Below are 274,287 nucleotides of genomic sequence, written 5' to 3'. Positions count from 1 at the left end.
GATGATTAAACTTCACTTTTCTGGTAGCTGTTCAAACAGCTTTCCATGTCAAATTTGCTGTCATTCAGTTCTGTATGGTACAGTCTGACAAAAATGTATAGTGGCCAGACACTGAAAACAGAATTTATTTCCAGTCAAAGGTCCTCTTGCAATTACGTTAGGGAGGTCCCCCTAGATTTGACGCCAAATCCACATTACCATTAAATGGTGGTTTTATTGCAATTATATGTACATGCATTACATTTTTTTTGTGCTGTGCTGTGCTGTGCTTATGACCTGTACTTCAACTATGTTTGGAACCCAATATGCCAACCATATACAGTCAAACACCCTTTGTCTGGTTATATACACTGCTCAAAAAAATAAAGGGAACACTAAAATAACACATCCTAGATCTGAATTAATTAAATATTCTTATTAAATACTTTTTTCTTTACATAGTTGAATGTGCTGACAACAAAATCACACAAAAATGATCAATGGAAATCAAATTTATCAACCCATGGAAGTCTGGATTTGGAGTCACACTCAAAATTAAAGTGGAAAACCACACTACAGGCTGATCCAACTTTGATATAATGTCCTTAAAACAAGTCAAAATGAGGCTCAGTAGTGTGTGTGGCCTCCACGTGCCTGTATGACCTCCCTACAACGCCTGGAAAATATGAACACAACATGCAACAATTTTAAAAGGAAATCAGTCAATTGAAATGCAATAGTTGCAAATCTATGGATTTCACATGACTTGGTCACAAATACCATTAAAAAAAGGTAGGGAGTGTCGTGTCTTTGGCATCATTAAACTGATTAATCATGTAACTGTAATTGACTAGGAAGTCGGGGCACCAAGGAAAATATTCAGATTAAAGATATAATTTTTCTAATATAACTTTTCAGATATTTTCATATCTGATCAATAGTCTGATTAATGAATTCTTTCCCTCATGTTAGTCTCATTCCAAACGTCGTAAACGTAACCAACGTAAATTGTTGGTTATCTGCACGAACCCAGTCTTCATTCACTATGAGTCATCCATACATCAATTGTCTTATATCATTTATTTACTAAGTAATTCACAGAAATGCATAAACAAACAGTAGATAGTTACAGTCGTATGAAAAAGTTTGGGCACCCCTGACAATTTATAAACAGCAATTTCATTTTGATCTATCAAATAACTGATAGACACTAATATTTCAGTAGTGAAATGAGGTTTATTGTATTAACAGAAAATGTGCAATATGCATCAAAACGAAATTAGACAGGTGCATAAATTTGGGCACCCCAATAGAAAAATCACATCAATATTTGGTAGAGCCTCCTTTTGCCAAAATAACAGCCTCTGGACGCTTCCCATAGCCTCTAATGAGTGTCTGGATTCTGGATGAAGGTATTTTGGACCATTCCTCCTTACAAAACATCTCCAGTCCAGTAAGGTTTGATGGTTGCCGAGCATGGACAGCCCGCTTCAAATCATCCCACAGATTCTCAATGATATTCAGGTCTGGGGACTGGGATGGCCATTCCAGAACATTGTACTTGATCCTCTGCATAAATGCCCGGATAGATTTTGAGCAGTGTTTTGGGTCGTTGTCTTGTTGAAATATCCAGCCCCGGTGGATAGAGGAATCCATGTGACCCTCAACTTGAACAAGATTCCCAGTACTGGCACTGGCCACACAGCCCCACAGCATGATGGAACCTCCACCAAATTTTACTGTGGGTACCAAGTGTTTTTCTTGGAACACTGTGTTCTTCTGCCGCCATACATAACATCCCTTGTTATGACCAAATAACTCAATCTTTGTTTCATCAGTCCACAGCACCTTATTCCAAAATGAAGCTGGCTTGTCGAAATGTGTGTTTGCATACCTCAAGCGACTCTGTGGCGTGTGTGTAGAAAAGGCTTGTTCCGCATCACTCTTCCAAACAGCTTCTCCTTGTGCAAAGTGCGCTGAATTGTTGAACGATGCACAGTGACACCATCTGCAGCAAGATGATGTTTTAGGTCTTTGGAGGTGGTCTGTGGGCTGTTTTTGACCGTTCTCACCATCCTTCGCCTTTGCCTCTCCAATATTTTACTTGGTCTGCCACTTCTGGCCTTAACAAGAACTGTGCCCGTAGTCTTCCATTTCCTCACTATGTTCCTCACAGTGGACACTGACAGCTTAAATCTCTGCGATAGCTTTTTGTAGCCTTCCTCTAAACCATAAGGTTGAACAATCTTTGTTTTCAGGTCATTTGAGAGTTGTTTTGAGGCCCCCATGTTGCCACTCTTCAGAGAAGAGTCAAAGAGAACAACAACTTGCAATTGGCCACCTTAAATATCTTTTCTCATGATTGGATGCACTTGTCTATGAAGTTCAAGGCTTAATGAGCTCACCAAACCAATTGTGTGTTCCAATTAATCAGTGCTAAGTAGTTACAGGTATTCAAATCAACAGAATGACAAGGGTGCCCACATTTTTGCATAGCTTATTTTTCACATCTGATTTAATTTCACACAACTTAATATTGCTACACTAAAAATCTTTGTCTGGACAATACCCCAGTACTCAGCTTTTATTAGAAAATGAATGGCATGCCACTGTGATCATTTTCTGTGACGACAGAGTAAATTATTATGCAGCCTCAGAGGGGTGCCCAAACTTTTTCATACGACTGTACAAGGAAATTATAACGGAGTTTCCCTAGTAGGATAAACCGGTATCGCGGCTTGGTGTACAAAAGGGAAGTGGGGGTCGACTGAGATAAGACAACACACAGTTGATAAGTATAACAATTGAAATGCTAATCCTTCGCACATGAACGCTCACTCTTTCGCGAATAATTGCAATCAATATATATATACGCTCAGTGTGTCGTCGGGATCCCTGTTGAAAAGTTTGTTTCTGATGGAGAGTCTGTCTGTCCGCTCTCTCTGTCGTGGTTAGAATGGGTACTTCAGAGTGACATTCATTCATGTCGTTATAGAATAGCGGTTTCGGCGGTTGTCGGTCTTCGCGTTCAATGATACCGAATTCCTAGCTGCAGACTAGTAATTAATATCAAAGACTTGTTCTTATTCTGTCGGTATCGATAGTCTAAGAGTTTAACCACGTGGGATGGTTAAAAGATTCAGCAATCGTCTCAAACCTTGGCCCTCTCATTATCGAGGTAAACTGGTCTGCAACCTTTGTCCTCTCGTAATTGAGAGAAACATGGTCTGTTGAGAAATTCTCAAGGTGGGGGTTTTATTCGGAAGAGCAGAAAAAGGCTGTGTTCATGGGGGTGTGCCAGTGACTTAAGTGAAACTTTACACAGAAAGGTCGCAGCAGCCTGAGTGTAGGAGACAGAGAGAGGGGGATGAGCTTGCTCTACCCAAAGAGGGCAACGTCATGACAGGAGTATCAGTATCTGTGTGACCACACATCTCCTTCGCATAGAGTTGATCAGGCTGTTGCTTGTAAGCATGTGGAATGATGTCCCACGCCTCTTCAATGGCTTTGTGAAGTTACTGGATATTGTCGGGAACTGGTACACGCTGTCGTACACGTCAATCCAGAGCACCCCAAAACATGTTCAATGGGTGACATGTCTGAGTATGCAGGTCATTTCAGCTTCCAGGAATTGTGTACAGATCCTTGCGACATGGCTCTGCGTTATCATGCTGAAACGTGAGGTGATGGTGGAGGATGAATGGCACGACAGTGGACCTCAGGATCTTGTCACGGTATCTTTGTGCATTCAAATTTCCATCAATAAAATGCAATTGTTTTCTCTGTTCGTAGCTTATGCCTGCCTATTACATAACCCCACCGCCACGTTGACATGAGCAAACTGCTAGCCTAGACAATGCCCTACACGCTGACTGCCATCTGCCCGGTACATTTGAAGCCAGGATTCATCCATGAAGAGTATACTTCTCCAGCATGCGGCCATCGAAGCTGAGCATTGGCCCACAAGTCGGTTACGACGCCAAACCGCAGTCATGCCAAGAACCTGGTGAGGACGAGCACGCAAATGAGCTTCCCTGAGACAGTTTCTGCAGAAATTCTGACAGTTTGTGCAGTACCATGGTAGACCCTCATACTTCAAGGATAAAAACCATGGTACATTTCCATGGTATAAGTGAAAGTACCATAGTAGTACCATGATATAAATGAAAGAACCGAAGGGTATTATAAGAAACTGTTTATTTGTTAATCATTATTTATTTCAAATAATCCCTTTAACAGTTACTTTAGTTAAGAACTTGGATATGGTAACACATTCAAGCAAAATTTTGTATAAAATTAAGCTCTATATGCTTTATTCCATGTGAAGCTGTATAGTGGATATGTGACTACTTTTTGAAACTGGATATGTTGATCTAGTGCAGGACTCTCGACCAAGCTACCCGCCTGTAGGTTTTCCCCAGTTGTAAATAACTGATTGAGCTTATCAACTAGCTAATTAGAATCAGGTGCACTAGATTAGGGTTGGAGTGAAAACCTACAGGACTGTAGCTCTCCAGGAACAGGGTTGGAGAGCCTTGATCTAGTGGATATTTTGTATGTTGTAAAATGATACACTTGCAAGTGTTGCAGAAAAAGAGGAAACTCAGAACTCAGCTGTGGAGTCATTACTGATTGTGATGTAATTATTAAAATATCTTGGTCTTGACTGTCTTTTTACCTACTAAGATTCCTCTTGAAAAACCCAGTGCAGTCAAAAACGTGATTTTCCTGTGTTATATCTCCACACTGACGTTGGAATAATACAGTGAAATTGCAAATATGATAATGCCCTTTTAGTGTAAGAGCTGTTTGAAAAGACCGCCTAAAATTGCAACCTGTTTTGGTGAGATGGAGTTTTGGTCTGCCCGGTGACGTCACCAGGTGGTTAAATTAGTTAATAGACCAACAAGAAAGAGAGTTCTAAACATTTACTTTTCAGTTGCCCTCTCCACACTCCCAGACGGTCCTAGCAAAATTATTGCTTGATTATTGCTCTTTGCTAAGATGTTTCTTTACCATTTTAATTGAAAACAATCACAGTAAGGTACTTAAATTGTTACCCCAAAATTATTTGATAGAGATAAAAACAGCTGCATTGGACCTTTAATGAAAAGCACAATATAAATAAAATGAGCATTGACTAACACATGCAGTGCTTCCCTAATGTCTCCATTAGGTAAGGTGTTGATCATGAGTTTGATTCTCTTCGCCACACAGGAACTGTGGCGGGAGATGGCGAGCTTAATTTACCATTCTGTATTTTATTTGACGTTGTGTAAATATTAATTACAAATATATATATATATATATATATAGAAAGGCACATTGTCAAAATACAATTTGGCATGCATTAAAAATGGAGTAAACATTCAAAAGACTTGACCCATCTTGCCTGTCTACTAACTAAACAGGTCTCCGTCACAGTATGAGCACCCAGCATCTCAGTCCTTTCCTAAATCAAAGAGACCATTACTACTACATCACTGGAAGAGGAGAGGGCGCCTGTACATAAATATACACATAAATATACATTCAAAAAAAAATTAACATGCACATACAGTTTGGTCCAACTTTAACAGTAGTCAGCTCAAGTACAGTATTGACCCAGACTCGTCCTGAGAGAGACAAGCCAATCACTTCACCTTACCCCAAACATGCCAAACAAGCCGTAAATGGGGGGGGGGGGGGTTGGCACATTTTTGTGGAATATGCATGTCAAAACCTAATAACAACCTTCTCCGCCTCTCCTCAGAACTGAAGCACCTTCCGTTTGCATCGCTCCCCCAGTCCTGTTTAGGTGTCTAGTGGTGTGTACTCTGAAGTAAGATCATGACGTTATCGTAAGCGCTCACTTTGCATGGTTATTAAAATCTTAAAAACACATGTATCCTTAAACATGGTAATTCAGAAGCAAAGCACAAAATATTTAGGTCAAAAAAAAAAAAAAATGTTTAAAGAATTTGAACAGGAACACCGTACAGTACCCTGTGAATCCATAGGAGGTGCAGTTCAGCTTGTTATACAGTAGATCTAGTAATGAGTGAAGCCAAACCAAAGGCGAATAATAACCCTGCAAAAACTATTCTTTCCAGTTATAAATCCAAAAATGTCATTGAACAAATGCATCGTTGGTCTTCTATCAGAGCAGAACACAGTCTTTCTTGATGCTGGGTTTTGTTCCCGGTATGTGCCTTGTGAGTTGGGCAAGAGACAGGAACTTTGAACACTTTTCTCCATCTAGAGGTTTGGGAGATGAGGATCATTTGGAAAGTTTGCTGATGACACGGATGAGAGCGGCATTCTCATCCTTTAGCCTCTGGTTGTCTGCTCGGAGATCCACCAGCACCTGGAAATACACGATAACCAGGGAGGACAGACGACATCAGGGACAAATAGATGGTTTGTTTTTATCATCGTGATCAGTTGATGGAAATCTATTGGTTATTGTATGTTACAGATAATGCAATGTAGAACAGTACAGAATAAAACCATATTCTCAGAACACAGTTTTTTTTTTTACATAGTGTTTGGGGTAGATTGTCATTAATGTTTGTGTAATTTGGAGTTGGTTTGAGTACTTTTGTGGTTAATGTTTTCAGTAGTTTAGTTTTATTTTTTTTTTTTTTGGGGGGGGGGGGGGGGTCAGTATGTTGGGTTGTTTGAGGTTGTTTTGGGTAGTCAGTAGGATCCCAAAGCACATAATCAATGCTAACAATTATGCAGGTTAATTCAAGTCTAAACAGACAAGTTGAATAGGCTAGCCCCGGTGACTGAACAATTCCCTTATACCTTCAGCTCATCCTCCAGTTCCACTGCTTTTCTCTGGAGTGCTCTCTTCTCCTGCGAGTAAAACAGACTGATTTTTTAACTCACTCCCACATAGGTATGCAGCCTTTACAGCTAATGACATTAGGTTATATTCCATTTGACCTCAATTGATCCAATAAATTAATAATGTCCTGAATTGGGAAGCTAACAGTGAAATGGACCCTAAAACATGAACACGGGCAGTTTAAGAGGGGACTCACAAATCGCTCCAGTTCCAGCAGGGCCGGCCTCTCGGTGTTGCTCTCTTGACTCTGCAATGGAGACACGGACACAGTTACAACAGGGCCAGTCATTGACATGCACAGCTAAACACAGAAGCCGAGCAAGATAAATTCCAACACATTCTGTGTGCTATCTGGAATCCATCTTTTTGTTCCTAACAATACTGTGTACTGTCTCTTACACAACGTAACTTCTCTCCACATCGTCAGAGGCGGACACAGAACACCGTCAGGTCCCGCCACATGACCAGCGACAGCACTTCTAGGATCTGCCTCCCTGACAGACTGACGGTGTCCCAATACTCTTTGTCTCCCTCCTTTCCACTGCTATGTGGATCTAATATATTGAAATGGAATACCTGGTAATCATATCCAGACTTATCTGTAGTTCCCTATCTGTAGTTATGAGCGAGAGAAGATAAGGAAAATAGTCATGGCACATGGCTTTTCTATACGCCATGGATCTTGAACAATGGTCATCAAAATCCAGACCGGATCATATCCTCACCTGTCGGAGTCTCTCCAGCTCCACTTTGCTCTGGCTGAGCAGCAGTGCCGTCTCCTGCAGCTTGTCTCTGAGCAGGCTGTTCTCCTGCAGCACCGACATGTACAGCTAGGGGGCGACACACATACAGGGATTCAGGTCATAGCCTCTGCAGTTCTAAATACATTCCGTTTAAGCGGTTTAAACTCCTATTTCCCAGCTAGTCAGCTGCATCCATTCATTCCCAAACAGAGCATGTTATTCTCTCACTTATTAAAACCTTAGCTTCCATCTTTCAAGTGCCTGAAGAATGTGTGTATTTAAAAATCACTGGGAGTTGTCAACAATACCATTTTGTACTCTGGTGAAGAATCTCCCAACTGAGGCTCACTGCAAAGATAGACATAGAGTACATGATTTATGCAATACAAAAGAGGTTTAGTAATTCAGTATACTGTAGTATAGAAATTAAAAAACAGTTACCTGGGTGAACTATGACGATGGTTTTCATCCTGTTGGGTTTCATCCATTGCATCCAAATGTTCATTCTTGTAAGAAAAATAGATACAGTGTATAATGAACATTGTAACAAAGACCACGTTGACAATAGCACGTTTGACATTGACAACTAAGATTTGACCAGGCATTGTAATACAAGACCACTTTTGTGACAAACCATCAGATTCCAACATTTTGGGGGGGGAGGGGGAGTCCTATATTTCAGGTCTACACTATAAAGCAGTCAAAATACAGAAATGTAGCAATTACACAACTGAAAAAGGGGGGGGGGGGGTATGGAGTTCCTGTTCTGAGTACAAGGTTACAACATACTGTTGCATTTCCTCTTTGTCTTTGTAGGACATAACATTTACGTTGTACTTGTGGCATGTTGGAAATGGACAAGAAAGAGTGATATTGGTTGATAGTCAAATTAAAGTTCAATCAGTTTATACAAAGAGGAAATGGTCAAACGATTAGAACAAAGACATCAATAGCTCTAGCACGAATACTATGAATATGTATGAAGGGGTTCCTCTGCTTACCCCTAGTTGAACCACCCCGGTGGAGCGTCTCTCTCTCCTTCCCTTCCGCCGGTCCCTCACTCCTAACCGCGTCTCTCCCTCGGACCCGACCTCCTTCACTGGGTCGGTGTCTACAATACAATTGGAACAGAATGACATTGATAGATCAAAAGGCATTCAACAGCATGGCTCTAAACTAACTTTTTCCACCGGTGGCACAATTCTTCCTGTTGACGGCACCAGCACATGATATGGTGTAAAATTCAACAACAAAAAAACACACAAAAAAATGTGTGCCAATGTGACTGCCAAGTCAAACGAGTTTTGGTTGCAATTTTGATCCCTTAACAGACACTAAGGCTAGAGGATGCATTTGATATTGCCAACTTGATGTTTTCCTGACACTAAACTTTTCAAACTAGGATTCATAATCCTGTCTTCCTGAATGGCCTTACTATTATTACATGAAAACAGCACATTTTCACCCACCACAGTCCCACTCACCTCTCTCAGCAGGTGTTATGGTGACTATAGGGCTGACATGCAGGATGTACCCACCACAGTCCCACTCACCTCTCTCAGCAGGTGTTATGGTGACTATAGGGCTGACATGCAGGATGTACCCACCACAGTCCCACTCACCTCTCTCAGCAGGTGTTATGGTGACTATAGGGCTGACATGCAGGATGTACCCACCACAGTCCCACTCACCTCTCTCAGCAGGTGTTATGGTGACTATAGGGCTGACATGCAGGATGTACCCACCACAGTCCCACTCACCTCTCTCAGCAGGTGTTATGGTGACTATAGGGCTGACATGCAGGATGTACCCACCACAGTCCCACTCACCTCTCTCAGCAGGTGTTATGGTGACTATAGGGCTGACATGCAGGATGTACCCACCACAGTCCCACTCACCTCTCTCAGCAGGTGTTATGGTGACTATAGGGCTGACATGCAGGATGTACCCACCACAGTCCCACTCACCTCTCTCAGCAGGTGTTATGGTGACTATAGGGCTGACATGCAGGATGTACCCACCACAGTCCCACTCACCTCTCTCAGCAGGTGTTATGGTGACTATAGGGCTGACATGCAGGATGTACCCACCACAGTCCCACTCACCTCTCTCAGCAGGTGTTATGGTGACTATAGGGCTGACATGCAGGATGTACCCACCACAGTCCCACTCACCTCTCTCAGCAGGTGTTATGGTGACTATAGGGCTGACATGCAGGATGTACCCACCACAGTCCCACTCACCTCTCTCAGCAGGTGTTATGGTGACTATAGGGCTGACATGCAGGATGTACCCACCACAGTCCCACTCACCTCTCTCAGCAGGTGTTATGGTGACTATAGGGCTGACATGCAGGATGTACCCACCACAGTCCCACTCACCTCTCTCAGCAGGTGTTATGGTGACTATAGGGCTGACATGCAGGATGTACCCACCACAGTCCCACTCACCTCTCTCAGCAGGTGTTATGGTGACTATAGGGCTGACATGCAGGATGTACCCACCACAGTCCCACTCACCTCTCTCAGCAGGTGTTATGGTGACTATAGGGCTGACATGCAGGATGTACCCACCACAGTCCCACTCACCTCTCTCAGCAGGTGTTATGGTGACTATAGGGCTGACATGCAGGATGTACCCACCACAGTCCCACTCACCTCTCTCAGCAGGTGTTATGGTGACTATAGGGCTGACATGCAGGATGTACCCACCACAGTCCCACTCACCTCTCTCAGCAGGTGTTATGGTGACTATAGGGCTGACATGCAGGATGTACCCACCACAGTCCCACTCACCTCTCTCAGCAGGTGTTATGGTGACTATAGGGCTGACATGCAGGATGTACCCACCACAGTCCCACTCACCTCTCTCAGCAGGTGTTATGGTGACTATAGGGCTGACATGCAGGATGTACCCACCACAGTCCCACTCACCTCTCTCAGCAGGTGTTATGGTGACTATAGGGCTGACATGCAGGATGTACCCACCACAGTCCCACTCACCTCTCTCAGCAGGTGTTATGGTGACTATAGGGCTGACATGCAGGATGTACCCACCACAGTCCCACTCACCTCTCTCAGCAGGTGTTATGGTGACTATAGGGCTGACATGCAGGATGTACCCACCACAGTCCCACTCACCTCTCTCAGCAGGTGTTATGGTGACTATAGGGCTGACATGCAGGATGTACCCACCACAGTCCCACTCACCTCTCTCAGCAGGTGTTATGGTGACTATAGGGCTGACATGCAGGATGTACCCACCACAGTCCCACTCACCTCTCTCAGCAGGTGTTATGGTGACTATAGGGCTGACATGCAGGATGTACCCACCACAGTCCCACTCACCTCTCTCAGCAGGTGTTATGGTGACTATAGGGCTGACATGCAGGATGTACCCACCACAGTCCCACTCACCTCTCTCAGCAGGTGTTATGGTGACTATAGGGCTGACATGCAGGATGTACCCACCACAGTCCCACTCACCTCTCTCAGCAGGTGTTATGGTGACTATAGGGCTGACATGCAGGATGTACCCACCACAGTCCCACTCACCTCTCTCAGCAGGTGTTATGGTGACTATAGGGCTGACATGCAGGATGTACCCACCACAGTCCCACTCACCTCTCTCAGCAGGTGTTATGGTGACTATAGGGCTGACATGCAGGATGTACCCACCACAGTCCCACTCACCTCTCTCAGCAGGTGTTATGGTGACTATAGGGCTGACATGCAGGATGTTGCTTGGTGGTGGATCAGCCGGTTTGGCTACGCTCTTCTCTGCCTCCTTCAAGTCAGTGAGCGTCACACCCTGTCACAGGAAACAAGCAAAAGTCATGTTTATTATTTATGGTCAGTTAAGGTGACAAGATCCATTTTAAATCCTCTGTAAGAGCCGTAAAGAGATGGTTTATTGTGACCAGTACCTGTGTGGAGCGGCGAGACTGGCGCATGAGGCGTGATCGTGCTTTCCTCTGAGACTCAGACTCCTCGTCTCTTACAGGGGCCTGGAACCTGAGGGGCAAACATCCACACAGCTCCATTAGATCCCTTAGATTCACAATGCTTCAAAAGAACACATCCATTCAGCTCTATTAGAACTCTTAGATTCAGAGCCATAACCAGGGTTGGGGGTTTTAGTGAGGTTTTTTCTCTCGCATTTATATACAATTAAATAAACTTTAAAATGCTATTTCGACCCCAGCCATTATCACCTTGGCTGCTCTAGGTTCATTCACCTCAGTCAATCTACAAACACAAAACCTATTAGCTATACACAATTGTAATGTTATACCCCTGAAAGGGGAAATTATCAGAAATGATCCACACTAACGAGTAGCATCAGAAAATGTTCAGTCAGTTGTAATGATGAATTGCATAAGATAATCAACTCTATACATAGATATCAATTTTCTCAAATGATGTTGTGTTCACATTTATTCCAAGGCATTATTAATCAAGCTCCGCACAAACAGACATAAATGGAGCACACAGATGATCGTTTTATCATATTCACATGAATTATTAGCATATTAACTTACGATTCTGTATTAACATCAGTGATGTAGTGGTAAAAAAGGTGGCTAATGGGTAAACTATACCCATGCTCCAACACATCCACACAGCTCCACTAGAAGATGTATATTCAGAATGCTCCAACACATCCACACAGCTCCACTAGAAGATGTATATTCAGAATGCTCCAACACATCCACACAGCTCCACTAGAAGATGTATATTCAGAATGCTCCAACACATCCACACAGCTCCAGTGGGCGATCAAGACTAACAAGAGAGTTGGGTCAGTAACCGAAATGTCGCTGGTTTGATGAACAGATCCACACAGCTCCATTAGAACCCTTAAATTCAGAATGCTCCAACACACCCACACAGCTCCAGTAGAAGATGTATATTCAGAAAGCTCCAACACACCCACACAGCTCCACTAGAAGATGTATATTCAGAATGCTCTAACACACCCACACAGCTCCACTAGCAGATGTATATTCAGAATGCTCTAACACACCCACACAGCTCCACTAGAAGATGTATATTCAGAATGCTCCAACACATCCACACAGCTCCACTAGAAGATGTATATTCAGAATGCTCCAACACATCCACACAGCTCCACTAGAAGATGTATATTCAGAATGCTCCAACACATCCACACAGCTCCACTAGAAGATGTATATTCAGAATGCTCCAACACATCCACACAGCTCCACTAGAAGATGTATATTCAGAATGCTCCAACACATCCACACAGCTCCACTAGAAGATGTATATTCAGAATGCTCCAACACATCCACACAGCTCCAGTGGGCGATCAAGACTAACAAGAGAGTTGGGTCAGTAACCGAAATGTTGCTGGTTTGATGAACAGATCCACACAGCTCCATTAGAACCCTTAAATTCAGAATGCTCCAACACATCCACACAGCTCCATAGAAGATGTATATTCAGAATGGTCCAACACATCCACACAGCTCCACTAGAAGATGTATATTCAGAATGCTCCAACACACCCACACAGCTCCACTAGCAGATGTATATTCAGAATGCTCTAACACACCCACACAGCTCCACTAGAAGATGTATATTCAGAATGCTCCAACACATCCACACAGCTCCATTAGAAGATGTATATTCAGAATGCTCCAACACATCTACACAGCTCCACTAGAAGATGTATATTCAGAATGCTCCAACACATCCACACAGCTCCACTAGAAGATGTATATTCAGAATGCTCCAACACATCCACACAGCTCCACTAGAAGATGTATATTCAGAATGCTCCAACACATCCACACAGCTCCAGTGGGCGATCAAGACTAACAAGAGAGTTGGGTCAGTAACTGAAATGTCGCTGGTTTGATGAACAGATCCACACAGCTCCATTAGAACCCTTAAATTCAGAATGCTCCAACACACCCACACAGCTCCACTAGAAGATGTATATTCAGAATGCTCTAACACACCCACACAGCTCCACTAGAAGATGTATGTTCAGAATGGTCCAACACATCCACACAGCTCCACTAGAAGATGTATATTCAGAATGCTCCAACACAGCTCCACTAGAAGATGTATATTCAGAATGCTCCAACACATCCACACAGCTCCATTAGAAGATGTATATTCAGAATGCTCCAACACATCTACACAGCTCCACTAGAAGATGTATATTCAGAATGCTCCAACACATCCACACAGCTCCACTAGAAGATGTATATTCAGAATGCTCCAACACATCCACACAGCTCCACTAGAAGATGTATATTCAGAATGCTCCAACACATCCACACAGCTCCACTAGAAGATGTATATTCAGAATGCTCCAACACATCCACACAGCTCCACTAGAAGATGTATATTCAGAATGCTCCAACACATCCACACAGCTCCACTAGAAGATGTATATTCAGAATGCTCCAACACATCCACACAGCTCCACTAGAAGATGTATATTCAGAATGCTCCAACACATCCACACAGCTCCAGTAGAAGATGTATATTCAGAATGCTCCAACACAAACCACACAGCTCCACTAGAAGATGTATATTCAGAATGCTCTAACACACCCACACAGCTCCACTAGAAGATGTATGTTCAGAATGGTCCAACACATCCACACAGCTCCACTAGAAGATGTATATTCAGAATGCTCCAACACATCCACACAGCTCCAGTGGGCGATCAAGACTAACAAGAGAGTTGGGTCAGTAACCGAAATGTCGCTGGTTTGATGAACAGATCCACACAGCTCCATTAGAACCCTTAAATTCAGAATGCTCCAACACACCCACACAGCTCCAGTAGAAGATGTATATTCAGAATGCTCCAACACACCCACACAGCTCCACTAGAAGATGTATATTCAGAATGCTCTAACACACCCACACAGCTCCACTAGAAGATGTATATTCAGAATGGTCCAACACATCCACACAGCTCCACTAGAAGATGTATATTCAGAATGCTCCAACACACCCACACAGCTCCACTAGAAGATGTATATTCAGAATGCTCTAACACACCCACACAGCTCCACTAGAAGATGTATATTCAGAATGGTCCAACACATCCACACAGCTCCACTAGAAGATGTATATTCAGAATGGTCCAACACATCCACACAGCTCCACTAGAAGATGTATATTCAGAATGCTCCAACACATCCACACAGCTCCACTAGAAGATGTATATTCAGAATGCTCCAACACATCTACACAGCTCCACTAGAAGATGTATATTCAGAATGCTCCAACACATCCACACAGCTCCACTAGAAGATGTATATTCAGAATGCTCCAACACATCCACACAGCTCCACTAGAAGATGTATATTCAGAATGCTCCAACACATCCACACAGCTCCACTAGAAGATGTATATTCAGAATGCTCCAACACATCCACACAGCTCCATTAGAAGATGTATATTCAGAATGCTCCAACACATCTACACAGCTCCACTAGAAGATGTATATTCAGAATGCTCCAACACATCCACACAGCTCCACTAGAAGATGTATATTCAGAATGCTCCAACACATCCACACAGCTCCACTAGAAGATGTATATTCAGAATGCTCCAACACATCCACACAGCTCCAGTGGGCGATCAAGACTAACAAGAGAGTTGGGTCAGTAACCGAAATGTCGCTGGTTTGATGAACAGATCCACACAGCTCCATTAGAACCCTTAAATTCAGAATGCTCCAACACATCCACACAGCTCCAGTAGAAAATGTATATTCAGAATGCTCCAACACACCCACACAGCTCCAGTAGAAGATGTATATTCAGAATGCTCCAACACACCCACACAGCTCCACTAGAAGATGTATATTCAGAATGCTCTAACACACCCACACAGCTCCACTAGAAGATGTATGTTCAGAATGGTCCAACACATCCACACAGCTCCACTAGAAGATGTATATTCAGAATGCTCCAACACATCCACACAGCTCCACTAGAAGATGTATATTCAGAATGCTCCAACACATCCACACAGCTCCACTAGAAGATGTATATTCAGAATGCTCCAACACATCCACACAGCTCCACTAGAAGATGTATATTCAGAATGCTCCAACACATCCACACAGCTCCACTAGAAGATGTATATTCAGAATGCTCCAACACATCCACACAGCTCCAGTGGGCGATCAAGACTAACAAGAGAGTTGGGTCAGTAACCGAAATGTCGCTGGTTTGATGAACAGATCCACACAGCTCCATTAGAACCCTTAAATTCAGAATGCTCCAACACATCCACACAGCTCCAGTAGAAAATGTATATTCAGAATGCTCCAACACACCCACACAGCTCCAGTAGAAGATGTATATTCAGAATGCTCCAACACACCCACACAGCTCCACTAGAAGATGTATATTCAGAATGCTCTAACACACCCACACAGCTCCACTAGAAGATGTATGTTCAGAATGGTCCAACACATCCACACAGCTCCACTAGAAGATGTATATTCAGAATGCTCCAACACAGCTCCACTAGAAGATGTATATTCAGAATGCTCCAACACATCCACACAGCTCCATTAGAAGATGTATATTCAGAATGCTCCAACACATCTACACAGCTCCACTAGAAGATGTATATTCAGAATGCTCCAACACATCCACACAGCTCCACTAGAAGATGTATATTCAGAATGCTCCAACACATCCACACAGCTCCACTAGAAGATGTATATTCAGAATGCTCCAACACATCCACACAGCTCCACTAGAAGATGTATATTCAGAATGCTCCAACACATCCACACAGCTCCACTAGAAGATGTATATTCAGAATGCTCCAACACATCCACACAGCTCCAGTTATCAAGACTAACAAGAGAGTTGGGTCAGTAACCGAAATGTCGCTGGTTTGATGAACAGATCCACACAGCTCCATTAGAACCCTTAAATTCAGAATGCTCCAACACACACCCACACAGCTCCAGTAGAAGATGTATATTCAGAATGCTCCAACACACCCACACAGCTCCACTAGAAGATGTATATTCAGAATGCTCTAACACACCCACACAGCTCCACTAGAAGATGTATATTCAGAATGGTCCAACACATCCACACAGCTCCACTAGAAGATGTATATTCAGAATGCTCCAACACATCCACACAGCTCCACTAGAAGATGTATATTCAGAATGCTCCAACACACCCACACAGCTCCACTAGAAGATGTATATTCAGAATGCTCTAACACATCCACACAGCTCCACTAGAAGATGTATATTCAGAATGGTCCAACACATCCACACAGCTCCACTAGAAGATGTATATTCAGAATGCTCCAACACATCCACACAGCTCCACTAGAAGATGTATATTCAGAATGCTCCAACACATCCACACAGCTCCACTAGAAGATGTATATTCAGAATGCTCCAACACATCTACACAGCTCCACTAGAAGATGTATATTCAGAATGCTCCAACACATCCACACAGCTCCACTAGAAGATGTATATTCAGAATGCTCCAACACATCCACACAGCTCCACTAGAAGATGTATATTCAGAATGCTCCAACACATCCACACAGCTCCAGTGGGCGATCAAGACTAACAAGAGAGTTGGGTCAGTAACCGAAATGTCGCTGGTTTGATGAACAGATCCACACAGCTCCATTAGAACCCTTAAATTCAGAATGCTCCAACACATCCACACAGCTCCAGTAGAAAATGTATATTCAGAATGCTCCAACACACCCACACAGCTCCAGTAGAAGATGTATATTCAGAATGCTCCAACACACCCACACAGCTCCACTAGAAGATGTATATTCAGAATGCTCCAACACATCCACACAGCTCCACTAGAAGATGTATATTCAGAATGCTCCAACACATCCACACAGCTCCATTAGAAGATGTATATTCAGAATGCTCCAACACATCTACACAGCTCCACTAGAAGATGTATATTCAGAATGCTCCAACACATCCACACAGCTCCACTAGAAGATGTATATTCAGAATGCTCCAACACATCCACACAGCTCCACTAGAAGATGTATATTCAGAATGCTCCAACACATCCACACAGCTCCACTAGAAGATGTATATTCAGAATGCTCCAACACATCCACACAGCTCCACTAGAAGATGTATATTCAGAATGCTCCAACACACCCACACAGCTCCACTAGAAGATGTATATTCAGAATGCTCCAACACATCCACACAGCTCCACTAGAAGATGTATATTCAGAATGCTCCAACACATCCACACAGCTCCACTAGAAGATGTATATTCAGAATGCTCCAACACATCCACACAGCTCCACTAGAAGATGTATATTCAGAATGCTCCAACACATCCACACAGCTCCAGTGGGCGATCAAGACTAACAAGAGAGTTGGGTCAGTAACCGAAATGTTGCTGGTTTGATGAACAGATCCACACAGCTCCATTAGAACCCTTAAATTCAGAATGCTCCAACACATCCACACAGCTCCATAGAAGATGTATATTCAGAATGCTCCAACACATCCACACAGCTCCACTAGAAGATGTATATTCAGAATGCTCCAACACATCCACACAGCTCCACTAGAAGATGTATATTCAGAATGCTCCAACACATCCACACAGCTCTAGTGGGCGATCAAGACTAACAAGAGAGTTGGGTCAGTAACCGAAATGTCGCTGGTTTGATGAACAGATCCACACAGCTCCATTAGAACCCTTAAATTCAGAATGCTCCAACACACCCACACAGCTCCAGTAGAAGATGTATATTCAGAATGCTCCAACACACCCACACAGCTCCACTAGAAGATGTATATTCAGAATGCTCTAACACACCCACACAGCTCCACTAGAAGATGTATATTCAGAATGGTCCAACACATCCACACAGCTCCACTAGAAGATGTATATTCAGAATGCTCCAACACATCCACACAGCTCCACTAGAAGATGTATATTCAGAATGCTCCAACACACCCACACAGCTCCACTAGAAGATGTATATTCAGAATGCTCTAACACACCCACACAGCTCCACTAGAAGATGTATATTCAGAATGGTCCAACACATCCACACAGCTCCACTAGAAGATGTATATTCAGAATGCTCCAACACATCCACACAGCTCCACTAGAAGATGTATATTCAGAATGCTCCAACACATCCACACAGCTCCACTAGAAGATGTATATTCAGAATGCTCCAACACATCTACACAGCTCCACTAGAAGATGTATATTCAGAATGCTCCAACACATCCACACAGCTCCACTAGAAGATGTATATTCAGAATGCTCCAACACATCCACACAGCTCCACTAGAAGATGTATATTCAGAATGCTCCAACACATCCACACAGCTCCAGTGGGCGATCAAGACTAACAAGAGAGTTGGGTCAGTAACCGAAATGTCGCTGGTTTGATGAACAGATCCACACAGCTCCATTAGAACCCTTAAATTCAGAATGCTCCAACACATCCACACAGCTCCAGTAGAAAATGTATATTCAGAATGCTCCAACACACCCACACAGCTCCAGTAGAAGATGTATATTCAGAATGCTCCAACACACCCACACAGCTCCACTAGAAGATGTATATTCAGAATGCTCCAACACATCCACACAGCTCCACTAGAAGATGTATATTCAGAATGCTCCAACACATCCACACAGCTCCATTAGAAGATGTATATTCAGAATGCTCCAACACATCTACACAGCTCCACTAGAAGATGTATATTCAGAATGCTCCAACACATCCACACAGCTCCACTAGAAGATGTATATTCAGAATGCTCCAACACATCCACACAGCTCCACTAGAAGATGTATATTCAGAATGCTCCAACACATCCACACAGCTCCACTAGAAGATGTATATTCAGAATGCTCCAACACACCCACACAGCTCCACTAGAAGATGTATATTCAGAATGCTCCAACACATCCACACAGCTCCACTAGAAGATGTATATTCAGAATGCTCCAACACATCCACACAGCTCCACTAGAAGATGTATATTCAGAATGCTCCAACACATCCACACAGCTCCACTAGAAGATGTATATTCAGAATGCTCCAACACATCCACACAGCTCCACTAGAAGATGTATATTCAGAATGCTCCAACACATCCACACAGCTCCACTAGAAGATGTATATTCAGAATGCTCCAACACATCCACACAGCTCCAGTGGGCGATCAAGACTAACAAGAGAGTTGGGTCAGTAACCGAAATGTTGCTGGTTTGATGAACAGATCCACACAGCTCCATTAGAACCCTTAAATTCAGAATGCTCCAACACATCCACACAGCTCCATAGAAGATGTATATTCAGAATGCTCCAACACATCCACACAGCTCCACTAGAAGATGTATATTCAGAATGCTCCAACACATCCACACAGCTCCACTAGAAGATGTATATTCAGAATGCTCCAACACATCCACACAGCTCCACTAGAAGATGTATATTCAGAATGCTCCAACACATCCACACAGCTCCACTAGAAGATGTATATTCAGAATGCTCCAACACACCCACACAGCTCCACTAGAAGATGTATATTCAGAATGCTCCAACACACCCACACAGCTCCACTAGAAGATGTATATTCAGAATGCTCCAACACATCCACACAGCTCCACTAGAAGATGTATATTCAGAATGCTCCAACACATCCACACAGCTCCACTAGAAGATGTATATTCAGAATGCTCCAACACATCCACACAGCTCCAGTGGGCGATCAAGACTAACAAGAGAGTTGGGTCAGTAACCGAAATGTTGCTGGTTTGATGAACAGATCCACACAGCTCCATTAGAACCCTTAAATTCAGAATGCTCCAACACATCCACACAGCTCCATTAGAAGATGTATATTCAGAATGCTCCAACACATCTACACAGCTCCACTAGAAGATGTATATTCAGAATGCTCCAACACATCCACACAGCTCCACTAGAAGATGTATATTCAGAATGCTCCAACACATCCACACAGCTCCACTAGAAGATGTATATTCAGAATGCTCCAACACATCCACACAGCTCCACTAGAAGATGATATTCAGAATGCTCCAACACACCCACACAGCTCCACTAGAAGATGTATATTCAGAATGCTCCAACACACCCACACAGCTCCACTAGAAGATGTATATTCAGAATGCTCCAACACATCCACACAGCTCCACTAGAAGATGTATATTCAGAATGCTCCAACACATCCACACAGCTCCACTAGAAGATGTATATTCAGAATGCTCCAACACATCCACACAGCTCCACTAGAAGATGTATATTCAGAATGCTCCAACACATCCACACAGCTCCACTAGAAGATGTATATTCAGAATGCTCCAACACATCCACACAGCTCCACTAGAAGATGTATATTCAGAATGCTCCAACACATCCACACAGCTCCAGTGGGCGATCAAGACTAACAAGAGAGTTGGGTCAGTAACCGAAATGTTGCTGGTTTGATGAACAGATCCACACAGCTCCATTAGAACCCTTAAATTCAGAATGCTCCAACACATCCACACAGCTCCATAGAAGATGTATATTCAGAATGCTCCAACACATCCACACAGCTCCACTAGAAGATGTATATTCAGAATGCTCCAACACATCCACACAGCTCCACTAGAAGATGTATATTCAGAATGCTCCAACACATCCACACAGCTCCACTAGAAGATGTATATTCAGAATGCTCCAACACATCCACACAGCTCCACTAGAAGATGTATATTCAGAATGCTCCAACACACCCACACAGCTCCACTAGAAGATGTATATTCAGAATGCTCCAACACACCCACACAGCTCCACTAGAAGATGTATATTCAGAATGCTCCAACACATCCACACAGCTCCACTAGAAGATGTATATTCAGAATGCTCCAACACATCCACACATCCACACAGCTCCACTAGAAGATGTATATTCAGAATGCTCCAACACATCCACACAGCTCCAGTGGGCGATCAAGACTAACAAGAGAGTTGGGTCAGTAACCGAAATGTTGCTGGTTTGATGAACAGATCCACACAGCTCCATTAGAACCCTTAAATTCAGAATGCTCCAACACATCCACACAGCTCCATTAGAAGATGTATATTCAGAATGCTCCAACACATCTACACAGCTCCACTAGAAGATGTATATTCAGAATGCTCCAACACATCCACACAGCTCCACTAGAAGATGTATATTCAGAATGCTCCAACACATCCACACAGCTCCACTAGAAGATGTATATTCAGAATGCTCCAACACATCCACACAGCTCCACTAGAAGATGTATATTCAGAATGCTCCAACACACCCACACAGCTCCACTAGAAGATGTATATTCAGAATGCTCCAACACATCCACACAGCTCCACTAGAAGATGTATATTCAGAATGCTCCAACACACCCACACAGCTCCACTAGAAGATGTATATTCAGAATGCTCCAACACATCCACACAGCTCCACTAGAAGATGTATATTCAGAATGCTCCAACACATCCACACAGCTCCACTAGAAGATGTATATTCAGAATGCTCCAACACATCCACACAGCTCCACTAGAAGATGTATATTCAGAATGCTCCAACACATCCACACAGCTCCAGTGGGCGATCAAGACTAACAAGAGAGTTGGGTCAGTAACCGAAATGTTGCTGGTTTGATGAACAGATCCACACAGCTCCATTAGAACCCTTAAATTCAGAATGCTCCAACACATCCACACAGCTCCATAGAAGATGTATATTCAGAATGCTCCAACACATCCACACAGCTCCACTAGAAGATGTATATTCAGAATGCTCCAACACATCCACACAGCTCCACTAGAAGATGTATATTCAGAATGCTCCAACACATCCACACAGCTCCACTAGAAGATGTATATTCAGAATGCTCCAACACATCCACACAGCTCCACTAGAAGATGTATATTCAGAATGCTCCAACACACCCACACAGCTCCACTAGAAGATGTATATTCAGAATGCTCCAACACACCCACACAGCTCCACTAGAAGATGTATATTCAGAATGCTCCAACACATCCACACAGCTCCACTAGAAGATGTATATTCAGAATGCTCCAACACATCCACACAGCTCCACTAGAAGATGTATATTCAGAATGCTCCAACACATCCACACAGCTCCAGTGGGCGATCAAGACTAACAAGAGAGTTGGGTCAGTAACCGAAATGTTGCTGGTTTGATGAACAGATCCACACAGCTCCATTAGAACCCTTAAATTCAGAATGCTCCAACACATCCACACAGCTCCATAGAAGATGTATATTCAGAATGCTCCAACACATCCACACAGCTCCAGTAGAAAATGTATATTCAGAATGCTCCAACACACCCACACAGCTCCAGTAGAAGATGTATATTCAGAATGCTCCAACACACCCACACAGCTCCACTAGAAGATGTATATTCAGAATGCTCCATAAGAACACCTCCATAAAAGCACATCCCCTTAATTTACAGCAGAAGACACAGACTCCACTACTAAAACACATTGATAGTACTTGAACAACTGCCTGTGTGTTGAGTGTTGAGATTCATTAGCTCTCATCATCACTTCCTTCTTATGTGCCACACCCTGCCTCCTGTTACACCAACTATTCACATATCTTTCCGGTAGTTGTGCCAGGCCACTAAGCTTTAATGTGTGTTTACTGTGTGTCATGTGGCTCTTACTTCCGTCTGTCTGGGTTGGTGTTGTTGGGACTATCAGCCAGGGGGTCTTTCCTCTGGGGGGTGGGCTGGACCCGGGCTGTACGACTGGCTCTGTCCTGGTCCCGCTCCTCCACATCCTTCTCCTCTGGAGTCTGCTGAACCACGGGCAAGACAGGACCACGTTGATACAGAGAAATAATGACATTCCTCTTGACAGTAATCGAGTCACTGTTGCTGATTCACATTTTTCTGTGTGTAAAGCACGACAGGCCCAGGTAGACTACACAACATCTACAGTACAGCTTAAGATGCATTGAGACATGTCTTACCTTTTCAGCGGGGCTGACGGTGGAGGTGGCACTCTCTGTGTCTGGACTGGTTAGAGTGGAGCCTTCTAAGAAAGTCAGACAGGAGGTGTACTCTGGTCAGTGGGTAATCATGAATGGGTATTCAAAATGTCTGTGTGTGTGTGAGAGAGAGAGATCAGCCATATTTTATACCAGGGCTGCTCTCTTTCTCCTCGCTGAGCTCCAGGCCTTCAGACCTCCTCTCTTTAGACTGGTCCTGCACGTTCATCTTCTCCCTACTGCTCATCCTGCACACGGAGGTCCTGAAACACACGGTGATGATTACTATCAGCATTTCACAGAAATAGGCTGCATTCATATTCTTTACCCTTCTGCCAAAGTGTGCTCTCGTTCACTCCCCTCCGTGCATTGAAAAGCTTTGGATTGGTGCATACATGGGAGGAGATAATGATCGGAATGTAGCCATGAAATTCATTGCAGGAACACATCCAGTTCTGACACTGTCCAACACAATCTCCCTGCTATTATTTAGGCTGCCCTGGGGCGGCAGGGTAGCCTAGTGGTTAAAGCACTGGACTAGTAACCGGAAGGTTGCAAGTTCAAATCCCCAAGCTGACAAGGTACAAATCTGTCATTCTGCCCCTGAACAGGCAGTTAACCCACTGTTCATAGGCCATCATTGAAAATAAGAATTTGTTCTTAACTGACTTGCCTAGTTAAAAAGGTTAAAAAAACAAGGAAGACGGCTTTTCATAGTCAGCCATCTTTGTACAATAACAGTCAAGTGAAGAACTATCCAATTGTATCTCATCTACATTTCTAAGGAAGACAAAACCATCTTTCTGCATGAGGCCAAGCCCACCACATTTACTCCAACTCCAACCTAACCTATCAGATGCAGTAATAATAAGGCATATACTGACCTCCGTCGTTTGTTATCAGATGCAGTAATAATAAGGCATATACTGACCTCCGTCGTTTGTTATCAGATGCAGTAATAATAAGGCATATACTGACCTCCGTCGTTTGTTATCAGATGCAGTAATAATAAGGCATATACTGACCTCCGTCGTTTGTTATCAGCTTTCGCAGCAGTAGAGCCTGCAGGGTTCTGTCTGTCCATTATGGACTGCTCATTACGCCACTGTGAAGGGACACTCGGTCATCAGTGACAAAAATATGACCACTGTCGTTAGATAACGCACATAATAATAATAATATTGCAAGGCAAATATAGTAGCAAGAGTCATGACAGTATCACTCATCAGTAAGAGAAACATAGGAAGACTGCCTTTTGCAGAAAAGCATCACTCATCAGTAAGAGAAACATAGGAAGACTGCCTTTTGCAGAACAGCATCACTCATCAGTAAGAGAAACATAGGAAGACTGCCTTTTGCAGAACAGCATCACTCATCAGTAAGAGAAACATAGGAAGACTGCCTTTTGCAGAACAGCATCACTCATCAGTAAGAGAAACATAGGAAGACTGCCTTTTGCAGAACAGCATCACTCATCAGTAAGAGAAACATAGGAAGACTGCCTTTTGCAGAACAGCATCACTCATCAGTAAGAGAAACATAGGAAGACTGCCTTTTGCAGAACAGCCTAATATTACATGGCAAATATGGCAACAAGTCAAATTACACTATTCTGAAAAGATGTGAAATCTACAATTAATATTTCTCAAATCAGGCAGTTTTGTATTGGCCATCTAGATAAATATTTTGCACACATGAACAGTGACAAAAAAGGGAAGTCTCACGTTGGCTTGTTTCTGTGACAGCTCCTCCAGCAGTGACACAACACTCTCATCAGCGACATCAAACGGAGTCTGACCCTGCAGGGTTGACGTTACAAAAATGAAAATAGAGCATATCACACTTCCTAACACATGGCGAAGCTATATTATCCAAGCATTTCAGAAAGTAGTAACAAATACTACAGAGACGGGCTCACTGTAATTAGCTATAGCTCCTCCCACCAGCCTCCACTGGTATACATGTGTATGGCTCTAGTCGGTCTCACCCCATTGCTGCAGGCCTCCATGTCGCAGAGCTGTTCAGCCAGTATCCTGCAGGCATCTCCCTGCCCCCAGTGTGACGCTGCGTGGAGAGGCGTCCAGCCATCACAGTCCATCTCTGACACGTCCAGACCACACTGGCATAGCAGTCTGAACCACAACAACACAGAGTGGCTTAGCACAGAGAGCAAAGCAGAAAGCCTATGCAATTGAGTTAATTCATTTTGTCTCTTCGTTTTTTTAACAATGCCCTCTTTTTCCATAAACTCAAGAGTTATTGAGCTTGTCAGAGTGGCTGTGAGGGAGACTGAGGGAGACACAAGAAAAATAGGGGTTTTGAGAGAATTGGGACACGGTCATGGACACTCACTTGATGGCTTCCAGGTAGCCCTTGGCTGCAGCCACATGCAGGGGAGTGGCCCCAGTTTTGGGATTCCGTAGTTCTGAGGGAAGCCCCTCTGTCAGCCAGGCTCTGGCATCTTTCATGATCTGCTCCTCCTCCACCCGCTTAGCTGCCTCTACGTCCACACCTGAGACGGGAATGAAATGTATAATCAACAACTGAACAAGAATGTTGAAAAAGTGGTAGTCGTGAAGCTTTTTCCTCTCTCAACTCCATTGAAAAAAGGGGGAGCCTTATTCTTGTTTAGCTCGATATAAAACGTGACAGCATCACAAGCCAAACATTGGCTAAGAGTGTGCCCTGGCTTCGCTTCCTTCTCTGTACCTAAGCAAGTCTTTATAAATCAGACACCACAACACTCATCACCCTGAATCTCTCCTTTGTTTCCTCCCTGTGTTGGTAGTACAGTACTCACCTTGTCTCACCGTGTATTGCTGCAGGAGCGACTCAGTGGCCTCGTCTTCAGCTATATCTAGGGGGACGTCGCCATCGCAGTTCACAGCAGTGAGAGACGCACCCTGCTGCAAAAGGAAACTGAGATATAGAAAGAGAGTTTGAAAAGATCCACAAGAGAGAAACAGGCCACATAACCAAGAGTAAACAAAATGCAGTTGGCCAGCATTACAGGCCCTGCTGTACCAGACAACAATACAGCATTGTTGAATGGAGAAACATTGGCACAGGGAGGCTAAGGCTACCAAATCGGGTTAACTCAATTGCAACGAATGCCCAACATTATAACAGAGGAATGTAGAAAGCTTTCATATGTAGCCCCTATTCTATTGCCTGATGTTGAAGTGATATACTATACTGTACATACTCAGTAATCTCCAGGTTCCCACAGGTGGCTGCCACATGCAGCGGAGTCCAGCCCTCACTGTCCACCTGGTTTATGTTGGCACCCTGAGCCAGGAGAAAGACCATCACCTCCATGCTCCCATCTATACAAGCCTACAGTGAATGAGGAGAGAGGATGATGATATTCATAGCTCCAGTATGACTATAGGTTGTAGAGTCAATACACAGACACTAGATTCTACTCATTTACCACAAGTCCTTACCTGGTGAAGAGCTGTGATTCCGTCAGCATTGGCACAATTCACAACCTCTCCCTGATAGTCTCCATTTTTGCCTTCAGTCTCTCTTGCATCTTTCAGCATCTCCTGGGCCTCATCGGTGTCACCACTGGCACAAGCTGCCAGGAACTCTGCAGCAGTATCAAACCGCACTCGCCTCCTACAGTCGAGGTCATCATTTAGTGACAATACTCAGGATATTAAAAAGTTAATATTTTACCAGCACTCCAGCAGCTACTCAAACCTCATTATTTGCATACATTAAAGGCAGATCATATTCCCCTCCTCCAAACAGTCCATGTTAAAGCCAGAGGTTGTCAACAACAGTGGCGGTCTGTAGATAACTAGATATGTAGTTAGCTAACTTAACTATGTTGCTGGCTGACTAGTTAACTGCCTGCTAGCTTTCCAAAATGACTAGCCAGTCAATGTAGGTGTGTTAGCTACATAGTATCCCGTCGAATACTGTAGAGAACTGTTCTAAATCTACTAGTAGACAAGCACACACGAATGTGCCATTGTTGTGATTACAGGCATAGCTAGTTAGCGAGATAAACATTCAAGTATCAGTAAAGCTAGCTAGCAAGTGCCTAGCCCACGCACAGCATTCCTGAATAGCATCCGGTATAGTACTAGCTAGCTAGCGAGAACCTAGCTAGCTGGCTATGTAGTAATGCATCAATCTGACAATACAGTACCTTCGTTTGAGTAGAATACTATGGGCTTCCCCGGTGGTCGATCCGCTTCCCTCCACATCCTGAGAATGGTCCTTTGAAACGGCGTTGTTCACGGCCTCCGAGCCGCCTACATCCTCGACATCGCCCCGCCACCTTCGCCTGGGCACAGCCGGTTCTCTTTCGGTGCTTGAACCGGACCAGCGCTTCAATTGTTCCTTCCGTTTATCCTTTGCTGTGTCCCCCATTATTATCCGACAAGGACTTTATTCAATAAAATATATATTCGATAGAAAAGACACACCCTCCATGTGTATAGTTTCACTTCCTTATTCAAAACACTGGGTGTGAAGCCAAAGATGGTGCATAAATGAAGATGTCCCACTCAGGCCGTTAACCATTGAAAAAATGTGTCACAGTTCCGGTCTGCTTAAGGAGTGGCTCTCCCGTAGATGGGTTAGCTGGCAACAAAAACGATGCGCACGCTTCAATGGAGGCAGAAGTCTGTGTGTTGTTGTGATTCTGGATGGCCAGATAGCAACAATGACAAGAAGCTGCCATGTTGGGGCATCGTAGGTGTCTCATTTCAGCTAGTTTAATCTGGTTATTGATACCATATATTGTGTTGGGGTGTTTAGACTGATGCAATGTCTATGCTAATGTGACAAAAATTGACTAGCTAATTAACGAACAATGTAACTATGTATTTGAGAGACAAGTGTATTTATGTTTTCAATAAACATTGGAGACAAAATATAGTTTACATGTTGTCCACAATCAAAGCCAACCCTGTCTGTTTTGCCCAATAGTCAGCCACAGTGGGCGGGTCCTAACACCTATAAAACCTAGCGGTAAAACATGGAAATAATTCCATACATTTTTCACGTTGTGAATTAAGTGTGTGTTTGGTGTAGGCTTACCTTGCTGTGACAGTTTTGACAACCGTTTAATTCTCTCTCAGACAAGGTGAGTTTTATCAATATATTTGCCTCAATTTACTCTCACATTCGAAACGCTAATTACCAACATAGACGACCTCAGCAAGCGCAATCAGAGACATGTATCCAATCCAAGATGATTCCATGTGCAGTATTTAAATTAATTTAATAAAGTGTAGACATTCTTCTGTCCCCTTTCTGTCTTAGTTAACCACTGACTACACTTTAGCTAGCTAGTTAGCAAAGCAGTAGATTAGAACATGTTTGTATTAATTTGCCTAGATAATTGTTCAGCTAGCAGAGCAGTAGATCATACAATCATTTTGTTTTACTTAGCCTAGATAATTGTCTGTACAGTATGTCGACTGTGGTGTCTATTTCAGACGTTTATGGCTTTTTTAAAGGATAAGCATAAGAGCATTAAAAATTGAGAAGACCACTATAAGCCTGGTCATGTGGAGAAGTACAGCCAGAGTGACTGGCAATTTACCGGTTTGTTCAGGGCCATGAGGGATAAAGTTTATCCTGTGTCAGTGAGTTAAAAAGTACCATGTTTTATACTGCTGTCAACATTCTCCAGGGAAGAGCTACGTTATCAATTACACAGTGCATTCGGAAAGTATTCAGACCTTGACTTTTTCCACATTATGTAACATTACAACCTTATTCTAAAATGAATTGAATCCATGTTTTTCCTCATCAATCTACACACTACCCCATAATGACAGTGAAAACAGGTTTAGACATCTTGGCACATTTATAAAACAGAAACCTTATTTACATAAGTATTCAGACCCTTTGCTAAGAGACTAGAAATGTATCTCCGGTGCATCCTGTTCCATTGATCATCTTTGACATGTTTCTTCAACTTGATTGGAGTCCACCTGTGGTAAAGTCAATTGATTGGACATGATTTGGAAAGGTACACGCCTGTCTATAAGGTCCCACAGTTGCCAGTGCATGTCCTAGAGCTGGCCGCCCCGGCCAAGCTGAGCAATCGGGGGAGGAGGGCCTTGGTCAAAGAGGTGAGCAAGAACCCAATGGTCACTCTTGACAGCGCTCCAGAGTTCCTCTGTGGTGATAGGAGAACCTTCCAGAAGGACAACCATCTCTGCAACACTCCACCAATCAGGCCTTTATGGTAGTGGCCAGACGGAAGTCACTCCTCAGTAAAAGGCACATGACAGCCCGCTTGGAATTTGCCAAAAGGTGCCTAAAGACTGATCACAAGAAACAAGATTCTCTAGTAGGATGAAACCAAGATTGGACTCTTTAGCCTGAATGCCAAGTGTCACGTCTGAAGGAAACCTGGCAGCATCCCTAGGGTGAAGCATGGTGGTGGCAGGATCATGCTGTGGGGATGGTTTTCAGCGGCAGGTACTGGGAGACTCGTCAGGATCGAGGGACAGATGAACAGAGCAGAGTATAGAGATTCTTGATGAAAACCTGCTCCAAAGTGCTCAGGTTCACCTTCCAACAAAACAACGACCCAGCCAAGACGGCGCAGGAGTTGCTTCGGGACAAGTCTCTGAATGTCCTTGAGTGGCCTGGCCAGAGCCTGGCCTTGAAACCTATCAAACAGCTCTGGAGAGACCTGAAAAAAGCTGTGCAGCGACGCTCCCCATCCAACCTGACAGAGCTTGAGAGGATCTGCAGAGAAGAATGGGAGAAACTCTCAAAATACAGGTGTGCCAAGATTGTAGCATCAAACTCAAGAACACTTGAGACTGTAATCGCTGCCAAAGGTGCTTCAACGTATTAAGTAAAGGGTCTGAATGTGATAGTTTTTCTTTTAATGTACATTTGCAGAAAATTTGTTTTTGCTTTGTCATTATGAGGTATAGCTTGATGAGAGGAAGAAACAATTTAATCAATTTTATAATAAGGCTATAACGTAACAAAATGTGGGGGGAAATCACGGGCTCTGAATAAGTTCTGAATGCACTGTATCACTCATCAGATTACCCCGGATGAAAGACTTAGATGAGTGAGTGATTACTCTGTCCTAGAATGTTGTCATGAGACTGAATCTAAAAATCTATTGACATCCAGAATTGAATTGTTTCGACATCCAGTGTAGTGTGTTGTAGTATCATAACCAATCTTGAAAGGCTTTATTTATTCGGAGTGGTACATGCATTCAGTCTTGACTTATAGGATCCTTCCCACTATTTGATTAGTGTGTCAAGTGTTATCAATTAAATGTTTAATGAAAAACTGCACTCATGTGAAAATGGCAGTTAAATATTCTACAGCTGTAATGTCATAAAATCAAATCAAACTTTACTCATGAAAATCCACAATGGATAAAATGAATGGTGAAAAAACAGTTGGAACCATTTCCCTGTGTGACCACTAGGTTTTATGGGTATTATGACAACTCCACTGTGCCCCACAGTGGATGTGTCATTATACCCATAAAACCATTGGATTTTAGAAACTCTTCAAAAAAAGGTCTGTTTCGTGTAGACTTAGACTGGCATGAGGTTTTAAACAGTTCAAATCTCTCTTGGACAATGTGACTTGTCAAAAATGAAATGCTAATCTGTAATCATACAGAACTACAAATGTCTGTCAAGCTTCACATCTCACCAGGGCCATGATGATATGGAAGAGACTGCAGAATTGAGGCAAAGTTAAGAATCTCTGGACTAACTGCTAAATTTAGTAAATCATAAATTGGTTCAAGTTGTTTAAATGGACAATTCTGTGAACTGTCTTGGACAAGTTTTTAATTAAAAATGCCTGTTATCTAGCTAGGTAGCTCATGGTTGGTCAGTTAGCAACATTAGACTGCTATTCGCGATCTAGCCAGGCTATTTGCCTAGCCATTTAAATGCATGAGAAATTCATAAACAAGTTTCTTTGGCTTTTATAAACCAACAGTCTAGCATGGTAGCTAACTTGGAAGCTATGGCTAGGTATTTTTGAAAATCAAAAACTATTTTATTTGTCACATACACGTGTTTAGCAGATGTTAATGCGAGTGTAGCAATGCTTGTGCTTCTAGTTCCGACAGTGCAGTAATATCTAACAATTCCCCAACAACTACCTACTACACACAAATCTACAGGGGAGAATATGTATATGGATGAGTGATGGCCAAGTGGCATAGGCAAGGTGCAATAGATAGTATAAAATATAGTATATACATGTGATGAGTAATGTAAGATATGTAAACATTATTACAATTGCATTATTTAGAGTGGATTGCATGAAGTGACTAGTGATCCATTTATTAAAGGGGCTAGTGATTGGGTCTCAATGTAGGCAGCGGCCTCTGAGTTAGTGATTGCTGTTTAGCAGTCTGATGGCCTTGAGATAGACGCTGTTCTTCAGTCTCTCGGTCCCAGCTTTGATGCACCTGTACTGACCTTGCCTTCTGGATGGTAGCGGTGTGAACAGGCAGTGGCTCGGGTGGTTGATGTCCTTAATTATTTTTTTGGCCTTCCTGTGACATCGGGTACTGTAGGTGTCATGGAATAGTTTGCCTCCGGTGATGCGTTGTGCAAACTGCACCACCCTCTGAAGAACCTTGCGGTTGAGAGTGGTGCAGTTGGCGTACAAGGCTGTGATGCAGCCTGACAGAATGCTCTCAATTGTGCATCTGTAAATGTTTGTCAGGATTTTGGGTGACAAGCCTCATTTCTTCAGCCTCCTGAGGTTGAAGAGGCACTGTTGCGCCTTCACCACACTGTCTGTGTGGGTGGACCATTTCAGTTTGTTTGTGTACGCCGAGGAACTTAAAACGTTCCATCTTCTCCACTGCTGTCCCTTTGATGTGGATAGGGGTCTGTTTCCTGAAGTCCACGATCATCTCCTTTGTTTTGTTGACGTTGTGTGAGGTTGTTTTCCTGACACCACACACCGAGTGCCCTCACCTCCTCCCTGTAGGCTGTCTCGTTGTTGGTAATCAAGCCCACTACTGTTATTGTCTGCAAACTTGATAGTTGAGTTGGGGGTGTGAATGGCCACAGTCGTGGGTGAACAGGGAGTACAGGAGGGGGCTGAGCACCTACCCATGTGGGGCCCCAGTGTTGAGGGTCAGCGAAGTGGAGGTGTTGTTTCCTACCTTCACCACCTGGGGGTGGCCTGTCAAAGTCCAGGACCCAATTGCGCAAGGCGGGGTTGAGATCCAGGGCCTCCAGCTTGATGATGAGCTTGGAGGGTACTATGGTGTTGAAAGCTGAGCTGTAGTCAATGAACAGCATTCTTACATAGGTATTCCTTTTGTCCAGATGGGATAGGGCAGTGTGCAGGCAATTGCGTCGTCTGTGAACCTGTTGGGATGGTATGCAAACTGAAGTGGGTCTAGGGTGGCCGGTAAGGTGGAGGTGATATGATCCTTGACTCGTAATGTTTGTGTCTGTGGGTGAGGGGTGGGTAGCCTACTTCAAGGACTACTTGACTTGTAGCTAACCTAGCTAGCTGAATTATTTTAGTCTGGCTTTGAAGTTTCAGAGATGGACTGATTCATCCTCTCGAGTCAAGTGTGTTTACTGCGGGAAAACAGTGTTTGCTGTTACCCTCTGGACTGCAGATCATTCGTATGGGCAATGTTATGTAAACTTATGACTGAATGGTGTAAAAATGATTGCAACCATTTCTGTGTTTTGACCGCTAGGTTTTATGGGTATTATGACTCATACTATTGTAGCCCAATGCATTATAGTGTGTTCAAGACAACTGGGAACTCTGAAAAATACAAGATGAAATCATGACGTCAGTGATCTTCAGGTCAAAGTCCAAGCTCTAGAAAGATGCGAGAGATATTGAGTTGGAATTCAGAGTTGGATTTCTGTTTAAAATGATTTTTCCCAGTCGGAGCTAGATTATTTTTTCTCAACTTCCCAGCTGTCTTGAACACACTGAAGTTGTAAGTCTGAGATCCCAGTTGTTATGGGTATTGTATGGAACTGAGAGTCATGATCAAGGGCTGATGCTATGTATTGGCCAATGAGAGGCTTTGAAAGCACCGGTCAGCAATAATGGCACTCCTCAGAAGAAGCAGTTTTGAATTAAATGGTTCAAGGACAGAATTACATTTATGTAGCTCAGATAATATAATTGAAAAGTGCATTACGGTGTCTGTAATAGAATAAACGTGGCAAAACAAATGTAGGCATTAATGAATTTCTATTGGTTCCCAAATATTTTTTACAATGGTGGGGGAGTGCCAAGATGGTCTGGTCTGCTCAGCTAGTTAATTGACTATACAGCATATGAAACAGGAAAAAAAAATGGAGCGAGTGAGATGTTTTGCTTGCTCTTCCATCTCTAGTGAACCTACGGGATGTTTGAAAGCATCCCGTCTGCGCAGTGCTGCACAAGAGTTGTCTGACATCATCATAAACTCTGTTTATTGTGCAGTGTTATAAGTTGTAGGTTTAAGGCAGCCCTGCATCCCTTTCACTTCTTGTCAGAACGGCATATTGCACTGCACTCAGGTGAATATGTCCGAAACCAAACCACCACTTTGCATTTAGAAAAGTGACATCTGCTGTGCTTTAGAATAACTTATAGTTCCAGAAGTAAGTTTGCAACTTTTTAAGGCTTTGGGACCAATAAGTTGGACTCTGACATGTCAATTTAATTTCAATGAAGATCTTTGTCTGAATGAAAAGTATTCCAACAGAATTTTATATATATATATACATCAGTAAATTAACATTACTTTTTGTATTCTTTTTGTTTGACTTTGACATCCCAAACTTAATGTCAGAACTGTTGTGTTGCACAGATTGTCTGGTTAAAAACAAACAAACAAGAAGAATAATAATAGTTATTTCAAAGCTGTAACTCAATGTGACTGATTTTCACATTCTTCGCTTAGCTTGTAAACATTACATCATGAGCAAAGGAGCAAATTCCACTTTTCTGGTGTTGTCGGCTTTGAATGTCAAAAACAATCGATGAATCAAATCAATAAAGAAAAGAGGAACATTGTTACTTTTGTGGTGAGTAAACATTCCTCTGTAGCCCATTGTGTATCCATATTAATAATTTTAGTGTTTAAGTACACAAATTGTAGACATTAATATAACATTTGTTGCGGTAGGTCCTGAGATGCGTAAGAACTTGCACATAAGGGGGTATTTTGGATCAGAGCTAAATGTGATTGGAGATACAATAACTCAAAGGTTTGCGAACCACTGTTATACACAACCATTGCTGTGGCCCAAATGGTATTACAATGGATAATCGCTGCAGACAAAATGACTTTTTACTGTACAATACTTTTTATCAAAATCATTTTTGCAAGTCTCTAATATAGTCTTCAGTTGATAAAGCACATCATAGCTGCTATTTGAGGATGCAAACAGGCCTTTGATGCAACAGGTGCAATAGGATGCAAACAGCTGTGGTTCAGAACAACCTAGCCCTTGATCATGGATTTAAGATCCAAGATGCTTGGTCTGAACCTTAACATACATTGCTTTTGGTACTGTTTGAAAGACCTTGTCTTTCATATCAGTGATTTAACCATATATATGTATATGTGTGTGTGTGTGTGTGTGTGTGTGTGTGTGTATATGTGTGTATATATATATGTGTGTGTGTATGTATGTATATATATATATATATGTGTGTGTGTGTGTGTGTGTATGTGTGTGTGTGGTTAACCGCCCCTAATCACTGTCAAACATTCCCTAAAACACTTTTCTAATCGACCTGGCCCGGGTATCCTGGAAGGATATTGACAACATCGCTTCAGTAGAGGATTCCTGGTTGTTCTTTTAAAAGTGCTTTCCTCACCATCGTAAATATGCATGCTAAGAACAGATATAGCCCTTGGTTTACTCCAGAATTGACTGCCCTTGACCAGCACAAAAACAGCCTGTGGCGAACTGCGTTAGCATTGAATAGCCCTTGCGATATGCAACTTTTCAGGGAAGTCAGGAACCAATATACACAGTGCACTAATTCCGAAAAGTTTTGTCACACCATAAAGTCCATGGAGAATAAGACACCTCCTCCCAGCTGCCCACTGCACTGAGGCAAGGAAATACTGTCACCTGCGATAATCGAATTTCATTAAGCATTTTTCTACGGTTGGCCATGCTTTCCACCTGGCTACCCCTACCATGGCCAACAGCTCCCGCAGCAACTTGCCCAAGCCCCCCCCCCCGCTTCTCCTTCACCCAAATCCAGATAGCTGATGTTCTGAAAGAGCTGCAAAATCTGGAACCCTAAAAATCAGCTGGGCTAGACAATCTGTACTCTTTCTAAATTTATCAGCTGAAATTGTTGCAACCCGTATTACTAGCCTGTTCAACTCTTTCATATTGTCTGAGATCCCTAAAGATTGGAAAACTGCTGCGTTCATCCCCCTCTTCAAAGGGGGAGACACTCTATACCCAAACTGTTAAACCTATATCCATCCTGTCCTGCCTTTCTAAAGTCTTCGAAAGCCAAGTTAACAAACAGATCACCGACCATTTCCAATCCGACCGGACCTCTGGCAGTCTCTATGGGTTGCCACAGGGTTTAATTCTCGGGCCGCCTCTTGCTGCTGGTGATTCTCTGATCCACCTCTATGCAGACGACACCATTCTGTATACCATTCTTCCAAACTCGCGTAAAGCATCTCCAATCTAGAATCGGCTTCCTATTTCGCAACAAAGCCTTCACTTCTGCTGCCGAACATACCCTCGTAAAAATGCTCTTGTTGGCTCCAGCAGGTATATTTACTGGTCACCCTCAAAGTCAATTCCTCCTTTGGCCGCCTTTCCTTCCAGTTCTCTGCTGCTAATGACTGGAATAAATTGCAATAATCACTGAAGCTGGAGTCTTGTATCTCACCCTCACTAACTTTAAGCATCAGCTGTCAGAGCAGCTTACCGATCAGTGTACCTGTACACAGCCCATTACCTCATCCCCAAATTATTTTTTTGCTCTTTTGCACCCCAGTATCTCTACTTGCACATCTACACTCCAGTGTTAATGCTAAATTGTAATTATTTTGCCACTATTGGCCTATTTATTGCCTTACCTCCCAAACCTTACTACATAGATTTTTATATTGTGTTATTGACTGTATGTTTGTTTATCCCATTTGTAACTGTTTTTGTTGCACTGCTTTGCTTTATCTTGGCCAGGTCACAGTTGAAATATATGCCTACTTGTCTTTGAAAATGAATTATATTATGCTATACATTATTGCTGCCCTTCATGGACAGTTTTGAAAAAGTCATACAAATAAGCATTTGATATTAAATGCTCCATGAAGCCAATATGATTTGAGATTTTAGTATTGTGCTAGGCAGAGATGACAAGGGGACTCAACTCCTAAATGGATCATATTTTGTATATATAGTCAGACGATGGCAAGGATCTTCAACTAGTAGACATAAACAACCTGAATATTGATATTCAGTAGATTTTTTTTTTTGGGGGGGGGGAGATTGGGTGATTTGGAGAAACGATTATTATAATATTTTCAAACAACTAGCACTTGGGAAACATAGATCAGGGGTGGCCAACCCTTCTGGAGAGCAAGCAGGATTTTCTTCCAGACCTATTTTAAAGAACAAGTTCACCTAAATTACAAAATACAAAATGTTTGTATCCCTACCTTGAAAGCATTCTATGGACAATGAGACTGCAATCTATGATTTGGTTAACCACTGCCATCAACCATTAATATTACAATTTCCTGTGCAGAGCCTTTGGTGCACTGTTTCTAGCATTTGCCTGTCTCCCGATCTCATTTAATTACTGTCTGAATAGTGTCAAACAACCCCAAAAATATGTACCATTTTTTTGTTATTAGTAGTGTTTACATTTCATCTCCCCAAAAATCTCAAAGTAACAGTCATTGAATTCTGAGTGTTAATTTTCATTTAATGTTCAAAGCATTCTGAATACACTTGACCTGTTAAAGAAATCCCTGGTCATAGGCCTAAACCATGTCAAAATATGTAAAATTGCAGAGATTAGTTTTAAAACAGTACCATTTTCTTGGGGGAGGACCCAAGAAAATGGGGTTGTGGCAATGAAATTCAAATGGCAAATCTCACTCCAAACTTTGTTCAAATGTTGGCAGCCCTGTAGTGAGTAGGATTATGGGTTTTCGCGTGCAAAAGTGATTGCTTTTGATAAACGCTTTATGTGCCTTTTATGGAAAAGAGATGTGTATTTCTGAACGATAGACCATGCTGCCTTGTTGACAACATGACCAGAACAGCGCAAATTATGGTTCGATTTGAGAAGAGCGCTCCTCCCTCACCACTTTTGCCCGTTCACCACGCAGGCCATAGACTGGTGCACCTCGCTTCAGCTTCCTTAATGGAACACTGCCATTGCCAAGAGTCCTCTGTAAACCACACCCCAGTGGGCAGAGCTAGGCATGTTGATTGTGCACTGGGACACATTTTATTACTGAGATAGGCCTGTTATTTTGCGATAGATCTGCCTGCGGTGGTTCTGTTTAGTTAATCTAATATTTCAGAACATATGTATTGCAGTTAATTTTGCCTGATTTAAGTAAAATACATTTTGAGTAGCAAACGGAAACAAGTCCCAAACACTTCTCAATAGAAAATATTCTGCCTGAGGGGGGCGCTGTTTAACAATTCTTTGGATTATCTCATGACCACCAGTGCTCGGAATAAATTGTTTATGAAAATTGAAATTCACATTATTGTAATTGACCCTTGTTATAGACGACACACTGTCCTTTTTCACAACAAAAAATAGCCATTGTGATTTCATTGTGTTTTGTACAGTCCTGATTTTGGACATTTTGTTCTCTGTTGGAGAGCAAGTAAAATAAAGACTATGTAAACTGAAATTGTGAACTGGAAGTGTGACTAAAGGTTGATCTCTTGATATCAGAGATGTGCCTTAAGGCGTCCACATGCTTCCCAGCGAAACAGTTCGGACGAGTTTGTGCGTATATTATGATGGCATTTTGTGATGTTTGTTTTGTGTGCCCGAACAGCTGAAAAAACCCTTACCGACGTCTACGCCCCTTTATCGGTGATAGGTCAACAATAAGGATTATTCAAAGTCTTTGTCATTCAACAAGAGACATCTAGTTTTCATGCATTTATTAATTGAGAAATACTGCACCAAGCATATTAGTTACATGTACAATTGTGACATTTTTGACTGAATCTATGACCGATTGAGTTATTTTAGATTAATTCTGAGGAAGTGTATACTGGCTACGGCATCTCAAAATGGACAAACAGTACTCTTGCAGGTTTTTTTTTCTTGTTTTTCAAGCTTTTAAGGGAGTATGCAAGAACACTCGTTCTGTTCAGCTAGGAGCAAGTCGAGCAGAAGCATGCTGACGCCTTTACCCAGTCTGTTGGGGGGGGGGCTATGGGAACGACTATGGGAACGACGTAGAGTGCATACCTGTTCATACTGGTCCACCCATGACAATCAGATCCACAACGCTGCAAGTGGGCCACACGAGACTGAACAGATGCTAGACCGTGGAATCACAGTTGACTTAAAAGGCTAATTGATCATTAGAAAACCCTTTTGCAATTATGTTTGCACAGCTGAAAACTGTTCTGATTTAAAGAAGCAATAAAACTGTCCTTTAGACTAGTTGAGTATCTGGAGCATCAGCATTTGTGAGTTCGATTACAACCTCAATGGCCAGAAACAAATAACTTTCCTCTGAAACTCATCAGTCTATTCTTGTTCTGAGAAATGGAGGCTATTCCATGCGAGAAGTTGTCAAGAAACTGAAGATCTCGTACAACGAAAACAAGGACATTTCTAAGAGGCTACAACTTTTGAACGGTAGTGTATATAAAATCCGTCCTATGCTAGTTTTAAGTTAACCTTAATAGTTTATGGGCAATATGCTTTAAAACTGCACATGCTAAAAGAAAGTATAATTGTATTAATGAATGCTACTTGATCATCTATTTTATTTATTTCCTCCTTACTGATGAGGTGTATTTTATATACGCTATAATCTTGTGTCTATTTTGTTTTAGTGTATTTCCAAGAGCACCACAGTGGTTGCATTGTTGAAAATTGTCAATCAACAAAAAAATCAATGCCAATAAGAATGTAATTTACAGTCAGTCGTTTTATGCACATCATTGGATATCAGTACTTCATAGTTTGTGTTGATTTTTGACCCCTCCGCCCCCACTAGGCACCTCCGCCCCCACTAGGCACCACCCTTTCCCTGTTCGAAGGATAACTTCATGTGATACAGATATACAACTAAATTGACACACTCATTTGACAAGGAGACAAGACACTGAACACATGAATATTGACAAACAAATAGACAGCAGATGTACTTTTTTGAGGAGAATTAGCTACACAAAAATAAATCCAAGGACTAATGGGAAGAGTGAATGTTGTGGGGTAATATATATACACTGTGTACAAAACATTAGGGACACATTCCAAATATTTTAGTCATCCCCCCCTCCCCCTTTTGCCCTCAAAACACAGAATATTAAATAGGCCAACGAATGACAGATGAGTGAGAAAATAAATAGATACTCAACATATTTGCATATCAAATCTAGATTGTATAACCATATATCCTACTGTACAGTATTTACAAAACCCCTTCGAGTGTACCAATGCCATATTTAGGCTACAGTGGCCTAGTTCACGCTGAGGTGATACAACGGATCTTTACACAACTATTGCCAATATGTTTGCGTGCAGACAAACCCATTGAAAGGATCCTTAAATTGTATCACAGCTGTTGTGTGAGATGCATTGTACAACAGGAGTGTGAACTAGGCCAATGTTTTGATGACCAAGCCACCCAACAGATGGGTAGCTAATGAAGATTTTAAAAGGCTGTCTTCATTTAAAGGCGGTCTTCCTCATCTTTTCTTTCTCTCCAGATGCAGAAGCTGGGATTTCTTGAGGTGATCTGTAAAGACACCCAGATGAGTGTTTGCACCATATGTTTGCGCAAATATTTTAAAAAGTTAGTGATTGTCCCCAAAGCTGTTAGTGCAAGTTCTACAAATGTACAGACACGTGACGTACAGTATAAACCCCTTTAGCTCTGACCATCTTGACATAGGAGGATCAGTGACATTCTTCTCGATCTTAGTTGTCAATGGTTTAAACGGTAGTTTAGCATGTTTTCCCTTTTTCACAAAGGGCTTTTCCATTACTGACACACAAAGAGAGTGAATTCATGATATTGATAAGATAAATTGTACGTTGTCATACCCATTCCATTTCCTCATTGTGCTCCTCTTCCTGGCAGCAGGTCACTCCCACTTCTTGATCAGCCTGTTTAGACAGACAAGACAACTGCTCGTCATATAGTTTCCATGACGACACCCTTTGGTGCGCGTGTGTGTGGCATGTGTACACCCAGTGAAGAATAATCAAACCACGTACCCAGTCCATCTTCTCATCTCCAGACATGTTCAGATGGTGGAAGTTTTTGATGAGATCTGTAAAATCCTGGAAGACGAGAAAATATCCAAAATCGGAAAATCTTCGCTGCTTCACTTGAATGTGGTATTACTTTTAATATGACAGATTTATCTGGTCCAACATGGCCTACTCAAAGGCAAAGAATATTACTGTTCATTTTGAACTAGTGTTGAGTGTAGTTCTTGTTGGCTTTAAACTGTAAATGTTCAGATGGAGAAAGCATGCTGATGTGGACAGAGCCACGGTGAAACGATGTGTATGACATATTACTGTATATAACTTACTCCATCCACATTGTCCTTTGCTGCAGGGGAAAAACCATCTGTCGCTTCATAATTCTGGGGAAATTATTCATAATAGTTTGTAATTGACGTTCACCCTCATGTTTCCATACATAACTTATATAAAGGAAACATTTGATGTCTTATCAATTAAGTTAAATTGTAGAATGTTACTTGATTTTACAAACACAAGGTAGTAGCCTAATTTATGAATAGATATACAATTTCTTGCAATAAGTGCACAAAACGTATGTGTAATTTATAGGAGAAGACGGAAGAGAAGAGAAAGCTGACTGTATCTGACATGGACCGCGTCACTGGCCCACGATTAGCGTTGACTGTCATTGACCATGGGCCGCGTCACTGACCCACGGATTAGATCGATGGCATCACCCATCAGTATTGGTTTGTATGTTATAAGGCAACATACAGCCTGTTCGCTCCCTTTCGGCCGGAGGTGAGTGAGAGACACTCAAAAAGAAGAGGAGAAGAGTCATATAAACATTAGTGTAACTCAATACATCATCAACTATATAGTTTTCACTTGAAGAGTTTTTTTTTTTTTTTTACATTAGTTTAAGTAAAATCAGAAAATCGAAATAACTCCCTGAAAATTCATGAATATTGAATTGATCTTTCTCCAACGGTGAACTACCATAGTGATTTAGCTGCAAATGGTGTTATTTTCTTCAAGGTGTTGTAGGAGCTTCTTGATGTTGTCCGCTGAACCTGCAATGTAGAGAGAGTGCCATTGTCATCGCAACCTAATGTATTATTTTGTTTTTTTCTCCCCCTTTTTTTCAAACAACTCAAAGGTGCAGACATTAAAGTAACTGTCCAGTGAAAATCTCACTTTTAAAAGTTAATATTCTGTTAAATTATACCCAAATAATGTTGTTGACTCATCCTATACTCTTATTTGTGGCCAAAGCATAAATTGGAGAGAGAAAAAAAAGCGCTTTAAAATTCCACCTCAAACTTGCATCTCAAACAGACGTTGCAAAAAGAATTACTTTCATCATAGAGGATGATGTCATCCTCCTGAGGAGAATGAGCTGACCAATCAGTGGTCTACTGCTTTTCAATGTAGTTTTTTTTTTTAATTGGAAGGAAGAATGTTTCACTCATAGTAATTAATATAGGTCATGTTTCATAGAAACCTGGATTTGAACGGTCATGGCTGCGGTGCCACTCCCTTTCTGTTTTCTAGCACCTGGGGGGAGGAGAGTGCCTTGCTCTTCCCTTTCTGGTTACACAGTAATGTTGTCTGTCAGTTGTCTAACCAAATACATATTTTGTTTGTGTATATCCTCCTCTCTAGCACCACTCTGTAGAGCATATAACATTTTACATGTCAAATGTTAGTCATTTACAGACTCTCTTATCCAGACACTCTTTGATATAAACTATTTTATTGAGCCATATCCATTTAATTGTCTAGAATCCATAAGCAATGTAAGCAACATGACTTTACAGATCACATTTGTATAATTTGACATAATGCAAGAAACAAGCTAAGCCAGTAAAAAATGTTACTTACCAGTGACAATAAGGAGATCGCCTGCTCAAACTTGTAGTGCACGGGTATTTATGCTCCAGCCAGCACAGACTGTACATAAACCAGCCACGTCATATGAGGAAAATACTGCCTACTTACAAGAATTGAAAGTGAAACTTAATTTCCATTGTTATGTACAAATAATCATATTAAATGCAGACACTCCTCTCTTCGACGGGGACGAGAAGACAAAGCTTCCAAAGCCGTGTTTTTCCGCAATTGCATTTTGAAATGTTATAGAATGAGAACACATTTTTCTAGCGCTTGGGGAGAGGAGAGTGCCTTGCTCTTAAAATGATAAACTTGGATTCGCTAACAACACCATGCCATTGAAACACAGGAGTGACGGTTTCTGATAATGGAATGGGCCTCTGTATGCCTATGTAGATATTCCATTAAAAAGTGACCCGTTTCCAGCTACAATAGTCATTTACAGATTTAACAACGTCGACACTGTATTTCTGATCAATTTGATGTTATTTTAATGGACAAAAAAATAGCTTTTCTTTCAAAAACAAGGACATTTCTAAGTGACCCCAAACTGTTGAATGGTAGTGTAGTTTGGTACACCATTCAGGTCCTCTGCACAAGTGTTAAGGAAATAACTTTTTTTGGGGGGGGCAAAAATGGCTCTGGTGTGATGAGTCTCCAATGAAATTAAGATAACCATACAGGTAACTGGGGCAAGGTCATGTATAATTTTAAAAAACATAAACAGTTTGATCTACACCTCCCGGAATTCAACTGGAAGCCCGTTCAGTTCCCTGAAATTATTAGGACCAATGTTCATCCTAGGGCTGAGTTTAAGTATAATTAATCGGCAGGTTTGGGTAGGTTACTTTCTAAATGTAATCAGTTACAGATACTAATTACCTGTCCTAAATTGTAATCAGCAACGTAAATTTTGGTTTACCCAAACTCAGTAACGTAATCTCATTACTTTCCCCTTAAGAGCCATTAGAATAATACAAAAATGGACACTACCGGTCAAAAGTTTTAGAACACCTACTCATTCAAGGGTTTTTCATTATGTCTTACTATTTTCTACATTGTAGAATAATAGGGAAGACATCAAAACTATGAAATAACATATATGGAATCATTTAGTAACCAAAAAAGTGTTAAAGTATCAAAATTCATAAATACTACAAGTATCTATTTTATTGACACTTTGTGTTGAACACAGTGTACATGTGTGTCCAGAGTCTCTCACTCACTGCCTCATCACCTGGGTGCTAACACATCTTCAGCTACCACCACCTAAGGAATTACAGTCCCCTTGGTTAACCCCAACAAAGACTAAATACTAGGCCTACATGGCAACAAACACTTCCAATTGTTACATGACTGAATCTGTAGAATATAAAGATCCACTGGGCTGAATTGTCATTCAATTATTAGCAATTTATTATAAACATTGACCCATCACACAAGCGCACAAAGGTACACACACCAACAGAATAAAGGATGTTTATTCCGCTATTGCAACATATGGAAAAATATAACCATTCAAATTCATGAAACAGATTTCTAGATGGTCTAATGCAGCTTTAGTTCTTGGGTTATGATGGGCAAGGTGTAAATGATTCTGCATTGCTTTTCCATGGACTTGACCTCAACCCTACACGTCCATATGTCGGCCAGGGTGCCCTCAGCCGTTGTCCTGGGAGATACAGAGAAATAGAGGGTTTAGTGAGCGCATCCCTAAGATCTTACTTATTAGGTCATAGATAAAATTGACTGCATTGCACTTGACTTATATATATATATTAGCATAACTACACAGAACCACCGCAGACCCATTGTAAAATTAGATTCTATCTCCGTATAATATCCCCTTACTACAATGTGTCCAAGTGCACAAACAACATGCCTAGTTCCGCCCACTAGGGTGTGGCTTACAGAGCGCTCTTTGCAATCTGCACTCGTTACTTGTACTCCAGTTATATTACCATACCCGCAGGAGCAGACTGGGATCAGAAATCGTCATTGGCCCCCTTGGTCACCACACCAGCGTTCTTTGTTTGTGGTGAATCTTAACCTGAAGACTGACACTGTTACAAAGCAAGAGGTTGAAAAAGCACATTGAGAGCAGGGATTCATTCATACCAGAACTCAGGACATTTTGTAGGGTACAATTTAAACTACAAACTTAACTATCAGTGGATAGCCAGATTTAAAGCACTGGAACTAACCCCTTTCTCCATTCTTAACAGAACAACTTTCCGGCATCACGTTTTACCTCCCCTCTCAAGATGACGACTTCTCAGTATGACCTGTCAAACACGCTCCCTCCCCACACACTGACCCGGCTGGCACGGGAGTGGCTGGCAGAGGACACACCAAACTTTGACCCTGCAGGGCTGTGTGTGGGGTCACATGAGGTCGAGGCCAGGTTGTTGTGTAAAACGCCGTGCAGCATGCTGGCAGGCAGGCCTTTCTTCACTGCTGTCTTCACTGAGCTCAGCTGCACTGTGGAATGGGCGCACAAAGAGGGAGCACAGCTCGGTAAGAGACCAACTATGAACCTGGTCAAAAGCATGCTGTGGAGGTTTAAGAGAATACAGATGCCTCACAAATGTGATGACAATACACCAACTCTGATCACACTGCCAAATTCATTTGGAGAAGGTATTGTGGAAACGAGCTTCGAGTTTGGCATTGACAAAATTCCATTGGAATAGATTCCAACTGATGACCATCTAACCATTTTAGATACAGATCACTGTGTTTTTTAGGTAAACTCTTCTTTGACCTCACCTCCACCAGGTCCAAATGAGGTGACCCAGACTGCTGTGGTCAGAGGCCCAGCAAGGTGTATCCTCCTCGGGGAGAGACCGGCCCTCAACTGCCTGGCCCGGGCCTCGGGGATAGCCACCCGCTGCTCCCAGCTTCAGAGCATCGCCAGGGAGGCAGGCTGGCATGGCCATGTGGCTGGCACGCGTAAAACCACCCCTGGGTTCCGGCTGGTGGAGAAGTATGCCATGCTGGTGGGCGGCGTGTCCATACACAGACAGGACCTGAGTGGGATGGTGATGCTGAAAGACAATCATATATGGGCATCAGGGAGTATCACACAGGTAGGCAAGGGTGGATGTCTCAAACTGTACATTTGACATCAACCTATACTATGTTGTGGTTGTCGATTCCTCTGAAATGCATGAAAATCAGAGTGCAAGAATACATGGAATATGAAAGACATACAAGATGTACCATTAGATCTGTCCTTTTTCTAATATGAGAGCTGAAGTTTTCCCTCTGTGCATTTTGAATATAAATTAATGTTGCTTTCTGATAGAGAACTGATTTTATGTGATTTCTACCTGTGGGTTTCCAGGCGGTGAGGAACGCCCGCTCGGTGTGTGGCTTCAGCAGTAAGATTGAGGTGGAGTGCGGCAGCCAGGAGGAGGGCAGTGAGGCGGCCACGGCAGGCGCCGACATCGTCATGCTGGACAACTTTAAGCCACAGGTGAGACTGATGGACTTCCCAAAGGCATCAGGGAAGTAATGTAGAAGAGGTAGAGATGTACTGGAGGGCTTGTGATAAAGCAGAAGACATAATTCCGTTGGACATTCATGTACATTGGACTATCAATGTAATATTCTTCTTCCTCCAGTGCTGTGCATTTCGTTCAATCTCTTTTCTTCACGGTCTCTTCCCGCACTCGTTTCTTCCGGCCTCGATTCCACCTCTGTCCCTTCCTCTCTCAGGAACTCCATGCGGCAGCCAAGCTTCTGAAGGAGGAGTTCCCTTCTTTGCTAATCGAGGCCAGTGGAGGGGTGACCCCAGACTCCCTGCCCCAGTATCTCTCCCCCCATGTGGACATCATCTCTCTGGGCTGCATCACCCAGGGCTGCCCAGTGGTAGACTTCTCCCTCAAGGTTCAAAAGCCTGTTCCCTTTCCAATTATTTTCCAATCAAAGTAACTGTGGCAATTCAGGATTTTTGTTAATAAAGTGAAAATAAAAAGCAATGGTCAATTTCCTCACTTTTCATCCAGGAGATGATCAAGAGAAAAAAAAATCCATTATGACATTCAGAGGTGACTGTATGTCTATGCTGCGTACAACTAATTTAGACATCATTATTAAAACTGTGAAGACCGTTCCCTCAGTTTCTTTTGTCCCATAGTGATCATCTATTATATGGGATATTCTTTCAAATCCTTAATCTTTGTGATCCACCAGGAGAAAAGATGACAAATTAGTAACTAAGTCACTATACTATTAAAGCTTCATATGGATTGAAACACACTGCACTTCCATCAAAGTCCATCACCTGTTAAATGAATAAATCAGATATCAGTATTCAAAACACTGAAGTTAAACATGCATAAAATCACCATCTTTGAGTAGACATTATTTAGGCCTAATAATATCATGCCCAAACCGCGTCCTCAAATTGATTTTGTCCCCCCACACCAAACGCAATCATGACATGCAGGTTGAAGTATAAAAACAAACTCTGAACAAATTATTTTAATTTGGCGACAGGTCAAAAAGCATTAAACATTTATGGCAATTTAGGTAGATAGCTTTCTGTTGCTAGCTAATTTGTCCTGGGTTGTTATTTTACCTGAAATGCACAAGGTCCTCTAATCCGACAATTAACCCACAGATAAAACGGTCAACCGACTCATTTCTAGTCATCTCTCCTCCTTCCAGGCTTCTTTTTCTTTGGACTTTATATGGCAATTGGCATTTAACTTTCATAAGGTGTATTACCACAGCTGACTGACCAACTGACCTCAGGTCATCTTTCAATCACCCACGTGGGTATAACCAATGAGGTGGCACGTGGATTTCTGCTTCTATAAACCAATGAGGAGATGGGAGAGGTAGGACTTGCACCGTGTTCAGCGTCACTAATAGAACGGATTTCTATTTTAGCGTTTGGCAACGCAGACGCTCGTTGGCGCAATGATTGAGTAACATGCATGTAAATTTATTTTGCAACGCGGGGTGGTCAGCATGTAACTGTAAAACCAAGTTTCAGTTAACGTGTACCATTTCCCTGATATGACGTGGGTAGCTAGGGCATAAAAGACGAGGGTTTCAGGTAATCAGTTCCATTTAGGAAGAGATTATCTGGCATTTATAACCAGAGCTCTTTCAAGGCTAGTTGGTAAATTAGATTTTGTTAGCTATTTGTTGCTTTTTCTCACATTTGTAATTATTAAAGTAACAAACTATGAAGTAACCATACATCTTGGCATATAGAACTGTACATTTATGTGTAGTTCATGAGGGCAAGAGAATCTGTAGATTTTAAACATTGCTTCAATCTGCTTTTGACTTTAGAAACTCAAAGTTGATTTTGGCTCCATAAATGTCGAACGTGGTTTGTATTTATCTATGGTGAGGTGCTAAATAGGTTGATACATTTTGCAAACGGGAAGATATTTTGGGCTCAGTCTACCTAAAGGTGGTGCTTTTCTGGTTCCTTACCACCAGGAGTGGCATGACATGCAGGACCATAAAGGAGAGCTGCATTTATTCCTTAAACTGATAGAAGAAAAGTCAAAGTAGATTATTTTTCTCCTCTATTGCAGCCAGCTTCATTACAGAAACATCAAGAAGCTCCAATTGACTAGACCTAGATGAAAGCGTGCTATGGTAATCTGAGACGGCTATCAGATGTAAAATGAACGGTTCAAAACGTAAATACAGGAAGTGTTCTGTGAATAATACTCAAGGCACTATTCAATCTGTATCGCTGAAGTGTTACAAATAGAGTAATTTCCTATTGTGATGACATCTGCAGCATTTACCATAAATGCAGTCTACGCCAACACAGGAACAATGCTTTTAAATTTGATGTAACACTGAATTTACGCGATAGGGATTGAAATGACACTATCGGCTGAAATGCCACATACCACTGGCTCGAGTGCCACTGTCATAAGTCATCTTCTGTCAAGTACACTTTCATTAATTTTCACGCAAAGAAGATGGTGCATTTGTCAGACAGTCATAATCAGTCATTTAATGTTAATGACAGGATAACTTCATGCTTTAAAACATTTGGGCTCAAAAGTCTACAACCAATTAATTTGAGAAACCATGTCCCCAGGATTATGAAAAGAGACAACACTTTCCCAGGGACAATGGAGAAGAGGAACAGGGTAAATTAGGCTAGGTCATGATACACCTCATCACCGTATCAACTGACCCTAGCCTATTCAACAACTATGGCCTATATTAAAATCACCCAGACTAGTCATTCAAAATAGCATGGTCCCTAGTTGTTACCCTAGCATTCAATACAACATGAAAGAGACAGTACAGACATATTTGTAAATCAGCTAGTATAAAGGCTGGTCTTGGCCATCTTTTTCATGCATGACGTTATCGATCTCATCGCAAAATTCCAACATCTACACCTGTGGTGAGGGAGAGGAGATGGACTAGGTATGGGCAGTCACCAGAAGTGTGTATACACACACAGGGTGGAATGGACAGGACATGAAACTGCTTTTTCTGTTAAAACAGATTGATCAACAACTTCCTGCTGCCAGGAAGAGGAACACAATGAGGAAATGGACTGGGTATGATGACACATTTGTCTGCATTTCCAATCCCCAATATATACTGAACACAAATATATAAACGCAACAATTTCAAAGATTTTAATGACTTAAAGTTAATGGAAGGAAATCTGTAACTTGAAATGCATTCATTAGGCCATAATCTATGGATTTCACGACTGGGCAGGGGCGCAGCCATATTTTTGTTCAGTATATATTTTTTGTAAATATATACAGCACCAGTCAAACGTTTGGAAACACCTACTCATTCCAGGGTTTTTCTTTATTTTTACTATGTTCTACATTGTAGAATAATATTGAAGATATCAAAACTATGAAATAACACATGGAATCATGTAGTAACCAAAAAAGTGTTAAACCAAAATATATTTTATATTTGAGATTCTTCAAAGTAGCCAACCTTTGCCTTGATGACAGCTTTGCACACTGTTGGCATTCACTAAACCAGCTTCATGAAGAATGCTTTTCCAACAGTCTTGAATGAGTTCCCACATATGCTGAGCAATTGACGGCTGCTTTTCGTTCACTCTGCGGTCCAACTCATCCCAAACCATCTCAATTGGGTTGAGGTTGGGTGATTGTGGAGGCCAGGTCATCTGATGCAGCACTCCATCACTCTCCTTCTTCAAATAGTCCTTACACAGCCTGGAGGTGTGTTTTGGGTCATTGTCCTGTTGAAAAACAAATGATAGTCCCACTAAGCGCAAACCAGATGTGATGGTGTATTGCTGCAGAATGCTGTGGTAGCCATGTTGGTTAAGTGTACTTTGAATTCTAAATAAATCACTGACAGTGTCACCAGCAAAGCATCCCCACCTCCTCCTCCATGATTCACGGAGGGAACCACACATGAGGAGATCATCCATTCACCTACTCTGTGTCTCACAAAGACGCGGCAGTTGGAACCAAAAATCTCAATTTTGGACTCATCATAACAAAGGACAGATTTTCACCAGTCTAATGTCCGTAGCTCGTGTTTCCTGGCCCAAGCAAGTCTCTTCTTCTTATTGGTGTCGTTTTAGTAGTGGCTTCTTTGCAGCAATTCGACCACGAAGGCCTGATTCACGCAGTCTACTCTGAACAGTTGATGTTGAGATGTGTCTGTTACTTGAACTCTGTGAGGTGCAGTTAATTGCCGATTTCTGAGGCTGGGCTTATGAACTTATCCTGAGATTGCAGAGGTAACTCTGGGTCTTCCTTTCCTGTGGCGGTTCTCAAGGCAAAGGGTGGCTACTTTGTAAAATATATTTGGATTTGTTTAACATTCCATGTGTGTTATTTCATAGTTTTGATGTCTTCACTATTATTCACAATGTAAAAAATTAAGAAAAATCCTGGAATGAGTAGGTGTGTCAAATTTTGACTGGTACTACAGTTGAAGTCGGAGGTTTACATACACTTAGGTTGGAATCATTAACTCGTTTTTGCACGGTAAAGAACACCATCCCAACCGTGAAGCACGGGGGTGGCAGCATCATGTTGTGGGGGTGCTTTGCTGCAGGAGGGACAGGTGCACTTCACAAAATATATGGCATCATGAGAAGGAAAATTATGTGGATATATTGAAGCAAAATCTCAAGACATCAGTCAGGAAGTTAAAGCTTGGTCACAAATGGGTCTTCCAAATAAACAATGACCCCAATCATACTTCCAAAGTTGTGGCAAAATGGCTTAAGAACAACAAAGTCAAGGTATTGGAGTGGCCATCACGAAGCCCTGACCTCAATCCTATAGGAAATTTGTTGGCAGAATTGAAAAAGCACGTGCGAGCAAGAAGGCCTGCACACCAGACTCAGTTACACCAGCTCTGTCTGGAGGAATGGGACAACTTATTGTGGGAAGCTTGTGGAAGGCTACCAGAAATGTTTGACCCAAGTTAAAGAATTCAATGCTACCAAAAACTAATTGAGTGTATGTAAACTTATGACCCATTGGCAATGTGATGAAAGACATAAAAGCTGAAATAAATCATTGTCTCTACTATTATTCTGCCATTTCACATTCTTAAAATAAAGTGGGGATCCTAACTGATCTAAGACAGGGCATTTTTTACTAGGATTACATGTCAGAAATTGTGAAAAACTGAGTTGAAATATATTTTACCAAGGTGTATGTAAACGAACGACTTCAACTGTATATATCTTAATAAAGAAATGTTTTCCTTCATTATTTGCCCTTATCTGTACCACCCCTTCCCTAATTGGAGTAAACTAATGGACAACAATACTTAGGCGTCTGCTTCCAGCTTATACATACTATACTAAACAAAGATATAAACGCAACATGCAACAATTTGTAAGATTTTACTGAGTTACAGTTCATATAAGAAAATCTGTCAATTGACATAAATTCATTAGGCCCTAATGTATGGATTTCACATGACCGAGAATACAGATATGCATCTGTTGGTCACAGATACTTTAAAAAAAAGATAGGTCCGTGGATCAGAAAACCAGTCAGTATCTGGTGTAATCACCATTTGCCACATGTAGCGCAACACTTTTCCGTTTCATAGAATTGATCAGGCTGTTGCTTGTGGAATGTTGTTCCACACCTCTTCAATGGCTGTGCGAAGTTGCTGGATATTGGCGGGAACTGGAACACGCGGTCGTACACATCAATCCAGAGCTTTCCAAACATGTTCAATGGGTGACATGTCTGGTGAGTGTGCAGCTTAGAGGAATTGTGTACAGATCCTTGTGACATGGGGTCATACATTATCATGCTGAAACATGAGGTGATGGCGGCGAATAAATGGCACAACAATAGGCTTCAGGATCTCGTCACAGTATCTCTGTGCATTCAAATTCCTGTCAATTAAATACAATTATCTTATGCCTGCCCATACCATAACCAAACTGCCACCATGTGGCACTCTGTTCACAACATTGACGACAGTAAACCACTCGCCCACATGACGCCATACACGTGGTCTGCGCTTGTGAGGCCGGTTAGAAGTACTGCCAAATTCTCTAAAACAACAGAGGTGGCTTATGGTAGAGAGATGAACATTGAATTATCTAGAAACCACTTTGTTGGACATCCCTTCAGGTCAGCATGTCAATTGTACACTCCCTCAACTTGAGACATCTGTGGCATTGTGTTGTGTGACAAAACTCTGCATTTTAGAGTGGCTTTTTATTGTCCCCAGCACAAGATGCACCTATGTAATGATCATGCTGTTGAGACAGCTTCTTGTTATGCCACACCTGTCAGGTGGATGGATTATCTTGGCAAAGGGGAAATGCTCACAAACAGGGAGGAAACACATTTGTGCGCAAAATGTGAGTAAAATAAGCTTTTTGTGCGTACTGAAAATATCTGGGATATTTTATTTCAGCCCATTAAACACAGGACTAACACTTTACATGCTGTGTTTATATTTCTGTTTAGTGTATACACATTTTATTGACACAGTATATTTTACATGACATATTTTACTTTTTATTTTGTTTTTAGTCCCACCCTTCAGCTACACTCAATCCCTCCCATCTATCTCTGAAGTCTTATCTACATTTGATATCTAATTGTCATATATTTTTCAACTTAGCTGTGAAGTTTCACAATGTTTCTGAACCTTTCTATTCTCATAGTTTCAGCAGATTGTTAAAAAAATATATTTTTTGCTAAGAGTATTATTGTATTATTTATCGATTGACTATGACTTTTCAAATCACCCAGCAGTCATTATTGCAGAGTTAGCTCCAGATAAATGTTGCAATTCTTCAGCCATTCCTGAACCTGTGACCAAAATCAAGCTACACATGGACAGTACCAAAACAAGTGATCTAATGATTCTGTCTCTTCGCAGCAAAATCTGCAGAGCTGGGATGGTTGAATCCTCCATATATCGAACATTGTATTGGTTGCAAGAATTTTGCAAGAAAGAGTTTTGAATCTGACGTTGTTTTGTGTATCAGTTCATAAACAATGTGCCATGGAATCGGTACATCGATAGTTTTGTTCCAATTATTTTCTTGGGTGTGACAACTCCACCAGTCCTATTTATGATATTTTACAAGGTTATGCCGTTTTCTTATTTTTTTTAATCATTTTGTTTTCTTAAACCATTAGTATATTTGAAATAACCATAATGTTGCAATATTTGTTGTATTTTCTGGTAGATTAAACTGAAATTGCAACCAGCTTTCTGTGGTTTGTTTTAAAAATAATAATAGCAACCATTTTATTGGTAAACTACACAGCAATGTAAAGCTGTATTTCTTAGCGATCCAATACGTAATATGGTGCATTTATCATAATTTTGTTGTGATCCAGAGTGGTTAGAAAAATTATCTAGATCCTCTGAGGCCATGTAGCGATCCAAATTGTGAACTTAAAAGAAAACATGAAGGTTCAGCATATAATGACACCTTTGATTTTAAACCCTGGATTTCTAGCCCATTGATATTATTGTTACATCTGATTTTAATAGCTAACATTTAGATCTCCTTAATAAATAGATATGGCGATAGTGGAAACCTTGTTTTACTCCTCTTGACAGTTGAATACTTTCTTAGAAGTAGCCATTATTTACTATTTTACACCTGGGTTTACTATACATAACTGTAACCCATTGTATAAGAGATTCTCCTAAATTAAATAGTCCAGGCATTTATATATAAATTCCAGTAGTACTTTATTAAAGGCCTTTTCAAAGTCTGAAATGAATACCAGGCCTGGTTTCCCAGATATTTCATAGTGTTCTAGTGTTTCCAGTGCTTGTCTTTTATTATCTCCAATGGGCTAACATGTTGCAGAAAATAGTCAATTTGCGTGTCTTCACAGATCTCATCAAGCAATCCAAACTTTTGTGTCTGGAGAGAAAGAGAAGATGTTGAGGCCTAAAAGATGTCAACTGGATGGATGGTCATCAAAACATCTTAGCATTAAGGCCAGGAAATTGGTGCACAACGCAGCTGCATTTTACACCTCCACCCAGTACAGCCAGAAGAGGACTGGCCACCCCTCGGAGCCTGGTTCCCCTCTAGGTTTCTTCCTAGGTCCCTGCCTTCTAGGGAATTTTTCCTAGCCATTGTACGTGCTTGTGCATTGCTTGCTCTTTGGGGTTTTAGGCTGGGTATCTGTAAAGTACTTTGTGACAACTCCTAATGTAAAAAGGGCTTTATAAAATGTATTTGATGGATGCACACTGACTTCAAGTCAGGTGTCGATAGTGTATAGTATGATTCTTCCAAGGTCTTTGGCGGTCACATTGAAATGTAGAAATATGTTGTTTTGTATTTTATTTTTCCACTCATCTATGGTTTATTGGCCAAGAGCACAAGTGAACACTGGAGGAGCTGGTGCTTTGTTGAAAATGTTGTCTTGTTGCCCATTTGAGCCACCTTTACTGCACTCATTTCTTATGGTGGGAGGGGTGTCATTCGTGGCTGTTTATTGCCGCCGGCGATGAAGATTGGTAGAGAGGGGGAGCAAGGGAATGAGATTAGATAGGGAGTACTAGCCCTCTCCCTAATTTATGTTTGAAGCTCATCTGGAAAATCTGCCAAGTACTCTGTTACTTGATTTCTAATCAAAAGGTGAACTCTGCATTCATTTAAAAGATTGTATAATAAAGTTTTTTTTTTGTTCATACCATGGTTGTGTCTTGACCACTGACGGACCATAGCGATTCATTTAAAGGTGGTGGCAGCTTGCACACTACTTTACTCAGTCCAGTATTTTGGCCCCACGATCTTGGTTTTGGTTTATTACGGTAGCCTTGGCTCTATCAGTGGACTGGTTAGTTTTCACTTTGTAACCTGAGAAGAAACAAATAACCATTGAAATAAGTCCTCCCCAGGGTATAGTTTAAGAGAGAACTGTTTTGAGCTAGCTGAAACATGCATTCAAGTGAAACTTTACATAAAGGTGTACAGGGGTGGATTGCCATCTGGCAATCCTGTCAGACGCCAGATGGGCTGGACCATTTTTTTTAGTTAGGTGGGCTAGCCAAAATTGACACACTCAAAAATATACATTTTTTAAATAAAAAATGTAAAAAGTGACATGGCAATTATAATATATACTTAGTGTACAAAACATTAGGAACACCTGCTCTTTCCATGACATAGACTGACCAGGTGAAAGCTAAGATCCCTTATTGATGTCACTTGTTAAATCCACTTTAATCAGTGTAGATGAAGGGGAGGAGACATCTTAAAGAAGGATTTTTAAGTCTTGAGACAAATGAGACATGGATTGTGTATGAACGGGGTATGGTAGTAAGTGCAAGGTGCCTCGGTTTGAGTGTGTCAAGAACTGCAATGCTGCTGCATTTTTCAGGCTCAACAGTTTCTCGTGTGTATTAAGAGTGGTCCCCCAACCAAATGACATCTAGCTAACTTGACACAGCCGTGGGAAGCATTGGCGTCAACATGGGCCAGCATCCCTGTGGAACGCTTTCAACACCTTGTAGAGTCCATGCCCGAAGAATTGAGGCTGTTTTGTGGGCAAAATGGAGTGCAACAACCTATTGTGTTGTTTGCTCTATAACCTGTTAGTTCAAATGCCTTGCCACCGTGACATATAGGCCTAAGGCTGAGCCCGAGACAATAAGAAGACAGTGGCAGAATAAATTCAACCACGCCTTTGTTTCGTCAAGAAATAGGAGAGCAACATCTGTCCGGTGAAGTCCACAAAGCATTTTGCATGTAACAGTTACATGACCTTCAGCATGGTCAAGCAAGTTAATGTTTCTCCCATTTTCAGACTACTAAACAACCATTGATTTAGAACCTTGGAGAGTTACTACAAGTCACAAAGAAAACTGGAGCTGCCGCCACTATTCCACAACCATTTCAACATCATCAAATCACTTATGCTTAGCTTAATACAGTGACAACTAAAATATACCAAACGTATGTGGTTGTCCATGGTACTGGTGTGTGTAGGGCAATCTTCTGTATACCACCCCTACCTTGTCACAACACAACTAATTGTCTCAAATGCATAAAGAAGGAAAGAAATTCCACAAATTAACAGGCACACCTGTTAATTGAAATACCTTCCAGGTGACTACCTTGTGAAGCTGGTTGAGAGAATGCCAAGAGTGTGCAAAGCTGTCATCAAGGCAAAGGATGGCAACTTTTTTTGCTTACTACATGATTCCATATGTGTTATTTCATAGTGTTGATGTCTTAACTATTATTCTACAATGTAGAAAATAGTAAAAATAAAGAAAAACCCTGGAGTGACTTGGTAATCACGAGTGCACACCACTGAAAATGCATTACCCTCACGATTGCTGTAATGAAAGAGACTGCCCTGCGTTGTGCCTGTTTCTCTGAGGTCTGCTGATGGAGCAAGGCACTCTCCTCTCCCCAAGCGCTAGAAAAATGTGTTCTCATTCTATAACATTTCAAAATGCAATTGCGGAAAAACACGGCTTTGGAAGCTTTGTCTTCTCGTCCCCGTCGAAGAGAGGAGTGTCTGCATTTAATATGATTATTTGTACATAACAATGGAAATTAAGTTTCACTTTCAATTCTTGTAAGTAGGCAGTATTTTCCTCATATGACGTGGCTGGTTTATGTACAGTCTGTGCTGGCTGGAGCATAAATACCCGTGCACTACAAGTTTGAGCAGGCGATCTCCTTATTGTCACTGGTAAGTAACATTTTTTACTGGCTTAGCTTGTTTCTTGCATTATGTCAAATTATACAAATGTGATCTGTAAAGTCATGTTGCTTACATTGCTTATGGATTCTAGACAATTAAATGGATATGGCTCAATAAAATAGTTTATATCAAAGAGTGTCTGGATAAGAGAGTCTGTAAATGACTAACATTTGACATGTAAAATGTTATATGCTCTACAGAGTGGTGCTAGAGAGGAGGATATACACAAACAAAATATGTATTTGGTTAGACAACTGACAGACAACATTACTGTGTAACCAGAAAGGGAAGAGCAAGGCACTCTCCTCCCCCCAGGTGCTAGAAAACAGAAAGGGAGTGGCACCGCAGCCATGACCGTTCAAATCCAGGCTTCTATGAAACATGACCTATATTAATTACTATGAGTGAAACATTCTTCCTTCCAATTAAAAAAAAAAATACATTGAAAAGCAGTAGACCACTGATTGGCCAGCTCATTCTCCTCAGGAGGATGACATCATCCTCTATGATGAAAGCAATTATTTTTGCAACGTCTGTTTGAGATGCAAGTTTGAGGTGGAATTTTAAAGCGCTTTTTTTTCTCTCTCCAATTTATGCTTTGGCCACAAATAAGAGTATAGGATGAGTCAACAACATTATTTGGGTATAATTTAACAGAATATTAACTTTTAAAAGTGAGATTTTCACTGGACAGTTACTTTAATGTCTGCACCTTTGAGTTGTTTGAAAAAAAGGGGGAGAAAAAAACAAAATAATACATTAGGTTTCGATGACAATGGCACTCTCTCTACATTGCAGGTTCAGCGGACAACATCAAGAAGCTCCTACAACACCTTGAAGAAAATAACACCATTTGCAGCTAAATCACTATGGTAGTTCACCGTTGGAGAAAGATCAATTCAATATTCTTGAATTTTCAGGGAGTTATTTCGATTTTCTGATTTTACTTAAACTAATGTAAAAAAAAAAACAACTCTTCAAGTGAAAACTATATAGTTGATGATGTATTGAGTTACTACACTAATGTTTATATGACTCTTCTCCTCTTCTTTTTGAGTGTCTCTCACTCACCTCCGGCCGAAAGGGAGCGAACAGGCTGTATGTTGCCTTATAACATACAAACCAATACTGATGGGTGATGCCATCGATCTAATCCGTGGGTCAGTGACGCGGCCCATGGTCAATGACAGTCAACGCTAATCGTGGGCCAGTGACGCGGTCCATGTCAGATACAGTCAGCTTTCTCTTCTCTTCCGTCTTCTCCTATAAATTACACATACGTTTTGTGCACTTATTGCAAGAAATTGTATATCTATTCATAAATTAGGCTACTACCTTGTGTTTGTAAAATCAAGTAACATTCTACAATTTAATTGATAAGACATCAAATGTTTCCTTTATATAAGTTATGTATGGAAACATGAGGGCGAACGTCAATTACAAACTATTATGAATAATTTCCCCAGAATTATGAAGCGACAGATGGTTTTTCCCCTGCAGCAAAGGACAATGTGGATGGAGTAAGTTATATACAGTAATATGTCATACACATCGTTTCACCGTGGCTCTGTCCACATCAGCATGCTTTCTCCATCTGAACATTTACAGTTTAAAGCCAACAAGAACTACACTCAACACTAGTTCAAAATGAACAGTAATATTCTTTGCCTTTGAGTAGGCCATGTTGGACCAGATAAATCTGTCATATTAAAAGTAATACCACATTCAAGTGAAGCAGCGAAGATTTTCCGATTTTGGATATTTTCTCGTCTTCCAGGATTTTACAGATCTCATCAAAAACTTCCACCATCTGAACATGTCTGGAGATGAGAAGATGGACTGGGTACGTGGTTTGATTATTCTTCACTGGGTGTACACATGCCACACACACGCGCACCAAAGGGTGTCGTCATGGAACCTATATGGCGAGCCGTTGTCTTGTCTGTCTAAACAGGCTGATCAGGAAGTGGGAGTGACCTGCTGCCAGGAAGAGGAACACAATGAGGAAATGGAATGGGTATGACAACGTACAATTTATCTTATCAATATCATGAATTCACTCTCTTTGTGTGTCAGTAATGGAAAAGCCCTTTGTGAAAAAGGGAAAACATGCTAAACTACCGTTTAAACCATTGACAACTAAGATCGAGAAGAATGTCACTGATCCTCCTATGTCAAGATGGTCAGAGCTAAAGGGGTTTATACTGTACGTCACGTGTCTGTACATTTGTAGAACTTGCACTAACAGCTTTGGGGACAATCACTCACTTCTTAAAATATTTGCACAAACATATGGTGCAAACACTCATCTGGGTGTCTTTACAGATCACCTCAAGAAATCCCAGCTTCTGCATCTGGAGAGAAAGAAAAGATGAGGAAGACCGCCTTTAAATGAAGACAGCCTTTTAAAATCTTCATTAGCTACCCATCTGTTGGGAGGCTTGGTCATCAAAACATTGGCCTAGTTCACACTCCTGTTGTACAACGCATCTCACACATCAGCATTTCACACTCAAAGGGGTTTTGTAAATACTGTACAGTAGGATATATGGTTATACAATCTAGATTGATATGTAAATATGTTGAGTATCTATTTATTTTCTCACTCATCTGTCATTCGTTGGCCTATTTAATATTCTGTGTTCTGAGGGCAAAAAGGGGAGGGGGGAGATGACTGAAATATTTGGAATGTGTCCCTAATGTTTTGTACACAGTGTATATATATTACCCCACAACATTCACTCTTCCCATTAGTCCTTGGATTTATTTTTGTGTAGCTAATTCTCCTCAAAAAAGTACATCTGCTGTCTATTTGTTTGTCAATATTCATGTGTTCAGTGTCTTGTCTCCTTGTCAAATGAGTGTGTCAATTTAGTTGTATATCTGTATCACATGAAGTTATCCTTCGAACAGGGAAAGGGTGGTGTCTAGTGGGGGCGGAGGTGCCTAGTGGGGGCGGAGGTGCCTAGTGGGGGCGGAGGTGTCAAATAAATCAAAAAACTATGAAGTACTGATATTCAATGATGTGCATAAAACGACGTACTGTAAATTACATTCTTATTGGCATTGATTTTTTGTTGATTTTATTTGACAATTTTCAACAATGTAACCATTGTGGTGCTCTTGGAAATACACTAAAACAAAATAGACACAAGATTATAGCGTATATAAAATACACCTCATCAGTAAGGAGGAAATAAACAAAATAGATGATCAAGTAGCATTCATTAATACAATTATACTTTCTTTTAGCATGTGCAGTTTTAAAGCATATTGCCCATAAACTATTAAGGTTAACTTAAAACTAGCATAGGACGGATTTTATATACACTACCGTTCAAAAGTTGGAGCCTCTTAGAAATGTCCTTGTTTTCGTTGTACGGGATCTTCAGTTTCTTGGCAACTTCTCGCATGGAATAGCCTCCATTTCTCAGAACAAGAATAGACTGACGAGTTTCAGTTTGTTCCTGGCCATTTTGAGGTTGTAATCGAACTCACAAATGCTGATGCTCCAGATACTCAACTAGTCTAAAGAAGGACAGTTTTAATGCTTCTTTAATTAGCACAACAGTTTTCAGTTGTACGAACATAATTTCAAAAGGGTTTTCTAATGATCAATTAGCCTTTTAAAATGATAAACTTGGATTCGCTAACAACACCATGCCATTGAAACACAGGAGTGACAGTTTCTGATAATGGAATGGGCCTCTGTACGCCTATGTAGATATTCCATAACAAAATGACCCGTTTCCAGCTACAATAGTCATTTACAGATTTAACAACGTCGACACTGTATTTCTGATCAATTTGATGTTATTTTAATGGACAAAAAAATAGCTTTTCTTTCAAAAACAAGGACATTTCTAAGTGACCCCAAACTGTTGAATGGTAGTGTAATTTGGTACACCATTCAGTTCCTCTGCACAAGTGTTAAGGAAATAACTTGGGGGGGGGGGGGTCAAAAATGGCTCTGGTGTGAAGACAGAGTCTCCAATGAAATTAAGATAACCATACAGGTAACTGGGGCAAGGTCATGTATAATTTTAAAAAACATAAACAGTTTGATCTACACCTCCCGGAATTCAACTGGAAGCCCGTTCAGTTCCCTGAAATTATTAGGACCAATGTTCATCCTAGGGCTGAGTTTAAGTATAATTAATCTGCAGGTTTGGGTAGGTTACTTTCTAAATGTAATCAGTTACAGATACTAATTACCTGTCCTAAATTGTAATCAGCAACGTAAATTTTGGTTTACCCAAACTCAGTAACGTAATCTCATTACTTTCCCCTTAAGAGCCATTAGAATAATACAAAAATGGACACTACCGGTCAAAAGTTTTAGAACACCTACTCATTCAAGGGTTTTTCATTATGTCTTACTATTTTCTACATTGTAGAATAATAGGGAAGACATCAAAACAATGAAATAACATATATGGAATCATGTAGTAACCAAAAAAGTGTTAAACAAATCAAAATGTATTTTATATTTGCAATTCTTCATATAGCCACCCTTTGCCTTGATGACAGCTTTTCACATTCTTGGCATTCTCTCAACCAGATTCACCTGGAATGCTTTTCCAACACTCTTGAACTATTTCCCACATATGCTGAGAACTTGTTGGCTGATTTTCCTTCATTCTGCAGTCCGACTCATCCCAAACCATCTCAATTTGGTTGAGGTCGGGGGATTGTGGAGGACAGGTCATCTGATGCAGCACTCCATCACTCTCCTTCTTGGTCAAATAACCTTTACACAGCCTGGAGGTGTGTTTTGGGTCATTGCCAAATCAAACTGTATTTGTCACATTCACACGCAGATTGGTTGAGCTAATTTGTTCATGTAGGTAGGGGTGAAGCGACTATGCATTGACAAACAGCAAGTATCAGCAGTGTACAAACCAATGGGTGGAGGGGGGGGTCAATGTAAATAGTCCAGGGGCCATTTGATTAATTGTTCAGCAGTCTTATGGCTTGGGGGTAGTTGTTAAGGAGCATTTTGGTCCTAGACTTGGCCCTCCGGTACCGCTTGCCATGAGGTAGCAGAGAAAACAGTCTATGACTTGGGCGACAGGAGTCTCTGATAATATGATGGTCTTTCCTCTGACACCGCCTATTATATAGGTTCTGGATGGCAGGAAGCTTGGCCCCAGTGATGGACTGGGCTGTTCGCACTACCCTCTGTAGTGCCTTACGGTCAGATGCCGAGCAGTTGCCATACCAGCTGGTGATGCAACCGGTCAGGATGCTCTCGATGGTGCAGCTGTATAACTTTTTGGGATTTGGAGACCCATGCCAAATCTTTTCAGTCTCCTGACGGGGAAAATGTTTTGTTGTGCCATCTTCACAACTGTCTTGGTGTGTTTGGACCATGATAGTTCGTTGGTGATGTGGACACCAAGGAACTTGAAACTCTCAACCCATTCCACTACAGCATCGTCGATATTAATGGGAGCCTGTTTGGCCCACCTTTTCCTGTTGTCCACAATCAGCTCCTTCGTCTTGCTCACATTGAGGGAGAGGTTGTTGTCCTGGCACCACACTGCCAGTTTTCTGATCTCCTCCCTATAGACTGTCTCATTGTTGTCGTTGATCAGGCCTACCACTTAATGATGGTGTTGGAGTTGTGTTTGGCCATGCAGTCATGGGTGAACACGGAGTACAGGAGGGGATGGAGTACACACCCCTGAGGGGCCCCCGTGTTGAGGATCAGCGTGGCAGATGTGTTGTTTCCTACCTTTACCACCTGGGGGCGGCCCGTCAGGTCGCCACTGTCACACATAGCTATTTGAGATAGCGCATTGATGTGAATCACACTAATGCTATGTAGATATCAATAATAAGTGATATCCGTGTCGCCCGTAGGCTACATCATTGCTGTCGTCCTTACTTCCAAGCGTTTATTCAAGTTGGATCATCTTTGGATGCTGACATCGGTCACACCATTGGAAAACATAGCTTGGAAGGTAGCCTACAAAAGCCTATAAGCCCATTTATGCTTGATCTGAAAATGTGGTCTTACACGGAACCCAAACCGGCTGCGCGTGCGCCATCGTGCATACATTTATTTTGTCCCCAACACCAAACGCGATCACGACATGCAGGTTAAAATATCAAAACAAACTCTGAACAAATTACGTTTATTTGTGGACAGGTCGAAAAGCATTAAACATGTATGGCAATTTAGTTAGCTAGCTGTTGCTACCTAATTTATCCTGGGACATAAACATTGACTTGTTATTTTACCTGAAATGCACAAAGTCCTCTACTCTGACAATTAATCCACACATAAAACGGCCAACCAAATTGTTCCAAGTCATCTCTCCTCCTTCTTGGCTCAATCATCTTTGAACTTATATGGTGATTGGCATCTACACTTTCATAGTATTACCACGATAATCGGCAAAACATTTCATCTTTCAATCACCCATGTGGGTATAACCAATGAGGAGATGGCACGTGGGTACCTGCTTCTATATGGCATGTGAGTACCTGCCTGTTTGCCACAGTGTCTCCTGACCCCTCCTGTCTCAGCCTCCAGTATTTATGCTGCATGTGTCGGGGGGCTAGGGTCAGTCTGTTATCCGGTGTCCTGTGTACATTTAAGTATGCTCTCTTTAATTCTCTCTTTCTCTCTTTCTTTCTCTCTCTCAGAGGACCTGAGCCCTAGGACCATACCTCAGGACTACCTGGCATGATGACTCCTTGCTGTCCCCAGTCCACCTGGCCATGCTGCTGCTCCAGTATCAACTGTTCTGCCTGCAGCTATGGAACCCTGACGTGTTCACCGGACGTACTACCTGTCCCAGACCTGCTGTTTTCAACTCTCTAGAGACAGCAAGAGCGGTAGAGATACTCTTAATGATCGGCTATGAAAAGCCAACTGACATTTACTCCTGAGGTGCTGGCTTGTTGCACCCTCAACAACTACTGTGATTATTATTATTGTTTGACCATGCTGGTCATTTATGAACATTTGAACATCTTGGCCATGTTCTGTTATAATCTCCACCCGGCACAGCCAGAAGAGGACTGGCCACCCCTCATAGCCTGGTTCCTCTCGAGGTTTCTTCCTAGGTTTTGGCCTTTCTAGGGAGTTTTTCCTCGCCACCGTGCATCTACACCTGCATTTATTTTAGCTCTTGGCAATGCAGACGCTCGTTGGTACGTGCGAGCAGTGTGGGTGGAATAATTGAATAACATAGAGTTCTAAATATATTTAGCAATGCTTGCGCATGCAACGCGAGCGGTGTGGTCAGCCTATTAGGCTCTGTATGGAGGGTGTAACCCAATTGCGGAGCCTACTGAAGCATGTATAAACACAAACTCACTTCCTTGACAACTTCCTTCTGCTCAGCTATGCAAAGTGCAAGAAGCATGAATGCCTTGACTTCTGCTGAGGCTATGTCACAGTAAATGCTGTACGGTCACTGCAGATTTCGGATTGACCATCAAAGGCATTTGGTGTGTCATCATAGTGGTCTCTGTCTTGCAGAGGTGGGACCAAGTCACTATTATTTGAGCCACAAGCAAGTCTCAAGTCATAAGGTCCGAGTCTCAAGTCGAGCCCAAGTAGTACTAGAAGGGGTCAAAGTCTCAAGTCAAGTAGTCTAAAAAAAATCTATACATGCAATGACTTGTTCAACTAAAAATCTTTGTCTATTTATTGAGCATAGGCTACCAGACAGCCTATGGCTCTGAGACAGTTCCTCAGCTCATTGGTGCTCCAGTCCAGCTCATCTTTGCTCACCTGCACAACAAACAAAAAAACAGTTATGCATGTCAAACACGAGACCTAACGCAGTGAAAAGTCCCCTGTACATTACCGATAGAGTACAGTTACAGATAACAGTAAGAATACACAAGGGCATGAAATCAGCAGAAGGAAAGGCAGGTTGACTTGCTCAGAGTGTAGATTTATTTACTGGTCTTGGTGATCCAATGACGAAAGCAAAATATCATTAAGCAATAAGGCCCGAGGGAGTGTGGTATATGGCCAATATACCACGGCCACGGGCTGTTCTTATGCACGACGCAACACGGAGTGCCTGGACACAGCCCTTAGCTGTGGTTTATTGGCCATATATCACAACCATCCGAGGTTAATATTGTTGATCATTACATTTTTGGAGCTGAATATTATATTATTTATTATGTCAATTCTCTCCCTACAATTTGATGTTTGCACCGCACCCAATTCTATAGTTGTACAGAAAATCAACAATGTGTTCGCTAACTCACCTGACCTGTGTTGATTCACAGTTTGCTGGTCCAATCAGAGGGCCGAGTGTGCGTTTCACAAGCCAATCTGTTGCACTTTTTATTGCAAGGGCGATGTTGCAGCTACTGTCTCTGTCCGCGTGTGGAGTAATCCACGGACTCTGTGCCACAAAATAAGTGACAAAACATGGCCAGATCATTTTAAAGTCATCAGTCTTAAATCAAAGTCAAGTCCTGGCTCTTGAGGCTTCAAGTCAAGTCTCAAGTTATTACATTTTTTAAATTTAACTAGGCCAAAAGCCTAAGTCGGTTAAGAACAATTCTTATTTACAATGATGGCCTAACCATAACAACGTTGGGCCAATTGTGCGGCGCCCAATGGGACTCCCAATCACGGCCGGTTGAGATGCAGTGCCTTAGACTGCTGCGCCACTCGGGAGCCCAAATCGGGAGCCTGAATCTATCAAGTCAAGTATCAAGTCATCAAATTTGTGACGAGTCAGACTCGAGTCCAAGTCAAGTACCTGGTGTCTACAGCTTCTGCTGACTTGTGGTCAGACTTTAGGCAGAACAAACTTAAACTTGTGCCTTTTTCAATGATGATTTGAATGTCATTAAGAAAGCAGAAAGGTGTCAAATATAATTTGTTTTCGCAAACATCATTTCTGAATTTAAAAGTAATCCTAGAAGTAATCATCTAGTTTTTCAAAAGCATCTCTAATCTGATTTCAATATTTTAGCTGGTAACATAACAGATTACAGTTCATTTTTGAATAATCCGTTTCGTATAACAGATTAAAATGATTATGTAACATTGAAGCAAGGAGAATCCGTTACTCCCCAACTCTCCTCATTAGTTTGTTTTTGGGACTTTTTTAATTTGTCCTTCAGATCTGTTGTTATGCCACTGAACCATGAGATACAATAATAGTCAGTGTGTGGTGGTAGTAGTTCTATAGGAAGAGAGAGACTGTAGATTCCTCTTACAGGAACTTTATTATAAGATTTGCAAATAATTTATCAATCAACCATTACCAGGAATGTTTCAGAGTTGAATGCTTAACAAACATAGTCGGGTCTCTGCTTTTATAGGAAAAAAATACAACCCCTTTCTGTATACGTGGCAGTCAGCAGATAGTGTGTAAAAGGCAATTAGTTGTCTGTGCAGTTTAAGAAAGCATGAGGTTGACAGCCCGAGGGCTCAACCGTCTAACTGCATTCACAACAGCAAACACTATAATGTACTATTTTCTGCAAATGTACATACATGTGACCTCTTGTAAGAGCATCCAAACGGCTCTTAGCTGTAAGCTCAGTCTTATGACTAAGTCACAGAAAGACAAGTTTGTATCCGTTTAGAAAAAACACTAGCATATAACATGAGACCGTTATTTTGGCCGTAAAAAAAACGGGATAGCATGACTAATTATGTCATTTTCCACATCAAGTGGCACTGGATCAGAAATGTTGTCAGGGTCCTCATAGTCTCTGTATCCAGGAACTTGGTGACTCTTGCCAGGAACTTTGTCCTGTAGTGAACCTTCAGAACAATGACCTTCAGAACCATGATTTCACCTGTCATGTGTTGGTCCAGATTACATCCCAAGTATGTAATGCAGCATCTCCTTCACCGCTAGACCATTACACTTGACCGAGAAGTTGGAAGTTTCTAACTTTGTGTTTGGAACCAAACAGGATACATTCTGTCTTGCCTAAAAGCAGAGGTAGTTTGTTGTCGGATAACCACTTACTTACTTTAGTCAGTTCACTGCTTAGTCTTTTCAATGGTCTCCTTATTCTTATGTGAAACCAGTCATCTGCATTCTGGAACAGAGGACATGAACAGGCAGAATCCATGTAATTTATGTAGAGCAAAAAAAGCGAAGGTAGTACAGAAGTACTCCACTTGCCAGAATTCTGGTGGATCCTAGTGGATCCCGTTACAAAAAGAAGAATCTCGCCCAGTCATAACACGTGATATGCAGTATAGCATAAAAGCACCACAGGGAACAAAACACAATTTTAAGCAAAACAAAAACACAAAAAGCATAAAAATAAAGTGGAAAGTGTCGCGACTTCTGCCGAATTCGGTCCCTCTCCTTGTTCGGGCGGCGTTCGGCGGTCGACGTCACCGGCCTTCTAGCCAACGCCGATCCACTTTCCATTTTCCATTTGTTTTGTCCTTGTCTTACACACCTGACTTCATTCCCCCAATTACTTTTTCATTATTTGACCCTCTGTTCCCCCATGTTTGTTTGTGAGTGATTGTTTGTTTGTATGTAATACGGTCCGTTATTGTGGGCTAGATTATTGTGTTGTATTATTGATTCTTATCTGCTGTCCTGCGCCTGACTCCTCTACACCAACTACTACCGAAGGTTTATCCGGGGCTTTGGTTAGGAAGCGGCTCCCATTACCTCACTGCTGAAGGGGTGCGACTGCAGTGGTCGGCTGGGGCGGACAGGGCTTTTGGTCACCTGAGGGCTCTGTTTACCTCGGCTCCCGTGCTGGCACATCCGGATCCCTCTTTGGCATTCATAGTAAAAGTGGACGCATCCGAGGCTGGGATAGGAGCCGTGCTCTCTCAGTGCTCGGGTATGCCACCGAAGCTCCGCCCCTGTGCCTTCTTTTCGAAGAAGCTCAGCCCCGTGGAGCAAAATTATGATGTGGGGGAGCGGGAGCTGTTGGCTGTCATCAATGCTCTGAAGGCGTAGAGACATTGCCTTGAGGGGGCGAGACACCCTTTTCTCATCTGGACTGACCACCGCAATCTGGAGTACATCTGGGCGGCGAGGAGACTGAACCCTCGCCAGGCAGGGTGGGTATTACGTACAGGGCCCAATCCTCTCCAGTGTCCAACTGGGCGTCTGTACGTTCCGTCTGCTGTCTGTGACCGTTTGATCTATTGGGCCCACACGTCACCCTCCTCTGGTCATCCTGGCATCGGTCGGATGGTGCTCTGTCTTAGTGGGAAGTACTGGTGGCGCTCCCAGGCACCTGCCCAAAGGGAAGTTACAACCCCTACCCGTTCCACAACGGCCATGGTCGCACCTGTCGGTTGACTTCCTGACGTATCTTCCTCCCTCTCAGGAGGGAGGAAGATCCTGGTCGTTGTGAATCAGTTTTCTAAGTCCTGCCGTCTCCTCCCTTTGCCCGGTCTCCCTATGGCTCTACAGACTGCGGAGGCCCTGTTCATCACATCTTCCAGCACTACGGGGTGCCTGAGGACATAGTCTCTGATTGGAGTCCCCAGTTCACGTCCAGGGTCTGGAGGGCATTCATGGAACGTCTGGGGGTCTCGGTCAGCCTCACCTCAGGTTTTCACAGGTGGAGAGAGGTGGAGAGAGTAAACCAGGATGTGGGTAGGTTTCTGCGGTCATATTGCCAGGACCGGCCGGGGGAGTGGGCGGCGTTCATCCCCTGGGCAGAGATGGCCCAAAATTCACTCCGCCACTCCTCCACTAATCCCTCCCCCTTCCAGTGTGTATTGGGGTATCAGCCGGTTCTGGCACCTTGGCATCAGAGCCAGATCGAGGCTCCTGCGGTGGACAAATGGTTTAAGTGCTCGGAGGAGACCTGGCACGCCGCTCATGTGCACTTGCAACGGTCCGCGAGGTGGCAGAAGGCGAGCACTGCAGTGAGGCCCCTGTGTTCGCACCGGGGGACAGGGTCTGGCTCTCGACCCGAAACCTGCCTCTCTACCTGCCCTGCCGGAAGCTGGGCCCGCGGTTTGTGGGGCCATTCAAAGTCCTGGGGAGACTGAACAAGGTATGCTATAGGTTACAGCTTCCCCCAGATTACTGTATTAATCCCTCGTTCCATGTGTCTCTCCTCAGGCCGGTGATGGCACGACATCCGCCGAAGTCGGTCCCTCTCCTTATTCGTTCGGCGGTAGACATCACCGGCCTTCTAGCCGTCGCCGATCCACTTTTCATTGTCCATTTGTTTTGTCCTTGTCTTACACACCTGGTTTCATTCCCCCAATTACTTGTTCATTATTTAACCCTCTGTTCCTCCATGTTTGTTTGTGAGTGATTGTATGTGATACGGTCCGTTATTGTGGCCTAGATTATTGCGTTGTATTATTGATTGTTTGAGTAAATTACGTTTATAACTCATATCTGCTGTCTTGCACCCGACTCCTCTACACCAGCTACACACAGGCGTATAACAGAAAGAGAGGATTAAAGTTGCCACTAGTATCAATTCAACTGGAAGAGAAAGTTATGCAATGTTGGGTAGCATGGTGGTTTCATTCGGTGGCCACATCAACATTGATTAAATATTGTCAACATGCTTCTTAACCTATAAGAGAAAACATATTGGGATAAGGATACCAAAGAACTAGGAATAGAATAGACTGACAGGTGTCTGGATCACACAGAAAATGCACAAGTTCCATAAATAGAATAGCACTTCTTATTTTTCTTGTTTCTGTCACGACTCCTACCGAAGGGTGGTGCTCGGCGCTCGTAGTCACCGGCCTACGAGCTGCCACTGATCCCTTTTTCCCCCTTTTCTGTTTATTGGTTTCACCTGTGTTTGGTTTAGGCTGATTGGCCGGGCTTTATTTACCAGCAGGCCCGCCTGCTGTGCGGGATTGTTTGGTGTACACGTCTGTGTAACACGGTTATCCCATTTTTTGGGGTTTTGCTGGACTGTTTAAGTCCCCCATGTTTGGGGTATTTGTTTTGGTGTGCGCCCTGTGTTTCGTGGGGTTGGCGTATGTTCACCGTTTTTGGGCAGTAAAAAGTTTAGCACTACCCTGAACTCTGCTTCCTGCGCCTGATTTCTCACCCACTACACCCCGGACGTTACAGTTTCTAACCAGATCAGTAGAGATGTTAATAATACTTAAGAGTCTAAGCCGAATAACAAATTCATGAATGGCAATTAAAACAGTAAAAAAAAATGAAGGTTTTAAAATGTCTGTCCTATATCTAGGAGATACTGTATGAGAAAGCTCTAGTTGGTGTTTTTTTTTTTTTTTTATACATATTGAACCTCTTTTTTTGGATATGCACTAAACTACCTCCATACTTCTATTCATCTTTTAAACGGGTACTGGTTACCTTTAGATGAGTCTGACACTTGTGGGGGTCAGAGTAAAACCGAGAACACCATCTTTCCATAAAGTGGTCATACAAGCCAAACCGTATGAATGCTAGTTGTTTTTGTGACAAGACCAATTTTCAGGATGTTTCATGGTCTTACAAAAGCCGTTGTAGCTCGGCCACCTTCCACCACAGATGCAGAAGGCCGCCATAAGCAATTGCGGTGGATCTATACACAGCCCATGCAAAAAAAAAGATCTCTAGCTTAAACTGACTGATTTTAATGGAGATTTTTGTATTATGTTACGTAGATTGACTCTTCGGAGTGTCAATAGACTCGAGGGTTTTAAGCCAGGATCTAGGCAGATCTGCAATTAATAATTTGCAGAAATTAGACTTTTCGTTTAATACATATGATTTTATATCGCTTTTCTAAAACCCAAAGACGCTACAATAAGCAACTATAAGGAAAACCAACACAAAAAAAAGCAACAAGTTACCTGGAATAGGGTGGAAGAAAGACAACTTCTAGATGGTGTGTAGATAGTTCAAAATGGAGGTGAAATGTTGCAATCCCCAGAGGACATCCTCTGAACTCTACACACTACAATAAGTCATGCACTGACAGTCCAAACACTCTTTGGTCTTGGCCATGGTGGAGAGTTTGGAATGTGATTGATTGCTTCTGTGGACAGGTGTCTTTTATACAGGTAACAAACTGAGATTAGGAGCACTCCCTTTAAGAGTGTGCTCCTAATCTCAGCTCATTACCTGTATAAAAGACACCTGGGAGCCAGAAATCTTTCTGATTGAGAGGGGGTCAAATACATATTTCCCTCATTAAAATGCAAATCAATGTATAACTTTGACATGCGTTTTCTGGATTTTTTTGTCGTCATTCTGTCTCTCACTGTTCAAATAAACCTACCATTAAAATTATAGACAAACGTACAAAATCAGCAGGGGATCAAACACTTTCTCTCACTGTAGGGGGTTCCCAACACTAATGTAAGATTTCTTGTATCATATTTCTTATATTTAACCTTATTTTGACAGGGAGTCATATTGTGACCAATGTCTCTTTTGCAAATGAGCCCTGTGGTTACAAAGATACACACATCAAATATACGATGACATGCAAAACAGCACAAACAGCAAACATGAGGGAGTTGAAACATTTCACACTGTAAGTGCAAGTGTCAAACTGACGTCACTGCCAAGACGAAGAGCACTGTGGTTTAGAACAATTACCAACACCCTTCCTCTGACAGACTTTTAGAAACTAACTATTGTATTAGAGCAAATGTACATGTGGCAATTGGGACAAAATTGGATTCAAATTATTGTGACATTGAAGCAAGGAGAATCTCAATCAAACTGGTATCCAAGAGTGTCTGAGGTTTGACAAAGTAACCTTTCTGCTTCTGTTACTAGGCCCATGTGATTTCAAACACAATCAATAAAAATCAAACTAGAATCACATGTGAAATAAAATTAAACTCAACTGAATTGCCAAATAAGCTTTCTCGTGAGTTGTTGCCTCTGTAGTATGTACTCGATACCAGTTTCCTTGACAGGGTTCTCACATTTTGATACTTAAAAGTTATTCTCACTGGGGAAGTATAAAAGGGGACAGGGCAGAGTACCAATACCAACCATCCAAAATAGCAACAAAAAAAAAAGTACATCCACTTTCTCACCTAAACTATAGTGATCCACCGCAGCTCCTTTTGGAGGGTGGAGACGCCTTTTATAAGAAGAGGCATGCATGAAACAAAGTGCAGGAAGACAAGTAAGTCTCATTTGCAAAGGTTGAGTGTTGCAATATTTTCCTCACTGCATGCTAGTGAACAAAGTGAAGGAGAAGATGCCCAGGCAGGGACCCCTCTCCCTGCTCACCTGGATGGGAGCCATGGGTAAGCACTGACTAACAGGATTTCACTCAGCTTAATATTATCATCAGCTCAACTAGTAAAAACAAGTCAATTACTTACAATACTACACGTTTTAAATTGTAGTTTAGTTTCTCTTCCTGACTAAAGCTTAGTCTTACCATGAACTGTTCACAACATTGTAATCAATAGACACACTTGAAGTATTGTAGAGGATGATATGTTTTCAAAGTGGATGCTTAACATGCACAAGGATCATTTAAGTAAAAGAAAAGTGCCTAATGTTGCCATTTCCATCGGCTAATGGGGATCCCAAGCAAATCTACATCTAATGCTCTAAATGTTATTTACTTGTTAGATGCTCCATTGTCATTATTTTGGGGCTTTTTAGAACAGATCTAGTCATACAGTATCTGTATTTGTGGTTTCACGTCAATATAACGGTAACAGACATTTTTCAATTTGAGGCAGTAGTTGGTTGGAACTGTAGGTCACTTAAACCTAAATACAACTTTGTCGATTCATGGTTGAGACAGTCAATGATAAGTATGAACTATTGGCCATTTATCACACATTTCTCATGGTGAATGTTACGAATCGGGGGGGGGGGGGAAATGGTAATGAGACCCGTAACATAACTCATGCAAATTATAATTGTGACAAAGTAAAAGTGAGAATGAAATAACCAGGACAACTGAAATCTACCGTCAACCTTAAGGTTTATTTGAAAACACACGGTAATGGGGGGAGCAGGAAAAGGGGCTGAGCTGGACCCAAGGAAAGAAACAATAAGTATTAAAAAAAAAACCAAGCTAGACTAGCCTACTTTAACAACAGCTAACTAACCAAAAATACAGTGGGTGGTCCGCCCAGTTCAAACTAGTGTATTTAACAAAGTTTACCCATGGGTAGTGTATGCCCATGGGCGACTTGTCTTGGTTTCCCCTTTTCCCACCAGCAAGCAAACACCATAACCAAAACAATACTCACAGTTGCGGACAAAGTGCTATGGAGGTGCTCAAACAAAAGAGAGGTTAATACACAACAAGCGAGTGAAACACAGAGACCTACGAGCATGGCATTTACAGAGAGATTGAGCTCTAGAGCAAACAACTGACAGGGTTTTTAAACCAAGGGAAAGGAACTGTGATAGGGTAGGAAAACAGGAGGAGGTGTGTCTTCTGATTGATGATTGATTGGTGACTGATTGGGGAGTGATGATTTTCACCTGTGAGGGGAGAAGGAGAGAAAACCCACACAGGATACACACACAGGATACTGGTATCCGTAACAGTGAAAAAGTCAAAGAAGTTATTTACAAACATTCACTTTTGATGGCAGTTCTGGCTGAACAACAGTAGCCTATAGCACACCTATGTTCAGTCAAGAATGTTGAAATTAGGATTCCTCAAAATACGTTTGTGCACCTTCTCAGCCATGTGCACATATTACAGACTGAACCTTGTTTACACCAACGCCTGCGCCAGACTATGATCAGCTGGGGGCACTGTTTTTGACGCTATATTTCTAGTTAGCATATATATAATATATGCAACAAATCTTCCACCAAAATGGTTCTGTGGCAATGCACCACATAACCAATAAGCAAAGCATTAACAATGAAGGTTTCAACACACACTGGACCGGAGCCATTTATTTGGGCTGGACTAAACAATGACGGGGCCCAGGGCAAGAACATCTTTAACCAACTGTTAGCCTAAATGTAATTCAGAACACAGCGGAGCCACATGTAGTGGTATGTTGTAACGATTGGGAGAAGCCCAGGTAAAATGGAGACACGTTAATGCTCACCTTTGTCATCCAGACTATGTGCCAGCCCAGCGATTAGCTGTTTTGTGCGTCTGCACGGTGGGAGCGACAACATCAGGACCATGGCCAGAGGCCAAGCGCTTGGCCAAATTGATAACTACAGTCTTGTCACACTGCGCAACAACAGAAATGTATGAATTTACGTTAGGAAAAGTTCTGAATGGACATAGAGAGAATAAGCAAACTCACAAACCTACCCGTCAAAAGGACCCAGAATTTAAAGCCACCAGCACATTTCAAACACACAAGCAAATCACACTTCTCCTTTCCTAACAACGTTGGCTAATAAAAACCTAGGCCTTAGATAATGCTAAAACAATGTAGCCTACCAAATTAATTGACAAGGAAAGTTTGAAGGGGGAGAGAGACAGCTATGTGATAGTAGACCTTTATTGTGAAGGCGTATATGATATTTAAATCTGTCTCTGGTCGATATTCTAAGACCCGGTCTTGCATAGCACAGGTCAGGGGGTATGACAGCATAGGCCTGCGAATGATTGATTAATATATGAATTACCCGAATTTGTAACACATCTCTGTCTTTACTGTTCCCATCTTTCACAATTCACACTTCTCCGCTGGCATCAGCTCCACTGGCCTCTCTCTCTTCCCCTCTCCTCTGTCTATTGATAATAGCTCTTGTATGAGTTGCCTAGCTCAATGCAAGTCCCAGGAATAGCAATATAGTTATAGTGGTCACTTATTTTTGAGCAATTTTTTGAGCTAATATGGAGAAGCAACTTGCTCTTGCTTCATGAGGATAAAATAAGCTACAGGGTTGGCAATGAACTGGCGGGAAGTTTGACTGGCTAGAGCATGTAGCTCTGGTGCAGTAATATTTATATCAATAAATAACTGTATCCAAATCTGTGTCCAAATCTTGCCCACATAGCGCCAGCACTGGTTTTCACTGACCACAATCTAAAATATGAAATATGAAATAATGCCAATTTCCCGTGTTGTAGGGAAGAATCTACGATTTGTGTGAAATGCTGTTTTAAATGATGTATTTTATTGTACATCGTGGATTAGGCCTACTAAACAGTTAATATTTACAAATATCATTTTTATGCATCTAACCCAAATAGTTGTGTCTGTCATCCAATTGTACCCTTCTTTCTTTCCTTTTGCCAGCTGTCTCTTCAATGGCTTTCAACATTGATGAAGCAAACCCCAAAATCTACAAGGGGGAGGAAAGGGATTTCTTTGGTTACAAAGTCCTGCAATTCATATCTGGCAAAGACAAAGGGCAAGTGTTATTGTTATCATCATAGTGAAAAATGCTAAGTATTATGGTACAAACTTCATCTGCAAAACAGTATCACACACCTGAGGAAACAAACATGACCAGAAAATGCACCTATGTCTGAAAACATGCACTATATACAGTTGAAGTAAGAAGTTTACATACACCTTAGCCAAATACATTTAAACTCAGTTTTTCACAATTCCTGACATTTAATCCTAGTAAAACGTCCCTGTCTTAGGTCAGTTAGGATCACCTCTTTATTTTAAGAATGTGAAATGTCAGATTAATAGCAGAGAGAATGATTTATTTCAGCTTTTATTTCTTTCATCACATTCCCAATGGGTCAGAAATTTACATACACTCAATGAGTATTTGGTAGCATTGCCTTTAAATTGTTTAAACTTGGGTCAAATTGTTCGGGTAACCTTCCACAAGCTTCCCACAATAAGTTAGGTGAATTGTGGCCCATTCCTCCTGACAGAGCTGGTGTAATGGAGTCAGGTTTGTCGGTCTCCTTGCTGGCACACGCTTTTTCAGTTCTGCCCACATATTTTCGATATGATTGAGGTCAGGGCTTTGTGATGGCCACTCCAATACCTTGACTTTGTTGTCCTTAAGCCATTTTGGCACAACTTTTGGAAGTATGCTTGGGGTCATTGTTCATTTGGAAAAAACATTTGCGACCAAGCTTGAACTTCCTGACTGATGTCTTGAGATGTTGCTTCAATATATCCACATAATTTTCCTTCTCATGATACCATCTATTTTGTGAGTTTTAATGACTCCAACCTAAGTGTATGTAAACTTCAGACTTCAACTGTATATCCAAAGCAATGTATTTAGAAATATAAATGTCTCTGTAAGCTCCAAAAGTTTTGGGACAGTCACACATTTTTTGTTGTTTTAGCTCTGTCATTATACAATGACTATGGGGTTAGTTTGAGGGTATCTTCATCCATGTCTGGGGAAGCATTTAGAAACTACAGCACTTTTTGTACATAGTCCCGCCTTTTTAGGGGACCAAAAATGTTGGGACAAATTCACTTATTCAATGCATTTGCAATGCATTTTTACACATTTTGCTACGTTACAGCTTAATTCTAAAATGGATTTAAAAAAATACTCTTCATCAATCTGCACACAATACCCCATAATGACAAAGACAAACAGGTTTTTAGACATTTTTGCACATTTATTAAAAATAAAAAACAGGAATACCTTATTTACGTAAGTATTCAGACCCTTTACTATGACACTCAAAATTTAGCTCAGGTGCATCGTGTTTCCATTGATCATCCTTCAGATGTTTCGAGAACTTGATTGGAGTCCCCCTGTGGTAAATTCAATCGATTGGACATGATATGGAAAGGCACACACCTGTCTATATAAGGTACTACAGTTGACAGTGCATTTCAGAGCAAAAACCAAGCCATGAGGTTGAAGGAATTGTCCGTATAGCTCTGAGACAGGATTGTGTCGAAGCACAGATCTGGGAAAGGTTACCAAAAAATTATGCAGCATTAAAGGTCCCCAAGAACACAGTGGCCTTCATCATTCTTAAATGGAAGAAGTTTGGAACCACCAATACTCTTCCTAGACCTGGCTGCCAGGCCAAACTGACCAATTGGGGGAGAAGGGCCTTGGTCAGGTAGGTGACCAAGAACCCAATGGTCACTCTGACAGAGCTTTAGAGTTTCATCTCTGCAGCACTCCACCAATCAGGCATTTATATTAGAGTGGCTAGACTGAAGCCACTCCTCAGGAATAGGCACATGACAGCACATGGAGTTTGCCAAAAGGCAGCTAAAGACTCTCAAGACCATGAGAAACAAGATTCTCTGGTCTGATGAAACCAAGATTGAACTCTTTGGTCTGAATGCCAAGCGTCACGTCTGGAGGAATTCTGGCACCATCCCTACGGCAAAGCTTGGTGGCAGCAGCAGCATCATGCAATGGGGATGTTTTTCAGCTGCAGGGACCGAGAGACTCAGATTCGAGGGGAAGATGAACGGAGAAAAGTACAGAGAGATCCTTGAAGAAAACCTGCTCTAGAGTGCTTAGGACCTCAGACTGTGGTGAAGGTTCACCATCCAACAGGACAACAACCCTAAGAACACAGCCAAGACAACACAGGAGTAGCTTTGGGACAAGTCTCTGAATGTCCTTGAGTGGCGCAGCCAGAGCCCGGACATGAATTTGATCTAATATCTCTGGAAAGACCTGAAAATAGCTATGCAGCGACACTCCCCAACCCATCTCCCCCAATTGGCTCTTCAGAGAAGAATGGGAAAAACTTGAATATGGGTGTGCCAAGCTTGCAGCATCATACCCAAGAAGACTCAAGGCTGTAATTGCTGCCAAAGGTGCTTCAACACAGTAATGAGTAAAGGGTCTGAATACATATGTAAAATGTGATCTTTACATTTTATAATTTTAATAAATTTGCAAACTTTTCTAAAAACCTGTTTTTGCATTGCCATTATGGGAATTGTGAGTAGATTGATGAGGGGAAAAATTGATTTCATCCATTTTAGAATAAGGCTTTAAAAATATATGTATTTAACTAGGCAAGTCAGTTAAGAACAAATTCTTATTTACAATGACGGCCTACACCAGCCAAACCTGGACGACACTCTGCCAATTGTGCGCCGCCCTATGGAACTCCCAATCATGGCCGGTTGTGATACCCTGGCTCAAATCCAGACTGTATCTGTAGTGACGCCTCTAGCACTGAGATGCAGTGGCCTAGACTGCTGCGCCACTCGGGAGCTGTAACGTAACAAAATGTGGAAAAAGTCAAGGGGTCTGAATACTTTCCGAATTTTTAGGGGTTATGATATTTATGCCTCTGTAACTTTCTCACTCATTATTATTCAAGATTCATTGAGGATTATCCGTAATCATGGTAGCATCCACATGAATGTGGAAGTGTTTAGAAACATATTCTATTCTTATTGAGTTTCTTAAATGATGTGAGCTGCATCCAATGCCCACGACTAAAGTGCATCAGTGAATTAGTTAGGCATACGTTGATGGAATGGAAATTCTGACTTGTGTTTCATCATATCACACCTCTGACAACATCCTGCTTTCCTCCTTCAACATGCAGCTGCTACTCTGACCTTAGTAACCAAAAGAAAGCAGATATACAAAAGTCATTTACCACATTGTCAGAAACGTTATGCAACCATTCTTGATCTAAAGTTTGTCATATATACAAGAAGTGGATACAGTCTCATCTAAAATCGACCAAACTAACCTTTCACCCACAGGGTAATGGTCAGTGCTCCATATCAGAAGAACGGATCTGGTGGAATCTGTAGATGTGCTCAAGACAGACCAGACTGTACAGACTGTTACACTCCTCAAGGTAGAGATGGAAGTTGATGATACACTATACTGTACTTACTGGACTGCGATTTAGAAAGGTGGTTACCTTAACAAAATGAATAATTATACAAATTATTAGAACATGTAACACCTACCACGGTAACCATGGCTAATCGATATTTGTCAGAGTATTAAAATATTGCTGAAATGTCAACAAGATCTTGAAAATGAGAAACACTAGTTGATTCTAAAAGTCTGCCTTTTGCCTTCCAACAGAAACTGACACAATCAAGTACATTGGACTGTCTATGGCTGGACAATCTACTTCTCCTCCAACATTCACTGTAAGATAACCACCAAACAGTTGTTTTGATCATGTTCTTGTTTTCAAATACTCCATGTGAGTGTACTGTATATATGTAATATATACTGTATGTTTAGCAGCATTTACATAGGCAGTCTATTTCTGAATTTTTCTTCACTTATTGGTCTGTTGACCAATCAGATCAGCTCCACCAATTAATGTAAAAAAAACATATCAGAATTGGGTTGCCTGTATAAACCTGAATGACTTGCTTCACTTAAGTCATAAAACAATACCTCAGCTATCTAAAAACGATCATGGCAAATTCCTGTAACTGTCTTTGGAGACATCTGAGGTCCACCAGACAACCCATTATTTTATCACATTTACAATGATTTATTCTCCTCATTCAGGCCTGCAGCCCTGGTCTGGCACACGAGTGTGATGGGAACTCTTATCTGAACAGTATCTGTTATCAGTTCAACAGCCAGCTCCAGATCACCTCGAACTTCACACCTGCTTTCCAAGGTATAACGGCCAAACTTGAAGACAATTGTTGATAATAATAACATAACCCAAGGGTTTTAGGTATACATTGACTGTTTATTCATGTCATGCTAAATTACATTAGGATTAGGTCACAAAATATGGATTGTGAATGATAAGATTTGGATTCCTGAATATGGAAAGAATGTTGTGAGTGTTATCCATCATATACATTTATGTAATTCACTTTCTCTTACAGAATGTACTAAGAAAATAGTGGACCTCGTTTTCCTCTTTGACGGATCAGGAAGCATGACAAAGGATGAATTTGATAAGAACAAAGTTTTCATAAACAATATCATGACAACCCTAAAAAACTCCTCAATCAGGGTAAACTTCCCTTTAAATGTAATAACTTGAATCATGCTTGTGAGGTTGCTGAACATACATCTGTTTATCTACACTCTTAGAAGAAGCTTTTGGGTTGCCACACCGGCAGAACCTTTCCAGTTCAAACAGGTTCCTTGAGGAACCCCTTCTGAAAAGGGTCTTGGCGGAACCCTTGTGTAAAGGTCAAACCGGAACCTTTTTGTGATGGGAGGAGTTACATTTTGAACCTTTTAATAATGTATTGTAGTGGTGGTAGCCTATCAGATTGGAGGCATGGCTTATTAGATGTGTGACTTTCAGACTTTTTGACCACCCGTCAGCGTAAATGTCTTTCCTGTTCATCATGTTAAGTTTCACAATGCAAACCTAAATTCTTGAATAATTATACATATTATATATTTGAATATAATGTAAATAATATTATCTATTCTGTTTACATATAGTAATGAAGTGGCAACTATTCCCACTTTGGAAGAGCATAGGCTTTTGAGGAACAGTAAGCCTCATTGATGCTACAAAAATATTTGGGTTTCACCATCACAAGTGATGATAATACAGCAGAACAGATAAACAGGAGTGAAATTTACTCTAATAATGGGTGGCCTAAAAAATATATACATTATCTTAAAGCCACACCCATACTAAGCCACACCTCCACTCCAGGGTTCCTCCACGAACCCGATGCTACATTGAACCATTAAAGGTTCCTCCAAGAACCCCTTAACTAACCAAAGGTGTAAATATGAACCATTTACTAGCAATGGTTCCTTGTAGAACCTCAGGGGTTCCTTGAGGATCTTCAGGGTTCCTCGAGTCACCACTAATTCTAAGAGTGTATGTGCAATACCCATGAATGTCGCTGCTTGGAAAGTATGGAATGAAATCAGTATGAGTCAACCTTTCCTCTTTTTTTAAACAACAGTTTGCCGCGGTTCAGTTCTCATCAATAGCCAGGACAGTTTTCAACTTCAATGACTACCAAGAGGGGAGAGCCTTGACTAATCTTTGGAAAGAAAAGCACATGGCTAATCTAACCAACACACATCAGGCGATAGACTTTCTTTTGTAGGTCACAGTTGATCATTATTAATCAGTTTTACTTGATGAACGGGGATTGTGGTGTAAGAAAGATAGCTTGATCTGTTGTTTGTATCCATCTAATTCAGGAAAAACATTTTTGAAAACCAAGCCGCCGGCGCCACCGCAGATGCAACTAAAGTACTGGTCATAATAACAGATGGAGATCCCAGTGATACTGATAAAAGGTTTAACTCTATCAACAGAAGTCATGACAAAAACATCATCCGTTTCGTTATTGGGGTAAGTCCTTAAAAGGGGAGAGTCTGTATCCCCCCAACACAACACCACACAATTGTATGACTAAATTAATTTGAAACTGGTTTCATTCCCATAACTACAGCTGGTTGATCACTAGCCTATACATTTTGACAAGGAGGCATGCTCTCCTCCTAGTTGAAACGACCAAAGGCCAATATATTTGCATCTCTGTGAACTTCAAGTGAAATGGTTTGAAAACGTACCTCAATCCAGGGATGGAAGATGTCGCTGTAGTGCTACAGTACTTATCCCACAACAATCTACGGTGAATGAAGAAGATTGAAATACAGCAAGTTTTTTATTAAACTGCCTCGTTCATCTTCATGCTAGTTAGCTAATGCTAAAGCAGCAGTGTTTTTATCTGATCAATTTACCGTCAATTCTCGATTTACCTTCCATCCCTAGATTGAGGTACATTTTCAAATAATTTCACTTAAAGTTCAGAGGTGCAAATACAGTGGGGAAAAAGTATTTAGTCAGCCACCAATTGTGCAAGTTCTCCCACTTAAAAAGACGAGAGAGGCCTGTAATTTTCATCATAGGTACACTTTACATATGACAGACAAAATGAGAAAATAAATCCCAGAAAATCACATTGAAGGATTTTTAATACATTTATTTGCAAATTATGGTGGAAAATAAGTATTTGGTCAATAACAAAAGTTTATCTCAATACCTTGTTATATACCCTTTGTTGGCAATGACAGAGGGTCAAACGTTTTCTGTAAGTCTTCACAAGGTTTTCACACACTCTTGCTGGTATTTTGGCCCATTCCTCCATGCAGATCTCCTCTAGAGCAGTGATGTTTAGGGGCTGTTGCTGGGCAACACAGACTTTCAACTCCCTCCAAAGATTTTCTATGGGGTTGAGATCTGGAGACTGGTTAGGCCACTCCAGGACCTTGAAATGCTTCTTACGAAGCCACTCCTTCGTTGCCCGGGCGGTGTGTTTGGGATCATTGTCATGCTGAAAGACCCAGCCACGTTTCATCTTCAATGCCCTTGCTGATGGAAGGAGGTTTTCACTCAAAATCTCACGGTACATGGCCCCATTCATTCTTTCCTTTATAAGGATTAGTCGTCCTGGTCCCTTTGCAGAAAAACAGCCCCAAAGCATGATGTTTCCACCCCCATGCTTCACAGTAGGTATGGTGTTCTTTGGATGCAACTCAGCATTCTTTGTGCTCCAAACAGTTGAGTTGAGTTTTTACCAAAAAGTTCTATTTTGGTTTCATCTGACCATATGACATTCTCCCAATGTTCTTCTGGATCATCCAAATGCTCTCTAGCAAACTTCAGACGGGCCTGGACATGTACTGGCTTAAGCAGTGTCCACGTCTGGCACTGCAGGATTTGAGTCCCTGGCGGCGTAGTGTGTTACTGATGGTAGGCTTTGCTACTTTGGTCCCAGCTCTCTGCAGGTCATTCACTAGGTCCCCCGTGTGGTTCTTGGATTTTTGCTTACCGTTCTTGTGATAATTTTGACCCCACAGGGTGAGATCTTGTGTGGAGCCCCAGATAGAGGGGCTCTTGTTTCTGGTGTTCTTTGACAGCTCTTTGGTCTTGGCCATAGTGGAGTTTGGAGTGTGACTGTTTGAGGTTGTGGACAGGTGTCTTTTATACTGATAACAAGTTCAAATAGGTGCCATTAATACAGGTAATGAGTGGAGGACAGAGGAGCCTCTTAAAGAAGAAGTTACAGGTCTGTGAGAGCCAGATATCTTGCTTGTTTGTAGGTGACCAAATACTTATTTTCCACCATAATTTGCAAATAAATTCATTAAAAATCCTACAATGTGAGTTTCTGGATTTTTTCCCCTCATTTTGTCTGTCATAGTTGAAGTGTACCTATGGTGAAAATTACAGGCCTCTCATCTTTTTTAAGTGGGAGAACTTGCACAATTGGTGGCTGACTAAATACTTTTTTGCCCCACTGTATATTGGCATATGGTCGTTTCGACTAGTTGATCACCAGTGTATACCAGTGTTAGAGCTTTTAATGTACGATTTCAATGTATGCTGCTTACATTCATGTGTTTCCCCAATTAATACACAAGCTGGGGAGTTTTTTAAAGCTGCAATGCATGTGCCTCTTTGGGCAACCCAATCAATTTCACATAGAAATGTGTGTTATAGATCTGTCATTCTCATTGAAAGCAAGTCTAAGAAGCGGTAGATCTGGTTGATCTGTTCTATGTGCGCTATTTTTATGCTTTCCGTTTTTATGTTTCGATTTAGTGTATTTGACTTTCAGTTTTGTAAACCAGCTTCAAACAGCTGAAAGTACAATATATTTGGTAGTTGAAAATATATTTCACAAAGGTTTGGATGGTACAATGATTCTCTACACTTCCGCGTTTTGTCACAAACTGAAATTAAGTGAACTATTAGAAATGGCAGAGCAATTTCTGCTTAGTGCATATTTCACCTGTTAGAATCCTTTAACTTTGTGCTACATGCCACAGGGTCAACACACAACAAAGGCCATACTCTTGATCTCCTGCTGTCCTATGGTCTGAATATTGATAACTTGGAAACTATTGATGTGTGTCTCTGACCATCTCAGTATTGGTTTTAAAATGCTTTCTCCCCCATCTAAAAATGTGTCTGTTCCCACTCACATCAATATCTCTACAACTGCTAGTAAATTTACCAATGCTTTTTTTTAAACCAATGCTAATGATCCTGTTGTGTGACATCACACTGATGATTTGCTGACCAGGTTCAATTACATACGGTATGTCAGGCTACGTTAGACTCAGTGACACCAGTTAAAAGCAAGGATAAACTGTCTGCCAGAGTCTCACCTTGGTTGGATGACCACACTCGTTACCCTTAAAAAGTTGTTTTAAATAAATGCTGAACGTAAAAGGAAAGCCTGCTAACGTCAAGTATTTTATGAGATAATGAAGGATCTGATGAGAAATTACAATGTTGTGGTTAAAGATGCAAGAGCAAACTACTTATCTACCCTGATTTAGCAGACAAGAAATGTTTATGTCCCTTGCCATTATTTTATATTATATGATTTTATGGAAAGTAGAATATTATTCAATTTAGCAAATTAAATAGAAAGGATATTTTTCCGATTCCAGAGTGAGAGTGCACATATGAAGTGGCTATATCGAGCTTAAAAGTGATCATTTGAAACATGTCCTATAAACTAGCTGTATAGTTATTTGGTAACTTTAGTTGTCAATGATACAAACCTTGGAATGCCTTAGAAATCAAAAGATATATGGGCTACATGATGTGACTATAGGCTATTGATGATTCGAGAAAGTCAAACTTTCGCTCTGTTCCTTGTCTCAGGCTGCACACACTGTTCTCTCATCAAATTATCATATTTTCGCTCCATCAATTACAGATTTTATTTACTAATATATCAAATTAGTTTTGATTTAGAATGGCCCAGGAACAAGGGCAAGACAAAAAATATGCACTCGAATCATCCCAATGCACTCGAATAGTGAATGGAGGCAACTTTGCGGCTGGTACATTTTTCACTGGCATTGGTCAGGCTACTTCTGCTATTTCACTGCGCGACAGGTGATATTCCTCCCAAACTCTGTATGCTCTTTAACCCTGTTCCTGCAGCTACCCAGTACTTAATTTGGGAAATCAAGTGAAATCTGTTCGGGAACATCGATAGTATGTTTTCACAACAAAACATATTTCATTAAACTGTTGATGCCCCTCTCTGCACACACTGTGAGCTATTCTGTAGCTAAAGGTGATGTGTCTGCCTGTTAATTTTGAAAATATAAAAAATTCCCTATTACTAGGCTATTCAAAATCAAATAATAATTCACTATAATTGTAGGCTAGCTCAGATGTATATTATAGACCAATTATGTACCAAGATACCTTAAATCAGTATTAAGAAAAATAAAAAAATGTGCCGTGTGTAATATGCAGTAGGCACAGTCATTATTATTATTACATTTCTTTTTTTCTGGGGGGGGGGGTGTATGCATAAGCTCTAGTGTTTTGAATTAATCATCACCTTATAAAGCGCTGTCCATTTCGTTGTGTTAGACTTGGAAACAACATCCACAACAACTATGTTTTCCACTCACTTTCAACCTGTTGTTGAACTTCTTTCTTCAAATTGATCAATCACAATGAGGTGAGTTTTAAAACAACATACTGTTTTGATGATAAGTGTTCATTAGCGGGTTGGGTACTACGAACTCAAGTCCAGAGTGCATAAGAGATTACTGTGACTCACAGTTATGTAGAGTTTTTCAGTGAACATGGGTGGTTCAGTATAATCCAACACCTATTCACTATGGTGTCCCTCAGGGATCAACTCTAGGCCCCATTTTTCACCCCTTGTACATGCTTCCCCTTGGTGACATCATCCGCAATCCTAACATTCAGTTTCACTGCTATGCAGATGACATGCAGCTTTGTTTACCAATCAGACCCAGTGACCAACCTAGTGTAGCTACCATTCACAAGTGTCTTGTTGACATCAAATGCTTGACAATCTATCCGGCTCAACAATAAGAAATCTGAGGTTATTTTATTTGGCCCCCACCTGACCTCGAGCTGCATGTGAGGGTTGTCCAGACCCGCCTTTACGATATCATCTAAGAAATACATTGCCTTCCGTAATTATTGGGATAGTGAAGCATTTTTTAAATTTTAGCTCTATCCTCCAAAAGTTTGGATTTGTAATGAAACATTTACTATGAGGTTAAAGTATAGATTATCAACTTTAATTTGAGGGTTTTTGTGTAAATGGTTGTGTCATTTAGAAATGACAACACTTTCTATACATACTGTAGTTCCCATATTTCAGGGAAACAAAAGTATTGGGATTGGATTGACAGGTGTTTCTGGTTTGTCACGTGTGTTCCGTGACATCATTTGTGCAGGCACAAGAGAGCTGTCATTGTCTAGTCTTGAGTCTAGGCTTTGCGTTTGCCTTTGGTGGAAGGAGAACTAAGGATTCCATCTTTAAGGCTTGGTTAAGCCCCATTGCATTTCTTAGATATTTTATCTCCCTATGAGCCAGGATGCAGCTTGAGATCCTCTGACAGGGCTCTGTTGGCCATTCCAAGGTCCAGGTTGAATTTGTATTTTTATTCTCCTTAATCCTGTTAATTACTTTTTTTTGAATGATGTGAAGCACTTTGTTACTTGTATTAAAAAGCGCTATACAAATACAGCTGTTATTATTATTATTATTATTATTAGTAGTAGTAGTAGTTTCAAGGGTCCAGTCCAACTTCCCAGTTACGATGTGAATGTTTAAATATGATGCATATTGAAAAGGAAATTAGTCTTCACTATAATTCCTGTCCTCAAGTGATATATTTCTTGGCAGGTCAAGAATGTCGATTTGACGAAACTAAAGTCACTAGCATCAGAGCCAAAAGAGAACAACACTTTCCTCATCCAGGATTACAACGGACTAAAAGGAATCCTAGGCAACTTACAAAAAAAGATCTTCAACATTGAAGGTACAACTACAGATTCAGTTGAAATCCCTTAGTACTGACTTATTTTACAGCAACGTGGGGCGGCAGGGTAGCCTAGTGGTTAGAGCGTTGGACTAGTAACCGGAAGGTTGCAAGTTCAAATCCCCAAGCTGACCCAACTTTACAGGTCTGGACCAAGGTAACATAAAAAGTAGCTGTCAATGGAGATTTGCTATTTGTGAAAAATAAATATATATTAAAAAAACTCAAGTGGAAATACTAGTCACCTCCTGATGGTATTTATTTCTGGTTATAACACCTTACTCAATACATTTCACATTAGCAGTATTAATGTATACTATATTCTAGGTTCCAAGACTGCTCTGGCTGGAAACTTGAAGAAAGAGATGTCTCAGAGTGGGTTCAGTGCTGTCTACGTTAATAGGGTGAGATACACGATAGTATGTCCAATATGTTTTATCATCTTAAATGTTAATTTGTACTATGTATAAATTGTTTTAAATGTTTACGACAATGCTTCTACGTTTTACTACAAATCCTTGTAAATGCTTAAATACTCATTTATAAATGTAATGACCACCATTGCAACTAGTTTGAAGACACAATATATAGTTAATGAATGCTTATTAAAAAAATGTCATACAATATGACCCAATGTTTTATTTCCTCTACAGGACACCTTGGTTCTGGGCTCAGTGGGATCAAACAACTGGCGTGGATCTCTCTTTGAGACTGAGGGTCTGAGATCCGAGGAAAGGGAAATTCAGGACCCCACATTGGACAAAGACTCCTATATGGGTAATGGAACATTAAACTCAAAAAAAATATATTGCTCAAAAGTGAGTTTGAACAAACAACTTTTTTCAAGGCTCCATTAGTTCAGATGTTTCAGAGAAGGGAGTGTAGTTACAATGTACCTACAGTTCTTTATTGTTCTTATAGGATACTCTGTAGCTGTTGGGAAGAAGAACCAGAACTTTCTATATTTTACCGGAGCACCAAGATCTGAACACATGGGACTGATCCTACTTTTCAACAAGGTTAACAACAACTGGACTGTGGCACAAAGATTGTCTGGAGAACAGGTTGGTAAACATGAGCTATTTCTGTAAGCAATGTGGTATATCAATCGAGTTCTACAAGAAAGGTTGAATCGCTACTCCCATAGTAAAGAGGAACACAGTCACTTTTTATGTTTACTTATGAGTTCCATTCAACACCAGAGTGCTTCTTAAAACATTTCAAAACTATTTTTGTATGAATGTAAGTTTGGATTTTCTCAGATGGGCTCCTACTTCGGGGCAGAGCTGTGTTCTGTGGACATAGACTCAGACGGCAACACAGACTTCCTCCTGGTGGGTGCACCAATGTTTCACCAACCACCGAGAGAGGGCAGGATCTACGTCTACACACTAACAGATAAGGTGGGCTGAACTGTGAATCTCTGAACAACAGATTCAAATGCTGCAATTTGTGGTTGAATATGTCCATCAGGGACAAAGTGATCTGGAAGCCGATATTGATTAATTTGGACATAAATATCCATCCTCTTCAATAACACTGCACAAAAAGACAATGTAATATGGATTTATCTTCATGTGATCTCTCCTTTATTAGCTGGAACTGAGGATGGAGATGAATGTTTCAGTGATGGCTCAGGGTAGATTCGGCTCCTCCATCTCCTCTCTCACAGACCTGAATGGAGATGGGCTGAAGGATGTAGCTGTGGGCGCTCCACTTGAGGACGATCACAGGGGGGCCGTGTACATCTACCTGGGTGAAAAGCTAAAGGGGATCCGCCCTGAATTCAGCCAGGTGAGACAGACGAAGATGGAAATCGTTCAAAAAGTGTATTCATGATCAAAGAAAACAGACATCCCTCCTGGGATATCAATATCAAGAACTTTTCATGAAATGTTTGTCTTCTTACTGCAGCGCATCTCAGCTGCGATGATGAGATCTAAGCTCCAGTTCTTTGGCCAGACGATTGATGGGAAGATGGACCTGGGTGAGGATGGACTGACTGACATCGTAGTAGGAACGCGTGGCGCAGTTGTCGTCTTGAGGTACGAGTCCAAAAAAAGGATAAGAAAATACATCTGTTTTAAAACGGACAGTAAAAATATCCCACTAGTGTGGGATCTGCACTGAATGGGGGCTGAACGCAATGAGGTGTGGCCGGTGCTAAACCAACATCGTACAATGTAGGCTAACATCCCAATCTTTACCCTCAATCGCTAACAGGTCCCGACCGGTCCTCAGCATCTCTGCTCATCTCCACTTCCATCCCTCGGAGATCAGCACTGATAACTTTGACTGTCTGGCAAAAGAGACCATTTCCGCTGTGGTGACTCTGACAGCCTGCTTTAACATGGCAGAGGCAACAAAGAGTAAAGCTGGTAAGAACTCTAAGAACTTTTGGAACACTGATGGCTTTGTGCTTTCCAACATAAATTGAGTGATCTGAGACTACATACACTACATGACCAAAAGTATGTGGACACCTGCTCATCGAACATCTCCTTCCAAAATCATGGGCATTAATATGAAGTTGGTCCTCCATTTGCTGCTATAGCCTCCAGTCTTCTGCGAAGGCTTTCCACTAGATATTGGAACATTGCTGTGGGGACTTGCTTCCATTCAGCCACGAGCATTGGTGAGGATGGGCATTGATGGGCGATTAGACCTGGCTTGCAGTCGGCATTCTAATTCATCCCAAAGGTGTTCAATGGTGTTGAGGTCAGGGTTCTGTGCCTGCCAGTCAAGTTCTTCCACACCGATGTCAACAAACCATTTCTGTATGGACCTCACTTTGTGCACAGGGGCATTGTCATGCTGAAACAGGAAAGGGCCTTCCCCAAACTGTTGCCGAAACATTGGAAGCACAGATTTGTCTAGAATGTAATTGCATGCTGTAGTGTTAAGATTTTCTGGCACTGGAACTAAGGGGCCTAGCCTGAACCATGAAAAACAGCCCTAAACCATTGTTCCTCCTACACCAAACTTTACAGTTGGCCCTATGCATTCAGGCCGGTAGCATTCTCCTGGCATCCTGGCAAGCTTTACACCACTCCAGCCGATGCTTGGCATTGCGCTTGGTGATCTTAGGCTTGTGTCTGGAAACCCATTTTATGAAGCTTCCAACGAACAGTTCTTGTGCTGACGTTGCTTCAAGAGGCAGTTTGGAACTCTGCAGTGAGTGTTGCAACAGAGGACAGACAAGTTTTATGCACTTCAGCACTCAGCGATGCCATTCTGTGAGTTTGTGTGGCCTACCACTTCGTGGCTGAGCTGTTGTTGCTCCTAGACGTTTCCACTTCACAATAACAGCACTTAAAGTTGACCGGTGCAGCTCTAACAGGGCAGAAATTTGATGACTTGTTGGAAGGTGGTATGTTGAAAGTCACAGCTCTTCAGTCTCATCTTCTACTTACAATGTTTGTTTATGGAGATTGCATGGCTGTGTGCTCGATTTTATACAGCTGTCAGCAATGGGTGTGGCTGAAATAGCTGAATCCACTACTTTGAAGGGGTGTCAACATACTTTGTATATATAGTGTAATTGTGGCCTTGGTGGTCTAGGTCAGAGCCTCGTTGCATAGCTAAATCACTCTATACAATAGGTGGGTCTCTTTCCAGTCTGAAGACCGGTGGAGGCTGCTGACGGGAGGACGGCTCATAATAATGGCAGGAACGGAGCATACAGAACGGCATCAAACACATAGAAACCATGTTCCGCTCCAGCCATTACCACAAGCACATCCTCCCCAATTAAGGTGCCAAAGGTTGTTCCTTGGTGAGGATCTGGGACTTGAGAGTTAAGGTCTTGACTCCATCTCTGCTTTCTACTTCAATGCTGTCCCCTCAGCAGGCAACCATGAGGTTCTGAACTTCTCTCCCTGATAAGGAGGCCATTTAAGATTTATTGTGTACTTTTCCAGGGGCGCTGAGTGCAGGGATGAACATCTCCTACTCGCTGGATGTGGATCCAGTGAGACAGAGGAGCCGAGCCTTTTACAATGACACGAACAAAGGGGCCAGAAGTCTTCTCTCTACTGTGGAGTTGAGAAAGGAGCGGACCTGCTTCAACCACTCAGTCTACATGACAGTAGGATCAATGAGAAACTGTAGCTATGCAACAATACAACAACCATAATGTCTCTCGTAAGGAGGGGATTTAATGAGTAACATTAACTTGTTAGGTTGTGGAATTGTTATTGAATTGTTATTGTCTTATTCAGTGATGAGGAGTGAGGGTTTTTCAAGACTATGGATAGGGAAATGAATGCCACATTTTCTTTTCTTCCAGCAATGCGTAATTGACACATTATCGCCCATAATCATCCAACTGAATTTTTCTCAATCTCAAAGCCAACAAGAGGGTTGTACTGCCATTCTGAATACTGACAGTCCTACAAAGGCTGTGGTTGAGGTACGAGGATACGTTCTGGGTCTGACTAAAACCTGTTCACTTACAATGATCAACAGTACTAGAATTGACTGTGGACTGAGTATTGTAATTTAGCCAAAGACCTGTGAAAACAGGTCATCTAAACACATTGTCTTGAATTCATCATAGGTGCCCTTTGAAAAGAACTGTAAAGAAAATGAAACCTGTTTGGCAGAGCTTGAGGTGGACTTCAACTTCATGTAAGTGTCTGATAAACAGAGGCCATATAAAGTAACTTGTTTGTAACTATAATGATTGCTGACTGCTCATCAAAAAAAGCATGTTTTCTGACTGTACGGTCTTGTCTCTCTTATCAGCACATCAACTTTATTAGTGGTGGACCAGAGTTACTTTAATGTGACTATAAGACTGTCCAATCACGGGAATGACTCCTATAACACCAGTCTAACCCTCCTCTACCCTCCTGGCCTCTCATTCTCCACGATGCATCTTCTGAAGGTAATACCGACACCCCTCCATCTATTATGTAATTCATTCTGATGTTTTCTTCTTGCTCTCGTCTAAACCTGGAGACCCAAAACATGTTCAGCCAATCAAGGGTTAGATGATTAGTTTAATCAGGGGTGTTCCTCCTGGGCTGGAACAAAAGCTTTCCTTGCTCATCTTGTGGGTCTGCAGAACCAGGATAGAAGAACGTTGATTCAAATATCAGTTTGCCGCCAAACATTTAAATGTCCCCTACATGTGCTAATTATTCATAACATTTTGCAACATATTAAGTGTTGAATGTATTAATTCCTTAAGCTGTTAACAAGCTTTGTTTGTTTATTTTACACCATGTCAGTGACTCAGATGTACAAACTGGAATTATTTACACACTTGAAATGGTGTCTGTATTCCATAGTCCACAAGGAGAACGGTGTTCAGCTGTGTTGGTCTGGAAGATGAAATGGACAGAACTACATGCAGTGTCAGCCTCCCTGTCTACCGTAGTAAAACTACAGTGAGTGATTACTTAGATATACCAGTAAATAATGCTCAAATAATGCTCAACTGTGAATACACTGGTAAAGCTTTAAAAATGTTGCCCTTAGATGATCAAATCAGTAACTCAATCTCATTAAAACAGCTTTGATCATTGAGTGATATATGCCTTGTGAGTAAAAAAATAAATGTGTGGAATAAGTCAAGACGTTTGAACACTTTCTGAAGGCATGTTTCCACTTCCACAGTTTTTATGATCTCATTTCAAATCGTCTTTATTCTTTCTTCTCAACGATGCCATCTTCCTTTTTTTCAGGCTGTGTTCACCAGTAAATTCCATATTTTGAATACATACAACTGGAACGACACAATGGAGATGACCGTCATTGGCCTGAGGTAGAAATCTGCTTCCAGTGTGAACATGTTAGAGCAGTAGCTCGACGAGAGATTAGAATCAGTCCAGGAAACGCCCTTCATTTCCCCATGTTGTCGAAGTATTGAACATGCATTGCTTAAAACTAAGATCTAGTTTAATACAACCGCAATACCTTCTACTCAATTAGCTGAAGGACTTCATAGCATTCCATTAATGTACACAAAAAAATGCATTTACCTTTGCTTTGTTTACAGCGACAATGGAAACTCAACCAATAGTTCCCTAACCCGGACCATCCCTGTTCAATTTGCAGTTGACCTGGTAGCAAAAGCGTAAGTCTTTACAAGCCTATACTTGACATTTTGTTTTGAGAATGACTCCATCAAGTTAATTGAATAAAATCCAGGTGACTTGTGTATCTTTTTGTTGTTGTTGAAGCCTTCCCCAAGACTCCACCACTTACATGAACTTTACTCTGGAGGACACATCACCCAAAAGACTGGTGAATGTATATGAGGTAAACAATCAGCTGCTATTGCTGTGACTGATCTTGAAATTGTGATTCACTCTATGTGAGGGACATTTTTTCTGATGCTTTACACTCCAAAAACAAAACATACTTTTACTGTTACTCAAGCCGTTTAAATGCATTCAATAATCCGATTAGTGTGAATACTCTGATTAATATAATAGTTTGATTAAAACGTTTAAATGCAAAAATAACAATTTCCCTTACAATCCATTTGACATGGACAGCTGAATATCAGGCTACCTGATGGGACTTCTGTCACAAATACGTTCTATCCCAGTGATCATATCATGTTTGGGAAGCCCACAGCTTTTTCAAGCAGAAATTTGCTTCCTGCAACACCAACTCAAAAAAGTTCTAGGACACTGTAAAGTCCATGAGAATAAGAACACCTCCTCCCAGCTGCCCACTGCATTGAAGATAGGAAACACTGTCACCGCTGATAAATCCACTATAATTGAGAATTTCAATAAGCATTTTTCTACGGCTGGCCATGCTTTCCACCTGGCTAGAACTACCCCGGTCAACAGCACTGCACCCCCCACAGCAACTCGCCCAAGCCGTCCCCATTTCTTCTTCTCCCACATCCAGTCAGCTGATGTTCTGAAAGAGCTGCAAAATCTGGACCCCTACAAATCAGCCGGGCTAGACAATCTGGACCCTTTCTTTCTAAAATGATCTGTCGTCTGAGATTCCCAAAGATTGGAAAGCCGCTGCGGTCATCCCCCTCTTCAAAGGGGGGGACACTCTTGACCCAAACTGCTACAGACCTATATCTATCCTACCCTGCCTTTCTAAGGTCTTTGAAAGCCAAGTCAACAAACAGATTACCGGCCATTTTGAATCTCACCATACCCTCTCTGCTATGCAATCTGGTTTCAGAGCTGGTCATGGGTGCACCTCAGCCACGCTCAAGGTCCTAAACGATATCTTAACCGCCATCGATAAGAAACATCACTGTGCAGCCATATTCATTGATCTGGCCAAGGCTTTCGACTCTGTCAATCACCACATCCTCATCGGCAGACTCGACAGCCTTGGTTTCTCAAATGATTGCCTCGCCTGGTTCTCCCTCCAGGCAAGCTTCAATGCCATACAACTCTCCTTCTGTGGCCTCCAATTGCTCTTAAATACAAGTAAAACTAAATGCATGCTCTTCAACCGATTGCTGCCTGCACCTGCCCGCCTGTCCAACATCACTACTCTGGACTGCTCTGACTTAAAATACGTGGACAACTACAAATACCTAGGTGTCTGGTTAGACGGTAAACTCTCCTTCCAGACCCACATCAAACATCTCCAATCCAAAGTTAAATCTAGAATTGGCTTCCTATTTCGCAAACAAAGCATCCTTCACTCATGCTGCCAAACATACCCTTGTAAAACTGACCATCCTACCAATCCTCGACTTTGGCGATGTCATTTACAAAATAGCCTCCAATACCCTACTCAACAAATTGGATGCATTCTATCACAGTGTCATCCGTTTTGTCACCAAAGCCCCATATACTACCCACCATTGCGACCTGTACGCTCTTGTTGGCTGGCCCTCGCTTCATACTCGTCGCCAAACCCACTGGCTCCATGTCATCTACAAGACCCTGCTAGGTAAAGTCCCCCCTTATCTCAGCTCGCTGGTCACCATAGCATCACCCACCGGTAGCACGCGCTCCAGCAGGTATATCTCTCTGGTCACCCCCAAAACCAATTCTTTCTTTGGCCGCCTCTCCTTCCAGTTCTCTGCTGCCAATGACCAGAACAAACTACAAAAAACTCTGAAACTGGAAACACTTATCTCCCTCACTAGCTTTAAGCACCAGCAGTCAGAGCAGCTCACAGATTACTGCACCTGTACATAGCCCACCTATAATTTAGCCCAAACAACTATCTCTTTCCCTACTGTATTTACTTTATTTTATTTATTTATTTTGCTCCTTTGCACCCCATTATTTGTATTTCTACTTTGCACATTATTCCACTGCAAATCTACCATTCCAGTGTTTTACTTGCTATATTGTATTTACTTTGCCACCATGGCCTTTTTTGCCTTTACCTCCCTTATCTCACCTCATTTGCTCACATCGTATATAGACTTGCTTCTACTGTATTATTGACTGTATGTTTGTTTTACTCCATGTGTAACTCTGTGTCGTTGTATGTGTCAAACTGCTTTGCTTTATCTTGGCCAGGTCGCAATTGTAAATGAGAACTTGTTCTCAACTTTCCTACCTGGTTAAATAAAGGTGAAATAAAATAAAAAATAAAAATATTTGATTCTGCGTATGCAAAATATGAGAGACACCTTCCTCAATTCGTTATGGCATGGACTCTACAAGGTGTCGAAAGCATTCCACAGGGAGACTCTAATGCTTCCCACAGTTGTGTCAAGTTAGATGGATGTCCTTTGGGTGGTGGACCATTTTTGATAGACACAGAAACCTGTAGTGTGTGAAAAACCCAGCAGTCTTGCCGTTCTTGACACAAACCGGTGCACGTGACATCTACTACCATACCCCATTCAAAGGCACTTTAATCTTTTGTCTTGCCCATTCACTCTCTGAATGGCACACACACAATCCATATCTCAATTGTCTCAAGGTTTAAAAATCCTTTACCTGTTCTCCTCCCGTTCATCTACACTGATTGAAGTGGACTTAACAAGTGACATCAATAAGGGATCATAGATTTCACCTGGATTCACCTGGTCAGTCTATATCATGGAAAGAACAGGTGTCCTTAATGTTTTGTACACTCAGAGTATAAAGTTTGTATGCACATTTTTTTGTTGCTCATGACCTTGCTCATGCTTAATTTGCTCATGACCTTACGCCTAGTAAGATCATCAGAGAAAGGTGTTCACATGACTAATGCTAAACTGAGTATTGCCATTATTGGTTTAATATTGAATTATTAGTGTGCATATAAACATGTTCTCTGTCCAATGGAGGATGGTGGCACCTTAATTGGGGAGGACGGGCTTGTGGCTATGGCTGAAGCGGAATCAGTGGAATGGTATCAAATATGTCAAACACATGGTTTCCATGTTTTCGATGCCATTCCATTTGCTCCGTTCCAGACGATATTATGAGCCATCCACTCAGTCGCCTCCACTGTCTCTGTTGCCCGAGGCTTGCTCTTTTGGGGGCTTAGGTATATGTTTTGTTACATGTTCTGTGACAAATGCCTTTGTATAAAATCTCAATATAAATGATATTGTTAGGTTGGTTGATTGAATGTGTCACTGTTTACAGGTGCAGAACTTGGGATTTAAGTCTGTACCCATCACAGTCACCTTCACTTTCCCAACTAAGCTTGAGCACAGATTTGAAATGAAGGACTACCAAATATCTGTCTTACAGGTAAAACTGTTCACATTTCCTACGAAAATGCTGACGTTTCACTGCCACAATTTCTTTCAATAGGAAACAACCTAATACAAGTTTCCTTTCTTTTCTTTGAAGAACCACACTCAATGTGGAAAGGTTATCAATTCAACAACAGAGGTGAGTATTCAAATATGGCACTCACTCTTGACATTGTTGGTAACCGATCCAATCAGGTTACAACTCAGTATAGTAAATCATGCTACTGAAACACACATTTTGCTTCTGACTGTGTTTACAGTACTGCTTTCCAGAAATATACTGCAAGTCCATCGAGTGTGAAAGTTTCCTTTTGGAGAAGTTTTTGACAGTTACATTTGTGCTGTCTGGAAATGTTTCCTTCAAGGACCTCGATCAACATGCAAAGGTATTGTATACAGCCAACTTTAACAAATAATGGTAAAGAGTAACAACATGCTAATAATTAATAAGACTTTGAGACAGCAAACATCCCACTTTAAATCTTTGTCATATTTATTATTCTTTAGCACGCTACACCATTTAAGCTTGAAACACCATTCAAACTTTTAAAGGTGCAGAGTGGTAAGGACCAGTGTGCTTGCATACAACCTATTGATATATATTATACTTTTTAAACTATTGAGCTTTTTGTCCTCCATCCACTTCCATGGGATTTCTTCAACAGTCTAAAGGTTCCATTGTTACAGACTCCCATGAATTCCGGCGCCGACAGAGATGGCCGCCTCGCTTCGCGTTCCTAGGAAACTATGCAGTTTTCTGTTTTTTTTTTACGTGTTATTTCTTACATTAATACCCCAGGTCATCTTAGGTTTCATTACATACAGTCGAGAAGAACTACTGAATATAAGATCAGCGTCCACTCACCATCAGTACGACCAATAATATGACTTTCGCGAAGCGGATCCTGTGTTCTGCCTTTCAACCAGGACAACGGAATGGATCCCAGCCGGCGACCCAAAAAAACGACTTCGTAAAAGAGGGAAACGAGGCGGTCTTCTGGTCAGACTACGTAGACGGGCACATCGTGCCCCACTTCCTAGCATTCTTCTCGCCAATGTCCAGTCTCTTGACAACAAGGTTGATGAAATCCGAGCAAGGGTAGCATTCCAGGGGGACATCAGAGACTGTAACGTTCTTTGCTTCACGGAAACATGGCTCACTGGAGAGACGCTTTCGGTGGCGGTGCAGCCAGCGGGTTTCTCCACGCATCGCGCCGACAGAAACAAACACCTTTCTGGTAAGAAGAGGGGCGGGGGCGTATGCCTTATGGCTAACGAGACGTGGTGTGATCACAGAAACATACAGGAACTCAAATCCTTCTGTTCACCTGATTTAGAATTCCTCACAATCAAATGCAGACCATTATCTACCAAGAGAATTCTCTTCGATTATAATCACAGCCGTATATATTCCCCCCCAAGCAGACACATCGATGGCTCTGAACAAACTTTATTTGACTCTTTGCAAACTGGAATCCATACATCCTGAGGCTGCATTCATTGTAGCTGGGGATTTTAACAAGGCTAATCTGAAAACAAGACTCCCTAAAATGTATCAGCATATTGATTGCGCCACCAGGGCTGGCAAAACCTTGGATCACTGTTATTCTAACTTCCGCGACGCATATAAGGCCCCGCCCCGCCCCCCTTTCGGAAAAGCTGACCGAAAGCTGACCGAAAGCTGACTCCATTTTGCTGATCCCTGCCTACAGACAGAAACTGAAACAAGAAGCTCCCACGCTGAGGTCTGTCCAACGCTGGTCCGACCAAGCTGATTCCACACTCCAAGACTGCTTCCATCACGTGGACTGGGACATGTTTCGTATTGTGTCAGGCAACAACATTGACGAATACGCTGATTCGGTGTGCGAGTTCATTAGAACATGCGTTGAAGATGTCGTTCCCATAGCAATGATTAAAACATTCCCTAACCAGAAACCATGGATTGATGGCAGCATTCGCGTGAAACTGAAAGCGCGAACCACTGCTTTTAATCAGGGCAAGGTGACTGGTAATATGACCGAATACAAACAGTGCAGCTATTCCCTCCGTAAGGCTATCAAACAAGCTAAGCATCAGTATAGAGACAAAGTAGAATCTCAATTCAACGGCTCAGACACAAGAGGTATGTGGCAGGGTCTACAGTCAATCACGGACTATAAGAAGAAATCCAGCTCAGTCACGGACCAGGATGTCTTGCTCCCAGGCAGACTAAATAACTTTTTTGCCCGCTTTGAGGACAATACAGTGCCACTGACACGGCCTGCAACGGAAACATGCGGTCTCTCCTTCACTGCAGCCGAGGTGAGTAAAACATTTAAACGTGTTAACCCTCGCAAGGCTGCAGGCCCAGATGGCATCCCCAGCCGCGCCCTCAGACCATGCGCAGACCAGCTGGCTGGTGTGTTTACGGACATATTCAATCAATCCCTATACCAGTCTGCTGTTCCCACATGCTTCAAGAGGGCCACCATTGTTCCTGTTCCCAAGAAAGCTAAGGTAACTGAGCTAAACGACTACCGCCCCGTAGCACTCACTTCCGTCATCATGAAGTGCTTTGAGAGACTAGTCAAGGACCATATCACCTCCACCCTACCTGACACCCTAGACCCACTCCAATTTGCTTACCGCCCAAATAGGTCCACAGACGACGCAATCTCAACCACACTGCACACTGCCCTAACCCATCTGGACAAGAGGAATACCTATGTGAGAATGCTGTTCATCGACTACAGCTTGGCATTTAACACCATAGTACCCTCCAAGCTCGTCATCAAGCTCGTGACCCTGGGTCTCGACCCCGCCCTGTGCAACTGGGTACTGGACTTCCTGACGGGCCGCCCCCAGGTGGTGAGGGTAGGCAACAACATCTCCACCCCGATGATCCTCAACACTGGGGCCCCACAAGGGTGCGTTCTGAGCCCTCTCCTGTACTCCCTGTTCACCCACGACTGCACGGCAACACACGCCTCCAACTCAATCATCAAGTTTGCGGACGACACAACAGTGGTAGGCTTGATTACCAACAACGACGAGACGGCCTACAGGGAGGAGGTGAGGGACAATAACCTCACACTCAACGTCAACAAAACTAAGGAGATGATTGTGGACTTCAGGAAACAGCAGAGGGAACACCCCCCTATCCACATCGATGGAACAGTAGTGGAGAGGGTAGTAAGTTTTAAGTTCCTCAGCATACACATCAGAGACAAACTGAATTGGTCCACTCACACAAACAGCATCGTGAAGAAGGCGCAGCAGCGCCTCTTCAACCTCAGGAGGCTGAAGAAATTTGGCTTGTCACCATAAGCACTCACAAACTTCTATAGATGCACAATCGAGAGCATCCTGGCGGGCTGTATCACCGCCTGGTACGGCAACTGCTCCGCCCACAACCGTAAGGCTCTCCAGAGGGTAGTGAGGTCTGCACAACGTATCACCGGGGGCAAACTACCTGCCCTCCAGGACACCTACACCACCCGATGTTACAGGAAGGCCATAAAGATCATCAAGGACAACACCCACCCAAGCCACTGCCTGTTCACCCCGCTATCATCCAGAAGGCGAGGTCAGTACAGGTGCATCAAAGCTGGGACCGAGAGACTGAAAAACAGCTTCTATCTCAAGGCCATCAGACTGTTAAACAGCAACCACTAACATTGAGTGGCTGCTGCCAACACACTGACTCAACTCCAGCCACTTCAATAATGGGAATTGATGGGAAAGGATGTAAAATATATCACTAGCTACTTTAAACAATGCTACCTAATATAATGTTTCCATACCCTACATTATCCATCTCATATGTATACGTATATACTGTACTCTATCATCTACTGCATCCTTATGTAATACATGTATCACTAGCCACTTTAACTATGCCACTTTGTTTACATACTCATCTCATATGTATACACTGTACTCGATACGATCTACTGTATCTTGCCTATGCTGCTCTGCACCATCACTCATTCATATCTTTATGTACATATTCTTTATCCCCTTACACTTTGTATAAGAAATTAGTTTTGGAATTGTTAGTTAGATTACTTGTTGGTTATTACTGCATTGTCGGAACTGGAAGCACAAGTATTTCGCTACACTCGCATTAACATCTGCTAACCATGTGTATGTGACAAATAAAATTTGATTTTTGATTTGAGATTTTATTACACAAATCGAGAGATACAGATATCTTAATAACTGCATCAACTTCATTCGTTAAGTTAACTTCCCACTGTTGACTACGCCATGCAAGAGACTTGGCAAGTAGCCTAGTAGTTGTTGAACTTTTGAAGGCTTTTCAGTGGTCTTCAATGCGCAAAATCATACTGCAACGCAAAAACATCATAAAAGGCATCTGATTTTATGATATAAACTTGAAGCCCCTGCAAAAGACCAGGAACACGAACACGGACGTATGACATAGGAACGCGTCACTTTCCTGGCTTATTAACTGACAAATCAGCTACTTCCCAACAACTTAGACAAACACTTAGAGGGTGTGGCATCTTGGTCGACTTCTCTGCTTTTCAAATCCAAAATCAGAACAGAAATATCTTCTACCTATCAAATGATGCAGCTTTGTTAGTTACTGCATTGACTGCACAAACTTTTACAAACAACTGACATTTTGACCATTTTCCGAGCATTTTATACCACAACTTATACATTATTACATATGGGTCTACTACTTCTCTGCTACTTAAATCTGAAATCACACAGCTGTTCTAATAACCACTACTTTTAGTTTGAACTTTGACACATCTGCCGTTTTCACCACTTTCCCAACTAGTTAGACGAAGCTCGAAGTTTTTGTCTAACTTCTCTGCTATTTAAATCTGAAATCAGAACACTTCTTCTACTACCACAAAATGCTTTTAAAGAATTGAAGCAAGGCACACCATTTTATTTAATGTAGTTTGACTAACAATATCTCACTCTACAGAGCTTGTCATTGTCAAAGAAATTCACTGGGGACAGAGAAACAGTCAACTTCATCAGTTTAGTCAAACTCAGCTATGACAAAAAACGATATGCCCAGACAGCGAGTGACCCAGGGGTATGTTTCCTGTAAAAATATACAAATATTTCTTGAGCAAAGATTGACAAAAGCATCAATTTTGTATATATTTCTTTGCTCATTAGGACAACTCTACAAGCTTCCACCAAACACAGGTAATTCCGTTTGTGGAATTAAACTGATTTACTGTATAAGAATTGTTTTTAAAATGCTTGTTCCATCGTCACTCATGATCTCAAAATGTATTCCTCCAGATTGATGTCCAGGCTGAGATCATCATTCATCCACAAAGAGAGCTGATACTAGGGACAGGAGTTGGAGTAGGACACTTTCTCCTGATCGTCATCACAATGGCCATGTATATGGTGAGTATCAATGATGCGACGAAACCTTTGCTTCTGCATTGTAAAGGACCAACACTTTGATTCATATTCTTCACATTGTTTTTCCTTTCTACTCAGCTGGGATGTTTCAAGAGAAAACGGCTTGTTGATAATGCACAGGAAGATGAGAATGAAGGGGAACAGAGGGAGCAAGATGACGCTGTTCAGCCTATAACAGAGAAAAAGCTAGAGCCTGAGAGTGAGCCTGAGAGTGGAGCAGTGGAGGCAAATTCTCTCCTTGACGACAGTCAAACAGAAAACAATGGCTTCCCCACTTCAAATTGATCAGATATACAGTGTAGACATTATTAATGTTGTAAATTACTATTGTAGCTGGAAACAACAGATTGTTTATGGAATATCTACATAGGCGTACAGAGGCCCATTATCAGCAACCGTCAGTCCTGTGTTCCAATGGCACGTTTGTGTTAGCTAATCCAAGTTTATAATTTTAAAGGGCTAATTGATCATTAGAAAACCACTTTGCAATTATGTTAGAACAGCTGAAAACTGTTCTGCTAATTAAAGAAGCATTAAAACTGTCCTTCTTTAGAGTAGTTAAGTATCTGGAGCATCAGCATTTGTGAGTTCGATTACAAGCTCAAAATGGCCAGAAACAAATAACTTTCTTCTGAAACTCGTCAGTCTATTCTTGTTCTGAGAAATTAAGGTTATTCCATGTGAGAAATTACCAAGAAACTGAAGATCTCGTACAGCGCTGTGTAGTACTCCCTTCACAGAACAGCGCAAACTGTCTCTAACCAGAATATTAAGAGGAGTGGGAGGCCCCAGTGCACAACTGAGCAAGAGGACAAGTACATTAGAGTGTCTAGTTTGAGAAACAGATGTCCTCAACTGGCAGCTTCATTAAATAGTACCCGCAAAACACCAGTCTCAACGTCAACAGTGAAGAGGCGAGTCCGGGATGCTGGCCTTCAAAAACAAGGACATTTCTAAGTGACCCCAAACTTTGAACGGTAGTGTAGATGTTTCATGGACATTGATGTTTGATAAAACGTGACCAAAGTGATTCAGTATTATACATATTATATACTTTTTCAATGTTTATGTCAAGGTAAAAAATAATTTATCTTTGTATTATTGCTGTAATGTCATTATTTAAAGCGCTATGTTCTTACTAGAGAAATGTACATTGGCAAAGAGCTTTATTGTTTCATGCGTTTCACATTATTCTGTAAGATGTAGACTATATTTACAAAAGTATATGCACACCCCTTCAAATGAGTGGATTCAGCTATTTCAGTCACACCCGGTGCTGACAGGTGTATAAAATCAAACCCACCACCATGCAATCTCCATAGACAAACATTGGCAGTAGAATGGCATAACCGGAGAGCTCAGTAATGCATACCCATAACATGATGCAGCCACCACCATTTCTTGAAAATATTACGAGTGGTAGTCAGTGATGTGTTGTGTTGGATTTTTTGCAGTATTACTTATCTGCATTATATTTCAAACAGGATGCATGTTTTAAATTGTTTTTTTTTCTGAACAAGCTTCCTTCTTTTCACTCTGTCATTTAGGTTAGTATTGTGGAGTAACTAAAATATTGTTGATCCATCCTCAATTCCCTCATATCACAACCATTAATAATTAAACTGTAACTGTTTCAAATCACCATTGCCCTCATGATGAAATCCCTGAGCAGTTTCCTTCCTCTACGGCAACTGAGTTAGGAAGGACACATGTGTCTTTGTAGTGACTGGGTGTATTGATACACCATCCAAAGCCTAATTAAAAACTTCACCATGCTCAAAGGGAAATTCAGCGTCAGCTTTTATCATTTTTCACATGTACCAATCGGTGCCCTTCATTGTGAGTCATTGAAAAATCTCCCTGGTCTTTGTGGTTGAACACAGAATGAGTCCATACAACTTATTATGAGATTTGTTAAGCACATTTTTACTCCATAAATCATTTAGGCTTGCCAAAACAAAGGGGTTGAATACTTATTGACTAAAGATGTACATTTTCTACAAACATCCACTGACATTATGGGTGGTGTGTGTAGATCAGTGACACAAAATCTCAATTTAATCCATTTTAAAGTCAGGTTGTAACACGTGGAAACAGTAAAGGGGTGTGAATACTTTCTGAAGGCAAGAAAACCTCTACATTCAGGTGTACATTTGACTTGTTTTATTTCAACTTTAAGTGGGTAGGGTATACAGGGGAAGTACTGTATAGTCAAGATCTAGTGTATTTGTGAATTGCACACCAATGTACTTTTGAGTCACTGTAAATACCTATTTGAGAAAAATTCATGATCATATGATAAAATCAATTAACATGCAAAAGAAACAAAAACTATGAACTAACGTTTAATACTAATCACAGCCAAATCCTGAAACGGCTCAGCATAATATACCTTACTATAAGGAGGGAGAACAAAAACATGCTATTGTTTTGTATATAATTTTACACATGGGAACAAGAACCAGTTGAGTGTAATAACATTCCATTGTTCACTCATCGAATAACAGGAAATGTAGTCAGCAAAAGTGGAGGTAGAGAAAAAAGGTTTGAGAAAAAAAGTTGTTACTAGTTTACTGGCTAAGTGTTCTAGTATGTTACTTTCTGCTTTAATCAAATTAAATTAACATTAAAATGAACATGATTAGTGTTGATTAATTATGTCAAAAAACATTTCAAAATTGTTGTGAGTTGTACGCCTCATCAAACGTAAAATCCCCAAACAATGCACACCGAGACAGACGGGGCTGACTATTCATCAGTAACCTTAGCTGTTGCTAAGTAAAGATAACAATATGACTAACACTGTTTTTCAAATGGGCTTAAGGGTTTTGTGGTTTCCATGTAGCTAGATAACAGCCACAATGTTAAAATGGGCTATCATAAAAATTAATTAATGCACACATTTGGTTTTTGGTCTAAATTTAAAAATAGGCATGATTTGGCTGTGTTAAATAGTGAAAACTAGGTTGTGTGTGTGTGCGCAATGGTTTCCTTCAGCATTTTACGCAACTGTACAAGGAATTGCTGTTCTGATAAGTGATGATTATCACGGTTCCAGAAACACTAGAGCGAAAGCATTCATAGTAAGGCTTAAGTGTTTGTGTAATTCTTTAGGTATGTAGTCCTTTCAAGGTTTTATTTGTCACGTAAGTTTCAACTTTAGCTTCTCATTTGTCCAGGTGGGGTCATTCGTACCATCGCTTGGATTGGTAGGTTGTGAAGGCCGGGGATACCGACCTGGAACGGACTCCAATAGACTCTGGCCTGCCACCCATCTGCCACAAACAGCAATTTCAATGGACCTCTTGTGCCAGTTTGCAGCCCTGCAGCTGGGGTGCGGGGTTTCTTTGAGGGGGACTACGGGGTTTCTTTGAGGGGGACTACCTTGGCTTTCCATAAATCCAATGCATGCTGGAAGGTAGTTATTGTAATTTAAATTGGAAAACCACTACCCTGTAGTAAACCACTACCCTGTAGTATTTTATGAACGGCTTGATACGGTTTTATGAGCGGCTTGATGAGGTTTTATGAACGGCTTGATACGGTTTTATGAACGGCTTGACACGGTTTTATGAACGGCTTGATACGGTTTTATGAGCGGCTTGATACGGTTTTATGAACGGCTTGATACGGTTTTATGAACGGCTTGACACGGTTTTATGAACGGCTTGATACGGTTTTATGAATGGCTTGATACGGTTTTATGAACGGCTTGATACGGTTTTATGAACGGCTTGATGCGGTTTTATGAACGGCTTGATGCGGTTTTATGAACGGCTTGATACGGTTTTATGAACGGCTTGATGCGGTTTTATGAACGGCAAGATACGGTTTTATGAACGGCTTGAAACGGATTGCTCCATAACTGCTTTGTAATCATAGGTAGTATTTTACACAAAAATGCACAAAATTAACTGCTCCTATACTAAATTATTTGGACATTTAGAAAAACAGTCCCCATCTGATGGTAAACACCACATTTGCAGTGCCAGACGTTCATGCCTAAGCCCATGATGCTAACTGTCAGGTAATGAATACATTTTTTTCTTTATAATTTATTCTGTTAAAAAACTCTTCTTTGTAGTTGCAGATAGTGGCCCTAATAGTATTAAGAAACTGTTTTTTTTGTCCTAGTCCCTTAAGTAATCATCACCACCCATTGTAATGCTCATTATGGTTTCTGATTGTACTTTACATTTCAGGTCACTGATGGTACCAGGTATGTGACTGGTTGTGGGCTTGCTGACGGAGAACAGATGGAGAGGTTGTGGTCCTACCTTAGAACATTTGTGAAGATCACAAAAGAGATGACACCGTCTCATCGTGTTGACACCCTCACCGATGCCCTCCTGTACTACACTGCCAGGGTCAGGGAGAAGCAAGGTATAATGTATAACTGGAAATCAGTTAAGTATTGAGACGACCCATTGTTCAGGATTGTGTTGTAATCATTTTGCAACAACAACAAAAAAACACTGATGTATTTTGAACAATCGATGAAATGTCTATTCATCTTCATATATGTTATAGTACCAGCAATACAACTCCGTCGGCAGAAGGTCCTGAAGGAGGAAACCGAGGCAAAGGAGGATGGTGCTGCGAAACAGCATTCCAGGTTAGATTGAATGTGTTTTGCTCATAATTTTTGTGAATATGCAATGATCCTTTTCTGCTAATTCAATCAGATGAATTGGAAGCAGGGCTTCAGTAGCTGGAGACAAGGCTTTCTTCTACAGAGCTCCTCTTTATGGAATGGTTTGCCGAAGTGAGAGAATCAGACTCAGCCTCAACCTTCAAGACTTTTCTCTTCTGTCAGTCCTATGATTGAGTGTAGTCTGGCCCATGGGTGGGAAGGTGAACAGAAACATGAAAGCCATCTGACCCTAGAGTCTTGAAATGTTTGCACCCTCTAATGCCATTAACGTCTTTACCTGACCCTGCTGGTCATCTATGAACGTTTGAAAGTGTTTTTGTGTGCTCTATCTTGTTCTTAGCATGCTTATTTAAGATGGTGAGGAAAGCACTTTTAAAGAACAACCAGGCATCCTTTACTGAAGGGATTGGGTCAATATCCTTCCAGGATACCCGGGCCAGGTGAAAGGCCTGCTCACTGAAGTGTTTCAGGGAGCGTTTGACAGTGATGAGTGCAGGTCGCTTGACCGCTGACCCATTACGGATGCAGGCAATGAGGCAGTGATTGCTGAGATATTGGTTGAAAACAGCAGAGGTGTATTTAGAGGGAAGTTGGTTAGGATAATATCTATGAGGGTGCCCGTGTTTACAGCTTTGGGGTGGTAGCTGGTAGGTTCATTGATAATTTGTGTGAGAGCTTAGACTGTAGGATGGCTGGGGTGTTAAGCATGTTCCAGTTTAGGTCACCTAGCAGCACAAGCTCTGAAGATAGATGGGGGGCAATCAGTTCACATATGGTGTCCAGAGCACAGCTGGGGGCAGAGGGTGGTCTATAGCAGGTGGCAACGGTGAGAGACTTGTTTTTAAAGAGTTGGATTTTTAAAAGTAGAAGTTCAAATTGTTTGGGTACAGACCTGGATAGTAGGACAGATCTCTGCAGGCTATCTCTGCAGTAGATTGCAACACCGCCCCCTGTGGCAGTTCTATCTTGTCTGAAAATGTTGTAGTTAGGGATGGAGATTTCAGAGTTTTTGGTGGTCTTCCTAAGCCAGGATTCCGACATGGCTAGGACATCCGGGTTGGCAGAGTGTGCTAAAGCAGTGAATAAAACAAGCTTAGGGAGGAGGCTTCTAATGTTAACATGCATGAAACCAAGGCTATTACGTTTACAGAAGTCATCAAAAGAGAACGCCTGGGGAATAGGAGTGGAGCTAGGCACTGCAGGGCCTGTATTCACCTCTACATCACCAGAGGAACAGAGGAGGAGTAGGATAAGGGTACGGCTAAAAGCTATGAGAATTGGTCGTCTAGGACGTCCGGAAGCTTGGATAGATGTTTAACATATCAGCTAACCACATCTTATGATATAGGAATGTAATGCCCGATAGTCGATGACGTGGCACAACCATTGGTTGATGCAATGCAACGTCTTCAACGTAATCAGGCAGGAACATCACCAGTTTGTGGTTAGGTGATATGTTCAACACTAGCCTCGCGTGGCCATCCAACCAAATCTTGTCTTGGCAGTCTGAAGAAATCCAGTATAGGATTCAGACAGGCTGGAAACAGGAATCTCACAGCCACACTCACTTGGACCACGGAAGCCGAAGCTGCGTTCATAGCACTGAAACAAACCCTTGCCCAAGCAGAGGCTCTGTCCCTACCTGATTATACCATCCCATTCAGGTTGGCTATGTTCATTCCATCCTTTATCAGAAACAAAAGGGGGAGAGAAGAGTGTTACATTACTACAGTGCACAACTGGACAACATTGAATGTAGCCAAACTGATTGTGCAAGACACATTGCTGCGCTGTCCAAAGCAATAGGGAAAACAGCTCATATTGTTATGAGACATCCTCTGGAAATTAACACAGACCATGGAGCAACAGCCTTCATCGGCTCAAAACTGTTCACCCTCTCCAGCAAAAGAAAATCAAACATCACAAAAATGATCACAGCAAAGCACATTACCTATGTTACAGGAACAACCCACATGACAGACAGGATGGGAAACGGGGAACCACACATCTGTGAAGACAGAGCAGCAAAACAAGTAAAGGTTAGAATGGACCTGGACAACACACCACTGGATGGTGCAGCGGAGACTCTATTTACAGATGGATGTTGCTATGGATCAAAGGATCCAGGAGAAGGGAACATAGCATCCTATGCAGTGGTGAAGCAAGGAGGAGGAACAGGAACACGCGAGGTGGTAGAAGCAAAGAGATTGGACCCATCTGAGGCCTCAGCCCAGCTGGCTGAACTCAGAGCACTAAGAAGAGCTCTGGAACTGAGCAAAGGGAAAAGAGTGAACATCTACACAGACTCTGCATATGTACATGGGATCTCACATATAGATGGCCCACAGTGGATGAGGCGGAGCTTTCTGACCAGCTCAAATGAGCCCATTAAACACAAGCAAGAAGTACAACGATTGATTGAAGCAATACACCTACCATCCGGTGTGGCCATTATCAAATGCAGAGGACACAGCAGGGAAAACACCAGAGTAAGGGAAGGGAATGATATGGCAGACCAAGCAGCTAAAGAAGCAGGAGGATATACTGCACAGCAGATGGTGCAAAGAACAGGAGAAATACAGGAAGAACGAACAACGGATACAGTTAGGCAACTACAAGAAGCAGCGGACGTGTATGAACAGACTGTTTGGAATAGGCGTGGAGCCAGAAGAGATCACCAAGGCATCTGGAGGGCACACACTGGAAAGACGGTAGCACCCACAAAGCTACTTAGGTCAATGATACGAGAAGAACATAACAAAGCGCATGGGGGTTGGAAGAGCATAGCCAAAGCTCTGGAAATATTGTGGTGGCACCCGCATATGCAGGACATGACAAGGAAGTTTCAGACAGCTGTGAGATCTGCCAAGGCTACAATAACAGAATCTCATTGGGAGCGGTAATAGGAAACTTTCCTGTACCTGATGCACCATTCCAGGGTGTGTGCATTGACTTCACTGACATGGGACAAGACAATCTGGTGGAAGGGAAAAGATACCTGTTGGTAAAGGTGGATAGGTTCACCAGGTGGGTGGAAGCTTTCCCCACAGCAAGGGAGGATGCACAGGCTGTTATCAAATGGCTAAGAAGGGACCTTATCCCAAGGTTCGGAGTTCCTCAAATGATCAGGTCTGACAATGGTTCCCACTTCAACAATAAACACCTGAAAGAGGTGGAGCAGGCATTAGGGATTACCCATAAATTTGGGTCAGTATATCACCCTCCATCCCAGGGCCTTGTGGAGAGGGCCAATCAGTCTCTGAAACGAAAGATGGCTCAGATAATGGCGGGGGACCAAGCTAAAATGGATAGATGCGTTACCCCTAGCTTTAATGTCAATGAGAAAATCCCCAGGGTCAGATACTCATCTTACTCCGCATGAATTGATGACAGGGAGGAGAATGCCAGGTCCACCCGCTGATAACATGAGTTTGCCTGGGTTAGACATTGCTAAAGTCAGATACACAGACTACATGCAGGCGCTAATCTCTCTTGTCGAAAGACTGTCCAAACAGGTGGTGGTGGTCCGTACTCCTGCTGTTGAGACCACAGACAAGAACAGAGATATCCTGGTTGGTGACTGGGTGAGAGTGAAGGTGCACTCCAGGAAGTGGACACAACCTAGGTGGAAGGGACCATTCGAAGTTAAAGAGGTATCAAGCCACTCTTTGAGGGTAAGAACGATCCATAGAGACGTCTGGTACCACCGGACTCACTGTAGTAAAGACCAGACACCAAGCAGGTCACTAGATCAAGTAGGGGAGGCTCTTGCTGAGTTACAATCATAAAATATGGAATGGTACAACCTTCTGTTGGTGACCACACTGGTAGGACTAGTAGCCCATACTACAGGAAGCATAGATATCACTCTAGAGGAAGGAGAGTCTCAGGTGCTCACTATAGCACCTTGTAAGATTTGGTCATGGAGAAATGGGGCTAGAAGGATAGGGGATATCTGTTCCCCTCTTACCTCAGGTGGCTGTAATGTACCGGGTGCCTACGTAAGCCAACGACCAACTTATCTGTGTAATGGGAAATGGTGTCCCTATTGGGACTTCATGATTACTAATGTGGGAAAGTTCTGGGAATGGAGAAGAGGTTACCCATATAGTATTGGGGATCTCTCTAAGGTAGAGAGATTCTCATTGATTTGGAGTTCCCCTGGAAGGGACATTTGTAAAGGTGATGAAATCCTACTAACCATCAAAACCATTAAGCTCTCTGATGCAGGTACGTAACCCTTGGACAGGAAATGGCTGGGGACGACATGATGGGCCTGTTTTCTATTAAGGTGCTGCCAAAACCACAGAGGTCCCAGAAGAACCAGAGCCAGACACACTCCTCTTCCACCCCTGGACCGAACCTGCCACCTACCACCACTGTGTTAAATCCCATTCAGGTAATTAATGTTAGAGACTATTCAGCTATTGATCAATTAGGCACTGAGACTGGTTTTGATGGTAGTGACAATTTGTGGCTGTCCTAAATGAGGTATACAGCTAAAACCCTGAGGAGAAAGGACTGCATTATTTGTAGTCATGCTAGACCTGTTCTGGCTACGCACCCATTTGCTATAGGAGAAGGAGAGGGGTGGTTGTGTATTCTGAGAGGTTTTTACCAGGTTCAGCCCAACTCAACTCTCTGTTCCTCTTTGAGCCTTGTGTTTCCTACTGTACCTCCTCATCGGGCCCCTTGGGGTGTTAAGGCATATGGGGGCAATTGCATCATACAGTTGCATCATGGTTACAGGTAATGGCATTGATTATGGGAGATTGCCTGAAGCTGATTGCAGTACATTTACATTTACATTTAAGTCATTTAGCAGACGCTCTTATCCAGAGCGACTTACAAATTATAGCCTTATTCTAAAAGGGATAATATAGTTTTTTTTACTCAATCAACACAATAGCCCATAATGAGAGTGAACAGGTTTAGATTATTACTAAATGTTTTAAACAGAAATCACATTTACATTAGTATTCAGACCCTTTACTCAGTACTTTGAAGCACATTTGGCTACGTTTACAGCCGAGTCCTCTTGGGTATGATGCTAAAAGCTTGGCACATCTGTATTTGGGGAGTTTCTTCCATTCTTGTCTGCAGATCTTCTCAAGCTCTGTCAGGTTGGATGGGGAGAGCCGCTGCACAGCCACTCCCAGGTCCCCCCAGAGATGTTCGATCCGGCCCAAGCACCAGCTCTGGCTGGGCCACTCAAGGACACTTCTGGAGCAAGTTCTCATCAAGGATCTATGTACTTTCCTCGATTCTGACAAGTCTCCCAGTATCTGCCACTGAAAAACAATCCCGCAGCATGCTGCCGCCATCATGCTCCACCGCAGGGATGATGCCAGACCCCCCCCAGACGTGACGCCCGGCACCCAGGACAAAAAGCTCAATCCCGGTTTCATCAGACCAGAGGACGTTTCTCATGGTCTGACTGTCTTTAGATACCCTTTGGCAAACTCCAAGTGGGCTGTCATGTGGCTTTTACCATTAATGCCACTTGGCCAGTTACACGCCTAAACCAAACTAGTGGTCTGGCTGATGTGTGGTGGATCTGTGGACCCAAAAGAGTGCTGAGACCCATTCTTAGAGGAGACTGGCAAGGTACGTGTGCTCTGACCAGTTTGATAATTCCACTGACCATTGTTGATGTTACTGCTGAGCAGCTGTTGGGTTCTGTATCCAGGGGACCTGAAAACATTCCATCCCATGGGAGACATAGACGTAGTGCTCCATGGACAGAGGATGTAGTTGACATACACACTAACCTGGTGGGAGTGCCAGTGGGGGTTCCTCATGAGTTTCAGGCCTTGGGTAGGAATGATGGACTCTGGCACTTACTACCTATTATAGGTCCAGCCATAGTGGATCAACAGCGTTTTGTGAATTACTCCTGTGATGCACTCACTGGTCTGTCTGAACAGCTTGAGGCCACATCCAGGGTTGCCAGACAGAATAGACTTGCTTTGGATATGCTTCTTGCCAGTCAGGGGGGCGTCTGCAAGATGTTCGGTGAGCAATGTTGCACGTATATTCCTAATAACACCAGTCCAGATGGTAGTATATCTAAGGCCCTTAGTGGGCTTGATGCACTATCTGCTGAGATGAGGACCATGGCGGGGGTGGAGGAGTCTGGACTGTTCTCTTGGTTGGGAGCCTGGTTTGGTAAGTACACTGGTATGGTGGTTACTAGATTTCTGACCCTAATTCTTGTATTTTTGTTATTGATGTGTTGTGCTGCTTGCATCATACCGTGTTTTAAGAAGTCTGTTACAGATGTGGTGAAGGCTTCAGGCATGATGCCTTTGCTTGATGCTCCAGTTGGAGATGCTGATACTGAAGCATGCTTTCAGGGGAGGATGAGACTGACTGAGGATGACCCATGGTATGCTGTGGGTGAGGTAGTAGAATACATTTTACACCACCACAGTTCCTTGTTATACATTTTTAATGATAGGTTTTCTTTCCAGTATGTTTGTTCTCCCTGTTGTGAAGGTTTCGAGTCCCTGGGTGACATGGTGCCCACCTGGTACAGGATAGGAGTAGCTGAGAGGACCAGATGGTTTATAATAATGCTTTGCTCTGCTTTACTCTGTTTTCCATGGCCAAAGTTTTATCCTACATCTTACATGTCAATAAACAATAAAGTATTATCCTGTTTTTGTCAACAGGGGGAGACATAAGCATATATCACTTGATTTTTATTTTTTCTTGGTTGATTTTTCTTTTCAGTTTTTCTGTAAAAAAAATAAATAAAATAAAAATAATAACGTTTTATTAATAATAAACGTTTTGTTATTTTCATAAAATGCTATTAACACATTACTATGTTGGGACCGCTGAAATAAGGGTAATGAGTGACACCCTGGCGGGTGTCAACAGGGGGATTGTTGGATCCTGTATTTTACATTATAGCCATTACCATATATATGATTGAATATTATCTGCTGTTGGCTTGTGTGGATGTATGTATGTGTTATGCAACATAGCTGACTTGAAACATTGTTAAAAGTATCAGGGCCATGGGACTTTCTCATGATGAAAAAATACAGAGAAGCATGAAGACAGGAACTGTTCAAATTAGTTGGGAGGGGGGCACATTCAGAGCGCGGTGTTGCGAGAACAAGCGGTCTTTTGTTAGATAACAGGAGCCAGGTGCGAGATAACGGTATGGAGCATGAGAACCTGGATGTTCTTCACAAGCAAGTTACATCTATCAACAGAAGCGCCAAGAGACGGGGACCCGCCTGAGCGCCTGCAATAGGCTGAGCAAGTTTAAACCACGCCCAGCCTTTACTGTGATGGGCCAACATACGGGTTGGAACTGTCTATCACAGTATAAAGAATACAGTTTTACATACGTCTTGTCAGTTCTCTGTTCTGCCCTGCGTGGTATTACAGTGACCACGTATATACGAAAGTTGCATTTGCCATTTATTACTTAGCTAATAAAAAATACATAGTATAAAATCGGTGACTCATTGTTATATTTATCCTGATACCAGATTTGAATTTACGATTTGAAATTACGCGCTCAGAGTAAAACAAATGGGGGCAAGAAAAGCTCATTGTTTCGCTCTCAAGAAAAGGGCGCTGATGAAAGGAGTGATAACTGGGGTAACGTAAACTCGCCCCATTCCATACAAATGTGCGCAACTGCCACATTCAAACGAGGCGACAAAAAAAACAAATGGGACTGTAGCGACTGTGTTGACTTCAAAAGCAGGGGTGTGAACTAGGTTTCTATTCAAGCGTTGATCGACATGGCAATGGCTCTATAGTATTGGGGAAAAGTTGAAAAAACAGACCCTCCATTACATCGTGACGTGTCATGTCGTAACGTACAGCACTCATAAAGCAACTATTTATGTCTTACAATCTCTCTCCACCAGGTGTAGCACTTCTCTCATCCTTTAAAATCAAGAAATGGACAGTGATGCGGGTAAGGGGTGGATACCTAGTAATTTTTTGCGTCAGTTTTTGCGACGGTTTGTTTTGTTTGATCGTAGCTAGCTAGCTACATAGCCGTCTTTGTATCTAAGACAATTGTGTAGCCTAGAGCGATTTTCTAGGTTAGCTGGCCAGCTATTGTCGTTCTTTTAACGTAGCTAGCCAGCTAGCCCCCGAATAGCAGCACTGTAGTAACTATTACAGTACAACGGTTTGTTTTGTTTGATCGTAGCTAGCTAGCTACATAGCCGTCTTTGTATCTAAGACAATTGTGTAGCCTAGACCGATTTTCTAGGTTAGCTAGCCAGCTATTGTCGTTCTTTTAAGGTAACGTAACGCAATCAACCTGCTAGCTAGCCAGCTAGCCCCGAATAGCAGCACTGTAGAAACTATTACACTCGACGGAACGACTTGATTAGTGTAGTGTCAACATCGCAGCCACTACCAGCTAGCCTACTCCAGCAGTACTGTATCATTTCAATCATTTTAGTCAATAAGATTCTTGCTACGTAAGCTTAACTTTCTGAACATTCGAGACGTGTAGTCCACTTGTCATTCCAATCTCCTTTGCATTAGCGTAGCCTCTTCTGTACCCTGTCAACTATGTGTCTATCTATCCCTGTTCTCTCCTCTCTGCACAGACCATACAAACGCTCCACACCGCGTGGCCGCGGCCACCTAATCTGGTGGTCCCAGCGCGCACGACCCACGTGGAGTTCCTGGTCTCCGGTAGCCTCTGGAACTGCCGATCTGCGGCCAACAAGGCAGAGTTCATCTCAGCCTATGCCTCCCTCCAGTCCCTCGACTTCCTGGCACTGACGGAAACATGGATCACCACAGATAACACTGCTACTCCTACTGCTCTCTCTTCGTCCGCCCACGTGTTCTCGCACACCCCGAGAGCTTCTGGTCAGCGGGGTGGTGGCACCGGGATCCTCATCTCTCCCAAGTGGTCATTCTCTCTCTCTCCCCTTACCCATCTATCTATCGCCTCCTTTGAATTCCATGCTGTCACAGTTACCAGCCCTTTCAAGCTTAACATCCTTATCATGTATCGCCCTCCAGGTTCCCTCGGAGAGTTCATCAATGAGCTTGATGCCTTGATAAGCTCCTTTCCTGAGGACGGCTCACCTCTCACAGTCCTGGGCGACTTTAACCTCCCCACGTCTACCTTTGACTCATTCCTCTCTGCCTCCTTCTTTCCACTCCTCTCCTCTTTTGACCTCACCCTCTCACCTTCCCCCTACTCACAAGGCAGGCAATACGCTCGACCTCATCTTTACTAGATGCTGTTCTTCCACTAACCTCATTGCAACTCCCCTCCAAGTCTCCGACCACTACCTTGTATCCTTTTCCCTCTCGCTCTCATCCAACACTTCCCACACTGCCCCTACTCGGATGGTATCGCGCCGTCCCAACCTTCGCTCTCTCTCCCCCGCTACTCTCTCCTCCTCCATCCTATCATCTCTTCCCTCTGCTCATACCTTCTCCAACCTTTCTCCTGATTCTGCCTCCTCAACCCTCCTCTCTTCCCTTTCTGCATCCTTTGACTCTCTATGTCCCCTATCCTCCAGGCCGGCTCGGTCCTCCCCTCCCGCTCCGTGGCTCGATGACTCATTGCGAGCTCACAGAACAGAGCTCCGGGCAGCCGAGCGGAAATGGAGGAAAACTCGCCTCCCTGCGGACCTGGCATCCTTTCACTCCCTCCTCTCTACATTTTCCTCCTCTGTCTCTGCTGCTAAAGCCACTTTCTACCACTCTAAATTCCAAGCATCTGCCTCTAACCCTAGGAAGCTCTTTGCCACCTTCTCCTCCCTCCTGAATCCTCCTCCCCCTCCCCCCTCCTCCCTCTCTGCAGATGACTTCGTCAACCATTTTGAAAAGAAGGTCGACGACATCCGATCCTCGTTTGCTAAGTCAAACGACACCGCTGGTTCTGCTCACACTGCCCTACCCTGTGCTCTGACCTCTTTCTCCCCTCTCTCTCCAGATGAAATCTCGCTTCTTGTGACGGCCGGCCGCCCAACAACCTGCCCGCTTGACCCTATCCCCTCCTCTCTTCTCCAGACCATTTCCGGGGACCTTCTCCCTTACCTCACCTCGCTCATCAACTCATCCCTGACCGCTGGCTACGTCCCTTCCGTCTTCAAGAGAGCGAGAGTTGCACCCCTTCTGAAAAAACCTACACTCGATCCCTCCGATGTCAACAACTACAGACCAGTATCCCTTCTTTCTTTTCTCTCCAAAACTCTTGAACGTGCCGTCCTTGGCCAGCTCTCCCGCTATCTCTCTCAGAATTACCTTCTTGATCCAAATCAGTCAGGTTTCAAGACTAGTCATTCAACTGAGACTGCTCTTCTCTGTATCACGGAGGCGCTCCGCACTGCTAAAGCTAACTCTCTCTCCTCTGCTCTCATCCTTCTAGACCTATCGGCTGCCTTCGATACTGTGAACCATCAGATCCTCCTCTCCACCCTCTCCGAGTTGGGCATCTCCGGCGCGGCCCACGCTTGGATTGCGTCCTACCTGACAGGTCGCTCCTACCAGGTGGCGTGGCGAGAATCTGTCTCCTCGCCACGCGCTCTCACCACTGGTGTCCCCCAGGGCTCTGTTCTAGGCCCTCTCCTATTCTCGCTATACACCAAGTCACTTGGCTCTGTCATAACCTCACATTGTCTCTCCTATCATTGCTATGCAGACGACACACAATTAATCTTCTCCTTTCCCCTTCTGATGACCAGGTGGTGAATCGCATCTCTGCATGTCTGGCAGACATATCAGTGTGGATGACGGATCACCACCTCAAGCTGAACCTCGGCAAGACGGAGCTGCTCTTCCTCCCGGGGAAGGACTGCCCGTTCCATGATCTCGCCATCACGGTTGACAACTCCATTGTGTCCTCCTCCCAGAGCGCTAAGAACCTTGGCGTGATCCTGGACAACACCCTGTCGTTCTCAACCAACATCATGGCGGTGGCCCGTTCCTGTAGGTTCATGCTCTACAACATCCGCAGAGTACGACCCTGCCTCACACAGGAAGCGGCGCAGGTCCTAATCCAGGCACTTGTCATCTCCCGTCTGGATTACTGCAACTCGCTGTTGGCTGGGCTCCCTGCCTGTGCCATTAAACCCCTACAACTCATCCAGAACGCCGCAGCCCGTCTGGTGTTCAACCTTCCCAAGTTCTCTCACGTCACCCCGCTCCTCCGCTCTCTCCACTGGCTTCCAGTTGAAGCTCGCATCCGCTACAAGACCATGGTGCTTGCCTACGGAGCTGTGAGGGGAACGGCACCGCAGTACCTCCAGGCTCTGATCAGGCCCTACACCCAAGCAAGGGCACTGCGTTCATCCACCTCTGGCCTGCTCGCCTCCCTACCATTGAGGAAGTACAGTTCCCGCTCAGCCCAGTCAAAACTGTTCGCTGCTCTGGCCCCCAATGGTGGAACAAACTCCCTCACGACGCCAGGACAGCGGAGTCAATCACCACCTTCCGGAGACACCTGAAACCCCACCTCTTCAAGGAATACCTAGGATAGGATAAGTAATCCTTCTCACCACCCCCCCTTAATGATTTAGATGCACTATTGTAAAGTGGCTGTTCCACTGGATGTCAGAAGGTGAATTCACCAATTTGTAAGTCGCTCTGGATAAGAGCGTCTGCTAAATGACTTAAATGTAAATGTAAATGTAATCATTGCATGCAATCATCATTCTCAAAGCCGCTGTTTACTTCTAACAATTCCCAACAACTACCTAATACACACAAATCTAAAGGGTGAATGAGTATATGTACATATAAATATATGGATGAGCGATGGCCGAGTGGCATAGGCAAGGTGCAGTAGATGGTATAAAATACATTATATATATATATGTGATATGAGTAATGTAAGATATGTAAACATTATTAAAGTGCCGTTATTTAAAGTGCCATTGTTTAAAATGATTAGTGATCCACTTTTGACAATACATGCACTTAATTACAGTACTTATATTTATTGTAAACCTGAAAATAGCCCCAGTCCCTTTTAATATCTGTGCAACGGCACACATTTCAGCAAATAAACACCTGTTTTGGGTCTAAATGAATTGTTTCTGTTGTTACCATGGACACAGCTCTGATTTCCCCACGGCCATGTGCATTAAAACATTTGTTTTTATTCTGTCATTGTAGCTAACCCTGGCAACAACACCAAAAAGAAAACAACACATCAAGAAGTGCAAAATCGAGGATGTCTGATCGGCAGCCTAGTCTGTGCAAGTCCGATCTGTGATGGATTTGTTATTATAAATGTACACTACCGTTCAAAAGTTGGGGTCACTTAGAAATGCATTGTCTTTGAAAGAAACACATTTTTATCCATTAAAATAACATAAAATTGATCAGAAATACAGTGTAGACATTGTTAATATTGTAAATGACCATTGTAGCTAGAAATGGCTGATTTAATGTTATAGCTACATAGGCCCATTATCAGCAACCGTCACTCCTGTGTTCTAATGGCATGATGTGTTAGCTAATCCAAGTTTATTTTAAAATGCTAATTGATCATTAGAAAACCCTTTTGCAAGGATGTTAGCACAGCTGAAAACTGTTGTCCTGATTAAAGAAGTAATAAAACTGGCCTTCTTCAGACTAGTTGAGTATCTGGAGCATCAGCATTTGTGGGTTTGATTACAGGCTCAAAATGTTCAGAAACAAAGAACTTCCTTTTGAAACTCGTCAGTCTATTCTTGTTCTGAGAATTGAAGTCTATTCCACGTGAGAAATTGCCAAGAAACTGAAGATCTCGTACAACACTGTGTACTACTCCCTTCATTGTATGTAAATCTCCACAGATGGGTTGATATGCTGTTTATTTGTTTGTAAATATTTGTGTGTCCTCAGCATCTTGTCTCATTGTCAAACTAGTGTCTGTCAATGCAGTTGTATTTCTGTATCACATTAAGTTGGAGTGGATGTGGCGCAGCAACAAAAAGTTCTCCTTCAAATAGGGGAAAGAGTGGGGGTGGAGGGGTGAAATAAATCAACACAAACAATGAAGTACTGATATTCATTGATTTGCACAAAATGACGCTCATTGTAAATTCAATTCTTATTGGCATTGAAAATGTTTTCCTTTACGCTAATAAGCTAGCTTAAAGTTGCACAGATAATTAGCCTTTAACCCAACAGGCCACAGGAAAGACAGGATAAAAATCAACCAATCAAAACAATATTCCAAGCTGGTTCAGAGACTATAATGTCTTTTGTACTGTTATTATGATGAAACTTGCCACAAATAGCAACGGGTAAAGAGAAAGTTTCGAGTAAAGTTCAGTGATCAAATGTTGGGTAGAATGGTGGTTTCATTCGGTGGCCAGATCACCTTGATCAAATTCTATGGTCTACAGGCTGCTTTGCCTATAAGAGATTCCTGTTTTTGATATCAATTATGAAACCAAAAGACTAGAAATGACAGGAAATATACTTAAGTGTCTGGATCCCATAAAGAATACAGAAGTAACAGATACAGAGTGGCACTACTTAGTTCTGTTATTTATAACCAGATCAGTAGAAATGTAGGGCGAAATGAAATGAAATGAAACTACAGTTCTGCAATTGCAGAAATGAGGCTTTTAGTTTAATACATATGATTTTATAGCACTTTTCTAAAAACCCAAAGATGTTAAAATAAGCAACTATGAGGAAAACCAACACAAAAATGGCAACAAATTACCTGGGCTAGGGTCGAAGAGGAGGCAGGACGAAAGAGATGACACAAACAAAACTTCTAGATGGTGTGTAGACACAAACAGAAGGGGAATGTTGCAATCCCCAGACGTCATCCTCAATTTTTCACTATGCAACACACTGTAATAAGCTGTGCACTGACAGATCAAACACACAACGGGTTTATCAACACACTGCAATAAGCTGTGCACTGACAGATCAAACACACAACGGGTTCATCAACACACTGCAATAAGCTGTGCACTGATAGATCAAACACACAACGGGTTTATCAACACACTGCAATAAGCTGTGCACTGACAGATCAAACACACGACGGGTTTATCAACACACTGCAATAAGCTGTGCACTGACAGATCAAACACACAACGGGTTCATCAACACACTGCAATAAGCTGTGCACTGATAGATCAAACACACAACGGGTTTATCAACAGACTGCAATAAGCTGTGCACTGACAGATCAAACACACAACGGGTTTATCAACAGACTGCAATAAACTGTGCACTGACAGATCAAACACACAACGGGTTTATCAACACACTGCAATAAGCTGTGCACTGACAGATCAAACACACAACGGGTTTATCAACACAAACACGCAATAAGCTGTGCACTGACAGATCAAACACACAACGGGTTTATCAACACACTGCAATAAGCTGTGCACTGACAGATCAAACACACAACGGGTTTATCAACAGACTGCAATAAGCTGTGCACTGACAGATCAAACACACAACGGGTTTATCAACACTGCAATAAGCTGTGCACTGACAGATCAAACACACAACGGGTTTATCAACACACTGCAATAAGCTGTGCACTGACAGATCAAACACACAACGGGTTTATCAACACACTGCAATAAGCTGTGCACTGACAGATCAAACACACAACGGGTTTATCAACACACTGCAATAAGCTGTGCACTGACAGATCAAACACACAACGGGTTTAGCAACAGACTGCAATAAGCTGTGCACTGACAGATCAAACACACAACGGGTTTATCAACAGACTGCAATAAGCTGTGCACTGACAGATCAAACACACAACGGGTTTATAAACACACTGCAATAAGCTGTGCACTGACAGATCAAACACACAACGGGTTTTAAACACACTGCAATAAGCTGTGCACTGACAGATCAAACACACAACGGGTTTATCAACACACTGCAATAAGCTGTGCAAACAGATCAAACACACTGCACGGGTTTATCAAACACACTGCAATAAGCTGTGCACTGACAGATCAAACACACAACGGGTTTATCAACACACTGCAATAAGCTGTGCACTGACAGATCAAACACACAACGGGTTTATCAACACACTGCAATAAACTGTGCACTGACAGATCAAACACACAACGGGTTTATCAACACACTGCAATAAGCTGTGCACTGACAGATCAAACACACAACGGGTTTATCAACAGACTGCAATAAGCTGTGCACTGACAGATCAAACACACAACGGGTTTATCAACACACTGCAATAAGCTGTGCACTGACAGATCAAACACACAACGGGTTTATCAACACACTGCAATAAGCTGTGCACTGACAGATCAAACACACAACGGGTTTAGCAACAGACTGCAATAAGCTGTGCACTGACAGATCAAACACACAACGGGTTTATCAACAGACTGCAATAAGCTGTGCACTGACAGATCAAACACACAACGGGTTTATCAACACACTGCAATAAGCTGTGCACTGACAGATCAAACACACAACGGGTTTATCAACACACTGCAATAAGCTGTGCACTGACAGATCAAACACACAACGGGTTTATCAACACACTGCAATAAGCTGTGCACTGACAGATCAAACACACAACGGGTTTATCAACAGACTGCAATAAGCTGTGCACTGACAGATCAAACACACCACGGGTTTATCAACACACTGCAATAAGCTGTGCACTGACAGATCAAACACACAACGGGTTTATCAGCACACTGCAATAAACTGTGCACTGACAGATCAAACACACAACGGGTTTATCAACACACTGCAATAAGCTGTGCACTGACAGATCAAACACAATGGGTTTATCAACACACTGCAATAAGCTGTGCACTGACAGATCAAACACACAACGGGGTTATCAACACACTGCAATAAGCTGTGCACTGACAGATCAAACACACAACGGGTTTATCAACACACTGCAATAAGCTGTGCACTGACAGATCAAACACACAACGGGTTTATCAACACACTGCAATAAACTGTGCACTGACAGATCAAACACACAACGGGTTTATCAACACACTGCAATAAGCTGTGCACTGACAGATCAAACACACAACGGGTTTATCAACAGACTGCAATAAGCTGTGCACTGACAGATCAAACACACAACGGGTTTATCAACAGACTGCAATAAGCTGTGCACTGACAGATCAAACACACAATGGGTTTATCAACACACTGCAATAAACTGTGCACTGACAGATCAAACACACAACGGGTTTATCAACACACTGCAATAAGCTGTGCACTGACAGATCAAACACACAACGGGTTTATCAACACACTGCAATAAGCTGTGCACTGACAGATCAAACACACAACGGGTTTATCAACACACTGCAATAAGCTGTGCACTGACAGATCAAACACACAACGGGTTTATCAACACACTGCAATAAGCTGTGCACTGACAGATCAAACACACAACGGGTTTATCAACACACTGCAATAAGCTGTGCACTGACATATCAAACACACAACGGGTTTATCAACACACTGCAATAAGCTGTGCACTGACAGATCAAACACAACGGGTTTATCAACACACTGCAATAAGCTGTGCACTGACAGATCAAACACACAACGGGTTTATCAACACACTGCAATAAACTGTGCACTGACAGATCAAACACACAACGGGTTTATCAACACACTGCAATAAGCTGTGCACTGACAGATCAAACACACAACGGGTTTATCAACACACTGCAATAAACTGTGCACTGACAGATCAAACACACAACGGGTTTATCAACACACTGCAATAAGCTGTGCACTGACAGATCAAACACACAACGGGTTTATCAACACACTGCAATAAGCTGTGCACTGACAGATCAAACACAACGGGTTTATCAACACACTGCAATAAGCTGTGCACTGACAGATCAAACAAACAACGGGGTTATCAACACACTGCAATAAGCTGTGCACTGACAGATCAAACACACAACGGGTTTATCAACACACTGCAATAAGCTGTGCACTGACAGATCAAACACACAACGGGTTTATCAACACACTGCAATAAGCTGTGCACTGACAGATCAAACACACAACGGGTTTATCAACACACTGCAATAAACTGTGCACTGACAGATCAAACACACAACGGGTTTATCAACACACTGCAATAAGCTGTGCACTGACAGATCAAACACACAACGGGTTTATCAACACACTGCAATAAGCTGTGCACTGACAGATCAAACACAACGGGTTTATCAACACACTGCAATAAGCTGTGCACTGACAGATCAAACACACAACGGGGTTATCAACACACTGCAATAAGCTGTGCACTGACAGATCAAACACACAACGGGTTTATCAACACACTGCAATAAGCTGTGCACTGACAGATCAAACACACAACGGGGTAATCAACACACTGCAATAAGCTGTGCACTGACAGATCAAACACACAACGGGTTTATCAATACACTGCAATAAGCTGTGCACTGACAGATCAAACACACAACGGGTTTATCAACACACTGCAATAAGCTGTGCACTGACAGATCAAACACACAACGGGTTTATCAACACTTATGTAAGATTTCTTGTATTATTCCTTGTATTATTCCTTGTATTTTATATTTAACCTTAATGAGGCCTGTAATTACAAAGACAGACACATCATATACAAATTACAAAATGCAAAACTGCACAAACAGCAAACATGAAGGTATTGAAACGCAGCAACAGTTCACACAGTACAGTATCAAACGGATGTCTCTAAATAGCCAAAGAGCATTGTGGTTAAAAAGGTACCTAAACTCATCTTCTCACAGGCTATTTGTGTGCTGAGCTATCATGCTCTACTTAACTGATTAGAGCAACATGAGGGTATGGAAACGCAGCAACAGTTCACACTGTACGTGTCAGTGTCAAACGAATGTTACTACGTAGCCAAAGAGCATTGTGGTTAAAAAGGTACCTAAACCCATCTTCTCACAGGCTTTTTGTGTGCTGAGCTATCATGCTCTACTTAACTTATTAGAGCAAATGTCAATGTGGCAATTAGGACAAAATTTGATATATTTATATGTGAAATAAATAAATAAATATAAAATTAAACTCAACTGAATAGCCAAATAAGGGTCACCCTGACGAAGGCTGCTGTAGCCGCAATGCCTCACGTGTTTTTAAAAATTCTTGCCATGCATAAGCCACAAGGCTTTAAACATTTTCACCTACAATTCACATACAGTGTAATGTCAAAGTGGAAGGGAAATTTGAACATTTGTAAAACATGAATGAAAAATGTAAACACTAATATATTGTGGCAAAGAAGGGGGTCGAGTACCGGAGGACAGTACTGGATCTAGCCCATGGGCACATTCTGGGTGGACACCTTGGTATCGATAAAACCCGAGACCGGATTGTAAGGAGGTTTTACTGGCCAGGAATTCAAGCTGAAGTGGCTCGGCATTGTGGAGAGTACCCGGAGTGCCAGTTAACAGCTCCTCGACCAGCGGTTAGAAGCCCGTTAGTGCCACTCCCCATAATCAAAATGCCATTTAAGAGGATAGCGATGGATTTAGTGGGCCCACTACCCAAATCTGCCAGAGGGCACCAATACATTCTGGTCATTCTAGATTATGCCACTCGCTACCCAGAAGCCATTCCCCTTCGGACAATGGCTTCCAAGAATATCGCAAAGGAATTAGTGCTCTTGTTCACCAGGGTAGGGGTTCCAAAGGAGATCCTTACCGACCAGGGGACCCCCTTTATGTCCCGACTTATGGCGGACCTTTGTAAACTGTGGCAGGTGAAACAGTTGAGGACATCGGTTTACCATCCTCAGACGGACGGGCTGGTCGAGAGATTCAACCGGACCCTGATGTCAATGCTCAGGAAGGTAATCGATAAGGATGGGAAGAACTGGGATTGCATGTTGCCGTATCTGATGTTTGCCATTAGAGAGGTTCTTCAAGCCTCGCTGGGGTTTTCTCCCTTTGAGCTGGTATATGGGAGGCATCCCCGGGGAATATTAGACATCGCCCGGGAAACCTGGGAGCACCAATCCACCCCGTATACTAGTGTCATAGAGCACGTCACGGCAATGCAAGACAGGATAGCCACAGTCATGCCCATCGTCAGAGAGCACATGAGACAAGCACAGGAGCACCAGCGGCACACTTATAACCGGCAGGCTACCCTGAGGGAATTTCAACCGGGAGATAAGGTGTTAGTGCTGATCCCCACGGTAGAGTGTAAACTACTGGCCACATGGAAAGGACCATATGAAGTACTGGAGAGAATAGGAGAAGTCAATTATCGGATCCGACAGCCAGGTTGACGGCTCCAGGAACAGATTTATCACATAAACCTGTTAAAAGCATGGAGAGAGAGAAACACTAATGGTCACATACCCCACACACACTCAGGAGACAGCCAAAGTAAATATTTCACCCACTCTGTCCCCAGCACAAGTACAGGAAGTAAAGACCCTGATCCAGAAAAACAGAGATGTGTTTTCAGAGGTACCTGGCCGAACTGAGGTTACGGCTCATGATATCGTTTCCCTACCAGGGAGAAAAGTGAGTATGAGAGCAGAGGCGGAGAAAATGTTGACAGCTGGAGTTGAGTTTATTTTATTTTTATTTTTACAGGGACAGTGCACATTAATCAACGTTTCAGTAAAAGTGCCGGTTTTAGCCAGCCGGCTAATTTTCAACCGCAGTCCCTGGGCAGGTTATTAAAAACAATTACAATATAGACAATAGCAACATAGAACAAGCAAGACATAGCAACATAGGACAAGCAAGACGTAGCATACAGACAGAGCAACATAGAGCAAAAAGCAGCAAGACAAAATTCATAAAAGCAACAAAGTGTTTCCACACCTCACAAGCTACAGACAACAGACAACATGGTGATTGAAGAGTCACATAGTGAGTGGTCTAGCCCAATTGTGATGGTCTCCAAACCCGATGGGTCTTTACGGTTTTGTAACGACTTTCGGAAGGTAAATGAAATCTCCAAGTTTGATGCCTACCCCATGCCCCGAGTAGATGAACTACTGGAGAAAATTGGTAATGCTCGGTACATTACGACTCTTGATCTGACAAAAGGGTACTGGCAAATTCCTCTGACCCCCAGGGCCAAAGAAAAGACAGCCTTTGCAACACTTGACGGTTTGTTTCAATACACCGTCATGCCATTCGGCTTACACGGGGCTCCAGCCACCTTTCAACGGCTCATGGACAAAGTTCTAAAACAGCACAAAGCATACGCCGCAGCTTATTTAGATGACGTGGGAATCTACAGCCCAGATTGGGAATCCCACTTACCCCGGGTACAGGCAATGTTAGACGCCCTTAGAAAGGCAGGGCTCACGGCAAACCCTGCCAAGTGTTATGTGGGGTTAGAGGAAACAGAGTATCTGGGATACACTGTGGGAAGAGGGTTAATCAAACCCCAACATAAGAAGGTGAAGGCAATTAGAGAATGGCCGAAACCAGTAAATAAGAAGCAGGTTCGAGCTTTCCTAGGGCTGACCGGTTACTACCGGAAGTTCATCCCAAGTTATGCCACAGTGGCCGCCCCACTTACCGACATGACTAGAGCCAGAGGGCCAAACATGGTCAAATGGGATGAAAGGGCCACCAAAGCATTTAGGGCATTACAGGAGGCTCTCTGCTGTAATCCAGTGCTGGTGGTACCAGACTTTGAGAGAGAGTTTATGGTTCAGACGGATGCCTCAGAGGTCGGCTTGGGAGCAGTGCTATCCCAAGAGGTAGAAGGGGTGGAACACCCCATCCTGTTTTTAAGCAGGAAGCTGGAACCACGGGAAACCAACTACTCAGTCGTTGAGAAAGAGGCGCTGGCAGTAAAGTGGGCTCTAGAAAGCCTGAAATACTACCTGCTGGGGCGCCACTTCACCCTCATCAGTGACCATGCCCCACTCACCTGGATGCATAGGGCTAAAGAGAAGAACGCTCGGGTGATGCGGTGGTTTTTGAGTCTCCAACCGTTTCACTTTGACTTGAAACAGAGCAGGGAAGGAAATGGGAAACGTGGATGGGATATCCCGCATGCACGCATATTTTGCTGCGGTAGCCCGACCTAGGGGGTCGGGTCTAGGGGGAGAGATGTGTGGCAAAGAAGGGGGTCGAGTGATAAATGGCAGATATGTGAGAGCAGAACTAATAAACGGGCTCTGCCCGATCACTAAAATGGCCACCCCTGTCAAAACTACAGATCACAAAATGTCCGACCACCAAAACTTCAAGTCCTAGAAGCAAGGGGAACCCTCAGAAGGTGGAGCCAACCCACAGATAAAGGGTCAAGAAAAACCAGGAAGAGAAGAAGAGAGTGCTGGAAAGATCTGTGAACAATAGAGAAAGAGACCATAGAGATTGGCTGGATTTACCGTATATGAGCTGGACTGTTTTGGACTTACCTGTTGGCGTTTGGACCTGGACCTAATCGAGAACCCGATTCGTGTACCGAACCCTGCTATCCTTGACCTCGCCTACGGCCTAAGTGGACCAGGACGGAGAAACAAACACACAGGTACTGTCCTGTTCGAAATAACTCTCATTCTTGGGTGATTTGGTGACAGCTTACCACTTAGTTTGTGACAAACGCTCCTAACCTTGAAGAGGTTTGCCACAATATCTTGATTAGAAAAGTATTCAACCCTGAGTCAATACACCTTTGGTAGTGATTACAACTGTGAGTCTTTCTGGGTATGTTTCTAAAGAGCTTTCCACACCTGGATTGTGCAAAATGTTCCCATTATTCTTTTGTAAATTCTTCAAGCTCTGTCAAATTGGTTGTCTACCAACGACCAACAAACATTTTCGGATCTTTTAAGTTAAAACATTAACCCAGCCACTCAGGAACATTCACTGTCTTCTTGGTAAGCAACTCCAGTGTAGATGTGGCCTTGTGTTTTAGGTTATTGTCCTGCTGAAAGGTGAATCCGTCTCCCAGTGTCTGATGAAAAGCAGACTGAACCAGGTTTTCATCTAGGAGTTTGCCCGTACTTGCTCCAATTTGTACATTTCTTTTATACTGAAAAATTCCCCAGACCTTAATGATTACAAACATTCCCATAGCATGATGCAGCCACCACTATGCTTGAAAATATGGAGAGTGGTTGTATTAGATGTTGTATTAGATTTGCCCCAAATATAGCACTTTGTATTCAGGACAAAAAGTTAATTGATTTGCCACATCTTTTCAGGTATTACTTTAGTGCCGTGTTGCAAACAGGATGCATGTTTTGGAATCACAGCCATTAAACTCTGTAACTGTTTTAAAGTTGTGCTGAAATCCCTGAGCAGTTTCTTTCTTCTCCGGCAACTGAGTTAGGAATGACGCTTGTATCGTTTTTCATTTTTCATTTTTAATACATTTTCTCATTAACTTTATATGTTCGAATTCATAATCAAATATGCTTCCCAAAAATAACATGGTCGCTGTGGAAGAACATTTATTTTGATTGGCAATATTCTGCATTTATCAGAGTGCCATCAGCTAGCCTGATTTCCGATGCGTCCATTTTAAAATGATTATTAGGAAATTCTTATTCTTGCAAAGCATGTAAATGTTTTTATCAAACTATTATTTTAATCTGAATATCCACAATAATCTGATTATTGTGTACATGTAACCATACTCATTATGGGGTATTGTTGGCCAGTGAAAAAAACAAACTCTATTTAATACATTTTAAATACAGGCTGTTCAATAAAATGTGAAAAAAGTCCAGGGGGTTAATACTTTCTGAAGACAATGTACATCCACCATCATCCTCTGCTCATTCATCACTCCAGTGTTAATCTGCTAAATAGTAATTATTCGCTCCTATGGACCGATTTATTGCCGACCTCCTCATGCCTTTTGCACACACTGTATATAGACTTTCTTTTCTCTACTGTGTCATTGCCTTGTTTATTGTGTTATTGGCTTGTTTATTGTTTACTCCATGTGTAACTCTGTGTTGTTGTCTGTCACACTGCTTTGCTTTATCTTGGCCAGGTCGCAGTTGCACATGAGAACTTGTTCTCAACTAGCCTACCTGGTTAAATAAAGGTGAAATAAAAAAATCTAATCCCCATTCTCACCCAAATGATAGTGAACTACTGCAGATACTTTTGGGGGTGGAGACACCTCTTATAAGAAGAGGCACACAGGAAACAAAGTACAGGAAGACAAGTAAGTTTCATTTGCAAAGGTTGAGTGTTGCAATATTTTCCTCACTGCGTGCTAGTGAACAAAGTGAAGGAGAAGATGTCCAGGCAGGGACCCCTCTCCTTGCTCACCTGGATGGGAGCCATGGGTAAGCACTGACTAACAGGATTTCACTCAGCTTAATATTATCATCAGCTCAACTAGTAAAAACAAGTCAATTACTTTCATTACTATATATTTTAAATTACAGTAAAAAAAATGTGATCTTTTCCTCGGTGTGAAATTTGTTGAACCTTTCACACCATTGTAATCAATAAGTATAGTTGAAGTGGTGGAGGATATGTTTTCAAGATGGATACTTAACTTGCACAGGGATAATTTATGTGAAAGGAAGGTGCCTAATGTAGTCATTTGCATGGGCTAATGGGGCTCTCAATAAAATCTAATGCTCTAAATTTAATTCACAGAACTAGTCATATCTTTATTTGTGATTTTACGTCAATAACGATAACCCACTTCCACCAAAAAGCTTTTTTTTTGGTTTCGAGGCAATAGTTGGTTAGTACAATAGTTGGTTGGAACAATAGTTGGTTGGAACCACTTCATTTTTTAAACCGAGATAACACTTTATAATGCATTCATGTTTTTGAGACAGTCAATGATAAGCATTTACTATTGGCCATTTATCACACATTTTTCATGGTGAAAAAGTCATAAAGAAGTTACTTACAATGTTACAGCTACATTCACTTTTGATGGCAGTTCTGGCTGAACAACAGTAGCCTATAGCACACCTATGTTCAGTCAAGAATGTTGAAATTAGGATTCCTCAAAATACGTTTGTGCACCTTCTCAGCCATGTGCACATATTACAGACTGAACCTTGTTTACACCAACGCCTGCGCCAGACTATGATCAGCTGCGGGTCATTTTTTTCTTCAAAGGAGGGCACTCTTCGATGCTATATTTCTAGTTAGGATATATATAATATATGCAACAAATCGTCCACCAACATGGCTCTGTGGCAATGTACCACATAACCAATAAGCAAAGCATTAACAATGAAGGTTCCAACACACACTGGACCAGAGCCATTTATTTGGGCTGGACTAAACAATGATGGGGCCCAGGGCAAGAATGTGTTTAACTAACCGTTGGCCTAAATGTAATTCAAAACACATCGGCGCCACCGATATTGTATATTGTAACGATTTGGGAGAAGCCCAGGTAAAATGGAGACACGTTAATGCTCACCTGTGTCATCCAGATGATGTGCCAGCCCAGCGATTAGCTGTTTTGTGCGTCTCCGTGGTGGGAGTGACAATATCAGTCCCATGGCCAGAGGCCAAGCGCTCGGCCAAGTTGATAACACGACAGTCTTATCACAATGCACAACAACAGAAATGCATGAATTTACTTTAGGAAAAGTTCTGAATGGACATAGAGAGAATAAGCAAACTCACAAACATACCCGTCAAAAGAACCCAGCATTTAATGCCACCAGTGCAAATCACACTTCTCCTTTCCTAAACATGTTGGCTAATAAAAACCTAGGCCTTGGATAACCGCTGTCAACACCAACAAGCTGCTTTTTACTTTCAGTCTGTGGCGAAGTGCACACATCGTGTGGCCCAAACACCACAAAGCCAAACTGAGGTAAGGAAGAATTCAAAAGCGGTGGCTTGCGACATTTGTGATTTGCTTGTTCACATAAAGTGTGGAGATATCCAACCCTTGTCATATGATTAAACTGTAAACTCTCAAAATAACACTTAGCTTGTTTCCAATCTACTATGCTTAATGAGCACAGACAAAGCAACTGAGCTGGACAACCTTCCTGCAAGATTCATAAAGCATAGTGCTTGTGTCACTGCTAAAATGATAACGCATATTGTAAACCTTTCTATTAGTAGTGGTACGTTTTCCAATGATCTCGAAACAGCCCGGGTGGTTCCGCTCCACAAGAAGAGCAGTAAAACAAATGTAGGAAACTACAGGCCTGTGTCGATCCTCAGCACGTTATCCAGAGATTCGTTTTTAATCAACTTTAGGAATACCTTCTCGATCACAAACGTCTTTATGAACTCCAATCTGGCTTTAGAACAGCTCATTCCACTGATACTTGTCTTATCCACCTTTTTGGCCACATCAAGCAGGAAAGTGAGAAGGCAGAAATCTTTTGACACTGTGGACCATGATATTCTGATGAAACTGAAATTTATGGGTCTAAATGATGTAGCAGTGAATTCATTTAGGTCTTATCTGACCAGCATAACACAAATATGTAATGTTGGTGATGTTCTGTCAGAGGCCAAAGAAATATCCTGTACCGCAGAGATCAATTTTAGGGCCTCTATTATTTCTTACATACGTTAGTGATATGCCAGATACTGTAAAGTGGAAACTCATTCTTTTACACTGATGAATCAGACATACTGGAATCAGGGAAGGATACAGTTTACATAGAGGAGACCCTGAGTAAGGAATTGCATTTTTTTAGATTGGTTGACTGACAACAAATTGTCGCTACGTTTGGGAAAAACTTTATCGATTTTGTTTGGAACAAAACTTAGATAGCTTAGGGTTGACAAGATGAAGGTCAACTGTGCAGACAAGAAGATTGCATCTAAAACTAGATCAATCCTTTTCTGGAGACCTGATTTCTGCAAAAATATTTATAAAATGGTGAACAAATTTACATTTTTATATCGTAACACCAGATATTTTAGGATCAAAGTTAAGAAGCTGCTTGTCCCAACCTTGATTCAGTGTCATTTTGATTTTGCCTGCTCTGCTTGGTATAGTGGGCTATCAATAAAAACAAAAAAGAGAACATTATTTTGCATGACCTGCAGGTATATGCTGAATGTCCACCCTAGGATCCACATTGGGGTACAGGAGTTCCGGGAAGTGGGCTTGTTGCCTTTGGAGTCCAGATTGGACCAATTTAAACTTAATCATATGTTTATCTTAAATGATTGCACCAGGTTATATGAAAAAAACACATTGATATGGTCTTTAACAGCACAGTTACAATACCAGAGCTAGTGTTATGTCTTGTAAAATCCCAAGAGTAAACAGTACTGCGAGGAACACATTTTTATATACAGACATTTGTCTATGGAATAGCCTCCCCTTGGAGATCAAGCAAAAAAAAGTAGAAATAGCTTTTAAAAGCAGGAAAAGGTTTTCATTTGGACAAGGTTGTCTAAGTAAGAGAAACCCCTCCACTGCCCCTTGTGCCCCCTACTGCTGGTCAGATGTATTTATTTGAATGATAGTTATGATGTGCAATGCATAGATTGTTTTAATGTAGAAATGAATATGGTATGATTCTTAAGGCTAAGGAAAACTGCTGTGAATAATGACCGATTTTTAGGATGTCAATATAAATTAATGTATATATTGTTGTTTGTAATTTTATCTGGCCTTTTATTCATTATATGTGTTATTGCTTTTACCATTGAGGATCACTTTGGAAACAAGCATTTTAATACTTTCAAGTGATATCCTCTGGGTTCACATTGTACATTTTGTTGTACATGTCTGTTACTTAAAATGAATGTAATATGTGATAGTAGGCCTATATTATGAAGGCCTATATGATATCAAAATCTGTCTCTAATAGATATTATGTTATGTACTTGAGTGAAGACCCAAAAGCGGTTTTAACAGAAAACAGAGTTCTTTAATGAAAAACAGGAATGGCATAAATCCTCTTCCAACGTAGTCAATGGAACAAAAGAACATAGTATAATGCAGGATGCACCTGCCAGGCAGACTCCGACAGGATAGGACAAGGTGGAAGCAAACGGGACGACAGCTTGCTTCTGGCATCAAAAACACAAACAAGAATCAGACACTGAAAGTAGCAGGAACAGAGAGAGAAATAGAGACCTAATCAGAGGGGGAAGAGAGAACAGGTGGGAAGGAGAGAATGAGCTAGTTAGGGGAGATGTAGAACAGCTGAGGAATGAGAGACAGAGAAGGTAACCTAAAAAGACCAGCAGAGAGAGACAGAGTGAAGAGAAAGGACAGGAACAGACATAACAAGACATGACATATTATTTGCCTCTGTCTTGCACAGGTCAGGTCAGGTGGTATGGCAGCATAGGCCTACGAATTATAGATTTGTATATTAATTACCCTAATTTCTCGTTTACACATCTCTCGATCTTCACTGTTCCTGTCCTGCACAATTCACGCATCTCCACTGGCATCAGCTCCACTGGGCTCTCTCTATTCCTAATAGTTCTTAGATGAGTTGCCAAGCTCAATGCGAGTCCCAGTAATAGCATTAAAGTTTGTTCACTTATTTTGAGCAATTAAAAAAAAAATCATGATAAATTGATAGTCTATATTTCTGCACTGATACACTGCGAACTTAGGTTACAGGACAGACAGTGATAATTAAGTAGTTCACCCAACTCCTGCTGTTGATACTGGTGTGGATTGTGTATAAATATATATTCAATTGTTGATAGACTTATTTTCACTGAGCATTATCTAACATATTACATGGTAAATTATGCCAATTTCCCATGTTGTATGGAAGATCTGATATCTAAGATGACAGGCCGGATGGAAACAAGATAAGGTGGGATCTTTTTCGACTCAGTAAAATTAATCATGAGAGAAATATTGACATAATAATCATATCGAGTCATGCAACAACATGCTGTGTTGTCCTCCCACTAGGACTCACCGGGAAAGCATGCATTTTATTAGTCTACTGAAGAAATAAATTACGATGAACTTCACAGGATGGTGAAAGTGCAAGATGATGAGCTTGGTGATCATTTCCAATAAATATCGAGGGTTTTATTCTGGTGACATGCTCATTTAAAAAAAAAAATCACGCATATACTTTTATCCTCAACAAGTCGATTTGATCTCTGGTGTGAAAGAGTGCATATTGTTTTTATGGAGGTTTTAGAATATTCGCATGAAAATCTGTCGCCAATTGGATGGACACCTAGCTAATCATCTGATTGTGCTTCTCTACCCTTCTTTGCCAGTTGTCTCTTCAATGGCTTTCAACATTGATGAAGCAAACCCAAAAATCTACAAGGGGGAGGAAAAGGATTTCTTTGGATACAAAGTCCTGCAATTCATATCTGGCAAGGAGAAAGGGCAAGTGTTACTGTTATCATAGTAGTGAGAAATGCAATGCATTATGTTACAAACTTAATCTGCGAAACAGTATTACACACCCGAGGAAACAAAAATAACCAGAAAAATGCACCTATGTCTGCAATCATGCACTATATACAGTACCAATCACAAATTTGGACACATCTTCTCATTCAAGGGGTTTTCTTTATTTGTTCAACTATTTTCTACATTGTAGAATAATAGTGATGACATTAAAACTATGAAATAACACATATAAAAGTATGTAGTAACCAAAAAAGTATTAAACATATCTTAGATTTTAGATTCTTCAAAGTAGCCACCCTTTGCCTTGATGACAGCTCTGCACACTCTTGGCATTCTCAACCAGCTTCATGGGGAATGCTTTTCCATCAGTCTTAAAGGAGTTCCCACACATGCTGAGCACTTGTTGGCTGTTTTTCCTTCACTCTGCGGTCCAACTCATCCCAAGCCATCTCAATTGGGTTGAGATTGGGTGATTGTGGAGGCCAGGTCATCTGATGCAGCACTCCATCACTCTCCTTCTTGGTCAAATAGCCCTTACACAGCCTGGAGGTGTGTTTTGGGTCATTATCCTGTTGGAAAACAAATGATAGTCCCACTAAGCCCAAATCAGATGGAATGGCGTATCACTGCAGAATGCTGTGGTAGCCATGCTGGTTAAGTGTGCCTTGAATTCTAAATACATCACAAACGGTGTCACCAGCAAAGCACCCCCACACCATCACACCTCCTCCTCCATGCTTCCAGTGGGAACCACACATGCAGAGATCATCCCTTCACCTACTCATCCCTTCACAAAGACACGGTGGTTGGAACTAAACATCTCAAATTTGGACTAATCAGACCAAAGGACGGATTTCCACCTTGAACTCAGTGAAACATTTATTTGGTCTGCAATCTGAGGTGCAGTTAACTCTAATGAACTTATCCTCTGCAGCTTATCCTCTAATGAACTTATCCTCTCCTTTCCTGTGGCGGTTCTCATGAGAGCCAGTTTCATCATAGCGCTTGATGGGTTTTGCGACTGCACTTGAAGAAACTTTCAACATTCTTGTTGAGAGAATACCAAGAGTGTTCAAAGCTGTCATTAAGACAAAGCCGTCATTAAGACAAAGCTGTCATTAAGACATCAGGTAAAAACAAGAAGAAGTAGCTCCAGTGGGCACATGCTCACCAACACTGGACAACTGAGGAGTGGAAAAACATTGCCTGGTCTGATGAATCACGGATCTTGTTGCTTCATCCTGATGGTAGAATCAGGATTTGGCGGAAGCAGCATAAGTCCATGGATCCATCCTGCCTGGTATCAACGGTAAAGGCTGGTGGAGGTGGTGTACTGGTGTGGGGGAATGGTTTCCTGGCACACGTCAGGTCCCATGGTACCAATTGAGTAACAAACGTTTCCGACACCTTGTAGAATCCATGACTCGAAGAATTCAGGCTGTTCTAGAGGTAAAGGGTGTACATAATAAACTGAATGTGTATATATAAGTAGTGACACAGGCTCATCTAAATCAACCAAACTATACTGTTATTTCTCACCCACAGGGTAATGGTCAGTGCTCCATATCAGAAGAACGGATCTGGTGGAATCTGTAGATGTGCTCAAGACAGACCAGACTGTACAGACTGTTACACTCCTCAAGGTAGAGATGGAAGTTGATGATACACTATACTGTACTTACTGGACTGCGATTTAGAAAGGTGGTTAGCTTAACAAAATGAATAATTATACAAATTATTAGAACATGTAACACCTACCACGGTAACAATGGCTAATCGATATTTGTCAGAGTATTAAAATATTGCTGAAATGTCAACAAGATCTTGAGAATGAGAAACACTAGTTGATTCTGCAAGTCTGCCATTTGCCTTCCAACAGAAACTGACACAATCAAGTACATTGGACTGTCTATGGCTGGACAATCTACTTCTCCTCCAACATTCACTGTAAGATAACCACCATGTTCTTGTTTTCAAATACTCAATGTGAGTGTGTGTAATATATGTGTTTGGCTGTGTTGACATTGGCAGCCCAATTATGATCTTGATTTCACTAATTGTTATTTTGAACAATCAGATCAGCTCTGAAAAATATCTGTGATTGGACAGAATACCAATTAGTGTGAAAAATATCAGAATTGGGTTGCCTGTATAAACCTGAATGACTTGCTTCACTTGAGTCATAAAACAATACCTCAGCTATCTAAAAACGATCATGGCAAATTCCTGTAACTGTCTTTGGTGACATCTGAGGTCCACCAGACAACCCATTATTTTATCACATTTACAATGATTTATTCTCCTCATTCAGGCCTGCAGCCCTGGTCTGGCACACGAGTGTGATGGGAACTCTTATCTGAACAGTATCTGTTATCAGTTCAACAGCCAGCTCCAGATCACCTCGAACTTCACACCTGCCTTCCAAGGTATAACGGCAAAACTTGAAGACAATTGTTGATAATAATAACATAACCCAAGGGTTTTAGGTATACATTGACTGTTTATTCATGTCATGCTAAATTACATTAGGATTAGGTCACAAAATATTAATTGTGAATGATAAGATTTGGATTCCTGAATATGGAAAGAATGTTGTGAGTGTTATCCATCATATACATTTATGTAATTCACTTTCTCTTACAGAATGTACTAAGAAAATAGTGGACCTCGTTTTCCTCTTTGACGGATCAGGAAGCATGACAAAGGATGAATTTGATAAGAACAAAGGTTTCATAAACAATATCATGACAAGCCTAAAAAACTCCTCAATCAGGGTAAACTTCCCTTTAAATGTAATAACTTGAATCATGCTTGTGAGGTTGCTGAACATACATCTGTTTATCTACACTCTTAGAAGTAAAGGTGCCTAGAAGAAGCTTTTGGGTTGCCACACCGGCAGAACCTTTCCAGTTCAAACAGGTTCCTTGAAGAACGCATCTGAAAAGGGTCTTCGAGGAGCCCCTGTGTAAAGTTTCAAACCGGAACCTTTTTGTGATGGGAGGAGTTACATTTTGAACCTTTCTAATAATATATTGTAGAGGTGGCTGCCTATCAGATTGTAGGAGTGGCTTATTGGAGGTGTCGCTTTCGGATGCTTATTTTTGTCCACCCGTTAGCGTAAATGTTTGTACACTGCAAAAAAATTAACTTTAATATTTATACATATTTATTCTAATATAATATTAAGAATATTTACATTTATGTTAACATATAGTATAGTAACGTGGCAACTATTCTAACCTTGGGAGTGGCATAGGCTCTTGAGGATCTCATATGCCTCTATTGATGAAGGTACAAAACTGTCGGTCTTAAACCTTAACATGGGATTACAATACAACAGATCAGATGAATAGGAATGACATTTACTCTTAACGGGTGACCCCAAAAATATATATGTTAAAGCCACACGACTACTAAGCCGCACCTCCACTCCAGGGTTCCTCCAGGAGCCCAATGCTACATTGAACCATTAACCGTTCCTCCAAGAATCCCTCAACTAACTGAAGGTACATATATGAACAATTGACTAGCAATGGTTCCTTGTAGAACCTCAGGGGTTCCTTGAGGATCTTCAGGGTTCCTCGAGTCACCACTAATTCTAAGAGTGTATGTGCAATACCCATGAATGTCGCTGCTTGGAAAGTATGGAATGAAATCAGTATTAGTCATCTTTTCCTATTTTTTTTAAACCACAGTTTGCCGCGGTTCAGTTCTCATCAATAGCCAGGACAGTTTTCAACTTCAATGACTACAAAGAGGGGAGAGCCTTGACTAATCTTTGGAAAGAAAAGCACATGGCTAATCTAACCAACACACATCAGGCGATAGACTTTCTTTTGTAGGTCACAGTTGATCATTATTAATCAGTTTTACTTGATGAACGGGGATTGTGGTGTAAGAAAGATAGCTTGATCTGTTGTTTGTATCCATCTAATTCAGGAAAAACATTTTTGAAAACCAAGCCGCCGGGGCCACCGCAGATGCAACTAAAGTACTGGTCATAATAACAGATGGAGATCCCAGTGATACTGATAAAAGGTATAACTCTATCAAAAGAAGTGATGACAAAAACATCATCCGTTTCGTTATTGGGGTAAGTCCTTAAAAGGGGAGAGTCTGTATCCTCCCAACACAACACCACACAATTGTATGACTAAATTAATTTGAATCTGGTTTCATTCCCATAACTACAGCTGGTTGATCATGAGCCAATACATTTTGACGAGGAGGCATGCTCTCCTCCTAGTTGAAACGACCGAAAGCCAATATATTTGCATCTCTGTGAACTTCAAGTGAAATGGTTTGAAAACGTACCTCAATCCAGGGATGGAAGATGTCGCTGTAGTGCTACAGTACTTATCCCACAACAATCTACGGTGAATGAAGAAGATTGAAATACAGCAAGTGTTTTTATTAAACTGCCTCGTTCATCTTCATGCTAGTTAGCTAATGCTAAAGCAGCAGTGTTTTTATCTGATCAATTTACCGTCAATTCTCGATTTACCTTCCATCCCTAGATTGAGGTACATTTTCAAATAATTTCACTTAAAGTTCAGAGGTGCAAATACAGTGGGGAAAAAAAGTATTTAGTCAGCCACCAATTGTGCAAGTTCTCCCACTTAAAAAGACGAGAGAGGCCTGTAATTTTCATCGTAGGTACACTTTACATATGACAGACAAAATGAGAAAAAAAATCCCAGAAAATCACATTGTAGGATTTTTAATACATTTATTTGCAAATTATGGTGGAAAATAAGTATTTGGTCAATAACAAAAGTTTATCTCAATACCTTGTTATATACCCTTTGTTGGCAATGACAGAGGTCAAACGTTTTCTGTAAGTCTTCACAAGGTTTTCACACACTCTTGCTGGTATTTTGGCCCATTCCTCCATGCAGATCTCCTCTAGAGCAGTGATGTTTAGGGGCTGTTGCTGGGCAACACAGACTTTCAACTCCCTCCAAAGATTTTCTATGGGGTTGAGATCTGGAGACTGGTTAGGTCACTCCAGGACCTTGAAATGCTTCTTACGAAGCCACTCCTTCGTTGCCCAGGCGGTGTGTTTGGGATCATTGTCATGCTGAAAGACCCAGCCACGTTTCATCTTCAATGCCCTTGCTGATGGAAGGAGGTTTTCACTCAAAATCTCACGATACATGGCCCCATTCATTCTTTCCTTTATAAGGATTAGTCGTCCTGGTCCCTTTGCAGAAAAACAGCCCCAAAGCATGATGTTTCCACCCCCATGCTTCACAGTAGGTATGGTGTTCTTTGGATGCAACTCAGCATTCTTTGTGCTCCAAACAGTTGAGTTGAGTTTTTACCAAAAAGTTATATTTTGGTTTCATCTGACCATATGACATTCTCCCAATGTTCTTCTGGATCATCCAAATGCTCTCTAGCAAACTTCAGACGGGCCTGGACATGTACTGGCTTAAGCAGTGTCCACGTCTGGCACTGCAGGATTTGAGTCCCTGGCGGCGTAGTGTGTTACTGATGGTAGGCTTTGTTACTTTGGTCCCAGCTCTCTGCAGGTCATTCACTAGGTCCCCCCGTGTGGTTCTTGGATTTTTGCTTACCGTTCTTGTGATAATTTTGACCCCACAGGGTGAGATCTTGTGTGGAGCCCCAGATAGAGGGGCTCTTGTTTCTGGTGTTCTTTGACAGCTCTTTGGTCTTGGCCATAGTGGAGTTTGGAGTGTGACTGTTTGAGGTTGTGGACAGGTGTCTTTTATACTGATAACAAGTTCAAATAGGTGCCATTAATACAGGTAATGAGTGGAGGACAGAGGAGCCTCTTAAAGAAGAAGTTACAGGTCTGTGAGAGCCAGATATCTTGCTTGTTTGTAGGTGACCAAATACTTATTTTCCACCATAATTTGCAAATAAATTCATTAAAAATCCTACAATGTGAGTTTCTGGATTTTTTTCCCTCATTTTGTCTGTCATAGTTGAAGTGTACCTATGGTGAAAATTACAGGCCTCATCTTTTTTAAGTGGGAGAACTTGCACAATTGGTGGCTGACTAAATACTTTTTTGCCCCACTGTATATTGGCATATGGTCGTTTCGACTAGTTGATCACCAGTGTATACCAGTGTTAGAGCTTTTAATGTATGATTTCAATGTATGCTGCTTACATTCATGTGTTTCCCCAATTAATACACAAGCTGGGGAGTTTTTTAAAGCTGCAATGCATGTGCCTCTTTGGGCAACCCAATCAATTTCACATAGAAATGTGTGTTATAGATCTGTCATTCTCATTGAAAGCAAGTCTAAGAAGCGGTAGATCTGGTTGATCTGTTCTATGTGCGCTATTTTTATGCTTTCCGTTTTTATGTTTCGATTTAGTGTATTTGACTTTCAGTTTTGTAAACCAGCTTCAAACAGCTGAAAGTACAATATATTTGGTAGTTGAAAATATATTTCACAAAGGTTTGGATGGTACAATGATTCTCTACACTTCCGCGTTTTGTCACAAACTGAAATTAAGTGAACTATTAGAAATGGCAGAGCAATTTCTGCATAGTGCAAATTTCACCTGTTAGAATCCTTTAACTTTGTGCTACATGCCACAGGGTCAACACACAACAAAGGCCATACTCTTGATCTCCTGCTGTCCTATGGTCTGAATATTGATAACTTGGAAACTATTGATGTGTGTCTCTGACCATCTCAGTATTGGTTTTAAAATGCTTTCTTCCCCATCTAAAAATGTGTCTGTTCCCACTCACATCAATATCTCTACAACTGCTAGTAAATTTACCAATGCTTTTTTTTAAACCAATGCTAATGATCCTGTTGTGTGACATCACACTGATGATTTGCTGACCAGGTTCAATTACATACGGTATGTCAGGCTACGTTAGACTCAGTGACACCAGTTAAAACCAAGGATAAACTGTCTGCCAGAGTCTCACCTTGGTTGGATGACCACACTCGTTACCCTTAAAAAGTTGTTTTAAATAAATTCTGAACGTAAAAGGAAAGCCTGCTAACGTCAAGTATTCTATGAGATAATGAAGGATCTGATGAGAAATTACAATGTTGTGGTTAAAGATGCAAGAGCAAACTACTTATCTACCCTGATTTAGCAGACAAGAAATGTTTATGTCCCTTGCCATTATTTTATATTATATGATTTTATGGAAAGTAGAATATTATTCAATTTAGCAAATTAAATAGAAAGGATATTTTTCCGATTCCAGAGTGAGAGTGCACATATGAAGTGGCTATATCGAGCTTAAAAGTGATCATTTGAAACATGTCCTATAAACTAGCTGTATAGTTATTTGGTAACTTTAGTTGTCAATGATACAAACCTTGGAATGCCTTAGAAATCAAAAGATATATGGGCTACATGATGTGACTATAGGCTATTGATGATTCGAGAAAGTCAAACTTTCGCTCTGTTCCTTGTCTCAGGCTGCACACACTGTTCTCTCATCAAATTATCATATTTTCGCTCCATCAATTACAGATTTTATTTACTAATATATCAAATTAGTTTTGATTTAGAATGGCCCAGGAACAAGGGCAAGACAAAAAATATGCACTCGAATCATCCCAATGCACTCGAATAGTGAATGAAGGCAACTTTGCGGCTGGTACATTTTTCACTGGCATTGGTCAGGCTACTTCTGCTATTTCACTGCGCGACAGGTGATATTCCTCCCAAACTCTGTATGCTCTTTAACCCTGTTCCTGCAGCTACCCAGTACTTAATTTGGGAAATCAAGTGAAATCTGTTCGGGAACATCGATAGTATGTTTTCACAACAAAACATATTTCATTAAACTGTTGATGCCCCTCTCTGCACACACTGTGAGCTATTCTGTAGCTAAAGGTGATGTGTCTGCCTGTTAATTTTGAAAATATACAAAATTCCCTATTACTAGGCTATTCAAAATCAAATAATAATTCACTATAATTGTAGGCTAGCTCAGATGTATATTATAGACCAATTATGTACCAAGATACCTTAAATCAGTATTAAGAAAAATAAAAAAATGTGCCGTGTGTAATATGCAGTAGGCACAGTCATTATTATTATTACATTTCTTTTTTTTGGGGGGGGGGTGTATGCATAAGCTCTAGTGTTTTGAATTAATCATCACCTTATAAAGCGCTGTCCATTTCGTTGTGTTAGACTTGGAAACAACATCCACAACAACTATGTTTTCCACTCACTTTCAACCTGTTGTTGAACTTCTTTCTTCAAATTGATCAATCACAATGAGGTGAGTTTTAAAACAACATACTGTTTTGATGATAAGTGTTCATTAGCGAGTTGGGTACTACGAACTCATGTCCAGAGTGCATAAGAGATTACTGTGACTCACAGTTATGTAGAGTTTTTCAGTGAACATGGGTGGTTCAGTATCATCCAACACCTATTCACTATGGTGTCCCTCAGGGATCAACTCTAGGCCCCATTTTTCACCCCTTGTACATGCTTCCCCTTGGTGACATCATCCGCAATCCTAACATTCAGTTTCACTGCTATGCAGATGACACGCATCTTTGTTTACCAATCAGACCCAGTGACCAACCTAGTGTAGCTACCATTCACAAGTGTCTTGTTGACATCAAATGCTTGACAATCTATCCGGCTCAACAATAAGAAATCTGAGGTTATTTTATTTGGCCCCCACCTGACCTCGAGCTGCATGTGAAGGTTGTCCAGACCCGCCTTTACGATATCATCTAAGAAATACATTGCCTTCCGTAATTATTGGGATAGTGAAGCATTTTTTAAATTTTAGCTCTATACTCCAAAAGTTTGGATTTGTAATGAAACATTTACTATGAGGTTAAAGTATAGATTATCAACTTTAATTTGAGGGTTTTTGTGTAAATGGTTGTGTCATTTAGAAATGACAACACTTTCTATACATACTGTAGTTCCCATATTTCAGGGAAACAAAAGTATTGGGATTGGATTGACAGGTGTTTCTGGTTCGTCACGTGTGTTCCGTGACATCATTTGTGCAGGCACAAGAGAGCTGTCATTGTCTAGTCTTGAGTCTAGGCTTTGCGTTTGCCTTTGGTGGAAGGAGAACTAAGGATTCCATCTTTAAGGCTTGGTTAAGCCCCATTGCATTTCTTAGATATTTTATCTCCCTATGAGCCAGGATGCAGCTTGAGATCCTCTGACAGGGCTCTGTTGGCCATTCCAAGGTCCAGGTTGAATTTGTATTTTTATTCTCCTTCCTCCCGTTAATTACTTTTTGAATGATGTGAAGCACTTTGTTACTTGTATTAAAAAGCGCTATACAAATACAGCTGTTATTATTATTATTATTATTATTATTATTAGTAGTAGTAGTAGTTTCAAGGGTCCAGTCCAACTTCCCAGTTACGATGTGAATGTTTAAATATGATGCATATTGAAAAGGAAATTAGTCTTCACTATAATTCCTGTCCTCAAGTGATATATTTCTTGGCAGGTCAAGAATGTCGATTTGACGAAACTAAAGTTACTAGCATCAGAGCCAAAAGAGAACAACACTTTCCTCATCCAGGATTACAACGGACTAAAAGGAATCCTAGGCAACTTACAAAAAAAGATCTTCAACATTGAAGGTACAACTACAGATTCAGTTGAAATCCCTTAGTACTGACTTATTTTACAGCAAAGTGGGGCAGCAGGGTAGCCTAGTGGTTAGAGCGTTGGACTAGTAACCGGAAGGTTGCAAGTTCAAATCCCCAAGCTGACCCAACTTTACAGGTCTGGACCAAGGTAACATAAAAAGTAGCTGTCAATGGAGATTTGTAAAAAAAAATATATAAAAAAAAACTCAAGTGGAAATACTAGTCACCTCCTGATGGTATTTATTTCTGGTTATAACACCTTACTCAATACATTTCACATTAGCAGTATTAATGTATACTATATTCTAGGTTCCAAGACTGCTCTGGCTGGAAACTTGACGAAAGAGATGTCTCAGAGTGGGTTCAGTGCTGTCTACGTTAATAGGGTGAGATACACGATAGTATGTTTTATCATCTTATTTTTTTAAATAAATGTACTGACCACCATTGCAACTAATGCTTAATGAAAAATATTACCCACTGTTTTATTTCCTCTACAGGACACCTTGGTTCTGGGCTCAGTGGGATCAAACAACTGGCGTGGATCCCTCTTTGAGACTGGGGGTCAGAGATCAGAGGAAAGGGAAATTCAGGACCCCACATTGGACAAAGACTCCTATATGGGTAATGGAACATTAACTTAGGGCTAGGTGTCCCGCTAGCCAGACAACTTCTGGTGAAACTGGAGGGCACGCAATTCAAATAAATAATCATAAAAAATTATAGATATTAAACATTTAGGTACATACAAGTGTCGTATATCGGTTGAAAGCTTAAATTAGTGTTAATCTAACTGCACTGTCCGAATTTACAGTAGCCATGACAGCGAAAGCATGCCATGCGATTGTTTGAGGACGGTGCCTCACATCAAAATATATTTCCACCGGCACAGGTTTCATAAATTCACAAATACCGATTTTAAATATTCACTTACTTTTTGAAAAACTTCCTCAGATTTGTCATCCAAAGGGTCCCAGATATGTAGTGTCGTTTTATTAGATAAAATTCTTCTTTACATCCCAAGAAGTCAGTTTAGTTGTCGCCATCGATTTGAGTAATCTACTCGGTCCACATGCAGAGAAAGGAATCTGGAAATCTACCCCCAAATAAGATTCTATTTACTCCTCAGATACCCTAAAATGTAATCAAACTATAATATTTCTTACGTAAAGAAGTATATTCAATAGGAAACTTTTTTAGCAGGTGCGTTCTGTCTTCATCGAGCGCATACACAAATTTCCGAGACTGTCCCTGTACTAAAACTGATATTTCTTATTCATTTTGGAAGTTACAAGCCTAAAACCTTGAACTGCTGGCACCCTGTGGAAGCCATAGGAATTGCATCCTGGGAGCTAGAATTGAGTATGCCCGTATACCTTCTATTGTAAGAGCATGGGCTCTCAAAAATAAAAGTATTCTGGTTGGTTTTTCTTTGGATTTTCTCCTACCATATCTATTGTGTTATTCTCCTACATTATGTTAACATTTCTACAAACTTCAAAGTGTTTTCTTTCCAATGGTACCAATTATATGCATATCCTGGCTTTAGGCCTTGAGCAACAGGCAGTTTACTTTGGGCACGTCATTCAGGCGGAAATTGAGAAAAAGGGCCAGGCCCAAATAAGTTTTAAGCTAAAGAAAATATATTGCTCAAAAGGGAATTTGAACAGCAGCACCATCGAGAGCATCCTGACTGGTTGCATCACTGCCTGGTATGGCAACTGCTCGGCCTCCGACCGCAAGGCAGTACAGAGGGTAGTGTGAACGGCCCAGTACGTCACTGGGGCCAAGCTTCCTGCCATCCAGGACCATCCATGAACATATTACCTCAACTAACTGGTTCCCCCACACATTGACTGACTGTACCGGTACCCCCCTGTATATAGTCTCGCTATTGTTATTTTATTGCTGCTCTTTAATTACTTGTTACTTTTATTACTTATTCTTATCCACATTTTTTAAAACTGCATTGTTGGTTAGGGGCTCGTAAGCAAGCATTTCACTGTTGTATTCGGTGCATGTGACTAATACGATTTGATTTGAACAAACACTATTTTCAAGGCTCCATTAGTTCAGATGTTTCAGAGAAGGGAGTGCAGTTACAATGTACCTACAGTTCTTTATTGTTCTTATAGGATACTCTGTAGCTGTTGGGAAGAAGAACGAGAACCTTATATATTTTACCGGAGCACCAAGATCTGAACACATGGGACGGATCCTACTTTTCAACAAGGTTAACAACAACTGGACTGTGGCACAAAGATTGTATGGAGAACAGGTTGGTAAACATTAGCTATTTCTGTAAGCAGTGTTGTATATCAATCGAGTTCTACAAGAAAGCATGAAACCAGCTTTTGTGGTTACTTCAACGGTTGATTCACTCCTCCGATAGTATAGAGGAACACATGATATCACTTTTTATGTTTACTAATGAGTTCCATTCAAAAACCAGAAGACTTCTTAAAACATTTCAAAACCATTTTTGTATGAATGTAAGTTTGGATTTTCTCAGATTGGCTCCTACTTCGGGGCAGAGCTGTGTTCTGTGGACATAGACTCAGACGACAACACAGACTTCCTCCTGGTGGGTGCACCAATGTTTCACCAACCACCGAGAGAGGGCAGGATCTACGTCTACACACTGACTGATAAGGTGGGCTGAACTGTGAACCTCTGAACAACAGATTCAAATGCTGCAATTTGTGGTTGAATATGTCCATCAGGGACAAAGTGATCTGGAAGCCAAAATTGATTCATTTGGACATAAATATCCATCCTCTTCAATAACACTGCACAAAAAGACAATGTAATATGGATTTATCTTCATGTGATCTCTCCTTTATTAGCTGGAACTGAGGATGGAGATGAATGTTTCAGTGATGGCTCAGGGTAGATTCGGCTCCTCCATCTCCTCTCTCACAGACCTGAATGGAGATGGGCTGAAGGATGTAGCTGTGGGTGCTCCACTTGAGGACAATCACAGGGGGGCCGTGTACATCTACCTGGGTGAAAAGCTAAAGGGGATCCGCCCTGAATTCAGCCAGGTGAGACAGACGAAGATGGAAATCGTTCAAAAAGGCTCTTCATGATCAAAGAAAACAGACATCCCTCCTGGGATATCAATATCAAGAACTTTTCATGAAATGTTTGTCTTCTTACTGCAGCGCATCTCAGCTGCGATGATGAGATCTAAGCTCCAGTTCTTTGGCCAGACGATTGATGGGAAGATGGACCTGGGTGAGGATGGACTGACTGACATCGTAGTAGGAACGCGTGGCGCAGTTGTCGTCTTGAGGTAGGAGTCCAAAAAAAGGATAAGAAAATACATCTGTTTTAAAACGGACAGTAAAAATATCCCACTAGTGTGGGATCTGCACTGAATGGGGGCTGAACGCAATGAGGTGTGGCCGGTGCTAAACCAACATCGTACAATGTAGGCTAACATCCCAATCTTTACCCTCAATCGCTGACAGGTCCCGACCGGTCCTCAGCATCTCTGCTCATCTCCACTTCCATCCCTCGGAGATCAGCACTGATAACTTTGACTGTCTGGCAAAAGAGACCATTTCCGCTGTGGTGACTCTGACAGCCTGCTTTAACATGGCAGAGGCAACAAAGAGTAAATCTGGTAAGAACTCTAAGAACTTTTGGAACACTGATGGCTTTGTGCTTTCCAACATAAATTGAGTGATCTGAGACTACATACACTACATGACCAAAAGTATGTGGACACCTGCTCATCGAACATCTCCTTCCAAAATCATGGGCATTAATATGAAGTTGGTCCTCCATTTGCTGCTATAGCCTCCAGTCTTCTGCGAAGGCTTTCCACTAGATATTGGAACATTGCTGTAGGGACTTGCTTCCATTCAGCCACGAGCATTGGTGAGGATGGGCATTGATGGGCGATTAGACCTGGCTTGCAGTCGGCATTCTAATTCATCCCAAAGGTGTTCAATGGTGTTGAGGTCAGGGTTCTGTGCCTGCCAGTCAAGTTCTTCCACACCGATGTCAACAAACCATTTCTGTATGGACCTCACTTTGTGCACAGGGGCATTGTCATGCTGAAACAGGAAAGGGCCTTCCCCAAACTGTTGCCGAAACATTGGAAGCACAGATTTGTCTAGAATGTAATTGCATGCTGTAGTGTTAAGATTTTCTGGCACTGGAACTAAGGGGCCTAGCCTGAACCATGAAAAACAGCCCTAAACCATTGTTCCTCCTACACCAAACTTTACAGTTGTCCCTATGCATTCAGGCCGGTAGCATTCTCCTGGCATCCTGGCAAGCTTTACACCACTCCAGCCGATGCTTGGCATTGCGCTTGGTGATCTTAGGCTTGTGTCTGGAAACCCATTTTATGAAGCTTCCAACGAACAGTTCTTGTGCTGACGTTGCTTCAAGAGGCAGTTTGGAACTCTGCAGTGAGTGTTGCAACAGAGGACAGACAAGTTTTATGCACTTCAGCACTCAGCGATGCCATTCTGTGAGTTTGTGTGGCCTACCACTTCGTGGCTGAGCTGTTGTTGCTCCTAGACGTTTCCACTTCACAATAACAGCACTTAAAGTTGACCGGTGCAGCTCTAACAGGGCAGAAATTTGATGACTTGTTGGAAGGTGGTATGTTGAAAGTCACAGCTCTTCAGTCTCATCTTCTACTTACAATGTTTGTTTATGGAGATTGCATGGCTGTGTGCTCGATTTTATACAGCTGTCAGCAATGGGTGTGGCTGAAATAGCTGAATCCACTACTTTGAAGGGGTGTCAACATACTTTGTATATATAGTGTAATTGTGGCCTTGGTGGTCTAGGTCAGAGCCTCGTTGCATAGCTAAATCACTCTATACAATAGGTGGGTCTCTTTCCAGTCTGAAGACCGGTGGAGGCTGCTGACGGGAGGACGGCTCATAATAATGGCAGGAACGGAGCATACAGAACGGCATCAAACACATAGAAACCATGTTCCGCTCCAGCCATTACCACAAGCACATCCTCCCCAATTAAGGTGCCAAGGTTGTTCCTTGGTGAGGATCTGGGACTTGAGAGTTAAGGTCTTGACTCCATCTCTGCTTTCTACTTCAATGCTGTCCCCTCAGCAGGCAACCATGAGGTTCTGAACTTCTCTCCCTGATAAGGAGGCCATTTAAGATTTATTGTGTACTTTTCCAGGGGCGCTGAGTGCAGGGATGAACATCTCCTACTCGCTGGATGTGGATCCAGTGAGACAGAGGAGCCGAGCCTTTTACAATGACACGAACAAAGGGGCCAGAAGTCTTCTCTCTACTGTGGAGTTGAGAAAGGAGCGGACCTGCTTCAACCACTCAGTCTACATGACAGTAGGATCAATGAGAAACTGTAGCTATGCAACAATACAACAACCATAATGTCTCTCGTAAGGAGGGATTTAATGAGTAACATTAACTTGTTAGGTTGTGGAATTGTTATTGAATTGTTATTGTCTTATTCAGTGATGAGGAGTGAGGGTTTTTCAAGACTATGGATAGGGAAATGAATGCCACATTTTCTTTTCTTCCAGCAATGCGTAATTGACACATTATCACCCATAATCATCCAACTGAATTTTTCTCAATCTCAAAGCCAACAAGAGGGTTGTACTGCCATTCTGAATACTGACAGTCCTACAAAGGCTGTGGTTGAGGTACGAGGATACGTTATGGGTCTGACTAAAATCTGTTCACTTACAATGATCAACAGTACTAGCATTGACTGTGGACTGAGTATTGTAATTTAGCCAAAGACCTGTGAAAACAGGTCATCTAAACACATTGTCTTGAATTCATCATAGGTGCCCTTTGAAAAGAACTGCAAAGAAAATGAAACATGTTTGGCAGAGCTTGAGGTGGACTTCAACTTCATGTAAGTATCTGATAAACAGAGGCCATATAAAGTAACTTGTTTGTAACTATGATGATTGCTGACTGCTCATCAAAAAAAGCATGTTTTCTGACTGTACGGTCTTGTCTCTCTTATCAGCACATCAACTTTATTAGTGGTGGACCAGAGTTACTTTAATGTGACTATAAGACTGTCCAATCACGGGGATGACTCCTATAACACCAGTCTAACCCTCCTCTACCCTCCTGGCCTCTCATTCTCCACGATGCATCTTCTGAAGGTAATACCGACACCCCTCCATCTATTGTGTAATTCATTCTGATGTTTTCTTCTTGCTCTCATCTAAACCTGGAGACCCAAAACATGTTCAGCCAATCAAGGGTTAGATGATTAGTTTAATCAGGGGTGTTCCTCCTGGGCTGGAACAAAAGCTTACCTTGCTCATCTTGTGGGTCTGCAGAACCAGGATAGAAGAACGTTGATTCAAACATCAGTTTGCCGCAAAACATTTAAATGTTCCCTACATGTGCTAATTATTTATAAAATATTAAAAGGTGCACTATGCAGAAATTACTCCACCCTTTCCTGGTTACTAAAATTGTAATAGTTAGCTTAACTTTGTGACAAAACAAGCAAGTTTAGTGTAGAGAATCATTGTACCATCTACACAGCTGTGAAATATATTTTCCAAAACAATATTTTATTTTCAGCAGTTTGAAGCTGGTGTACAAAACCGAAAGTAAGACGCAAAAACAAAGCGTAACTGGAAGCATTTTTAGGTTCCTTACAGAGTAAAATGTAATATGAACGACTAGAAAAACCATAAACCAAGTTCATTCACCCACAAATCAGCCGGGTTAGACAATCTGGACCCTTTCTGTCTAAAATTATCTGCCGAAATGGTTGCCACCCCTATTACTAGCCTGTTCAACCTCTCTTTTGTGTCGTCTGAGATTCCCAAAGATTGGAAAGCAGCTGCGGTCATCCCCCTCTTCAAAGTGGGGGCCACTCTTGACCCAAACTGCTACAAACCTATATCTTTCCTACCCTGCCTTTCTAAGGTCTTTGAAAGCCAAGTCAACAAACAGATTACCGACCATTTTGAATCTCACCATACCCTCTCTGCTATGCAATCTGGTTCCAGAGCTGGTCATGGGTGCACCTCAGCCACGCTCAAGGTCCTAAACAATATCTTAACCGCCATCGATAAGAAACATTACTGTACAGCCGTATTCATTGATCTGGCCAAGGCTTTCGACTCTGTCAATCACCACATCCTCATCGGCAGACTCGACAGCCTTGGTTTCTCAAATGATTGCCTCGCCTGGTTCATCAACTACCTCTCTGATGGAGTTCAGTGTGTCAAATCGGAGGGTCTGCTGTCCGGACCTCTGGCAGTCTCTATGGGGGTGCCACAGGGTTCAAATCTTGGCCCGACTCTCTTCTCTGTATACATCAATGATGTCGCTCTTGCTGCTGGTGAGTCTCTGATCCACCTCTACGCAGACGACACCATTCTGTATACTTCTGGCCCTTCTTTGGACACTGTGTTATCAACCCTCCAGGCAAGCTTCAATGCCATACAACTCTCAGTTCCGTGGCTTCCAATTGCTCTTAAATACAAGCAAAACGAAATGCATGCTCTTCAACCGATCGCTGCCTGCACCTGCCCGCCTGTCCAACATCACTACTCTGGACGGCTCTGACTTAGAATACGTGGACAACTACAAATACCTAGGTGTCTGGTTAGACTGTAAACTCTCCTTCCAGACCCACATCAAACATCTCCAATCCAAAGTTAAATCTAGAACTGGCTTCCTATTTTGCAACAAAGCATCCTTCACTCATGCTCATGACCATCCTACCAATCCTCGACTTCGGCGATGTCATTTACAAAATAGCCTCCAATATCCTACTCAACAAATTGGATGCAGTCTATCACAGTGCAATCCGTTTTGTCACCAAAGCCCCATATACTACCAATCACTGCGACCTGTACGCTCTCGTTGGCTGGCCCTCGCTTCATACCCACTGTTCCTAGGCCGTCATTTGAAAATAAGAATTTGTTCTTAACTGACATGCCTAGTTAAATAAAGGTAAATAAATAAATAAAATATTTTTTTAGACCCACTGGCTCCAGGTTATCTACAAGACCCTGCTAGGTAAAGTCCCCCCTTATCTCCGGTCGCTGGTCACCATAGCATCACCCACCTGTAGCATGTGCTCCAGCAGGTATATCTCTCTGGTCACCCCCAAAACCAATTCTTTCTTTGGCCGCCTCTCCTTTCAGTTCTCTGCTGCCAATGACTGGAACGAACTACAAAAATCTCTGAAACTGGAAACACTTATCTCCCTCACTAGCTTTAAGCACCAACTGTCAGAGCAGCTCACAGATTACTGCACATAGCCCACCTATAATTTAGCCCAAACAACTACCTCTTTCCCTACTGTATTTATTTATTTTGCTCCTTTGCACCCCATTAATTTTATTTCTACTTTGCACATTCGTCCACTGCAAATCTACCATTCCAGTGTTTTACTTGCTATATTGTATTTACTTCGCCACCATGGCCTTTTTTTGCCTTTACCTCCCTTATCTCACCTCATTTGCTCACATCGTATATAGACTTGTTTCTACTGTATTATTGACTGTATGTTTGTTTTACTCCATGTGTAACTCTGTGTCGTTGTATGTGTCGAACTGCTTTGCTTTATCTTGGCCAGGTTGCAATTGTAAATGAGAACTTGTTCTCAACTTGCCTACCTGGTTAAATAAAGGTGAAATAAAATATAAAAATGAATAAACCCACTGGGTCATACAGCTGCAAAGACAAGGTATGATTACACAATCATATATATTTATAACCTCCTACTAGCCAGGGTCAATCATTTTACATCTCTGTTGCTAGGCAGGAATTGGTTCCTCTCACTGGTGTAGTCATGGCCCTTCCTGATGCTCAAACCTTCGTGGGCATGGACGTGTTTGTGTGTGCGATAGGACTGAAGTAGGAGGGTCGCTGTGGTCGGCCCCTTTGGCTCCCCTCCCAGAGGTTTCTTCTCACTTCATCTGTTGACTTGACCTCGAGCCAAATTCATCAGTCTTCCTTAGTTCTGCAGCTGGCCTGCCTTATCAGGAACTGAAGCTAGACTGTTGCCTTTGCTTCTCTCTGTAGGAACATTGATATTCAATAATATCATTGAACAAAATATTAAATTTATGCACTCCCCCTTGTCTCACTCAGTAACTTTCCATACACCAAATTCCTGTAGAGTGTATGGAGAGTAATCAATATGTTCTCGTATGGTAAAATGAAAAAGTATATTTGAAGCTTGAATCCAACAGAAATAGCAGACATAGAACAGATCTACCCATTCTCAGACTTGCTTTCAATGAGAATGACAGATCTATAACACCATTTGTATGTGAATTTGGTCGGGTCGCCCAAAAACGTACATGTAGCGGTTTATGCGTAGTGCATCTTTAAGTGTTGAATTGATTAGTTCCGTAAATTGGTTTATTTTTAACATGCATACTTGCTTATTTTAGACTGTCAGTGACTCTGAATTATTTACACACCTGACATATTGTCTGTATTCCATAGTCTACAAGGAGAACGGTGTTCAGCTGTGGTGGTCTGGAAGGTGAAATGTACAGAACTACATGCAGTGTCAGCATACCTGTCTACCGTAGTAAAACTACCGTGAGTGATTACTTAGATATACCAGTAAATACTGCTCAACTGTGAATACACTGGTAAAGCTTTAAAATGTTCTTAAATGATAAAGACTCCGAGCTAAAAGCAGTAACTCAATGTCTTATTGAGTGATACAGTGCCTTCAGAAAGTATTCAGACCCCTTGACGCTTTGCACATTGTTGTTGTTACAGCCTGAATTTAAAATAGATTAAATTGAGTTTTTTTGTTTATCACTGACCGACACACAATACCCCATAATGTCAGTGGAATTATGTTTGACATTTTTACTAATTAATTTAAAAAAAATGAAAAGCTGAAATGTCTTGACTCAGTTGAACCCCTTTGTTACGACAAGCTTAAATAAGTTCAGAAATAAAAATGGGCTTAATAAATCACACATTGCATGGGCTCACTGTGTGCAATGATGAGTAGAGATTAGAGCATTACTTTATTCACCTCATTTTTGGAAATTGTTTTATCCCAGCATGCATCAATGACTTAAAGTGACAGGACACGCAACAATGACCAACATGATAAAAAAACAACATACCGACATAAAAAGGCACATGCACCATACTATCCCTAAAATAATAATCTGATTCAAGTGCTGTTTTTTTATCCTACTTTGGGAGAGAGAAAAAAACTGGCGACAACATTTTCCAATAGGAAAACAAGACCTCATAACCGTTAATCAATTAGTCATTAAAAAGCCTCAGTTGTATCCCTGTGAAGACCATTGCTTCCTCTCATGACACTGTTTACTATAGCAGAGTCAGAGAATTTCTGTAAGTGGTTCAGTTCATTGTGTGAGAAGTCATTTGTGTAAAGGGTAAACACAAAAGGTGACAGGACAGCACTGGAGAAGTCAAAGAATATTGTTCTCGCTACACAGCCAGGCTTCTCCAGGTGCTCATATACTCTAGTGGAGACATAGCAGGACAAGCCACTGGTCTTAACTCTTTCAGTGCAGTCCCTCATAATTGTTTTGAGATGGGCTCTATGCAGGATGTTTTCCATTTTAGTAGGAATATCTGAGCGTGTTAGGGACAGGTTGAAAATATGCTGCAGTATGAAAGCCAGTTGATTAGCACACACCTGGAGTACTCTGGCTTTAACCCCATCAGGCCTTGCTGATTTACTGGGATTGATCCTCTTCAGCTGCCTCACCACCTGTTTCTTTGAGATGCTCATGGGCTCAGTGCTTCCCAGATCAGAGTCCAGCACCTCCCCTATCTGCTGTTGCTCCGCTGATAAATCATACTTATCGAATCTGGTAAAAAAAAAAAAAATTTAAAACTCTGTCCCTTACCTCATCACTCTGTAGTTACTGTTACCTGTTTTATTCCTACCATACCAGATATCCTTCATGTTATTTGCTTGCGTTCTAATGTCAGTATGTATTCATGTTTTGCCTTGCACAATATTGTCAGTAGAGAAGATAACATAGTCAGTTATGCATTCAAGAGCCCATTAAGATCCTCCTCCCAGTCATCTATAAATGGATTCTAATCTGTACCTTCAAAGCAGCTCTGTAGCGCCTCTCCAGTTTCAGGTGTCCATTCGTGAATCACCGCCTGAGTGACGCGTTACCTCTGGACCAGTGGGCGGTACTTTGGTAGCAGCTGGACGAGGTCGTTGTCAGATTGTCCAGTGGAGGCAGAGCAGTCTAGCAGTAGGCATCTTTCACATTGGTGTAGAGAATTTCAATGGTCTTGTCCAGATGAGTTGGAACTTTAACATACTGTTTGAAGGTAGAAAGTGTTGCAAACAGTGGTTGAAATCTCCAGAGATAACAACCGAGTCAGGTGATCGATTGAGTAGGTAATGTGGTGACTTTGTGGATAGTTTTTGTGGTCAGTTAAAAATTTGCAGATGGCGGGTTGTATACAATCACGCTAGGGAACGCTCTTGGTAAATAGTAGGATCAGCAGCCCACTGCTAATGTCTCCACATGAGGGAAACAGACCCTCTTCACTGCGACATGGTTAGTGTGACACCATTGATTATTTACAGACAGACGCCTCCGCCCTACTTGACCCCGAAAGTACAGAGCTCTTGTCAGCTCTGATTATTGTGAAACCACCTCTACATGGGAATCAGGTATGACCTCCATTAGCAAAGTTTCTGTAAACCATACCAGACTTGTTTGCCAATGTAATCTCACATATGACGTCGTTGCTGATAGTTCCTCCGTCTTGATTACAAGCAGAGCGGACGTTTCCCATGATAATGGATGGGAGATAGAGATTATTTCCTCTTGTTTTGTAGTCATACACCTCCCCTTATTCCCCTTTTCCTTGGTTTCATCTCAGTGGGCATCGAGATCATACTGGCTGTACGTTATCAAGGTCTCTGCACTACCAGAGTGTTTGGTGCACTCCACAGTATCTAAACTCAGAACAGCGATTACTCACCACAAACTGGAAGAACCTTTTTCCTTTAAAGAGTCCGACGTGAAGGATATATTGCTTTCCCGGGAACAGGCCCAAATCCCTGTCATTTGCGTGAAGAAGAGACCGAGAAAAAGCATAGTAGTGACTGCATCATGTTATGGGTTTATTTGTAATCGTTAAGAACTGTGGAGTTTTTCAGGATAAAAAAATAAAATGTAGCTAAGTACAGGAAAAGTCCTAGAGGAAAACATGGTTCAGTCTGTTTTCCTCCAGACACAGAGATGAATTCACCTGTCAGCAGGACAATAACCTAAAACACAAGGCCAAATCTACACTGGAGTTGCTTACCAAGAAGACAGTGAATATTCCTGAGTGAGTTACCGTTTTGATTTAAATCTACGTGAAAATCTATAGCAAGACCTGAAAGTGGTTTTCTACTAATGATCAACAATAAATTTGACAGAGCTTGAAGAATTATTTTAATAAATGGGAAAATGTTGCACAATCCAGGTGTGGAAAGCTCTTTGAGACTTACCCAGAAAGACTCACGGAAGTAGTCACTGCTAAAGGTGCTTTTACAAACTATTGACTCAGGGGTGTGAATATATTTACATTTACATTTAAGTCATTTAGCAGACGCTCTTATCCAGAGCGACTTACAAATTGGTGAATTCACCTTCTGACATCCAGTGGAACAGCCACTTTACAATAGTGCATCTAAATCATTAAGGGGGGGGGAGAAGGATTACTTATCTTATCCTAGGTATTCCTTGAAGAGGTGGGGTTTCAGGTGTCTCCGGAAGGTGGTGATTGACTCCGCTGTCCTGGCGTCGTGAGGGAGTTTGTTCCACCATTGGGGGGCCAGAGCAGCGAACAGTTTTGACTGGGCTGAGCGGGAACTGTACTTCCTCAATGGTAGGGAGGCGAGCAGGCCAGAGGTGGATGAACGCAGTGCCCTTGCTTGGGTGTAGGGCCTGATCAGAGCCTGGAGGTACTGCGGTGCCGTTCCCCTCACAGCTCCGTAGGCAAGCACCATGGTCTTGTAGCGGATGCGAGCTTCAACTGGAAGCCAGTGGAGAGAGCGGAGGAGCGGGGTGACGTGAGAGAACTTGGGAAGGTTGAACACCAGACGGGCTGCGGCGTTCTGGATGAGTTGTAGGGGTTTAATGGCACAGGCAGGGAGCCCAGCCAACAGCGAGTTGCAGTAATCCAGACGGGAGATGACAAGTGCCTGGATTAGGACCTGCGCCGCTTCCTGTGTGAGGCAGGGTCGTACTCTGCGGATGTTGTAGAGCATGAACCTACAGGAACGGGCCACCGCCATGATGTTGGTTGAGAACGACAGGGTGTTGTCCAGGATCACGCCAAGGTTCTTAGCGCTCTGGGAGGACGACACAACGGAGTTGTCAACCGTGATGGCGAGGTCATGGAACGGGCAGTCCTTCCCCGGGAGGAAGAGCAGCTCCGTCTTGCCGAGGTTCAGCTTGAGGTGGTGATCCGTCATCCACACTGATATGTCTGCCAGACATGCAGAGATGCGATTCGCCACCTGGTCATCAGAAGGGGGAAAGGAGAAGATTAATTGTGTGTCGTCTGCATAGCAATGATAGGAGAGACCATGTGAGGTTATGACAGAGCCAAGTGACTTGGTGTATAGCGAGAATAGGAGAGGGCCTAGAACAGAGCCCTGGGGGACACCAGTGGTGAGAGCGCGTGGCGAGGAGACAGATTCTCGCCACGCCACCTGGTAGGAGCGACCTGTCAGGTAGGACGCAATCCAAGCGTGGGCCGCGCCGGAGATGCCCAACTCGGAGAGGGTGGAGAGGAGGATCTGATGGTTCACAGTATCGAAGGCAGCCGATAGGTCTAGAAGGATGAGAGCAGAGGAGAGAGAGTTAGCTTTAGCAGTGCGGAGCGCCTCCGTGATACAGAGAAGAGCAGTCTCAGTTGAATGACTAGTCTTGAAACCTGACTGATTTGGATCAAGAAGGTCATTCTGAGAGAGATAGTGGGAGAGCTGGCCAAGGACGGCACGTTCAAGAGTTTTGGAGAGAAAAGAAAGAAGGGATACTGGTCTGTAGTTGTTGACATCGGAGGGATCGAGTGTAGATTTTTTCAGAAGGGGTGCAACTCTCGCTCTCTTGAAGACGGAAGGGACGTAGCCAGCGGTCAGGGATGAGTTGATGAGCGAGGTGAGGTAAGGGAGAAGGTCCCCGGAGATGGTCTGGAGAAGAGAGGAGGGGATAGGGTCAAGCGGGCAGGTTGTTGGGCGGCCGGCCGTCACAAGAAGCGAGATTTCATCTGGAGAGAGAGGGGAGAAAGAGGTCAGAGCACAGGGTAGGGCAGTGTGAGCAGAACCAGGGGTGTCGTTTGACTTAGCAAACGAGGATCGGATGTCGTCGACCTTCTTTTCAAAATGGTTGACGAAGTCATCTGCAGAGAGGGAGGAGGGGGGGGGAGGGGGAGGAGGATTCAGGAGGGAGGAGAAGGTGGCAAAGAGCTTCCTAGGGTTAGAGGCAGATGCTTGGAATTTAGAGTGGTAGAAAGTGGCTTTAGCAGCAGAGACAGAGGAGGAAAATGTAGAGAGGAGGGAGTGAAAGGATGCCAGGTCCGCAGGGAGGCGAGTTTTCCTCCATTTCCGCTCGGCTGCCCGGAGCTCTGTTCTGTGAGCTCGCAATGAGTCATCGAGCCACGGAGCGGGAGGGGAGGACCGAGCCGGCCTGGAGGATAGGGAACATAGAGAGTCAAAGGATGCAGAAAGGGAAGAGAGGAGGGTTGAGGAGGCAGACTCAGGAGAAAGGTTGGAGAAGGTATGAGCAGAGGGAAGAGATGATAGGATGGAAGAGGAGAGAGTAGCGGGGGAGAGAGAGCGAAGGTTGGGACGGCGCGATACCATCCGAGTAGGGGCAGTGTGGGAAGTGTTGGATGAGAGCGAGAGGGAAAATGATACAAGGTAGTGGTCGGAGACTTGGAGGGAGTTGCAATGAGGTTAGTGGAAGAACAGCATCTAGTAAAGATGAGGTCGAGCGTATTGCCTGCCTTGTGAGTAGGGGGGAAGGTGAGAGGGTGAGGTCAAAAGAGGAGAGGAGTGGAAAGAAGGAGGCAGAGAGGAATGAGTCAAAGGTAGACGTGGGGAGGTTAAAGTCGCCCAGGACTGTGAGAGGTGAGCCGTCCTCAGGAAAGGAGCTTATCAAGGCATCAAGCTCATTGATGAACTCTCCGAGGGAACCTGGAGGGCGATAAATGATAAGGATGTTAAGCTTGAAAGGGCTGGTAACTGTGACAGCATGGAATTCAAAGGAGGCGATAGATAGATGGGTAAGGGGAGAGAGAGAATGACCACTTGGGAGAGATGAGGATCCCGGTGCCACCACCCCGCTGACCAGAAGCTCTCGGGGTGTGCGAGAACACGTGGGCGGACGAAGAGAGAGCAGTAGGAGTAGCAGTGTTATCTGTGGTGATCCATGTTTCCGTCAGTGCCAGGAAGTCGAGGGACTGGAGGGAGGCATAGGCTGAGATGAACTCTGCCTTGTTGGCCGCAGATCGGCAGTTCCAGAGGCTACCGGAGACCAGGAACTCCACGTGGGTCGTGCGCGCTGGGACCACCAGATTAGGGTGGCCGCGGCCACGCGGTGTGGAGCGTTTGTATGGTCTGTGCAGAGAGGAGAGAACAGGGATAGATAGACACATAGTTGACAGGGTACAGAAGAGGCTACGCTAATGCAAAGGAGATTGGAATGACAAGTGGACTACACGTCTCGAATGTTCAGAAAGTTAAGCTTACGTAGCAAGAATCTTATAGACTAAAATGATTGAAATGGTACAGTACTGCTGGAGTAGGCTAGCTGGTAGTGGCTGCGATGTAGCTAACCTAGAAAATCGCTCTAGGCTAAACAATTGACTTAGATACAAAGACGGCTATGTAGCTTGCTAGCTACGATCAAACAAAACAAACCGTTGTACTGTAATAGTTACTACAGTGCTGCTATTCGGGGGCTAGCTGGCTAGCTACGTTAAGAGAACGACAATAGCTGGCCAGCTAACCTAGAAAATCGCTCTAGGCTACACAATTGTCTTAGATACAAAGACGGCTATGTAGCTAGCTAGCTACGATCAAACAAAACAAACCGTTGTACTGTAATAGTTACTACAGTGCTGCTATTCGGGGGCTAGCTGGCTAGCTACGTTGAAAGACCGACAATAGCTGGCCAGCTAACCTAGAAAATCGCTCTAGACTACACAATTGTCTTAGATACAAAGACGGCTATGTAGCTGGCTAGCTACGATCAAACAAATCAAACCGTTGTACTGTAATGAAGTGAAATGAAAGATGTGATACTACCTGTGGAGCGACGCGGAATGTTGACCGGGTAGTTGGAGTTCAATTCGGTAGAGGTTGGCTAGCTGTTGGCTAGCTAGCTAGCAGCATTTCCTACGTTAAGGACGACAAATAGCTGGCTAGCTAACCTCGGTAAATTAAGATAATCACTCTAAGTCTACACACTCTAAACTGCACAATTATCTTGGATACAAAGACAGCGAAGACAACTATGTAGCTAGCTGACACTACGCTAATCGAGTCGTTCAGTTGAGTGTAATAGTTTCTACAGTGCTAGTGGACAGTGGATGTTAGCTAGCTGCTTAGCTAGCTGCTGGGCAGATACGTTAGGACGACGAAATACGATAATATGCAATTGTCGTTGATACAAAGACGGCTATGTAGCTAGCTAAGAAGAAATTGCTAAGATAAGACAAATCAAACCGTTGTACTATAACGAAATGTAATGAAAAGTTATACTACCTGCGGACCGAAGTGTAGATGCGACCGCTCGCTCCAACCGGAACCGGAAATGTGAGCTTGAATACTTATGTAAATGAGCTCTCTATTTCATTTTCAATAAATTTGCAAAAATAAACCTAAAATCATGTTTTTACTATGTCATTATGGGGTATTGTATGTAGATGGGTGAGCTTTTTTTATTTAATCCATTTTTAATTCAGGCTGTAACAAAATGTGGAATAAGTCAACAGGTATGAATACTCTCTGAAGGCATGCCTTCTACTTATTTTCCACTTCCACAGTTATGATCCAATTTCAAATCAAGTCTGACTTTGTCAACGATGCCATTTTCTTTTTCAGGCAGTGTTCACCAGTAAATTCCATATTTTGAATACATACAACTGGAACGACACAATGGAAATGACCGTCATCGGCCTGAGGTAGAAAATATGCTTCCACAATGTGAATTGTGTGAGAGAATCTGTCCAGTAAACACACATTTCCCCATGCAGTCAAAGTATTGAACATACATTGATTAAAACAAACTAAGTTTATACAACCTCAATATAAAAATAAAAGAGAGCCGCACACTCTTGGAGCTCAGATGCAAAAATGTAATACCTACGATCATAGATTAATTTGACTATACAAGTTTACACACAATTACAATGGCAAAGTCACAATAATCACAAGAATGGCTTCAGATCAAAGTCTACGTTGAGACCGAAGGGCGCAAGGGTCTTTAAATTAAAGATCCAGGCAGCCTCTCGTTTTAACAATAAATTATCAAGGTCACCCCCTCTCCTAGGGAGGGTGACATGTTCGATGCCAATATAACGCAGAGACGAAATCGAGTGGCCTGCCTCCAAGAAGTGGGCCGCAACTGGATAAGTCAAGTTTTTACACCTAATGGTGCTACGGTGCTCTGAGATACGTACTTTTAATTCGCGCTTTGTTTTACCTACATAATTTTTACCACAAGGACAAGTTATAAGATGGTAAAAATTATGTAGGTGATAATTTATTGTTAAAACGAGAGGCTGCCTGGATCTTTAATTTAAAGACCCTTGCGCCCTTCGGTCTCAACGTAGACTTTGATCTGAAGCCATTCTTGTGACTTTGCCATTGTAATTGTGTGTAAACTTGTATAGTCAAATTAATCTATGATCGTAGGTATTAAATTTTTGCATCTGAGCTCCAAGAGTGTGCGGCTCTCTTTTATTTTTATTTTAAAGTTTCTACTCCGCTAGCCAGCACCTCGTCTTTATAGGTGTGCGTTTCTCTTTCTTTTTCTTATACAACCTCAATACCTTCTTCTCAATTAGCTGAAGGACTTCATAGCATTCCATTAATGTACACAAAAAATGCATTTACCTTTGCTTTGTTTACAGCGACAATGGAAACTCAACCAATAGTTCCCTAACCCGGACCATCCCTGTTCAATTTGCAGTTGACCTGGTAGCAAAAGCGTAAGTCTTTACAAGCCTATACTTGACATTTTGTTTGAGAATGACTCCAAGTTAATTGAATAAAATCCAGGTGACTTGTGTATCTTTTTGTTGTTGTTGAAGCCTTCCCCAAGACTCCACCACTTACATGAACTTTACTCTGGAGGACACATCACCCAAAAGACTGGTGAATGTATATGAGGTAAACAATCAGCTGCTATTGCTGTGACTGATCTTGAAATTGTGATTCACACGGTGTGGGTGTAATGAGCTAGATCTTTTTATACTAAAAAAAAACATTTTAATGTCTCTGTAGCTCTAGCCTTGCTCATTTGCGAGTTAAGGTTTATGTTTTGTAACAAATGCCTTTGTATAAAATCTCTATACAAATGTTATTGTTAGTATCATTGGTTGATTAAATGTCCCACTGTTTACAGGTGCAGAACTTGGGATTTAACTCTGTACCAGTCACAGTCACCTTCACTTTCCCAACTAAGCTTGAACACAGATTTGAAATGAAGGACTACCAAATATCTGTCTTACAGGTAAAACTGTTCACATTTCCTACAAAAATGCTGACGTTTCACTGCCACAATTTCTTTCAATAGGAAACAACCTAATACAAGTTTCCTTTCTTTTCTTTGAAGAACCACACTCAATGTGGAAAGGTTATCAATTCAACAACAGAGGTGAGTATTCAAATATGGCACTCACTCTTGACATTGTTGGTAACCGATCCAATCAGGTTACAACTCAGTATAGTAAATCATGTTACTGAAACACACATTTTGCTTCTGACTGTGTTTACAGTACTGCTCACCAGAAAAATACTGCATGTCCATCGAGTGTGAAAGTTTCCTTTTGGAGAAGTTTTTGACAGTTACATTTGTGCTGTCTGGAAATGTTTCCTTCAAGGACCTCGATCAACATGCAAAGGTCTGTATTAAGACAACTTCAACAAATAATGGTACAGAGTAACCTGCTAATAATGAATGAGACAGACAGCAAACATCTCACATTTAAATCTTTGCCATAGTTATTATTTAGCACGCTACACCATTTAAAGCTAGAAACGCCATTCAAACTTTAAAATGTGCAGAGTGGACTTATTGATATATATAAAATTATACTTCTAAACTATTGAGCTTTTTGTCCTCCACCCACTTCCATGGGATTTCTTCAACAGTCTAAAGGTTCCATTGTTAGACTCCCATGAATTGCAACATTCTATTATACAAATCAAGAGATACGGACGTCTTAATAACCGCATCAACTTCATCCATTAACTTCCCACTGCTGAATACGCCATGAAAGAGACGCCATGCAAGTAGCCTAGTAGTTTTTGAACTTTTGTAGGGTTTTTGACTGGTCTTCAAATTGGCAAAAGCGTAGCGCAATAGTCATCGCAAAAACGTCATAAAAGGCATCTGATTTTATGATATAAACTTGAAGCCCCTGCAAAAGACCAGGAACATGGAAGTATGGCGTGGGAATGTGTCACTTGCCTAGCTTATTAGCTGACAAATCAGCTATTTTCCCCAAAGTGTATAGGGTATGACATCTTGGTCTACTTATCTGCTTTTCAAATCTAAAATCAGAACAGATATCTACCTATCAAATGATGCAGCTTTGTTACTTTTCTGTCAACTTTTACAAACGGACATTGACCACTTTCCGAGCATTTTATACCACAACTTAGACATGATAAACACATGGGTCTACTACTTGTCTGCTATTTAAATCTGAAATCACACAGCTGTTCTAATAAGCACTACTTTTAGTTTGAACTTTGAAACATCTGGAGTTTTGCAAACTTTCCCAACAAGTTAGACGAAGCTCTACGTTTGTCTAACTTCTCTGCTATTTAAATCAGAACACTTCTACTATTACCACAAAATGCTTTTAAAGAATTGAAGCAAGGCACACAATTTTATTTAATGAAGTTTGACTAACAATATCTCACTCTACAGAGCTTGTCATTGCCAAAGAAATTCACTGGGGACAGAGAAACAGTCAATTTTATCAGTTTTGTCAAACTCGGCTATGACAAAAAACGATATGCCCAGACAGCGAGTGACCCAGGGGTAAGTTTCCTGTAAAAAAAACTTTTCTTCAACAAAGATACAAATATTTCTTGAGCAAAGATTCACAAAAGCATACAATTTGTAATATTTCTTTGCTCATTAGGACAACTCTACAAGCTTTCACCAAACACAGGTAATTCCGTTTGTGGAATTAAACTGATTTACTGCATGAGTCGTTTTAAAATGCTTGTTTTATCGTAAAACGCGTGGTCTCAAAATGTATTCCTCCAGATTGATGTCCAGGCTGAGATCATCATTCATCCACAAAGAGAGCTGATACTAGGGACAGGAGTTGGAGTAGGACTCTTTCTCCTGCTCATCTTCACAATGGCCATGTATAAGGTGAGTATCAATGATGCGACAGAACCACTTCGTCTGCATTGTAAAGGAACAACCCTTTGTTGAACTGTTCAACATTGTTTTTCCCTTTCCACTTAGATGGGATGCTTCCAGAGAAAAAGCCCTGATTATGGCGAGAATGAAGGGGAATAGAGTGAGCAAGATGACGCTGCTAAGGCTAACAATGTCTATGCTAATGCTTTGGAGACGCAGCCAAAGCCCGAGAGTGGAGGAGTGGAGTCAACCTCTCCTTGTTGACATTCAGACAGTAAAAAATGGCTTCCACGCTAGCAATGAGGGGGTAGGGGAGGGACCAAAAGAGAAACAGGATGTGTCAGTCAGATGCAGGCTAAAGGAGTAGTAGTCTAAGCAACGAAAAAAGAGCGATTCAGACTTACCTTATGTTGCTTCCTTATGCACACTGAATACATGTAATTCAACCACCCAAAACCCTTCCACTTGTTGGCCAACAGATTTTCACACGGAGTTTTCATTCAATAGGGTTTTCAGTACATTTATCTAATATTTAATGGATTGAACTACTGAATGGCAACTTTCAGGATTAATCAAACCATTATACTGGGAAGGGCATACATTCTCTAAGGGGCCTGACTCAGTTTTAGGAAACAAGTGCCTTTTCTACGCAACTCTCAGTAGTTGGTATACAGACTTTACTTTTACAGGTATGCAATAGGCTTTGGAGGCCTGGTTTCCTTGGGCACACTTAATTTAATTAAACAGCTGAAAACCTTCCCACTTTCTGGCCAACAGATTTCCTTGTGGAGTTGTCATTCAATAGGGTTTTCAAAACATTTATCTTAAGCCATCCCTTTAAATACAGTATAGCTTTAATTAGAATTTGTCGACAGACTCGAATACATAGAAAACGTGTTCAGAATATGGATCAATGAAAAATAGCCATCTAAATATGCATATTCATCTCGATTTCAGTGCCAACTGGTATATTTAGGGACATTTTTGGGTTATAAAAGTATGAATCAGGAAAAAAACAGCTTTAGAGCATTTAGGCACAATATATATTGATGAATAAAAACAGTGGTTTGATTCATCCTGAAAGTTACCAAATTCAATCCATGAAATTTTGGAAGGTGTAAAAAAATACAAAAAGTGTACAGTAAGTTTTGAATAGTCCTACCCTAATCATAGAGCTGTATGACAGTCCAGCCACCGTGCGCCAGGCTCCCAAATTATTGCACAACATGTTGGCTGGGTGGGGGTGGACGCCAACTTTTTGGTTCTTTTTTCCGTCTTAGTGAATAAAAATGTGTTAACTGACTTGCCTAGTTAAATATAGGTACAAATAAATAATTGTGCTAGATTTATTACTTGTGCTTTGAGATGATCAAAATGATCAATACTTTAGTTATGTGCCTTTTGTAATGTCTTCATGGTGGCAGCCCAGGTGCAATGTGTGAGATGGTGGAAATCAGATTTAAAAAAAAAAGGTATTCATACCCTTTGTAATTGAAAGCCTAAATTTGCTCTGGTGCAATACATTTCCTCAAGTCACAATGTGTTGGACTCCACCTGTGTAAGAAATGTATAGATCACCCACCTTAAATGAATCTGTAAGGATAAATACCCCTCTCCCTCTCTTTCAAAAGAAAGAGCAAGTCAGAGATGTGATTATAGAGAAGCACAAATCTGGGGAAGGGTACACAACCATTTCAACGTCACTGAAAGTCCCTTGAGCTCAGTGCAGTCCGAATGGAAAAAAACTACCATGACACTCGATCAGGCCCCCACTCTAAACTTAGCTGCCGGACAGGAAAGGCACTGAGGGAAGCTACTGTGAAGCCAACTGGGACTCTAATGTAACTCATTCAGTCAGTGGCTGCAATGTATGATGATGTATCAACAAACTCCAAGGCATTCTACAAAAATGATCTTTATGGGAGTGGCAAGGAAGGAGCCCTGACTTTCGAAAATCCTTGTCTGCAAAGAGTTCGCAAAACATCCCTTAGAAGATGCTGCAGTTGTGGCAGAATGTCTGGTGATCTGATGAGACTAAAGTGGAACATTTTGGCCTGAACGCTAAGTGGGATGTGTGACTTTCCAGCAACAGGGACTGGCAATATTGTCATGATTGATGCAAAAATACATAGAAATGCTGGTTAAAAACTTGCTCCTCTCTTCCAAAAAACAACTGTGGAAGTTTGTTTTTTCAACAGGAAACGATCCAAAGCACACTGCTAGAGAAATACTGGAGTAGAAAATAGATGTCCTTGAGCGGCTCAGTCCCTTAATCTCATCAAAAATCTGTGGAAAGACCTCAAAATTGCAGTCCACCATTCCACAACCTGACACAGCTTGAGGCATTTTGCAAGGAGGAATGGGAAAATACTGCTTTATTACAGTGTGCAAAGTTAGAGTTGAAAATACTACTGGCTGTAATAGCTGCCAGAGGTGGTTCAACCAAGTATTGACCTAGGGATGAATACATAAAAATGAACTGTCATTTATTTTATTGTTTACCGTGTGTGTGGGAGGGGGGGGGGCTCTGAATAATGTGACTCACAAATAAAAGTTCAATCAAATGCATCAAAATCCAAGGCTGTGAGACTTGAATGTGAAAGTGAAGGGGGCCATATACTGTAATTAAAACATTCTAAAGTGCATACAATACAGCAACTCTGCTGGTTCAGCCTTAGAAGCCTAATGACCACCAGATGCATATGAGTTTTATTTTACCGAATGTCTATCCCGCATTTTCTGTTCCATACACGTGCTTTGCTTTTCAACTAGCTATTCGGAGTCTGTGTGTACTTCCATTTGTACCGCTGCACGGTAAACCAACACAGGAGTTAAATATTGACCTCACGTGGTACACAGAACGCACCACAGCCTAGTGCGGCTCCCCCAACATAGCATTGCGGACTGCTTCTTTGACAATTAATGACTTCCACCTGAATGCAAAGAGTCTATGCCTTATGTCCACCAGATGCATCAAAGTACTTTTTCGCAGCACTGTACCTTACTATAAGAAAAGAGAAGCCCTACATGCAAAGCAGAACTGGTGCAGAATTAGTTTAAATAATTACATTTTCCACATGAGAATAAGAATCAGTTGAGTGTAATAACATTCCATTGGTCACTCAGCAAATAAGAGGAAATGTAGTCGGCAGCAGTGGAGGAAGAGGGCAACGGTTAGTTGTTACTAGTTAACTAATTGTTCCAATATGTTACTTTCTGCTTTAATACTTTCTAATACTTTCTACTTTCTGCTTTTTTTAACCTTAAATAATCAATGTACATTTTATTCTGTAAAAAAACATCAACATGCCTCATCTAAGAAAATCCCTAAACAATTCTCACCAAGACAGACTAGGCTGACAATTCAGTAACATTAGCTGTTGCTAAGTAATGATATCAATGGGAGGAACACATTTTATCAAATGGAGTTAAGGAGGGTTGTGTGCGCGCGTAATTGTTTTCTTGCATTTTACACAATCATGTTTGCAATTAATTGCTGTTCTGATCTGTTAGCAGGAAAATACACTAGAGCAAAAGCATTCATATGAAGGCCAAGTGTTTGTGTAAGTCTTGGTGTGTAGTCCATTGACCGACAGTGCATACAATATGAGCCATAGTCCAAATGCAGTTACTGTCTGAAGGGAGATGATGTGGGGTCAAAAGTCTTAAAGGTCTTTCAGTGTTTTTTTGTCACCCACGTTGTCACTTTTGCCACCTCATTTGTCCAGAACGTCGCTGTGGTTGTACATCAGTGTTACGTCGAATGATCCGTACCATCGCTTGGATTGGAAGGTTGTGAACGCCGGGGGTATCCACCTGGACCCGACTTCTACCTGAATTCCTGGAGGGAATGAGATGCTCTCCTGCAGCCTCCTGAGAGTTGGAGTCCTGTGGGGAAGGCTGTGGCCTGAGTCCTGCAGGGCTGGACAGTCCAACAGCAGGACCGGACAGTCCAGCAGCAGGACCTGATGTTCTCTCAGAGGGGGAGGCCAGAGGGACAGACGGCTGATGATTGAGTGAGGGGCGAGGAAGAGGGGCAAGGTCTTCAAAGGAGCACACCACATCCCGGGCAAAGGTGGACCGTGGTAGGGTGATATCAGCCTGGCAAGGGTCACCAAGTGGCACGTAAGGCACTAATGGAATCACCAACAGCTCATCCCTCAGAAGGCAATCCTCCCGCTCACTCTCTGGCTCCTCGCGCTCACTCTCCGGCTCCTCAACCACCTCCTGGCTCTGCTGTCCTGTGGAAGTAGATCCTCTGGTGATTTTGTCTTCACTGGAACACAGGCCATCACCTCCTGATAGGGGTCACAACAGATCTGACACACTTCCAACAGTAACGGACACAATCCTGAATATATTTTGATACACACCAAGAGTCAAAAAAATTCTAAATATTTTAGCAGAAGTAGGTGAGAGAAAATAAATATAAAAAACATCACGTCTCATCCAAGATGGCGTAGCAGTCAGATGTCTGTCATGTTCATGTACATATACACACACACACACACACACACATTATTTTTGTATACATTTTAAATATTTTTTTACATCAATTTCAACATACTCTCCTGCAACCCACCTCACCCAATGTGGTATGGATCTGCTATTTTCTATACTTTAGAACCGGAACCCCCAACAGAAGTTAGCTAGCTAACTAGTTACTAGCTAGTAGTCAGTTAGCCACTGCTAGCGGTCATCAGCTAACCTCAGCCCGGTCAATTCCTGCCAGTCTGCACAGTGCGATTCAACCCAGAGCATATTGGACTGCTTATTCTCTCCCACATCTCCGGATTCCTACCGCAAGCTCTGAACCTTTACACTGGATCATCGCAGCTAGCTAGCTGCTATCAGAGTGGCTACTCCTGGCTAACGTCTCTGTCCCGGAGCAAGCAAGCGCTCGCCTCGTGCTAAGCCCATCTCCCAGCTAGCTGAACAGGTTTATCAGCCACTTCTTGGGCTACAATACCCATTTTGCCAATTGGCCTGTTCCCACTTTACTGCTTACACGGATCAGTAAGAAAAAAAGTGCTTTCCTCACCATCTGAAATAAGCATTCAAAAAATGTAGAACCACTCCAGACCTGATTGCCCTTAACCAGCACAAAAACATTCTGTGGCGTACAGCATTAGCATTGAATAGCCCCCGCGATATGCAACTTTTCAGGGAAGTTAGGAACCAATATACACAGGCAGTTAGGAAATCAAAGGCTAGCTTTTTCAAACAGAAATTTGCATCCTGTAGCACAAACTCCAAAAGGTTCTGGGACACTAAAGTCCATGGCGAATAAGAGTGCAGTGGGCAGCTGGGAGGAAGTGCTAGGCTAGGAAACTCTGTCACCACCGATAAATAATTGAAAATTTCGAGAAGCATTTTTCTACAGCTGGCCATGCTTTCCACTTGGCAGCACCCACCACAGCAACTTGCCCAAGCCTCCCCAATTTCTCCTTCACCCAAATCCAGATCTCTGAGACCTGCAAAATCTGGACCCCTACAAATCAGCTGGGCTAGACAATCTGGACCCTCTCTAAAATTATCCACCGCAATTGCAACCCCTATTAATAGCCTGTTCAACCTCTTTCGTATCGTCTGAGATGCCCAAAGATTGGAAAGCTGCCGCGGTCATCCCCCCTCTTCAAAGGGGGAGACACTCTAGATCCAAACTGTTACAGACCTATATCTATCCTACCCTGCCTTTCTAAGGTCTTTGAAAGCAAAGGTAAACAGATCACCGACCATTTCAAATCCCACCGTACCTTACCGCTATGCAATCTGGTTTCAGAGCTGGTTGTGGGTGCACCTCAGCCACGCTCAAGGTCCTAAACGATATCATAACCGCCATCGATAAGAGACAATACTGTGCAGCCGTATTCATCGACCTGGCTAAGGCTTTTTCGACTCTGTCAATCACCACATTCTTATCGGCAGACTCAACAGCCTTGGTTTCTCAAATGACTGCCTCGCCTGGTTCACCAACCACTTCTCAGATAGAGTTCAGTGTGTCAAATCGGAGGGCCTGTTGACCGGACCTCTGGCAGTCTCTATGGGGTGCCACAGGGTTCAATTATTGGGCCGACTTGTCTCTGTATACATCAATGATGTCACTCTTGCTGCTGGTGATTCTCTGATCCACCTCTACTCAGACAACACCATTCTGAACTCTTCTGTCCCTTCTTTGGACACTGTGTTAACAAACCTTCAGATGAGCTTCAATGCCATACAACTGCTCTAAAATGTAAGTAAAACTAAATGCATGCTCTTCAACCGATTGCTGCTCGCACCTGCCCGCCCGTCTAGCATCACTACTCTAGACGGTTCTGACGTAGAATATGTGGACAACTACAAATAACTAGGTGTCTAGTTAGACTAAACTCTCCTTCCAGACTCACATTAAGCATCTCCAATCCAAAATTAAATCTAGAATCGGCCTCCTATTTCGCAACAAAAGCATCCTTCACTCATGCTGCAAATCATACCCTCGTAAAACCGACTATCCTACCGATCCTTGACTTCGGCGATGTAATTTACAAAACAGCCTCCAACACTCTACTTAGCAAATTGGATGCAGTCTATCACAGTGCCATCACTACCCACCACTGCGACCTGTATGCTCTCATTGGCTGGCCCTCGCTTCATATTCGGTCACCAAACCCACTGGCTTCAGGTCATCTACAAGTCTTTACTAGGTAAAGCCCCACCTTATCTCAGCTCACTGGTCACCATAGCAGCACCCACCCGTAGCACGTGCTCCAGCAGGTATATTTCACTGGTCACCCCCAAAGCCAATTCCTCTTTTGGCCACCTTTCCTTCCAGCTGCCAATGACTGGAACGAATTGCAAAAATCACTGAAGCTGGAGACCCATATCTCCTTCACTAACTTTAGGCATCAGCTGTCAGAGCAGCTTACATATCATTACACCTGTACATAGCCCATTCAAGTACCTCATCCTCATATTGTTTGCACCCCAGTATCTCTGCTTGCACATTCTTCATCTGCACATCTATCACTCCAGTGTTTAATTGCTGAATTAAACTTCCGGTTCCGGGTTGGAGCGAGCGGTCGCATCTACACTTCGGTCCGCAGGTAGTATAACTTTTCATTACATTTTCATTACATTTTCATTACATTTCATTATAGTACAACGGTTTGATTTGTCTAATCTTAGCAATTTCTTCTTAGCTAGCTACATAGCCGTCTTTGTATCAAAGATAATTGCGTAATTATCGTATTTCGTCGTCCTTACGTAGTCTACACTGCTATCTGCCCAACAGCTAGCTATCGTCCACCGTCTACTAGCACTGTAGGAACTATTACACTCAACTGAACGACTGAACGACTCGATTAGTGTAGTGTTAGCTAGCTACATAGTTGTCTTTGCTGTCTTCGTATCCAAGATAATTGTGTAGTTTAGAGTGTGTAGACTTAGAGTGATTATCTTAATTTACCGAGGTTAGCTAGCCAGCTATTTGTCGTCCTTAACGTAGGAGCTACTGCTAGCTAGCTAGCCAACAGCTAGCCAACGTCTACCGAATTGAACTTCAACTACCCGGTCAACATTCCGCTTCGCTCCACAGGTAGTATCACATTTTCATTTCACTTCATTACAGTACAACGGTTTGATTTGTTTGATCGTAGCTAGCTAGCTACATAGCCGTCTTTGTATCTAAGACAATTGTGTAGTCTAGAGCGATTTTCTAGGTTAGCTAGCCAGCTATTGTCGTTCTTTTAACGTAACGTTACGTAATCAACACTGCTAGCTAGCCAGCTAGCCCCCGAATAGCAGCACTGTAGAAACTATTACACTCGACGGAACGACTTGATTAGTGTAGTGTCAACAACGCAGCCACTGCCAGCTAGCCTACAAAGTCAACAACGCACCCACTGCCAGCTAGCCTACTCCAGCAGTACTGTATCATTTCAATCTTTTTAGTCAATAAGATTCTTGCTACGTAAGCTTAACTTTCTGAACATTCGAGACGTGTAGTCCACTTGTCATTCCAATCTCCTTTGCATTAGCGTAGCCTCTTCTGTAGCCTGTCAACTATGTGTCTATCTATCCCTGTTCTCTCCTCTCTGCACGGACCATACAAACGCTCCACACCGCGTGGCCGCGGCCACCCTAATCTGGTGGTCCCAGCGCGCACGACCCACGTGGAGTTCCAGGTCTCCGGTAGCCTCTGGAACTGCCGATCTGCGGCCAACAAGGCAGAGTTCATCTCAGCCTATGCCTCCCTCCAGTCCCTCGACTTCTTGGCACTGACGGAAACATGGATCACCACAGATAACACTGCTACTCCTACTGCTCTCTCTTCGTCCGCCCACGTGTGTTCTCGCACACCCCGAGAGCTTCTGGTCAGCGGGGTGGTGGCACCGGGATCCTCATCTCTCCCAAGTGGTCATTCTCTCTTTCTCCCCTTACCCATCTGTCTATCGCCTCCTTTGAATTCCATGCTGTCACAGTTACCAGCCCTTTCAAGCTTAACATCCTTATCATTTATCGCCCTCCAGGTTCCCTCGGAGAGTTCATCAATGAGCTTGATGCCTTGATAAGCTCCTTTCCTGAGGACGGCTCACCTCTCACAGTCCTGGGTGACTTTAACCTCCCCACGTCTACCTTTGACTCATTCCTCTCTGCCTCCTTCTTTCCACTCCTCTCCTCTTTTGACCTCACCCTCTCACCTTCCCCCCTACTCACAAGGCAGGCAATACGCTCGACCTCATCTTTACTAGATGCTGTTCTTCCACTAACCTCATTGCAACTCCCCTCCAAGTCTCCGACCACTACCTTGTATCCTTTTCCCTCTCGCTCTCATCCAACACTTCCCACACTGCCCCTACTCGGATGGTATCGCGCCGTCCCAACCTTCGCGCTCTCTCCCCCGCTACTCTCTCCTCTTCCATCCTATCATCTCTTCCCTCTGCTCATACCTTCTCCAACCTATCTCCTGATTCTGCCTCCTCAACCCTCCTCTCTTCCCTTTCTGCATCCTTTGACTCTCCATGTCCCCTATCCTCCAGGCCGGCTCGGTCCTCCCCTCCCGCTCCGTGGCTCGACGACTCATTGCGAGCTCACAGAACAGTGCTCCGGGCAGCCGAGCGGAAATGGAGGAAAACTCGCCTCCCTGCGGACCTGGCATCCTTTCACTCCCTCCTCTCTACATTTTCCTCCTCTGTCTCTGCTGCTAAAGCCACTTTCTTCCACTCTAAATTCCAAGCATCTGCCTCTAACCCTAGGAAGCTCTTTGCCACCTTCTCCTCCCTCCTGAATCCTCCTCCCCCCTCCTCCCTCTCTGCAGATGACTTCGTCAACCATTTTGAAAAGAAGGTCGACGACATCCGATCCTCGTTTGCTAAGTCAAACGACACCGCTGGTTCTGCTCACACTGCCCTACCCTGTGCTCTGACCTCTTTCTCCCCTCTCTCTCCAGATGAAATCTCGCTTCTTGTGACGGCCGGCCGCCCAACAACCTGCCCGCTTGACCCTATCCCCTCCTCTCTTCTCCAGACCATTTCCGGAGACCTTCTCCCTTACCTCACCTCGCTCATCAACTCATCCCTGACCGCTGGCTACGTCCCTTCCGTCTTCAAGAGAGCGAGAGTTGCGCCCCTTCTGAAAACCTACACTCGATCCCTCCGATGTCAACAACTACAGACCAGTATCCCTTCTTTCTTCTCTCTCCAAAACTCTTGAACGTGCCATCCTTGGCCAGCTCTCCCGCTATCTCTCTCAGAATGACCTTCTTGATCCAAATCAGTCAGGTTTCAAGACTAGTCATTCAACTGAGACTGCTCTTCTCTGTATCACGGAGGCGCTCCGCACTGCTAAAGCTAACTCTCTCTCCTCTGCTCTCATCCTTCTAGACCTATCGGCTGCCTTCGATACTGTGAACCATCAGATCCTCCTCTCCACCCTCTCCGAGTTGGGCATCTCCGGCGCGGCCCACGCTTGGATTGCGTCCTACCTGACAGGTCGCTCCTACCAGGTGGCGTGGCGAGAATCTGTCTCCTCACCACGCGCTCTCACCACTGGTGTCCCCCAGGGCTCTGTTCTAGGCCCTCTCCTATTCTCGCTATACACCAAGTCACTTGGCTCTGTCATAACCTCACATGGTCTCTCCTATCATTGCTATGCAGACGACACACAATTAATCTTCTCCTTTCCCCCTTCTGATGACCAGGTGGCGAATCGCATCTCTGCATGTCTGGCAGACATATCAGTGTGGATGACAGATCACCACCTCAAGCTGAACCTCGGCAAGACGGAGCTGCTCTTCCTCCCGGGGAAGGACTGCCCGTTCCATGATCTCGCCATCACGGTTGACAACTCCATTGTGTCCTCCTCCCAGAGCGCTAAGAACCTTGGCGTGATCCTGGACAACACCCTGTCGTTCTCAACTAACATCAAGGCGGTGGCCCGTTCCTGTAGGTTCATGCTCTACAACATCCGCAGAGTACGACCCTGCCTCACACAGGAAGCGGCGCAGGTCCTAATCCAGGCACTTGTCATCTCCCGTCTGGATTACTGCAACTCGCTGTTGGCTGGGCTCCCTGCCTGTGCCATTAAACCCCTACAACTCATCCAGAACGCCGCAGCCCGTCTGGTGTTCAACCTTCCCAAGTTCTCTCACGTCACCCCGCTCCTCCGCTCTCTCCACTGGCTTCCAGTTGAAGCTCGCATCCGCTACAAGACCATGGTGCTTGCCTACGGAGCTGTGAGGGGAACGGCACCGCAGTACCTCCAGGCTCTGATCAGGCCCTACACCCAAACAAGGGCACTGCGTTCATCCACCTCTGGCCTGCTCGCCTCCCTACCACTGAGGAAGTACAGTTCCCGCTCAGCCCAGTCAAAACTGTTCGCTGCTCTGGCCCCCCAATGGTGGAACAAACTCCCTCACGACGCCAGGACAGCGGAGTCAATCACCACCTTCCGGAGACACCTGAAACCCCACCTCTTCAAGGAATACCTAGGATAGGATAAAGTAATCCTTCTCCCCCCCCCTTAAATGATTTAGAGGCACTATTGTAAAGTGGCTGTTCCAATGGATGTCAGAAGGTGAATTCACCAATTTGTAAGTCGCTCTGGATAAGAGCGTCTGCTAAATGACTTAAATGTAATGTAAATGAATTGTAATTACTTCGCCACTACGGCCTATTTATTGCCTTACCTCCCTAATCTTACCTCATTTGCACATGCGGCATATAGTTTTCTATTGTGTTATTGACTGTATGTTTATCCCATGTGTAACTCTGTGTTGTTTGTGTCACACTTTGTTTTATCTTGGCCAGGTCACAGTTGTAAATGAGAACTTGTTCTCAACTGGCCTACCTGGTTAAATAAAGGTGAAATAAAATAAAAAACTATGCAAACTTACAATACAAATGCACTACTTGTAGCATGATGTGTCCGACTGTACCTGGATCTTTGCAGCTGTTACTGATCGCCTGCTCCCCCTCATGGCGGCATGGGCTCAGGCGTAGGAAGAGGGTCCTCAGAACAGAATGGGTTGTGGATGGCTCGAGGACAAGAAGTGGTGATGAAATGTCAGTAATATAGTTGCATTTCCCGCAAAGGGACATTTTAAAGTATTGTATTGAGTAAAGCAGGCCCTTACCGGTGAGCGGTGTTGGGTCTGGCACCTCCGGTTTAGGCTCAACTATTGGGGGATAAGGCCGGGTCTGTGTTGGAGGGTCAGGGAGGGTGGTCTGGCTGATGGGTTTTCCCACTGGCTTCTGAGTCTCAAGCATAGCCTCAACTGAATCAGAAGCTGGTCTATTACAACCAGTGAAATTTCTAGGGGGATGTGGTTGGGTCTGTGTTGGATTTGCCGGAAGTGGAGGTCTGTGTGAGGGGGCCGGCAAAGAGGCTACGGAATGGTTTTTCCATGGACTTCTGGGACTCACTGACAGCCTCAACGGAGAATGTCCGTCTCCTGCAGACTGGGAGAGGCTCAGAAGACCGAGTGGGGTCTGGGGGACCAATTGCAGTTCTGGGGGGATTTGGTTGCATCTGTCTGGGAGGTTTGTCTGGCTGATGGGGCCTGCAAAGAGGCTAAGGAAGGGTTTTTCCATGGGCTTGTTAGAAGCTGGTGCCTTACAACCTGGGGAGTTTTGAGAGTGTGCGGGAGGGTCGAGAGTGGTCTGGCTGATGATTCCTGCAAAAAGGCTGCAGAAGGGGTTTTCCACAGGCTTCTCGGGCTCAAGCACAGACGTAACATAATACGAAGCCGGCCTTTTACAGCCTGCATGAGGCGCAGAATCTGAAGGACCAAATATAGCGCTAGGGGAATCTGGTTGGGTCTGTGTGGGAGGTTGGGGAGATTTCTGGCTGATGGGGCCTGCAAAGAGGCTGCTGAAGGATGGTTTCAAAGGTTTAGGAGATCCAAGCACAGCTTTAGATGAATAGTAAGCCGGCCTCTTATAGACTGAAGGAGGATCAGGGGGCCGAATGGAGTCTGGAGGATTTAATGTAGTGCTAGGACGATCTAGTTGGGTCTGTATATCAGGGTGGCGAGAGAACTGGGTGATGGGGCCTGCAACGAGGCTGCGGACGGGGTTATCCACAGGCTTGTGGGACTTTAGAACAGCCTTAACTGAATACGAAGCTAGTCCCTTACATCCTGGGGTGTTGATGGGTGAATTAGCAGAGTTCTGTATGAGAGGTGTAGTGGAGGTCTGGCTGATCGTGCCTGCAAAGAGACTGCAAAAGGGGTTTTTCACTGGCTTCTGGGCCGTAGAGAAAGCCTCAACTGAATAAGAAGCCTGCCTCTTATTTAGACGAGGATCAGACAAACTAATTGGGTCTGGAGAAACTAATGTAGTGCTGGGGGGATCTGATTGGATCTGTGTGGAGAGTGTGAAGGGTTTTTCTTCAGGCTTCTGGAATCCAAGCACAGCTTCAACTGAATAAGGAACATTTCTCTTGCTGCATATAGAGTTTAGGGGTGGATCACGAGGGTGGCTAGAGTCTGGAGGAACTAATGTAGTTGTGGGGGGATCTGGTTGGGTCTGTGAGGTCTGGCTGATAGAGGCTGCAAAGAAGCTCCGGAAGGGTTTATCCAGGGGCCTATGGGACCCAAGCACAGCCTCAACTGAATAAGAAACCGGTTCCTTAAAGCCAGAGTTTTGGGGAGGATCAGGAGACCAAACGGACGCTGTAGGAGGGGCAATTTCTTTCTCCACGACCTCAGCTGACACTTCATTCTGATACACGGTGGTACATTCCTCAGCATGTGGCTCAGAGGGGCATGAGCTGTTGTAAAAGTTTGGCCTGAAATCCAGACAAATGTAGCCAATCAATAAAACACTAGTGAATAACGTTGATTTACTATCAAGTGTAAAATGTAACGCTCAACCACATACATACACTACTATGCTAATACACCACTGTGTTGCGGGGGGCTTACTATTCTAATACACCACTGTGGTTCGGGGGGCTAACTATGCTTACTATTCTAATACTGTGGTGTGTGGGCTAGTAAAAGAAGGACAATACTCATTCGTGGGGACATTTCTCAGGTTCCGATGAGGACTTAAGCTATTATAAGCTTAGGGTTACAATTAGGATTAAGGGTTAGGGAAAATGAATGACAATACATTTTCGGTCCCCACAAGGACAGTAAAAGAAACATGTGCGCGTGCACTCGTATTCTTAACCTAAGAGGATTCAGGAATATGTCAATGCCAGGCTTTGTCTCCTCAGCTGTCGCCGACTCCTTTGTGGCCACTGGCTCCTCCATGCTGATTGACTTGTCGTTTTTAGCCAGTTCCTCAATGTCCTTGTCCCTCTTCAATGCCTGCATAGGAGACATAAGCCCTAGTTAGTAGATAATGGTAACAGGGAGCACCAATATGTCAGTCTGTGTAAGAGCAGGAGTGTCTCTCAGGGTAGACAGTTACTGACTGCCTCCAGTAGCTGTTTGGTTAGCTCAGTCAGGGGTTCATGGGAAAACCTGCACTGGTCTCCTTGGTAGCACTTCTCTTAAGTATGGAAGCACTTGCAGGGGAAACCTCTGTGGGTACTTGGTCAAGGAAATAAAGACAAAACATCTGCAGCTACCCCTACGGCAGCCATTTTGTTGTTAAGTTAGTATTTTGTGATCAAATTTGAAGTTTTTCACAAAATATAACAAGAGGTAGGACAGATACACAAGGAAACAGTACTAAAAACAGAGTACAGTCATTTCCCCCCTCACCCACCCAGTGGCAACCAATACATAAGGGACATTTAGAATAAGCTGAGAAAAGGATATTGTGCATGTATATGCAGCTCTCTCCTTTCGAACAGGATCCCTGGACGTAGAATTTACACACTTCGTTGATCGAGTAGTTGACATCCAGAGCATGTTCTAGCTGGCAGTCATCACCCTGCAAAACAAAAAAAGTTGGGGTCTCTATAAAAATGGTCAGGCCAGTGACAGTATTTACTGTAAAAGAAGTCAACAAAACATACCTGACTATCATTTGAATATATTGGGTTTAGGTTCAAGACAAGTGCCCATTAATATTGTTACAATTTCTAATAATAAAATACAGAAACCTGCCTTTATGCACTTTCCCCTGAGGAAATGTCGACAGATTAACCTTCCGTCAATCTCCAAAGCATTCTGGTCTTTGAATTCCTTTGTCATGTTCTTCTTCCCCTTTCCAGTCAAAGTTTCCTGGAAGAGGTTGAAATCAGCTGTGAAAATGTACATTAGACTGAAATCACTGACTTGGGAACCTTAGCTGTAACCGAGCACATCGTAAAGCTACAAATTACATTCCTATGGATATTGACAAGGAAATAAGCATGATTTCATTTTGAATTACCAGTGTTAAACGTACATCATTTGGGAACTGTCGGCCACCTCTAAGTGACCGGTCAGTGCCTCGCTTTGACCAATCACCTCTTCTGAGAAAACCACCCCTCTTGTCATAGCCCTGGCCTCTATTGCTCCACTCTCCGCCCCTGTTGGAACCACCTGCGCCCCTGTTGGAGAAGTCTCTGGGCTGGTTAGTTCCGCGTCTACCCATTCCGGTAAAATCCCCACCCCTCCTGGCAGAGTTTCCCCCTCTGCCTCTGGCTGTCAAGTCTCTGCTGCTGGGGCTCCCATCGCTGCTTCTTCTGCTCCCGTCCTATCTTCTCGTTTACACCTTGAACATCCTTGTTCTGATCAGGATCTGTGGAAAAAGTTAAATGAAATTAATATCCTACACACCTTTTAAAGTCTGAATGCATTGCTAATAGTAAAGGGTTAATCCATAAAAACCCACCCTTCTCTGTAGCATGACCTGGGGATGCACCCTCCTTGCTATCACTGTAGAAGTCCAGGTCTCTTCGGAAGTCAAAGCCTGGTTGCTCGAAATCACACTTCACCATGTTGTAGTCTCGGGCCACAGAGTCAAAGTCTTTATAAGATTGTGTTGGGCATTTATGGAGCTTACTTTTCTTGGCCTGACCACACTGCTCCTGCAGAAAAATACAAAAAGGGTAACGTTATAACACAAAATCAAAAGGGGCAATACCAAATGGTAATGGTTTGTGGCCTATTTCTATACTAACTTTTTAATCTACAGTAGGGCTCGCCAACCACGTTGATGGAGAGCTACCGTCCTGTAGGTTGTCAGGACGGTAGCTCTCCTGGCGTAATCTGGCGCAGCTCAATCTAATAATTATCTGGTTGATAAACTGAATCAGGTTGGTTACAACTGGGATAGGAGCGAAAACCTACAGGAGAGTATCGCTCCAGGAACAGGTTTGGAGAGGCCTGATCTACAGTTATGTGGTATGCAATTCGCCTAGTAGTACAAAGCTCTACACAAACGCAAGATAGGCACATGTTAGTTAGGCTTATGTCAATGTTTAGCAAAAAACTTCTCCATTCTGAATTTGCCTATTCAGCATCTGTTTAGTACATGACACATTCACCTGTTGGTCCCCTTTTTTCCTCTTCTGGGGCCACTCTGCTGACACCTTTGCAATGGCCACTTTCTGGACTGGGCATCCCTTTCGTTCACCTCCAGTTTAACTGGTTACAGTTGCCTTTCATCCCTTTGAAATCTGAGAAAAATTGGATACAATCAATTCTCACAGTTGGCTATGTACTCCAATTTAAAGCTGAAACACATGACTATGTTAGTTAGCTAGTTACATTAATCCAGCATAGAATGAGAGACAGTAGAAATAATGACTACTTGTATTATAGTTGCTTACCTTTCTCTCGGCTCACAAGGCGCCGTGTCAAATTCTTTGTTTGGAAGACTTGAAAAAAAGGCTGGTGAATGCCATGTTGCTGACATACACTGTTGTGTCGGGTAGGCATTCTCGTCTCCTCAAAATAAAAATGAGTGGTTATTAATTCATGACCACTACAAAATGTGTCTAGGCCATAGTTATATATTGCAGTTGCTAGCCAGGTAGCTTGCTAACGTGCACCTGCACCCCACTATCTTGACGCTCGCTCACTTCACTTGCAAACGGTTCGTCTTGTTAGATGAGCGAACAGCACAAACATGTTTCCATGACAAGTACTCCCAAAATATAATTTCGATTACGAAGCCAGTGCTATCACCAAACAAACAACTCACCAGAGAACGACATTACGTTTTCCTTGCTTACTTCCGAGCACGTGTGCACTACGTCGCCGCCTACCTGCCATTGCGTTCCTTCGGAAGTAGTACTTATCGAAGTGCACGTTATACAGCACGATAACATGTTGAAAGATAATTATCAGTCGTATTCATGACACCATTAGGTCTCTGGGCCAAGCTTTGCCTATGTTATCTTTGAATTTGTTGAATAAGTAATGTCTAGTAATGCAGTGCATTGATTATTTTTCTAACCATCATTTGTGTGAAGTACAATTAGTAGGTTGACTGTTTCATGCCACAATCACCAGTCTATTGTTATAGTCAAAATTGGTGACAGATCATCAGTCTTTATAGGACCATAGTGTTTTGACTGAGACCAATATAATTACAATGAAGCACATTAACATTACTAACAGATAAATATAGCACACCTTGGGCACCTTTAAAACATAAATACAATCTAGATAGGAGCTGACCTTCGTTCCTCCACAGTGGAGGCTGTCCCGGTGTCGAGCTCAAAGTCCAGGTCTGGGTGCCGGTTGACAGGACAGAGTGAGTTGTCTCGTTCCCTCTCTCTCTGTGTTTGTGCTTCTCTCATTCCTCCAGCTGAACTCTGTGGATCATCAACGCTGTGTCCCTAGCTGTCCCTTCGCTTCTCTGAACCTCAATATGACACACTGGGCCTCCCTTGCTCTCCTTCTGGTTTTGGGCCTCTCCATCCAGGGGACCCTCTCCCAGGACGCTGAGGAACCTGCACCAGTGGACCCAAGCCAGGCCCCTGTCGACCCCTCCCAGGCAGAGGATGAGGACGAGTGGGGACTGAACTCCGTTAGGGGAGGATTTGAAGCCGTCAATGGATACTTTGACTCCATGCTGGAGCTTATGGGCGGACGCGATGGAGTGTGCCAGTACCGCTGTCGATATGGTAAGAACATGACCAAGTCCTCTGGCTAGCCTATCATACATGTATCATATGCGTGGCATGCCAACGATAGTCAGAGGAGTTAGCTAAACAAGTCCATCTAGATCTAGACCAGGCTTGTGATTAGTTAGCCGAGATAATCTGTTTTGTACAGACCGCTTCCATGTGATCCTAAATTCAAATTGTGTAATGATTATCCAGCAGGTAGAGATCCATTATAGATTAGGGAGATGGTACACAATGAAGATAAACATGGACATTAAGGTTTTCTGAAGTCTTAACATATCCTCATGTTAAAGCCATTCAAACTCTTAAATGCAAGAATGCCGTATAACTGATGAGGGAGAGTTTATACCAGGAATTCATTTTACATTACTAATAACCTTTATCACCTCACATCTGATAATGCACCTTAGTCAGTGGACTATGAGCAAGGAGAGATAGCTGGCAGAGGTAAAGTGTGAAGTAGTCAGCGAGTCACAGCTCGGCTGTAGTCTTCACCATTGATATCATATGTCCATGGACTTTACCTGTATTGACCATGGACCCTGTTTTGGTTACCACCATTTATGAACTGATAATCTTCCACAACAACGTCTGTTGTCTGACATAACTTACGGACATCCAACCTCCCATTGGGCACACACTGGTTGAATCAACATCATGTCAATGAAATTACGTTGAACCAATGTGGATTAGACTTTGAATTGACATCTGTGCCCAGTGGGCTGCCTTTGCTGAGTTGGTCAATCAAGTGTGAATGGCGATCAAGGTTGGGTTCCGTTCCATTTCAAGTCAATTCAGTCAATTTATGAAGTAAACGGAAATTCCAGTTCCCATTTTCCTCATTAGAATTTAAAAACATAAGTGGAATTCAAATATTCCTCATGGCATTTCTTGAATTGAACTCTAACATTCTTTCTACCTCAGGTAAAGCTGCTCTTCCTCGCCCTGACTACCAGATGCAGGAGCCCAACGGATGCAGCTCCTACTTCCTAGGCCTTCCGGTACCCAATAGTGTATGCATATATAGATGATTGGAAACACACGCACACACACTTTAATGCTCAGTGAAACATTTCAACAATCAAGTCTTTTTATAGAATGCAAATCAAAATAGTACATTGGTCATACAACTCCAATAATATACAGATTGAACAGTGCACATACACCGAGTGTACAAAACATCAGGAACACTGACCAGGTGAACTCTATGATCCCTTATTGTCACTTGCTAAATCCACTTTAATCAATGTAGATGAAGGGGAAGAGACAGGTGCCTCAAGACAATTGAGCTATGGATTGTTAGTGAGTGCTATTCAGACAGCGAATGGGCAAGACAAAAGATTTAAGTGCCTTTGAACAGGGTATGGTACTAAGTGCCTGGCGCACTGGTCTGAGTGCGTCAAGAACTGCAATGCTGCCGGGTTTTTAAACGCTCAACAGTTTCCTGTGTGTATCAAGAATAGTCCACCACCCAAAGGACATCCAGCCAGCTTGAGCATTGGAGTCATCATGGGCCAGCATCCCCATGGAATGCTTTCGACACCTTGTGGAGTCCATGCCCGACAAATGGATGCTGTTTTGAGGGCAAAAGGTGGTGCAACTCAATATTAGGAAGGTGTTCTTAATGTTTTGTACACTCAGTGTATAACACCATCATAGCACGCATGCACACACACTCACCACACTTGTCCTGTTCCATCAAGGTTGATCTGGGTATCCCTGCCATGACTAAGTGCTGCAACCAGCTGGATATGTGTTACGACACCTGCGGCTCCAACAAGTACCGCTGCGACTCCAAGTTCCGCTGGTGTCTCCACAGCATCTGCTCTGACCTCAAGAAGAGCCTGGGCTTCATGTCAAAGGTCGAAGGTCAGTCAACCTGATGCAGTGTACATGGAAAGTTCCACAGTCTGAAAAGTGTAGAAGCCGTCAAGCCCTTGATTCCTCAACTCCCTCTCAAAGTCCAGTGCAAGAGGCGCCAATGCCCCTCCCCTCAAACTTTCTCCAATGAACTTTGAGGGGGTGCAAGGAATTAAGGAAAAATCAAAGATTTGACAGCTTGTACACTTTCATACAGAGCCACAGATTACACCTACAGTCCTATACCTGAACTTTATAGCACTTTCATCAGCCGTATTGATATTTTGCTCAAGATGTTTAAATAGGCCAGTAATTATTGCTCATCCCCATGTCCCTCTTTACCTTCTAGCCTGTGAGACGGTAGCTGACACCCTGTTCAACACAGTCTGGACTCTGGGCTGCAGGCCCTACATGAATAGCCAGAGGGAAGCCTGCCTCTGTGAAGGAGAGGAGAGGGATGAGCTTTAAATTAGGGTTATAGACATACACACACACTTGCATATATATGCACACAACACATGCACAGCTTCCTATTCACCAAGTTATATGGGATACGTCACTCCAAATGACTGCTGGAGATGCGACTTGGCTATTTGTGTAATTTATTTGGTGTGTTTTACTTGGTTTTGTTTAACAGAACAAGTGCTGTATATATGCAATAATTGTTGGGTTTATTTTTTAAATCTGCAAAAAAACATGTACTACAATACAATCTTGTATTTGTCTTCTTGAGTTGTGGAAAATCTGAGAATGCCATGTGCTTCAGACTGCATCTCTTCCTGAAAACAGGGGAACACAGAATGCACACAAATATACTGTACATGAACTTACAAAGATGACTGCCACACATTTTCTATTAAGTTCAAATGTGTTTTGTCTCGCCATAACTTAATTCATGATTTAAAAAAATATTAGCCCCATTACGTAGAAATTATACATTACTCCACTCTTAGTCCTGAGATACAAAGTGAAACAGGACAGGTTCTATAGAAATAGAATCTCGGAATTAAAAAGTCAGTTTCCTGGCTTTTATAACTAAAACAACCTTCTGGTACTGCCCATGCCATAATAACATAAAAGCAATCTGAACATACAGTACACTGAAAAAAGCTTCAATATGAATCCTCAAAGGATATGGCCAGAAGACAAATCCTAGGGTAGTATTACTATACTGAACAAAAATGTAATAGCATCATGCAACAATTTCTAAGAGTTCATATAAGGAAATAAGTCAATTGAAATAAATTCATTAGGCCCTAACTTATGGATTTCACATGACTGGGCAGGGGTGTAGCCATGGGTGGGCCTCGGAGGGCACAGGCCCACCCACTTGGCAGCCAGGCCCACCCACATCCAGGCCCAGGCAATCAGAAAGATTTTTTTCCCCACAAAAGGGCTTTATTACAGACAAAAATGCTACACCGCATCCCCCACGTTGTCTGCGGTTGTGAGGCCGGTTGGACTTCCTGCTAAATTCTCTGGCAACAGCTCTGGTGGACATTCCTGCAGTCTGCACGCTCCCTCAAAACTTCAGACATCTGTGGCATTGTGTTGTGTGACAAAACTGTACATTTTAAAGTATCCTTTCATTGTCCTCTGCACAAGATGCACCTGTGTAATGATCATGAAGTTTAATCAGCTTCTTTATATGACAACTGTCAGGCGTTTCAAACGCAACTTGTTCTGAGACTTGGAGTGGTTGTTCCCCTTGCTCTGCATGGGTAATGCTGCTTCGAGGGTGGCTGTTGTCGTTGTGTTCCTGGTTCGAGCCCAGGGAGGAGCGAGGGGAGGGAACGGAAGCCATACTGTTACACTGGCAATGCTAAAGTGCCTATAAGAACATCCAATAGTCAAAGGTTAATGAAATACAAATGGTATAGTGGGTAATAGTCAGGGTGGTTAGAGCGTTGGACTAGTGACCGGAAGGTTGCAAGTTCAAACCCCTGATCTGTCGTTCTGCAACTGAACAGGCAGTTAACCCACTGTTCCTAGGCCGTCATTGAAAATAAGAATTTGTTCTTAACTGCCTTGCCTGGTTAAATAAAGGTAAAATTAAAAAATAACTACAACCTAAAACTTCTTACCTGGGAATATTGAAGACTCATGTTAAAAGGAACTACCAGCTTTCATATTTTCTGAGCAAGGAACTTAAACGTTAGCTTTCTTACAAGGCACATATTGCACTTTTCCTTTCTACTCCAACACTCTGTTTTTGCATTATTTAAACCAAATTGAACATGTTTCATTTATTTGAGGCTAAATTGATTTTATTTATGTATTATATTAAGTTAAAATAAGTGTTAATTCAGCATTGTTGTAATTGTCATTATTACAAATTAAATAAATAAAAAAATTGGCTTTTAATAATCGGTATCGGTATTGAAAAATCATTATCGGTCGACCTCTCGAAGCAACATCACAAGACATCAGTCAGGAAGTTAAAGCTACTTCTTATGGATAGGTGGGAGGGTAGCATCCCACCTGGCCAACATCCAGTGAAATGGCAGAGCGCCAAATTCAAATTACTATAAATATTAAACTTTCGTGAAATCACAAGTGCAATACATCAAAATAAAGGTTAACTTGTTGTTAATCCAGACAAGGTGTCAGATTTCAAGAAGGCTTTACGGCGAAAGCAAACCATGCTATTATCTGAGGACAGCACCCAGCACACAAATGCATAACAAATCATTTTCAGCCAGGGAGTTGCAACACAAGTCATAAATAGCGATAAAATATATGCCTTACCTTTGAAGATCTTCTGTTGGCACTCCAAAATGTCCCAGTTACATTACAAATGGTCCTTTTTTTCCTGATAAATTCCTTCTTTATATCCATAAAAACTCAGTTTAGCTGGCGTGCTTCCGTCAATAATCCACTCGGTTTCCCTCTTACAAAATGCATAAAAAATGAATCCCAAACGTTACCAATACATTTATCCAAGCAAGTCAATCAAGGTTTATAAATCAAACCTTAGGTACCCTAATACCCATAATAAAAATACAATTTAAGACGGAGAATCGTTATTTTACCGGAGATAAACAAAAAGAACATGCTCTCTCAGCCACGCGCTTGGAAACGCTACAGCCAAAATGGGAGCCACTTAGAGAAACTACAACTTGTCCCTCATTCTTCCAAAAACCAGCCAGAAACTCTTTCTAAAGACTGTTGACATCTAGTGGAAACCCTAGGAACTGCAAATGGTGACGAATTCGCCCTATTATAAAAGTGCCAGGCATTGAAATCAGTGGTATGCTGAATTTTTTAAATAGTCTTTCCTCTGGGTTTTGCCTACCATTTCAGTTCTGTTATACTCAGAGACATTATTTTAACAGTTTTAGAAACTTGAGTGTTTTCTATCCAAATCTACCAATTATACAGTGCCTTGCGAAAGTATTCGTCCCCTTTGAACTTTGAGACCTTTTGCCACATTTCAGGCTTCAAACATAAAGATATAAAACTGTATTTTTTTGTGAAGAATCAACAAGTGGGACACAATCATGAAGTGGAGCGACATTTATTGGATATTTCAAACTTTTTAACAAATCAAAAACTGAAAAATTGGGCGTGCAAAATTATTCAGCCCCTTTACTTTCAGTGCAGCAAACTCTCTCCAGAAGTTCGGTGAGGATCTCTGAATGATCCAATGTTGACCTAAATGACTAATGATGATAAATACAATACACCTGTGTGTAATCAAGTCTCCGTATAAATGCACCTGCACTGTGATAGTCTCAGAGGTCCGTTAAAAGCGCAGAGAGCATCATGAAGAACAAGGAACACACCAGGCAGGTCCGAGATACTGTTGTGAAGAAGTTTAAAGCCGGATTTGGATACAAAAAGATTTCCCAAGCTTTAAACATCCCAAGGAGCACTGTGCAAGCGATAATATTGAAATGGAAGGAGTATCAGACCACTGCAAATCTACCAAGACCTGGCCGTCCCTCTAAACTTTCAGCTCATACAAGGAGAAGACTGATCAGAGATGCAGCCAAGAGGCCCATGATCACTCTGGATGAACTGCAGAGATCTACAGCTGAGGTGGGAGACTCTGTCCATAGGACAACAATCAGTCATATATTGCACAAATCTGGCCTTTATGGAAGAGTGGCAAGAAGAAAGCCATTTCTTAAAGATATCCATAAAAAGTGTTGTTTAAAGTTTGCCACAAGCCACCTGGGAGACACACCAAACATGTGGAAGAAGGTGCTCTGGTCAGATGAAATCAAAATTGAACTTTTTGGCAACAGTGCAAAACGTTATGTTTGGCGTAAAAGCAACACAGCTCATAACCCTGAACACACCATCCCCACTGTCAAACATGGTGGTGGCAGCATCATGGTTTGGGCCTGCTTTCCTTCAGCAGGGACAGGGAAGATGGTTAAAATTGATGGGAAGATGGATGGAGCCAAATACAGGACCATTCTGGAAGAAAACCTGATGGAGTCTGCAAAAGACCTGAGACTGGGACGGAGATTTGTCTTCCAACAAGACAATGATCCAAAACATAAAGCAAAATCTACAATGGAATGGTTCAAAAATAAACATATCCAGGTGTTAGAATGGCCAAGTCAAAGTCCAGACCTGAATCCAATCGAGAATCTGTGGAAAGAACTGAAAACTGCTGTTCACAAATGCTCTCCATCCAACCTCACTGAGCTCGAGCTGTTTTGCAAGGAGGAATGGGAAAAAATTTCAGTCTCTCGATGTGCAAAACTGATAGAGACATACCCCAAGCGACTTACAGCTGTAATCGCAGCAAAAGGTGGCGCTACAAAGTATTAACTTAAGGGGGCTGAATAATTTTGCACGCCCAATTTCAGTTTTTGATTTGTTAAAAAAGTTTGAAATATCCAATAAATGTTATTCCACTTCATGATTGTGTCCCACTTGTTGTTGATTCTTCACAAAAAAATACAGTTTTATATCTTTATGTTTGAAGCCTGAAATGTGGCAAAAGGTCTCAAAGTTCAAAGGGGCCGAATACTTTCGCAAGGCACTGTATGTCTCTGGTTCTCTATACTCCCTCTGGTGACTGCATGTCTCTGGTTCTCCATTATCCCTCTGGTGACTGCATGTCTCTGGTTCTCCATACTCCATCCGCTGACTGCATGTCTCTGGTTCTCCATTATCCCTCTGGTGACTGCATGTCTCTGGTTCTCCATTCTTCCTCTGGTGACTGCATGTCTCTGGTTCTCCATACTCCATCCGCTGACTGCATGTCTCTGGTTCTCCATACTCCATCCGCTGACTGCATGTCTCTGGTTCTCCATACACCCTCTGGTGACTGCATGTCTCTGGTTCTCCATTATCCCTCTGGTGACTGCATGTCTCTGGTTCTCCATTATCCCTCTGGTGACTGCATGTCTCTGGTTCTCCATTAACCCTCTGGTGACTGCATGTCTCTGGTTCTCCATTATCCCTCTGGTGACTGCATGTCTCTGGTTCTCCATACTCCATCCGCTGACTGCATGTCTCTGGTTCTCCATACTCCATCCGCTGACTGCATGTCTCTGGTTCTCCATACTCCCTCTGGCGGCTGCATGTCTCTGGTTCTCTATACTCCATCCGCTGACTGCATGTCTCTGGTTCTCTATACTCCATCCGCTGACTGCATGTCTCTGGTTCTCCGTACTCCCTCTGGTGACTGCATGTCTCTGGTTCTCCATACTCCCTCTGGTGACTGCATGTCTCTGGTTCCCCATACTCCCTCTGGTGACTGCATGTCCTTGATTCTTCATACTCCCTCTGGTGACTGCATGTCCCTGGTTCTCCATACTCCCTCTGGTGGCTGCATGTCTCTGGATCCATTCTGCCAAGGTGCCTGAGCTGGGCTGATACTCCAGGTTCACTGCAGAGAATAAAGAGGTGGTGAACTGTACTGTGTGTCTGGGTGACAACTATAACATTAAGTATGTTATGAATATAAACATGTCTGTCGTTGATGATGTACACTGCTCAAAAAATAAAGGGAACACTAAAATAACACATCCTAGATCTGAATGAATTTAATATTCTTATTAAATACTTTTTCTTTACATAGTTGAATGTGCTGACAACAAAATCACACAAAAAATATCAATGGAAATCAAATGTATCAACCCATGGAGGTCTGGATTTGGAGTCACACTCAAAATTAAAGTGGAAAACAACACTACAGGCTGATCCAACTTTGATGTAATGTCCTTAAAACAAGTCAAAATGAGACTTAGTAGTGTGTGTGGCCTCCACGTGCCTGTATAACCTCCCTACAATGCCTGGGCATGCTCCTGATGAGGTGGCGGATGGTCTCTTGAGGGATCTCCTCCCAGACCTGAACTAAAGCATCCGCCAACTCCTGGACAGTCTGTGGTGCAACGTGGCATTGGTGGATGGAGAGAGACATGATGTCCCAGATGTGCTCAATTGGATTCAGGTCTGGGGAACGGGCGGGCCAGTCCATAGCATCAGTGCCTTCCTCTTGCAGGAACTGTTGACACACTCCAACCACATGAGGTCTAGAATTGTCTTGCATTAGGAGGAACCCAGGGCCAACCGCACCAGCATATGGTCTCACAAGGGGTCTGAGGATCTCATCTCGGTACCTAATGGCAGTCAGGCTAACTCTGGCGAGCACATGGAGGGCTGTGCGGCCCCCCAAAGAAATGCCACCCCACACCATGACTGACCCACCGCCAAACCGGTCATGCTGGAGGATGTTGCAGGCAGCAGAACGTTCTCCACGGCGTCTCCAGACTGTCACATGTGCTCAGTGTGAACCTGCTTTCATCTGTGAAGAGCACAGGGCGCCAGTGGCGAATTTGCCAATCTTGGTGTTCTCTGGCAAATGCCAAACGTCCTGCACGCTGTTGGGCTGTAAGCACAACCCCCACCTGTGGACGTCGGGCCCTCATGGAGACTGTTTCTGACCGTTTGAGCAGACACATGCACATTTGTGGCCTGCTGGAGGTCATTTTGCAGGGCTCTGGCAGTGCTCCTCCTTGCACAAAGGCAGAGGTAGCGGTCCTGCTGCTGGGTTGTTGCCCTCCTACGGCCTCCACGTCTACTGATGAACTGGCCTGTCTCCTGGTAGCGCCTCCATGCTCTGGACACTACGCTGACAGACACAGCAAACCTTCTTGCCACAGCTCGCACTGATGTCCCATCCTGGATGAGCTGCACTACCTGAGCCACTTGTGTGGGTTGTAGACTCCGTCTCATGCTACCACTAGAGTGAAAGCACCGACAGCATTCAAAACTGACCAAAACATCAGCCAGGAAGCATAGGAATTGAGAAGTGGTCTGTGGTTACCACCTGCAGAACCACTCCTTTATTGGGGGTGTCTTGCTAATTGCCTATAATTTCCACCTGTTGTCTATTCCATTTGCACAACAGCATGTGAAATGTATTGTCAATCAGTGTTGCTTCCTAAGTGGACAGTTTGATTTCACAGAAGTGTGATTGACTTGGAGTTACATTGTGTTGTTTAAGTGTTCCCTTTATTTTTTTGAGCAGTGTATTTGATGTTCTTTGCCCAGATATGCATGTTCAAGGCAAGACATAAGGACTCAAACTAATTAACAGGCTTCTAACAAACAAGTTCCAATATATAGGTAGTTGCATTTGACTTATATAATGCTTACCCGCTTGTAAGATATTGTTTTGAATGTCAGCTGAAATGCGCTAGTTAGTGATGTAATTTTCAATGCAGGCCCACATATAGCTTGCTAGCTAAATAGGGGAATATGAACAAATTAAAATAGCCCAATCGAAATAGTCACGTGGCCACTTAAAAGGCGCAAGCATTGCTTGTAATTGTTGTTTACCTTCAGTCTGCCCCTTCTGCTACCCTCGCGCAGGCCTTTGTGTGTTCGCCGTCTCATTCTGGATCTTGAGGGTCCAAACAACTTGCATCCAAACAACTTGCATGCACACAACCAGTCAGAAAATTCTGAGTGCTTTGACTTGGAAATACTATTGTATATAGTTACATTTGTTAGAACGGCAACTGATCAAACAAACTCGTTTCCAGGTCCCTGCTTCTAGTTAAATTATTTTAGCTTCATAGGATCAAAAATCCAATACTGCCACCACTAGGGCAGAATGCGAAAGTGCATGGAATTGTCTAATACAAAACCAATGGAAGTTGTCCCTGAAAAGGAATGTGAAGCTCAATGGGTTGAGGTTCATTTGAAATATGATACACTACACACAAGACCAAATATTTTATTAAATTACATATTTACAAAGTGAAAGATCTATAGAAATTGAACGAAACATGGGCAGTTCTTACTTTTAGCTATCAGGCATGACAACTTTCATTTACATTTACGTCATTTAGCAGACGCTCTTATCCAGAGCGACTTACAAATTGCAAACATAATGCCGTCAATAGCATTTTCATCGCATTGATACACATTTACTATATCTAGGGCCAGGAATTTTTCTTGACCACATGACCAGACCAAATAAACTCCATGCCCGTTTGGTTTAGAACAGGTAAATTGTCTCTGGCAGCCAAATACTCCATCTAATTGCAGTACAGTTCTAGAAACATCAAGCCATCTACTTTCATATGCAAAATGTACACTTACTCTGTTATTTAAGCAATAAGGCCCGAGGAGTTGTGGTATATGGCCAATATACCAGGGCTAAGGACTGTTCTTAAGCACAACGCAACACGGAGTGCCTGGACACAGCCCTAAGCCGTGGTGTATTGGCCCTACATCACAAACCCCAGAGGAGCCTTATTGCTATTATAAACTGGTTACCAATGTAATTAGAGCAGTAAAACTAAATGTTTAGTCATACCCATGGTATATGGTCTGATATACCATGGCTTTCAGCCAATCAGAATTCAGGCCTCAAAACCAACCAGTTTATAAAACCGGTTTTAACAGTTGCAACCGACAGTATCTTTCAGTGACAACGAGTTTGTGGCGTCCATCTTCCGTTTACACACAGGATTTTGGAGATGCAGATCGGTAATTAGCAGAGGTTGTCGACTCCGCCTTCCATCCGTTTTCCATAAACAAGCACTGTAACATGGAAATATGGCCGTGTGGGAACCCTAACCCAATAAATGTGCATTTTTGTCCAACGCTGATATGAAAGATAGCTCCTTATGTTCCAAAATCAGGCTGCAAGCTATGCGTGTTAACGTTTAGTGCAAGGGTCGGGGCTCTTAATTAAACTCCCCCGGCCAGAAGATACTATCATCAATAGGCGCTAAAGGTACTTAGCATATATGAATGTGCTAGATCCTACCCATACCCCACACACAATATCAATAAATTACACTGAAAATAAATTCAATACGAAGCATTTAAGGATGAGGCTAAACTTTGACAAATAATTTTTTAGTGATTACAAATCTATTAAATGGTTGATAGGTAAGAATGTAAGCCAACTGATGTCCATAGGGTCTGGATGGGTCAGCAGCAGGTTCTATTCTAGTGTGCGATGAGCTCATGATGCCAAGTGAAGATCTGCAGAATAGAGAAATAGTTGAGACGAATGACTCGCTATAGAATACAATCGTTCTCTTGAAACAGATGTATTTCTGGTGCTTTTACTTACAACAGCTAGCCATCCTTTGAGGCTGTGTTAGGCGTGCCCATCTTCAGGTTGAACTCTTCAAGCTGAGGAACATTGAATTTCTTAAATGTCATTAAAAGGCTTTTTGCCGTAACAAGGACAAAAATGTGGATGAATGGTGACCGCTAAGTTATAGGTAGACAAAAGGTCAACATACCCAGGTTTTCACTAAGATTCATTCAGATTACCCAAGGGAGAACTTCACTTCCATACCAAAGACATTAATTCCAATAATTTACAATGCAATACAAAAGTAAAAAATAAAATAAAAAAAAAGCACCAACCTTATTTTTCCTTGATTAATTCTCATGCCACTGGTTGTTTCTGCCCTTGTCTCCTTCTCAGCCTCTGGTTCAGAGAGCAAGCCAGGGCCCGTTATAGCCACTTTCTCCACAGGGTCTACTAGCAGTTTCTCACCACCTATAATTGCATCGTCCTCTCCTTCTCGGTCTTTCTCAGCCTTTGGTTCCAAGAGGATCTGAGGGCCCTTTACAGACACTTTCGCCACATGATCAGCAAGCAGTTTCTCCTTTTCTAACATAGTTTCTTCCGCTCTTTCTGGTTCTTTGTTGGGCCCTGGTTCAGGGGGAAGCCCAGAGTCATTTGTAGCCACTTGAGGAACCCCTTTCTCTAATGTGTCTGCAAGCAGTTCCTCCCCTTCTGTCATTCCCTCCCCCCCTTCAATCGTGGGTGCTGGTTCAGAAATGGCCTCAGTGCCTTCAGCAGCTGCTTTTATCTTTGGGTAGTATATACCTCCTTTTTCCTCTAGTGTTTTCTTTTTTTTCTTTTTCTTGGGCCATGGTTCAGAGGGGTTCCCAGAGTCCTTTGCAGCCTCTAGAAGAGGCACTTTTTCCTTAGTGTCTACCAATGGTTTCTTCCCTTTGTACTGGAAAGCCTTTTTCCTCCTCTTTGCAAAATGCTTCTTCTTCCCTTTTATATTGCACTGATGCCTCTTTAGACGTCTCAGAATCTTCATGAAGATACCTGGATACAACTTTTTTTTCTTGGGGCCCATTTCAGAGGGGGGCGCAGTGTCCATTGCAGTCACTTGAGGAGCCACTTTCTCTGCAGCATCAGCATGTAGTTTCTCGCCTTCTGGTTCTTTCCTAGGTCCTGTTTCAGATGGTGCCTCCACATTCTTTGCAGCTTCCTGAGGGACCACTTCTTCAGAAGTGTCAGCATGTAGTTTCTCCCAGTCTTTCTTGGGCTCCGGTTCAAAGGGGAAGTGAGGGGCCACTTTTACTGCTGCAAGCAATCGCATTCTTTTGCGCTGGTGAACCTTATTCCTCCTCTCCTCTATCTGAGTGGTCAAAACCGCTGGGGACTTCTTTGTCACCATCTGACAGGACACTTTCCCTCGGGCATGCTTCTGTGTCTTTTTCCTGCGGTTTCTAGTGGGTTGGATATATGTGTATCTCTGACTTAAGACTGCTCGAGTGCTGGCAGGCTGGGTGTATGTGTACGTCTGGTTTAAGGCTGTGGTACCATTAGAGTAATATGGGGGGAAGTTGGTGTAGGGTGGATACCCAGGGGGGTTAGGTTGGCGGGGCTTGTTACTAGGCAGCATGGCACCAGCTGGCATGATTCCAGGAAGCATGGTACCAGGGGGCATGATACCAGGGGGCATAATACCAGCGGGCATGGTGCCAGCGGGATAACCCCACCCTGGAGGGAAGGCCATGGTGTAGGGGCTGCTGTGGTACGTCATATACTGAGAGTACTGGGTGGTGGAGTAGGTAGCCATCATAGATGAATGGGGATGAGAAACAGGGAATTCAGGGGTCATGGAGTATGAGTAGAGCTCAATGGAGCGTTCCCTGGACTCATCCCCATACCTATCCCTCTCAGATCTCTCGCTGTCCCAGTCTCTGGTCCTAGAACGTTTGTCTCTGTCTCTGGTCCTTTGCAGCCACCTGTCTATATCCTTGGCTCTCCCTCGTTTTCTGTCTCTCTCAGATCTGTATCTGTCCCGGTCTCTCACTTTGTCCCGGTCTTTCTCTCGGCCTCCGTCTCTGCTTTTCTCTGGGTCTCTGTCCCCGTCTCTCTCAGATCTGTATCTGCTCCCGTCTCTCCTAGATCTGTCCCGGGATCTCTCTCTGCCTCCGTCCCAGTCCTTCTCTGAGTCTCTGTCCCAGTCTTCATCTCTGTTCCTTTCTGATCCGTTTGTTTCTCTGACTACCGGTATGTCCTTGTCTCTCTCTCTGGTACTAGAGTGTCTGTGCCCGTCTCCCTTTCGATTTCTCTCAGATCTGTCTCTTCCTCTGTCCTTGTCTCTGGTACTAGAGCATCTTTGCCTGCATCTCTCTCTCGCAGGACTTTCCCCTTCTCTGGCTCTGTCCCTTTTCAAGTCTCCCATCTTTCCATATAGCCTATCATTGGTCCTGTCTGTCAGCCGACCCAACTCCTCAACCCCAAGTCCAGCCCAACAATCTCCAGCAGGGTTTGCATCCGCTCATATCGCTGCTCATCCTCAAGCCTCACCTTCTTCTCCTCAACTGGAGAAGACTTGGATCTACTGCTGGAGTCAACATGACCCTCGAGCAGAGTCGGCCAAACTTGTGGTAGCTCCTCGCCCACAATGAGTAGCTCATTTTCGTCGTTGACTATCTTTGAGAGCTTGTTGAGGTCCACACCTTCATTGAGGAAATTGAGGAAGCGCTGGAAGCCTGTGGCTGCTATGTCTTTCTCCTGTGTCCTGAGTGAGTGAACTGGCCTCTGAATGGTTGGATTATGTTGTTTATCATTAGGGACCACCTAACAGGAAACATGAAGAAATATAAACAAACTAGTGCTGGGCGATTAACTAAAATTTTGATTATGTTAAATTATTTGAATACCATTTCGTTCAGATTTTTTCTGTGAGCTCAATGCGCACATTGCACAATTTCTCAAGATATCAGATCCAGCCCGAACTGTGTGATGTAGTAGGGAATTGTAGTTTCCAACAGGCCAATATTATACATGGTTTAGCGCATAAAATGTGGTAATTAACTACAAGGACCATAATCCATTGCACATCTACTTGTCCGGTCTTTCTTTTATGCCTGCTACTGAAGAGAAGAATGCACAATTGCGAGGTGATATAGAGAGCAGCTGTTGCTCTGTGAGCCATCTCTACCTGAAAATACATGATCTAGTTGGTTTTCAGCAGTCATAAAAGTATGCCTATTCAAAGTATTTACTTTGAAGAACTACAAAATAGTGATTTTGTAAGACAGCATAGGCAGCAGCTCGATAGAGATGAGATGACTTGGAATGAAATAGTCATCAAATAAAACAAATGTTATATACACAACTGAAATATTAAATTAAATTAAAGTAATGTGAATAAATGGTTAATAAGTGATAAGCAGTAATTGGCAGTCACAACCATCATGGTACTTTTATTCATTGTTTTACTAGGTTAGAGAATTCAACCCACAATGCATTTAATGTTTAAAATCCAAAAAAGCACTCATCGCTCAGCACTAAAACAAACAAAATGTGTTTGATCAGCACCGCGCCATCAAATGTTGCTTCATTTACGTATCGCTTATGTGTGCATTTCACACTACCTTTGTGTTATCATGGGCTTGCTATGTTCATCTGATTGTCACAACGAATGTATTTGGTTGCATTTTGCCAAATGCATTTTACTCAGAATGAGTCATTCTGCAATGATTGGCTTTTAGCTGGCTAGCTATGCTACAAGTCCATCTAAATGACTGTTCGCATGCTAGGTAGCAATTGATGCATCAGGTGGCTGACAGGGATAACACTAATATAGCCATGACATTTTAGAAAAAAACTATACTTATAAGACCACAAAAAATATTATGAAGCGTACAAGTAGGTAGGCACTTCATATCCTACGTATTTGGAATGGGTGTCAATGGGAGAAATCAATTGCATTAAATCGGGGCCATGGTTTTCTTGACTTCCTTATGATACTTTTGCCCATCTCTATGTTTTGTGATGGCATCATACCTCATTGTTGGGAGAGCGTCGTTGGTTCATTAAACCCTTCACTCTCAGTCTCAGAGGATGGGCCTCTTCATTTTCAAGGGGAGCGCTAATCATCAGCTCCAATGCTCGCATCTTGTTTTGTTTCTTCAGCTTGGCAGGGGTATCCTAGAGGAAAATAGAGACAATATTTTAGTATGTGTAATGCAGTTGTCTCTGAATAGTGATCCAAGGTCAGTTTTTATTTACCCCAGACTCTTAATGGCTTTGGGTAACTGATCTTAGAACTGTGTTTGGAGAAAAGGGGGTCTGCTGCTAAGTCCATGTAGTAGAAAATCAGAATCCAAACATCAGGAAAGATCTGATGGTCATCCTGATGAAGGCTGTTGTAGTCACAACGCATTGGTGGATTTCTTATTTTTGCTATGCATGAAACAAACAATAAAGGCTTTTAAACGTTTTACGCTAGTACCTTGATTATTGGCACAAAGGCTTTTTTGGCATTGTTTACAATCCATCATCAACTTCTTTTGGATCTATCAGGGAAAATGTATTCATAACAGTGTTGAGGTCGACTCGGAACTTTATGAAATTAAACCCATTAATTGAAATTTGAATTGTTTATAAGCAGAATTTTAAACAAATTAAACTTAGACATATGCGTCTCAAACCTTTGACAAATACTTTGTCAAAATCACCTGACACCTCTTACTAAAGAATACAGATACCATTTTAAATGTTAGTTTGATTATAACTCAAACAGTATTTTGTTTGTATTTTTGTCATGAAATGTTCACTTCCATTCTGGAGTGTTTAATCTAATGCATTCTGAGAAATGTATGTTTTTCTATCATTACATTGAATAAGACTGAATGAGTGAATGATTCATAATTAGAGACAACCTACATAACTAGCTTTGAATATCTCCAGACCACTATAATTATAACTCGTTTTAGGAGGATGAGTTTAAAAAAAGTGTTTGAAGAACATGTTCAGCCCAGGGGTCTAGCAGTATAGCCCTTACCCACCTTGAGTCTTATTTCCCGACCCTAGACTTTGCCTGTTTGGTGACACTTTTCCCACGCAGGAGGGACTTTCCGTGGTTGGTCGACGGTTGATTCGCCGAGCAGTGCCCAGAAAATAATTCAATTCAATTGATGGATTCCACCCCCCTTCCTTCCAAATCAAACATGGATTCCAATTTCTTTTATTGCTTTGCACGCACACCTCTGTGTTTCCCACCTGTTTGGCCTAACTAATCAGCCTCGCAATACGGGCGACGTGCTACAACAGACAGGAAGTAGAAATGGAGTGTGTGCGAGCAAACATTTGAGCAAACATTGAAATCCATCTTTGATTAATAGTCATTTCAGTGTGGCTTAACTTGAATGCCTGAAGACCGAATGCCACAAGACGGAACGTTAAATAAATGTACTTACACGTTATTAACTGTATACATGACGGCGAGCTTGTAGGGCTACAACATGTCAAACAGTATTGGTCACCATACATGATGTCAACATGAACATAACGATCTAGAGAAAATTTAAGGGGAATTCAACCCAAATCTAGATTTTTGCATGAACTATCCTTTTAATTCTGCTTCCTGTGGGGTGTGACCAATTCAAATCCAAAACTTAAGGGAATTAATGACCAATTCAGAATTGAACCCAACCCTGATTAATAAATACAGAACTAATAGGTACATACCTTACGCAGTACCGGTGTTCTTCTGAGCTTACTCAGAATGTCCAGCACCCTCCGTTTAAGAGGTAGGCATATGCGTGACGACTGGTCCGCGACATTACTGTATCTTTGGAATGTTGTATCGTTTACCTTCCTCTGTTTAGACATGCCCTTCGCTGTTGCGGATGCAGCCTGTGTTTCAGGCATGTCCTTAGCTCTGCGTTTAACTTTTTGCAGAGCAAGAACAGCTTTCTTGCGAGCTATCTTTTCCTCTATGACCTTCAACTCCTTCTTCTTACGAGCGAGTTCCAGGTCCTCCACACTGAGCACCATAGGATCTCCATCAATGTCCCTATCTGTGTCTGGGGAGAAGGGACAACTGCTACCCCTCAATGAGCCTTTGCTCCAGTCTCTGGATGATGGGTACATGATGTAGCTCATAGCAGAGGAAGCACCACACTCCTTCCCACCTTCTCTAGTTTGGCTCATGCTGCAGTATTCACTGTAGGGCTCTCGGGGCATAGCCTGGCCATTGCCTCTCTTCTCAAAGCTATCGGCCGATTGTCCTGAGCTCGGTCCTCCGTACTCCCTCCTCTGACTGTACCTCTCTGGTTCTTCATACTCCCTCCTCTGACTGCATGCCTTTGGTTCTCTATACTCCCTCTGGTGACTGTGCTTCTCTGGATCCATTCTGCCAAGGTGCCTGAGCTGGGCTGATACTCCAGGTTCACTGCAGAGAATAAAGAGGTGGTGAACTGTACTGTGTGTCTGGGTGACAACTATATAAACACTAACGTTAAGTATGTGATGAATATAAACATGTTTGCTGTTGATTATGGATGTATTAGATGTTATTTGCCCATAAATGCACATTAAAGGCAAGACATCACTAAGGACTCAAACGAATTAACAGGCTTCTAAACAAACAAGTTACGTTTCAATATATACAGTTGAAGTCGGAAATTTACTTACACTTAGGTTGGAGTCATTAAAACTCATTTTTCATCAACTCCACAAATGTCTTGTTAATAAACTATAGTTTTGGCACGTCTGTTAGGACATCGACTTTGTGCATGACAAGTAATTTTTCCAAAAATGGTTTACAGACAGATTATTTCACTGTATCACTATTCTATTGGATCAGAAGTTTACATACACTAAATTGACTGTGCCTTTAAACAGCTTGGAAAATTCCAGAAAATTATGTCATGGCTTTAGAAGCTTCTGATAGGGTAATTGACATCATTTGAGTCAATTGGAGGTGTACCTGTGGATGTATTTCAAGGCCTACCTTCAAACTCAGTGCCTCTTTGCTTGACATCATGGGAAAATCAAAAGAAATCAGCCAAGACCTCAGAAAAGAAATTGTAGGCCTCCACAAGTCTGGTTCATCCTTGGGAGCAATTTCCAAACGCCTGAAAGCACCATGTTCATCTGTACAAACAATAGTACGCAAGTATAAACACCAAGGGACCACGCAGCCGTCATACTGCTCCGGAATGAGACACGTCCTGTCTCCTAGAGATCAACGTACTTTGGTGCGAAAAGTGCAAATCAATCCCAGAACAGCAGCAACGGACCATGTGAAGATGCTGGAGAAAACAGGTACAAAAGTATCTATATCCACAGTAAAACAAGTCCTATATCGACATAACCTGAAAGGCCGCTCAGCAAGGAAGAAGCCACTGCTACAAAACCGCCAGACTACAGTTTGCAACTGCACATGGGGACAAAGAAAGTACTTTTTGGAGAAATGTCCTCTGGTCTGATGAAACAAATAGAACTGTTTGGCCATAATCACCATCATTCTGTTTGGAGGAAAAAGGGGGAGGCTTGCAAGCCAAAGAACATCATCCCAACTGTGAAGCACGGGGGTGGCAGCATCATGTTGTGAGGGTGCTTTGCTGCAGGAGGGCGTGGTACACTTCACAAAATAGATTGCATCACGAGGAAGAAAATGATGTGGATATATTGAAGCACCATCTCCAGACATCAGTCAGGAAGTTAAAGCTTGGTCGCAAATAGGTTTTCCAAATGGACAATGACCCCAAGCATACTTCCAAAGTTGTGGCAAAATGGCTTAAGGACAACAAAGTCAATGTATTGGAGTGGCCATCACAAAGCTCTGATCTCAGTCCTATAGACCATTTGTGGGCAGAACTGAAAAAGCGTTTACGAGCAAGGAGGCCTACAAACCTGACTCAGTTACACCAGCTCTGTCAGGAGGAATGGGCTAAAATTCACCCAACTTATTGTGGGAAGCTTGTGGAAGAGTATCGCCAAAGATGAAATCGGAGACTTCTCCGACAACATTGAATACTTCGCCAAGTCGCCAAATGTTAACTACATTTGACCCAAGTTAAACAATTTAAAGGCAATGCTACCAAATACTAATTGTAATATGTAAACTTCTGACCCACTGGGAATGTGATGGAATAAATAAAACCTGAAATAACTAATTCTCGCTACTATTATTCTGACATTTCACATTCTTAAAATAGTGGTGATCCTAACTGGCCTAAAACGGGGATTTATTTTTTACGAGGCTTAAATGTCAGGAATTGAGAAAAACATAGTTTAAATGTATTTGGCTAAGGCGAATGTTAACTTCCGACTTCAACTGTATGTAGTTGCATTTGTCTTCTATAATTTAGCTTGCTTGTACGTTATTGTTCTGAATGTCAGCTGAAATGTGCAAGCGTTAGCCAGCTAACGTTAGCAAATGTTAACTACCTAGCTAGTTTGTAATGTAACTTTCAGAGCAGGCTGGCATATACCTTGCTAGCTAACGTCTGTAAATGCAAGCATGTGAGAATATCGACAAATTCATGAAATTGCCACATTGCACATTTTCCACAATAAGTGGTTGCAAACATTGACTATAGCTAATGGTTGTTTACCTCGATGCTATCCTCGCGCAGGTCTTTGTGTTCACCGTCTCATTCTGGATCTTGTGGTGTCAAACAACTAGCATACCAGTCTCTCTTAAAAATCGGAGTGCTTTGACTTTCATATAAATTGTATAGATTAGGTAAAATTTGTTATAAAGGCAACTGGTCAACCAACAAACTCGTTTCCTGTCTACATCGTCTATTGTTCTATGATTTCCGCTTCATAGGATCTATACTGCCACCAATAGAACGGAGTGCGAAGAGCATGGCATTTTCTAATTCCAAACCAATGAAAGCCATGCCTGAAAAGAAATGTGAAGCTTAATGCCTTGGTTAAATAACTTTGACATACTCCACACTTACAATATTCGACAATCTTTTATTCAATTAAATATATACAAAGTAGAAGATGATCTATAGACTGAAGTGGGGGAATGAAACACGGGCAGTTTTCTTGCTATCAGGCATGAGAACTTGCAAGCATGTCATCAATGGTCTTTTCATTGCATTGACACACATGTACTATGCCCAGGGCCAGGGTCTTTCCTAACCACATGACCAGATCAATTAAACTCCACGCCCTTATGATTTGGTTTATAACGGGAGAGAAAATGCGTTTGCTGAGCAGATATAATAGTAAAGAAAGACCACTGGCCCTACCCATACCACATACAATACAAAACATTACACTGGAAATAGCTTCAACATTAAGCTTTGAAGGATGAGGTTAAACTATAACAAATCCTTTGCTAGTGTCATTACAAATATAGCTTCTTAGGGACCACTTCTTCTACAGTGTCAGCATGTAGTTTCTCCCCATCGATCATTGTTACTCCTTCTGGATCTTGGGCTCCTCTCCAAAGGGGAAATCCTTTACAGCCACCCGAGGAGCTACTTTCCCTGCTGCTTCTGCAAGCAATCACTTGTTTTGTGCTGGTGAGCCTCATTCCGCCTCTTCAAAAGCCGTTTCCTCTTACACATACGCTTCCCTTTGATGATTGTGATAACTCTTCATGAAAATACCTGTGAAGAATATATTGTTTACCCCCTTTGCTTTCTTCATTCACCCTGGTTCAGAGGGGGACTTCTTTGTCACCATCTGACAGGATACTTTCACTACATCTTCTGCATATTTCTGTCTCTTCCATGTTTATTCTTTTCACTTTCGCTACGGCTTCTGCATGCTTCTGTCTCTTTTCCTTGCAGTTGCAAGAGGGCTGGGTGTATGTGTATCTCTGAGTTAAGACCAACCAATCAAATGAATTTATTTAGAAAGCCCTTTTTCATCAGTAAATGTCACAAAGGGCTTAGACAGAACCCAGTGCTTAGACAATGTGGCCCAGTCCGAAGATACCCCCAGACAGGTCCAACCAGGCAGGATGTAACTGGTTAGGTGAAGTGACGGCCATCCTCACTTGGAGAATGCTGCTTTTTAGTTAGCTTGTCAATAGTATCAAAAATACATTTTGGATTGTTTTTATTCTCCTCAATCTGTTTGGAAAAGTAGGCTAATCGAGCGGCATTGAGGACTTTTCGATATTGCGCTTTACTGTCCATCCAAGCTAGTCTGAAGACTTCCAAATTGGTGGAGCGCCATTTCCGTTCCATTTGTCGGCAAACTCGCTTCAGAGCTTTGTTATTTTCTTTATACCAGGGGGCTAGTTTCTCGTGACTATAGGGGGGGTTACGTAGGAGGGGCAAGACTGCTGAGGTGCTGGCAGGCTGGGTAGATGTGAGCTGGAGGTTGCTAGCAGGCTGGGTAGATGTGAGCTGGAGGTTGCTAGCAGGCTGGGTAGATGAGAGCTGGAGGTTGCTAGCAGGCTGGGTAGATGTGAGCTGGAGGTTGCTAGCAGGCTGGGTAGATGTGAGCTGGAGGTTGCTAGCAGGCTGGGTAGATGAGAGCTGTAGGTTGCTAGCAGGCTGGGTAAATGAGAGCTGGAGGTTGCTAGCAGGCTGGGTAAATGAGAGCTGGAGGTTGCTTGCAGGCTGGGGAGATGAGAGCTGGAGGTTGCTAGCAGGCTTGGTAGATGAGAGCTGGAGGTTGCTAGCAGGCTGGGTAGATGAGAGCTGGAGGTTGCTAGCAGGCTTGGTGTATGTCTGTTTTAAGGCTGTGGTACCATTAGAGTAATATGGGGGGAAGTTGGTGTAGGGTGGATACCCAGGGGGGTTAGGTAGGCGGGGCTTGTTAATAGGCAGCATGGCACCAGCTGGCATGATTCCAGGTGGCATGGTAACAGGGAGCATAACACCAGGAAGCATGTTACCAGGCGGCATGTTACCAGGGGGCATAATACCAGGGGGCATAATACCAGGGGGCATGGTGCCAGGGGGCATGGTGCCAGGGGGATAACCCCACCCCGGAGGGAAGGCCATGGTGTAGGGGCTGCTGTGGTACGTCATAAACTGAGAGTACTGGGTGGGAGAGTAGGTAGCCATCATAGATGAATGGGGATGAGAAACAGGGAATTCAGTGGTCATGGAGTATGAGTAGAGCTCAATGGAGCTTTCCCTGGACTCATCCCCATACCTATCCCTCTCAGATCTCTCGCTGTCCCAGTCTCTGGTCCTAGAACGTTTGTCTCCGTCTCTGGTCCTTTGCAGCCACCTGTCTATATCCTTGGCTCTCCCTCGTTTTCTGTCTCTCTCAGATCTGTATCTGTCCCGGTCTCTCACTTTGTCCCGGTCTTTCTCTCGGCCTCCGTCTCTGCTTTTCTCTGGGTCTCTGTCCCCGTCTCTCTCAGATCTGTATCTGCTCCCGTCTCTCCTAGATCTGTCCCGGGATCTCTCTCTGCCTCCGTCCCAGTCCTTCTCTGAGTCTCTGTCCCAGTCTTCATCTCTGTTCCTTTCTGATCTGTTTGTTTCTCTGACTACCGGTATGTCCTTGTCTCTCTCTCTCTGGTACTAGAGTGTCTGTGCCCGTCTCCCTTTCGATTTCTCTCAGATCTGTCTCTTCCTCTGTCCTTGTCTCTGGTACTAGAGCATCTTTGCCTGCATCTCTCTCTCGCAGGACTTTCCCCTTCTCTGGCTCTGTCCCTTTTCAAGTCTCCCATCTTTCCATATAGCCTATCATTGGTCCTGTCTGTCAGCCGACCCAACTCCTCAACCCCCAAGTCCAGCCCAACAATCTCCAGCAGGGTTTGCATCCGCTCATATCGCTGCTCATCCTCAAGCCTCACCTTCTTCTCCTCAACTGGAGAAGACTTGGATTTACTGCTGGAGTCAACATGACCCTCGAGCAGAGTCGGCCAAACTTGTGGTAGCTCCTCGCCCACAATGAGTAGCTCATTTTCGTCGTTGACTATCTTTGAGAGCTTGTTGAGGTCCACACCTTCATTGAGGAAATTGAGGAAGCGCTGGAAGCCTGTGGCTGCTATGTCTTTCTCCTGTGTCCTGAGTGAGTGAACTGGCCTCTGAATGGTTGGATTATGTTGTTTATCATTAGGGACCACCTAACAGGAAACATGAAGAAATATAAACAAACTAGTGCTGGGCGATTAACAAAAATTTTGATTATGTTCAATTATTTGAATACCATTTCGTTCAGATTTTTTCTGTGAGCTCAATGCGCACATCGCACAATTTCTCAAGATATCAGATCCAGCCCGAACTGTGCGATGTAGTAGGGAATTGTAGTTTCCAACAGGCCAATATTATACATGGTTTAGCGCATAAAATGTGGTAATTAACTACAAGGACCATAATCCATTGCACATCTACTTGTCCGGTCTTTCTTTTATGCCTGCTACTGAAGAGAAGAATGCACAATTGCGAGGTGATATAGAGAGCAGCTGTTGCTCTGTGAGCTATCTCTACCTGAAAATACATGATCTAGTTGGTTTTCAGCAGTCATAAAAGTATGCCTATTCAAAGTATTTACTTTGAAGAACTACAAAATAGTGATTTTGTAAGACAGCATAGGCAGCAGCTCGATAGAGATAAGATGACTTGGAATGAAATAGTCATCAAATAAAACAAATGTTATATACACAACTGAAATATTTAATTAAATTAAAGTAATGTGAATAAATGGTTAATAAGTGATAAGCAGTAATTGGCAGTCACAACCATCATGGTACTTTTATTCATTGTTTTACTCGGTTAGAGTATTCAACCCACAATGCATTTAATGTTTAAAATCCAAAAAAGCACTCATCGCTCAGCACTAAAACAAACAAAATGTGTTTGATCAGCACCGCGCCATCAAATGTTGCTTCATTTACGTATCGCTTATGTGTGCATTTCACACTACCTTTGTGTTATCATGGGCTTGCTATGTTCATCTGATTGTCACAACAAATGTATTTGGTTGCATTTTGCCAAATGCATTTTACTCAGAATGAGTCATTCTGCAATGATTGGCTTTTAGCTGGCTAGCTATGCTACAAGTCCATCTAAATGACTGTTCGCATGCTAGGTAGCAATTGATGCATCAGGTGGCTGACAGGGATAACACTAATATAGCCATGACATTTTAGAAAAAAACTATACTTATAAGACCACAAAAAATATTATGAAGCGTACAAGTAGGTAGGCACTTCATATCCTACGTATTTGGAATGGGTGTCAATGGGAGAAATCAATTGCATTAAATCGGGGCCATGGTTTTCTTGACTTCCTTATGATACTTTTGCCCATCTCTATGTTTTGTGATGGCATCATACCTCATTGTTGGGAGAGCGTCGTTGGTTCATTAAACCCTTCACTCTCAGTCTCAGAGGATGGGCCTCTTCATTTTCAAGGGGAGCGCTAATCATCAGCTCCAATGCTCGCATCTTGTTTTGTTTCTTCAGCTTGGCAGGGGTATCCTAGAGGAAAATAGAGACAATATTTTAGTATGTGTAATGCAGTTGTCTCTGAATAGTGATCCAAGGTCAGTTTTTATTTACCCCAGACTCTTAATGGCTTTGGGTAACTGATCTTAGAACTGTGTTTGGAGAAAAGGGGGTCTGCTGCTAAGTCCATGTAGTAGAAAATCAGAATCCAAACATCAGGAAAGATCTGATGGTCATCCTGATGAAGGCTGTTGTAGTCACAACGCATTGGTGGATTTCTTATTTTTGCTATGCATGAGACAAACAATAAAGGCTTTTAAACGTTTTACGCTAGTACCTTGATTATTGGCACAAAGGCTTTTTTGGCATTGTTTACAATCCATCATCAACTTCTTTTGGATCTATCAGGGAAAATGTATTCATAACAGTGTTGAGGTCGACTCGGAACTTTATGAAATTAAACCCATTAATTGAAATTTGAATTGTTTATAAGCAGAATTTTAAACAAATTAAACTTAGACATATGCGTCTCAAACCTTTGACAAATACTTTGTCAAAATCACCTGACACCTATTACTAAAGAATACAGATACCATTTTAAATGTTAGTTTGATTATAACTCAATGATGTCAAACAGTATTTTGTTTGTATTTTTGTCATGAAATGTTCACTTCCATTCTGGAGTGTTTAATCTAATGCATTCTGAGAAATGTATGTTTTTCTATCATTACATTGAATAAGACTGAATGAGTGAATGATTCGTAATTAGAGACAACCTACATAACTAGCTTTGAATATCTCCAGACCACTATAATTATAACTCGTTTTAGGAGGATGAGTTTAAAAAAAGTGTTTGAAGAACATGTTCAGCCCAGGGGTCTAGCAGTATAGCCCTTACCCACCTTGAGTCTTATTTCCCGACCCTAGACTTTGCCTGTTTGGTGACACTTTTCCCACGCCGGAGGGACTTTCCGTGGTTGGTCGACGGTTGATTCGCCGAGCAGTGCCCAGAAAATAATTCAATTCAATTGATGGATTCCACCCCCCTTCCTTCCAAATCAAACATGGATTCCAATTTCTGTTATTGCTTTGCACGCACACCTCTGTGTTTCCCACCTGTTTGGCCTAACTAATCAGCCTCGCAATACGGGCGACGTGCTACAACAGACAGGAAGCAGAAATGGAGTGTGTGCGAGCAAACATTTGAGCAAACATTGAAATCCATCTTTGATTAATAGTCATTTCAGTGTGGCTTAACTTGAATGCCTGAAGACCGAATGCCACAAGACGGAACGTTAAATAAATGTACTTACACGTTATTAACTGTATACATGACGGCGAGCTTGTAGGGCTACAACATGTCAAACAGTATTGGTCACCATACATGATGTCAACATGAACATAACGATCTAGAGAAAATTTAAGGGGAATTCAACCCAAATCTAGATTTTTGCATGAACTATCCTTTTAATTCTGCTTCCTGTGGGGTGTGACCAATTCAAATCCAAAACTTAAGGGAATTAATGACCAATTCAGAATTGAACCCAATCCTGATTAATAAATACAGAACTAATAGGTACATACCTTACGCAGTACCGGTGTTCTTCTGAGCTTACTCAGAATGTCCAGCACCCTCCGTTTAAGAGGTAGGCATATGCGTGACGACTGGTCCGCGACATTACTGTATCTTTGGAATGTTGTATCGTTTACCTTCCTCTGTTTAGACATGCCCTTCGCTGTTGCGGATGCAGCCTGTGTTTCAGGCATGTCCTTAGCTCTGCGTTTAACTTTTTGCAGAGCAAGAACAGCTTTCTTGCGAGCTATCTTTTCCTCTATGACCTTCAACTCCTTCTTCTTACGAGCGAGTTCCAGGTCCTCCACACTGAGCACCATAGGATCTCCATCAATGTCCCTATCTGTGTCTGGGGAGAAGGGACCACTGCTACCCCTCAATGAGCCTTTGCTCCAGTCTCTGGATGATGGGTACATGATGTAGCTCATAGCAGAGGAAGCACCACACTCCTTCCCACCTTCTCTAGTTCGGCTCATGCTGCAGTATTCACTGTAGGGCTCTCGGGGCATAGCCTGGCCATTGCCTCTCTTCTCAAAGCTATCGGCCGATTGTCCTGAGCTCGGTCCTCCGTACTCCCTCCGCCGACTGTACCTCTCTGGTTCTTCATACTCCCTCCTCTGACTGCATGCCTTTGGTTCTCTATACTCCCTCTGGTGACTGTGCTTCTCTGGATCCATTCTGCCAAGGTGCCTGAGCTGGGCTGATACTCCAGGTTCACTGCAGAGAATAAAGAGGTGGTGAACTGTACCGTGTGTCTGGGTGACAACTATATAAACACTAACGTTAAGTATGTGATGAATATAAACATGTTTGCTGTTGATTATGAATGTATTAGATGTTATTTGCCCATAAATGAACATTAAAGGCAAGACATCACTAAGGACTCAAACGAATTAACAGGCTTCTAAACAAACAAGTTACGTTTCAATATATACAGTTGAAGTCGGAAATTTACTTACACTTAGGTTGGAGTCATTAAAACTCATTTTTCATCAACTCCACAAATGTCTTGTTAATAAACTATAGTTTTGGCACGTCTGTTAGGACATCGACTTTGTGCATGACAAGTAATTTTTCCAAAAATGGTTTACAGACAGATTATTTCACTGTATCACTATTCTATTGGATCAGAAGTTTACATACACTAAATTGACTGTGCCTTTAAACAGCTTGGAAAATTCCAGAAAATTATGTCATGGCTTTAGCAGCTTCTGATAGGGTAATTGACATCATTTGAGTCAATTGGAGGTGTACCTGTGGATGTATTTCAAGGCCTACCTTCAAACTCAGTGCCTCTTTGCTTGACATCATGGGAAAATCAAAAGAAATCAGCCAAGACCTCAGAAAAGAAATTGTAGGCCTCCACAAGTCTGGTTCATCCTTGGGAGCAATTTCCAAACGCCTGAAAGCACCATGTTCATCTGTACAAACAATAGTACGCAAGTATAAACACCAAGGGACCACGCAGCCGTCATACTGCTCCGGAATGAGACACGTCCTGTCTCCTAGAGATCAACGTACTTTGGTGCGAAAAGTGCAAATCAATCCCAGAACAGCAGCAAAGGACCATGTGAAGATGCTGGAGAAAACAGGTACAAAAGTATCTATATCCACAGTAAAACAAGTCCTATATCGACATAACCTGAAAGGCCGCTCAGCAAGGAAGAAGCCACTGCTACAAAACCGCCAGACTACAGTTTGCAACTGCACATGGGGACAAAGAAAGTACTTTTTGGAGAAATGTCCTCTGGTCTGATGAAACAAATAGAACTGTTTGGCCATAATCACCATCATTCTGTTTGGAGGAAAAAGGGGGAGGCTTGCAAGCCAAAGAACATCATCCCAACTGTGAAGCACGGGGGTGGCAGCATCATGTTGTGAGGGTGCTTTGCTGCAGGAGGGCGTGGTACACTTCACAAAATAGATTGCATCACGAGGAAGAAAATGATGTGGATATATTGAAGCACCATCTCCAGACATCAGTCAGGAAGTTAAAGCTTGGTCGCAAATAGGTTTTCCAAATGGACAATGACCCCAAGCATACTTCCAAAGTTGTGGCAAAATGGCTTAAGGACAACAAAGTCAATGTATTGGAGTGGCCATCACAAAGCTCTGATCTCAGTCCTATAGACCATTTGTGGGCAGAACTGAAAAAGCGTTTACGAGCAAGGAGGCCTACAAACCTGACTCAGTTACACCAGCTCTGTCAGGAGGAATGGGCTAAAATTCACCCAACTTATTGTGGGAAGCTTGTGGAAGGCTACCTGAAACATTTGACCCAAGTTAAACAATTTAAAGGCAATGCTACCAAATACTAATTGTAATATGTAAACTTCTGACCCACTGGGAATGTGATGGAATAAATAAAACCTGAAATAACTAATTCTCGCTACTATTATTCTGACATTTCACATTCTTAAAATAGTGGTGATCCTAACTGGCCTAAAACGGGGATTTATTTTTTACGAGGCTTAAATGTCAGGAATTGAGAAAAACATAGTTTAAATGTATTTGGCTAAGGCGAATGTTAACTTCCGACTTCAACTGTATGTAGTTGCATTTGTCTTCTATAATTTAGCTTGCTTGTACGTTATTGTTCTGAATGTCAGCTGAAATGTGCAAGCGTTAGCCAGCTAACGTTAGCAAATGTTAACTACCTAGCTAGTTTGTAATGTAACTTTCAGAGCAGGCTGGCATATACCTTGCTAGCTAACGTCTGTAAATGCAAGCATGTGAGAATATCGACAAATTCATGAAATTGCCACATTGCACATTTTCCACAATAAGTGGTTGCAAACATTGACTATAGCTAATGGTTGTTTACCTCGATGCTATCCTCGCGCAGGTCTTTGTGTTCACCGTCTCATTCTGGATCTTGTGGTGTCAAACAACTAGCATACCAGTCTCTCTTAAAAATCGGAGTGCTTTGACTTTCATATAAATTGTATAGATTAGGTAAAATTTGTTATAAAGGCAACTGGTCAACCAACAAACTCGTTTCCTGTCTACATCGTCTATTGTTCTATGATTTCCGCTTCATAGGATCTATACTGCCACCAATAGAACGGAGTGCGAAGAGCATGGCATTTTCTAATTCCAAACCAATGAAACCCATGCCTGAAAAGAAATGTGAAGCTTAATGCCTTGGTTAAATAACTTTGACATACTCCACACTTACAATATTCGACAATCTTTTATTCAATTAAATATATACAAAGTAGAAGATGATCTATAGACTGAAGTGGGGGAATGAAACACGGGCAGTTTTCTTGCTATCAGGCATGAGAACTTGCAAGCATGTCATCAATGGTCTTTTCATTGCATTGACACACATGTACTATGCCCAGGGCCAGGGGTCTTTCCTAACCACATGACCAGATCAAGTAAACTCCACGCCCTTATGATTTGGTTTATAACGGGAGAGAAAATGCGTTTGCTGAGCAGATATAATAGTAAAGAAAGACCACTGGCCCTACCCATACCACATACAATACAAAACATTACACTGGAAATAGCTTCAACATTAAGCTTTGAAGGATGAGGTTAAACTATAACAAATCCTTTGCTAGTGTCATTACAAATATAGCTTCTTAGGGACCACTTCTTCTACAGTGTCAGCATGTAGTTTCTCCCCATCGATCATTGTTACTCCTTCTGGATCTTGGGCTCCTCTCCAAAGGGGAAATCCTTTACAGCCACCCGAGGAGCTACTTTCCCTGCTGCTTCTGCAAGCAATCACTTGTTTTGTGCTGGTGAGCCTCATTCCGCCTCTTCAAAAGCCGTTTCCTCTTACACATACGCTTCCTTTGATGATTGTGATAACTCTTCATGAAAATACCTGTGAAGAATATATTGTTTACCCCTTTGCTTTCTTCATTCACCCTGGTTCAGAGGGGGACTTCTTTGTCACCATCTGACAGGATACTTTCACTACATCTTCTGCATATTTCTGTCTCTTCCATGTTTATTCTTTTCACTTTCGCTACGACTTCTGCATGCTTCTGTCTCTTTTCCTTGCAGTTGCAAGAGGGCTGGGTGTATGTGTATCTCTGAGTTAAGACCAACCAATCAAATGAATTTATTTAGAAAGCCCTTTTTCATCAGTAAATGTCACAAAGGGCTTAGACAGAACCAAGTGCTTAGACAATGTGGCCCAGTCCGAAGATACCCCCAGACAGGTCCAACCAGGCAGGATGTAACTGGTTAGGTGAAGTGAAGGCCATCCTCACTTGGAGAATGCTGCTTTTTAGTTAGCTTGTCAATAGTATCAAAAATACATTTTGGATTGTTTTTATTCTCCTCAATCTGTTTGGAAAAGTAGGCTAATCGAGCGGCATTGAGGACTTTTCGATATTGGCGTTTACTGTCCATCCAAGCTAGTCTGAAGACTTCCAAATTGGTGGAGCGCCATTTCCGTTCCATTTGTCGGCAAACTCGCTTCAGAGCTTTGTTATTTTCTTTATACCAGGGGGCTAGTTTCTCGTGACTATAGGGGGGGTTACGTAGGAGGGGCAAGACTGCTGAGGTGCTGGCAGGCTGGGTAGATGTGAGCTGGAGGTTGCTAGCAGGCTGGGTAGATGAGAGCTGGAGGTTGCTAGCAGGCTGGGTAGATGTGAGCTGGAGGTTGCTAGCAGGCTGGGTAGATGAGAGCTGGAGGTTGCTAGCAGGCTGGGTAGATGTGAGCTGGAGGTTGCTAGCAGGCTGGGTAGATGAGAGCTGGAGGTTGCTAGCAGGCTGGGTAGATGTGAGCTGGAGGTTGCTAGCAGGCTGGGTAGATGAGAGCTGGAGGTTGCTAGCAGGCTGGGTAAATGAGAGCTGGAGGTTGCTAGCAGGCTGGGTAAATGAGAGCTGGAGGTTGCTTGCAGGCTGGGGAGATGAGAGCTGTAGGTTGCTAGCAGGCTTGGTAGATGAGAGCTGGAGGTTGCTAGCAGGCTGGGTAGATGAGAGCTGGAGGTTGCTAGCAGGCTTGGTGTATGTCTGTTTTAAGGCTGTGGTACCATTAGAGTAATATGGGGGGAAGTTGGTGTAGGGTGGATACCCAGGGGGGTTAGGTAGGCGGGGCTTGTTAATAGGCAGCATGGCACCAGCTGGCATGATTCCAGGTGGCATGGTAACAGGGAGCATAACACCAGGAAGCATGTTACCAGGCGGCATGTTACCAGGGGGCATAATACCAGGGGGCATAATACCAGGGGGCATAATACCAGGGGGCATAATACCAGGGGGCATGGTGCCAGGGGGCATGGTGCCAGGGGGCATGGTGCCAGGGGGCATGGTGCCAGGGGGATAACCCCACCCCGGAGGGAAGGCCATGGTGTAGGGGCTGCTGTGGTACGTCATAAACTGAGAGTACTGGGTGGGAGAGTAGGTAGCCATCATAGATGAATGGGGATGAGAAACAGGGAATATAGGGTCCATGGAGTATGAGTAGAGCTCAATGGAGCTTTCCCTGGACTCATCCCCATACCTATCCCTCTCAGATCTCTCTCTGTCCCAGTCTCTAGTACTACAGTGGCTGTTCCAGTCGCTCTCGCTGTCCCAGTCACTGGTCCTAGAACGTTTGTCTCCGTCTTTGGTCCTTTGCAGCCACCTTTCATTATCCTTGTCTATCGCTTGGTTTCTGTCTCTCTCAGATCTGTATTTGTCCCGGTCTCTCACACTGTCCCGGTCTTTCTCTCGGCCTCCGTCCCTGCCTTTCTCTGGGTCTCTGTCCCAGTCTCTCTCAGATCTGTATCTGCCCCCATCTCTCCTAGATCTGTCCCGGGATCTCTCTCGGCCTCCATCCCAGTCCTTCTCTGGGTCTCTGTCCACGTCTTTATCTCTGTTCCTTTCTGATCTGTTTGTTTCTCTGACTACCGGTGTGTCCTTGTCTCTCTCTCTGGTACTAGAGTGTCTGTGCCCGTCTCCCTTTCGGTTTCTCTCAGATCTGTCCCTTTCTCTGACTCTGTCCTTGTCTCTGGTACTAGAGCCTCTTTGCCTGTATCTCTCTCTCGTAGGACTGTCCCCTTCTCTGGGTCTGTCCTCTCTGTGCCCATCTCTCTCAGATCTCTCCATTTCTCTGACTATATCCTCCTCCCTCTCTCTGTCCTTGTCTCTGGTACCAGAGTGTCGATGCCAGTCCCTCTCAGATCTGTCCCTCTCTATGTCCCATTCCCTGTTACTAGAGCTGCTGTATTCAACGGTCATGTTTGAGTGCTGGTTTAGAAGGGGGCTGGCGCTGTCTGATGGTAATGAGGAAGTACTAAGATGTTTAAATGAGGGCTCGCTCTCCTTTTTCTCTTTTCCATTCTCATTCTCTAACTCCTTCCTTTTCAAGTCTCCCATCTTTCCATACAGCCTGTCATTGGTCCTGTCTGTCAGCCGACCCAACTCCTCAACCCCCAAGTCCAGCCCAACGATCTCCAGCAGGGTCTGCATCTGCTCGTACCGCTGCTCATCCTCAAGCCTCACCTTGTTCTCCTCAACTGGAGAAGACTTGGATCTACTGCTGGAGTCAACATGACCCTCGGGCAGAGTCGGCCAAACTTGCGGTAGCTCCTCGCCCACAATGAGTAGCTCATTTTCGTCGTTGACGATCTTTGAGAGCTTGTTGAGGTCCACACCTTCATTGAGGACATTGAGGAAGCGCTGGAAGCCTGTGGCTGCTATGTCTTTCTCCTGTGTCCTGAGTGAGTGAACTGGCCTCTGAATGGTTGGATTATGTTGTTTATCATCAGGAACCACCTAATAGGAGACATGAGAAAATATCAATGAATATCTATCCACTTCAGCTATAAACAAACAAAAAGTGTATGATCTGCTTGCATCATCAAGACGGCCCATCAAACTTCATTTACATTTTGGAGTCACTTTTATTGAAAATAAGAATAGAAAATGTTTCTAAATACTCCGGCATTAATGTGGCTCCTACCATGATTACGGATAATCCTGAATGAATCGTGAATAATGATGAGTGAGAAAGTTACAGACGCACAAATATATCATACCCCCAAGACATGCTAACCTCTCACCATTACAATAACAGGAGGTTAGTCTTGTGGGTATGATATTTGTGTATCTAACTTTTTCACTCAGAATTATTCACGATTCATTGAGGATTATCTGTAATCATGGTAGGATCCACATTAATGGAGAAGTGTTTAGAAACTTATTCTATTCTTGTTTACAATAAAAGTGACTCCAAAATGACACAACACATTATTTACCATGAATTGTTTGTTTTTAAATCCAAACCTGTGGAGTAGACAAAGTAAAATAAAATGCTTCACTGTCCCAATAATTACAGAGGGCACTGTATTTGGTTGCATTCTGTCAACTGCATTTTACTCATAATTACTCATTCAGCAATGATTGGCTGTTATCTGACTAGCTATGCTTACAAGTCCATCTCAACGACTGTTAGCATGATAGGTAGCAATTGATGCATCTGAAAGGATAAGAACATTTCCACGCAGGTGGTTGACGGACACTAATATAGCCATGACATTCTAGACAGCACTGTAGGCCTATAAGAACACAAAAAAGATTATGATGCGTACAAGTAGGTAGACACTTCATATCGATCGTATGTGGGATGGGTGTCAATCGCAGAAATCGATTGTATTAATCGGGGTCCATGGTTTTCTTGACCTGCTTCTTATGATACTTTTGCGATGGCTACATACCTCATTGTTGGGAGAGCGTCGCTGGTTCATTAAAACCTTCACTCTCAGTCTCAGAGGATGGGCCTCTTCATTTTCTAGGGGAGCGCTAATCATCAGCTCCAATGCTCGCATCTTGTTTTGTTTCTTCGTCTTGGCAGGAGTATCCCGGAGGGAAAGAGAGAATATTTTAATATAACATATGCCATTTAGCGGACGTTTAATCCAAAAGCGATTTACAGTCATGCGTGCCTACATTTTACATATGCGTGGTCCCAGGAATCGAACCTAGTACCCTGGCGTTACAAGCGCCACGCTCTACCTACTGATCTACAAAGGACCACATACTAAAAGGACCATTTTAGCATGTGTAAGGAAGTTGCCCCTTGGATTGTGATCAGTGAGCAGTAGAAAAACCTGGTTCTTACATTAACTATTAAGTCCATGTAGTAGAAACATCAGAATCCAAACACAAAGAAAGATCTGGTAGTCATCCTGAGTGTTCGTTTGTTATTTTATTCTTGCTACGCATAAAGCCATAAACAATAAAGGCATTTTACTTTTTTCCACTACACGCCTTGATTCATTCTGGAAGTTTTTTTCACAAATGCTTTTTTGTAATTATTTACTATTAAGCATCAACTTCTTTTTGATCTAGCAGGAAATATCTATTCATAACAGGGTTAATTCGGAATAAAAATTATATTTAAGACATTCATTGAAATTTGAATTGGTCACACCCCACAGGAAGCAGAATTTGAAATAAAGGAAGTAGAATTGAATTCAAATCAAAGAAATTCAACTGAGACATGAATATATGTCAATCATTGACAAATGATTGACAATCCATTGACAAATACTTTGCCAAAATTATTTGCCACCTCTAGCTAAAGAAAACAGATACCATTTTAAAATGCTAGTTTGATTATAACTCAATGCCAAACAGTATTTTGTTTGTATTTTTGTCATGGAGTGTTTGATCTAATGAATTCTGAGACATGTATGTTTTTCTAATTACATTTAATAACATGTAAAGTGAATTGTGAATTATACTGAACAAAAATATAAACAACATGCAACAATTTAAAGGATTTTACAGAGTAACAGTTCATATAAGGAAGTCAGTCAATTGAAATAAATTCATTATACCCTTATCTATGAATTTCACATGACTGGGAATACAGATATGCATCGGTTGGTCACAGATCCCTTTAAAAAAGGGGCATAAATCAGATAACCAGTCAGTATCTGGTGTGACCACCATTTGCTTCATGCAGTTCAACACATCTCAAATCAAATCAAATGTTATTTGTCACATACACATGGTTAGCAGATGTTAATGCGAGTGTAGCGAAATGCTTGTGCTTCTAGTTCCGACAATGCAGTAATAACCAACAAGTAATCTAACTAACAATTCCAAAACTACTGTCTTACACTTGTGGTTTTCTTTTTGTAATCCGTGATTGACTGTAGACCCTGCCACATACCTCGTGTCTGAGCCGTTGAATTGAGATTCTACTTTGTCTCTATACTGACGCTTAGCTTGTTTGATTGCCTTGCAGAGGGAATAGCTGCACTGTTTGTATTCGGTCATGTTTCCAGTCACCTTGCCTGGCCAATCTCCTTTGCATAGAGTTGATCAGGGTGTTGATTGTGGCCTGTGAAATATTGTCCCACTTGTCAACAATGGCTGTGTGAAGTTCCTGGATATTGGCGGGAAATGGAACACGCTGTCTTACACATTGATCCAGAGCATCCCAAACATGCTCAATGGGTGACATGTCTGAGTATGCAGGCCATGGAAAAACTAGGACATTTTCAGCTTCCAGGAATTGTGTACAGATCCTTGCGACATGGGCCGTACATTTTAATGCTGAAGCAAGAGGTGATGGCGGTGGATGAATGGCACGACAATGGACCTCAGGATCTCGTCACGGTATCTCTGTGCATTCAAATTGTCATCAATAAAATGCAATTGGGTTAATTGTCCGTAGCTTATGCCTGCCCATACCATAACCCCACCGCCACCATGGAGCACTCTGTTCACAACGTTGACATCAGCAAACCGCTAGCCCACACAACGCCATACACGTTGTCTGTGGTTGTGAGGCCAGTTGGACATACTGGCCAGCATCCCAGAATCGCCTCTTCACTGTTGACGTTGAGACTGATGTGTTGCGGGTACTATTTAATGAAGCTGCCAGTTGAAGACTTGAGGCGTCTGTTTCTCAAACTAGACACTCTAATGTACTTGTCCTCTTGCCCAGTTGTGCACCGGGGCCTCCCACTCCTCTTTCTATTCTGCATAGAGCCAGTTTGCGCTGGGTTTTCAAAAAGGTTTTCTAATGATCAATTAGCCTTTAAAAATTATAAAACTTGGATTAGCTAACACAACGTGCCATTGGAACACAGGAGTGATGGTTGCTGATAATGGGCCTCAGTACGCCTATGTAGATATTCCATTAATAATCAGCCGTTTCCAGCTACAATAGTCATTTACAACATTAACAATGTCTACACTGTATTTCTGATCAATTTGATGTTATTTTAAATGGATAAAAAAAAGTGTTTTTCTTTCAAAAACAAGGACATTTCTAAGTGACCCGAAACTTTTGAATTGTAGTGTACATGTTTGATTTTAATACTTTCTTGTGCACAGGTAATGTGGGATGCCGATTTAATAAGAACGGTCTTCCGACTATGGATATATCTTCAACATCAGACACGTGCTGCTAAAACAGGTAGTTATTTCAGTGTGGCTTAACTTGAATGCCGAAGACCGAATGCCCCAAGACGGAACGTTAAATAAATGTACTTACACGTTATTAACTGTATACATGACGGCGAGCTTGTAGGGCTACAACATGTCAAACAGTATTGGTCACCATACATGATGTCAACATGAACATAACGATGTATGGAATAAATTATCTATTTGAATTTCATTGAATTCAATTCTACAGACAACTCAAAGTAAGGGGAATTAGACCAAAACTATCCCTTTAATTCAAATTAAATTCTGCTTCCTGTGGTGTGTGGCCCATTCAATTCAAATCCCAACATTTTATGGAAAAGAAAGAGCAATTAGCAACTAAATTCAGAATTGACCCCAACCCTGATTAATAAATACAGAACTAATTAGGTACATACCTTACGAAGTAGGTGACGTACCGGTGTTCTCCTGAACTTACGTAGAATGTCCAGCACCCTCCGCTTAAGAGGTAGGCATTCGCGTGACGACTTGTCAGTGACCTGGTTGTATGTTTTGAATATTGTATTGTTTATCTTGGTCTGTTTAGCGATGCCCTTCACTGTTGTGGATGCAGTCTGTTTTTTAGGCATGTCCTTAGCTCCGTGTTTAAGCTGTCGTGTAGCAAGAACAGCTTTCTTGTGAGCTATTTTCTCCTCTATGACCTCCAGCTCCTTCTTCTTACGAGCGAGTTCCAGGTCCACACTGGGCTGCACAGGGTCTCCATCAACGTCCCCATCTGTGTCTGGGGAGAAGGGAGCACTGCTACCCCTCAATGAGCCTTTGCTCCAGTCTCTGGCAGATGGATCCATAATGTAGCTCATAGCAGAGGAAGTACCAGACTGTAACTCTCTGGTTCCATTTGGCATGTTATCTTCCAGCGTGTCTGAGCTGGGATGACTCTTCAGGTTCACTGCAGCATAAAATAAAAATGTAAGAAGACATTGGTGAGCTTAATGTAAGCTACATGTTGTTGTGTACTGTCGTGCTAGGTTGCCTGGCTACCCAGACTCCTTGCTCCGGCCAAATGCTTTTATATGCCCAAGGATGTGAATGCATTTATCTGCAATGAGTCTGGATTGGTTGTCACTAGTTACCACAGCCACAAAGTCAAAATTGGCTATATCGTAAAGATTCAAGAAAACAATTTAAAGGTTAGGAATGAGATTATCGGTGTGGTTAGGGTTTGGTTTAAAGACATTTCAGAAATAGGCAGGGTTTATGACTTTGTGGTTGTGGTAACTAGTGACAACCGTCTGGATCTGAGTACCTCCTCGACAATTTCTAGAACGCAATCTCATTCTAACCGTTCCGATTGGTCCCAGAAACCGATCAGTTGGGTTTTTAAAATTCGTTATTGGCGTTGATACTCTGGTTAGAAATTATCCAATCGCTGATGACTGTTTTGTACAACCCTAATTTTGACATCACCACAAACAACTTCAATAATGGCAGTCACTAGCTAGGTTTCCATCCATTCGGACAGATTTATGCGAATATTCTAGAATCTGGATAAAGAAAATATGCGCATTTTCCAACCAGTGGTGTTTTCCACCAGTGGTGTGATAGAAATCAGTGTGTGCAACAAAAAGTACCTTTTCGCTAAGTTTTCATGAACTGAATTCTATCGCATTTTCAACTCTACAGATCGTTTTAGCACAAAATTGTTGTGTAAAATAGCAAATGTGCTTACGCTAGTATTGGCACATGTGCTCCAGCTAACAGCTTGCAGATACAGTGCAGGTAGGTTGTGCTGGTAAACTAGTCTTCAAAGGGGGTGACACTCTAGACCCAAACTGCTACAGACCTATATCTATCCTACCCTGCCTTTCTAAGGTCTTCGAAAGACAAGTTAACGAACAGATCACCAACCATTTTGAATCCCACCACACCTTCTCCACTATGCAATCTGGTTTCAGAGCTGGTCATGGGTGCACCTCAGCCACGCTCAAGGTCCAAAATGATATCATAACTACCATCGATAAGAGACAATACTGTGCAGCCGTATTCATCGACCTGGCCAAGGCTTTCGACTCTGTCAATCACCGCAGACTCAACAGCCTTGGTTTCTCAAATGACTGCCTCGGCTGGTTCACCAACTACTTCTCTGATAGAGTTCAATGTGTCAAATCGGAGGGCCTGTTGTCCGTACCTCTGGCAGTCTCTATGGGGGTGCCACAGGGTTCAATTCTTGGGCAGACTTTCTTCTCTGTATACATCAATGATGTCGCTCTTGCTGCCTGTGATTCTCTGATCCATCTCTACGCAGACGACACAATTCTGTATACCTCTGGCCCTTCTTTGGACACTGTGTTAACAAACCTCCAGACAAGCTTCATTGCCATACAACTCTCCTTCCGCGGCCTCCAACTGCACTTAAATGCAAGTAAAACTAAATGCATGCTCTACAACTGATCGCTGCCCGCACCTGCCCGCCCATCCAGCATCACTACTCTGGACGTTCTGACTTAGAATATGTGGACAACTACAAATAACTAGGTGTCTAATTAGACTGTAAACTCTCCTTCCAGACTCACATTAAGCATCTCCAATCCAAAATTAAATCTAGAATCGGCTTCCTATTTCACAACAAAGCATCCTTCACTCATGCTGCCAAACATATCCTCGTAAAACTGACCAACCTACCATTCCTCGACTTTGGCGTTGTCATTTACAAAATAGCCTCCAACACTCTATTCAACAAATTGGATGCAGTCTATCACAGTGCCATCCGTTTTGTCACCAAAGCCCCATATACTACCCACCACTGCGACCTGTACGCTCTCGTTGGCTGACCCGCACTTCATACTCGTCGCCAAACCCATTGGCTTTAGGTTATCTACAAGTCTTTACTAGGTAAAGCCCGCCTCATCTCAGCTCACTGGTCACCATAGCAGCACCCATCCGTAGCACGCGCTCCAGCAGGTATATTTCACTGGTCACCCCCAAAGCCAATTCCTCCTTTGGCCGCCTTTCCTTCCAGTTCTCTGCTGCCAATGACTGGAACGAACTACAAAAATCACTGAAGCCAGAGGCTCATATCTCACTCCCCAACTTTAAGCATCAGCTGTCAGTGCAGCTCACAGATCACTGCACCTGTACATAGCCCATCTGTAAATAGCCCATCCAACTACCTCATCACCATACTGTATTTATTTATTCATCTTGCTCTTTTGCACCCCAGTATCTCTACTTGCACATTCATCTTCTGCACATCTATCACTCAAGTGTTTAATTACTATATTAAAATTACTTCGCCACCATGGTCTATTTATTGCCTTACCTCCCTTATCTTACCTCATTTGCACTCACTGTATATAGACTTTTTTCTACTGTATGTTTGTTTATTCCATGTGTAACTCTGTGTTGTATGTGTCGAACTGCTTTGCTTTATCTTGGCACGGTTGCAGTTGTAAATGAGAACTTGTTCTCAACTAGCCTACCTGGTTAAATAAAAGTTAAAATATATATATATATATATATTTAAATTAATAAGACCTTCAATATTTATTGGAAAGGAGCATCAAGATCACCATGCACTAGTGCTGAGCAATTAAATGTCTGTTGTTTTCTGTTTTTAAACTACAATATTTTGTTTTTTAAACAACAACTAATTGACCAATGTCGGTTCAATTATTTGAATTCCATTTTATTCCGATTTTTTTCTGTGAGCTCAATGAACACATAGCAGTTTCTCTAGAGATAAATCAGATCCAGTCTGAACTGTGCAATGTGGTAGGGAGTTTTAGTTTCCAACAGGGCCAATATTCATCATAGTTTATCGCATAAAACATGGCAATTAACTACAATGACCACAATTCATTGTGCATCTACTTGTCCGGTGTGTGTTTCTTTTACAGAAGAGGCAGAAGAATGCGCCATCGCAAGCGGATATAGAGCAGCTATTGCTTTGCACTATATCTCTAACTGAAAATACATGATTTAAATGATTGATAGTTGGTATTCAGCAGTCATGCCTTATTTACTTTGAACTACAAAATAGTGATTTTGTCAAACAGCAAAGGCAGCAGCTCTATAGAGATGAGATGACTTGGAATGAAATAATAGTCATCAAATAAAACAAATGTAATATACACAACTGAAATATTTTATTAAAGTAATATGAATAAATGTTGGTTAATAACTGATAAGCAGTAATTGGCAGTCACTACGATTAATTAGTTGTTTTATTCTATGTTAGAGCATTCAACCCACATAATGCATAGTGAATTTATTTTAAAAATCATCAAAACCTAAATCGAAAACAGTCATTTTTTACTAATTAATCCGAAACCTACCTCAAAAAGCACTAATTGCTCAGAACTAACATTCACTTTCATCACACTGTGAAGTTCTTCATAACTCAGCTGTAGTCTATTAAACTGCATGGTTTCCCAAGTCATAGTGGCAGGACCACACACAGTATCATCATTCATTAGATCAATGGCGTTTCCACCGCCATTTCTTGCGAAATACATTTACTGACATAAAAAGATCCCACCATGTCGAACGACCAAATTATCTTTTGGCATTTATAAAATTGTACCATCATAGCTTTATACGTACAGTGCATTTGGAAAGTATTCAGACCCCTTGACTTTTTCCACATTTTGTTACGTTACAGCCTTATTCTAAAATTGATTAAATAAAAAAAATCCTCATCAATCTACACACAATATTCCATAAAGACAAAGTGAAAACCGGTTTTTCATTTATTTTCTTTTGCAAATGTATAAAATATATAAAAATAAATAATCGACATTGAGCTCAGGTGCATCCTGTTTCCATTGATCAACCTTGAGGTGTTTCTACAACTTGAATGGAGACAACCTGTGGTAAATTGAATTGATTCAACATGATTTGAAGAGGCACACACCTGTCTGTATAAGGTCCCACAGTGACAGTGCATGTCAGAGCAAAAACCAAGCCATGAGGCAGAAGGAATAGAACACAGTAGCCTCCATCATTCTCAAAGAAGTTTGGAAGCACCGAGCACCAAGACTCTTCCTAGAGCTGGCCACTCGGCCAAACTTAGCAATAGGTGGAGAAGGGCCTTCGTAGTGACATTTTTTGGCACCCTTCCCCAGATCTGTGCCTTGATTTTGCTCTGACATGCACTGTCTGTGGGACCTTACAAAGACAGATGTGTGCCTTACCAATCAATTGAATTTACTACAAGTGGACTCCAATCAAGTTGCAGAAACATCTCAAGGATGATCAATGGAAAAAGGATGCACCTGAGCTCGATTTCGAGTCCCATAGCAAAGGGTGTGAATACTTATGTAAATAGGGTATGTTTTTATTTTATTTATTTTTTTGCAAAAATTTATAAAAACCTGTTTTTGCTTTGTCATTATTGGGTATTGTGTGTAGATTGATGAGGAAATTTTATTTAACAATTTTAGAATAACATGCTGACCAAACCGGACACACACGTGCGCCTGCATGCGCCATCGTGCGCATGTTGATTTTGTACCCCCACACCAGACACGATCAGGATACGCAGGTTGAAATATCAAAACAAACTCTGAACCAATTATATTAATTATATTAATAAGTTGAAAACCATTAAACATGTATGGCAGTTGAGCTAGCTAGCTTGCTGTTGCTAGCTAATTTGTCCTGGGATATAAACATTGGGTTGTTATTTTACCTGAAATGCACAAGGTCCTCTACTCCGTCAATTAATCCACAGATAAAATGGTAAACTGAATCCCTTTCTCGTCATCTCCCCTCCTTCCTCAAGCTTCTTTTTTTACTTCTTCGGACTTTATATGGTGGTTGGCAACCAACTTTACTGTGCATTACTACAACCGACTGGAGTGTGGACATCAGTTCATCTTTCAATCACTCACGTGGGTATATGCTCCTAAAAACCAATGAGGAAATGGCACGTGGGTATATGCTCCTAAAAACCAATGAGGAGATGGGCGAGGCCGGACTTTGCAACGCATTGAGCGTCACAAATAGAACCTATTTCTATTTTAGCGTCTGGCCACACAGACGCTCGTTGAATCGCGCTAGCAGTGTGGGTGCAATGATTGAATAACATGTATGTGTACATTCATTTTGCAAAGCTCGCACACGTGAGCGGTGTGGTCAGCATGTAAGGCTGTAATGTAACAAAATGTGGAAAAAGTCAAGAGTTCTGAATACTTTCCAAATGCACAGTACTGCAGCTAAGGGCTGTTATATGCACGATGCAATGCGGAGTGCCTGGATACAGCCCTTAGACGTGGTATATTGGCCATATACAACAAACCCAAAAGGTAACTGCCTTATTGCTATTATAAACTGTTTAACAATGTAATTAGAAGAGTAAAAATAAATGTTGTCCTCGCCGTGGTACATGTAAGGGATAAACGCCGATGTTCTGTAAATTACTTTGGAAATAACAGACGATGCAGCGGGACAAGGTGGTCCCTTTTTCCAAGGTAATGTACAGAACGGAGGCGTTTATCCAGCTTATACCACAGTTGCCAAAGAACACAATATGAAAGCACACATTTACTGGTACAAATACATATATTTCGCTGATATTTTCATAAGCAAATTCATACTTTCTCTTCTTTTGGTTTGCTAGAGAAGCGACCCAGCCGTTCGATTAGTTTGATATTTACAGGCGCGACCCACTCGTTCGTTCTTAATGTTCCGTTCTTACTCCATGCTTGCTGCTAGCTAGCCAGCCAACTTGCTACAGCTACACAGTCATTACCTCTGCAGCCAGAATAGCAGCAGTTTATCCAGCGTATACCACAATTGCCAAAGAAACAATACAAGCACATATTTACAGGTTGAAAAAAAATGTTGATATTTTCATTTATATAAATAAATTCATACTTTGTCTTTTGGACACGACCCAGTCGTTTGTTCTTTATGTTCTGTTGCCATGCTCTCTGGCAACATTCCTATCATTTTTTTGCGGCTAACACAGTCACGACCTCTGCAGGCAGAATAACAGCAAAGTAGCTGTTTTCTATTGACATTCATTTGGATACATCCATAACAATGAGCTGATAATGCCCGGGAATAGATAGAAAACATCTTTCCACTAGATGTTGGAATGTTGCTGCGGGGACTTCCTTCCATTCAGCCACAAGAGCATTAGTGAGGTCGGGCACTGATGTTGGGCGATTAGGCTTGGTTCGTAGTCGACGTTCCAATTCATCCCAAAGGTGTTCCATGTGGTTGAGGTCAGGGTTCTGTGCAGGCCAGTCAAGTCCTTCCGCACCAATCTCGACAAACCATTTCTGTATGGACCTCACTTTGGGCACGGGGGCATCGTCATGCTGAAACAGGAAAGGGCCTTCCCTATACTGTTACCACTAAGTTGGAAGCACATATACTGTATATATAGTGTAGATGTCCTGGATGGCAGGGAGCTTGGCCTCAGTGATGTACTGGACTGTCCGCGTCACCGTCTTTGGCGCCATGCGATCGAGGGCAGGGCTATTGCCATACCAGGCTAGATCTGAACACAATCAGACAACATAGCAACTTTTGTGCATCTAGACCAGTCTTTTCAATGCGATTTCTGATTCTGATACCGTAGCAGAAGTTGCATGTAAGTATCAAGTGTAGACACCAGGTCGTGTCTACACTTGACACTTACATGTGACTTATAGTATCAGTAGGGGTGCGATTTCCATGGGGGACGGCGAGACATTCTGGAATTGCATTTTTGTCATTGCTCCCCCCAATTTTGTCATCGCTGTGATACAAAACACAGTATCAGTGTGCTTTAGGACCATGCAGACGCCTCAGAGGTCGGGTAGGCTCATTCGGTAGTCGGGTAGACACCACAGAGTGTGCGGACAGGCTGTGTGAAGGAAAATCTTCTGAAAGGCTGGCTTATAGGACCGTCACAGGAGACATGAACAGAGGCAGGAGCTGTGTGTTGTGCTTTTTCATTGAGTTGTAAAAGCAAGCAGAGCAGAAACGGTCTACTCTTTATTTGACTGATGCAAGGTAACTGCTGTTTGACTTATTAACGGGAAAAAATAATTTATTCCCAGTGCTGAGCTAGTAGTGTAGCTAACTGACATGTAACATTAGCTAATGTTTCATCCCCTCTCAACTGAAGTTCTGTCTAAAGTGAATTAACTAGCTACAGTGGTTAGCGAGTAGTTACCACAGCCAGTTCAGCTATAGCCATCTCAGTATCTGTCAGGTAGCAGTATTTAACAGCTGCTGTGTGTATGGAAATGTTTTGTAGCCTTTGTTTTGTCCTGTTTCAACAGAAGTAAATTAACTTGGCTAGTTTTTGCCAGTTGATGTACCATTAGAGCTAGCCAAAAGTTGTCTGATGCTAGCTAGCTCACTAACTTCAGCTATTATTTTTGCCTCAATCACTCTAGATGAAACCTGCAGCCAAACGATTGAAGACCAACATTTAGACATTTGTTTTGACAGTGGAATATGAGTTTATTAGAGTCAGTATAGCAATTTAACGTTATTGATCTGGCGTAACTACATGACAGCAGTTTAAAGCTACAGTCTAGGATCTGGGAATAATGTTCATTTCAATTATTGAACCATTGGTTCTATTCTTGGATAATAATGTATAAATGTACACAAAGGTAATTATTTGTAATGCCTCACTTTAGCAGGATCAGATTGTGACAGGTGTCTCAACAGGATCAAGAAACCAGGGAAGACCAGTCTGTGGTGCGGTAAGGTGAACTTATATGTTATGCTCTTGTGAAGGTTGGCTGAATTCTGGCAAAGAGTATGTTATTTTATCTCAGCATATCTACAGATTCTCATTTCTCCCTGTTTTTGTTAGCTTGGAAATGTTGATACTGGAGACTGATATCAGAAGAAACTATGTAACCTAGCATTTATAGTTGCTAAGAAATGAATTGCTATTAATTGGAAGGTTGGTTATCCTCCGACAATATCACAAAGGATGGCAGAAATGTAAAGATTAACGCTATAGTGTGCAACTTTCATAAGGTCTGGATGCCTTATATGGAATACTGTATGCATGAAAACATACCCACGTCAGGGGAGATACCTATTTAGGCAATCCCTAGCTGCTGGGCTGCTCAGTCCTGGCCCAGGGGTCAGCCGTTTTGTTGGTTGTCATTCTGACCTTGGCCTAACACACCTGAAACCAATAATAAATGTTTCACTAAGATCCTAAAGCTGAGTGGGGTGTGATGGGTTGGGGCGATCCAGCTATATTGTGTGCAAGTAAAAAGAGCTCTACAGTACTATTAGGCCTATGATATGAATTACAGTGCCCTCAGTAATTACTGGGACAGTGAAGCATTTTATCTTATTTTGGCTATATCCTCAAAGTTTGGATTTTAAATCAAACAATGACTATGAAGTGCAGACTGTCAGCATTAATTTGAGTTTATTTTCATCCATATCAGGTGGACTGTTTAGAAATTACAGCACTTTTTGTACATAGTACCCCATTTTAGGGGACCAAAGTATTGGGACAAAATTCACTTGTATGTGTATTAAAGTAGTAAAAAGTGAAGTATTTGGTCCCCACATTCATAGCATGCAATGACAACATCAAGGTTGTGAGTCTACAAATTTGTTGGATACATTTTGCGGTTTGTTTTGGTTGCATTTCAGATTATTTTGTGCCCAATAGAAATTAATGGTAAATTATGTATTGTCTATTTGGAGTCACTTTTATTGTAAATAAGAATATAATTAGTTTCTAAAAGCTTCTACATTAATGTGGATGCTACCATGATTACGGATCATTCTAAATGAATCCTGCATAATTATGAGAGAGAAAGTTAGACGCACAAATATCATACCCCCAAGACATGCTAACCTCTCACCATTACAAGAACATGGGAGGCTAGAAATGTTTTGGGAGGGGTATGATGTGTGCCTCTATAACTTTCTCACTCATCATTATTCACAATTCATTCAGGTTTATCCATAATCATTGTAGCATCCACACTCATAAAGAAGCGTTTGGAAACATATATTATTATTTACAGTAAGTGACCACAAAATTATGCCAAAAGGGTCATATTAGATTGTGTACAAATGCAGGAAATTTGTTTAATGTCCCAAAAAATTGAGGGAGGACCCCCAGTCCCCCCTCCAGGTTATGTCCCCCCTCACTTCTAAAACCAAAGTTGCGCCCCTGGCTATCAGAATATGAAGATATCACAGAGAAGAATGGTCTAGACGCACAGAAGTGGCTTTGTGCTGATTGTGTTCAGATCTTGCTGACCACTTCAGGACGTGGTCAGGAATGCAATGCGGACTTCTCAGTCTGGATGCAATCCGACTAACGAAATCGCATACAGTGGGCGACGTCATACGCAGTCCTCCTACAAGTCTCCATTAAACTTGTGTTTTGGGACCGACTGGCACTTTCTCATTATAACTCGAGGAAATGCGTTCCTAGCGTGTGAGGAACGCGATTGCTGGCTTCAAATGCTAGCCATAAATGCTAAATATGATCAGAATACTAAAGCTGCATCAATCTGAAGCGGAACCTCTTCTACTAAACTAGGTAGCGAACGTTAGCTTGTAGCTATGCCATTTTCAGAACATGCTGTGAGCGTGACAGAAGCATATAGCCCAATAACTGTTTTTATCATAACCAAACACATTACCATATTCTTAAAAATAAAGTGCAAGCAGTAGCTATAAAATTATTGTTTACCTCGTCTGCAACCTCACCCGCGCTCGTCTTAGGCCTTAAAGAGGGTACCATCTCATTATGTTCGCCATTTTAGATTTTGAGGCGTCGAACAAGTTCCACGCAATTGCATAAAAATGCTTATATTAGCTAGTACAAAAGCAACGATCTAGCTAGCCAAGGACAAAGAAGATTTTGTTTTTCTGCTGTACCTGCTTCTGAAGATTTATGATTCAAATTCCAATACTGCCACCAACAGGACGGAGTGTGGAACATAGTTTAGATCATCAGCATGACTTCCATTTTGAAGTTACTTTTTGAGAAAAATAAATAAATAAATAAACTCTTTATTTGTATATATACACAGTGAAAGAGGAACCACAGAAATGGGTTGAGTTTTTCCTGACCAAATGACCAGTCTAGGAAAATCTCCAGGCCCTAATTAAAGCTAAAAGCCTATATAGGGAATCATTTTTGCAAGTCAGATCCCGTTTTCAAGAAAAGCCCCTGACCGTACCCATGCTACTACATATAAATCCAATCTGAATATACACTGAAAAAGATTCTTCAATATGCCTTAAAGGATGTGGCTCAAAGATAACAAATCATTTGTTAGCATCATTACAAATCAATAAATGGATGATAGGTAACAATGTAAGCCAACTAATGTCCATAGGGTCTGGATGGGTCAGCAGCAGGTTCTATTCTAGTGGGAGATGAGCTCATGATGCCAAGTGAAGATCTGCAGAAAAGAGGAAGAGTTGAGACAAATGACTCGCTATTATAGAAAAACAGTCATGTTTTCTTGATTTGATAAGAGAATCACTGCATAACTGACCCAAATCAAATATTCCACGGTCGTTAAGTTAAGAAACAACTCAACTTTACAAATTTCACCAAAGTGGAGTAAACACGCCAGAATACGGATTCTTTGGTGAAATAAATAGAGTATTTCTACTGCTTTTACTTACAACAAACTGCCTTTGAGTTTATGTTGGTGTTTGTTGCGTTGATTTCCGCTTCATCTTCAGGTTGAACTCTTCAAGCTAAGAAAGGTTACACACTCGCATGTCAAAAATATGACTGAATGGTGAATAATATCATTAGTAAAAAGGCACAAGCAACAATGACAAAGTGAGAACAGCATAGAAGTAAGCCACAGTCTATTGTACCAATGGTAATAATGTACTTCCAGAAGTAATTACAAACCTTCTTCTTTAGTTTCCCCTTAATCACTTCTTCAGGCATTGCTTTTTTCTCCCCTTCAACATCGCTCTCTGCCTCCGCTTCAGAGAGGGCCCTTGGATACTTTGCAGCCAACCGAGCGGCCACTTTCGCTGCAGCTCTTGCAATCAGTCCATCTCTCTTCCCTTGGAGATCTCGATATATTCTCCTCTTTCTCAGAACCTCTTTCCTGTATTTATTACACCTTTCTTCAAGCGCCTGCCTGTTTCTCGTGACTCTTGACCGCCTCATGCGGCGTTTGCTGCCCTTGGGCACCACCGTCTTAACGTAATGCAGACAGCGGGGGGGTGACAGCTCCTTCAGTTGTTGGGCCTTGTTCAAGGAGATGGGGCCTGGGGTCAACACTTTCAGTGCTGGCGTCAGTACAGCCGTGCTTGTGAACTTGAGTTCACTATTGGGCTGGGTAGATGTGACCTGGGGATTGCTAGCAGGCTGGATGTATGTAAGCTGGCGGGTGCTAGCGGGCTTGGTAGATGTGACCTGGGGGTTGCTAGTGGGCTGAATGTATTTAAGCTGCCGGGTCCCACCAGGCTGGATAGATTTGACCTGGGGGTTGCTAGCTGGCTGAATGTACGTAAGCTGGCGGGTGCTAGCGGGCCTGCTGTTTGGGAGTTGGAGGTTCATGAGCTGGAGCAGGTTGCCAGTGGACTTGGTGTTTAGCTGCTGGAGGGTGCCAGAGGGCTGGTTGTATGGGAGTGGGATATATGCTAACTGGTGGTTACTGGCAGGCTGAGTAGATGAGAGCTGGAGGTTTCTAGCAGCCTGCGTGTATGCGTATGTCTGGCTTGAGGCTGCTGTGCTATTAGAGTAATGTGGTGGGGCGCTGAGGTAGGGTGGATACCCAGGGGGGTATGGGAAGGGAGGCTTGGTACCAGGGGGCATGGTAAAAGGGGGCATAATACTAGGGGGCATAATACTAGGGGGCATAATACCAGGGGGCATAATACTAGGGGGCATAATACCAGGGGGCCTAATACCAGGGGGCCTAATACCAGGGGGCATAATACTAGGGGGCATAATACTAGGGGGCATAATACCAGGGGGCCTAATACCAGGGGGCATAAAGCCAGGGGGCATAAGGCCAGGGGGATAACCCCAACCTGGAGGGTAGGTATTAGCGTAGGGTCTGCTGGTATACAGAGAGAACTGGGTGGTGGAGAAGGTTGCCATCATAGATGCATTAGGAGGGTGAGAAAAAGGATATATAGGGTCCTTTGAGTATGTGTTGAGCTCAGCAGAGCTTTCCTTGGACTTCTCCCTATACCAATCATTGTCGCTTCCTTCGGCCCAGTCGCCATCTCTGTCACAGTCCCTGGTACTACAGCGCCTGTTCCTGTCTCTGTCCCTGTTACTAGAGCGCCTGTCCCTGTCTCTATCCCTGTTACTAGAGCGCCTGTCCCTGTCTCTGCTACTAGAGCACCTGTCCCTGTCTCTGTCCCTGTTAGTAGAGAGCCTGTCCGTGGTACTAGAGCGCCTGTTCCTGTCCCTTGTATTAGAGCGCCTGTCCCTGGTACTAGAGTGCCTGTCCCTGGCACTAGAGCGCCTGGCCCTGTTTCTGTCCCGGGCACTAGAGCGCCTGTCCTCGTCTCTGTCCCTGGCACTAGAGTGCCTGTCCTCGTCTCTGTCCCTGGCACTAGAGTGCCTGCCCCTGGCACCAGAGTGCCTGTCTCTCTCGCTGTCCCTGGTATCAGAGTGCCTATCTCTCTCGCTGTCCCTGGTACTAGAGCGCCTGTCCCTGTTGCTGTGTCTGGAACCAGAGTGTCTGTCCCTGGTACTAGAGCACCTGTCCCTGGAACCAGAGTGCCTGTCCCTGGTATTAGAGCGCCTGTCCCTATCTCGCTCAGATTTGTCCCCGTCTCTCTCTCGGTCTCGCTCAGAACTGACCCAGTCTCTCTCTCGGTCTATTTCTCCATTTCTCTTAGATCCGTCCCTCTCTGTGTCCTCGTCTCGTTCTCTGTCCCAGTCTCTAGTTCTAGAGTGCCTGTCTGACGTCAAGGGACTCCTCTCCTGGTCTCTCTTCATCCCGTACAGCCTCTCCTTGGTCCGGTCTGAGAGTCGGCCCAACTCCTCCACCCCCAGGTCAAGCCCGATGGACTCCAGCAGGCTCTGGAGTTGGCCATGTGGGAGATCCAGCCTCCTTTCTCCAAGAATGTGTGAGTGACTATAATCCTGTGGCAGAGCTCTACTGTGGGGTCCCAAGCAATTCTGAGAGCTCTGAGCTGGGGCCCCCTTATACTCACTCCTGTAGGTAGTCTTGGGTTGGCCGTCCTGCATAGGGGGTAACTCATTCACGTTGTTGACAATCTTTGAGAGCTTGTTGATGTCCACCCCTTTGTTGAGGACATTGAGGAAGCGCTGGAAGCCTGTGGCTCCTGTGTCCTGCTCCTGTGTCCTGAATGAGTAAATGGTGGATTTGTGTTGTTTATCCTCAGGGTCCTATCAGGAGACATGAGAGAATATCAATGGATAACCATCCACTAAGACAGCTGCTTGCTTTATACCTTAAAAATTGATGAAGGTTGACAAGATTCATACCAGTTATATGGTCAAGTGCTGCTAAGACAGACATAGGCAAAGTACAGTTGGCCCAGAACAGAGTAGCATGTCTGGCCCTTAAATGTACACGGAGGGCTAACATCCGCAACAGACCGAGAACTTGATACTTTGAAGTTAGTTCTTTATGAATTTTAGTTTAGAAAACGATCTGTTCCCAGAAGCGACTGTTACAGGATTGTAAAAACAGCTTGATTGCCATAGCTACATCCGGGAAACTGGTCAGAAGTGAGTTGTGCTTCAAATACAGCAGTTCTGCAACATCTTTAATTGTGCCTCTCATTCTCCTTAATTGCCGGCTTCAACACGTTACGGAAAGAAATTAACGTATAGGAAGCTCTAGGGACAGGTCATCAGACAATACATTTGCAGATACAAACACAGATGACCATATTTAGTGGACAACCGTTCTTGAGGCTTGAACAATAAAAAGCGGTTTGCGATTTCGTTCATACTGGTGAACCGGTGTTTGAGTTGTGTGGTTGCAAATATGAACAGTCCCTTATCTCAGGTATATCTTGGCATGTATTATTCAAGAATAGGTTTACATTTTGTGCAGCGAAATGGACATAGGCCTATAATGCACATGTCTCATGAAAGACTGTCTGGGTTGACAATACTCCGTATAGAAAACAGTCGGGGCCGCAACCTGGATCTACAGGCCGCGGTGAAAAGATTTGCACACACACACAAATGAGGACTTCAGGAGACTCTCTCAAGTTAGATTTCATATACCTTGAATATTGCAGCCCATTTGTGCAGGCTATTAGCCAGTCAAAACCCGCTGAGTTCAACAATAAATAGTGGCTGATTTTACCCTCAAGCCAAGTACTTTTCCCCAGTTTTTTTATTTTAACTAGGCAAGTCAGTTAAGAACAAAATCTTATTTACAATGATGGCCTACCCCGGCCAAACCCTCCCCTAACCTGGACAACGCTGGGCCAATTGTGCGCCACCCTATGGGACTCCCGATCACTGCCGGTTGTGATACAGCCCGGGATCAAACCAGGGTCTGTTGTTTCGCCTCTAGCACTGAGATGCAGTGCCGTTGACCACTGCGCCACTCGGGATAAAAATTGTTTGGCTATTTGATGTGTCATTTTTATAAAAAGCAGCTAAATACAGTACATAGCTATAGAATGTAGACTGAATAATGAAACAATCCCTAGTAAACTAGTGTTTTGAGGGTGGACTGACTATTACTTGGCATTAATAGACTGGTTTTACTCACAACAACTTTCTATCCAAACGAGGAGAGAGCACTAGGACGGCTCATGTCATGCAGGTTCAGGTAGCCTATACAGGACAGTTGTATATTATAAAAAATCCATTGGTAGGTGATTAGTATGCTGTTGCGTAAAAACATTATTTTACGCTCTGCAATGTTTGAATTTCCAACTTTAATTACTGAAGAAGTAATTACATTATTGCCACCAGTCAGCAGTCTAAAAATGGCAACATTGCGACATGTATAGCTTTGTGAAATGTTAGGCTGAGCATGAGAAAATGACTACCAAATAGGCCTACCAATAAACATTTATCCATTAGCCAAAGCAAAGCTATAGATGCCCTCACAATTTCAGCACCATGGACAGCCATCAGTTTATTTTACACCGGTGGTATGTTTTATTTCTGTGTTCCCCAGGAAGAGTAGCTGCTGCCTTGACAACAGCTAACGGGGCGCCTAATCAAATAACATACTTAAACGGGGGTTTGTAGCTATAGAATGTAGACTGAATAATGAAACAATCCCTAGTAAACTAGTGTTTTGAGTGTGGACTGAATGTATTATTTGGCATTAATAGACTGGTTTTACTCACAACAACTTTCTATCCAAGCTGGGAGAGAGCACTAGGACGGCTCATGTCATGCAGGTTCAGGTAGCCTATACAGGACAGTTGTATATTATTTAAATATCCATTGGTAGGTGATTAGTATGCTGTTTCATAAAAACATTATTTTACCATCTATAATGTTTGAATTTCCAACTTTATTTACATTATTGCCACCAGTCAACAGTCTAAAAAATGGCAGCATTGCGACAACATGTATAGCTTTGTGAAATGTTAGGCTTACTATGAGAAAATGACTACCAAATAGGCCGACCAATAAACATGTATCCACTAGCCAAAGCAAAGCTATTGATGCCCTCACAATTTCAGCACCATGGACAGCCATCAGTTTTTTTTTGGGGGGGGGGGGTTAAGAAAAAGTACCAAACTATCTGTTCAATAAGTTAACACACAGCTTAGACACCCACACATACCCAAATAATACTAACCTTGGGTTTGTAGTAGTAGATGTAGTAAATAGTAAGTGAGAGAGTTAGCTGTGCTTGAGTTTTGTGTGTCGGAAATACATGGAGGAAACTCATACCTACACTCTGTTCACTGTTCTGTATTTCGACTGCCAGCGCATGGAACAGAATAATCCACTTGGCAAACCACACTATTTTCCTAACTTGCAAAATGTACAATATATGCATCTTCCAAATAAAACCTGAAGTTTGGTAATTGAGAGAATTAGTAAGGAATGCTTGCATGTGGATGTGCATGTATGTGGTAGGTCAGACACAGTTTAGTTTGTTGTCATACCCGTTACATTGAATTAAACTTGTAAAAACATTATATATTAAAAAAATCCAGTCCACATATTTTAGAAGCAGATCAGAGTTTCCTAGCAACTAGCTAGTTTACGTCAGATTAGCTAACGTTAGCTAATGTCATTTTCAGAGCAGGCTGGCTATGTAAACATAAGTATGCCAGTCAGGAAGGTACCGGCAAATAAATTAAATCACCAAATGTAAATAGTCACATTGCCAATACTTCTGGAAATGCATGTGCAAGAACTGACAAAAATGATTATTTACCTTCTCACTTTTCCTCCTGGTAGCATCTCGCAGGTCTTCATCATATGTTGTGTGTCGTCTCATTCTGGATTTTGAGGGTTCAACAATTTGATCACCCTACCACTGAGCTCTTTGACTTGAAAACAAAATTGTAGTATTCTAGTTGAAATAAAAAGGTTTATAAGCTGTGGTTTCACAGCTAGTTAGCTTTCCCAGTCATACCTCTCCAGTGGGGTGGGGAGAAAGCAGATGTTTCCGGTTTTCACGGATACAGTATTTTCAGCCTAATTTCCGTTTCCACTGAAAAACAGATGTGGGGACTCCGAGAGGCAAGAGGCAAGACTTGAGGTTTTACTCCGCCCAAAATCTGGCAAAGAAAATAAACCCCGGAAGTGAGGAATTTTTGTAGTGAGGTCAATGAGAGCGTGTCAAATTTGGTCAACAAAAAATGTTATTCTAATTTGCTACGTCAGGCCTATTTGATCAAATAGAAGTTCCGTAGTTGCTAGATTTATGCGAATGCACCAATATAAGTGGATGCACGTGGCATTTCGGCAAATTAAAAACAGAAAGAGTTTATATCAGAGTTGTGCCATAGAGATAGATAGACACATCATGGATATAACCTGTTTTAGCATGAACATTGAACTTGAGGGCGTCCACTATTTTTAAGTAGTCAACTGGGTGGGCATTCCAATAAGTTGGAATAAATCAGACAACGCAAAATAAAATGTACCGATACAATAATTGAACAGATAAAGAGATGAGTCTTCTATCAATCTCTGTAGCTGTTGTTAAAACGCGGATCTGCCCTCTCATTGGCTGAATGGTCCCACCTGGTCTCGCCGCCTCAAACCTGTATTCAATCTTTGAGGACATGTATTTCCATTGTTAGAGCGGTCACTTAAAGATCTTGTCAATATAATAGACAATCTTTGGTTAGATGACTTCTGAAGCTGTGAGCTAGGATATTTTATAAGATTGGAAGTGCAACACTGCCACCATCAGGACGGAGAATTTCCCCAACTTTAACAAAACTGTACAACATTTGTTGAATTCTTTACTTAACTGTACTAAATACGTCAGTACATACTGAATTACTGAATTTAATACCGCAGTGTTTGTTTTAAACTACTGTGTTAATAAATACAGGACACATCAGCAGACAGAGCTAATATTTTATTAGTTAATTCTCATGGGGCAGTCTGTCAACTAACCCCCATTCACTTGTAACAATGAATTGCACATTTTACAAATGGTGTACTTACAGTCGGTGTTTTAATGTGAAACAGATCTACACATAGTCACATACATACAGTACCAGTAAAAAGTTTGGAACACCTACTTATTCAAGGGTTTTTCTTTATTTTCACTAATTTTCCACATTGTAGAATAATAGTGAAGACATCAAAACTATGAAATAACACATGGAATTATGTAGTTACCAAAAAAAAAGTGTTAAACAGATCAAATTATATTTTATATTTGAGATTCTTCAAAGTAGCCACCCTTTGCCTTGATGACAGCTTTGCACACCATTGGCATTCTCTCAACCAGCTTCATCAGGTAGTCACCTGGAATTCATTTCAATTAACAGGTGTGCCTTGTTAAATGTTAATTGACAGAATTTCTTTCCTTCTTAATGCATTTGAGCCAATCGGTTGTGTTGTGACAAAGTAGGGGTGGTAAACAGAATATAGCCCTATTTGGTAAAAGACCAAGTCCATATTATGGCAAGTACAGCTCAAATAAGCAAAGAGAAAATGAAAGTCCATTACATTATTACATCCATTATCGGTCAGCCCATCTGGAACATTTCAAGAATTTTGAAAGTTTCTTCAAGTGCAGTCGCAAAAACCATCAAGCGCTATGATGCAACTGGCTCTCATGAGGACCGCCACAGGAAAGACCCAGAGTTAACTCTGCTGCAGAGGATAAGTTCATTAGAGTTAATTGCACCTCAGATTGCAGCCAAAATAAAAGCTTCAGAGTTCAAGTAAAACAAATCTCAACATCACCTGTTCAGAGCGGATTGTGTGAATCAGGTCTTCATGGTCAAATTGCTGCAAAGAAACCACTACTAAAGGACACAAATAAGAGACTTGCTTGGGCCAAAAAAACATGAGCAATGTACATTAGACCGGTGGAAATCTGTCCTTTGGTCTAATGAGTCCAAATGTGAGATTTCTGGTTCCACCCGATGTGTCTTTGTGAGACGCAGAGTAGGTGAACGGATGATATCCGCATGTGTGGTTCCCACCGTGTAGCATGGAGGAGGTGTGATGGTGTGGGGGTGCTTTGCTGGTGACACTGTCAGTGATTTATTTAGAATTGAAGGCACACTTAACCAGCATGGCTACCACAGCACGCTGCAGCGATACACCATCCCATCTTGTTTGCGCTTCGTGGGACTATCATTTGTTTTAACAGGATAATAACCCAACACACCTCCAGGCTGTGTAAGGGCTATTTTACCAAGGAGAGTGATGGAGTGCTGCATTAGATGACCTGGCCTTCACAATCGTCCGACCTCAACCCAATTAAGATGGTTTGGGATGAGTTGGACCGCAGAGTGAAGGAAAAGCAGCCAAAAAGGGCTCAGCATATGTGGGAACTCCTTCAAGACTGCTGGAAAAGCATTCCAGGTGAAGCTGGTTGAGAGAATGCCAGGAGTGTGCAAAGCTGTCATCAAGGCAAAGGGTGGCTACTTTGAAGAATATCAAATATATAATGATTTGTTTAACACATTTTTGGTTACTACATGATTCCATGTGTTATTTCATAGTTTTGACATCTTCACTATTATTCTACAATGTAGAAAATAGTCAAATAGGAAAAACCTTTGAATGAGTAGGTGTGTCCAAACTTTTAACTGGTAATGTACACTCCTGTAGTGGTCTATCACATACTCACTAATGTGGGGCGAGCATTGCTCCCTAAAGTGATACAAATGATAATGATGTTCCAATCCCATGGAACGTTAAGACATTTATATTCTGTGTTAATGATGGATGGAGTGGCATCAGGGGGTTCGTATGCGTGAGATGGGAGGGAGCCAATCTAACAGGAGCACAGGATGTAACAGTCCCAGGGCCATCTCCTGCCGATCTGCAAGCACTAGCATTCTCCACATGAGGGCGCTGTAACAGAGAGAAATTGGAGGCAGCATTGGCGTAATGAGAAGGTTACTGTGCTTCTGAGAGACACACACACACACACACACACACACACACACACGGTTCTTACCTCCTCACTGGTAGAACTTCAGCTCCGTGTCCACACAGTCAAAGAACAGGTCCCCCAGTTCCTCATCTGCTGGTATTTCTCCACTGAGCAGGGCTGATATGTCCGTCAGACACTGGCCCTCCAACATCCTCAATGTCTCCGTCAGAGCATTCCCTGCGTCCTGAGGGACAGAAACACACACACGCAAAAATACACACATTAATGCCTCCCCACACACAAGCACGTGCACAAGCAGAGAAGACCTGACAAACAGCAATTTGTGAAGTTTATAGGGAATTATAAAAGTTCAAAGTCGGTGATGTACCTAACACAATATCCATCAGTCCGTACCCACACTCAAAGTAAAAAATGTAATACTTTTTTATATTTGAGAAAATACTCTATGAAAGTGTAGCCTATTACATTCAGCCGTGGCATATTCCACCCATATTTAATTCTAACCCCTTCTACACGTACCGGGTTGGTCTCCATCGTCTGCAGGGCCCCCTCATGGGCCTTGTACAGGTCGTGCCTGCGGTCCACTTGGCTCTGGAAGCGCGGCTGCTTCCTGACCGGGTCGTCTGGGCCGTACTGTGGGGAGATCACCCTCGACACTGGGGTCACAGACTCAGAGAAGATAAAAGGCTTGAAAACAGACCTGGCAGGACAGAGGACAGTCCGGTAGGAGGAGGAGGAGGGCAGGGGGTAAGGACCAAATGAAACACACAGACACAGAGAAACTCCTATCAAGACGCAGTTTTACCAAAGGGAGAAATGATGAAGATGAAAAAGAGCAATAGAGAGATAAACGGCAAAGAGCAAATCTGAGTCTGAATCTTAAGAAGCACTTCCAGATAGCCTGAGGGGTTCCTGGGCCTGGTTCCAAACCAATCCCTTGCCACTTCTCCTACACCCTTGTTGAGTCCCTCTTACCAATCTGAAAGAACTGGAAAGGTATCAGCAAAATAGCAACATAACCACATAGCTCTCTGGTAGGCTAGGGGGAGTTTCCCAAACATTTCTCACACACTTATCCAGCTCATTTAGATTAAACACAAGGAGCAGACAACAATGGGGTTAGGGTCAGAGTGATTAGTTCGGGACCAGGCCGGTGAGGTGACGCACCTGGAGGGGTCGGGGGTGGCAGTGAGGAAGTGGATGCACGGCAGGCTGGGATCGCGGGGCAGGATGGACACCATGCTGCCAGTGGTGCGGAACCCCCCAGAGTCCATGCAGATCCCACTGGGCTTGTCCCTCAGGATGGACATCATCACCTCGGCCGTCACAGAACCTGGGGAACCCAGAAAATGTATCGTCTAAGTACGTTATTAGTTGTCTATTTTTATGGGAAAGCCGACCGGAGAGGAAATGGCAGGAGACATGAAATGGCAGGAGACAGGAAATGGCAGGAGACAGGAAATTACATAGCTAGTTACATGTAATGTACTTTCAATGGTAAGAGGGGATACCAGGCCTTTATTATGTGTAATACAAATAGCTGTACAAGCAATACGGCAACCAAACCAAACCTGTATAGTGTTGTTAATATTCTGCTTTAACATCATTTTGGGAGTTTTTACAGTTATAAGGAGTTGAAAGTGTTGAATTAGATTAGAATAGAAAGAATAGTCTCCCTCACCATCATGCTGTTGAAGGAGCTGTGTGCCCCCACTGTAGCGCTTCTTGGCCAGTTCCATCCTGGCGGGGGGGTTTTCAGACTTGAACACCTCATTGAAGCAGAACTCTCCCTCGCCGCTCCACCAACCCTGGGCCTGGGCCACACTCCGCAGCTCTGGGTGCTCAGCCGAGATATCCGTCCCGATGGTCAGCGCATTGGAGATGTTCTTCACCCCCTCTGTGGGAAGCAAAGACAGGCGGGGTTGCACAGTTGTATGCTGCTGTTCGAAGTTGCTCAGATATACACAGCTTACCCTCCCCACTGTCCTAACCATAAGGGTAAAACCACAAAAATAATCTCCTGTGGGCAGATTTTGCTCGTAGACTGAAGAATCTGCAGAGACTGAATGGGAGGTGTGAGATAAGGAGCAGCATTATTTCCGGTTTTGGGGTTTTCCTCGCTGGTTATTTGCACGTATCATGATTGGGTGAAGGCGGTGCTAAAACTGCTTCGGTTGGAGGGGGGGTTTGGCTGCGAGGGTGGAGACTGCCACTCTCAATTTCTAACACGGACTGTAAGAACAAAGAAATTAATCCCTCAGCTGACCAAGTTACGTGGGATTTTACTTCTTAACAGAGATGAACCCAAAACTAACCTCTGATTCAAAACGTATGTCCATACTACGGCTCCAGTGATGTTAGAGCAATTTTCTCACCATGTAACTTCCTGTGCCACCCTCAGTTTCCCCCCCAAAGTCCATTCACACTACAGCTCCCACGGTGTTACAGCAGTTTCCTCACCGGTGACTTTCTGTGCCACCCAGAGCTTGCCGGCAGTCTCCAGGACCCAGGCCTCGTTGCGGTCCACCAGGAGGAAGGAGTTGTGGTAGCTGAAGGGCGCCGGGTCCTCCCTGCATGGCCCCCCCTGGCCATGCTGCTCCAGCAGACCAGTGATCACACTCACCGCCCCCCAGGCACTGTCCGCACGCTCAAGCCCCAAGCTGTCAAGCAATAGAATAGAGTAGAGGAGTAGAGTAGAGTAGAGCAGTAGAGTAGAGTAGAGCAGTAGAGTAGAATAGAATATAGTAGAGCAGAGTAGAATACCTGGAGAATAGAACAGTGTTTCCCAACCCTGGTCCTCGAGTACCCCCAACAGTACACATTTTTTTGTTGAAGCTCGTTAAAAAAACACCTCATTCAGCTAATTGAGGGCTTGAAAATTAGTTGACAAGTTGAATCAGGTGTGCTTGTCCAGGGTTACAATAAAAATGTTTACTGTTCTGGGTACTCGAGGACCAGGGTTGGGATACTGGAACAGAATAGTAATAGAATAGATTATGAGTAGAATAGAATCAAATAGAACATTCTGTCTTATATTATTCCACTGACACCACATACACACAGTTGCGAGGCTGGTCGCAGCATAGGGCCAGCCAGAGAGCAGCATAGGGTCAGCCACAGAGCAGCATAGGGTCAGCCACAGAGCAGCATAGGGTCAGCCACAGAGCAGCATAGGGTCAGCCACAGAGCAGCATAGGGTCATAGGGTCAGCCACAGAGCAGCATAGGGTCAGCCACAGAGCAGCATAGGGTCAGCCACAGAGCAGCATAGGGTCAGCCACAGAGCAGCATAGGGTCAGCCACAGAGCAGCATAGGGTCAGCCACAGAGCAGCATAGGGTCAGCCACAGAGCAGCATAGGGTCAGCCACAGAGCAGCATAGGGTCAGCCACAGAGCAGCATAGTGTCAGCCACAGAGCAGCAACCCCTGGAGTAGGTTAGTCCTGCTGCTGCTATATCACTGCAGTCAGTGGTACAACAGGACCAACCTGCGGCTGCCATTGCCAACTGTTAAAATGATTTGTTCAGCGTTACACTTCAATCCTTTAAATGTTATGCTTATGACAATGTAAAGACAGCTTTAGGACATAAGTGAAAACACACTTGGGCCAGATTCAATCAAAACTCCTATGGAAATGTTTCGGGAGTAGGGCCTATCTTTGTTTACACGACTAGTCCCTACGCACACATGTAAGTATTAACCTGTGATGAAGGAAGTCTACCTAGTACATTTACAGTAGCACATCTGCTACTGCATAGCCCTATATTGCTTTTCTGACTACAAGCTGACTAAGTATATCTACTTTTCAACAAATTTACCAATTACAACAATGCATGATTATTCACACCAAACTTTGAGTGATGTGATTCTGAAGTTAGTAAATTGATTCTCAAAGGGTAGTGCTACCCTATCGTTCCTGGTCCTGGGATCCAATGTTGTCTGACATAGCCAGACAAGTCATTCAATCAGACCGCTCGGTCACGAACCTGGAACCTGACCATACAGCCAGCCAGCCCGTCTCTCCATCTTTCGTATCAGGAGATGATTCTGAAGTTAGGATTCACTTGGCCCCCAAAACAACACTCCTGTTTGGTATGCTGGCCTACGGTCAGCCGGGCTTACCGGACCAGGTCCATTCCTAGCAGGGCTTCCCCTGGATCGATAGCTTCGCGGGTCCACACAGCCTCGTTCCCGATGCAGACCCCCTTGTCGTTGGCCCCCATCTCGGCCCCCCACAGCCAGGAAGGCCGGCTGAGGACCACAGCATGGGTGTATTCTGCTTGGGGGATCTGAATGTACGTGCACTGCAGGATGAGAAATGGAGACTTACATTGTTGTTCAATTCTCTTTTTTTTGGATTGTAACATCAAATATACTGGCAAACCCTACCAACACACACTCAGCCAATACCTTAAGCCTGTCGTATAAACCGTTGATAACATAAAGGAGTGAAAATAAATATAAATCATAGTCTATTATTCAAACTTTAAACTTTGAGAATCGTAAATTAGAAAATGTTGATTGTGTATACCTAGGTGGGGTATTTTAGAGGTTTGATAACCCTTCTCAGTTATATTGCCCAGACTGCCTGCTCACCAGTGAAAACAACTCTAATCCAATTAGTGATGTTGGTCACAGAGCAAAACACCTGTTGTGAACATTTTTAACATAACTCTGACTACAGGCCTACATACAATGTTCAGAGGGCAGATGGATTTGAGTTCTTTAACCATGCTTCATCCAGGTTTAATCTCATTGAGATCAAATCTCTTTTTCAAGAGAGCCCTGATCCAAGATGGCAGCAGGCTTGTAATTTACAGCAGGGTCAATCTATGGGGAGAAGTGAAGCTAGGCCTAGCTTACCTCCAGCATGGTCCCAGATGGGTGACTGGTTGCCGGGTAGTAAAGAACCTCTTGGACCTCATCTCTAGGACGGTCTGAGTTCTTCCCAAAAATCACGTGATCATCTTGTGAGCCGGGGGGCAAGGACACAAAGCAGTCACACGAGAGGGGTGGCTCATGCTCTGCCATCCTGCATGAACAAGAGGACAAGCAAACACCAGAAATATATTACCAGAAAATAAACTGCTGTCATATCGGAGGCCAGGAGTTTTTCCTGGTCAGGCCAAATTATCAGGAAAAGGTCCTAGCCTGAGTCATACATTGGTCAAATCTGGAATATTCATAGTTATGTTGGTCAATAAATTGTAGAAGCGTTTAAGCAAACTCAACAATATAGACATACTGTATATCGCTGTCACTATTCACTATCAATTAGTCATGTTTTTACAGCTTTTCAATTTAATTTCCCACTCTGACTATTGTATATAGCCTAAGAAGCCTATACACGTAACATAAGGCATCCATCCCTGTAAAGACACAGTATCTTTAGGGAAGTCTCAGGTATAGTATGTTCTTCCTGTCAACTAGTGCATTGCCCATCCCTTCTCAAACAGAGCGATAAGGAGGTAGTATTGTGCACTGCACTTTTCGATAATCTTTACAAATCCGAATGGTCCTTGCCGTCTCCTTCTTCGTATCAACATGGCTATTTAGTAAAGCTGTTCTATTATACAATGCGGGAAACGTTTTAAACAATGTGATCGAAGTCTTGTGGAGACATTATGGCCTAAAATGGTCTTTAGTCAAACGTTTATTTAAAATAGGGCCTATATAAACGGTAACGTTAGCGATGTGCCCTTGCTGTCCCTTCCCGGTTTCAGGAGATATCACGCTAAAATACACAAATAAACGACTGTCATTTCACTTCAATCCAAGGGTTGGCTGTCATTATAATCTGTCGAGCAATAGGGCTACTGATATGCTGCAAATTCCTACAGTAAAATTGTTACCTTTATAATCGCAAAACCAGACGCGGTAGCAAAGAGAAGGCAGGTTGTCGTGGAGCTACCGTACCACGTGATCGTATCCAAAGGTTGTATTTAAAGGTCTAGTCTCGTTGATTACTTGCTGCAAATACATAACAGAAAAACAAGTGTATAGCCCTTTTCAACAAATAGCCAACAAATGTTGGTGTAACAAGGCACAATGAGATTGTTCCACATAAAGTAATTGGATAGATTCCAGATGATTCAAGAATACATCATCACAACTTTTTAGATTTTAGTCCTCTATATTCTATAATCAAATAGATAACTGAATTGCTCAAAAACAGCATATCCATCCCATCCATCGAAAATCCGACATACTTATTATTCTCCTTCTGTTTCCACCTGTAGCCCAAAACTGTAAAAGCAACCAACACCAAAACAACTTTAAAACGTGCAGGCCTGCTGTCTTCAGGTTGTAAGAACAATACTTTTTGATACTACTTATAGCTTACCTTTCACACTACAAACACTTTTTCATAAATCCATAAAACTTTTAATGGTCATAGGTTTAAATGGAGAGGATAGGTTAAAAAAATAGAGCCGCTACTCCTCTAGAACTATTAAAGATAGAAACTCCATTCAACCTTTAAAACATGCAGATGGTCTGGAATTGTGTGCTTGTATACAGCTTTTTGATACTATGTATACTTTTTGAACATAACTGTTTGAAATTTGCATAAAAGCTCCATAGATTTAAAGCAAAATGTGGATTTGCCGCTGCTCTTGAACCATTTCAGCTACAAACACCAACCCAAAGTTGACATGTGCAGACTGACTCAACTTAGATTGCTTTTCAGAAGATTGTTTATACCACATGTACTTTTTCAACTATAATAATTTTAAACACCAACCCAATGTGGACATGTGCGGACTGAATCAACACAGTTAGTTGCGACTATTCATACTTCATAAACTATAACGCTTGTTATATCCCATTTCATTTTAAAGGCAGAATGCAGGTTTCAACATTCTAAACTGAAATCACTGCCACAAAACTTTCAAACTGAAGACCTTAGAGAGCTTAAAAACGCATAATATGGCTCATGATGCTGTAGTACTCATTCTATCTTGCTATACTAGCCCACTATAACCCACTATAATAACTCCAAACCAACAAACCACCCCAAAATAGGTAAATATAACTAACCCCCGTAGCCTATGAAAACCCTATTACTACCAATAATACTTCTACTATTACTACAGCTGTTGCTACCACTACCCCTATACTACTATTTCACAACCATAAATACTTCAAGACTTTCAAGCACACAAATGTATGTCATTTTCTAGTCAATAAAAGTTATATTTCAAGTAAGATTTGAAAACTTATGTATGAAGAACTTTCAAATTTGAGAGTCATTTGAGAGTAGACTCTCAAAAGGCACTATGTTACCTTGCAAGATAAACAACCAATAGATGAGCTGCCTTTCTGGAAAGGTGGACGTAGCCTCAGTGGCCTCAATAGGCCTCTATAGCATGTTGCTGGTTCAGGGGCTTGAACAATGGAGCTAGCGATTCTTTGGGTTTGGTCTGGTATAAAAGAAAGGGTTAAACCTGGTAGGAAGTCAGTTCGGGATCAGCAACCAGCAACCAGCAGCACAGTGAGCAAACATGTCCACCACCAACATGAACAGAGGCAAGGTAAGCACTGGGAAAGTTTTGAAAATACATACCAACATTTTTCTAGATTGGTATACAAAAGGGCTCTAGCACCACAAACTAAAACATGAACGTTTGACCAATCCCAATATCCTGGTCGCCATTGGGACCGAATAGTAGACCATCCCAAATGTCTCTAAAATGTTTCTTTCATACAATTGTTTAATTCATAGAAATGATTCCATTTTATTTTCAGATCGTCTTCTACGAGGACAGGAACTTCCAGGGTCGTTCCTATGAGTGCAGCAGCGACTGCAGTGACATGGGCTCCTACCTGAGCAGGTGCCACTCCTGCAGGGTCGAAAGTGGCTGTTGGATGCTGTACAACCACAACAACTACATGGGAAACCAGTACTTCATGAGGAGGGCCGAGTACCCTGACTACATGCAGCACTTTGGAATGAGTGACTGCATCAAGTCCTGCCGCATAATCGCCATGGTAGGTTGAAAATATTTCAGCTTAAAATTGTCACATCTTGTCATTGAAGGTAAAACATATGTTAATGGTCACACTCTCATATTAAACAATGTTCTAAATAATTATCTCATCAATGAAAGCTGTACTTTTATCCTAACAGCACAGAGGAAACTACAGGATGAGGATCTACGAGAGAGAGAGAGAGAACTTCGGAGGTCAGATGCACGAGATGATGAACAACTGTGACAACATCATGGATCATTACCGCATGTCCAAATGCCAGTCCTGCAACGTGATGGAAGGCCACTGGCTGATGTACGAGCAGAGGCAGGAAGAGGCACTTCAGAGGCAGGATGATGTACATGAGGCCTGGAGAGTACAGCAACTTCAGCGTGGGCATGGGAATGGGAGCCATGGGCGGCTTGAGTGGTATGAGATTCATGAGCATGAGGCGTATCATGGACTCCTGGTACTAAATACCCGTAGCAAGTAAAGCCATGGAATAAAATAATTCACAAACCTATTAAATCTTTCCCTTTTTTTGTGTGACAAAAAAATTGCCTGCTGATTTGTTGTTCACACACCTGTATCCCTTGTAACTTACACTCACCTACATATGTATTTGGACAGTGAAGCTAAGAATGACAATTTTGAGTATTTTGGAATTGAGATCAGATTTGCAGCAACAACGGAGTGATCAAATGAAGATATGACATATGTGTGTATCTAGTTGTCACTCATTGTCGTGCAAAACATGCACTAGGCCTTCTATGCCAATTGTTTCAGTGCTAAAACTCTCAATGTTACATCACAGTTGGTGGTCTTGTAGCTGGGCTAGACTGTCAGCCTCAGGACACTGACCCTGTCTGTGAGTTTACTTGTTTTGACAGTGATACTCCATGGAAGTAGCTTGGCAATACAAAACGAAAAGATATAAACCAGCCAAACAGCATTTCTGAAATTGTTGTCAAAATGAAGTTAAGGACATTTTTATTACATTCTGTAACTAATATGTTTGGCACCAGTAAAGGGGTTGAGTCCATTCCAAGTCTACAAGTCTCTTCACTCTTTGATCAATAGCTAATGGATTTCCCTTTGTTGCCTAAGCCTAATAGGGTGTCGTCCACACATATGAAATGATACCTGTGAATGTGAAGTATAAACACAAACACCTTTTTTGGCTTGTGATTTCAGTTGTCGTTGAACACTTGGCCATATCAGTGCTCAGCTATGCCCAGCTTTGTTTGGGTGTTGTGTGTCTAGGAAAAAGGATGTCAAAGCACTAAGGTGGTGAGAGGTGTTTCCTTGTGGCACTGTGCAGCACACATGGAAGGTATGTAGAGGTGGAGGTGGAGGCAGCAGGCTCGGATTCTTTCAGGTAGACAGCTTGCTATCGGACTGGCTCGACTACCCCCCCCCCCTTCTTCTTCTTTCATCTCATGAACCATGCTGACAACCTCTGCACATCCTGTCTGAGCTAAGACACAAACACTAAACTAAAAGCCATGAAAAGTAAACACCCACCTCTGGCACAGACAGCCACACCCAGTTAACATAGCTCAGACTGACACACACACACACACACACACACACACACACACACACACACACACACACACACACACACACACACACACACACACACACACACACACGCGCGCACACGCACACACATGTACACACAGTCAGACTCACACTTACGCACTTACGTATACCACACACAGACTAAACAAAACAGACACACTTTATAACAAACAAACACACAGTGGGCGTACCCCCCCCCCCCCAAGTCACTCTCAAAACAACACCGGTTAATGACGTACACAGCATATTTACGTAAGTTAACATTACATCTCTATATTTAGTTGCATTATGATGAACAAAATGGTATTATAATCTAAAGTGTTACATTTTCTGATTTAGTTCATATGAATAAAGTGAAAGGCTATTATTTAATTTTATTTCATCAACAAAAGGTGGGGGCCCTTCAAAATGTTTAGCTATGTGGCACAAGGCTCTTCCCTTAAAGCTGTCTATACAGGTAATTCATTTTTATATAACCTCAATTATGACCAAATTCTTATTTACAAGGGCGGTCTGGCATGCGGCGATGTGAACACACTGACACTCCTGCTAATGGGCGTGAGGGCGACTATTCTCTCATAGACACGCAGGCACTGCGACAATGCGGCCCTATGGCCCAGCCCCAGAGACTGACTACCATCTACCACCAAGAGGCCAGCGGCCCGGGAAGATGAGGGGTGTTCTGGCACGGAAACAGCTGGTGGAGAGCGGAGAGGACATTAATCTAGAGGGGAAGACAGGATGGCAGGGATGAGAGGTTGGGTATTAAAGCCTGGTATTAAGGGCGAGGGGAAGAGGGCCTTTTGTGTGTGTGTGTGTGTGTGTGTGTGTGTGTGTGTGTGTGTGTGTGTGTGTGTGTGTGTGTGTGTGTGTGTGTGTGTGTGTGTGTGTGTGTGTGTGTGTGTGTGTGTGTGTGTGTGTGTGTGTGTGTGGTCTGTTCACACTCTTTCTGTATTGTTTATACAACCTAAGACAGGGCAAACAACTCTGACAGAATTTTCTACTAAAGTTACCTCTGATTCTCACTTTCCTCACATTCAGGAGAATAGTCATGGTCTAGCTGATTTAGAGCTAGAATGTTATGGCTCTGCTTCCTGGCATGATGATTATTTTCTGATTCTTTCTGATTTACGCAGCTGTCACACACAGGAATTTGAGATTCAAAGTCTTTATCTACAACTGAGATACTTTGGAATGGTGGAATTTGGTTCAAATAGAATGGAGCTCGCCATACTCCGAGGCCAATTCAATTTCTCTTTTAAAAGGAACTTAAGTGGAGGAGGAGGAGGGGAAGCAGGGCGGTATCAGTCTCTCAGACAGTAATGGCGGCGCCACTGCTGTTTAACAATCAAAGATGGGAGGCGGGGGCTACTGAGGAAGTCTCTCCCCAAAAATACAGGTGTTTGGTACAATCAAAGTAGCAGCTTGCAGAAATAACTGGGTTTGAAGTTGAAAGGGGAGGCAGAGAGCGAGGGAGAGGGGGCTGCTGTGGTGAGTGAGTGTCTAGGTGTGTTTGCATGAAGAAGGGAAGAAAAAAAAGGTGACTCAGTCAGACTCAGAACCCCCGGCAGCCGGTACCTCCTCTTATGGGATTTTGAATAGTAAACAAGGATATGGGAAGTCTACTACTGTACACTTACTGTGTACTCTAGTTTACTTTTTTTCCCTCAGAGGGGAAATGAGGCTTTACCTGGCCAATCCCTCTGGAGGCTCCAACGGTGATATTAGGCTTTAGCCGAGACACCATTGAAGTTCCCATGGGACTCACATAAAACATGCTTCATGGTTGGTTAGTCAAAGTTAGGCTACTTACAACAGGTTACATTTAAATTAGATTTTTATCTCTATGAGACAAATCTGTAAAAAAAAAGTTAAATAAGGTATAGACATAAACAAAAAGAAACTAGTACACCATAGACACAAACACATCAACTATGAGTACGATTATGACAATTGTCTCCTTTATCATTTGCATTTTTTTTAAATGTATTTTTATCCATCTAGGAGCCTTTTAATGATATTGGAGGACGAAGAAAACGGTGTAACAGAAAACTACAAAAGAGAAGTTCCTTGAATTGTTTATCATTGGATACTTCAATGAAACGGCTGTAGTCCAAGGAGAATGGCCAACAATGTGACAACGATGTGATAGATGATTCATTTCATAGGGATTTATTTCTGCCGCATTCGACTAGAGAGATTCAGCTATACAGAATGTGCCTCAGGACTAGAGCGCTATATAAGCCTCCGAGAGTGTGAATAGATTTATATGAGTTGACACATAGGAGGGGATGAGGTCTATAGTGGGTCCTTGGCACCCGGGTTACAGCTGAAGGATTTAAGGTCCAAAATGATGGTGTGTCCTGTCCTGAAATGGAGTCTGTGAGACGGTGTACTGTCAGTATATACGATATACTATATATTTACAGTATATGACTAAGCATCTCCAACCAACTGCTAGAGGTTCAAGTCCAGCTGTGAACAGTGTAAAGGCCTACTAGCAAATCTATGCCTGAAAGAGGGCGGATCGAATTTTAGGTAAACCATCTTTGACATCTGAACAGACTACAGTTTAAGTACGAGCCCTATCAAATGGTCTTTGATGTCAGTTTGAGGGGTTGAAGGTCAAAGCCACAAACATACTTAGACAATTTAGAAACACACACAACCTTATGAAAGACGCTTAAAAGAATGCAATCACTGACAGAAAAGAGGCCAACATGCCGTCTAAACAGATTTAAAACCTTAGGAGAATTTGTAAGCCCCTTGTAATTGATCTTAAATGCACTGTAATTAAATGTTATTAAACAGTCTCTTTTGGAGTTGGAAGAATTTTATTCACAAGGAAATATGCCTGACTATTGAAAGACATTGGTAAACATCATTTAGGCATTGTGTGTGGTCCCCAATTCAGCAACTTGATCCCTCTCTGTGTACATGCGTATCCAGATTAATTTCACTAGTGAGAACGCACACAAGATCAATCCCCTATTGAAAGGAATTCTTTCTGTGTGAACTTTTCAATACAGGTTGGGAAAGCTAGTAAGTATAGAAGAAAAGCATACATCCCTTATCAAAGAAGCACTTTTATAGCACAGTGCATGTAGGCTACAGTTTTCTGTTGTAATACACTGTCAGTCTGTTTTATTGAAACACGCTACGCACATACAGGGCCTTCAGAAAGTATTCACACCCCTGGACACTCCACATTTTGTTGTGTTACAGACGGAATTTAAAATGGATTAAATTGAGATTTTGTGTCTCACTCTGTGTGCAATAATAGTGTTTAACATGATATTTGAATGACTACCTCATCTCTGTACCCCACACATACAATTATCTGTAAGGTCCCTCAGTCGAGCAGTGAGTTTCAAACACAGATTCAACCATAAAGACCAGGGAGGTTTTCCATTGCCTCACAAAAAAGGGCACCTATTGGTAGAAAATAAAATAAATCAGACGTTGAATATCCCTTTGAACATGGTGAAGTTACTTTTGATGGTGTTAATACACCCAGTCACTACAAAGATACAGGCATACTTCCTAACTCAGTTGCCAGAGAGGAAGGACACCCTCAGGGATTTCACCATGAGGCAAATGGTGAACTTTAAAAAAGTTACAGAGTTTAATGACAGTGATATGAGACAATTGAGGATGGATCAACAACATTGTAGTTACTCCACAATACTAACCTAATTGACAGAGTGAAAAGAAGGAAGCCTGTACAGAATACAAATATTCCAAAACATGCATCCTGTTTGCAAGGCACTTAAGTAATATTGCAAAAAATGTGACAAAGTAACTTTAATACAAAGTGTTATGTTTGGGGCAAATCCAATGCAAGATGTTACTGAGTACCACTCTCCATATTTTCAAGTATAGTGGTGGCTGCATCATGTTATGGGTATTCTTGTAATCATTAAGGACTGGGGTGTTTTTCAGGATAAAAAAAAATCTATAGAATGGAGCTAAGCACAGGCAAAATCGTAGAGGAAAACCTGGTTCAATCTGCTTTCCACCAGACACTGGGAAATTAATTCAACTTTCAGTAGGACAATAACCTAAACCACAAGGCCAAATTTACACTGATTATCTAGAAGACGGTAAATGTTCCTGAGTGACCGAGTTATAGTTTTGACTTAAATCTGCTTCAAACTCTACAGCAGGACTTGAAAATGGCTGTAAATTTACAAAGATTTTGAAAACCATGTTTTCACTTTGTCATTATGGGGTATTGTGTGGAGATGGGTGTGAAAAAAACCCATACATTTAATGCATTTTGAATTCAGGTTGTAACACAACAAAATGGTTATGGTTCATGGTTATGATCAGGACTTTTTTTTTTTGCTGAAAATGTGAATCAGTCAATATTTCATAATTTGATACGAAACAAAATACATCTGTATCCTATTATGTTGCAGTCCAACCATAGACACAATGTACATGCATTATTGATACAAACTCAGCGTTTTAAAAACTGCTGCTTCAGAGAAAGAGAAGAAGCCGGCAGTAAGTAAGTAAACCACTTCCCGCCCGTCTGTCTGTGGCCTCTGTTTGTCAGTTGATTTGAAGTCACTCCACCAACATGCTGTGACAGGAAAGGAATTAACTGAGAAGAGGGAAAAAATAAAACACTTTAGAAGAAGAGGCTAATAAAACAGTGAAGAGCAGTGATGTTGGATTGGATTTAATCCGTATTTTCATTGGTATGACCGACAACAGTTAACAAGTGTTTCCTCTCATTTGGCAAAAGCAAGAGGAACAGCTATGTATTTGGGCACCACTGAGCTTTGATAAGGCACCTACACTGCCTGTAACATGCAGAAGATGAAAGGATATGATACTGTTTTGTAAATTGTGGTCTCTTGACGGTTGAGAATTGAACTGATACTGAAGGTTATAGAAACAGGTTACAGTAGATTGTGTATGCATAACAATTAAGAGATACAATTTGTGCTATAGAGACCTGTTGCCAGTAGTTTACATAGGATGACATAGGAGCCTACATGGTGACCAGACCAGTGACAATAATGACCAATGCAATGTTACCAGATGCCACTGTGTCATTATGGGGTCAATAAGATGGGTGACATGTATTGATGAACTCAGCTTTGATGTTTTTTAATGATTCATAGTTTATTCAGTTATACATGATTTATTCTTTTTAACACGCAATCTAATAAACAAGTAGGCTACTGTATTGTAAGTGACAAGCTGCTAGTAATGCATTAGTGCATTGCGACATAATTCTTTATAGAATTGCTTTGCGTAAAGTTTTTCTGAGACTAAGTCGCAGTGGGCAAACATTAGAGCCATTTGAAATACAAGTATTATACACTGAGACAACCCCAAATGATGTAACAAGAGTGTTCAAAGAGTTGTCAACTTTCTAATGGGTCCGAATGTTGTAACGTAAATGAGCCATGCCCATGTACCATCTTCAAAGGAAAGGCACACACCGAAAGAGGGCGGAGCCTGCGAAAAGAAAAAGAGACATAGCCTATTATAAACTTTGCCACCATTGAGTATGCTTACCTGTACGTGGAAGCCTTGTCTTGTCTCACCTGAACTGCTCGAGATGGAGGGAACTTTATGATGTACCAGGATATATATTTCTTTATTCGAGTGTTTTTTATTTTACCAAAGGCTTTTACTTGACTTCTGCCAAGGTGATTTATTTATTTTCATACCAGTGAATATAATAGGCTACAAAAAGCTATTCGTACATCGCGTCGGAATAGAACTACGGGCACCATTGGATAAACAGGTAACTATATATGTTTCAATATAAAGGTTTTTGTTTCATAAGCATCGCATTGTTTACCAACGAGGTAACCGTTGCATTGTATTTCTTGTGTAGTGGAACAATATCGAAGTGACGGGTACATCCTTTTGACAGTTGCATGAACAATGAAACAGAGGACTGTACCTGGAATAACTAGAACCACTTGAAATAAAGAAATATGGTAAAAATGTAAGCATTTCTTTTTAAGAAAAAGTAAGAAAAAATATTGGAAATATCTTAGTGTAAGTATTTATTATCTTCAATTTGTATTTTAATTTAGATTTGGAAAGACATATTTCAATTCATAATTTGTAATGAAAGTTGTGAAGTCATGAATATATATATATATTGTTGTATGCCTAATTCAAATTCCTTCCCCACTCATGGAAAGGATTGGGTTTGAGTGACAGGTTGTGCATTTGATACCATATTTGAAAATAGAAAAAATGTGTACAATTTGCATCAAAATAAAGTAGAATAAAGTAGGAATTTGAATAAATCTCCTTTCCAGTTTGAGTTCATATTTAGGGGAATGTTTCCTGGTCACAGATGAAACATAAAGCAGGAGGTAGAGTCCCTAAAATGTTGTTGAATGTCTCGTGTTTTTATGTTTTCACCACCCCAAAGACCTCAATTTAGAAATTGGTTATCGCACACAAGGGTATTCGTTATGATTGAGGGAAACAATTAGCACCAGTAATCTGTATGCCTTCCAATGTTGAAAAGCACACTGAGGATGATGGTGAACCATCATCACCATCAAAACCAACAATCAAAATCAACAAAAAAGCATTTTAGGAACTTTTTTGAAATATTTTACTTTACAATAAATGGTATTCCAATTATTAGAATATGTTATAATGAATCTTTTACCAATTTGTATAGGAGAGTAGCCTATCTTGCACTCTCTCGTACAATATATTCCAATGCTGTAGTAGACTACAAAACTACAGTATGAATGTTATGGTGACTGAAATGCATAACAAGGTGACTTTTAGTTGAGAGAAATAAAACAACATTACATCATGCCTCACATAGAGCTGCGTAGGCCTGATTCTCTTCAACCCAAATTGATCCAAGACATTCAGGACCTTGATAACGTATCTGTAATCAACAGGGGCAGGGAACAACGCATTCAGTGAAAGGGAATGATATAATCCGAGGTGATTTAAAAATAAAAAATGAAACAAGAAATCACCAATGTCAGAACTAATCCAGTTGACAACCCAAATAACACTGTATTAGAAATCCAAATGCAATCTATGCGTATATACACCAAAAACAATATGTACAGCAGTAGATCGAGAATCCAGTATATGTAACAGAATGCAATGTACAGCAGTAGATACAGTGCCTTCAGAAAGTATTCACACCCCTTGACTTTTTCCACATTATTGTTATGTTACAGCCTACATTTAAAATGTATTCAATTTAGATTTTGTGTCACTGGCCTATAAACAATACCCCATAATGTCAAAGTGGAAAAATGAAGAGCTGAAATATCTTGAGTCAATAAGTATATTATGGCAAGCCTATATAAGTTCAGGGGTAAAAATGTGCTTAACAAGTCACATAATAACTTGCATGGACTCACTCTGTGTACAATAATAGTGTTTCACATTATTTTTGAATGACTACCTCGTCTCTGTACCCCACATACAATTATCTTTAAGATCTCTCAGTCGAGCAGTGAATTTCTAACACAGTTTCAACCAGAAAGACCAGGGAGGTTTTCCAATGCCTCGCAAAGAAGGGCACCTATTGGTAAAACGATAAAAAAACAGACATTGAATGTCTCTTTAAGCATGGTGAAGTTATTACACTTTGGACCGGGTGTCAATACATCCAGTCACTACAAAGATACTGTCGTCCTTCCTAACGCATTTGCTGGGGAGGAAGGAAACCGTGCAGGGATTTCACCAGTCAAATGAAAAACTTTAAAACAGTTACAGAGTTTAATGGCTGTGATAGGAAAAACATATGGATGTATCAACAACATTGTAGTTACTCCACAATACTAACCTAAATGACAGAATAAAAATATTCCAAAACATGCATCCTGTTTGCAATAAAGCACTAAAGTAAAACTGCAAGAAATGTGGCCAAAAACACAACACATCACTGAGTACCACTCTTCATATTTTCAAGCAAGGTGGTGGCTGCATCATGTTATAGGTATGCTTGTCAAGGACTAGAGAGTTTTTAGGATAGAAATAAACGGAATAGAGCTAAGCACGGGCAAAATCCTTGAGGAAAACCTGGTTTAGTGTGCTTTCCACCAGACACTGGGAGACAAATTCACCTTTCAGCAAGACAATAACCTAAAACACATGGCCAAATATACTTACCAAGACGACATTGAATGTTCCTGAGTGGCCTAGTTACAGTTTTGACTTAAATCATCTTGAAAATCTATGGCAAGACTTGAAAATATTTGTCTAGCAATGATCAACAACCAACTTGACAGAGCTTGAAGATTTTTAAAAAGAATAATGTGCCAATATCGTACAATCCAGGTGTGCAATCTCTTAGAGACATACCCAGAAATATTCACAGCTGTAATCGCTGCCAAAGGTGATTCTAACATGTATTGACTCAGGGGTGTGAATATTTACACTACAGTTCAAAAGTTTGGGGTCACTTAGAAATGTCCTTGTTTTTGAAAGAAAATCATTTTTTTTTGTCCATTAAAATAACATGGCTAATTGATCATTAGAAAACCCTTCTGCAAATAAGTTTGCACAGCTGAAAACTGTTGTCTGATTAAAGAAGCAATAAAACTGGCCTTATTTAGACGAGCTGAGTATCTGGAACATCAGCAGTTGTGGGTTCGATTACAGGCTCAAAATGACCAGAAACAAATAACTTTCTTCTGAAACTCATCATTCTATTCTTGTTCTGAGAAAGGAAGGCTATTCCAAGAGAGAAATTGCCAAGAAGCTGAAGATGTAGTACAACGCTGTGTACTACTCCCTTCACAGAACAGCGCAAACTGTCTCTAACCAGAATAGAAAGAGGAGTGGGAGGCCCCAGTGCACAGCTGAGCAAGAGGACAAGTAAATTAGAGTGTCTAGTTTGAGAAACAGAAGCCTCAAAAGTCCTCAACTGGCAGCTTCATTAAATAGTACCCGCAAAACACCAGTCTCAACGTCAACAGTGAAGAGGCGACTATGAGATTCTGGCCTTCTAGGCAGAGTTGCTAAAAAAAGCCATATCTCAGACTGGCCAATGAAAAGAAAAGATTAAGATGGGCAAAAAAACACAGACACCGGACAGAGGAACTCCAGCTAGAAGGCCAGAATCCTGGAGTCGCCCCTTCACTGTTGATGTCGAGACTGGTGTTTTGTGGGAACTATTTAATGAAGCTGCCAGTTTCCAGCTACAATAGTCAATTACAACATTAATAAAGTCTACACAAAAAAATGTGCTTTTCTTTCAAAAACAGGGAATTTCTAAGTGACCCCAAACTTTTGAATGGTAGTGTATGTAAATGAGATGTTTATGCATTTTGTTTTCAATAAATTTTCCATAGATTTCTGATTTTTTTTCTTCACTTTGGCATTATGGAGTATTGTGTGTAGATGGGTGAGAAAAAACATCTACTTAATCTATTTTGAATTGTGTGCCCCCGGTGATGTGTTGTGCTGACCGCACCACCGTCTAGAGAGCGATTTGGTTGAGGGCGGTGCAGTTGCCGTACTAAGCGGTGATGCAGCCTGACAGAATGCTCTCAATGGTGCATCTGTAAAAGTTTGTGAGGGTCTTAGGGGCCATGCTGATTTTTTCCAGCCGTCCGAGGTTGTATAGATGCTGTTGCGCCCTCTTCCCCATGGTGTCGGTGTGGTGGGACCAATTCAGGTCCTCAGTGATGTGCACTCCAAGGAACTTGAAGCTTTTGACCCTCTCCACTGGGAGGATCTACTCCTTTGTTTTTTTTACATTGAGGGAGAGGCTATTTTCCTGGCACCACTTTGCCAGGCTCTTACCTCCTCCCTGTAGACTGGCTAGGCAGGTTTCCATTGACCCATGTTTATTTGACAAAAGCAATGTTGAATAAGTCATTGCGACATGTGTAATGGAAACGGCAGTAATAAGCACATTTTTCTAAAGATCGACAACATTTTATTCCATTCGACGGGTGGATATTTATTTTGTCTAACTTTCTTTATCGTGACAAATGGTGATGGAAACTGTGTTTTTCAAATAAATGATGATTGACAAATAATTGTTTATTATCATCACTTAACATAAAGCTCTTCAACCACTTCCTGTTATTCGAAGTAGGGGTGAGGAGGGTGCTGCAGCACCCCTTTGATAAATACAAATGGAATACAAATCAAACATTTCATAAATCACAAAATACTATTACTGCTGTGTGAACTAGAGCTTTTACTACTCCTGTATGAGCGAACAAAAAAATACTCCTCAGTACAAGTTACATAGCTACTTGTGAGTTTGAGTAGAATACTGATCAATCAGTGTATGGTAGGCCTACACAATAATCACTATACTAGCCCTACTTGTGTAAGCTCAACCTTGGAGATCAATTTAGGGCTTATTGTCAAACAGCTACAGTGGGGCAAGAAAGTATTTAGTCAACCACAAATTGTGCAAGTTCTCCCACTTAAAAAGATGAGAGAGGCCTGTAATTTTCATCATAGGCAAACTTCAACTATGACAGACAAAATGAGGGAAAAAAATCCAGTAAATCACATTGTAGGATTTTTTATGAATTTATTTGCAAATTATAGTGGAAAATAAGTATTTGGTCACCTACAAACAAGCAAGATTTCTGGCTCTCACAGACCTGTAACTTCTTCTTTAAGAGGCTCCTCTGTCCTCCACTCGTTACCTGTATTAATGGCACCTGTTTGAACTTGTTATCAGTATAAAAGACACCTGTCCACAACCTCAAACAGTCACACTCCAAACTCCACTATGGCCAAGACCAAAGAGCTGTCAAAGGGCACCAGAAACAAAATTGTAGACCTGCACCAAGCTGGGAAGACTGAATCTGCAATAGGTAAGCAGCTTGGTTTGATGAAATCAACTGTGGGAGCAAATATTAGGACATGGAAGACATGCAAGACCACTGATAATCTCCATTGATCTGGGGCTCCACGCAAGATCTCACCCCGTGGGGTCAAAATGATCACAAGAACGGTGAGCAAAAATCCCAGAACCACACGGGGGGACCTAGTGAATGACCTATATAAGCCTAAACCACAAAGTATTGAGATAAACTTTTGTTATTGACCAAATACTTATTTTCCACCATAATTTGCAAATAAATTAATTCTAAATCCTACAATGTGATTTTCTTGATTTTAGTTGAAGTGTATCTATGATGAAAATTACAGGCCTCTCTCATCTTTTTAAGTGGGAGAACTTGCACAATTGATGGCTGACTAAATACTTTTTTGCCCCACTGTAACTACTTACCTCAAACATAGGTGTTTAAGAAGGATACCGTAATTTGTATTTAAGTCTAAAAGGAATTCTAAATGACATTTAAATGTCAAAGTTGACAGGCAATATGCCTCACAGGTTTTTACAATGGCTAGGGAGTTTTCCCATTCAATGACCATATAAATGGGAAGGTGTATTAGAAATTTCTTTCGTTGTCTAATACAATGAGACAGGAGGTGTCATATCACTCGTGTACTCTATGTCCAACTGTCAACACATGGGTTGTGCTCCTCTGTGTAGACCTGTCTCGATATGAGTCATGATGATTTATTGACACACCAGTTGAGACATTTCCTCTACTCCATCTTCACATTTTGATTGAGTATTTGAATTGGAATTTCATGTCTGTGCAAGAGTGTTTACAAATATGCTCAAATTTGGACACATAATGTGTAACATTTACAACATTTGATGTAAAACCACATGAACATACAACAAATCAAGGTTGTTGCATTTGTCCATGATACTAGTAGACAAACAACTGTCAGGCAGTCACTATCCTACAGGGATCTTAGTCTTCTATAACGTCTTGGAACCTGTGACGTTATATCACATATCAGACTAAACTACAAGATTTTCTCAACAAACACCATTCAAACACAAGCACAGATATTTAGAAGTAGGCGTACAGATACTTTATACTGAACTGACAATTCTAAATGTCCATGTTTGATAGAAATACATTTTGGATGGTAAAAAAGAAAAGAGAATCCACAAACTCCGGTCCATTATCAGTTTTTATTCATTGGTGTGACAGTTAAGATTGGGAATCTTATTCTGCTATTAAATTGAATCTGTACTTTACCCTTTACTGGCTGAATCAGAACGATAACCAACATGGAATAACCCCAAAGTCAGTTTGTCATCTACCGTGATGCGTTCCTCCCCTGGAGCACCTCCTCCTCTCTGGCAGACTAGTAAACCGGGGGGGGGCTGTGCTGGGTCTTGGTAGGGCAGAGCCTAGTAAACCGGGGACTTTGTTAGGTCTTGGTCGGGCAGGTTTTACGATGCAGCCCTGTCGTCCTGCACCTTTCTCCTCCCCGGCTCCCCACCCCCAGGGGCCCCATGCCAGCTGTTACTCTCAGGATACTCTTGAGTGTTCCAGCCAGCCACTTTTGTGAATGGAGGAGGATCGGCCACTTTCTTACTTGTTTACAGGGCTATTATATCAGAGAGCAAACGAGAGGAGGGGGAAGAGAGAGAGAAAGAGGGGGACGCTTCACGCCACGGTGCATCTGACTCGCATTCCCCCAAAATTACAGAGCATCGGCGGAGCTCTGGCTCCAGGGCGACGTGAAATAAACCAGCTTGACCTTTAACACCAGACCTCTAATTCTGGAATTCCAAACTAATCGCTTTACGATTTCATTCCAACTCGAGAGCATCTCCTCTCTAGTGTCTGAAGAGGGCCATGGGAAGGCCAGTTCAAAGCATAGCTCGTAATCCTGTTGGTCTTCAAGGCTTTGTTTGTTGTCTCAGCAAATTGAAAATCAATTGAAGGGATCTGGCTTGAGTTGGCCCCGTGCTCATTGGTAGGGAGTACCCGCATCCCAAATGTTCTATTGCTTGAGTACCAGTACCTAACGTGTACTGATACCTTTTCCATTCCCTTTCAAGCACTGGAAGGGATAAGAGTGAATCTGAATATCGCAAGTTGTATGCTATCTTTTCAAAGTTTCTGTAAGTTGTGGAAATAGCTTGGCTTTAATGGTTTTGTGGACAAGGGACAGGATGCAGGTCTACCATTGAACCTTGACCTTTCTATTGAAGCTTAATTGTCTGGGTGCTGTATGGTCTCTCCCTCCCAGATATGGTATCACGACCTAGGATCTTCAGACAAACAAGATAGTAAACTCTTCTGACCTTACTGCTTTACTGTTTCCTGCAGTAAAAATAATGGCATATATTTGGGGGGTAGACGACTCATAATTCTGGGCCAGAACATTTTTTGAATCATTTTCGTGTCTTGAACCAAGTAAGCGTCTCCTGTAGATTGGGTTACAGCTTTTTGACAAAAATGTCTCTCGAATCCTATAATTTGAACAGGTGCATTCCGTCACCTCTCAAAATTCTAAGGTAACCTAATTTGTGGGGTATGTATTATAGCATTTGTATGGTCCATTGGAGTTTACCCACTGCAATGCAATGGGGACAAGATGCTGACTGTCTTCGAGCATGCTGCCATAATTATACGGATAAAGTCATTGTTCTTGTGTTATTGTTGGACTTGTATTCGCAGGCTCCTGAAAGCCATCAGTCAGAAACGGCTGCCGCCAGTGTGTAGGAGGCGGGTTTTTCATCGCAACGTCTCTTTTTTTGTTAGTCGCCTCGAAGGGATGTTGTTGTAAATCATGTGTGATTCATAAAAAAACTGGTTCTTCTGTCTGCTAGGCTTCATCTCTGAAAATCTCAGAGATGTACAAACACTGTAGATCTTGGCCCGCAGCCATTACCTCCCTGGATCTTCTTCCTTTTTTTTACCTCCGTCTCTGCACGGGGCTGTTCCTGTCAACACTCCTCTCTCTCTTTCTCGCTCTCCTCCTCCTTCCTCCACCACCTTTCGTATTTATCTCCACTCTGCCTCTGCCTCTTCATAGGGCTGCTCAAGTTGTTTTCTTTGTTTTCTCTTTGACTGTCCTCCACCATGGGAAGTACCTGGCATCGGATGCATTTGGCAGGTTTCTGTCCGGACACGTTTCTGTTCCCCTCGTCTCCTTCCCCTCATTCCGTCTGCTCTCTCCTCGGTAACGCAGCGTGAGAAATGGGGTGGGTGTCCATAAAGACGGGGGCGTGTCTGTTGGGTTTGGAGGGGGGGGGGGGTTACATGTGGTTGGAGGATTTGAGATCAAGTATTTGCATGACTTGTGTTTGTTACATTGTAGCCCAACAGTATGTCAAGTCATTTGGCTAGAAGCAGTAATCTTCCAAGAATTTACATTCAGTTTTTTTGTCCACAGGTCTGTAATCGTGGACAGAACCCTGAAGCTCTCCATCCAGCCATGTGGTAGTCTACACATCTTTGCCCAGTTATCAGTCAGCCCACCACACCCCGGACCCACCCGGCTACCGCTCACTCCTCACCAAACTCAGCCTTCAACACCAGTATCCCACAGACAGCAGCTGGTCTCATGGCCCACCCCTATGAACCCTGGTTACGGACAGCACCCCCTGGTGGCAGCTCAGACGAGATGAACGTTCCCTCATGGTGGGACCTCCACACCGGGCCAGGGAGCTGGATGGACCTGCAGGCGGGCCAGGGTGTGGGCTTACAGGCAGTTGGTCAGAGCTCCATGGGGCTGCAGTCTTCCCTGGGGCCTTACGGCTCTGAGCCCCAGCTGTGTTCTTCTGCTCAGCTAGCCCAGCTGGCCCCAGCCTCACACTCAGCTCACTCTCACCTCTACCCCCAGGATGGCTTCAAGATGGAGCCGCTGGGAGGACCTGAGCCCCTGCAGCCGGAGTCTTACGCCCTGGAGGAGCCACAGGAGGGTGCCACCTCAGTCCGGCCCAAGCCCCAGCGCCGCTCTGCCTCCAGGGGCTCGGGCCAGTCTGTGTGCCGGTGCCCCAACTGTGTTCATGCCGAGCAGATGGGCCAGAGCACTGATGACGACCGGAGGAAACACATGCACAACTGCCACATCCCTGGCTGCGGCAAGGCCTACGCCAAGACCTCTCACCTGAAGGCCCACCTGCGCTGGCACAGCGGGGACCGGCCCTTCGTCTGCAACTGGCTCTTCTGCGGCAAGCGCTTCACACGCTCCGACGAACTTCAGCGACACCTGCAGACACACACCGGTGCCAAGAAGTTCAGCTGCACCATGTGCCCCCGCGTGTTCATGCGCAACGACCACCTGGCCAAGCACATGCGCACGCATGAGTCTCCATCCGGTCCAGGGGAGGAGAGGATGTATGGAGAGGGGGGCAGGATGGGGAAGAGCTTTGACACACCTTCTCCTCAGCCCTCCCACGCCACTGCATCTGACACAGAGGCACCCCCTAAGCAGCCGAAATGTGAGAAAGACCCCTCTGGGACAGGACAGTCCAGCTAACTGTATATCGTCCACATCTGGAATGCTATACAGATAATGTACAGTCGGTAGGCTACTATCAGCCCCTTTCTATCAGACAGAGAATCCATAGTTTATAATACATGTAGTCCAGTGGAGGTAGAATCATAGGGGGTTTTATATTATAAATTGATAGTTTATTTCTACCAGATGCATTGAACAACATAAGGCAACAAAGGCCCCTCTGATTTTAAGAATGCATCATATCACACATAAATAACAGCACCATACAGCATAGACAGACATAAAACCAAAGAGCATATGTTACATCACCAACAGAGGACAAGCTGTCAAGTGCCTTACTGGAAGGATATCCATCTAAGGAATCAAGGAAAATGATTTTTTAGATGTTGTCTTCCATTTAAGGAAAGCTTTGGTGGTAACCAAACCAGAGCCAAAGCTTGCTATCTGCTAGGACTTCCGTTGCTGCTACTACTATTATACCATCCATCCACAGAGACTTTGAGAACGAGTTAAACTGAAGATGGTGCTCGATGTGTTTACAAGTAAAACTACTAGCTACTTGGAGAGATATTTATTTCCAGGAAGCCATCAATCTCTCCAGTCTCCACTGCACACATCTAACTGAATTTAAGGCAATGGAGGTGGAGGGTTAGGATACGTTGGTATGTTGTGTTGGCTTCATTTCCCCACCCTTTAACCCACCCCCTTGCCTTGCTGTGTATAATATACTGTACGTGAGTGTATGAACATGTCACTGAGAAATTCCACACTGTATTTTTGGTTTTGACCACGCATAATGTTGGCGTCAACCTTTCGCCAAAGAGCACCACAGTAAAGCACCACTAAAATTCATTTCGGTGCGGTATGTGGGCGGTTCAAAGAAAAAGGACTGCATTTGCTCTGTAGATGGCAAATGAATTAAAAGTATGGCACTTGAAGTGCAGAGATGTCCCACTGCAGCACATTATGGCATGGTATTCATACTCCATGTTTTACGTCAACAAATATATTTTCTGTTTAAATGTACATTAAGAAGACATTAATTGTGTTATCAATGTATTTCACTTACAGTAAATGCACCGTATGTATCATCACGTTTAAATATCCCTCAACTGTGACTGAAAAGCACCGTTGCTCATCTTTTGACACTCCTTTATCTCAGCGCTGCAGGTGTGAATGTTACACGATGACAGCGTATCTCATTCACAGGAAATGTGTAATTCCTTGGTCTTGTCCCTGATAGTGTACATCAATACCCATTTCACACTTCACAGAACCTACTGTAGTAGCAGGCTGACAAGGATTTCCTTGGACAAAAGACAGGCTGGATACATCACTAATCATGAAATGTACGCTGGACTGAAATGTAAGCTGAACTGAAATCCCCGATTGAGAGGAACTTATGTAAACCATATTTTGTCACAACAACAACTTCCAGGATAAGCAACAATTCCTCCTCCAAGGTTGTTCAAGCATAAAGCCAAAAACAGATGGAGTGGAATTGTTTAGAACCCATTTTGATATTAATAGTCATAAATAAGCATTTATATCTTGATAGAAGATGCACTTCGATAAAGTTTTAGGAATCCAGTATAGGCCTTTCTAAATAGGCTTAGGCCTGTGTGCCGTGGTTTAGGCTTCTTAGCTTATAGTGCTCACTGTAAAACAAATTAGCCTTGTTAGGAAAACATTGTTGCATTTTGAGTAGCGACTTAGTCAAAATGTGCTTAGCTATGTAGAGATCTCTTACTGAGGTGTTTATTGTAGCCCCCATTAGAAACATCCCTAAATAAAATAAAATGCGTTTTTTGATGGTTTACTTGCCTTTTGTGTATCAAATGTGATGAAATTACATCACTTTGAGACTCATCTATTGCAAATCACTTGGGGCCTGATTCAGACTTAGAAAATGCACGCCTTTGCTACACACGTCTTTCCTACGCACTTGACAGTAGTTGGTATTCAGTCTTACCTTATGCAGGTGCGGTTCCCTTGCACGTGCTGATACATTTAATTCAACCGCTGAAAACCCGCCCACTTGCTGGACAATAGATTTTGTTGTGGAGTTTTCTTTCAGTAGGGTTTCCAGTACATGTATCTATTAAAGCTATCCCTTTAAATGTGGTGTACCTTTAATAGAATTGTCTTGACAGACTCATTAGAATATATGGATAGAACAGTTCAGAATATTAGGGATCAACGAAAGAAAGCCATGTAGGCCTAAATACACGCATATTCATCTCCTTTTCAGCACCAATTGGTAGATCTTGTATATTATTTAGGGTTAGAAAAGTATTTATGAATAATCAGTTATGAGGGAATTAAGTCAAGACAAGGTTCAAATATGGCGTATCTGATGGCCTCCCAAGTGGCACAGCGGTCTAAGGCACTGCATCACATTGCTAGAGGCGTCACTACAGACCCCGGGAAGTCCCATAGGGCGCCGCACAATTGGCCCAGCGTCCTCCGGGTTAAGGGACGGTTTGACCGGTGGGGCTTTACTTGGCTCATCGTGCTCTTGGGACTCCTTGTGGTGTGCCGGGCGCCTGCAGGCTGACCTTGGTTGTCAGGGTTTGGCGGGTCATGTTTTGGAGGACGCATGACTCGACCTTTGCCTCCCGAGCCCGTTGGGGAGTTGCAACGATGAGACAAGATCAAAATTGTGGAGAGAAATACTAAAATAAAAAGAACATGGCGTATCTGTAGACACACCTTCTTTTTTTTAATGTCCACCCCAAACAAATAGCAAGTGAATAGCATGCTATTCTCATGATTAAGTTCAAGGTCAGAATACCTGTAGATAGAAAAGTGCATAAAAAGGGAATGACATTCCCTACTGCACGTGCTTAACTCGGGTCAGAATTCCCCTGTTGTAGTGCATTTCCAATAGGCCTACCTAGGAACACTTGATACATGTATAAAAAAGGCCTATTGGCTATCTCTATTATTATTATCATCAATGCTATTATTGAGTTGTAGGTGTTAGATAGGAGCAGATTGAATATTATTAAAATATTATTTAAAACGTACCTTATTTTAAGGATTACTGTAGTATGTTGTCGCAGTAGATATGAATTTAAACAATATTTTGTAATAATTTAAGTACTGCTGTACTGTTGCTTGGTTTTAAGACTTGCTTGTAATTTTAATAGAGAAATGTCCTTTATGGAAATAAAAAGAAAAAGAAGTATGACGTATTGTGTCTATTTATTCAGTACTTCATCATGATTTATTATAAGACGCACTGCTGGAACCAGCTCGTGTGTATGTGTGTGTGTGTGCGCACAATGCTGCGCTGTGCATTGTCCTTGAACGCACCCGGAACAGGTTTTTGATGTGGCTCTTGTCTTGAACGCATTCTGTGAGTAAGAGGAGACATAGGGAAAGTTAAAGGAGCATTGAGATGTCTTAAAAGGAAATGGGAGTCAGGAAAAGCAATGGATGCAGAGTTTTCTATGTTTGAGACGACAAGGGCGTTGGAGAGCTGTGGAGAAGATAAAGTGTGTTATATGATGTTTAAGCATGCACTGGACAGTGTGTTGGAAACAGTGTTAGGGTTGTGTAATAAGGTGTGGAAGACTGGGGTGATAAATGCTGGGTGGAAAATGTGCAGTGATATTGCCATCTGTAAACCAGGTAAAGATCCGACTAAGGCGGGCAGTTATAGGCCTATCGCACTTACAACCAACATGTGTAAGTTGATGGAAAAGATGATAGTGAGTAGGATTATGTATTTCTTGGGAGTTAGGGGTTTGATGAACTTAGCACAGAGTGGATTCAGGACAGTGGAGGCTGGTTGGAGGAGATATAAGAGGACAGGTTCATTGTAATGGATGGAATTGGATAAATGTAACGGAGTCAAACGTGGTTGCCATATGTTTGATACCGTTCCATTTATTCCATACCAGCTATTACAATGAGACTGTCCTCCTATAGCTCCTCCCACCTGCCTCCTCTCATTCAGGAGAGGGAGGTCTGTATGGTTGCCCTGGTGACAGTTGGTACAGAGATAACCAAGGCCCTGACAATAAAAGAGGTGATGAGTGTTGTGTATTTTGACATTGAGAAAGCTTACGATATCTTGTGGAGAGAAGGGTTGTTGATCCAGTTGAGTTCATTGGGAATTGGGGGACGTCTGTATAACTGGATCATGGATTTCCTGTTCGATCGAGTCATACGGGTGAGGGTGGAGTTAGAATTGTCAATGCGGTTTGAAGTGGACAATGGTACTCCTCGGGGAAGTGTGGTTAGTCTGATGTTGTTCACCCTGATCATAGATGACAGATTTAAGGAGGTGGGACAGGGAGACTAAAGATGGAAGGAAGGAATAAAGACGGGCAGGTCGGATAGGGGAGACTTGGTGCTGTTAACGAGACTCGGAAGGATGGGAGTTGTGGCAAGCTTTTGTTTGGTTCCTGCCCACGTGAGTGTGGAGGGTAATGAGAAGGCCGATGCGGTGACTAAGAGTGCTGTGAGGAGAGAGGGAGTAGATATTCAGGTCCCACTGGGTCGCAGGGAAGTTAAGTCCTTGATCTGGGCAAAAGGGCTCAATTTTTGACAAAGGGAGTGGGATGCTAGTAGTAAGGGGAGGTCATTTTATTGCGTGCATCGGTCAGTAAAGGAAGAGGTGGGGAGTATGGGATGTAGGACAGAGGAAGTTGTGTGCAGTAGACTACGATTTGGGCACACAGGTTTGAATGCCATGTTGTGGATAATAGGAAGACGTGAAACAGGTCTGCATGATGAATGTTTAGTGGAGGAAGCGGTGGAGCCTGTGTTGATATTTTGTGAATTGTATGAGGTAGACAGGGAGAGATTGTGTGAAAGGGTCTGAGAGGCTGGACGGGGTTGGGGTTTGGGTGGTGTAGTGGGGGAGGGAAGGGGAGGGAAGTGATGTCTACGGCTCTATTTCACTTTCTTAGAGGAGCAGGACAAATGAAGGGAATTTAATAGAGACACCGTGACGAGCCTCATACTCCAGTACAGTAGGTGACGGTGTATGCACCTTCAAAGTTTGATGCTATCCGCCAACCCAATCCCCAAGAAGAAGAAGAAGCCAAAGAAGAAGAAGAAGAACGCACTCTTAAACAACCGGACAAATGATCAAAAAGTCCGGAAGTACAAAGAAAACACAACACGCTAATTTAGCATGCAAATGCAGACGTTATTTAGATAATAACATAGAGTTGTTTTGTCAGATACAATAACCACATAGGAAGAGGACACGTTTATTCATATCTTATTACTCAATTTGACGATCTAAGTCAAGATGGGAGGAGGTGACCTCGTAAGTATGATCAAATATTAGATTTAAAAGCTAACTAACTTAGCTAGCTACACACGCTTGTTTTGTTTGTGTCTAGCAAGCTAACTAATCACAAAACCACCTAAATGTTCGACACAATTGAATTACTGACAACTTCTGAACTAGCGTTTAGTGAAGAGAAACGCTATCACTGCCACGACAACGATGGCTAGTTGGCCTAGCTAGTTAACTAAGTTGACCCCTTAACTAAGTACATTTTGAGGGTGTGTTTATTTAATATTTTCCCAGTTATGTTGTTACACAACTACCTAGTTATTTAACAGAATTCCTTGCCTTCCCTGAGGAACAATTGGAATTCAGAAATGATGGTTGTATTGATCAATTGTAGCTGTCTTTCCCAGTTCTGTTTTATTATATCGAATATCACTTTCTCTTATCTCTGTCAGAACTTGAAGAAGAGCTGGCATCCCCAGACTATGAAAAACATAGAGCGGGTGTGGAAGGCTGAACAGAAGCACGAGGCTGAGGCGAAAAAGATTGAGGAGCTTCAGAAGGAGCTGAGAGAGGAACGAGCTCGAGAAGAAATTACCAGATTCGCTCAGCAGACTGGGGCTCTAAAGTAATGCTCCCCTCACTGACCCTTGTGATGAGGAGGAAGTAATAGGTATCACCTTGATAGAGAAACCACTGTCATGTCTAGGTTTAAAAGTCAAATGAGTTAGCTTTATTTGACATTATCCTATTTTCAAGTGTGCCCTCACCACAGACAAATGGATAGAGATACTCCCCTTGGATGTTGTTGCTAACACTCAACTGCTTTTTTGTTGTTTTACTCCAGGAAAAAAGATGACCGGTTGGACTGGATGTACCAGGGGCCAGGTGGTCAGGTGTCCCGTGATGAGTACCTGCTGGGCCGCCCCATCGACAAGCAGATCACCCAGCAGTTTGAGGAGCCAGAGAGCGGTCCATCCGAACAAACCGGCCTGCTGCCTGGCTCAATCTTCAACCCCTCCACCCCTGCATCCAACCTCGACATGGCCGCCAAGATCAGAGAGGACCCTCTGTTTGATATCAAGTCAGTCACTCTGGTCTCTTTCTTTACCATTTAGTGTGTCCAGCTAGCAACTGTTATACCATACACTGGTGTTCTGCTGTTAGCCAAGAGCTGATGATAATGACACGTCTTATTTTTCAAGGAAACGGGAGGAGGAGAAGAAGAGGGAGGTCTTGACAAACCCAGTGAAAATGAAGAAGATCAAAGAAATGGTAAGTTGGATGGCTCCATTCAAACTGGGATGGAATCAGTTTCAGCCTGTTGTTTCAGATGAACTGGGTTCTAAAGCAGCAACAGTTTTTCACTTTTTATTTTCTTTCAGCTGCGTCAGAATCTTGAAAAGAAAGACAAGAAAAAGAAGAGGAAGAAGGACAAGAAGGAGAAAAGGGGGGAGAAAGAGAGGAGAAAGGAGAAGAAGCATAAGAGAAGGAGCTTGAGCTCAAGCTCTGTGGACGAAGACGAAATACACAGGTGCCCCTGAAACCTAACTTCAATAGAGGTTTCTCAGGATCAGTAAACAGATGCCAATATGACCAGATGTTCAGTTGAACTGTTTTGATCTTGTAAGCATTTTGTGATAGTTTACAAAATATAGCTTGCCGCTTCTATTGTTGACAGCAACTTCTGGGTGGGGTAGATTGTTTATTTAAAAGAATATATATATTTGTAATTTAACCCAGTTAAGAACAAATTCTTATTTACAATGATGGTCTAGGAACAGTGGGTTAACTGCCTTGTTTAGGGGCAGAACAACACATTTTTACCTTGTCAGCTTGGGGATTCGATCTAGCAACCTTTCGGTTACTGGCCCAACGATCTTAACCACTAGGCTACCTGCCGCCCCAATCCTATCAGTCCTTAGACCCCAGCAAAATTCTGCATGTCTAGCTCTTATATTTAGCCTCTCGGTGAAGTGTTTTACTCTTTTCTTTTCAGGACAACCAGGGATACAAGTAGAACACAAAACAATTTGACTTAAGTAGTTGCGTTAATTGACAAATGTCCATAAAGAAAAAAGGTCCGCCAATGCAAAAAACCTGATAAAAATGAATTCATATGAATGCTGTAATTAATTACAGAAATGGTTTGCTCACTGGGAAATGGATATCCAACTAGTCAGTGACAACTGAGCTTATTTCAGTATTATGGACACTATGTCTTGGGATGTCCTATGATATTCTATGTAGAACAACCTCTTACCTTCTAATGACTCCTTTGTAGCTTGTGAGCGTCATAGAGCAAAACATGTTACATGTGTGTGTTCTTGAGCTTTTCATAGATGGGTAGCTGAAACTATTCGGACTCTACAGACATTCGCCCTTGTCTCTCAAACACAGGTCTATCTCAGCCGCCGTTAATAATCACACAGACTAATGGTTAGTACCGACGGATGCAGAATAAGTAGATTAATCCAATGGTACAACCCATAAGTATGTAGCTCAAACACACAATGTTTAAAAGTGGTTAGAAGTCCAAAACATTCCAGCGTTGTGGTGGGACTCCTTGGGTTAACTGAGTGATGGATCTTTACTTAGGCACCATTCTAAAGAGGAATCCAAAGAAACAACCCACTCACATTCCCACCATTGCAGTGTCCCCGCTGGCTATGGACTACAGGTCAGTACGGCTCAATCTCAATATATTGACAGTGAACGTTGTTAGATCTTAGTCCAATCAATTCAAAGTGACTTAAATCCTCCTGAGAGAGATGTGTACCGCTCATCGCCTAATTTATTTCCTCAGTTTCCAGCTGGGAGGCATCATCAGTCCTCAAAGCCCACCAACCACTTAAGGCACCGTTCTCAGGAGAGGAGCCGCTCTCGATCGCCTCAAAGGACAGACTGGAATGGCCATCATTCCTCTCACAGGACAGACAACCACTCCTCTCACAAATCAGAGAACCACTCATCCCACAGGACAGACCAGTTTAAAGTTCCACAGTTCCAGCGCCCCAAAGCCCCCCCCAGCCCACAGAAAGATCGCTACCAAAGGCGTCAGAGCAGTACTACCAAGTAAGAGTCCACAGCACCTGTTTATACAAGTATCACACCTGGGTTCAATCATCAGTGAACTAATGGTAATCCCACCACCCCATCCTAAAGTGTTTTCTTATCCCTATATTTATCTGCCTGATATTCTCTTAGATGTCTCTCTGCTGAAGAGCTGGAGAAGAAGAGGAGGGAGATGATGGACTTTGCCAAACAGAGAGACGAAGAGCGCGAAAGCAACATTAGAAGTTACAAACGACAGGATGAACAGGAGAAGGAGCAGGAGAAAGAGAAAGGCGGCAAGCATGATCGCAACGCTGGCTTTATCCAGTAAGTATCTCACTGACTGACACGCACGTATGGCATGCTTCCTCTGGCTGTTGTCTGGTCCTCTAAAACTGTTGCATCCTTCCCTGCAGTAACATGAAGCTGGAGAGTGCCTCCACCTCTTCCTTGGAGGATCGAGTCAAGAGAAACATCCACTCCATACAGAGGACCCCCGCATCCCTGGAGAAGAATTTCATGAGGAGATGAGAACTAGAAGAAGCAGGAATGGGTTGATTGAGGAGAGAGTAAAAATATGCACCAGCTACCACACTGAAATATGTGGACCGGTTTGCCAGGACTGCCAACTAATTAATAATTTAATAAACAAAACAGACACTGCAGAGGCACCATGCATTTGTACTCGGGCCCTGTGAAACTGCCCCTAAGCCATTGCCCTGACTAAAGCAATGCAAAGGATTTGACTTCCTCTCTAATGGAAAAACTCACCCGTGCCATTCACCAGCAACAGCAAGCCATACTCACCTTTTATAGAATGAGCAATGTTGGATTTATTTTAAGTGGGAATTGTATAGTGTGTTCTCTGTAATGTTTAGGATTATAAAAACTTTTATCAGACAACCCTTTTGTAAATGATGTTTCTTGGAAATCTTTAGTGTATTGCTGTAACGGAGAAGAGTTGTGGATCTTAATAAAAAATAGTTCCTAGAGCTCTTTTGAGTTGGGGGCTAACAAACTAAATACTCTTTGAGTTTACATGTGGTGTTGTATGTGATGCTGATTACTGCTTTGATACACCTTCAGAAAACTAATAAATGAAAACGTCCTATGAAGACGAAATTCTCAGGCACACTGCCACCAGCATCATCATAAAGTAGACATACATTGTTGAATGACTATCATGAAAGCCTTTTGTTTTATAGGATAATAATGCTGGATGCCCATTGCCAGTGGTTCGGTGTTTTAGTCACAGGCTCATAGTTTACTGTACATTTTTTTTAAAGTTTGGTCCCGTAACTTGTCTTTATTTTCATTATTGTTTCACTTTAGCACTCTTCAAACAAACTAGGAACCTTTGCACAGTCCCCTAACAACCGTCAACGATAACACCAATGGCCACCCGCAACTTTTTACAGACCCAATCATCGTGTAGTACCGAATGACGTTTCAAACGGCAAGGGTGGCTGATTTCCGACTGTTCCAAATCGTGTAGTCACTGTGGGATTGTTATCCACAGTCATTAAAAATAGTGAACATTTACAAGATATTTCAACGGCTAAGGAAGATACCGCAACGTATTCACAATGGTAATACGATGTCAAATAATGTATACATGTAGCTTGGTTTGTAAAACTAGCTTAGCTAACGTTATAGCAACCAGCTACCTAATCAGTATGGT

General features: G+C 42.4%; 13 protein-coding genes, 1 long non-coding RNA gene and 1 pseudogene across 33 annotated transcripts in view; 8 read left to right on the top strand and 7 right to left on the bottom strand.

Annotated features, from left to right (window-relative positions):
• Positions 1-5,064: 5,064 nt before the first annotated feature.
• Positions 5,065-28,195, bottom strand: LOC135538865 (protein phosphatase 1 regulatory subunit 12C-like). Of its 2 annotated transcripts, none has more exons than XM_064964757.1 (20): positions 27,788-28,195; positions 27,075-27,249; positions 26,834-26,964; positions 26,429-26,547; positions 25,981-26,140; positions 25,616-25,760; positions 25,353-25,427; positions 24,654-24,733; positions 23,782-23,891; positions 23,611-23,675; positions 23,303-23,433; positions 11,480-11,567; positions 11,247-11,364; positions 8,556-8,665; positions 7,996-8,060; positions 7,863-7,902; positions 7,537-7,641; positions 7,008-7,058; positions 6,769-6,819; positions 5,065-6,325 (listed from the first exon to the last, which is right to left on the bottom strand). In XM_064964757.1, exons 1-20 carry the CDS (start codon positions 28,009-28,011, stop codon positions 6,239-6,241), a joined length of 2,130 nt encoding a protein of 709 aa, XP_064820829.1. In that variant the 5' UTR covers positions 28,012-28,195; the 3' UTR covers positions 5,065-6,238. The 2 variants fall into 2 exon arrangements, with proteins under 2 accessions (XP_064820829.1, XP_064820825.1); XM_064964753.1 differs by having other exon boundaries at positions 23,303-23,436; positions 27,788-28,192.
• Positions 28,196-38,827: 10,632 nt separating this feature from the next.
• On the top strand, positions 38,828-47,038 carry LOC135538840 (nicotinate-nucleotide pyrophosphorylase [carboxylating]-like). Its single transcript, XM_064964744.1, has 5 exons — positions 38,828-39,462; positions 45,147-45,438; positions 45,700-46,010; positions 46,268-46,399; positions 46,642-47,038. Exons 2-5 carry the CDS (start codon positions 45,186-45,188, stop codon positions 46,855-46,857), a joined length of 912 nt encoding a protein of 303 aa, XP_064820816.1. The 5' UTR covers positions 38,828-39,462; positions 45,147-45,185; the 3' UTR covers positions 46,858-47,038.
• LOC135538856 (uncharacterized) lies at positions 44,385-45,215 on the bottom strand. The gene is made up of 3 exons (XR_010455499.1): positions 45,126-45,215; positions 44,888-44,984; positions 44,385-44,593 (listed from the first exon to the last, which is right to left on the bottom strand). It is a non-coding gene; the product is annotated as an uncharacterized LOC135538856 (long non-coding RNA).
• A 25,128-nt stretch (positions 47,039-72,166) lies between the features above and the next one.
• Positions 72,167-103,355, top strand: LOC135538746 (integrin alpha-X-like). 4 transcript variants are annotated; one of them, XM_064964654.1, is made up of 31 exons: positions 72,167-72,291; positions 75,232-75,346; positions 78,619-78,716; positions 78,953-79,020; positions 79,394-79,508; positions 79,726-79,856; positions 80,779-80,921; positions 81,023-81,176; positions 86,530-86,665; positions 86,993-87,069; positions 87,319-87,442; positions 87,587-87,729; positions 87,928-88,068; positions 88,262-88,459; positions 88,580-88,710; positions 88,889-89,043; positions 90,586-90,752; positions 90,954-91,076; positions 91,224-91,294; positions 91,412-91,553; positions 91,960-92,058; positions 92,356-92,435; positions 92,670-92,747; positions 92,854-92,932; positions 96,196-96,303; positions 96,406-96,447; positions 96,569-96,694; positions 101,257-101,370; positions 101,457-101,486; positions 101,586-101,696; positions 101,793-103,355. In XM_064964654.1, the coding sequence occupies exons 1-31, from the start codon at positions 72,216-72,218 to the stop codon at positions 101,997-101,999; spliced, it is 3,582 nt and encodes a 1,193-aa protein (XP_064820726.1). In that variant the 5' UTR covers positions 72,167-72,215; the 3' UTR covers positions 102,000-103,355. The 4 variants fall into 4 exon arrangements, with proteins under 4 accessions (XP_064820726.1, XP_064820734.1, XP_064820741.1 ...); XM_064964662.1 differs by lacking the exon at positions 101,257-101,370; XM_064964678.1 differs by lacking the exon at positions 75,232-75,346 and having other exon boundaries at positions 72,230-72,291.
• Positions 103,356-129,507: 26,152 nt separating this feature from the next.
• On the top strand, positions 129,508-165,084 carry LOC135528690 (integrin alpha-X-like). Its single transcript, XM_064957801.1, is given in 31 exon segments — positions 129,508-129,625; positions 134,496-134,610; positions 136,183-136,280; positions 136,517-136,584; positions 136,949-137,063; positions 137,281-137,411; positions 138,333-138,475; positions 138,577-138,730; positions 144,086-144,221; positions 144,540-144,616; positions 144,731-144,854; positions 146,366-146,508; positions 146,743-146,883; positions 147,077-147,274; positions 147,395-147,525; positions 147,704-147,858; positions 149,400-149,566; positions 149,767-149,889; positions 150,037-150,107; positions 150,225-150,366; positions 153,689-153,787; positions 161,316-161,395; positions 162,347-162,424; positions 162,527-162,605; positions 162,841-162,948; positions 163,051-163,092; positions 163,214-163,339; positions 164,374-164,487; positions 164,591-164,620; positions 164,719-164,829; positions 164,926-165,084. Coding segments are annotated over 31 exon segments (3,507 nt in total). The 5' UTR covers positions 129,508-129,576.
• A 3,888-nt stretch (positions 165,085-168,972) lies between these two features.
• LOC135538771 (mucin-2-like) lies at positions 168,973-181,958 on the bottom strand. Of its 6 annotated transcripts, none has more exons than XM_064964689.1 (12): positions 181,868-181,958; positions 181,015-181,129; positions 180,730-180,861; positions 180,075-180,270; positions 179,631-179,981; positions 179,363-179,479; positions 179,072-179,186; positions 178,772-178,833; positions 178,476-178,615; positions 176,435-178,089; positions 176,237-176,336; positions 168,990-169,118 (listed from the first exon to the last, which is right to left on the bottom strand). In XM_064964689.1, the coding sequence occupies exons 5-11, from the start codon at positions 179,832-179,834 to the stop codon at positions 176,275-176,277; spliced, it is 2,355 nt and encodes a 784-aa protein (XP_064820761.1). In that variant the 5' UTR covers positions 179,835-179,981; positions 180,075-180,270; positions 180,730-180,861; positions 181,015-181,129; positions 181,868-181,958; the 3' UTR covers positions 168,990-169,118; positions 176,237-176,274. The 6 variants fall into 6 exon arrangements, with proteins under 6 accessions (XP_064820779.1, XP_064820761.1, XP_064820769.1 ...); XM_064964697.1 differs by having other exon boundaries at positions 181,015-181,132; positions 181,868-181,954; XM_064964702.1 differs by lacking the exon at positions 181,868-181,958 and adding an exon at positions 181,389-181,856.
• A 102-nt stretch (positions 181,959-182,060) lies between these two features.
• Positions 182,061-184,891, top strand: LOC135538808 (group XIIB secretory phospholipase A2-like protein). 2 transcript variants are annotated; one of them, XM_064964742.1, is made up of 4 exons: positions 182,061-182,316; positions 183,244-183,320; positions 184,023-184,188; positions 184,529-184,891. In XM_064964742.1, the coding sequence occupies exons 1-4, from the start codon at positions 182,061-182,063 to the stop codon at positions 184,645-184,647; spliced, it is 618 nt and encodes a 205-aa protein (XP_064820814.1). In that variant the 3' UTR covers positions 184,648-184,891. The 2 variants fall into 2 exon arrangements, with proteins under 2 accessions (XP_064820814.1, XP_064820806.1); XM_064964734.1 differs by having other exon boundaries at positions 183,244-183,332.
• Positions 184,892-188,718: 3,827 nt separating this feature from the next.
• On the bottom strand, positions 188,719-211,715 carry LOC135538698 (repetin-like). 7 transcript variants are annotated; one of them, XM_064964632.1, is made up of 7 exons: positions 206,937-207,026; positions 199,536-200,114; positions 199,409-199,496; positions 197,723-197,866; positions 194,041-196,510; positions 193,739-193,800; positions 192,370-193,647 (listed from the first exon to the last, which is right to left on the bottom strand). In XM_064964632.1, exons 1-5 carry the CDS (start codon positions 206,939-206,941, stop codon positions 196,145-196,147), a joined length of 1,182 nt encoding a protein of 393 aa, XP_064820704.1. In that variant the 5' UTR covers positions 206,942-207,026; the 3' UTR covers positions 192,370-193,647; positions 193,739-193,800; positions 194,041-196,144. The 7 variants fall into 7 exon arrangements, with proteins under 7 accessions (XP_064820719.1, XP_064820704.1, XP_064820698.1 ...); XM_064964626.1 differs by having other exon boundaries at positions 199,409-200,114; XM_064964639.1 differs by lacking the exon at positions 206,937-207,026 and adding an exon at positions 202,285-202,538 and having other exon boundaries at positions 199,409-200,114.
• A 79-nt stretch (positions 211,716-211,794) lies between these two features.
• LOC135538673 (uncharacterized) lies at positions 211,795-229,836 on the bottom strand. 2 transcript variants are annotated; one of them, XM_064964583.1, is made up of 5 exons: positions 229,658-229,836; positions 228,008-228,118; positions 219,411-219,922; positions 216,285-216,413; positions 211,795-215,343 (listed from the first exon to the last, which is right to left on the bottom strand). In XM_064964583.1, the coding sequence occupies exons 3-5, from the start codon at positions 219,876-219,878 to the stop codon at positions 212,824-212,826; spliced, it is 3,117 nt and encodes a 1,038-aa protein (XP_064820655.1). In that variant the 5' UTR covers positions 219,879-219,922; positions 228,008-228,118; positions 229,658-229,836; the 3' UTR covers positions 211,795-212,823. The 2 variants fall into 2 exon arrangements, with proteins under 2 accessions (XP_064820655.1, XP_064820647.1); XM_064964575.1 differs by lacking the exon at positions 228,008-228,118 and having other exon boundaries at positions 229,658-229,835.
• On the bottom strand, positions 229,812-236,525 carry LOC135538689 (YLP motif-containing protein 1-like). Its single transcript, XM_064964592.1, has 4 exons — positions 236,301-236,525; positions 230,843-233,314; positions 230,605-230,679; positions 229,812-230,375 (listed from the first exon to the last, which is right to left on the bottom strand). Exons 1-3 carry the CDS (start codon positions 236,361-236,363, stop codon positions 230,623-230,625), a joined length of 2,592 nt encoding a protein of 863 aa, XP_064820664.1. The 5' UTR covers positions 236,364-236,525; the 3' UTR covers positions 229,812-230,375; positions 230,605-230,622.
• A 918-nt stretch (positions 236,526-237,443) lies between these two features.
• Positions 237,444-245,387, bottom strand: LOC135538664 (secernin-2-like). Of its 2 annotated transcripts, XM_064964553.1 has the most exons (9): positions 245,314-245,387; positions 244,325-244,493; positions 243,584-243,765; positions 241,923-242,122; positions 241,144-241,359; positions 240,630-240,795; positions 239,982-240,162; positions 239,526-239,685; positions 237,444-239,419 (listed from the first exon to the last, which is right to left on the bottom strand). In XM_064964553.1, the coding sequence occupies exons 2-8, from the start codon at positions 244,490-244,492 to the stop codon at positions 239,530-239,532; spliced, it is 1,269 nt and encodes a 422-aa protein (XP_064820625.1). In that variant the 5' UTR covers position 244,493; positions 245,314-245,387; the 3' UTR covers positions 237,444-239,419; positions 239,526-239,529. The 2 variants fall into 2 exon arrangements, with proteins under 2 accessions (XP_064820625.1, XP_064820636.1); XM_064964564.1 differs by lacking the exon at positions 237,444-239,419 and having other exon boundaries at positions 239,536-239,685; positions 239,982-240,095.
• Positions 245,388-246,963: 1,576 nt separating this feature from the next.
• LOC135528681 (gamma-crystallin M2-like) lies at positions 246,964-247,941 on the top strand (annotated as a pseudogene).
• Positions 247,942-254,537: 6,596 nt separating this feature from the next.
• Positions 254,538-267,477, top strand: LOC135538656 (transcription factor Sp6-like). The gene is made up of 2 exons (XM_064964541.1): positions 254,538-254,780; positions 263,225-267,477. The coding sequence occupies exon 2, from the start codon at positions 263,396-263,398 to the stop codon at positions 264,311-264,313; it is 918 nt and encodes a 305-aa protein (XP_064820613.1). The 5' UTR covers positions 254,538-254,780; positions 263,225-263,395; the 3' UTR covers positions 264,314-267,477.
• Positions 267,478-269,350: 1,873 nt separating this feature from the next.
• Positions 269,351-273,509, top strand: LOC135538644 (pre-mRNA-splicing factor CWC25 homolog). Of its 2 annotated transcripts, XM_064964520.1 has the most exons (9): positions 269,351-269,582; positions 270,008-270,180; positions 270,400-270,636; positions 270,758-270,827; positions 270,938-271,086; positions 272,151-272,232; positions 272,359-272,627; positions 272,760-272,933; positions 273,023-273,509. In XM_064964520.1, the coding sequence occupies exons 1-9, from the start codon at positions 269,565-269,567 to the stop codon at positions 273,135-273,137; spliced, it is 1,287 nt and encodes a 428-aa protein (XP_064820592.1). In that variant the 5' UTR covers positions 269,351-269,564; the 3' UTR covers positions 273,138-273,509. The 2 variants fall into 2 exon arrangements, with proteins under 2 accessions (XP_064820592.1, XP_064820600.1); XM_064964528.1 differs by lacking the exon at positions 269,351-269,582 and having other exon boundaries at positions 270,132-270,225.
• Positions 273,510-274,047: 538 nt separating this feature from the next.
• Positions 274,048-274,287, top strand: part of LOC135538635 (proteasome subunit beta type-3-like) — a 1,899-nt gene continuing 1,659 nt past the window's right edge. The window contains exon 1 of the mRNA XM_064964509.1: positions 274,048-274,195. Within this exon, the coding sequence (XP_064820581.1) occupies positions 274,193-274,195 (3 nt within the window). The 5' untranslated portion in view covers positions 274,048-274,192. The remainder of the gene's footprint in view (positions 274,196-274,287) is intronic.

Source organism: Oncorhynchus masou, chromosome 5 (assembly GCF_036934945.1).
Source record: "Oncorhynchus masou masou isolate Uvic2021 chromosome 5, UVic_Omas_1.1, whole genome shotgun sequence".
NCBI classification, from domain to species: domain Eukaryota; kingdom Metazoa; phylum Chordata; class Actinopteri; order Salmoniformes; family Salmonidae; genus Oncorhynchus; species Oncorhynchus masou.
This window is presented reverse-complemented; position numbering and strand designations above follow the sequence as displayed.

What these genes read in the sequence shown, in the direction of transcription:
- LOC135538865 (XM_064964753.1), bottom strand. Translation starts at nt 28,011, where the DNA reads ATGGGGGACACAGCAAAGGATAAACGGAAGGAACAATTGAAGCGCTGG. An exon ending in GGGAACCTGGAGATTACTGA is followed by an intron (nt 26,548 to 26,833) that starts GTATGTACAGTA and finishes TCTATATCTCAG; the next exon opens with TTTCCTTTTGCAGCAGGGTG. An exon ending in GCTGATAACAAACGACGGAG is followed by an intron (nt 23,892 to 24,653) that starts GTCAGTATATGC and finishes CGTGTGTTTCAG; the next exon opens with GACCTCCGTGTGCAGGATGA.
- LOC135538840 (XM_064964744.1), top strand. Translation starts at nt 45,186, where the DNA reads ATGACGACTTCTCAGTATGACCTGTCAAACACGCTCCCTCCCCACACA. An exon ending in CAAAGAGGGAGCACAGCTCG is followed by an intron (nt 45,439 to 45,699) that starts GTAAGAGACCAA and finishes CACCTCCACCAG; the next exon opens with GTCCAAATGAGGTGACCCAG. An exon ending in TGGACAACTTTAAGCCACAG is followed by an intron (nt 46,400 to 46,641) that starts GTGAGACTGATG and finishes TTCCTCTCTCAG; the next exon opens with GAACTCCATGCGGCAGCCAA.
- LOC135538746 (XM_064964654.1), top strand. Translation starts at nt 72,216, where the DNA reads ATGCTAGTGAACAAAGTGAAGGAGAAGATGCCCAGGCAGGGACCCCTC. An exon ending in CACCTGGATGGGAGCCATGG is followed by an intron (nt 72,292 to 75,231) that starts GTAAGCACTGAC and finishes TCCTTTTGCCAG; the next exon opens with CTGTCTCTTCAATGGCTTTC. An exon ending in GGACAAAGACTCCTATATGG is followed by an intron (nt 87,443 to 87,586) that starts GTAATGGAACAT and finishes TTGTTCTTATAG; the next exon opens with GATACTCTGTAGCTGTTGGG.
- LOC135538771 (XM_064964689.1), bottom strand. Translation starts at nt 179,834, where the DNA reads ATGGGTAGACGCGGAACTAACCAGCCCAGAGACTTCTCCAACAGGGGC. An exon ending in GAGCTGCATATACATGCACA is followed by an intron (nt 178,834 to 179,071) that starts ATATCCTTTTCT and finishes CCAAGTACCCAC; the next exon opens with AGAGGTTTCCCCTGCAAGTG. An exon ending in AGACCCAACACCGCTCACCG is followed by an intron (nt 176,337 to 176,434) that starts GTAAGGGCCTGC and finishes CTTGTCCTCGAG; the next exon opens with CCATCCACAACCCATTCTGT.
- LOC135538808 (XM_064964734.1), top strand. Translation starts at nt 182,061, where the DNA reads ATGACACACTGGGCCTCCCTTGCTCTCCTTCTGGTTTTGGGCCTCTCC. An exon ending in CCAGTACCGCTGTCGATATG is followed by an intron (nt 182,317 to 183,243) that starts GTAAGAACATGA and finishes TTTCTACCTCAG; the next exon opens with GTAAAGCTGCTCTTCCTCGC. An exon ending in CTTCATGTCAAAGGTCGAAG is followed by an intron (nt 184,189 to 184,528) that starts GTCAGTCAACCT and finishes TTTACCTTCTAG; the next exon opens with CCTGTGAGACGGTAGCTGAC.
- LOC135538698 (XM_064964603.1), bottom strand. Translation starts at nt 196,112, where the DNA reads ATGGGAGACTTGAAAAGGGACAGAGCCAGAGAAGGGGAAAGTCCTGCG.
- LOC135538673 (XM_064964583.1), bottom strand. Translation starts at nt 219,878, where the DNA reads ATGCCAAATGGAACCAGAGAGTTACAGTCTGGTACTTCCTCTGCTATG. An exon ending in TACGTCACCTACTTCGTAAG is followed by an intron (nt 216,414 to 219,410) that starts GTATGTACCTAA and finishes ACTCCTGCCAAG; the next exon opens with ACGAAGAAACAAAACAAGAT. An exon ending in GACGCTCTCCCAACAATGAG is followed by an intron (nt 215,344 to 216,284) that starts GTATGTAGCCAT and finishes GTCTCCTATTAG; the next exon opens with GTGGTTCCTGATGATAAACA.
- LOC135538689 (XM_064964592.1), bottom strand. Translation starts at nt 236,363, where the DNA reads ATGAGACGACACACAACATATGATGAAGACCTGCGAGATGCTACCAGG. An exon ending in CCAGGAGGAAAAGTGAGAAG is followed by an intron (nt 233,315 to 236,300) that starts GTAAATAATCAT and finishes GTCTCCTGATAG; the next exon opens with GACCCTGAGGATAAACAACA. An exon ending in AGGGGAAACTAAAGAAGAAG is followed by an intron (nt 230,680 to 230,842) that starts GTTTGTAATTAC and finishes AACCTTTCTTAG; the next exon opens with CTTGAAGAGTTCAACCTGAA.
- LOC135538664 (XM_064964553.1), bottom strand. Translation starts at nt 244,492, where the DNA reads ATGGCAGAGCATGAGCCACCCCTCTCGTGTGACTGCTTTGTGTCCTTG. An exon ending in CATCTGGGACCATGCTGGAG is followed by an intron (nt 243,766 to 244,324) that starts GTAAGCTAGGCC and finishes CTCATCCTGCAG; the next exon opens with TGCACGTACATTCAGATCCC. An exon ending in GCCACCCCCGACCCCTCCAG is followed by an intron (nt 240,163 to 240,629) that starts GTGCGTCACCTC and finishes CTGTCCTGCCAG; the next exon opens with GTCTGTTTTCAAGCCTTTTA.
- LOC135538656 (XM_064964541.1), top strand. Translation starts at nt 263,396, where the DNA reads ATGGCCCACCCCTATGAACCCTGGTTACGGACAGCACCCCCTGGTGGC.
- LOC135538644 (XM_064964520.1), top strand. An exon ending in GACCCTCTGTTTGATATCAA is followed by an intron (nt 270,637 to 270,757) that starts GTCAGTCACTCT and finishes TTATTTTTCAAG; the next exon opens with GAAACGGGAGGAGGAGAAGA. An exon ending in CGCAACGCTGGCTTTATCCA is followed by an intron (nt 272,934 to 273,022) that starts GTAAGTATCTCA and finishes CCTTCCCTGCAG; the next exon opens with TAACATGAAGCTGGAGAGTG.